Source organism: Lathamus discolor, chromosome 2 (genome assembly GCF_037157495.1).
Source record: "Lathamus discolor isolate bLatDis1 chromosome 2, bLatDis1.hap1, whole genome shotgun sequence".
NCBI lineage: Eukaryota > Metazoa > Chordata > Aves > Psittaciformes > Psittacidae > Lathamus > Lathamus discolor.
The window spans coordinates 57,300,681-57,589,038 of NC_088885.1; the positions used below are offsets into that span (position 1 = coordinate 57,300,681).

Here is a 288,358-nt window from a genome sequence, read left to right on the forward strand (position 1 = left end):
GATCAGCACAGTCTGTCCCTGTTGTCTTACTAAAATCCTTTCCTTAAAGACCATGAGTTGGAAGACCCATGTGTCCATGGGGCTGGCAACTGACACTAGTGTGCAAGCAGTGACCAGGCCAGATGAGCTGGCATGTAAGTGAAGTGTCCTGGGAGCCTGGGAGTGAGCCCAGCTGCACACCAGCATTGGAACTGCATTACTGTTTCCAACTCCTTACCAACTAATTTGTTTTCTGCATGAATTATCATTGCAGGATGGTGTCAGCTTATAGTAAACCCTTGAAATGATACAGAACAACAAATATCCTCTCTAGAGATGTAAGAATTTCCTTGGGGATTTCAAATTGTCTTGTCTATAGCCCCCTTCTTGTATGAGAGGAGATCCGCAAGGGAGCAGAGATGGAATGTACTGAGCAAGGACATAGCAACAGCTCTTTCCCATTCCACGTTTAAGAAAAGGAGAGATCTTGCCAATTTTGTTTACCACATCCATGGGAGAGAAGGGAATTGCAAACTGCTGCTAACCTACAGTACAATTTTCACGTATCTGTGGGAATGCATGCAGTCATCTGCCTTTCCAGGGCTGCAGGAGGTTGTGCATTCAAGCTCTCTGTCTTGTTTCTGTCTGTGCGTGTGTCTGTAACACAGCTGGAGCACGGGTACATACAGCTGAGGCAGGATCACACCCAGCAGCAAACCAGTTCCTGCTTTAACCCGAATCATTGCACAAGCCCAGAAATTTTGGGCTCTGCCTGCTGGCTGAGAACAGGCGTGCTCCTGTGACGTTGCAGGCTGTCTGGGTTGCAATGCTTGAGCCTTGGTCAGGGGTGAGCTCTTCCACCCTCTCCTTGAGTCACCCTGGCTGATGGTGTATCCAGAAGATGCCTATTGAAAAGTGCCTCCCCCCCTCCAAATTGAGACCTCATCCTATGCAAAGGAGGCTATAAGGAATGGAATGGGGTGATGGGAAGAGGCTGGAAAACCAACGTTGGGCATGACAGAGCCTTGGGTGACATGGTCTAGTGTGAGGCATCCTTGACCATTTCAGGGGGGTTGGAACTGAATGGTTTTAAGGTCCTTTCCAAACCTAACCATTCTATGGTTCTATGAGAAAACAAGCTCAATCCTGTAGGACAGGCTATAGCCACTGAGACCTTATAAGCCCACAAACATCTCTTTTAGCCCCTCGATCTAGTGCAGGATAAAATTTTGCTCTATAAGTTCTGTGTTGGCTTTTTTCCTCTTCAATAGTCAGGGCTCTGACAACACCAGTCCTTACAGAAGTTAAATCACAGCCTTAACCACACAGACAACAATGGGTTGATTTTAACTCTGATGCTAACCTTGGACATTAGAAGTTATGTGTGACTGCAGAATGAAACTCAAACATTTGCACGTGTGTCCAAATATCAAATCCAGATTGTGTTTTGTTCTGCAGAGGACAGGCTTATGTTGTAACTGCATGTCAAGGGCAAACTATCCTGTAATGGCAAACTGAGCATTAGCCCAGACCTTACAGTGGTGCAAATTCAGGCAAAAACTTATCCAGTAGCTGTGGCAGAGCCAAGGAAACCAAAAAATACCTGCAACTGCACAAGCCTTGACTGTGACAGCTAACATTCCCATTAGCAATTCCAGCACCTTTTCCCGACTTCCGTGTTCCCTCTCTACAGTTCTTACCTCTTTGTTGTCAGCTCTGGGTTCCTTTCTTTGCTACCAAGAATTAAGACGGAGCTCTTCCCATGTTCTGGTCAATGGTTTGATCTTTGCAAGCTCCAAACCATGTGCGGGAATCCTTGGGATAGCTGGGCAGGTCAGAGCCATAGTGACATCCTGCCCAAGAGACATCCTCACTCCAAGGCTCTAGCAAGAGGATTCTTTGTATGGATGATTTGCATGAAGGTTGTTCACTGCTAAGGCACAGTTATCCTTTGTGGTTATCCTTTGTGGTTATCATTTGCAGGGACCCCAGGTTAGTTGAAGGATGAGAGATGGGTCCTGCACAAACATGGACTGGACTTGGGAAAGGGATATAAAAATAATGACTGTGACCATTATTCAGCAGAAAAATCTGATTTTACTTTGTTGTTAGAATGGCTTATTTAACCAAACAATATTGAGTGTGTTATGACTTCAGACATGCTCAAATGGGATAAACAAAAGGAAAAAATCAGAATAACTTAATCTGAGTCATATACAGAAGTGTGTGGAAGCTCCGAATGAGTTAATCTGCAGTGAAGTTTTATGCTTAGATGGGTTGTCCCAGGCACTGAGTTTTCCACCCCAAAGTGTACCAGCAAGAGTAAAGAACCAGCCTGTGCCAACAGAAACCTTACTGGATTTGTAAAACATTAAATTAGAAGGAGTACAGAGTCTTGAAAAGCATACTGGGGAATGGACATCATTGCAGTGTGTGTCTCGTGTAAGTCGTCTGTGCCCCCAAGAGAACTGAGCATGGAGTCTGTCCCTAAACCCCTGGTTTTCAGTTCTGTAGTGAGTAGTGAAGACAATTATTACTTTGGCATTCAAAGCTTTTTGATGTATTCAGCTGGTGTCTGCTCCTACAGCACAGTGAAAACTCCTCTGCTGCCAGTTACAGCTCCTCCTCTGCACACTGTGCAAGGGAAGGAGTCACAATGCTGCATGCTTCAGGTTTGGAACAATATATTTGAAAAGATCACCCCTGGTTAAACTGCGTCACTTCTAGTATTAAACTGCAATGCCTTAGGAACTGTGTTCTTGCTCCTCTAAACACAGCCAGATGCGGCTCTGAGAAAGCCTCTAGTTACTGCTGCTTGTAAGGGAAGCTGAAGAAACTCAGCAGCACAAATAAATACATCATTCACTTCAGAGAAACTCAAAGGAACACTGAGGTTATAAGTACAAAGTAAGGACACAGCTAACACCATCCATTGCAAAGGAAAGCAGATTTTGAAGGAAAAAGAGAAATGTGAAAATTCACGATTTTTTTTTTTTTTAAGTATTAAACCATGCAGAATTTTTTTATTTATTTATTATTTTTTGTTTTAAAGAATTAAACCATGCAGCATTTCCCAGTGATGCTGCTGCCACATCTCCTGGTAGATGATATGCCTCTGCACTCCCCAGAGAAGAGTAGTATGGCTTCCAAGTGGCCAAGTCTCTTAGTGGCACAGCATCTGCATGTAGTGACTTCATTGTAATTTCTGCCTTTACTGTCTGGTGGCCAGGTTATTTCCACACATTGCTGTCTAATGTTAGCTCCCCAAAAGTGCTTCACTCTTCCCTGTTTTTCCTTCATAACTGGTCATTGAATTCTTTTGGATGGGAGGCAGGTGAGAAACCTACCAGTCACTCAGACCCTGCTGCAGTGGCATGAGCAGTAACATCTGAAAGTGTTACCATGTCCGGGGCCAGGGGCAGAAGCCAGTGCGCACCATTTGTCTGCATGGAGTCTTTCTGACCTCGGGGAAGGGTTTGCAGAGCTGCTTGGGGCTGGTGGCTAGACACATTCGAAAACCTTCCCTGGTTATTCCAGGAAGCATGACACGTGCATTGTCAAGTTACCACTGGGCAGCTGAGCCATGTTAACAGTCTGTATTTCTGTTCTGGCCTTGTGGCAATGATACGGATTAATTTGCTCAGTTGTGTTAAATTGCATTCACAGAGAGTAGTTACCCCAGCTCAGGCAATGCACAGCAACTTGGCAGGACTGTTTGGTACTGTTGTGGTTTAAGCCCAGCCAGTAATTCAGAACTAAGCAGCTGCTTGCTCACTCCCCCACCTTCTTCCCCCTGCTCCTGGAGGGATGAAGAGGCAAATGAAAGAATGTAACTCCCCAGGGTTGAGATAAGAGCAGTCCAGTAACTAAGGTATAACACAAACCACTACTGCTACCACCAATAATAACGATAAGGGAAATAACAAGGGAAGGGAATGCTCACCACCCGCCAACCGATACCCAGCCTGACCAAGCAGTGATCTAGCCCTTCCGGGTAGCTCCCCCCAGTTTGTATACTGGGCATGACGTGCTGTGGTATGGAATACCTCTTTGGTCAGTTTGGGTCAGGTGTCCTGTCTCTGCTTCCTCCCGGCTTCCCCTCCTCCCTGGCACAGCATGAGACTCAGAAAGTCCTCGGTCAGAGTAAACATTACTGAGCAACAACTAAAAACATGGGTGTTATCAGCGCTGTTCCCAGGCTGAAAGTCAAAACCACAGCACTGCACCAGCTACTAAGAAGGAGAAAAATGACTGCTACTGCTGAACCCAGGACAGGCACCAAACACTAAATGCAGAAGGGGAGAGGGAGACATCTGTCGCCGCATCCACATCACTGTGCAATCATGAGGCCGTACTTGGAGCACAGCAGGCCCCTTTTCTTTTCCCGTTCCGTGAGGAAATTCCTCAGTTTGGTAGTGGGGAAGGTCACCAGTGCTTGCTGTCTGTTGTCCAAGCCTGTCTCCTGGAGCCATGGGCTCTGAAGGCACTCCGAGGCTGATGGCCTTCCCCTAGAACAAAGAGAGGTGAGGAGGTCAGCTGGGGATCTGTGCTGGCTGAGGAGGCTTCTTGCAAATGGAGAGAAAAAAAGGGCAATAGCCTGGATCTGCACCAGCTGTGCTGTTGGGAGAGCAGACACCATCTTACCAGGGGTTTGCACACAGCGTGCTCTGGAGAAAGGACACTGCTCCCCCGGAGAGACCCGCGTAGCACCGTGTGAGCTTCACTTTACCCTTCCTGGCCATTCTCAGGAACTCGCAGGCTACGTCGGAGCTGACCGGGTAGTTGGCACTCAGCCTGCCCCAAAAGAAGAGGATTGATCAGCATGGAGGGCATCATTCCTCCTCCCAGGCATTCCCACCCAGCAGTGAGAGGACTGTCACAACGATGCACAGAAATATCATACGGGAAAACAAACCCCCAAAGGCCACTGTGCTTCAGTGAGTTTCATTACTTTGGCTGCTTTTCCACTTGGTGTGATTTAAATTTTCTTGGTAAAGTCAAGGCTTTTCAGATGAGGCTGAGTGAGGAACACCAGCAGCTGCTGTGTTGTAAAACTGCCTCCTTACTCTAAGTGGAGATATCTCTGGGACTAGGCATCCTTGCAGCCAGCTCCATACCCTCCATCACACAGCCTTCTGCAGCGTTGCCAATGACAGGGGGCACAACTGAGGTTAACTCTCTGAGTCAATGCATCTCCCTTGGTTGATGACTCTCAAAGTGCACTTTTAAAGCCACTTGTAGGGTAGGGAAGGACAGATTGACTTACATGATGAAGGCAGTGATTCCAATGGACCAGATATCGGTCTGTGGGAGGGCTCCTTGCTCTGTCAGCAGTTCTGGAGCTAGAAAAGCAAACTGGTGTGAGCCAAGCTCCCTTTCAATGCACTGAGACCAACACAAAAGCAGTAGGTAATTTTATGCTTTGCTACTTTCCCAAGAGTGAAGAAGAAAAAGCTTCTAGCACGAGGGAGCTGGTTGGGGTGGATGAGTTCAATGAACATGAGACCAAATGGCAGTAATACTATACCCTGAGCTCTGGGCACATGTATGCCAGCCATGACTTCTAGCTGGGAGGGCTGTCACCCCGATATGCTCCCACAAACTCACACAGTTACAGAGGGCAGGACATGGGAGACTGCTTGCTGGGGCCATCTGCTGCCTTGACCAATGGCTGTGCCTTTCTGTTTACCACAGATTGGATAATACAAGGGCAGGGTCGCAGTGACTGAACTCTACTCACCCATGGTTTCAACATAGTCCATGCACTTGTCCATGATAATAATTTTGTCTTGTGTGTAGAACTGCGCATTCCCAAAATCCAGGAGTTTCAGCAGGTTGGGCTCAGTAATGATCATGTTTTCAGACCTCAGATCCAAGTGCAGGATGTTGTGTGCATGCAGGTACTCAATGGCACTGAGGATCTGCCACAGGTAATCTCGTACCTCCACTTCTGAGTATGATGTCCTGGTAGAAGGAATAGAAAACAGAGGTGTTCCATCTGCATGCCGAGGAGTGCCGTTCTATACCCACTGTCATCCTCCCCTGGATGTAAAATCCTATGAGGCCCCTGAGAGTCAAGAAGAAACAGCTCTATTCATTTAGCAAATCTATTGTATATTTAGAGACCAGTCCATATTGTGAGTCAGGTTTACAGATGCAAGGTTGTAGAGCTGTATGACAGAGAAAGCAATGGATGTGTGGAAATCAAAATGCAGGTTTGATGCTCACTATTCCCTCTCCTTTAGTCAGAGGATTTCAACAGATCCATTTTCTGCCTCTGTGAGAAACAATGTGGAGGAGAATTGAGGCTTCCTGAGCTACATGTTATGGGACATGGGGGTACATATCATCTACAGTAAACTGCTTTCAACATCTCTGCTGGGTGGGCCTGAATTGTCAGCTACCCCAACCTAATAAGTAGCTGAAATGATTTTTGTCGCAAGAACAGCTGCATCACAAATCCTAGGTGTGATGACAGCACATTGTAACGGATGGAGAGAGATGATCCAGTTTGTCAGGGGAAAGCAATAGGTGTTTTGCTCCCTAAGCCAGCCCGAACTGGAAACCTCTTCCATCCACTCGTTATTACCGTAATGCCAAAGAGTGGAGTAGCTCTGGCCCCACACACATCTCCTGTATCAACACTAAGTGCCGTGGGCTGATGTAGGCTCCCTTCAGCTGAGCAATGTTTGTGTGATGAAGCTTCCTCAGGACTTGGTACTCCAGGAGCACATTCTGCTTGTCCTCTTGCCAGTAAGGGATAATTTTGGCAGCTAAAGTCTTGCCGCTTTCTTTTTCCCTGCATTGTCGGACGATGCTGAAACGCCCCCTGGTACAAAGAAACACAAAGGCAAGCTAAGCTTCTCCGCTACTCCTTCATTAAAACCACCAGGATCTCGTACTGCATTTTTCAACCATGCACGATGAGGAATTATCACATCTATTGTCACAGTTTGCACATCCTCCTGAGACTCTAAATTGTACAGTCACTTTCAATTGCAGGAGTGAGAACTTTGGAGAGAGATAAGGTGGCTCATCCTGTCTCAAGCAGGAGAACTACCCCCTGTTGGTAACAGAAGTTGGTGCCTGTCTTCTAGGCAGAGAAAGTTGGATCCCACCCCCATGTCTGAAATTAGTGGCTGCAAAGACTGATGAAGCAAGAAGAGGAGCTGTTGACTGCCTTGGGCTTTCTTCATAATATCTGGTGCTGCCCAGCACATAGTGCTCCGAACAGACCCTTTTGCTCTCCCAGAAAATCCACACCTACCAAACCAAGATGACTATTGCTCAACCAATAAACTCAGGTTTATAGGTATTACTGTGGAGGTGTTTTCAACAAAACACCATGACACCAGGTGAGCAGCACAATTATAAAACTGACTTTTCTAAACTCCAGCCACATGCAGCATTCCCCTCTAGCTGTTTGAGAGCTCAGCTGGATTCACTACCTTTTGATCTCTGTTTGGAAGGCATAGGTCTGGTAGGTTGGGAAAGGCTCTGATGGTGTGATTATTTCACTCTCTTCTTCAGTAGCAGCTGATGGGAAGCTCTGTATTGCAGCATGGAGCTCTGCAGAGAAAAAAACAACAGGGATTACAAGGGAAAACCTCTCAGTGTGGAAACTGAAGCCTTTCTAAGCCACCCTCTGCTATCTATGAACAATTACAAAGGCTACAGCAGAGCTTTCTCCAGGCAAGCCTGCAGGTTGTCTCCCAGCGGCAGCACCCAAGGCTTTTTGAATGCAACAGATTCTGGACTGTCCACCCAGTAATTCCTTGGTGTGACCACTCCAGACTACATGGGATGGATTGTATGTTGTGTGCAATGATAGCAAACATCTTAGCTATGGGTCTCATCTTCTCACGTAACAAGTCAGCAGCTGAAACATGTTGCTTTGGTTCTGGTATGTGGTTGTGTCCAAGTGCTCCCTGAAATACTAAAGCATCCCATGGCACATCCAGCACATCTGCTTGGAAATGCTAAACACATTGAGATATATTAATGAATCCTGGGAAAGCAGAGGATTTAGAGTGAGTTAAAAATATCTCTGAGAACTGATTTTTACAGAAAAATCCTCTCCATTGGGAGGAAATTCCAGTTAGACCATCCTTCCACTTCTTGGCAGAAAGGATGCTTCCTTTGCTACAAGATTCTATTTGCTGTGGGGTTACAGATTCCTTAATTTTAAAAACATGTGAATAGTACAAAGTATTCAAACAGGTGAAAAAAAATAGCAAATTCAGCTTTCTTTACTTCAGAAACAAAATACAGCTGAAAATGCGTCACAGTAGTGTGATAATTCCCAATAGCAAACAGCAGAATGTGTAATTTAACAACCGAACTTAGGACTGAGTCCATAGCAAAGAGCAGGTCCAGAGCTTTCACCTGTGTCAGCTTTATACCAATAGATCAATGCCACCAGTAACACATTCATTGTCCCAGACCTGTTTCTTCGTGATTTCACATTAAAAAAATGAGTATGTCTTCAGTGGGTAATTTAGGTTTTCCAGACTTTTATTTAATTATTATATTTATTTTATTTATTTACATATTCTTTTTATTTACATAGTTATTATTTTATAATGTATTTATTATATTTTTGCACATAGTCCCCTGTGTCCAGAATTAGAAAATAATTTCCTTTTAAATAAGAAAACTCTAAACTACCCTCAGCTAAGTGGAACTGGTTTTGATTCACTTGCTCTTCTCTTCTGGATCTGCATCCAAAAGGATACAATTGTTTTGATGTAGGGAAAGCACAATGCTTTCTTGGCATTTGAACTTACCCATTTGATCTTTCCCAGTGATTTTCACTTTGGCAGATGGGTCGCTGTAAGGGCTCATTCCTGCTTTACTGGTGCTGGCTATCCTGAAGCAGTAGATAAACCCCTTGGAGAGACTTTTGGCTTTATAGCAGCAGTCAGCAATGTCAGAAGCAAGGGTTGTCCATTCCCCATCTTAACCAAGGAAAGACAGAAATTAGATTAGGACTCATTTAATATGGTCACACTGGGGGCTGTGTGTTGAGGTTTTGCATTTTGTTGGTTGTTTTTCATCAGCTTTATTTATGTGCTGGGAATATAGAGAAACACTGGAGTCTTATAGAGCGAAGGAAAAGTTGATTTGCTATGACCAACTTCTGTGCATGGTGCTGCTTGCTGTACATGTGTCAAACTCATCTTTTGTGAAATCAGTCCAAGGTGTGGCAATATTGCTTCAGATCAATGGCGAAATTTTCCTGTATAGTTTCTGTTTATCTAATTCATGCCACCAATCTCTAATGCAAATATACAGCAAGAACTCCAAACAAAAGCCTAGCAAAATAACCATTTTTTTCCCTTTGCCCTTGTCTTGGATCCAGTTGAAAGCATGAGGTGCAGGGTTTCAGGAAAGAACTACCCACTAACACCCACATAGCAAACCCAGTGTTTAAAACTTGGGCAGGTTTAATCAGCTTTTATGAAACTCAGATGATTTCTCAGGGAACTGAAGTTGTACATAGATTCTGGACTCATTACTCATGGAACTAAGGTGTGAAGTAGAAAATCACCAGCAAACATTTAATGATCATTCATTTCATATGATGCTGTATATATACTTTGCCATTGCTGTTGTGCTCAAGGTTAACTCAATTCCACGAGACTGCCTGAGATTCAATCCATCCTTTCATTCAAATAAACACTGTTAGAGAGCCTCAACCCATAGGACAAACAAATATTTGTCATTCAAAACAAAGGTGTCAATGCCTTTGTAGGGTACTGGTTGGATCAGGGTATATGTGTAAGTAGGAGCAGGTACAGCTTAGAAACAGAGAAAAGCATCTGCAGAAGCAGCATGCAGAAGCCTACTGTCAAGTAATGGATAAAACAAGGAATTATTTTTTTGGTGATTATTTTAATCCTGTGCTCAGGAAAGCAGGACTTTGCATGTTCTTGCCAAATACACAGAATGCAGTGGAAGATTGTAGATGCTGTTTCCTGTTTTTCTTCTTAATTGGAACAACCTGTGTTTGTATCCTCAGCCTACAGCTGAGGTGAAAGGAATACTAATAGAGAGAGTTGTCTTGGAGAAAAAGACACCAACAGACACCAGCTCCAGAATGAAAAGGCAGAAAGCTGTTGCCCATGCTCATGCTAATACAGAAAGTTGTGCCTGCATGTTTGGAGAAGTGAAAAAAGGAACATGGCATGGAGCAGTTGAATCCAAAGAGCTGTGTATGTGTGACTGCAGTAGAAATTACCATTAGACATAGCATTCATAATAGTAATAACAGCAAAAGCTGCCCCAGGAGAGATGGAACAGGCTTGGGGATTTGATTCAAAGTTCATGGAATTAAACAAGAAAACATCCACTGACTTCCTCAGGCTCTGGACCGTATCTTGGAAGAGAGCGTCAAAGGAATGATGCAGTTTTGCCAAACTTTTATTATCTTGTCCTACCTGTTTGCCCTAAGTTTCCTTCCTGTATAATCAATGGAAAAAGAAAGTGTGGCTTTTTAGCATAGGATGAGTTTGACAGGCCTTCTTTCTCCACAGACTGTACAGAAAGCCTGGGTATAGGATGATATTATCTGTTGATTGTTGTTGCTGGCCATTATTAGTGTATAACAATGACAAAACTGTAATTGGTGAGGATTAGTCAGGTCTGTGAATCTGGCTCCATCCATATGTATTCTTTTGCAGCCATTCACTTTTTGGTAATAGCTTCCATGTAACCTAGTTAGAGTCACACAAATGTATACTTACACAAAAGCTTTGCTGCTTTAGCCAGCACAACATCTAACTTTTAGATGGCTAAAGGATGTCTGTATCAATTTCATCCCTAAATCTAAACTACAGGGCTAAAATCAGGCTGGGGAAGAGACATAAGGCATAAGGGCAGCACTCCACTTTACCTTCGCTCTTGCACTGGACACTGTAGTGGATGGGGGTGTTGGTTTCCACAGGTCTCCAGACCATCTGCACTCCATCCCTGTAGACCTCCACAATGTCAGGAGGTGAAGGGCTGGGAGGAACTTCTATTGAAAGGAGGCACAAGACCCAGTGACTGTTAGCAATAGCACTGCTGTGATACATAAGCTCTCACCCAGCATTTCTCATTTTTAGATATTCTTTATATATATATGTATAAAATATATTTATTTTTAAATATATATGTATACACACACACCTAGTAGAACAACAATTTAACCGTGCCTAATTTAACCTCTGCATTAAGATTTTGGAGTGTGGTTCTAGAGCCACATGGTTACTGGAGTGTCTCTGAATCCAGAAGAGAGACTAAACAGAGAAGAAGAGGAAATGAACCCTGCAAAATGTGCCATGCTACCAACACAGCAAGGGCTGTGGACTAGAGCAGATGAGAATTGTCTTCTGAACCTATCTGCAGAAATCTCACCTGATAGATGTCTACAGTTCACACTTTGGGGTGGAAGTACTTGTAATGCCTTTTTCTGTAGGTACTTCTTCTCTTACCTGCTTTTCTTATGATGCAAGAGGTGGATGCTGAGCCCAGGGAGTTTGTGGCCACACAGGTGTAAACACCAAAATCATCAGCACTAACAGAGAGAATAGTTAAGAGCTGGAAGTTTTTGAGGGTGGCTGAGATGAGTATCCGGCTGCTGCTTTGGACAGGTAACCCATCTAAAAAGCAGAAGATAGGAGAGATAAGTACCCTGAAAATTTATACTAAGGTGTCTAAACTCCTTCCTGCCTGTCTAAACCTTATTCCTGATGTTAAGGACTCCCTAGAGGGATGCCAACATCACCTCTGAACCAGTTGATGTGCAGGGAGGGGTGAGCTGCAGTTCGGCACGACAGCGTCACGCACTGTCCGACGGCAGCAGCCTGATCCATGAGATCCTCAACGAACAGTGGTGCTGCAAAAAAGTAGAAAAGCAGTGATTCAGAGTGGTCAGGAGGGCTATGTGAAAAATGAGTGCACACAGGACATCAGAAAGCATTTTTAGTTGGTTCAAGATCATTTTTGTTTCAAGTTCTTACGTTCTACTGACCACCAGTTGGAGAATCCCCTGGGCATTGGGCACACAAGTGCAGGAGCCCTGTTCAGCTCCATGGATGTATTGTGACTGCTCATACACAATAACCCAGATGGATCTTGGGGTTCCAAGGGGAATATTTGCATTCAGCCTGAAGAAGAGAAGGCTCCAGGGAGACCTTAGAGCAGCTTCCAGTAATTAAAGGGGCTGGCAAGATACCTGGAGAGGGGCTTTTGACAAGAACCTGTAGGGATAGGACAAGGAGGAATGGCTTTAAACTGACAGAGGGAAGACTTAGATATTAGGAAGAACTTCTTTCCTGATTTCTTGAGCATATGCAGTTCTAATCTGTCTATGCCTGAATGTGGAGTGAAGATATACAGCTAGCTTCAGCTTTGGAAGTCTTCTACCTTGACATTTTATAGTGTCAGCTAACATTTGTTTGTAAAGGACCTTTCCAACCCAAACCATTCTATGATTCTGTGATGTTTCCCTCTGAGTATTTCTATCTAGCAATAAATACATGACTCCTGGTTACTAGATAGGAGATGTGAAACATTTGTTCAGCCTGGAGAAGAAAAGGCTCCAGGGCCTACAAGAAAGGTGGAGAGGGACTTTCTACCAGGGCATGTAGGGGTAGGACAAGGGGGAATGACTTTAAACTGACAGAGGGGAGATTGAGATGGGATCTGAGGAAGAAGTTCTTCGCTGTGAGGGTGGTGAGGCCCTGGCACAGGGTGCCCAGAGAAGCTGTGGCTGCCCCATCCCTGGCAGTGTTCAAGGCCAGGTTGGATGGGTCTTGGAGCAACCTGGTCTAGTGGAAGGTGTCCCTGTCTGTGGCATGGGGTTGGAACTGGAGTTTTAAGGTCCCTTCCAACCCAAACCATTCTAGGATTCTATGTTACTGCTTGTATGTCTAAGGCAAGCAGAACAGCTCAGAGGAGAGAGAGAGCATGTCACAACAAGAGTTTTCTTCTTGCCTAGCTTAAATGTGGGGGCAAAACTAAATGATAGTATTTCAACGACAAGGGGGTCATATCAAGCCAAAACAAAGAAGAGAGAAGGCAGCATAAAGGATGGATATGGAAACAGGAACAGGAAAAAGCCCTATGAAGCACCAGATCTGCTGCTAACTCCAGGGGAAAGGAGAGGCTCAGCTTTTCTGTGTTTGCCCAGGGTTTTTTCTCCACGGTGGCCAGGAGCTGCCAGCCCACACACGTGCCCTTTTGCAGTGCTTGGCTGGGCTCTGTTGGATACTGGGGGCATTAACCTGACCTCAGAAAACACTCCTGCTAGAGTCCAGGGGAAATGTGTGTGGGCAAAAACAAGCTCAGCTGTGCTGACACTGCTTCTGCCTGCCCAACTTTTTTCATTTTATAGATCTACAGTAGCTCGTGTGGCCCTTACATATGGACACAGGACTGGAGGACAGGAATTCACAATTACCTGATTCTGCCATCCCACCCTTGAATACTCCATTTATTCTCTTTCTAGCTTACACACAGATTTTATTCCTTTGCAGTGGCTTCCTAGGATGGCTGTAATTCACAAGCAATGCCAAGACAAGGCAGTTTTAACAATGATATAGTTATGATGTAAACATAGGAGACTGGCTCATATTGCATATGTTGGTCCAGGTCATCATTGCAGATCCATCCTTAGAAACTGGCCTCGCACAGCACTGTCATGTTCATTACTGATACTTCATAGAATCATAGAATAGTTAGGATTGGAAAGGACCTTAAGATCATCTAGTTCCAACCCCCCTGCCATGGGCAGGGACACCTCACACTAAACCATCCCACACAAGGCTCTGTCCAACCTGGCCTTGAACACCGCCAGGAATGGAGCATTCACAGCTTCCCTGGGCAACCCATTCCAGTGCCTCACCACCCTAACAGGAAAGAATTTCCTCCTTATATCCAGTCTGAACTTCCCCCATTTAAGTTTTAACCAGTTACCTCTTCTGTCACTACAGTCCCTGATGAAGAGTCCCTCCCCAGCATCCCTATAGGCCCCCTTCAGATACTGGAAGGCTGCTATGAGGTCTCCACGCAGCCTTCTCTTCTCCAGGCTGAACAGCCCCAACTTCCTCAGCCTGTCTTCATACGGGAGGTGCTCCAGTCCCCTGAGCATCCTCCTGGGCATCCTCTAGACTTGTTCCAACAGTTCCATGTCTTTTTTATGTTGAGGACCCCAGAACTGCACACAATACTCCAGGTGAGGTCTCACAAGAGCAGAGTAGTGGGGCAGGATCACCTCCTTCGACCTGCTGGTCACGCTCCCCTTGATGCAACCCAGGAAACAGTTGGCTTTCTGGGCTGCAAGCGCACACTGCTGGCTCATGCTCATTTTCTCATCGACCAACACCCCCAAGTACTCTCTGCAGGGCTGCTCTGAATCTCTTCTCTGCCCAGCCTGTAGCTGTGCCTGGGATTGCTCCAACCCAGGTGTAGGACCTTGCACTTGGCATGGTTAAAACTAACTTTCAAGGTAAAACTAACTGATGACTTATGTAATAACAATACCTTTCTCCCTTGGCATGAGGCTTGGTAACTTGAATGAAGAGAGTGCTGATTTCCTCTTCAGAGATCCTTCGGCCCCTGCTAACAGCTCTTTCTCTACTGCCTCACTTCCCAGCTCACCAAACTCTGTTTCGAGAAAGGATGAGAAGTCATTGTAGGCCATCCTTTTCCCTGGGGCATCCATTTAGAGCACACAGTTCTGGTGTTAACACATAAATAGCTCACCAATCACAGGTTTCCTTATTAACAAGCTCTCAGTCAACAGAGAAGGCTGTGACAGCTATTACAAACAGAATGATGTCCTGAAACAACAGGGCATATCTAGGGGTGGCAGAGAAGAAAAGACAGATTCTGTAGTCCAGTGACATGAACTTAGTAGTCACAGAATCAGAATCACAGAATCCCAAGGGTTGGAAGGGACCTAAAAAGATCATCTAGTCCAACCCCCCTGCAAGAGCAGGGTAACCTACAATACATCACACAGGAACTTGTCCAGGCGGGCCTTGAATATCTCCAGTGTAGGAGACTCCACAACCCCCCTGGGCAACCTGTTCCAGTGCTCTGTCACTCTTACAGTAAAGAAGTTCTTCCTGATGTTAACGTGGAACTTCCTATGTTCCAGTTTACACCCATTGCCCCTTGTCCTATCACTGGATATCACTGAAAAAAGCCTAGCTCCATCATCCTGACACCTACCCTTCACATATTTGTAAACATTGATGAGGTCACCCCTCAGTCTCCTCTTCTCCAAGCTAAAGAGACCCAGCTCCCTCAGCCTCTCCTCATAAGGGAGATGTTCCACTCCCTTAATCATCTTTGTGGCTCTGCGCTGGACTCCTTCAAGCAATTCCCTGTCCTTCTTGAACAGAGGGGCCCAGAACTGGACGCAATATGGGTCATAATAAGACCCATATAATAAGTCAGGGTGAGCTCACCAACTTCTCCCAGGAGCTTTAGCTTTAAAGATTTACCACAGTCAGATGATAACTGCAGAAGAAACTGCACCAAGGAAAGCGTCATCCAGCCCTGATCTGCTTTTGTAGAAACTCAGACAGGGGAATTTAAGACACTTCCATCAGCAGATTAACCCAGCTAACTCTGCACTGAAGTGGGCCAGTAACAGAGCTGGTGGAGCTGAAGACCACTGATTTCATAACCTGCAACTGTCAGTTTTGCAATCACAGTCTAACCACAGCCGCAGATATGCTGAGGAAAAGGGAAAAGGCAGATCTAGCAGAGCCCAGTTAGAGCAGCAAATCTATGAAGTCAGAGAGTAAAATACTTACCTTCCCCTGCCTCTGGCTCAGGAGATATCTTTCCTTTTAGGATTCTTGATATATGGGCAACAGAAGCTTTTACTTTCTTCTTCAGACTCTGCTCCACTGGCTGCTCCACTGACTGAGACCTTGCATATGGCTTAAAGAGTCCTGGCTTGCTGTAGACAGAGCTTTTCTGCTTACCACTTGAGTCCTTTTGGGGGCCATACATTTCCTTATGACTGTCTGACCCTTTCCCAGTGGCTAATAAGTTAGTTGCCTTTGAATCCTCAGATATTTCCAAATGGTTCTTCCTTTTCTTGTCCTCTGCCTGTTCTCTGATGCACAGCCTTTTATCCTTATGCAAATGTCCTGCGGGAGGGGATCTTGCCCTTTCCCCAAAAGGAATAAACCGTCTACCAGTTGGTTTGGGTGGAGCCTTCCTATAGTTCATAAATTCAAATGGAAAATAGACAATGTCATACAGGTCAGAGAAATTCAAATAGGCAGGCTCTACTTCTGATATGTCAAATTTTGGTGTTCCACTGCCAAGGCTGGGTGTTTCGTCTGACAGGTCTTTGATTTTCACTAAAGAAACTTCTGGATGTTTAACAGTGTCCTGGCTCACTGACACTTGGCTGTGTCTTTTTCCAGTGTCCAAGCTATCTGTTGAGGAAACACTTGCTTGGCTAGAAGTGGCGCTCTCAAATGCCAAGTCCTCCAGATGCTCACATTCATGAGGAACCATCTGTGCTCCCTGCCCTTCCAGAACCATTGACTCCGTACTCATGACAGGATAGGGTTCTGCAAGGTTCAGCTCAGAGATTTGTCCACTTTTACCTCCTTGTACAGAAGGGAAGGAAGTTTCTGTGGGTGCTTGGCTACCTTGGTAGACCATTTCTGTGTGAGGAGAGATGTTCTTTCTGTTTTCCTCCTCACCAGAAACTGAATCTGCCCAAACATTCATCTCTTCAGAGAGGGAAACCATCTCATCCACTAAGCCCTCCAGTGCAGCAGATTCCTCATCACTGTAAAAAGAAGACCTGTGATGTGAGAGCTCCTGTCTTTGATCCCTGTGGAGCGATGGTGGGACAGTCTTTCCAGCATCACAGCTTTCCCCTTCTAAGGCAACACCTCTACCCTCACCATGAATCTTTGGATATTCCTCATGTTCTAGCTCGTAGATTGAAGCTGGAGCAACTTGTGTTTGAGAAGCAGTTAAGACACCAGGAGGTCCACCTTCCACATCATCAGAAACCTTGCCACTGGGACAGGAGGCCTGGTGCTGCTCAGACACCTGATATTCACTCTGCGTGCTTTCATGTTTTGGAGCTGATGATGCAGCTACATCTGAGCACTGGGCAGTTAGAATGGGGCTTTTGCCTTCCAAATCATGCATTTCCTCCTCAATATAAGTAGCTTTTGACTTTAGTAAAGGTTTCCTATTCTCACTCCTATGAGGTGACACTGGAAGTCTCTCTAGCTGTTGCACAAAAACTGTTGGACACCCGTTGCCCTCACATTGTGTGGAAGGAGGGGGCTTCTCTTCTGAACAATCCTTGCTCACTCTCCTTAAGTCCTCTTGCTTTGAAGTGTCTACAGAACATCCCTTACCGGGCACCGCAGAAATGTCACAGTGGCCACTGCCTTCAGGGCAACTTTCCTGTGGCAATACATCACAGTCTTCTTCCAAAATATCTTCTTCCCTCAGTGATCTTGAGGCTCTCAGCCTGTAGTCATCCAGGGAACGGCTTCGGCTAGCACCAGCAATGGCAGGATGTGGTGGTTTCCTTGCAGTATCAAATGAAGCTGATTTGGTCAAGGAACCAAGCAGATTTTCCCTGTGATCATCTCCATAATCAGACTTTCCTTCTTCTTCTTCCAGTTCAAACTGCTCTAGAAGGGGTTCACGGAGACCACTGAGGGGCACCTTTGAATATCCAGCCTTCCGGAAAGTCCTTCTGGCTCTGTCCAGGTGCCTCCTAAACTCCCTGCCTGGTGAGGAAGGCCCCCTTGCAGGTAGCTCAGCTGCTTGGCTGTAGAAAGTGCTTTTAATAACACTCTGTCTTGGAACACAGACGGGTGGCTTTTCTGTCCCATCCTCTGCTTTTTCAACTCTGTCCTTGTCAGGTAAAAATACATCTGTTTTTTCTTTCTGACATAGAGGTAAAGTGCTTTCTGTGGAAGTCCTCACTGATGAAGGCTCAGTAGCACCACTTCTTTGGGACTGCTCTGCTCTTTCATCTTGAAGTCTGGGATGGAGCCCCTCCTCTTTCTCCGTTAAGATACTTGCCATGAGCTCTTTGCTCTCTGTAGGTGATTTTTCCCCCATGAGCTCTTTGCTTTCTGTAGGTGATTTTTCCCTCACCTCAGCTTTCACTGAAGCATACTTCCTCCTTATAGGTTTTACTGGAGGGACTGAGATTTTGGAGTGCTTCTCTTCAGTTGCATGTTTTGGAGGCTCCTGGTGGCTTGGTGCGTCAAGGATGGACAAATGGAGTTCGGGTGTAGAGCCAAAGTGCCTCTTCTTGGGGAAATTGGAATTTTCATTGTCTGAAGAGGAGCCACTGGTACTAGATGAAGTGCTTTCTTCAATCAGATGTCGGGAGATGGCCAGGGAGGTGTTATCATGAGTCCTTTCTAGGATTTCTGGGATAGACCGCATTACCAGTATGGATTTATAGCACATCAGAGACCGCTGAAAAGCAGAACAAAATACAGCACAATCAAATGGAAACGTGGTGGGAGTGTGGTAAAGCAAGCATACCAAATGGTACTCTTAAATATCACACATGCTAGTTTAATAGCACATTGCCTTGTACACCCTTTTGTACATATCATCAATTCAGGCCTCACTGCTCTCCAAGTCTTCCTCTTCTCTCATTCACAGAGGTGAAACTATATTGACTTCAGGGGACATACTTGCTGTTGTTAACAGGGAAGCAGGACCCTGCATGAGGTTTTCAAAGACAATGTGGCCACTCAAAGCAGAAGGAAAAGTGTTTTTAATGGAACATGTTGGAGGAGAGCCTAGCTGGAGTAAATGACCATTAATCCATTAACTGCACTACAACCTGCAGTGGCTTAGGTCATAGTATGGGAGGTAGGATTCATCTGCTCTACCTTCTGCCATGTAAGACATCTTAGTTACAGTTGAGCAGCTGGCTTCCCCTTACTGCTAACAGAAACAGGCATCTTCAGAAGGCAATCATTCTGGTTATTTTAGCAAACTTCAGGAAACGAGGAGTCTTCCTGGGACCTGTCTGTAATTCAGGACCAATTGCAAAGGTGGCTGAGGGTACCTAACTTAGACATAACCATGCATTTCACAAGCACCTGCATGAAATCAGATGATTTTCAGGCAGTAAAAGCGTAGGTAATTTATTTCTGCCACATCCATTGACTGCTCTCTCCTGGGCTTATTCCCCATTCATAGCCAAGCTGAGATCTCTGCTGTGCGTGCTGTTCTAGCATGATAGACTTTAAAAGTACAAATATAATTAAAAATATGTATAACTAAAAAGAACCAGCATAGATTAAGGCCAACTCACCTGCCACTTGCTCCGAGCCACGATGAATTTGAGCTGCTTCGTATTAATGAAATGAGCTGCTTCAAGGGGGGGATTATGCTGCCAGGTGGAAAGAGAGGAAACTAAGATTGAAAGATAATTGTTTTAAAATCCTGACTGCATTACCTGAGAAGATGTTGGTTTTTAGGATCGCCTTCTTCCAGGGTTGTTTATTTCAGGAAAGTTACAGTAGACTAAATGCTACGATTCCCTCTTGGCTAAATTGTAGACAATCTCAGCTTTTCAATGATAAGAGAAAACCCTGTTTAATGCATGCCATTAAATTATTATTTTCTTGTTATTGTTAGCTTTTAGCTTTTCTTTTTAGGCATTGTAACACAAACCATAACTTTGCTCTGCAAAGCCAGTTTCCTTTCTATACAGACGTGTTATGTCAGCTCATGTCAGCAGTAACCTTTGAAAGGAAAGATATCTTGGCATGTAAGCACCAATGTATCTGCTCTTTATGGAGAGCCATGCCTGAGCTTCTCTGTAGGATAAAAAGTAGGTGACCAGGAGAAAAAGTGAACTGGCAAATAACATCAAGCAGGTTTAAAGGCTGCACTTCCAAAGGTCTCTCTCAACCTCAATATTTCTAATAAGTCTAATAAAAACCCGGGACAAACTTACCATGAACCACTTGTGTGAAAGACAGTCCAAGGCACTAGGCCGGGCTCTGATAAGAGAAAAGATCACTATTTTAGTAGCAAGTCACTTCCTACAGCAACCATAAGATCTTCCTGAAGGTGCCTGCTTCATGGACACACACACTTTTATGTGTATCCTTAGGCTGCTGTTTTAGAGCTAGAAGCCAAAGAGACAGAGGCTTTAAACCCAAGGTTTCCTTCTCTTGAGGTGAAACAATTCTTTTTCAGTCTGAGACTCCCTACAGATCCCCAGGAAGACCCCATAGCACTCTGCAGGGAGCCTGTTCAAGAGCGTCAGGAGCAGCCCTGAGAGTGACTCTGACTTTTTAGGTGGCCAGAGCAAAAAGAGCTTTGGCAGCAGGCAGGAAGAATAGAAATTAAATTAAAAAGCAAGTGCCTGCAAACATGCCTTCAAGCTGCCTTTTGTACTTGAAATTACTTAATGAATGTGGTTAATATTGTTTAATTCTCTCATAACTCCCTCTAAACCAGTCCTTGCTCTTTTCACTTCTCTCTGTCATTTCAGAAACTCATCTGCCCTGAAGAGTGAGTGAGTAAGGACATCACCATACCAGAACTGGGCCAATTTCACAAATTGCTGAGTTGTGCTTTGGGTAATGGGGAATAATAAAGAATTGTTAGAGCATAACACACCACATCTCACTCAGATTTCTACTTTTATAAACAACCACAGCTCTGATGAGCTGAGATCTGCCTGCTGAGACACTAACATCTTTGCACACTGGCTGTAGGAAGCGCAAAAGTGTACTCACTTGGGCTGCTGCTGTAGGATCCTTTTCATGAAGTCCTTTGCATCTTCAGTCAAGTGAACAAAATCAGGAATGGTCCATGAAATTTCCCCATTTTGGATATTTAGAAGGGTTGCTCTGTCATTCTCTCCAGCAAATGGAGACTTGCATGTTAGGCTTATTTATCAAACAACATAAAATGAGAAAGACTTTAGGCTTTTATTTGCTATTCAAATGACAGAACAAATGCTTGCAAGGAGCTTTAAAATGCTTGAGTGACTCCATGTGTAGGACTTGCAATACTTGTGAGCAATATCCCCACTAACAGAGCATCTTTTACCTCAGTATTACATGGCACTTGACAGAATTATTTATCCCTGTTTCACAGATAAGGAATTAAGAATTTGCTTTTGCACAGCTACAGTAGGGTGTGAGCTAAAACAGGCAAGGGGAAGTCTGAGCCTCATCCACTGCCTTCATCACTAGCTGCAAGGAGAGCAACTATTAGGTCTCCAGGCAGGAACAGTGACCCAAGCCCTGGGAAACCAGGAAAGAGTGAATTGCCCTTGTTGTAGGACTCAGTGCTTCACTCAGGTGCTTCACTTGAAGGTACTGGAGAGCTCTGACTGACAAAGGGATATTGAATGAATCTTCCCAAGAAGATTTATTTACCTTAAATATGTGATGACTCCGACAGCCCTGAGGAAAGAGGAAACACAAATGTTTTTGTCACTATTTCTTCATCCTTCTTCATCCTCCTTTCCAACCAAAATAAATCCCAAAAGGTATGTTTTTCACCTTTCATTTTTTTTCCATTCAACATTAAAAAAAAAAAATTGTTCTCAAATAATCCTTCATTTTTAAAACACAGATAGAGGAGAAGACTAAAAATACCCTTTTTGAGTTTGTTTGTCTTTTCTAAGAAACCCCTTAGGATCATTCTCCCTAGTTGCTGCCTCTCATAAAGATCATTCTCTCTAAGATGCTCCTTTCATTAATTAGCTGTCAGAGTTCAATTATGGTTGAATAAAATAGACAGAAGGAGCTTAAAAGAGCCCTGGTGGGTTTTGGGTTCTCAGTGTTCGCTTTCAGTTTCTTGTGTTATTATCACTACTCAATTTACCTATTAAAAATTAATGGATGTTCAGGCTGTCTAGGGCAATAGCTTTTTAGAAAGATGACAAGTTACCAGATATCAGTTGCTTTTGACACTGGAGATTGAGTAACAATTTCTGGGGCAACAAACTCTGGAGATCCATATTTGCTGAACTGGGGCTCAAAGGGCATGATCTTCTGAGCAAATCCGAAGTCACAGAGCTTAAGGTCTTCCCTTTCAGGATAAACCATGAGGATATTCAGTGGCTAGTAAATGAAATAAAACAAACGGAGAAACTTTCATTGAAAGCAGGCAATGTTTTCAGTGGTAAGTAAGAATAACTCAAATAGAGAACACGCATCCCCTGACCAACAAGAAGTTATGACAAGCTAGACCTGCAATTGCACTTTACCTTAATGTCCAAATGAAGGATGTTGTTGTCATGAAGATATTTGATTCCTTCCAAAATTTGCTTGATATACAATTTGACCTAAAAATTAAATCAATTATTAATTAATTGATAAACATTAATAGTAAATAAGAGGGTCCCTGATTCCAGTAATGTTCTTAATATATGAGAGTGGGAGAGATTGAACTAGAAATACTTCTAAAACCAGAATGAAATTCTTATATTAGTCTTGCAGTTGAAAGATGCGAACCTAACCTGTGGAATGAAGCTGTACCTCTTGTGTGACACACGTTATCCCACTGAAACCTTCTATATGTAAAAAATCCTTATTTTTTAAAAAAACCACAACCCTACAAACATTCAAAAAAGAGATATGGAAATGCTCAGGTTCAATGACCCTTACCGACTGTCCAACTTATCTCTAACTCAAACTCAGCTCTGCCTTTGTGTAAATCAAACACATTTAAACCACAAATACATTTTACCATTTTGCAGCTATGTTGTAAACCTGTTTTCTTGACCATATGTAGGTCCAATCTAACTATGACTGAACAAGGAGTGAAGATTTACAGCTAGCTCCAGCTTTGGAAGTCCTCTACCTTTGACATTCTACAAGGTTAGCTGACATTTGATCTTAGAGGTCCCTTCCAACCCAAACCATTCTATGATTCTATGATGTTTCCCTCTGAGTATTCCTAAGAAAAATCCATTTTAGCAATAAATATGGTACACCTGGCTACTAGATGGGAGATGTGAAACGTTTGTTCAGCCTGGAGAAGAGAGCTGGGGGTTGGAACGAGATGATACTTAGGTTCCCTTGCAACCCAAACCAGCCTATGATTTTGAACTCTGAGCATGAAGAATCTCAACAAAACCCTTAGAAACTGTAATTTCAGCTTCTGGTTTGGAGCCTGAAAGGGAGTAGATAGAAGTAAAATTGCAAGGGGATAAAGTGGTATTAAACAAGTGAAGGTGCAGGAGCTCCAGGTGATGGCTAGCAAAAAAGTGATGATAAGAGAGCAAACATCATCTGTATTAGGCTGAATGCAATGCTGCTGGTCAAAACCACTGCCCCTGTCTGGTTATTCCCCAAAGAAACTCAGCTCAGCAATGAACATTGATGGAAAAACATTTCAAAGTCTGACTCTGTTCTGACAGATTATCACTGGTTCAAAGACATTCCTCATTCAAAGAGGAAAATTCAGCTGGAAGATACTCTGGTGGTACCCACCAACTCTGAACTTTCAAATGAGAAAGAAGGATTACCTCTGCTTCAGTGACAACACTCTTCTTAAACAAACGGTCAAGGAGCTCTTCGCTGGAGCATCTGACAACAGCATTAAGGGAAAACAGAACTACAGTTAAATGCTTATTTTTACTTTGTAACCACCTCTATCCAGCTGACAGCAGAATTCACAAAGTGATCTCAAGCAACATGATGTGCATGTAATTCATTAAAATCTCTGTTACAACCATGTCCTTGCAGAATTAGGCTGCTCTGAACTTGTGCTCCCTCTGAGCAGGAGCATGGTGTCCCCTGTGCTAACATCTGCCTGTGAGCTATGGGCTTTTCTGCTCTGCACTGCATTTTCCTCATGCTCACCCAGACTGGATCTCATGGAAACAGACTTTTAACTTCCAGACGTCTCAGAAAAGAGTTGTGGTGCATAACAACTCATTTACACTTGCATACACAAGTATATTATTTTCCTGAAATAACAGAAACATAGTACTTCAGTGAAGATCTTAGGGAGCTATGCCATCCTGTAATGCAGAGAAAGATTGTGCATGTCCTGTTACCTCAGGCAAAACAAAAACATGGTTAATTGCTTAGTTAGTTAATAAATGAGCTCTACCTAATACTCCCCAGCCTCCTCAGACAAGCAGCACAGAAAAGGATACAACTCCAGAATCAAAATCAGTGTTTTCCGTGTTTCAAACTGATCCAGGAGCCTGGTAATTCTGTCATGGGACAGAGAGGCAAGAATATCCCTCTCCTGATGTGCTCGAGCCTTCGTTTTGCTTCGCAGAGGTATGAATTTGGCAGCACAAGACACTCTGTTCCCCTTGTGTACAACTCGTTTCACAAAGCTGAAGCAGCCCCTGTGAAAAATCAAAGGACAAGCACTGTTCAGACTCAGTTCAAAGCCCAGCATGTGTAGACCTTTCCACATCCCAGCCTTTGATTGCTCCATTCTGCTCAGGGCTTAAACTCTCCAACATAAAAAGCTTATTTTCCTGATTGTGAGGTGCTGTTGCCCTCTCCTGGCTGTCTCCAAATCTAAGCAACGAGTTCACATCCAGGGAAAAGCTGTTTCAGGTGACAGCCTTGTGCTGACAAAGGCTGATGCTCTTGGATCCTCTGGATGGACTCAGTGCTTGTCCATACATTGATACAGACTTGTGATGCTAACACTGTCAAGAAGCCTATTCTGCCAGCCTCTGGTTGGTATTTTTCCTGGCTGGAGCTACCTAGACCTATGTATGGGCTGTATGGACTCTCCCATCCCCTGTCAGAAACTTCAGGGAAGTGTTTCCAGCATACCTATAACGGGTGACCTTGCAGTTCTGCTTTTCACCTTTCCATACTTTATTACAGCTAGGCCAACCACTGGTTACATATATACTCAGCAGCTCAGATGGGCAATTACATATTTTCCAGCAGTGATGTCATGAAGTTGGAAAATTCATTTACCTTCCAATCTCCTGCTTAACCTCATACAGGGAATGGAGCTTTCTCCTGGTGGCCACCTTCTTTGCTGCTTGGTCTTTCTTAGCTTTGGAAATGAAGGAATATAAGTGTTACTATTCAGACAACAATGCCTTGCTAATAGCATGCAAAGTTATAAAAGAGCAATTTAGGGCAAGTAAAATTACAGGGGTTCTCTAAACTTGTACACAGAATTAAATGGAGCTGTTCGATGACAGAGCCTTTTAATACAAATTCTTTGGCTGCATCTTCACCCAAATAAATAGAAGAGACAGCCTGAAGAGCAGAACAGCACCAAAGACATAGAATCACACAATGATTTGGATTGGAAGGAACCTTAAAGCTCATCCTGTTCCAAACCCCTGCTGTTGGCAGGGACACCTTCCACCAGACCAGGTTGCTCCAAGCCCCATCCAACCTGGCCTTGAGCACTGCCAGGGATGGGGCAGCCACAGCTTCTCTGGGCAACCTGTGCCAGGGCCTCACCACCCTCACAGGGAAGAACTTCTGCCTCAGATCTCATCTAAATCTCCCCTCTGTCAGTTTAAAGCCATTCCCCTTGTCCTATCCCTACAGGCTCTCGTCGAAAGCCCTTCTCCAGATATCTCGCCAGCCCCTTTAGTTACTGGAAGCTGCTCTAAGGTCTCCCTGGAGCCTTCTCTTCTTCAGGCTGAATAACCCCATCTCTCCCAGCCTGTCAAGGCCCCACTTATTTCTGTGGCACATTGTACCAGTTCATCATGCAGTCTGAAGCAGAGAAAAAAAACAATCTCAGTATATGTGTGTGTTTGTATATATATATGTATACCAGTGCCATACTGGTAATAGACAAATGATATGCAGGAATACAGAGAGGATACCACATGGGCACCAGAAGATGACCACAACAGAATATATACTGCAATGGCTATAGAATCAGCTCCTGAAGTGGAAAGAATGACATTACCTTCACGTACGATAAGCTCTGCTTTGCACAAAACCTCCCCTCCTGCATTTTTGGCAACACAGGTATAAACACCACCGTCTTCCAAGACAACGTCATCAATAACTAAGAAATACATTGTTCCTTCATTCCCTTGATGGAGCCTGTTGCTGTCTGTCAGCAGCGAAGTGCCCTGAAATAATGAAATGACAGTTTGTCAGTGGAAGAAAAAAAGATGGAAATGGATGTTTCTTCTCTTCAAGAATCGGGATACGTGAGCACAGGTACAGCACAGACCACTTAGGCTAGGAAATCTCACTAACAAAGTGGTGGCTGAAGAAGTCTTCCACATCTAACGTTCTCTGCTTTGACATCACCTAATGATGTTTTCATTTCGTAACCCATTCATAGGAATACGGGCTTGCGAGGGATCTCAGTCAGCCCAGGGAGCACAAGGATCAGCTTCTGTGCTCCTGACTGGTCTCCAGCTTGTGCTGGCACTTGTGCTGTTCAATATATGCATAAATACTATGGAAAAAAGGACAGGAAGGACAGTGTGTGATACAGTAGATATGAAGATTTACAAAGACCTTATGAAACTGCCTTTCTGGGCAGTAAGGTGCCAGATAAATGTATATAATACAAGAAATGTAAAGTGATGCAACCCTATTCTCCCACATGAAATGCTGGTCGCAGAGCTGCTGCTTATTACACTGGAGCAAAACCTCTAGTTACAGTAAATCACTCCATGGCAGCCCCAGCTCAGTGCTTGATGGCCATCAGAAAGTACCAGATGTTAGAAATCATTAGGGAAGAAATGAGTAAGACAGAAAGCATCGTCTTATAAATCCTTGGTTTGCCCAGTGTGTGGTACTGTTGCAGCAATGTTCTTTCTGTAACATCTTCAGACGGAGGGTTGACAGAGCAAGTTGAAACTCTTCAGCCTGGAAGTGGGGGGCGTCCACCAATATGACATGATAGAGCTGTGCAGAATTATGAATAGCCTAGTGAATAGGCAGAGATAACTTTTCCTTGTACAAGATATAAGAACCAACACATGAAGCTGGTGGCAAATATGTACACAACAGCCACAAAAGAGGTGGCACTTCAGGCAGCATACTGTCATTGGGTTGAACTCCTTGACAATGGATACTGTACGTGTTGTGGTTTAAACCCAATCACAAACCTCGTTCACTCACTTCCCCCCCCCCCCCTTCTTGCCACCCTCCCCAAGGGCTGCCTGTTCCTGGCTTATCCCTGGCCTTTGCTGAAGCCTCTCCTCACAGGGAGGAGTGCCTCAAGGCATTTGCATGGGTGCAAGAGGAGAAGAGATAAGCATGCAGAGAACTTTACTGTGTAAAAGTTCAGCTTGCTTGCCATAACTCTGAGCTGATAAATGTCAGCTATTGCAAGAATATTGACAGGGTGTATCATACACTGTTGCCTTGTTATTATTCTTTTCAAGCTGTTCGGGTGTGTGCATGTGGGAGGGGGTACTTTGTATTTTTGCTTGTGGTTTTTAAGGTTATTTTGTTTGTCTGAGTAGCCCATCTTTGCACTTCCCATACCGGAAAAAAAAAAATAAAATGGAATAAAACTGTGTGTACAAAGCAGTTGAATAGAAGAGTTACAGACAATCGCTACAGAGCAGCACTGGCTCATTTTAGGGACGTGACAATACTCTGACAAATCATCAGTTACTTCTCTTTCCTTCCTATGTGATATTCATTGTCCTTAGTCACACTTATTTTACCAATTAGCTGCAGAAAAGATACAGTCACATTGGAACTGGGATTCACATTGGAAGTCACATTGACAACTGGAATTAACCACCCTAAATCCCTTCCCTGCCCCTCAAGCTACAGCACACATCTCAATGGCTCTCAGAACAGGAACCAATCTCTTCTCCAGCCTATCTTGGTCCCCAAAATAATTGGTTGCCCGCTTGGCTAAAGAAGCTACAGTGTCACTGGAGGCAACACAGGATGAGACAACGGCTGGTGAGAACTGCAGTTGGCTCAATGGAGTCTATAGACAGGACCCAGAATCAGTGTAAGATGTGTGGGATGAAAGAGCAAAAGAAATTCCCCACAGAAGTACAGCCCTACAGTCCTTTCCGCAGTCCTTACTCAGCCAGAGAAAATTCTGCACTTACCCTAAACCACAAAACGGTGGGCTGAGGGGTTCCTTCAATGACTGCCTGAAATTTGGCACGCTCACCAGAATTCACCTGCACATCCTCTATCGTCACTTGCATATAGGGAGGACCTGGTGAGACACAAGGTTTTGCTGCAAGCACAACACAATAACTTTACTCATAGTGTGATTACATAGGTTCAGTTACTCAAATGGGGTTTGTTGGACTGACCATTTAGGATATAACGTTAGCTTAATGTAAAATCAAGAGATATCACAGCAATATATTTACATTTCTTTATACCAGCATTACTTTTAGGCTTTTTATCTTCATGATGCTCTATTACTTTTTGTTTAATAAACAGTTGCTGCTGAAGAAATGGAAGCACTATTAAAAAAACCCAAACCACAACAGTCAGCAGAATTTATTACCCAAAGAGAAGACAAAGGCAATTCTGGGAGTGGGAAAGGGAAACAAGGTTTTCTTACTTGTTGGGGGCTTCTCCTCAGTCTTATACACACAAGTTCTTTCTGTGGTCTCAATATAAACTTCACTGTGTACATCCCAGACCACATCTCCTTCTCTTCTGTACCAGTCCCCTGTCTCTGGTGATGTTCTTTCACAAAGACCAAGAGAAAAGATCATTACATAGTCACATACAACTACAGACACGCAGGATCACACCCTGCCATTGATCTGTGTGTTTAACCACCACACAAATGATAATTTACTTAAAATTAATGCAAGAAGAATTGTGTTTTGGAGGAATTATTTTCTCTTCAACCTTTTCTATCCTTCTTGCATAACGCATGTGTGAACAGAACTCTAAAATAAAAATAACAAACCTATAAGAATCAGTTCAAGTCACCACTTACTTCCTCCGCCACAGAGGATTTGCTTTTCTTACAACAAAGCCTGCCACATTTGGGAATCTGTATATTGAGATGGGTATTTACCTGGTAATAGGAACAGTGCGCTCCTGAGTGCTTTCCTCACCATGAGCTGTCTTTTCACTGGAAGGACTGGGAGTGGGCTTTGGCACACTTGGTTCTTCAGCTGGAATCTGCCTTTGTGCTTTGTCTGGCAGCAAAAATAGGGCAAGTTATACACATCATCTATGACAGCACACCTGAAACCCAGAGCAAACCTTTGGAGCCATCTCTAGCCTGCCTTGTGTCAGAACCACATCTGTCAGCTGACCATATTAAGCAAAGGGCTTGAATAACACAAGCGAGACTCAACAGGGGCATATTGCTGACTGGGAAAAACTAAATATTCTGTAAGGAAACACACAGAGACAAAAATAAGAAAGGCAGTCAGTAGGGACAAGAACAAATAGGGTGACTGGAAGGATAGCATGAACTCAATGCATCCTTTATAGGAGATAATTTAATGGTATTTGACTTCCAGCTCATGGCTATGATGAAATCATAGAATCATTTAGTTTGTAAAAGGTCCTTAAGACCACCAAGTCAAATCATTTACCCAGCACTGCCAATGCACCACATCTACACATCTTTTAAATACTTCCAGGGATGCCCAATGTATGACGTATGTACACATGAATGCTTCAGTTAAACACTGCATTCTTGACTCCTTGGTGCAGTCACAGACAGCATCAGTGAAACGAGTAAGGTTACATCAGTGTAAGACTGATGTGGTCACGGCAGATCCTGGGTGGGGATACAACTAATACAGAAATAAGATGGAGGTCTGTTAATATGGAAGATGTTAGATGTTAGAAAGTCAGCATTGGTGCACCTCCACTGTGTTCTTTGAAAATGTCCTTGTACAACTCTAAGTTACGCTAGAACTAGTTTTGGCATTTGGGGCTTATAGGAACAAGAAAACAAAAGGGTGGTGAAGCTTGATGGCAGTCCAGGTATTGTTCTTCTTTTATTATTAATTATTTTATCAGGTATATCTTCAAAACCTGGTTTGATCTTGCATTCCAGAAGTACCTGATTGTCTTGTATTGTTCATTGTAGTTAACCTATAGGATAAAGTGCATCACCTCTTTTTTCATCTGAGGAGAAAAGATTAAATCGAGAGGAGTCTTGTGCCCAACAGGAAGAGCCTCTTTAAGAAGCACTCGAGGGATGTTTGGAACTGGCTGATTTTGGAAAAAAGGCATCAGTTTTCTAGAAATCCTATAAAATAGCTCTATTGGGATGGAAAACATGGTTAGATAAGGCATTACTGGCAGGGTCAGAAATCCCAAATTGGTGGGATTGTGCTTTTCTATTGCCAGCACGATCAAAATATTTGCCTTCTTTTTATTCAAAGCATGTGATGATAGGGACAATTGTCAAGACTCCTTCTTATTAAAATAATTCTCTATGTTAATAATATGTTTAGTTTTCTCTAAAACTGAAAGGATGAAAGGACTGCAAAACCACCTCATTCATTGTCATACTATCTCTGTAGTTTTGACTAAGGAAATAATCTGCCAGTTGACATATTAGTTATGATTTTTGAGTCATCCCACTTCACAAGAGGATTATTTTCATAGATGATTTCCTACTAGAAAGGAAAAAAGGTCTTGCAGCTCTGCTATTTTTAAATGTAGTTATTTTGTGTCTGATTCCACAAAATCTATTTCTACCTTTGTTAAGTTTTAGACAAGAATATCTCTTTTTTTTTTTTTTTTTTTAAAGCAGCATCTGAAGTTTGAGGGCTGAAGGCTGCTTGACATTGTCGTTTTAAGTCAACACTGGTGAAAGACAGTTACTCTGACGACACAGACAGCTTAGACAAGTAGATATGGCAGAAAAGGAGGGAAACTGGAAGGGTTGCTGCTCATTCATGTTTTGGGTTTGGGTTTGGTTTTTTTTCAATAATGCCAAGACAGAAGACTTGTTCTGGCAACACAATCACACATAATGGTTTTAATAACACAGAAACTGATAAGGAGTCTACCAAGGCTCCAGAACCAGTAACATGCAGGTGAACTTGATACACTCAACATCCTATAAAGTCTGACAGTTGATACAGGAGTGTTAAACACATTTCCAGCTTGTTTATGGCAAACAATAAAAGAAGAGTGACCTCCTTTACCCTCCCTACCAAATAAAAAAGCAAATGACTTCTATAAATAGAAAGGTGGAACCCCACCCCCTGTTTTCCCCAAAAAAACTTTGAAGCAAGCCCTGGGTCAAAAGCTTAAATGTGAAAAAAGAATCCCCTATCCCTTCATTTTGGGCAGGTGATGAAACAAACTCTACTTCGGGCACAGTTTTCTGTTTCCAGAAAGATATGCCCTAAACTTGTATCCAACCTAACCCCAACCCCCCCCCCCCCCCCCCCCCCATGTTTCTTTGGGTCTGAATGTCCTCTCTTTATCTTCAACTGCTCAAAACACAACAAAACAGAAAAATGAGGTGGGCGGGAATCATTATTGGTTTGTTCTTTCTCTTGATTCCCATGGGACATTTTCCAGATTCATGCCAAACCTACCATGCCCTCCAGCAGTCTGGGTTTGTGTGCTGGCTTCATGAACTACCCCAGAAGACCGAGCTGCTGTTTCTGAGAGGTCTGAAGGAATGTACCCAGGAAGGCCAAGGCCACCAGTTTCTTCTTGCATGCCCGGGGGAAGAGTCACCAGCATTGATGCGGTGTCCACGAGTTTCTTTAGAGCTTTCTTGATCTCCTTATCAGCACGCTGAAGTGAGGCCTGGACAGAAGTCTCCATCTCTGACTGTGGGAAAGTCATTCCTACAGACAAGAACAATAGCTTTTCTCTCTTTAGGGTAAAAAGGAAACAGCAGTATCTTCTAACCCATCGAAATATTTGCAGAAGTATCATTTTCCCTTCCTGGAGCAAAGAGCTGATGCAGAAATGCTTAGTCCAGCAAGACAGAACGTAGCTAAGACTTCAAATAAGAAGGTTGGCACTACACACTTCAGAAAGACATATCGCACCAGGCTGAGGACACTGCACACACACATACACACACCCTCTCTCTGACATCAGAACAAAGGATCTTCCACTCTTCAACACTACGTTGGCTGCTCTGTCAAAAATACCTTTATTAAGATCAATGAAATGAACCCAGCAGTGACCCATTGCACTGATACATATCCTATGTGCAAGGAGGATGTTATTCTCACAGGAAAGGAGAAGGAGTTTGCAAGTACCAGCCTCATCAATGACTCTGGAGAAGGGCAGAGGAAAGAAAGGAGGGCTATACTGCTTTGTGAGCCTAAGTGTGAGAGAAATGCTACTTCTTGCTCTAGAGTAATGTATTTTTCCTACTTTACAGTATCTGAATATTTTTGGTGGGATTTGCACTAGAAGGTACCTGGGACTTTGAAATTAGTACCAGACTATGCTTCTAGACTCATGTGGCAAAGTCACCTGGTTTGTACAGTAATGCACAGCAATTTTGTCTAAGGAAGCATGATACAGAGAAAGATATAACTCCTGCCTCAAGAAACTCACTATCTTGAAGGCAGAGAGAAGACAAAAGCTTCCCACACATCAAGATGGATCTTCAAGCATCTGTCTTTTCATAATGGTCACCCAGGAGAGAAATACCATGGTCTCATCCCCAGATAGTACTGGTAGAAGAAGCCAGGCTAGGCTAGGATCATAGGAACTCAGGAGCTCATCTCATCCGATCTCCTGCCCAGTACACCTTCTGCAAGAGGCACAACAAAGGGTCAGACAATATCTAGGACAACCCTCAAGTGACCATTAAGACAGATAAATGCATGCCAGACTAAGACAATTTATCATGATCATGACGTGATTGCCTGCCAAGAGCACAAACTGGAGTCGTCATGTAGTTCAAGAAGAAGTAAGAGCACTTGCACACAAATGGCTCTGACTTAATGTTGTTCACACAGAAGCATGTCTTGTAGCTGTCTTGATTCTGCTGCTATACCAGCCTTAAGAAATCAAATTCCCATGATAGATTTAGTAGGTAAAGTTGAAGGTACATTTGGATCAGATCCCTTTGAAAATATCTCACTTGATTTTTGTTTTCAATGTCCTCCCCATGAGCATAGTGGTTATGAAATATTTCAGTTCTGGGTTTGTTGATGGAAAAAGCAAGTTTTGCTCACATGATTTCCCATGTGAGACTGCCCATCAGTGTTCATCAGCGCTGGGCTAGGCAGAAGATCTTTAAATATTTTCCTAGATAACTACTTTGATTGCCTGGTGTTCCTGTTGTGATTGCTGCCAACTGGTGATATCCTATAAGCTGGGCAGCTGCCAACATGTGAACTGTTTGGAAAGGTATAAAACACTCTTGGTATCTCTCAATGAGAAAATATATTCACAGGTATACATATACAGGTTATACATAACCACAGGTCTCACCCATGCTATTTTCCTCCCTGTTTAGTGCTGTTGCACACTGTGAGTCAAGCTGCTGACCTGAGGTACATCAAACTAATGTCACAGTAATGACACACCTGTCATGGACAGTCTGTTTCCCAATTCTAAAAACCCAACTGTGAACCTTTCTGCCTCACATCTCCTTCAGCCAATAACAAGGAACACAAGACTGACACATATTTGAAGTTCCAACCCAGCCTCAAAGAAGGACCCAAGAGTATGAGCAAAGTTGAAAATTGTTGACTCATAGATCTGAAAGTATCTCCAATACCAGGTTCTTTCACATGAACACTTCTGAAGCAGTTAATAAAAAAAGGAACCAGAGCCCAACTGCATTAATGTTCTTTGGTTTGCCACCCAGATCTTGTTGAAGTCAATGAGAGAAGAGAATGAGCTAATGGACTATCAAGTGCCGTGAACAGAGAAGAACACAGAAACCCAGTGAATTCAGTGACAGCTGATGCAAGATGTTTATTGACATAAACTCAGCATCTAACAGCATATTTGATTTTTTTTACGTGTTTTTCTTTTTGTATGTCAAGCAAACTGAAGTTTCCACTTTATCAATACCCATTTACCTGCAGGAATTCTAGTAAAACTTTCTTTGTATTAAAATTTTTAATACAGCCTTATGTTTTCATCTACAAGAAATAAACCCCCACACGTCTCATTAGTTATCTACACAGTTCAATCACTTACAAGCATAATTTTTAACCTCTAGGAAAACACTTTGAAAGTATATGTAACGAACTTTTCATAAGCCTTTCACTTTTTGAACAGTCCTGCATAGAATTTTAAAAATTCCTTTCAATTGATTCTCTTTTGAGTAGATTTCAAAAGAAAATGTAAACAGATGTTAATTGCTTCGAGCTAATGGATCAAATTATAGTTATTTCTTCTACAAACATCTGAACTGTAACCTTTCAACTTCTTTAGAAAAACCTGAGCATCAACCACAACAGGAGGAAACCTCCACATTCCTTTACACAACTTTATTATCGTTTGGATTAATAATATGTTTTTGAAGTCTATCACAGGGCAAATTCTTTCTCAGCAGTATCTGTAAATCTGAATGAAATCTACTTCCTTCTGTGAGATTATTCTAGATTGATGCTGGAATAACTGAGATCAGAATCAGGCCCCATATAAAAGAAATAATTTTAGTTTTGAAAGTATTTCCCTGTTCTATGTCTGTTCCTTTCCAATGTACAGTGCAATATATGAAAAAAGCACTAATATATATCCATCATATTGCTTAATTATAAAACAAACAGTATAAATCAAGGAGATGTTATAAAAAACCCAGGAGAGTAACATAAAAGAGGCTTGATTTCTTTCACCATATGTAATCACTGGAAAAGCATCCTTTATCATGAGGGCAATGAACGTGATATTACACGTAATATCTTACTTGGATATTGAAAGTAAAAGGCTGTGAAAGCAATATGTTCGTTTTAGTCAACACATTATCAAGGTGCAGCCACAGAAGGAAAAAACCCCACAACTTATTCTTTTCTGCAAGCACCTTTTGCAAATTCAGTCCCTGTTAGTGGGAATATTCCCCATAGGACTCCATAACAAGCTCCATAGAATTACCTAGCTGGGAAACACTGAGACAACATCATGCATACATTTCCAAGACAGAAACTCACTCAATCCTTTCTCTTTATGCTATTTAAAAATTCAGCTGTGACTGAGCATTTCTGGTTTCCCTACACCACCTAAATGAAAACGTCTTCTATTGCAACAGTATACACAACTCAGCTGGGACAAGGTGTTAGGAATTTTCACCCCATATCTTTGTCAGATAAAGAGGGCCAGTGCTTGGTCCTACTGAGATCAATGACAAACTCTTCAGCTGACTTCAACTGGGAGCAATATTTGGGCCTACAAGTTCATTTCTTTCCAGGGCTGAGCAATGTGAATGTCTGTGCAACATCCATTTTTGGTGAAGCCAAAAGGAATGGGCCATGCTTAATGCATCTTAGCCTTCCCCTCAACCAGTGATCCCACTGAAAAGCTCCAAAGAAACTCAACAGAAGGAAGCACCTCTACAAGACAAGTCAGCCTACATGGTTACAGTAATACGATGCAATTGCAACTGGCAGTGCTTCCAAGCAACCAAATACATTTTGGACACATGTGTTTTTCAACAAGGCATTTATAGTAAAGAATTCTTTTCTTTTTTATCTTTTTGTTTTGTTTTGTTTTGTTTTGTTTTGTTAAACTGTCTTTGTGCTCCTGCTACTTTGCTGTAGCTCAGTGGTGAATTCCTCTTAGCATGTACAGCAGACATTATCCCTCAATCTGTTAACAGCAATATTTCACCACTGGCATGTACAGGAGACCAAATATTCTTCCGGTAGCAGTCTTTGACAAAGACCACATCTGTGGTTCTTTGTGTTAGCATTTGATTACAGATGCAGAAGTAATTTTGTGCAGCACTTTAATCTTGTGCTGCACATTAAGTAAGTCGGTATTTTAAAATATATGGCTTATAAATCCACTACACTAGAATGCAGAATAATGAAACCTGCATCTTTAGACAACTGGGAAGTGGACTTGAAAATAGCAGTCATTTAAACAAGACAGACTTTTGCTTTTACTTGAAGTAGAAGAAAACAACGAAATCCTTGCTTCCTCAGTCAGCGGATCTTTCACCACTGACTTTAGTCAAATTAGGAATCCAACCAAAAGGTATGAGCAGCCCTTTACATCATGAGTAAATGCAGTATTTTCTGTATTTTTCATTCTGTGGCAGAAATTTTATTCAGTTTAAAATAATGTAATCAGAGGTTTATGAGTAAAATTTGTTAGAGCTAATTGGTGTCAAAAGTATATAGCTGAGTCAAGACAGTGTGAAGCTTCATGTCCTTTGGGCACACACAGTGACAGGAGATTGCTTTAGCTGTAAACAGTCCTCCTATCCTGGGCTGCTGAAGGATGCCGAAAAGCTTAGATACTTTCACTTTCTTGACAAAATAATGTAAAATTGGCACTTGAAATCATTTCTTAGTTCATGGACAAAAACACGCTTATTCATTTATATTTCTGTCATAGGCAGGAGAATCAGGCTTTTCCTAAACCTACCATCACTGCTCCACTATGGAATGATATATGTTCACCTTGACCAAAACTTTTAAAATCACAAACTCTTCTGACAGACATGTTCCCTTTAAGACTAGAAAAGCTCAACATGACATATTTAAATATATTTCCCTCAAAGGTATTCCCTTGTACATGTTACCTTGTAATCTTTGCCACTGATTCCCCTCACCTACAACAATTTTGATCAGTACTTCTTTCTAAAACGCTGCTTTCTTTTGTGTTGAAAATTATGCTTGCATCTGTTCAGCTTTGGGAGAGGTCTTCTGTGCTGATGTGCAAGGTAACGGGCTCGCCAACAGTCCCATAGCTGACGGTTCTCGTGGAAACTTCAGTTTTAAAGCTTGACTGTCCGCTGTCTGCTGAGAGTTGGACTTCAGTGCAGAAAGATGGTTTCACTGTGAAGGTGGGAGCAGGAGAAGCTGCTGCTGCTGCTGCATGCAATCCGGGTGTCACTGACATGCAGGTATCACTCACATGGAAAGAGATGTTTGAGGGGCCTACAGACTGCGCACCGGTTACTCTAGATGCTGACATGAAAATGCCCCCAGGAATGTGCTCCTCCAACTGGCTGAAAAACCTTTGCCTGGGCTTGGACGCCACAGGCCTCCCCAGATTCAGCAGCACTGGCTTCCCAATTGTTGGCTCATTAATCTCTGTCTGGAGCACGGAGATCTCGCAGGGTTTCTCTGCCGTACGGTTCTTGGCATCACACCTGAAGGTCTCGCCTTCTTCAGGAACATAATCTTCAAGATCCTCCAAAGTTAATAATTTTCCATTGTGGGTTAAGATTTTGCGGTCCCGGGTGCTAATGTCGTCTGCCTGTAGTTCCTCTGGTTCATCTACTATAATGACATTGTCCTCTTCTGGAAGGACATCTTGTATTACTTCGGGTACCTCCTCTTCAACAGGCCAAGATATGTCTAATTCATCTGCCTCTTCCTTGACCTCTGGACACGCTAGTGAGAACAGAAGTTCGTGCTGGTCTGCAGCAGCTGTCTCAAATCTGAAGATCAAAGGCTCACCCCCACAGGCAAGCAGTGGCGGAGCAACGTCTGACCCACAGTGAGCACTTGTTTCCTGTGAGAAGCTCTTTCCTTCTGTTCCATAGTCTATAAAGGAATTATTCCCTAGTTGTTCGGACCCACAAGGGAAGCTTCTGTCCTCGTTGCTGCCTTGAGGTTCTTCCTCTTCAGTTGCGTACACCAGGGGCTGGATATCAGCTTCAGAGAGGCTGTCACTGGGCAAAGATTTTGACTGTTCCACCAATTTATTGTTGGAATTGTTTGTGTTTGGATCATCTTCTGGGGAACGCCTAGGCCTTGAGCTAGGAAAAGTGAATGTTAACACCCCTGATTCATCTTTTTCTTGTTTTACTGGTGAAGAGCCTCTTTTCCTTGCAGGTTTTGGTGATTTTTTCACCTTGAATTCAATTATTTCTTCCACTTCAACCCATTTGGGCTTTTTCTCTTCTACCTTGGTCTCTTCAGTAAAATCTCTTGCTGCTGCTCCTTGCCTGTCCTCTGGTTCTGTGACAAAAAGCATGGGGACAGCAGACTTCGGTGTTGCCTCCTGCTCATATCTGTGGACAGGCTGCCTGATCTTTGAAACATAGACTGGCTCTGGAGTTGGCTCCGCTCTTGGGGAGCGGGAAGGCGAATGACCTGAAGGAGAACGTGCAGGAGAAACCCTTCCCCTTTGTCTTGGGCTCTTCACCACAGTGGTTATCGTTTCCTCTCTGATGACAGAAAGGGTTGGAATGGAGTTGGCAGGAAGATGAGACTTTCTGGGGAGCCACACTCCATCAGCACATGCTATTGTTGGTCAAGGCACTACGTGGGGTTAGTTTTGTGAGCACTATAGCTTTTGGTGAAGCATGTCATTTCGGAAGGGATACACACGCAACACACACCCACATGCCCATCTCCACTTACTTTTTGATCCAGGGAAAACACCAGTGCCCTTACCCCCAGAGGAACTGTAGCTCCATTAACCTCCTTTAGTGCCTGAACACACAATGAGTGTGTCCAGCTAAGAAATGTTCTCCTGGGTGTTACTGTATTTCATGCGTCTTCTGCTGACCATCCACTACACTACTTTGTACCCATGTAGCAGTTTCACCCAGGGATTTTAAACACTCAAAGAATTTAACTTTTTCCTGGGTATTCTTGGCTGAAATCCTGATTTCATCAAACTCAATGGCAAAATAACCTTTATTACAGTAGACTCAACAGCTTGTCTTTTTAATTAACGTAATGTATCTCTAATTTGTTTATTAAAGACTTATGAGACTAGAGATCGGCATTTTCACATGAAGAACAGTTATATTTAAAGGGCATTCCTGAAAACAAGTCATCTATACCCAAATACACTTACTTTTCGTCTTCATAATACTATTATTGCAGACACAGCCTGATCCTATTACAGCTAATTGACACAGGAGTACCAAACCAACCTGGGATGCACAATTATAATTTCTAAGTATATTTCTGCTGAGCTCACTTTAAATGTTTTGACATATTCAAAGCAGCTGGGGCTTCTCAGCATCCGTGTATACACATCTTGTGTCAAAACAATCTTCTGCTCCCATGGCAGGACAAACTTTGACTTTAAATGAGCTACAGATGAAGTTGGATCAAATAGCTTTAAAATATGGGGACAAGAACACCTCAGCTTAGACTTCAGTGCTCTTAATTTATATGTTTAATGTGCAGTTTTTCCTGCAGATTTTTCAGTGGCATTTCTTACATGGAAAACCTTGAAGGTAAAGACAGTGTTTGCTTTGCGAGCATAAGGAAGCCAATGCTCTACAGCATAGGTAGATGGTTCAGTGAAACTAGCAGGCAAAGCTGATTTTGTTTCTGTGTTGAGATTCTGTCGCTACCTTCAAGCAATAGGATTAGCTGAAGCGTAAAGACAACGACCTAGACTGTGATTATGAATCAAGACACCAGCTTTTTCATTTCTCTCTTTCTCCTCACCAGCCTCTTACAGCAGCACATAGGGCTGCAAGTCACCAGCTACCTCTGCTCTGCCTTTTGCACTGAGGTGCAGAGAAGGTGGAAGGAGTTCTTGTGCAAGGAAAGCCTGTTTCTCCTATTGCATTTGTCTAGCCACCATGGAAGACTAAACCTCTTAGATATATTGTAGCCTTTCTCATCTATTGGTCTAATTTTTGGACACTATTATTGTCTCCTCCTGTGGAGATCAGATTTCTTTCCATCATCATTCTCTCCCTTTGAGGATGCAGTGAAGTTCAGGACTGGAGCACCTACAATCAGATTTTGTCCAGAGCACCCTCTCTGCTACTGCTGATTTCCACTGCTTTATTCTTCCCCCCAGGTTTTCTATAGTTTTTCTATAGAGCTTTAATGTATATGCAGAGCCTTCATTATGCCCATGGTGCCTTTAGGAATTACACAAAGTTAAACCATTCTAGATAAAGACAAGAATGAATCCATGTGTGTTTGCACTTGACTGCTCTACATTGCAAAATTACAGTGCATTTTGGGGTCTGGGATTTGCATATGCAGAGACTGTTAAATCCCATCTCTAAATTATCCATTATTTTCTGCTTGTGGTTTCAAAGCTGCTTGTGTTTCTCAGCTCACTACATATTAAGGAGAACTGCGATGTGCCCTAGAGAGTTATTCCCGAACTTTACCTTACCACTATGCTAATTCCAGCTGAGGTCCACTCTAAGAAGTTCATGACCACATCCACTAGCAAAAGGAGGGGAATTTGTGTTGTTCTGAGATCCCACTCATAAATATACCAACCTCCTTTAGGACTGCAGCCTTTAATTTAGGAATCACTTCTTGAGCTGTCCAAAGCAATAGTCTATGGTATTTATGTGTCAGAAATTTAAGAATCAGCTTAATTGATGATATTTTGTATTAGTTTAATATTATTTCATCAACTGTAATTTCACTGCTTGTGATTTGAAATCATGAAGCTGACAGGAGAAATGTAAAATAAAAGCATCTTTCCAGGTGATTTACAGGCACAGGGATGTAGATAGATGAGATTCACTAAGCTTTAGACATGGTCTGACTCTGAGCGATTCCTTGACTTTCTTGGGATGTTTCTGAATGTTGCATCAAAAAACATTTTTCTGTTCAGCTAGCCCATTGGTATCTGAACCCTGATCCTTGAGACAGTACAGACAGTACTTTCTGGTCTTTGCAAGGCAAAAAGAAAGTCTAATAACTGGAGGTGTTAACTGAAATGAAGTGGAAATGAGAGGGGCAAAGGCCCTTGTCTTCTCAGGAGAGGGGGATATGTCTTCTTATAAGCCACTGGCTACAAATGGGTTAAGTGTATGGATCATAAGAAATAGTCATAATAGAAAATGAGATAAAAGTTAAGCAACTCTTAACCACTTTATAGTTGTCATTTTACACATCCTCCTCTCCATCCAAAAGAAGTTAATTTTAGCATCGTGTCCAAGTCAAGGACTGATTTTAGCAACAGTACAACTCTTGAGGGAGTGCATTGCCCCAAAATATCTGTTGTATAGTCACCCACTACCATTTGGTCATGATCTGAATAGCTTGGAGGTGCTCTGAAGGCCTACCACAGAAGGACAATGTCCCCTTTCCAGCACATGAAATAATTTTGTTATGTATTTGTCTATGATACTTAAGAAGACACATTAAGATTTTAATGACTGATGAGCTGTTGGTCTACATATGGCTGAGAAAGTACTGCTCTTTGCTGAAATTAATCTTCCTGTGTTATAGGCACTCACCCAATATAAACCAGGCTCAAAGTATACAAGAAGAAGAAGTCATTATCAGGGCAAAATTTCATATTAGAAATACAGAGACAGAAGCAGAAAAAAATATATATCTTCCTTCTGCTTCATCATAAAAAGCTTTCCTCAAGAATTAAAAGTAGAAAGCCAGAAGAAAACTGCTGTAAATTATGATATACTTCTAAATTTGTACAGTTTTTCAAGTAGCCACTTCTCAAAGCTAGTTTCTTTTCAACACTGAGAGTCAGACTCTACTTCTTGAAGTCTTGTGCAACTCTTATCAGTATTCTGTGTAATTTTTCCACATGTACTATCATAAAAAACCCGACCCAGGCTGTGTCTAGCACTAGTGCTGCTGTGTTTTAAAAGGGATAGCAAGATTTTTTTCAGGTGGTCACTTTGCATAGCACAGAATACCATGAGATCTGATGGGATGGGAATGAACACACTTGCATGGCCAATAAACACAAGCTTGTTATTGGATCATGCATAGGCAGCAAGGCAAAACACAAATGTTACAAAAAAAAAAATTAGCACTTACATGATGATGGTTTTCTTGGGCACTTTAGTCTCTTGTTCAGTGACTACAAAGAAAACAGTATGAACAGCATGGGGTTAAAGAAAGGCAAAAGCTGAAATGATTAAATTAACTTTGCTCAGTTAATCAAAATAAACTGGAGTGAAAAAAAAACACCCAACTGTACCATCCCATCCATGCTTTCTGTGGTTACTTCCAGCATCATCTTAGTGTTTCTGACCAAGAATGAAGACTGCTTTCTGAACAGTGAACGATTTTAGCTTTGAAATCAAGTATTTTGTGGAGAAAAATATTGCTAAGTCTGTTTATTGCACCAGGAGATTCTGACATTTTTGTTTCACAGGTCAAAGCTAGAAAACAAATTGGGTTTTAATTTTATTTTTTTCTATAATAATGTAGTGATGGTGTGAGAAACCTGGAAATGCACTGATTTGGATAATCCCAGAGAGCTGAAATTCTTTAAACTGTGATTTCACTTACTAGAAAAAGAGTTTCCCCAAACACAGAACAGTTTCCAAGCTTTTGTGGACTAGATGCAAAATCCAAGCTGATAACTATGAAAACTAAAATCATTATCATCAGTACAGAAAATCAGTATAAAAAAGCCCCAACAACTAGGAAGCCCAGGAGAGCCCTGTAATTCATCTATGTCTACTCCATCTCTTTTTCACTATAATTTGCAGTTTTTTCTGACCCTTGTCCAATAGTAAACTAGAAGCTGTTGATGATATCAAGATCATAAGTAATAATGATTTTTTCCAAATCATTCTTAAAATTAACATTTTAAAAAATAAGAAAGATACCATTTGAAGAGCTAATAGATATTTTTGACAGGTTCCCATTCTATCTGCTGAAATAAAATTGAGTCACTGCTTAAACCAGACTGCTTTGAACACACTCTAAACTGATGAACCTATCTGAGATCTAGAAAAAACAACAGCAAGCTCCACTTTCTATTTAATAAACTGGTGAAGTTTAAAAATACCCCTGAATTTAATCTCAAAGTAATTTGTCGAGCATTCAGTTTTCAATCTTCCAGCCTATCTTTCTATAATAAATAAGCTTTGGTAATTTTCAGTTGGTATGACTGAAAGTGAACTGCAACTTAAAAATGTACCTATAAAATCACAAACGGTTCTTGCCCAGGGAACTTGCAGGATCTGTATTATTTGTTAAATAACTCATGATTAGTGTTCATGTTTTCAATAGTGCCCCAAAACTGCACTGACTGAAAATTAAAAATACGTTTGCAATATTAGATAGAATAATTTAACCTAATTTTCTTTCCACTTAACTTCCAAGGGCTCTCTTCTGCTGCTAGGCATAACAACAAATCCCACCATAATGAAAACTAATTTTGTGCAAATGTAGATGTTAATATCTGATGTAGAGCAATATGTTTTCGTTGCAGGGCCTTGTCTCATTTATGTACGTAAAAATCTTGAATAATTTCTAATAGAGTCAAAGGAATTACTGTAGAATTAGGTGGTTTTAAACAAAATCTCTTTTGAAATTAGAGCTTATAGCTTACTGGCAAAGTCAAGGGCATGTTTATCCTTGAACACAATTACAAGTGTTTACCTATCCTTACTATTTTTTAAATAATTCAAAACCATTTTAAATGGCATAATAATAATTATACAATGATAGAAGATGAACCGAGTGCTTGAACAATTTAATGCACCCAGGTTAGAAATTTTTACTGAATTTTTAAACTCTAATATTGAGAAATTTTTGGAAAATATCATCAAATAAACGAGGATTCATCCATAAACAGCAAGAATATCAGTTCTGATGTAAATAGGAATGAATTTGATTATACATATAGACATAGGCATTTTGTACAATTATATTAAGAGCAACTGTATTTAGATGACAGTGAAATATGTATTTAATGAAATTTGTTTTGAATTAAATCTCCCAACCATCTTTAATGTTTACTCAATGTTCTGAAGTCCTCCCAGATGACATGGATCAAAATATTTCTATACGTAGCACATGTCAAAGGGATTCAGTATACAAAAGTTCAGCTGGCATGGGATGAGAAAGCTGTAAATGGCATATAGTGAATGGGTCCTGATGACTTGCAATTTAGTGCATGACAGATACATTTTATATGTGCTATCCAAAGTGTGAGGGAGGATTTAAACAATCCTATATGAAGGATAGAACCACATGAAAGTAGGATGAGAGAATTTGGGTTTCTTTTTTTTTTTTTTTTTTTTTTTTTCCCTGAGAGGAAAATATTCTTCATCTGTTTTAACACTGGATTTATCATTTCAACTTCTTTGGTAGCATTTTAGGAAAACAGCTTTGCAAAGCAGGAGCCCCTGATAAGCAGGTTAAAAGCTATAAGCATTAGGATCAGCCAGTGCTTCTGTAGGACCTGACTCCATTTTGGTTAATACATGAAATCATACACTTACAAGTGATTAAACATTTAGGGTAGGTCAGTTCTTGTAGCCCTGGATGAAGGGTGATTTATGGCCTTTATTACAAAATCTAAGTCTGCTTTCTCCACTTGGAGAAGCATAAACCTGTTTTTCCTGCAAAGTACATGCTGCTGGCATAAGCCATGAGAGCACTGCTCTGTTTTCACCCATCTTCTGCTATGCTCTGGAGGTTAACCTGCAACAGGGGATGCACAAATCTGATGTGAATTGCTAAAGCTGATCTTAAAATGAGCAAGTCATAGCCAGAATGCAGTTTGCTAAATTGCGTGAATGAAATGAAAGTGGTTTGCACTCTCTCTAAACAAAATGCTCCACTCCTGCAGCCACTGAGATGGTTTTAAAGGCAGATTGCGCTCTCTTAAATTTGCACTGAAAACCAAGTGGTCAGCACAAAAATAAGACTAGCTGATGATGACAACAGAAAAAAAAACACAACAAGATAAATATCCTAATTATCAGCCTAGCCAGGGATCTTCAAGGACAGAGATGTCATGTTCCTCTGTGTTTTAAAGAGTCTTCCATTTGAAAGCCTCAAAATATTTGAGAGCCCTGTAATGCTTAGCTTTACCCCGAAAGGTGGATATCACCGAACAAGGCAACTAAAGTTGCCCAAAGCTCTGAAAGAGATCTAAGGGAAAACTATTAAGAGATTCCTGTTCTGCAACTGCATGTGCTGTTTTTCTTTATAGTTTTGCTTATCTCCCATTGTGGAGCTCTACTCAGCTCTACTCAACTCTACTCAACTCCCATTGTTCTTGCTCTACTGTTGACTGTCTCATGCTATGTCCTAGATCTGCCCAACAAATGAAAATGTAACACTTTTCAAAAACACTGGGCTTAATTTTTCTTAAAAAAAAAAAAAAAAAAAAAAAAAGAGCAAGTTAGTGAGCCTGGGATGAATGAATGACAACAGTAACGTGTTAAAAAGGGATGCCAGAGCACATCAGCCCAGATCTGCCATGTATCTGTTAAGCAGCGAGGAGCAAAGCAGTCAGACAACTTCAAGTCAAAGAAGAGGATCTTCTTTCAGTTACATTTTTTTAAAATAGCTAAAATATTTCCAATGTCCATAAAAAGGGATTTTTAAAGCAACTCTCCATTGACTTCAGTGCAGCGACAGTATAGCTGAAGGCAGATCTCAGCATTTCAGGCTGGCAGCTCAAGCTGCAGCTGCTCACAAGGAGACCCCTTAGTCCAGTGATTTCCATCCTTTTCATATTTGGTCCTTCCAGTGGATCTGCAAATTCCATAGAATCAGCTAGGTTGGAAAAGACCTTTAAGATCATCAAGTCCAACCATTTACATCTAATGACAAGCAGTTTGGTTTTGAGACCCATGGTGCTGGACTGTGGACCATCACTGCCTGCAGATCAGGACTCGAAAACCACTGTACTAATGGTATCCCCAAATTGTGACAGTAGGTTTGGTTCAGCATAATAAAGAGTACAGAAAGGCAGGATAACAAAAACTGAAATAGTTGCAACTAGAGCCCCTTGGGTGCCTCAGGAGACTGACAATAGAGAGCCAGTGATAAACCAGGTAAAACTTGGACACACCAGGCTGGTGAGCTAGGAAAGAGACACAGTATCAATTTTCTGTTGTAATAACGCCACACAGCAGTAATGTTGTCCTCTTGGTGAAGTTACAAATAATCCCATTTGCACAAATGGAAAGGATTGTAAGGATGGAAAGAGAAAGCCTTCATGAGATCGATCCATCCTCCAGTTCTTTGTCAGATGAACCTAATTTTTCCATAGGTAATCAAGGTTGGTTACTGATTCTCAAGAAAACAATGAATTCCCTTCTTGGCCAAGTGCATCATGTTGAATGCATCCCTGATGTGATTCTGCTCAGAACAATCGTCTTGCTTCATGGATAAGCCTGCTCTCTGCTCCATTGGCTTGAAACAGCTTTCCCCCTGTTCCTGCCTGGAGGTAACTCTATTTCCTTCCCTTTTATCAAGTTCAAGCAACTGCACATCATGGAACAAAAACGATTTCATAACATTTCTGAAGCTTCCAGGCAAACTTCAATTATATTTCTTCAACCAAGCTCACAATTTATTTTTTTATTTATTTATGATAGTAGAGGAGTAATTTGGGGCTGAACATATACACATTTGCAACCCCAAGAGCTGACAATGCTCCTAACACTGTTTTACAGTCGTTGTTGATTTTATAACATCTTCCACCTCGGTACAAGGGAACTTCATCAAGATATGCCACCCTAACAGTGATTTGCATTCCTCTGCATCCTGAATGCCACGTATATTTTGTCTATTTCTGGCATAGCAAGGACAAACTATTTAAGTACTTCAAGGTTTATTCTGCTGAAAGAATTATAGTGTTGCTGTACTAATACCATTCTCCCTGTAGTGTTTCTGAATGATTTGATGGTACTCTGGGAAAGAACTAAAAGGAAAGCAAGTATAAGAGGATGACAAGCGAGTACATAGAACAGGATGCGAATCTGATAGCCTATTGTGTCTGAATACTCTTAATGCAATAATAGAACATTAATGTCTCAGACAGGGCCAGCAGAAAAGGCCCACAGAAAATGATGAATTAAAATATGAGTGGATCACCATTTCCCCTGAATATTTTTCCAGACCTCAGTCAGAGTGCCTTTATATTTGATGGCTTTTAGCGAATGTTGGTAATAACACTTATCCACTGTCAAAAGCACACCTGAAAGCCTGTTGTTATCACAAGACAATGTAAAAACACTGAAGATGAGAAAGAAGGTTCTACAGCTGTTTTCAAACCTCTGGCTTTTCTGGCCATGTCTCCACTAACCACATCTGGTACCAAGTTTTTCTGCCATGGAATAGCCTGTGCCTATCCTAGGCCTCTCTCTTACCCTCCAAAATGGTAAGCTATCTATTATCTGTTATAAGATAGTCTCTTGGCTGTATTATCTCCTGAATGGCTGCTGGAACTTTCCGAGAGAGACAGTGCTGGTTGGCCCATCCTCAGCCAGCCAAAGACACTTCTAAGATGTATGAAGAACCAATTTCCTATGCCAACAAATGTTCCTTATACAGATGTAGCCACTGATTTAAATCTGGTTTCGATGGGTTTACAGCAAGCATGTCTAACACTGGTTGTGGAAATCCCTTTGATAAGAAGGTAACTTTAGACAGTTGTGTCCTAAAGTTGTGAAGAAAGAGATGTATTGTTGGATGGATGTTCCTATCACCCTACCAATTCAGGTGAAATATGCAGAGAAAAAAAAGGAATCACTCTATAACTACGTGGTGTGCAAAACCCGAACAGGACTGAACAGTCCTAGATTCAGTGGATGAATATTGCTGTGGACATACTGCTGTCAGTTCTGCTTTCTCACTCATTCCAGATGGTCTTCAGTAGTATTTCAGAAATGGTCACAATATGCCTGCAGCTTCACTTACTGGCCCCTGTTATGTCTCAGCAGTACATAACTCATGTTCTGCGAGGCTGACACGCATTTTCAAGTGTTCAAACACGAATCGAAACGTTTTATTTGCACTAGTGGTGGTGTGACATACCCTTCATTTGCTCCTCCTTTTTCATATAATGCATTTATGAGCATTATATGATGAAGCTGATTTGCCAGGTTTGCAAATCAACAGATGGTGATGGGTATAGAGCTGAGCTGCAGTATACCCATGCACATCTTGATAGACATACAGATACGCATACACCAACAATTAACATGGATAAGATGGCAAATATATTTGATCTTCAGTGAGGTGGTTTTAGAGTAATTCACTGACATACTTACAGAGCTGGTCAAGGTTCATACCTTCTATAGTAATGGCTTGGTCTCCTCTCCTCTCCTGGGTCAGGGCTGCAGCACTGTGATGGTAAAGTTCTGCCCCACTTTTTGCAGACCCTAATCTGTTCACCAGCTGAAGAGAATCATGCAGTACCAAATGAAATGCAGGATGTTTGGGTGGTTTTTGTATAATAAAAACTTCCTATACTACATTATAAATTCATTACAATTACATGACAGCAGAAATGGATGTGAAGATGTGACCCCAGACCTAAGCTAGAGTCTGAATGAATACACTGCTGCTCAGGGGAGTTCATGATGATGCTTTACCAGAACCGATTCACAAGGAGAAGTTACAGTACATTAGCTACCTTACAGTGATTTGCAGTTTGCTCTGTGGCCTGTAACATGGTCCTGAGGCAGCTCTGTCTCTGCCAACAGGTACAGATTCCTGCTGGATGCCATTTAGATGGTCGTTAAAGAGGAATATTTTATTTCTCTTCCATTAATCTACTGAGTCTTACTTAGCCAAGGGAATGGGATCATCCTGGACCGTGGCACCTTATCCAATGGCACATGCAAGATAACCTGGTTTTGCTAAAATTCTAGTAGAAGTTTTTAAATGGTATCAAACATCCTAAACATTTCTGGGGAATAACTGTGAAGCTGCTGTGAGCTGAGCCGTTTACCATGGACAGCGACCCACGCTAATTTCCTAAACAAGGAAAGCTGCTGACCCCTGTTTTATTACAATGAATGCATAGACTATGGCTAACTTTTATAAAATATTTTACAGTACATTTATTATAATTTCTTGGATGCTACCACATATGCTTGCTAAACAAACAGGAATTTCAGTGGTTTATATACTTCTGTTCAGACTTAATTTCTCTCTTATGGCTTTGGATGATTTTTATTTATGGGGTTTTTTTTTAGCAGCATGAATCTGTCCTAATTTAAAGACAGCCCAGAAAAAAAGATCACACCAAAATGGTCTCAGACTTTGTAAGAGGTACCTCTAGAGATCTGAATGTGGATTTAAACTATAGAACAAGTTCACTCAATTACAATGTGAATCACCAAACTCTCAGATCAGAATATTACGAAGTTTTCGGATGTTCACAATCCAGATCTGGTTCAGGAGAACTTGACTTTTGACCTATATGACAGGAAGCAGCATTTCCTCAGCCACTAATCTCATGCAACAAAACTCTCCCGGTAAAATTAATTCTATCCATGTCATATCAGACAGCAAATCTTTAAATCTTTCATACTTACCTCACATTCATAGTGTCCCATGTCTTCATTGGAAGGGTTCTTGACCACCAGGACTACCATTCCACTCCGTGGTTCACTGAAAGTCTGGTATTTACTTGTGTCCTTCAACAATACACCATCTTTATACCACCTGCATGTAGAAAACACTGAATATAAGCTAGGAAATAATATGCAGTGTCAAGAAGTACCCTCAGTAATCTGCCTATCAATCAGACCAGTGGGCAAACAACTCAAGAGTTAATCATTAGACAGGATTCTGGATCCTGGAAGATAGGTCTGTGGGTGGGTAGCTCACGCATGGATACTAAACTGCACAGGTTTATGAGATTTTTCTTGTAAGTCAATGTAGGAAAATGGGCTTCAAATCATGAGAATATATGCTGAGCTTTTTGTCTGAATGCCCTAGACTAATTGCTGATAAAATCAATCCAGGTGTAAAGCAGGGAGGATGAAGAAATGATAAAATGTTGTCAACGTGTTAGAGCTCATACAGTCTCACGTCAGGGATTATCTGTAGGTACTTCTTTTCAGATGTTTACTAGAATAAATTGTTAAGAATCTCAAGAATGTTTGGATTGGAAAAAGACAGCATTGGGTTGGGATTAAGGTGGAGGACACAGAGCAAAAAGGGTCAAAACCTTGAAAGAAAGGGTAGGAGAGTCTCCTGACCATGCAAGATGGGAAAATGGGATTTGTTCCAGTGTGACTTGAAGAACTGACCTGATTTGAGGCCTAGGTGCTCCTTCGATAGTACAGGTAAACTGAGCATCTTCACCCTCAATCAAATAAGCATTTCTAACCTTGTTCACAAACCGGGGTGGCACTGCAAAGCAAAGATAAATGTAGCTAGTAGCTGAAAATATGACCAGAAACGAAGGATGTGTCCCTGACCAGGTAATCCTCATGATGTCTGCACGCAAGACACTAAAGACCAAACTTTTTGACATAAGAATAACTGATGGCACCTGTACATCAAATGATTATTTTTAAATATTATTCAGTATATGTTATATAGAACTTCTGGAATGTCTTATTATTTATGTTTGAGACATTTTATAGCAGACTCCTTTAAAATAATGTAGCTATGCCGAACTTTACCTTGAACAAGGATCTTTCCTAAGGTACTGGCATTTCCAGCAGGACTGGAAGCAAAGCACATGTACTGTCCTGAGTCAATGCCTGTTAGGTTGTCCAAGATCAATGTGCAGGAGCCGTCGGGATCTTCTATTATAATGTGATGGGGATCCACCTCCACAGGCTTTCCATCTTAAAGACAAAGGGAATCTTTTTTTTAATCACTTTAGCATTGATTATGCTTTCTCCTTGGAAATTCCATCCAGCTTTTCAACTTGAAAGGTCCAAGAGCATAGAGCTTATTGCCACTGATGTTGGTAGTTAAGGAATGAGCTCTTCAACTTCATCCAGGTCTCTACAAAACATCCTCTGGGCAAAGCACTGTTGAGGGACCTCATCACTCCTCATTTAAAAGTTAAATTCTATCAGAGTATCTGCCATCCAGTTAAATTCTATCAGAGTATCTGCCATCCAGTTATAGCCCTGATTTGCTAGCCAAAGGAACACTTCCAAAGTGACTGTAAACTTGCAGAACACATCTTTACAAGGTGTGAACTTCTAGCAAAGCTGGTTCCTCTGCAATACCGTAATATTTGTCTGCACAGCTGCCTGTGCTGACATGGAAACATCTGAGCTAGTTAAAAGAAGTTGTTCATTTACTAGAAGCTGTCTAACTGCCACAAGAGGTGGATTACTAGGGGTTAATTGGCAAACCTGAAAATGAAGGGTATATTACTTGTAGGAATATCTACGTTACTTGGGTTACTTAGTAGCTAGCTTTAAGACTTGACTTGGGTATCTTTAGGTGGTCAACTTTTAGGTTAGCCACTAACTGATTAGTAGAAAGCAATATAAATTTGAAAGAAGCATTTAAAGACTTGCTGCTCATACCTTTGTACCAGCTGACAGACGGCTTGGGAGCTCCTGTAACTTTGCAGGCCAGCTTGACTGTCTCTCCCAGCTCAGCTGTACAGTCTGCTAGCTCTTCCTCAAAGTCTGGAGGTACTGAAACATCAGAATAAGTGTATTAGTCTAGAAAAAGGGAGATCTGTCCATGAGATGGCTGCTGCAAAGTAGAAGAATAGGTTTAATTTTTGCAAAACTGTGAGGTTCACAATGGAAAGCTGAACAGAAAATTTCAGCAGCTAATAGCAAGCAGCTAATAATAAGTGACATGCTGTCCTTGCTTATCTGAAACTAAGTTCAGTCCATCAAATGTCTGTTGTTGGCTATAAAGTTAGGCCATAAAAAAAAAAAAAAAAAAAAAAAGAGAGATTTGTTGCTGATCTGGAAGTATTTTAGGCCATGATTTTAGTAAGCACAGCCATTATTCACACACCACAGAGCTGCCACAGCTAAAATAATTCCCCAATTAAAATGTATCCTTGATATCCAAACTAGTATCCTGTTGATCTTCATAAAATAAAATCCTTCTTCCTTTGCTAAGTTCCTTCCTGAATTGTTAAGGGACTTTAACTTCTTACTACCATATGAAAATACGCAAAATTATTCTGATAATCTTCTTCATTAGAGCACCTCACTAAAAACACAAAAATAAAATGTCCAGGCTTGTCTTCAGTGAATTTACACTAAACCAAATTCTGTTCTGGCATTTTAGGGTGCTAAACTTCCTTATGCTGTGAAGGACACCATTTGTAGCTTATGCCTGGACAATAAAGACGTAAAATGCCTGCAGATAAATTTTGCTGATAAAAAATTGGTGGAATCTCTAATGACAATGTAGACAAAGCAGCCAGAATGACATGATAAAAATCCAAAGCAAACACATGTGCCCAGATGCAGCAACATAAGCCAGAAGACAGGGGGAGGATTTGGTACCCAACAAAGTCATAGGGGCCTTTATACTAGCATAAGTACAACCCTGATGAGGTCCAGAGACTACTTTCCCCCCTGGAGTCTTATGCTCTTTACGCAGTGGGCCAGGGCCTTTACCACCAAGTTCTGTGGTCATCTATCTATCTGCAATCCCTACCAAATCAAACACATAGAATCATAGGATCATAGAACAGTTAGGGCTGAAAAGGACCTTAAGATCATCAAATTCCAACCCCTCTGCCATGGACAGGGACACCTTGCACTAAACCATGTCACCCAAGGCTCTGTCCAGCCCAGCCTTGAACACCACCAGGGATGAAGCATTCACAACTTCCTTGGGCAGCCTGTGCCAGTGCCTCACCACCCTTACAGTAAAGAACTTCTTCCTTATATCTAATCTAAACTCCTCTGTTTAAGTTTGAACCCGCTACCCTTTGTCCTATCACTACAGCCCCTAAGTGCCATTTCTAGTGACAACTCTGAAATTTGTTTTAGAAGCTTCAGTAACGTGTTTGTCTTCCCCAGTGACACACATTTCCTGGGCTATTTTGCTGGAACACATCATCCTCTGCTCATTGACAAAAATGTACAAATACGAAGACAGGGAACAGAGGAACTTCATTAGTCTCTGATTAATCCTCCATCAAAAGCAACCCACATCAGCTGACATAGCCAGGGATAGACAGCTCATCAGCCTGTGTTTTCCACACTTTTGTTACAGACATTGAAGAGTAATTAGAAAGCTACCCATGTGCTCTGCTATTGTTTAGTGACTTATACAGATCCTGCTGGACCTCTGTCACATGAACATAATCAGTTCAGTGGTACGCTCTCTCAGTTCCCTTGATAATAAATGGGAAGTCAAAAACCACTGTCCCATTCTGATAAAGATGCCTTCCCCAGCTCAGGTGGAGGACCTAACACTGCTATAACCATTCCAGTTAAGCTTACTGCTTGCTGTCAAGTAGTGTGAGCTATTTACAGCAGTCTGTGATATAATTCAAGGAAAACCTCCAACCCAAGTTCAGTTTAAGAGGTGGCACATGGTCCTAAATGTTTTTCTTCCTCCTTTGCTAAATTCCTTCCTGAATCAGGGAGACTGGCCAAGAAACAACAAGAAGGTTTGGGTTATCTCAGGGCGTACTCACTCCAGAGAGGCTCACTGATCCGCTGCTGTATGCCACAGATCTCCTTCACCCAGGAGTTCTTGATATTCACTGTACGTGCCTGAAGAAGGTACTTGCGGACCAAATCTTCCCGTTCGTGCCAGATCTCAAATGCCCGGTCATCCCCTTCCACAAGGTCATTCACATCTATGTTGTTCAGCTGCACGACAGAAGGACAACTAAGTCAACACACACCTCACGTTCCTAGGATTTTCAGCCAGAACCTTTCCCACAGCTGAAACCCCAGAGTTTAAGACAGTTCAGATCTGGACCTAGCTTTTGTGAACCAGAGCCATCTTCAAACAAGGTTTGAAATGGAAACAACTATTAAACACTAGCAAGTCTCCTGCTGTTAGCGTGTACCCTCTCCAGTGGACATGAGTTCCGACAACAGCAAAAGGGGAGGGTAATTTACACTGGTTTTAAAGATTGTTCAGATTGCATGAGCGACACAATGTGGCTTTGGCTGGACAGCAATTAGGGTCTTTTGGCAATCCTTTTACCAGTATACTTGACTGCCTGGTTGCCAAACAGACATTTCCCTGGGAGTAATTCTCAGGTTTCAGGAAAATAACATCCAGCAATAAAAGGTACCCCAAGGGTGGAGCACGCTGTCCCTGCAATACAGCATTGCTGGGACAAGTATCTGCTCAATTAGGGACTACATGAAAAGGCATTACAGAGCAGGCACTCCCTGGACAAGTAATCAATATTTTTTTGGGGTGGGGAAATGAACTCTGCCTATGAATGCCGAAGAGGACAGAGATAAAGACTTTCAGAAGGTCCTGACTGGGCTTGGTCAGGAACTCCTTGGTGGGTTTTGTTGGTTGGCTGTTTTTTACTGCAGTTAAGCATCTACAGCCTTGGGAAAACTCTTTCTTCAATTTTCAGCATTTTTAATCTGAGCCTTGAATGTTCGAAGGTGAGCTGGTCAAATCCTCTCAATTTTTCTTTTCTAAACAGGAATTAGTGTCAGGAAAAGACATAACCCACAGAGAGAATCACTAGGGATTAGTTTATGACTAAAACATCGTTTCCTCCAGTTTATTACCAACGTCACAGTCTGCCAAGACCAAAGATCTACAAATGCTAGCAAATACTCTAGACAGAAAAATTCACATCAATATTTCATACTTATGCAATTAGCTGAATGAGCTAACGGAGATGAATAAACACTTGTACATGTAATCCCATTGCACTGAAAAACTCCACCCATGCTTCTGATAGTTTCTGACATGTTTCTGACAGGTTTAGAAGAGATTTTGGGATAGACACAGATTTTACTTGAGCTTCAAATACTTTTGGAAACAAAGGAATAGCTCAAAAGAATAGTAAAATGTCCAAACTGGATATAAGCATGAAGCTCTAAATGCTCTAGATGAGGATAAGGTGATCAGACCTTCATGATGTTCTTGAAGATGTAACTGTAGGTGTCTGTCCTTGTGTCCCGTTTTGGTTTGCAGATCACAATGTAGTTTTTGAAGAGGAAGACATGTCTTTTGTGTCCTTTCCAGGCCATTCTAGCTCCTGGAGCTCCTTCCCACACAATGAAGTGGCCCTGATAGGAAAAAGAAAGAAGCATACACAGCAATAAACCTGGAATAATTATCACAATGATGTCTCACCATCATTTTTCAGTGAACAGACAGCAAATGTTTACTGTTATATTGTCACCTTATGTGTCTCTGTTTTATTGCAGGATAGCAGATTGCTTCTAATGCTAAAGGTGATGCATCAGACTGACAGCACCAACAGAGGTGCACACGGTGCTTGTCATTATGTTGTTCTTTTGAATGGCAGTATTTGTTGCCGGAAAAACACAGAGCTCCTGCTGGGTAGGCACACTCTTGGATATGGAAATGCTAATGAAAGTGTCTTTTGTGCGTTAGGCAGACACTTCATATGCTCACTTGTTCTCCTTCACCAGAGCAGGACATTCATGCTACACACCATCAGACATATATAGCTCAGTTAGGGACATGGGTTTCCCCTTGACATCATTAGGCAGAAGTAAGCAGTGTTGGGGTGGGACTGGACTCTGTTTTGGATGTCTAAATGTGGATAGATGAATGCCCACTGAAGAATTACTGTAATTTAGCCTCACAACTCCACTCAGCAATACACTGTGGTTCCAATGGGAGACATGGGATACAAACAGGCGGAGTAAATGACTTGCCCAGCATGACACAGTAAGTCTACAATGAAACAGGACTAATGTCCTGATAGCAGGGCTTTCTTTCCTCTGTCCTCCTAAACCATACATCCGTTTCAGGACAAAGACCTCAAGGAGCACACAGGTCTCTTAAAGATATGAACAGCTTGGGAGAACATCCATAAGTTCATGTGATGTTTTCACATGGAGCACATGCAACATATGCTATGCTACCTTGTACTGACTAGCCCAGCAAACTAGGCTCTGCAAAAGAATTGTGTAAATTTGAAACCATGTAGACTCAAGAGGCTCAGTAAGTAACACCTGAGGAATAAACAGGAAAACCCCACTCATTTTAGGAACCGGCCCATGTAGCTTGCCGATAATAAGAGAGGAGGAGGAAAATATGAAATGCTGTAAAGTCACATGGAGGCTCAGAACAAGTCTGCTTCTGTTTGATGAGTGGGTTGGAAAGGCAAGTAACTACATTGTGTGTGAAATGCTCTCTAAGTATCTATGCTCTCGTGCTTCAAACCTTAACAAAGCCAGGACACCCGTCGCTTCGTACAGTAAGAAAGGCCAGTACTGTCTTTCAGATATGATTTCTCAAGGAGTTTCTTGTAGGACCTAAGGCTACTTAGAAACTAGTGAGGGCTTGCATAGCACTAACACCAGCTGAGAAATTCCAGTTACCTGTCGGATGGGTTCACCAAGGCTTTCCAGGGTGCCTGGATAATTCTCAATGAGTGAGACGTGGAGGTTGTTTTCTGCTCTTCGTGTGAGTGCAGACACAATGGCATAAGCCTGCTCCAGCAAAGTGCAGTTTTGGCTGTTTCTTGCTTTGTTTCGGATTAATTCCTGTAGATGAATATGAAAATGTTACCAGGGAGTCAGAAAAAAAGAATAAATTTCATTGAGTTTCTCCATATCTGTTCCAGATCTTTCATCTGAGCAACTTTTATCCCATTCTTTCACCATGTGCTGCTTAGCTACTGAAGTCTCTTCCTTCCTACCCATTCTGCAGCCTTAATGACTAACCAGTCTGGCTTTTCCTCATATCAACTGATATTAGTCAAAGTTGAAGCAACTACTAGATATGCTTCAGTGACTGAGAACCAAAAAACCTCCAAAACAATCCTAAGTGTATCCATTGCGTTTCTCTGGTGCTTACCCTGATGATACCAGGAGGCAAGCAATGTGGCAGTTGACTGTGCTAAATGAAAAGTCAATACTAGATTAATAAACAGGGGTTGGAAAAATTACAACATGGCAGTTATCTCGTTCTTCTCACATTTGTTCCTGTTCCTCTCTTTTAGCTATAAAGTCATGGAAAGTGCCCATGCTTGCTCTTTCTTCTAAGAGACCCTTAAAAATGTTTGTGTGCAAGCATGTGCTCAAAATTAGAAAGTTAATGTACTTTGAACTATTCAAATGTCTCACTGAGTTAACACTAGAATACGGAAATACGTTGGCATGACTGTCTTCTTCCCGGATATCCTAGCTCTGTTTCCCATTAGAAATACTATTTGAAAGGCTACTTTAAAATGCTTGTTTGTGGCCTGGGTTAGAACCTGAGATAATAGGACAGATGAAAGCTTGAAGGATGAAACATTTCAGGATGGTAGAATGAAGCAAAACTTTTCACATAACAAAAATTTCATCTTACTATAATATCAGTATAAACCTAAAGGAAATAAAGTGTCAATATCTTGCACATTGGAAACTGCTTATTTTTAAAACATACCTATTACTGTGTGTGAAGCAAATTCATACTTGTTATGGATATATGCATACATGTATTCATATACAGACGTAAACAGGCATATATTTTTATATATGTATATGCATGTATTTAAAGATTACTGAGATAGAGCTTGCTAAACTTTATGGAGACCATGAACCTCTATCTGGTTTCACATTTGAAAAACAATTTAGAGAGCACCATCACTGGCAGTGATTACTCTTTCTTACTCAAGCAGCTTTCAGTTGTAGTTGCCAGAAGAAAGCTAATACAAAATAAAAATGAAGTCTTTTTCTACACAAGGTGCACAAACCAGAACATAAACCTGTCAGATATACATGTGTAACAACAGGTCTTCACCTTGATTATAGTCTGATACTGCTGGATTCTGGTTATGGGTTTTTCCAGGTAGTGCTGCAGTGGTGGGATAAGTGGCTGTGAAGGATCTTCATTAGTTAAAATTTCATCTGTGTATCTCTGAAAAAATACATAGAACAATAAGGAAAGGTTGTCATAAAGAGCAGTAGAAAAGATTACTCCCTGGGAAATACTCATGTGATGCTATACCTAAAAGCCAAAGTTGGATAGCTCTACCAGAACTTACTACCACATATTTTGGACACCTCTAGCCCTCTCCCATCCTTTCTCAGCTATTTATCATTTTACACTGCAAGAAGGCTGAAATTCTGAATTTTTCTGCTTTTCCAGTGCAGGATTGACACTGGGGATATGTGATCCAAAGCTTGCAGAGCTAGATGGTGTGATGTGAAAGATGAGTGCTTTCAGCAGGTGGGAGGGCAGGAGTGAGAGAATTCAGTGCCAGAAACTGGTGCCAGACCTCGGTCGAGGGTGGTCTGTGTGTTTGCAGTGCCAGCAACTGGAGAGATGAGGGTCTTGGCACCAGCACGTGGGACGGGAAGCACAGGTCACAGGGTCCATGTGCTGGGATGTCAGGCACTTAGCTGGATGCTGATCCTTCCCCATTGATCTGGTGTGTGCGGGTGCAAATGTGTGAAATGCACCAGCAAGCTTCAAGCTGGACTAGATGTACGTCCAGGACCCAGGGTCCAGGCGTGGGCATTAGGGAGGCCAGGAGCTTGTGCTGATAATTTGAAGGATCTGTGAATGTGGGGGGAATGTGAATGCATGCATGTGTTTTCTAGCAAGCATAAAGCTGGACCAGGTGCTGAGCAGGAGGCACACTGAGAAGGTGAAAGCCCAGAGGATCTGGACATGGGTTTTGGATGGACAGAGGGGCAATGTTTGCTGCTCAGGAGATCCACAAACATGCATGTATTCTTGGATCTGGATTATTGTGTGTGTGTTTTCACTAGTGACCTCCAATCTGGGAGCAGAGAAACGGAATTTGCCTATCTATCCTTCTGAGTTATGTGAGTTTGCTTGGTTTTATAACATGCTTGTCCTCAAAATATACCTTAATTACAGTTAAGTAATCACAGCCACATTCATACCTGTGTATTTCTTATGATATCCATAAATACATAAGCATATGTAAACATGTTCCCATGTTGATTGTACCCACCAGGAAAAGCTAGACAGTGAACATGAAATTATTATATTTAGGAAAGATTTCCCACAAAAAAAAAAAAAAACCCACAAAGGATCACGTTTGTGATTAATAGCTATGTTTCTTGTTGAAATGGGTTATAGGATGCATGTTCTGCGGTCCTTTGGCTATCGTTTACCTTGTAGAAATCCTGGACAGCTTTGCTGACAACAATTGACTCAGCCTGTACCCTCCCCACCAGGTACTGGATGTACTTATTAAACTCTGCTTCACGCTTGATAAAGCACATGGCCACATCATCATCAGTGTCACATTTCTGCAAGCCTCGGAGAAAGACACTGTGGAGACAAAGGAAAAAGGACATCTAAGGAGAATGGGATGGAATGAGACTAGAGCACAGCCCCAGCCGACAGACTTAAATCAGGTTAACACAGATTAAAGGATGTGACTGGGGAACATGAGAGATGTGCCACATTAGAATTAAACTCCTCAATGCCTCTTCATCTATCATGATGCTGTTCCTCTTAGCTTGAATGTATGAAACGCCCTGCAAGGAAGGCAGGGATAACTTCCTAGGGCTCAGTTCAAGTTGTGAATTAAGTCCCCCCTAGATCCATATGCCTCAGTTTAAGGAGCAATGAGCCATCCATGTGAGTGAAGACAGATATCCCCACTCTGTCTTACAAAGGATGTTGAGACAGATTCACACGCACAAAGATTTTCAGCACTGTTAGCTGATAACATGCAACACCACCCACAGCTGAAGTTGTTTTGGGGGGAAAACCAAAAGGATGGGGAAAGAGGAGAGAGTGAGGAAAGAGAAGGGAAATCTATTCTCATGGCCAGGGCAGGAAAAGTGCCAGTGTCTCACATAAGCATCCTCCCCAAAACATTTTTGCCAGAGTAACTATATACTTGTCATTGCAACATGCTCAAACTCATCGGTTGCTCTTGCTTACAGCGCTATCAATACTGATCAGAGCGCACACTGACTGGGGAAGATGCTGCACCACGCACTGGTTGTTGAGCTTTGTGCGTGCATATTACTGACCCTTCCCCCACCGTAAACCAAAAGTGGTTCTCATGCTGTTGGCAGGGACTCTCCATGAGAACAATTATCTCCTATGAGAGCAAGGATATCAAGACGCAAAAGGAAGCCCCTCAGCAAAAGCCAAAGGCACATAGGACATTGTACGCCACCTCCTTTCTCTGGCAAATGAAAGTATTTCAGCCTGGGTGTTGGCAAGTCATTTTGCGAATAGCAGATCTGCATTAAACCTTTCTTGGAGTAGGCAGAGGCGTTGTGCCATGGCACTGTGCCTGGGCAGTCTGCTACAGCTGGACGTGTTTTGAATGCTTGGACACTGGCATCAGTTTTGGATGAATATGTGTATCTATGAAAATGCCACTAAAGTGGCTGTAAGACCATGACGCCTTTTAAAAATAATTCATTGTTTCTTAAATTAATTCACTTAAAATGATAAGAAATAAGCTGGTCATATGAAACCTTGAAGCACTGTAGGATACTATAGGAGTCCCAATCCTGTGCTCTGATGTAAGCCATGCCATCCCATCACCTGTCATCCCAAAAAGACTGTCAATTCCCTTGCACCTCAGCACTGCCAGTGCTCCACATCCTTCATAGTAATAATATTTACTGTGGCTCTGACACCACATATGTGAGACACTCTTTGGTCTCAAATAAAGGGACATGGGAATGCCCACCTGGAATGGAAGCAAGCAATGTCATCAATATTTCTGAAGATGGTAGATTTCTGACTAGCAACAGCTCCTGGGACATTGGAACAGGTCTCAGTGTACTTAAGGTGATGAGTCAGGAGGAACTGTAGATCTTGAATGTAATCCTCTTCTGAGATCAACAGCTCTTGAATAAGAACACTGAAGGGAAAACAAACAGGCAAAAAGAAATCACAGAAAAATCATCATCATTATCCTTGACATGCTGACAGACTTTAAGCTTTTAAAGTAGAGATACATGATCAGAGAAACAAGACTCCCTGGAGTGTGTTGACTAGATATCCTCTGACCATAAGAAGAACTTAGACACCCTGCTCCCTCTACCTTACTGATTGCTACTATTAGGGCAGATAAAAGAGAGAGTGAGCAACAAAAGGATCAATGTAAAGTAGATGGCAGCAACTTTGATGTCACTTTATGCAATCAAGAAGCAAGTGTCTCCGTGAGAGCACACTGAAATAGTGTGTTGCACTGCAAGGGAGTAACATCGGGTTGAATGCTTTCACGCCCTCTTTAGACATCATTTTCAGATGTAAGGCATCCCAAAGTACTGTAATTCAGGATGCGGTAAAATCAGAAAGCTTCAGAATTGCATAATGTAAACTCCTCCTTTCAAGTCATCCAGTCCGGTTTAGATTGCCTGGAATATTCTTTTGATTAAATCAATGGCAAAATGCAATAAAAGACTACAGATTACAAGTCTGAGAGAATCAAGGGTGCTTGATTCTGGAAAAGGGGAGGTGGCAGGGCTCAGAAGAACAAAAGCAGTGACTCTGATGGTAGGGACTTAGTTGCCAATATTTGTGTTAGTTCAATAAGCGGGAAAACCAAAAGGCTCAAATACCAAATGACATGAGCTCACCTTAGCTTCCTTTTATATTCGTCTTCAGAAACAAATTCCCCAGGGAATTCAGGAGCTTCTGTTGTTCCCCACTCTGGTGACAACTAAATACAAGAAAAAAGAAACTTTATACTTTGAAGTTAACAGTGCTTTTATGAATGCACATTGAGGAACATGCCTTCTGCGTTCACTGTCCCTTTCAAGAATTCCTAAGCCAGAGTGAAATTTATTTTTTGCTGGAGGATGATTAGGTCTTTCAAACCCAGGCACTGCTGCAAGCATACAGAAATATTGTCTAGTCAAAACATGGAAGAGACCAGTCATGTTACAGACCCTTTCAACACCTCTTCATATATCACTCCTGGCAAAAGGGATGGCTTTAAATTGCATCAGGAAAAAAAAAAAATACACAAAAATTAAACACAGCATGATCAGTTACCTTTAACTTCTTGTCCAGGTAAGCCGGAGATACCCAACCCTGTCGAGAGGGGCTAGATTTTGTGGGTTTGGTCCTGACCAGCCATTTCAGAGGATGAGCTGAATCGAGGACTTCTACATATTGGCCTTCCTTCAAAGTGATGGCCTCCTTGTCAGGTGCAACAGGGGAATAGTCAGCTGTGACCATGTAGACATCAAAGATCTGCAAGCACAGAAGGAGAGTTATCTTGTGCTCTGAAAATAGAATACAGTAACACCAGCAGAGCATAAGTGCTTATTGGTGCTTAATGTTTTATTCTACAGCCCTTGTATGGCAAACAGAATCACTGTTCACTTTTTGCAAGTGGAAGACTAAGTCTCTAGGAGGCTCAGACCATAGTTTCAAGTCTCTCTCTCTCTCTCTGAGGTGTTTTGGATTTATACCATAAAACAGTACTGCCTTTCTCCCAAGGCAAAACAATGGTCCTGAAAATGGCAAAATCAGTTAACATGTCCAAAGTCTTAATTTATGGGTTTTTTTTTTACTTTTTTTTTTTTTTTTAAGGAAATGTTTGAAATGACATCCCCAAAAATTTCTGATTTTCACAAAATTCTCGTTTTATCAAGAAGAAATTCTTAAAATTCTTCTGACCAACTATCCAAGACCACAAGGCCACAGAAAATCAGGCTCTGATTTTCTTAGGTTCAGTTATGAAAGCAAAAGATGCCAAATAAGGGATATGTTGCCTTGAACAACTTGTTCAAAATCACATGATGAGCATCAGAATTTGATTCTCTGTGCTCCATATCACAGACCCAATATTTACTAAATATAGCCACTGAAGTGAAGTACATCCCTAAAGGGGGTGGAAATCCTTAAGCCATAGGAGCCTGGTCATTCTAAGTAAAGTTTTCTCCTTGCGAAAACTTGTCCATAAAGATACCATACCTCTCCTCTGGAATCCCCATCTTCAGATTCAGAGGAGGACTCCTGAACAATAGAGGAAGGTCTGGATCGTCCATGGCGAGGTGATGCAGAGGGTGTTTTTGACTCATCATCACTTTCTGCACCCGGCACTCGAAGCTTAGCTGAAAAGCAGAGCAAAAGCAGTGCATGAAATAAAGATCTCTTATTTTAACATGAACTAAATCTATAATAATTTTCAATTTCATACAAATATTCCCTAGGAAGAGCATTTGTAATATTCAACGTGAAGTCCTATTTGTATTTAGGATTAAACAAATGATTGAAATGTTTTAATACATTAGGTTGTATCCCTACTGCATGTATTGCCACTGCAAGAATGTTTGTAGAAGACATAAGACCTCTCTTTTTGCTTGAAGATAAAACATTACTACAAGATAATAAGTATATGGTACACAAACCAGGATTTTTCATTTAATTCAACACACCATTGGATTGCTGCCCAGCTGTGAACACAGTTTTCTGCCTTAACTTGATTTTAAAACCCTATTGTCAGCTAAAACTTGAAGATGGGGGAAGTCTTCAAAATAGGATTGCTTTCAGAGTCAGGAGTGATGAATTTCTGAAGAACTTAAAATACCTTAGAGGTTCAAAATACACTTCCATTTTTACAACTTGCCCTCCGCTCTAAAACTTACAGTTATTCCTGCTTATTTAAACAAAAACTGTATGCACAAAACTTCATTTTTAGCGATCAGCCATCTTCATTTACTGTAATAGACTTCTTCTATCTCAAAACTGTAGACTAGGACATGCAGTTTAGATGGACTTTTACTAAAAATCCTTAGTCTTAAGCACATACAAGTACTCATATACTTACGAAGCAGTTTTGAGACGGTCATCCTACTCACTGATGTTTAAAGCCCAAATGATACTTAAAAAAAAAAGATTGCATATTTTTCTGCACTAATCAAATTGTGTTTGACAGGTTCCTTACCCTGATTTAGTTTTGCAGATACCATTTCTGAGATGTGTGAGGTGAGTTTCTGAAAGAACTCTTCTGAGCCAACATCAGCTAATGAAATAGGGCTTTTGGGTACACCTTCTCTACCACCTTCAAAGTCTCCTGAAAAGAGAGAATTTGCTATTAAGCAGGCAATGCCACTGGAAAGTCATCTTTTTTGAGTAACAAAAGCGTCTGTGGAAGGAAGGCCTAATTTTCTTCACTTCCCCTGTTTTCAAAGCTCTGCTTGTTCACATTTCATCCAAATAATTCACCCTTGAACAGAGACCAGTCCTGAAAAGCTCCAACATTTCAGACAGTTTCAAGAAAACAGGATAAAAGTAGGCGGTAATCATGAAATACATAGATGATCTCAACTGTAGATGTGAAAGGCAGGAGTAGGAGAGAGAAAATAGCCTCTTACCTTCCCTTGTTTCAAAGGATTGAATATCTCTGAAAGAATAAAACAGAGTTAAAAGTTAAGATAAAATGTGTATCAAAGAGAGATAAATAAGAAACATCCCCTCCTTCTAACATATTTTATGTGAAGTCTGAGAATATGTAAGTTAGGACTCTGCTCTTGACAGCAGGTGTTAGTAGTCGATACTCATTAGGGCCACTACAACAAATGGGAACTGGGGCATGTGGCTCTTATGGGCACAGAACCCCTCATGTGTCTTGGTCTTTCAGGCAAATGCCATCTGACAATTCTCCTTATTCCTAACTTTTATTACAAGCTGTTGCTTGACAAGATCTGGCTGCTCAGAGAGTGGATTGTAGAACCAAGTAACCTCCACCTTCATGGTACTACTGGACTTTATTCCCAGCTGACTCTGAAATAAAGCTATTGCAGTTGGAGACACTATGTCAAGGGGGATCTGTAGTCCCAGTCAGTTTTCAGTGAACTAATGCTTAACAATTTGCAGTGGTTTCATCAGGAAACCAAGGATCAGAGAATATGTAGATGCTGTGGCTGTCCAAGAGATCTGCTCCCATCACATCAGTATGCCTGTGTGCTGTGAAACAAGCTGGCTACTCGTACTGCAGTAGTTATGGGGTCCAAAGAGACCCTTGCTACACTGACAGCTTTTACCAGGTTCAAATTAATTCATGCTAGCAGTAAAGGGGCAGGAGCCTGTATTGTTAACACTGAGTGAAAATGACTTCGTTAGCATGAAAAAATACCAGCATTGTTTGCATCTGATGAAGAGTGTGTTGTTTCCCAAGACTACAGCTCTGCCAAAACACTAAAATCTTGAAGTCAACATCTCTCCTGTTGTTTCTGGAGGCAGGATATAAACTTTCATTGCACAGGCTGATCTCCCCTAATTCTCTATTAGTACACAGGAGGCAATCCACTTGGTATGTGATGAACTATATACCACTAAGTATGCCTAACAGAGCCTGGACACATCCTTGGAAGAGGTTGTAGTGGAATAGCTGAACTCACACTGCGGCTTTCTTCACACTTCGGAGGAAGACTGGTCAAGGGTTGTAAGCTAGACATATTCTAGAAGTTTACATGTGTTCAGGTGGATACCGCTTTTCAAACTCTTTCTGCCTAGTATCCAAGCCAAGGATGGTGAACTGAAGAGGTTATTCTTCAGATGCATTTGTAAACAAGAAGCTTGTGAGCAGACCCCTTTTCAGCTTCTTTTTCTGTGAAGCATCAATGTCAGAAAACCTTGACCCTTAAATTTGCATTTTTTATATTCTGCCTAGGAGATGAAATAGTAGCAAGAGGTTTATATGACCCACCCATTTCTTTTCTCTCCTTGTTCCTACCATCCCTGATAATCAAGTATAAATGACTGTCACTGATATTATATGTATAATATATAGTACTAGATATAGTATATAGCATTCATAGCATTTCCCATCCTAGGACCTCAAACTATCTCTAATTCTGGTGCCAAGACATGAATATAGATGTCCAAAGTGAACACAGCCTAAAAGTGACTCATGGGAACCGGTACCTGCACTGTTCCACTGCACCACAGGTGACCAACCACTTACCCCAGTGTGGTCATGATGGCTTCTGACACCATCACACGCTCCTGGGTCAGAGCTTCAGCCTCTTTCACTGCAAGATCAGGGTTTATCATTAGAGGACAGAAGGCAGAGAATGTTGGTTGTTTTTTTTTTTCTTGTGTATTTAATGCAGGTATGTTTTCTAGACGTGGATTACTGGGAACACTGAAATACTGGATCTGCCCTGTTAGCAGCTCCTGACCTGGAAGACATACTCCCACTCACTATGATGCAAATAGTTTGCTTCTCTCCCTGTTCAGGTAGATGTATGAATGCCCTGTTTGTCTACATTGCTCAAGGTATGCTCTTGTAGCTCTTGGTACACTAAAAATGTGGGATGCAAGGAAGGATAACAGAAAAATGAAGTCCTTCACAGTGCCGCCCCTACTCCCAGTCTGTATTTGCTTGTCTCCTGTCTTACCAAATGAATTGTGACAGGAGAGGCTCTGAAAAGATCTGTAAAAGGGGAACCAAATAACTCCAGCTGCCCTAAGACAGCTCTACAATGCAAAACACCTTAGCAGAGAGAAACATTCTAAGTGATTTTTCAAATTATGACTTTTGCTAGTTACTTCACATTTCTTCCTTTCTTTTTCCTTTGTGCTTAATTTGGTTGTTTCTTGGAACTTGTCTTCTGTTTATATAGAAAATACATTGCTGTTAATCCAAGATAGGGTCAGAAATCTTAAATAGAAAAAAAGAGTGTAATGATTTGCAAGGCAAGCAAAGCCATGGCTAATCTTGGGAAAATGTTTTTTTTTTTCAAGTTGTAATTTGATTAATTTCCTTACCAGTGACACTTGTTCTTCTCTTAAGTACTGTATAAAACATCAGATAGAGAATGTGTTTGTATTGTAACAAAGATTTACCATCTGAAACTTCCACGGTGGCTGTGCAGATGGACTGGCCAGCCTTGTTGGTAGCAATGCATGTATAAGCTCCACTGTGCTTCCTTTTGACATCCAACAGGATCAGACTGTGATGCATATTTGAACTGGCAAGTTTATACCCAGGAGTTTCTGGTTTGATCCACAGGATATCTTCCCGAGACTCTTCTTTCAGCCAAGTAATAGTTGGTGGTGGATGTCCTAAAGAAAAAACAATGCAAAGAGCTTTAATTTTCCTAGTGGTGTTCCTGCCTTGCAACTATAAGCTGTGCTGTGAATAAATACCATTTTGATCTGTTTCCTGACTCTTTTCTAACAATAAAAGGCATAATATATATTAAAGGATCTCTTTAGAAAATTATCTTTCTACAGCACACTCAAAAGTACATCAAACCTTTTTTTAAAATCAAAACTGTTAATCAACACATCTTCAGAAGACCAGTAAGTGTTATTATCCCTGTTTTTACACACAGGAAAATGGAAGTGAAGATGAATAAGATGCTTTTCTGTAAAGTACCTAAAAGTATTTTACATAGCTGGGAGTAGAGTCCCAGTCTTCAGATACAGGAGATGAGGTTACAATGACTTGGGCCAGAATGTGTCTAGAATGTGCTGTGAAGTTACACAATTTGTTACGCAGGGAGGCAAGGTATCTATCAGCTTACCTTCAACTTTTACAGATAATGTGATGCTTGCACCTTTTTTCACCTTTTTATTAGTAAATCTTTCAAGGAACCGTGGTGGTATCAGCTGCTCATGGGAATCTGAAAATGATATTATTGATGAAACATGGCAAGTTTAGGTGACTGAAAAATTCCTAGGGGTACTGTTATCACCTGCTACGGCTTCTCTCACCTGTTTCTGATGGCTCTTCTTTCTCATCAGGACCTGTAACACAAGGAGGAAAAAAGAAAGTGACAAATGCAAGTATCTTTCTGACCATGAGTTTAATTAAAAAACAAACAAAAATAAAAGGTGACTGCAGAGGATTACTCTTTGCAGGAGATGCTACACAGAAATGTTGGTATAATTTATGAGAGGCCCTCAGTTTTAATAAAATGAACAAATAAATTTGCTGAAGTTGGGCAGGAATAAAATGTATGTTAGTAAGATGACAGTCAGGCCCTAGAGAAGCAACATCTTTGGGACACACTGAGAATTTATAGGTGAACCAAAATTAAAGCTTTTTTTTTTTTTTCTTATCTACAGACTTCCCACTTTACTTGACTTTCTTTCTCAAGAAAAATAACTTTACAAAATAGAAAAAAAAAATGCTGGAACAGAGAAAAGCAGGTGCCAAAATCAGTGCCATACCTACCTTTGACTACCAGCCTTGCTGATGAATATGCAGAACCAGCAGAGTTGATGACAAATGTTGAGTACTGGCCAGCATCTGCCCTAGTAACGTTGCGAATTTCCAGTGAGTGGAATTCCTGTTTATCAGTCTTCAGGATGCGATCTGAGGCCTTCAACGGCTGTCCATTTTTGAACCAATACAGACGTGGCTGCGGGTACCCTGCAAGAAGCAGTTGCAGACATGGAGGACAGAATGCATTGCCAGTATTGATTTGGTAGCATCCCCAAAGAGGCAGGGCCTTCTGAGCAAGAGCCAAGGAATTCTCAGCTCTGCCCAGGGCTGCTATTTCAAGGATTTACCTAGTTATGAATGTCTGCAAATTCATTAAATTCTACTGATCTGTTAAAGTTCTTTCTTGTTTCTTCAGTTTCTGGCACTCCCCATTATTGACTGCATGTGCAAGTACCTTTCAGGTTGGGCAGGTAACACTTAGGTCTGACTTGCAATGTACACGGAGAGAAAAGCTGAAGCCAAAAGAGTTCACACCATTTTTATAGGAAGCAATTGGAGAAAACAGGAAAATCCCTACCTCTCCCTACCACAGCCCACACGAGCAGGATGTTTCTGCAGTTTTAGGTTGTAGCAGCAACCCCCTCATAGAGTGAGGCAAGTCCAGGACTGTTCATTTACTAAAGAGAATAAAGGACTTGCTTTATTTATTGCTCCTCCATAACTAACGTGCTCAGAGAATTACAAGACTTAGTTTTCAGGAGTAAATGCTTGTAATGGTGTCTGGAGACATGGACACAGAATGAGACACTTGATCTTTCTAACTCTGCTGCAAAAGCCAATGTTCATCAGCATGAGCATGTTCTTCTAGCTGTGTGGTGCAAATGTGGTGCAAGATCCATAGGCTGGGGGCACAGCTGCAGAAAAACACATTGGAAAACCTTGTCCAGCATTTCAATCTGGCAGCAAACCTGGAATAATTGACAGTGCTGTGGGCTTCCCTCACCTTTCACCTTCAAGTGAAATTTAGCCAGTGATGCTCCAGGTGACACATGAATATCATGAAGCTCATCAAAGATCTGGGGCAATTGCTCCTCCTCAGTGGTAGATTCCTCTTGTTCTCGGCTAAGAAGCAATTAGATTCAGAAAGAAGAAAGTCAATGAGCCAGAAAAGAGTTAGAAATCAGAATTAACTATTTTAGGTTAATTTGGTCTGTGGGCTTTCTCATCATGGCAACAGATTCTGCACCATATGACATTAAAAGTAATAGAATGATACTGTGAAGAAATATTCAGACTAGCCTGAAAGCAGCCAGAGCAAGTTTGGACATGATAAATGTCCAGCTGTTGCAGTTACTGCATCTCAGCTGGTCTGGCTGTTCTTTTATGACATTAAACTGGCCCTGCTAAATACAGCAAAGCCATAAACATACGTATTGATCTTACCAAGTCAGAATTTAGAAAGAGGTAGAATTCTATATTTTACCTTGAAATATATTCTTTGGCACTGTAGTAAGAAGATGTCTCAGTCGCATCTGCTGCTGTCTCATAGTCAGTGCTGGTCACTGTTAAACGGAAAAGGAAGTGTTTTCTATAATCTGAGCTTTGAAACTCTTTTTTTTCTTACTAGAATTATCTTTCCCTACTAATTTGAGTGACAACAGATTAATTTCACACTGCTACTGCAGCAGGATCCCATATACCCCTGGATAACGAAAAACACCCCTGTTTATCTGAAAAGCTTTGCTCCAAGCCTTGCCTTGGAGTTGGCAGAACCTAACTGAACTCAAGAGGTTTGCAAGTGAAACATTTTGTGGATAATGCATGTATTTTCTTAATGTAAATGGTGTTTTCCTTGAGAAAAAAACCCCACAACAAACTACAAAATATCTCCCACTCAGCAGGACCCCTTCCCTTGTTTCTTCTACAGTGATTTTGAGACTTACAGTCCACTCGAAGCTCAGCCTTAGTTGAAGCAACTCCCATGTTGTTTTCAGCAAGGCAACGGTAAACACCCATGTCTGTGGGGACTACAGCTGTGATGATCAGCTGATGGCACCCCTCCTGGTCCTCGTTGATCATGTAATGATCATTTTCTTCAATAGCTTTCCCATCCTTGAACCAGCGAACTGTGGGAAGCGGTTTGCCAACGACAATGCAGTCAAAGCTGACTGGATATCCATCTTGTACCTCTTGGTTTTGGAGCTCAGTCAGAAACATGGGAGCTAAAGTCAGGGTTGTTAGGAAAGAAGATAGGAAAAGCTTGGTTGTGATAAAAGATATGTTTTAAAAGCACTGCTGCTCAGTGCCTGAAGACTTCTTGTTTCTATTTTTTTTATTGCAGAGTGTTATCTTTTCTCTACGAAAACACTCAACTAGAGATTCCCTAATAAATATTATGAAGATATTCCATAACACCATATGCATTGCAATACCACAGCTGCAAACTACACATTGCCTCTGTTCCTCTCTTTGCCAAAATATCTTGTTTCCCTCAGGAAGTTTTGAAAACTGTGTCATTTATTTGAGTATACTAATCGTAGCATAGCCATGTTATTGTAGTAGGGGACATCTTTATTGTGGAAAGCAGCTTTGTAGATAAAGCAATACTCTGCACCCCCCTAAGTCAGTAACTTCCCTCTTCTCCCTCAAAACTAGAACGAATAAAAAATGCATCATTTTTTGACGAAGTGCAAAGTTTCCAGGAAAATATCTGCTCCAAATGGAAAACAAATGCTTTTGGGGAGCTATTTGTGAGTGAAAAGGTAACACTGTGACCTGCTCTAGCTGTCTTTTTCAAAGAATAAGCAGGTTTGCTTCACCTACCTGTATCAGAAGTCAGCAAAGGTGGTGGAGGTCTTGCTAACGGTGGTGCAAACTTCCCATGGGTGGGTGGTGTTGCTTTCCCGATGCGTAATTCAACTTTTTTAGGGCTTTGTTCCAAAATGTCAATCTCCACAGGAATTCCCAGAGCACCAAACATCTCTCTGAACCGAGTGGCAGCAGTTTTTGCCTCAGACAAGATTTCAAACTTAATGTAGATGTACTGGTCATCCTCACGATAAGTCTGATGGTCAACCACATCTATGTCCCCTTCATCTGCACTGACAAAGAGCTCTTCCTCCACATCAGATATCTCAGTTGAGATCTTGGCCCTGAAGAGTCTATTAAGTCTCCTCGCTGCTTTACGGAAAGCATCATCCAGCTCACTGCCAGATGAGCTCTCTGTCTCACTGTCAGTGCTGTGTTTAGCCTGCTCCTCCTTATGAAGAACGTGAGGTTCCTGAGTGCCAATAACCACCTTAGCACTGTGTGAAACCTTGCCAAATTTATTGGATGCTTCACAGGTGTATCTACCTGCATCTTTCCTGTCCAGGCCAGTGATAATCAAAGAGCAGGTCCCATCAGTGTAATTGTCTATGTGATAGTAGCGACCATCTGAAAGCTCTTCCCCATCTTTCAGCCAACGGACTTTCATGTCAGTTTTGCTGTGGGCCACACACTCAAGATGAAGAGTGCTCCCAGGCTCACCAGAGAAATCTTTGAAGGTCTCAGTAAACACTGGGCACTCTTGCTGTTTGATCTCTTTCCTGACTTTGTAGCCTTTGAAAGCAGCTTGGATCTTCACAGCGGCCTTGTTCATGGAAGGGTCATCTAAATCTGGCATTTCTTGTTCAGATGGCTTAGCAGCTGGGGCAGCCAGAACAGCCTCCACGCTGGATTCCTCCCACTGCTTCCATAATTTGCCTGTGGAGATGGACTGAACCTTGCTGGTAACACTAATACTTGTCTTCCCTGCCTTCTTGAGGTAGTTTACTAGTGAAGGAGTCCCAGCTCTAGATTCATCATCTGAGCTTGTGAAAGAGAAATCTGCTTCTCCTGTCCTAGCCAGCTCATCACATGTGGAGTACTCCTCTGAGTAATAGTGAGACATCTCTGCCTCCTCCTTCCTCAACTTCTGAAGCTTCTCATCCTCTTCAGGCACCTCGCTAATGGAATCCAAGGTGGGCTCCCGGCTCATCCGTCGTTTCTTGGCCAGGGCTTCCCACAGAAGGTGAAGATCTCCCTCCTGAGCAGCCTCAGGGGGCAAGCTGGGCTGGACATGGCCATCCACCAGCTCTTCTGGTTGACTTGCAGGGGGTGCTTCCTTGGCAATCTCTTTAAGCATTGACGCTGTGGGAACTGAGGAGAATTAAATTGTTAAGATGTTAAAAGACAAAGGTTGTGAGTAAGCTTTGAGAAAGCACATAGAAAGCTTATTCTAACGCCTGGGAAGGAGAGTATCAATGGCATTTAACTACGCATTCTGTTGAGAACAAAGGGTAAATTTAATACAACTGGACGCGGTCACGGGCAACTTGCTCTAGGTGACCCTGTTTGAGCAGAAGAGTGGACTACACTATCTTCAAAGTCATTTCCAACCTCAATTATCCCATGATTCTTTGCAGGTACTTAAAACATGGGCAAACAACTTTTTTACTCTTCACAGAGCTGAACCCAATAAATAAATTTGTGCCCTTTTAAAATGGTGCAGTTGATGAATATCTAGTTAAGGCTGTCCTTGCAGTGTGGAAAACTATTCAGTCTCATCCTATTTTACAGGTAGATAGGGCTTCGCTGACTGTCTTGAATAGATCTCCACTGGCTATAACAGGAGCCAAGATTCCCAGCTGACATGGAGGCACCTGCCTGTTCAGGTGTGTCTATGTCTGAAGGTTGTAACTCACTCCCTGGGACACACTGACTTGGTATTGCACAGTGCCCAGTGCTTTTTGAGATGTTTCAGGCTTCTGAGACATCCATGTGTGGCTCTCAGATACAACACAGGATCCATGAGTGCTCTAGGTCCTTTTGGAGAAAGAGATGGAGGCCAAGGGTGTTATCCTGAAGTGCCTCAGTGGCACCAGATGCTTGCGTGTAGGCCACTGAATCCCACCACAGGGGCACAATTCAGCTTCCTAAGCATTATGACCCAAAGGCATTTGGGATGTCTAGGACAGGGGGCTGGCAGATACCATGCAGAATATACAAAAGAGCACCCACTTTTTGAAATGGCAGCTGGAGGCCAGGCAGAATACACTGGTGTCAAACACCACCAGGAACCCATGTAGAAACAACTGTATTGCAACTTCAGTATATGACTCAGGAAAATCTTATCCGAGCAGCTCGAAGCTGTTAGGGATTCATAAATGTACTGGGCAATACTGAACAGAAAGACAACAATTCTTTGTGGATTGCTATCACAGCTTGTAAAAGAAAATTAATTCCAGTCCAAGCTGTGGAGATGCCCTGGGATGTCCATAAATGGAACTATTTAACATCACAGGAATGCATGCTCCGTACCATCAAGACACAAGCTGGCAACAGATTTGACTTCTGGAGAAACCATGCAGGTATATGTGTCCTGATCTTCAGGTTTAAATGCATGAATAATGAGTATCTGCTTTTTCCCATCAGAGAGGATCTCGTATCTCCCTCCAGCTTGTATTTGTTCCTTTCCTTTGAACCATGTAACTTTCTTTTCAGTTTCACTTGATAATTTGCACTCCAAGCGAGCCACCTCTCCTTCTGAGACTGATCCTCCCACTAAAGGATGGGTGACTGTAACTGGAGGCTCTGTAATTACAAAAAAATTAAATTAGCACGAAGAACATGCAGTAATTTGGCATTAAGACACTCAAGATCACCCTATAAAATATCCAAGCATCCCATCCTCCATTTATAGATTCTTTAGCTCTTGTAGACAACCAAAAGGAGAAAAAAAAAATATATGGTAACATTCAAAATTTGCACTTCCAAAGATAACAGCGACATAACTTTACAAGATCATCCAGCAGGTAAACCAGCTCTATTTAAATATATACATGCAAATTGGTTGCATTTTTCGCATTCCTGTGTTTATTTGCTGATCTTCATTTACCCATCACCAGTATTCAAGCAGTTCTACGGATTCTAGAACATCTTAATGTTTAGAAGTGAAGCAGTTCTGAAGACAATGAAGAAACAATAAAAAAGAATTAAAAAAAGACATTACTAAAAGCAGCATTCATCCCACTCTTGAAAATAAAAAATACTAAAAAGAAGAAATTACACTAGCTGAGGAAGAATAAAAATTCTCAAAAAGCATAAAGGATTTAAAAATTCTCTCTATATCTTTTGTCCTTTGGAAGGAGGCCTGCCAGTGGCATGCTCCTTGTACAACTGTGATACTCAGAATGAAGTCGAGACAAATGCATGAAATGGGGAGAAGTGGCCTGGGATGTAAAGTACGCAAGTGAATTACCAAAAGCAGCACACTCCTGAGTGTGATCTGCCCCTTTGCACATTTCACCAGTGTCAGGGGGCCACTGCTGAAAATGCCTTGTTTTTTTGTAGGCAAAGTCAGCATACACAGATTTATCAGGGTCCAGCACTGGCAGCTGTTATATTGCGAAAACATCATTATCTGTCCGAGCCTTAAGAAAAAGATTTGTTTATTATTATTCTCAGTTTGAGGAATTTTTTGTGCACTCTGCTATCACAGAAAGAGTTGCAAGAAAAGAAAGATTGAGGAAGTGGCTCTCCTTCCCACTGTGGCTTCCAGAGTTCCACCAACAGATCGCAGAACTGCATCCTCCATCATTTCTTTGTGGGAGTTATTGAAAAAGATACACAAATAATAAAACAAAAGAGAAAGATGGGTGAAGAAGTCAACACTGTACACCCACAGCTTTTGTACCAGGGTCTTGGTACCCCCGAATGCATCCCAACATGCTCCTTTTGACTCATACCATCCTAACTCCACCTGAAAAGACCAGGCAACACATGGATGCAGAGAGCTTGTTGCAGGTTGGAGAAAGTAAGTGTTGATTACTAATAACTCAGCCGGTTTTGTTCATGACAGCCCAGAACAGTTTTTCCAAGCTCTTTCTCCTCTATTGTGTTGGCAGCAAAGCACCGAAAGATGTTGCAGACTGAACTCTTCCAGGAGATGCCTGGAATGGATGAAGCAGGCATGCCATGCAAAACACAAGGTCTACAGCCACTTGCAGTCCTCCATGGGTGCATCTCTCTGTTCTCACCTAGCTGCACCATCTGAGGGAAGTGCACCGGCTCACTGGCCCCAACTTTGTTTATAGCTGAAACGCGGAATCTGTAGGGTTCACCTGGGGTGAGATTGTCCACCATGAACTCCGTGTTCTGAATAATGCCCTTGCTGCATGACTGCCAGCCAATACCTGGGATTTTCTTCTCCACATTGTAGCCTAGGATGTCACAACCACCATCGCTCAACGGCTTGTACCAAGACAGAGTTACAGAGTGGCTGTTCTTACTTAAAACTTCTGGTTCTTCAGGTGGATCGGGATGGGCTGAAGGCACAACAGAGGTCCCGAAATGTATGACATGAGCAATAATGCTTTATACTGAAACAACCAAGAGCCTTCTACGGGCAATGAGAAGGAAGCAAACAGAGTCAGTATTTGTCTTATTGTAAAATTGAGTGGGTACATGCCCATAACTGTGAGACATACATGTGCACCACTGAGTTTTCCTTTGATCTACGTTGCTAATGACAAACATCCATTTTCCAACTGTCATCTCACGTACTTAATGTCACATATTGTGAATTTTTCCTGATGCTTTGTCCCACCCAGCTCAAAATAAGGATAACCCTGTACTGTCCATATTGTCAAGGAATTTAGCTGAAAACCTCAATTACATTTGGGCCTTGATCATATTAATTTCATTTTTGGCCTTAATGGAATTCAAGTTATTATTTGACTACAGAGTAACTCTGGTAACTTAATAGCTAGTCACTCAATTTCTGTGTAATTGCTATATAAGTCACAGCATCAGGCACTAACAAATAAATACATAATGGGAATGCTCTGCAGTCCTACTAGACTGGCTGCTGATGGTCATACTCAGTACACTGGAAAATGTTCCTCACTTAATTTATGCTTTGGCTTAGAAGACAGAATAATTCTTTCAGTCTCCAAGTTCAAGGCATTTACCAAGTAAATGACCTGCCACAATGTACCAATCCAACAAATTAACAGCAAGTAAGGTCAACAGCAAGTTCTTAAATTCTGGACATCACAAACATAACATAAAAGCTTCTTTTTCTGTATTTTTCACCAAATTTCATACAGAAAAAGCGTCAACAGGAGGCGATTGTGAAGGGAGTATTTTGCAGTTCCTGAAATGTAGGTGTCCAAAATAAAACAACACTGTTCTAAATCTGTCAGCAATCCTTTTTTTTTTTTGTTTGTTTTGTTTTGTTTTGTTTTGTTGAAATGACTGAAATATATCAGAGATCTCTCAAGTCTCAGAAATCTTTAGACAGATGGACTACCCATAATGATTTAAAGAATGGATGGTCGGTCAGTGGCTCTTGAGCATCTCAGCTGCAGTGTGCAGCTAAAACACATTGCAATTGTCTTATAACCATTGCTGGAGTTGTGCTGGAGTGACCACTGCAAGGTGACCCACCTATGCCACAGCGGAAAACAGTCAGACTGTGGGTGCAGGAATGGGCATTGATGAATTATGGGTATAAACTGCCCCATGATAGAATTAGGGAACTATCTTTTTTTTTAATTGTGAATTACTTCAAGAGTTATTAACTCTAATATCTCTGAAGTATAAAGTACATGTTTAATGAATCTCACCCACATGAAGACTTTAATATGCAACTCATTAATCTGGAAAACTAGTTGTCCTTCACTTGAGAAGATTAGCATGTTTCAAGGGGTTCTCTGCCTTCTGGATAATTTTTCCATGTGTGCTCTAGTTCTGATCCCTCCCTGAGGGTGATGAACTGAGTAAATTGATTTCCATCAGACTCTACATTACATTTTACAAAAGACTGCAGCTAAAGAAAGTTGGTGAACATCTTTACCAACACTAGCCTGATGTAATTTTCTTCTGATGAGGTGGACTATTTCTGGTCAAAGAACAAGTTACCAGGCAGCATCTTCTCTGACTAAGAACACTAGCTGAGGATGCAAGGCAAAGATAAAAGAATCAGCACAAAGATTAGAAAATTCAATGTTGTAGCTCATTTAAGTCTGAGATTTCAAGTGCCATTGGTCTTGAACAGCAGACACTCACCTATCACAGATAACTTGGCTGATGCAATTGCTTCCCTCGAAGCAAAAGTCACCTCTCCAGAATGATGCGGTTGGGCATTTTTCAGAATAAGTTTGTATTTGTTTCCATCTGCTTGTACCTCCCAGTCCTCATCGGACTGGATCTCTACATCATTACTATACCAGGCAACTTCAGTAATTGGCACAGCTTCACTTAGAACACAACTAAATGTAGCTTTCTCCCCCAGAGGGACTTCTACATCTGTGAGAGGCTGCAAGATCTGTAGGCGCCATTCTGCAGATAAAAACAGGTATCAAGCCCTCAGTTAGAGAAACAAATAAAAGCAAAAGATTTTGTGAATACTTATGCTGAAGCTCTGGACAGTCAGGCCTTGAAAACCAATGTATCATTTAAAGAGAGGTTATGTAGATATCACTAGGACAGAAGGTATCACTGGGGACTGAAACTTCCCCAAACTTACAGGAGCAAAACCCAACCTAGAAAAGTATTTCTGTCCAAAGTAGCAGAAAACCGCAATGAAGATACTATGCTATGACTGAGGATGGCTGCTCTTACACTCTGAAGTGGTTCTAATCTCCACAGGGGTCTCCAGTAATGGCATAAAAGACAGTCATGCAGAGATAATGTTGTTACTGATATACCTTTCACCTTTAAAGTCCTCAAGTACTCATAAACACAACCCAACCCAACAGAATAATGACAACTGTAAGACAGTCCTTTGCTGCTAACTCATTACCAGCTGATGCTGCATATATCTATGTCATAGCATTTGGAACAAGGGGAAAAAAAAGAAATTGTAAAACATCACCTATGTATTGTGTGGGAAGAAGATTTAGGTAAGAAGCAAGTAATAAATGCAATTTTTCCTCTCTGCTACTCATCATGTTCTCCTGTTTCATTTGCTCTTTCCAGCTGGAAATTAGGACTCCCTGTGCATGAGCGCTTCAGTTACCTTTCACTGTCAGGAAGGCTGAGGTCACTGCGTCGCTGCACATAAAAGTCACCCTGCAACTGTCCCGGGGAGTTAGGTTCTTCAGCAGCAGAAGATGCCTTAGCCCATTTTCAAAGTAAACCATTTCAGTGTTTTCTGTAGTTTTGGCAGGTTCATCGTCAATCAACCAGTTGTAATTGTAGCACTCGGGCTTGGAAAGATAGCATTCAAACAGGGCTTCCCCTCCTTCCACAGTTTCCACATTCTCCAAGCCCTGGACAATGCTGTTCTTGGCTAGCAAAGAAGGACAATGAATGGTATTAATTGTTCGGCCATTCATATCTGAATTTAACAAGCCTTGGAGCACTGGATGACTCCCACTGCTGGAAAGCTGATGGAAAGGATGTGGATGTGATAACCTGTGCTTGTAGGTTTAATTACTGATTTCAACCACTCTCTAACACAGTACTGTATTTAAAAGCATTTTAAGTAGCGAGATAGTTTACAAATAACCATAAACCTTTAGGATGTCTAGTATTTAATCTAGGCTTCCATATGAAACCTGACTTCTGTTTTTACCAGTGAAGGACAAAAGGGTGGTGTTTATATGAATCAGGCTAATAGTCAATAGGAACGGATAACTCAGGAATATGAAATATAACCAAACTCCTTCTGTCCCACAGTAGGAAACACTTCCCACATATGTGCCAGGGAGCACAATCATCATCATAACTGGGGATATTTGAATCCATTGACAGCTCATAATGAAATCTTTCTACTTTTCTTGCAAAGCAAGTATGAGAGAATAGTATATCTGGCTAAACCATAGTGACGGTAATCTGCATTAAAAAGTCTGCCTCTAGGAAACTCACAGGAAGTTAAAATCTGTATTAACAGTATTTTGCATGGTAGATTTCTGAATTATTACAAAAGCTCTGTGATAATGTATTAGGTTTATTTTCACATGCGTGTGTAGTGAACTGTGTGGTCAGAGACATGCATGTATCTCCATAACCATTTGCATGCATTGGTTGTCATTTCTATCAGACTGATACAAAATTAAATGTGGGCTGCTGCATGCCAATATAATTCCTGTCAGATCGGCTACATGGACAAACACATGCACAACAGTGGGAACACACGCTTGGGTAAATACAGTTTACACAAATACCAATACCATATAATGGTCAGCATGATCTATGATATAAACCAGTGCTCTGAGACATTCCTGTTTAGGTTTCTGTAACTATTATCTGGAATTGTTCTGATCAAAAAGAAAAGAAAAAAAAACAACACCTGAACAATTTATTTAATAGGAAAAAAACCCACCCATTAATTATTAAAAAAAAAAAAAAATCTGTATTTTATAATAATAATATTTATAGATAGTAATGAGGGGTTTGTAAATCCTTGGAGGAAGTACAATTTTGTTAGAACAAATCCAGGCTGTTTATTTGTGCACTATTTGAGTGCTGGTTTCCCTAAACACAAAAAGCAGCCAACTGTAAATCCAACCTCCTATGGGATGCTTTTAGATTACATTCATTAACATCTTTTAAAATTCCTAAAATGGAAAGTGCCTGCCAATATAGAAAATATTATAATAAATAGTACCCTGCTCTTCTGTACTAACAACTCTGGTTAAGCAAGAAGAAGCAATAATTGTCACAAATATTCAGAAATCAAATAAGAAGTATTGCTTCATTGATTACATTGACCCACCTGCTGACCAAACACAATTATTCCATAAACAGCAAGGGGAAGAAAAAGAAACATAGATATATAAAACCATAATCTTATTGTTAGTATTTTTATTTACTGTTTCTCAGGGCCCTCACAAATGCTGATGCCAAGTGAGAAGGAAGGTAATGCCCGTGTGATCAGTATTTGAAATAAGTAAAATATTAAGATACTTTAGCTTAGTTGTAAAGAAAATGAATTTACACACTACTCATTACGGAGTGTAAAAGGCACTCTGGAACAGCAAAAAGTACTCTGATCATTCTTTTGGACCAACATTCATCTGTGATTTTGCAATAATTCAGCAGGACACATCCCACTGCACTGATGTTCCAGTTCATTGTAGAAGAGGCATAATGTGCAAGTGCTGTAGTAAGTGAGCGTTAATTAGAACTAAGCTTCAGTCAAATGCTGCAGTTTCATGTTCAGTTCCCATTAACTCCCAACTACTTTCATCATCGTTATCAGTACTGGAGTGGAAACCAAAGAGTGGGTATCTTATGTGTCACTTATTGAGAGGTGCTGCCTTGGTTTTTCCACCTCTTTTATTTGGAACCCATGATAGTCTTCCTCCTTGGCTGGAAGACCTCACCTTGAACATCAAGTGTAGCCATCACTTTAATGCCTTCAGCTTCACATGAATAGATGCCAGTGTCTTCTGGTACCGTAGGTTTAATTGTTAGCATGCTTACATTCCAGTCCTGATCGATAATCACTCGCTGCCCATCTGCATGTATTTCCTGATCATTTTTCTTCCATATGGCGTGTACTGGCCTAGAATATTGGCATATGAACTCTGCTGTGCCATCTTCATCAACAGTTATATCCTGCATGGGACTGACCACTTCAATGGTTGGATCTGTTAACCAACACGTCAGGAAGGACATGCATTAGTGGATCCTCATGGACATTGCAACTTAATGGTTTTTGACAAGCACAGAGCCTGTGAGGAGCAAGCAAAATGACAGTGCAAGCAGGAAGCTGACTGGGCACACTGAGGATTAGCAGTTTAGTCTGTGCTTGTGTCAGCATCAAGCAGGATTGAAGCAAAACTGGTACATTAGAATATAATAATCACGCTGGAAAATGGGCCAACAACAATTAAGGCTTGTGCTTTAACAGTCCTGAATATGAATTTCTGTGCATAACATCTGCTAGAGTTCACTTATTTGTTTCTCCCAGCATTGCTGAAATCCTCTAGACAGGAAGCACTGGATGTGAAGCACTTCTGCTTCCCAGAATGTGGCAGAAGCGCATGTGTGAGACAGAGGACTGCAATGAATGGGCTGCTGTGAATGGTTCTTGCAACTCTCAACCTCACACAGCAATAGGAAAATGCCACAATCTCTACTGGAGGACCTGTGTAGGAGCAAACTACAACCACTCATTGGAAAGAAATGCAGTACTCAAATGCAAATACTCATTCCTGTCCTGTGCTGGCTATATGTCAGGAGTCACTGGCAGAATGAAGAGCAAAGACCCAGGACAACTGTAACAAAAAAGGAGCACTTTGTAGGACATGGGTACTTATTGCTTTGGTTAACCATGTGCTCCTCTGCAGCAAAGACATAGTTTGGGGGAAAAGTAATATGATTTTCTTTACAGCAGCTGAAGGTAGAGTTGTGGCATAAACCATTGCAATCCCAGAGAGCCTATAAAATACCAAAAGCAGATGGGTATGCAGCTTCTCTGAAAAGGTGACATCCATGAGGGTGCTTTTAAGCATGCAGTCTTTCTCTTAAAATACTAGTTCTGCTTCTTGGGAGGTAGCTGTAGTGCACAGCAGGTATATCTAACCTCAAAATATTGTGAAAGCACCCAAGGAGTTCCTCCTGAGAAATCAAACTGAACCACCCGCATACAGCTACAATACATATGCTAAGAGAAAAATCTCAGGGAAATACAAAAATGGAAGTCTCTTTGCAACATCCTTCTCAGCAAACTATGTCAACTTGCCCTCCAAATTGATAGGGCTATAATGGGTCATAAAAAGATGACAGAGAAACCTGATCTATGCCCTTATCTTTCAAATAGTTGTTCTGATCATAAGCAGCTATAATAAACTACACTGGACCTCTGTCTGGAATGCTCCTCTTGAGACTGGTGCACCAGGCTGAGGATTTGGGATGCTACTAGCAGACTTTGGGAAGCAAAGATGGTGTTGCAAATGTCTTTTGTAAACTTGCTGCAAGGCTTGATCCTGCTCCCTAATGCTTCCTCTGTCACTTTTCTGCCATGTGTGTTCATGGAAATGAGGCATCAGTGGCAGATTGTGGGTATGTTTTGATTACACCAGGATTGAAGAAGCCAGGAGGTATCCATGCAGCTCGGGAGTAAAATACCATCTCCTTTCATAAGATGCAGATGTGCTCCTCACAGCAAATGTCACCTGTGGTCTTGGAGAAGGAAGGTGTCCTGGTTCCATTGTCCCATTGCTCTTTGCCACTGCTAGGCTAAGACCTTGGTGGTTCACTGATGCAGAATGGCAGAAAGCTCTTTGGGATTTGGAAGCTGGCATGTACACTGGAGCCTGGAATTCCCACACTGCCCAAAAGGGTCAGAAGGCAGGAGCAGCTCCTTCGACCTTTTCCATTTTCACACACCCACACATGAAGATGCCATCATGCTGTGCTACTGAATGAATGCAGTTGTAGGGCAATGGTATTGTGAAGGCCCAATAGGGAAAGCTGTCATAAGGTCTCACTTGCTATAGACTATATCCAGTTACAAGTATGCTTTACACCAGGAGAATGGGGCACATGAAGTAGAGAGAAAAACAGTTTGTTCCTTGATGAAGAAAAAGGCATGGGCAGCTAGACAGACTGAAATATACCTAGGTCAGTCAAAGACAGATCTATTTTTAAACTTCAGGACAAAATAAAGTGCATTAAATTGGCTGTTAACACAAACACAAATTTTACTTTCCTATTAACTCAGGTGTTACTGAGCACAGTGTAACTGGGTTGTTATTTAAGTATCTTTCACATTCTTATCCGTTTATAGTCACATACTACTGTGATTCATGTTTACATTAATGCAATCCTGCTTAAATAGAAGTAGAAAATATCCACATACAAGTACTTGCATGAACTGTGGGGTTGGCCTAAATGACATTCAGAAGTCCCTTCCAACATCAATAATGTTGTGATTCTGTGCAATGAAAACTTCTCAGGAACCCTAATGACACCTAATGATGCATTTATTTTTAATTTATGTTTTAGGCCCAGTGGAGTTCTTTGCCTGGATAGCTCAGAACCAGGTTCTGTCTCTGAAAATGTGAAATTCGAAATTGATACAAATGGACATGGGATTTGTGGGGTTTGCACTCCATGTTGTTGCTGCTTCATTCTCTTATTAGGAAGAAGTGAATTTGGCATTTTATCTGAGAGCTAAGTACAGAGGGCATATATAGAGAAGGAAACATCAACCACCAAATACAATCCCATGCTGTGGACCATTCTTATTACAGTAGACCAAATTATGGTCTATCATATTACGGTAATCCAAAACCAGGACAGACAGTTATAGCATTGGTGTAGATTTCAATAAAGAACTCTTAACCCTTCATATCTCCATTATATATAAATCCATTTTCCAAGCTAGGAATAAGTATTACTTTTGTCTGAAAAATAAAAGCTTTTCCTGATGGCTATAAAAGGACTGGATGTGAAGGAGCTTGCTTTGTCAAGTCTGGAGCTCAGTGTTATTTGCAGCTTGTGGCTACCCTTACCAAATCAGAATATTTATCTGATAGACCAGAAAGCTTTACTAGTGCAGTGATGACCATTACTATTCTGGCAGTCAACAAACCAGGCTCATTTTGTCAGTGTTACCACAATGCCCTATACTCTTTGGAGCCATCAATATAACAGACCAAAGTCTTGTCTTGGGAACATACTGAGCTCAGCACCAGTAGCCTAGTCATGGAGCAGCTAATTTTGTGAATTCCCAGCTACATAATATTTGTGGTATTAGAGAAATTTTGTGCTAATTTTGTGAATTCTCAGCTACATAATATTTGTGGTATTAGAGAAAGAGTTGCAGGGGGAATAAAAGAAATCGGGTGTTACCACAGTGATTTATGTTCATCTCTACTTAGAAGTCAGGTGAAAGCAGCAGCCCTGATCCTGCAACCCTTCCTCACCTGAACCACTCTAAAAATCGATGTGGTTGTACCTCTAAGGCTTCTGGCGTAAGTAGGGGTGACTTGCAGAAGTGGAGGGTTGCAGGACACAGAAGAACTGTTAAGGGATTTGGTAAGGGTAGCCTGGAAGGCAGAAGCACTAGCGCACTGAGCAAGTCCAGAGGTGGCCATGTGTTTCTCTCTAAGAAATACCTTTGACTAATAATTTAGCTGTAGATATAAGGGACCCAGCTCTGAAGGTGACAGTGCCGGAGTCATGGCACGCCACGTCATTTAGGGTTAAAGTGTGGATTATCCCGTCCTGCTCAGAGATTTCAGTCACAAAGTTGTTGTGAAGGGGAGATCCATCGAGCCACCACTGCACGTTCTTCACGCCCGGGTGCGAGAGCTCACAGGTGAACGTGGCTGACTCTCCCACAAAGACGTCTGTGTTCTTTAAACCAGAAACTATGACTGCTGCTTCTTCTGTATAACAGAGCAAGAGAAGGTGCCAAAGGAAAACAAAAGGATAAACATATACATGTCGCTTCCATCAGACTAGCCCAAGCAACAGTGCAAGTTGTCCAGAAGAATTAAATTTGTAATCCTGTTCCAGGGAAAAAAAAGAGCTAAAACTTTCCTTAAGGAATTTAGAAACCACCTTTCATTCTTCGCCCACTTGCAAGTGCAGTGTGTGTCTGCAAACACTGTTTCTTTGGGAGGAAAATTTACTCCGTGACCATGTGCGACCATACGCATTGACATTGTATGAGGTTGGAGGCAGAAAGGTAGGCTAAGATTTAAATGTTTACCTGCAGTACTTTAAAAGAGTACTAACAATATCAGTGATAGAAGCTGGAAACAATAATAATAAGAATTCCATGATTTTTTATGACCACTGCTCAAGCAAATAGTTTTCAGCAGTACTACCATCTACTATGGTACATGGTACGATCAGTATTTTGAACTACTTTAACTTGAGGTTGGTCCAACCTCAGCCTGGAGGTAAGAGTTTATGCCATCATTGAAATCAGAAAAGGAAATAAATGTCAACTGTTTGCATCTGAGACAAGTTTGGCCAGTTACTGTCAAAGATTTTGGAACAAGAAATCCAGACAGCAAAATCAGCACATTTCCACCACCTTTCACCTTACCTTGCACATACACAGAAGCTGTAGTGATCTCGTATCCAGTGCTACAGGTATAATCCCCACAGTCATCAGGCTCTACACCATGGATGATCAGCTCAGCAATTCTGCCTTTCAGCTTCATCTCATACTTGTCACTGGGCTGAATGACCACCGCTCCTTTTCTCCACTCAACAGGGGCATCAGGCTTGGAGATCTCACAGCGTAAGACGGCAGTTCCCCCTTCTTCAGACTCCACGTTTTTCAGTTCTTCATTAAACAGCACAGGTAGTACTGCCGTAAAGAAGCAGCTTCATTAGTGACACTGTTCAGAGGTGAGAAACTTGCTTGCAACTTCTCCAGCTTTGCAGTTCCCATCTTTCTGAACCACAATTTGCCTGTTGGTAATGCCAAGCTCAGAGCAGGATTTTAAGTTGTACCATAGCCAGATACTCATGGGATCAGCTGCTGATACTATAAGGGTGTCCACCGCTGCTCCATAAAGGATTGCCATAGGTCACAGGACCTCTAAGGAGGTTCACATGGGCAAACCCACAATTTTCAGTGTGAGCAGGTAGAGGCACGACAGTACCAATCACAACATTTGGACATTTAATGGCTGAAACTACACACTCTGAGCAGGAGCTCATTATGATTGCTAAACTCAGGATCTGAAAGTATGATCTTGTTGTTCAAGTCAACTTAGTACGATCAAGCACTCTTAGTATAAAATGAATAAAACTATAAAATCCAAAAACACAGCCACTAGAACAAGGCAAAGAGCCATAATTCTTGGGCTGCTCAGGCACAAATTTAAAGTAGGCCTATTCTAGGTATGGTGAAATACTCCAGTCTCTTACTGTTAGGCAACAGGTGTTCATTAGTAGCAGCTGAAATTTTGCTCTCAGCTCTCATGTGATGAAAATTGCAACTGCAGAAATAAAATTGAGTTTAAAAGGCACTAAAATCTTCTTTGAAGAACAGATTGAATATCAAAAAAATTCCCGCAGTTGTAATTCACATATTATTCACAAATTATGACTTTTTCATGATAACTCAGTGATAAAACTTCATATCACCCCAGTCAAGGGCAGCTACAGCCATAACTTCTGTCTTCAAGCAAGGTTTCTCCTACCTTTGACTTGCAATGATGCAGTGGTCTGCTGATCCCCCGAGTCGCATGTATAATCGCCAGCATCCTGAGCCTCAGCGTCATAGATGAAGAGCTCAACACGTGTCCCCTCTTGCCGGATCTCGTACTTGTCACTTGACTGCAGCACCCTATCTCCTTTCCTCCACTCCACAGGTGCATTGGGTTTTGTCAGCTCACAGTGTAGCATGACTGTGCCACCTTCCTCCACCTCCTCATTTTTCAGCCAGCGTTTGAAAAGCACAGGCAGGGCTTGAAAGAAGAGATGGTGCAAAGAGAAAAAGAAAAAAACGGGTGAAGAAAAAATAGAAAATAGAGGAATGTTTTACTTTTAAGGTACTGATAATGCCATTTATTAGGTTCATGCACAATTCTGGTTGCATTTACCTATGGAGATGGAGGCATCCCTGTTTCTGTCGGCATTAAGCCAGAGAAAGGAGGAGGAGGGAGAGGAGTTAACCAGCATGAAATATTTCAGTTCTACAGGAGCTGCATTTCCTTCCCTGAATTTTAGGCTTCTTTTCACAAAGAATTCCTCAAATAACTTCAGTAATAATTTCTGAAGCCCAGATGGTTTTTCGTCCCCAAAATATAACAATGGAACAAGATAAAGGCACTCAAAGAATATATAACTGCAAACTTAAGGCTTCAGATCGTGAAGCTAGGGATGAATTCCAAAATAATTAAGGCTGATAGGGCCTTATGTGGTCTTCCATGGATTCCCCCACTCCGCTGGATCCCAGTTCCACAATCTGACCACCCCTTCATTGTGAAAGGTTGGGGTTCTTTTTCCCCAGTCTGGATTTCTCTTGCTGCAGCTTGCATTTGTTGCCTCTTATCTGTTTTCTGAGCAAGGAAAATCTGTCTCTCTCCTCTGTAGACCCTTATTAGGAAGCTGTAAACAACAGCAATGAGGTCCCCCCTCAACCTTCTCTTCCCTGGGCTGAACAAACCCAAATGCCCTGTCCTCTCCTTATATATCATGTGCTGCCCTCTGACAAACTTTGTGGCCTCTACTGCACTTGCTCCACTACCTCAATGTCTGGTTTGTACCACAGAGCTCCAGAAATAGACATACACGTCTCTCACCACTACTGAGCAAAGAGGAAAACATACCTTTAACCTCTAGCCTGGCAGTGGTCTTCCCATCAGCTGTGTGGCAACTATACTCCCCTGAGTCCGCATGGCTCAAATCATGAATGACCAGCGTGTGCACATTCCCCTCCTGCTTGATGCTGCACTTCTGGCTGGAGCGGATCACTGATGTGCCTTTTTTCCACTCCACTGGAACATCAGGCTTGGACACTTCACAGGACAACTGAGCTGTGCCACCCTCCTGTAGCTCCAAGTTGTGGAGTGCCTTCACAAATGTGACTGCAGCAACTGTGGGGAAGAGGATACCAACACTGCTGCAACCGCTTAATCCAGCATTAACCCCAGATCGGAACTGGGTACCTATTTGTAAGAGCAAGTAGTGATAGGACAAGGTGGAATGGCTTTAAACTGAAAGAGGGTAGAGAGGGTAGGAAGAAATCCCTCAGTATGAGGGTGGTAAGGCACTGGCACAGGCTGCCCAGAGAAGCTGTGGCTGCCCCATCCCTGGCAGTGTTCAAGGCCAAGTTGGACGTGGCTTGGAACAACCTGCTCTAGTGGAAGGTGTCCCTGCTTGTGGCAGCGGGGGTGGAATTTCATGGTCTTTAAGGTCCCTTCCAACCCAAACCATTCTGTGATTCTACAGTTACATTTTGAACCAGATTAAAAAGGAGAAAACAACATAAGGTACTGACATGGCTCATCTTTCAAAACATTCTATATAACTTAAGGGAAAGGATTTTCAGAGTTTTCACATGGGTTTTGGAGTAAGTATGATCTAAACCCATCATAAGTAGGAGATTAATTCAGTGCATATTCTGGACATTCTTTAGATTCTGACATATTTTAGCTGCTTGTTTCAGGATAAATTGGATAGTCTTCGAAGGATGTTTGCTTTACTCCTTGCACTATAAGAAGGGCTGAAACGACTAGCTCAGCTGAATATCTCTGACTGTTAAATGCCTAAATTAGGTTAGCAGAATCTCCCAAAATATCCAAGACCTCTCCTCTCAAATGCACCTCTTCAGAAGCTACAGTTATGTTGACAGTGCTTCCGAGTACCTGCTCAACCCCTCTTCCTAGGAGGGTTCCTCACCTTGGACTGTTAGCTGTGCTGTTGAGGTATGCTGTCCCACTTTGAAACTGATGGGCCCACAGTCTTCTAGTGTCACCTTCCTCAGGATCAAAGTGTGATGAGTCCCTTGGGCTCTGATCTCATTCATTTCATTAGACTGCAGGGGAACATCGCCCAGGAACCACTGAGCTTCTTGAGTTGTTTCCCGGGACAGCCTGCATTCAAACACTGCATCTTCTCCTTCACGCGAAGTGACATCCTTCAGCATCTCCACTATGGTGGCTGCTGGTTCTTTATGGAAAGGTCAACAGAGTTTGATATCTACTTTCAAGTGATGCTTCCTAGGTTAAATATTTTGCTATGCTCTTTCTTGGCAGTACTATATTATTTGAAATAACAACCACAAAGCACTAAGCACTAAATGCATAGAAATGGAAATGTACTTACACGGACATGTAGTAACATTACATTCTTACAGATGCATAATGCATGTGTGCATATATATTACATGTATATATATGATAGTCTATAGAATATGCATGTTCTACTGCGTTGTGTGCATAATAAATATAAAATACATATTTATAATGCAACCTGTGTATTGTGAAAACATTGTCAACAGATTTTAGTGGGTGACATTAACATTAAACCACAGAATCATTGAATAAAGACTCATTTCAGATCCCTAGAGATAACTGACTCAGTTCTTATCCCTTTGAAATCACTCTTGTGTCTGAGATCTCCATGATTCAGTTTGGGCATAGGACAATGTCTGGCTGCCAAATTGCCTAATCATGTGCCTATGCCAGAGTACCAAACTGTTCAGCCCTTCCCCATGCAAAGCCCCACCTTTCACAAGCACAGATGCAGTAGTTTGCTGGTCCCCTGTGTCACACGTGTATTCCCCAGAATCAGCTTCACTCAGGTTGTGAATTGTCAGCTCAGCCATAGATCCAGCTTGATTCATCTTGTATTTGTTGCTTGGTCGCAGCACTGTCCCGGCCTTCTTCCACTGCACGGTGACATTTGATTTTGAGATTTCACAGCTCAAAGTGATGGTGCCACCTGCGTCAGCTTGCTGGTTCTGGAGTGGTTGTGTGAAGGTTACTGGCAAAGCTATACCAAGATAAATTAGAGGAAAAAACATATGTTACGTTGGTGGCTGTGTCACTAAGTCTTGTGTTTAATGCAACTGTGGTGCTATTACAAAGTAGGTCCAAACTCAATTCCAAAATTACTTTAAAGCCCAAACAAGGAATGACAAAAAGTGCTGGGTTTCCAGAAGCACTAAGCACTCTGCACTCCCCAGGAGTCACTGGACACCTCTGAGAATGTGTTTCTTCTTACACAGAAGCAGTCATGGATATGGACTCTTGAGGATCTAAGTACAGGTATCTCCAAATTTCCAAAGGCACAACCCAAAAGCCTATGCTTGATATCAAAGTTCTTGGGTATTTGAGAGGGTGCATGGGGAAACATTATATAATGACAACTGGACTGAGAAGAGAGTTGGACGCTGGGAATCTGTGCACTGATGTGTATCACTGATGGTTAAGACAGGGTTTTGATGGGTTGACTTACAATGTGCCACATATAGAAGTTTAGCTCCTCTTGGGTTAGGACAGCACATAGGGACACAAACAGACAGCCACCATCAAAGAATCTGCTTAAACTACAACTGCTCTGGTATCATTGAATCCTGAAGTTAGTATGATAGTAGGCAGGGGTGTGCCCTTCATGGGAGAGCCTTTAAAGTATATTTAAAAACATGGCAGTTCTCAAAAACATCCCGGCTCCTCTTTATCTTTACTGCTCTTATAACTCAGAAAAAGTTGCCTTAATATTGCATTGGTACCAGAGTAAATTTTAAATAATTGACATATTGGCACATTAAACCTATTTTTAAGACCCTAAGGGCTGGAATTATTTAGATGCCTTGCTCATCAGTTGGAGTTGAGTGCCCAAGTAAGCTCTGAGCACTTTACTCTTGTGCACCATTTTCCGAGGTGGAACTTAAAGGCTGGTTAAGCATCAGAAATGGACTTATGCTAATTTCAGTTCCAGCCTTGGTTTTCTGAGTGACCAGAAAGAGGCTCTTGGGTCTAGAATTCTGGAAGCAGTTACTGCATTTGGATCTCTTCATGTTTATTGCTGAGGACTCCACAGGACTTAACTTCTGAAAGCAAAAGGACTTAGCTGCTTTATGCCACCAAAGCACATGTGAAATCAAGGACAGTAGATAGCACCCTCTTGCTAGTACTAAGCTAAGGAAGTGGAACAAGTTTCTCATCTTAAAAAGAAACCAAAACTACCTACCTTTAACAGTTAAAGTGGCTGTTGTTTGTTCATTTCCATTATCACAGGTATATTTGCCAGAGTCTTCTGGGTTTAAGCGATAAATCTTTAAAGTATGGATTGTTCCTTCTTGTCTAATTTCATACTTGGAGCTCGGTGAAATAACTTGAGTGCCCTTCTTCCACACCACCACAGCATTAGCCTGGGAGATCTCACAGCGGAGGACGGCTGTTTCTTCTTCCTGCAGTTCTATGCTCTGTAATTTCTCCTTAAAGACTGGAGGTGGCACTGAAATTACAGGCACAGAAAAGGCATTTACAGTCACCTTTATCTAGTGTTAAAGCTACAGTTTGTGTATTAACCCCTCTTTCATTTCTGTGTTACATATTGCGGGGTTAAAACAAACTTCAAAGAGAGAAGAAGGATGCTTGACTGAAAATTTCTTCAAAACAGTGTTTAGAGAAAGAAAAAAGAAGTTTTTCCTCCAAAGTAAAAAAAAATTAAAAATTAAAAATTAAAGGGGGAGAGGAAGCAATGAAAAATAGAGATCTTTCCATCCAACTACTTGAGCCAATCCAGTAATTTCTTTAGAAACCAGTTGGCTTTGAGACCTTGGTGACATATCTACTGTCTATCCATGGGGATGACAGTCTATGAGACCACATCAGTATATCATGTATGCTCTGAAGCATAAGCACCCTACTCACATGGGTTAACAAGGGGTGAATGATGACCTTGAATTATATTAACATAAGCAAAAATTCACCTTTTCTCATCAATCCCAGTCCTTTCCCACAACACAGAGGGACTTACCTTTTACCATGAGCTCTGCTGTCGACATGTGGGGTCCCACTCGGAAAGTGACAGTGCCAATGTCCTGTTCAGTCACCTTCCTTAATGTTAGAGTGTGAATCTTTCCTTTTTCCACTGAGATCTCATTCATTTCATTATTTTGCAGAGCAACATCCTGTAGCTTCCATTCAACATCCCTTGCATTCTCATGAGAAACTTGACACCGAAATGTTACATCATCCCCCTCGAACACCACCATGTCCTTTAGGCCACTCACGATGGTTACGTCAGGCTCTGTAAAGAGTCCATCAGTCAAGCCATAAAAGGGGAAACATGGATCAAATGACAGAATCATTTAATGATATAGGTTGGAATGGACTTCTGGAGGACATTGGTCCCACCACTGCTCAAAGCAGGGCCAGTCTACAACAGGTTGCTCAGTACCTTGTCCAGTTGAGCTTTACCTCCAAGGATGGAGATAGTGCAGCCTCTCAAATCATATTTCAAATTCTACTGGCTCACTACTTTCAGTGTACCTGGTAACATGGCTAATATTTTTCAGTCAGTGTTTTTATCACTTGCCCTTTCTCAGAGATACATGGCATATTGATTTTTATTTTACTTTTAATTAGATGTTTGATACTGTAATTGGGTGATTAAGGCATAAATGCCAGATGCCAAAAATCAAGATTTTGAAATTTGTTACATTTGCACTTAGGTATCTTCAGAGAATAACATTAAAACCTGATCCCCTCTACTGTCTTTTCAGAAACAAAATTACATATACTCTGTGCTGATGCTCCAAACTGGCTGGCTCTGTGCTCTCAGCAGGATTTGCTGGATTAGCGTGAGCACATTTGCACTTCACTTAGCTTGAGTCCATCTTCCAGGACAGCTGGCCCCTGTGGATCTGTGCAAAGATCATACAGACTGCAACAGGCAGAAGCTTTGTGTACCCTGAATCTGCTGGAGAATACCAGAGGAAAAGCAGTGCAACATTCATCTGAGCAAAGACAGTGCATATTCATGCAACTGAGGTCACCATCTGCATGAAAAATGGTGCAGCTGGGCATGATGTTTTTACAATATCGAGTAGCCTGGAGAGATGCTGGTGGTGGTTGTTCCACACTTGTGGTCCAAACTGAAAGCAAGCTCTGTCTGTAACAACACTAAGGCCAGATGCAGTTGCCATGTGACTGGAAGCTGGGAGTGAACCATCTGTTCATTCACATGCATGTAATGTTAAACAAATATTTCAAGCCATGAGTTAAAAATTACAGTTGCGTTATCCACTCCTGTCCACAAAGCAAATCTTTGCTTTGGTCCATTCACTAACCATGACTTTTTTTATGATACCCTTCCTATGCTCTGTGTTTATCACAGTAGTTTGGCACAGTTATTTATCACAATCGGTAACAATTATGCTGCAAAATCTTAGCATCCAACAGTGAAAACCCCCTTGCCCCAATAAACATGTCTTGCCTTTCACAGTCAATTTTGCAGAGCTTGTCTCATCTCCAGCCTTGCAAGAATACTCCCCAGCATCACCAGGCTCCAGGCGGTGAACACGCAGCTCACGGAGGGTGCCATCCTGCCACATTTCATATTTAGAGCTTGAGTGAAGGAGGACTCCATCTTTCCTCCACTCCACTTCAGCTTTGCTAATAGAAATCTCACAGCGCAGCCTGGCCGTTCCTCCCACTTCCACTTCTTCATTCTTCAGCTGCTGCTTCAGACGGGGTTTGATGGCTGCAAAGCAAAAATTAATATGTGATGCATTAGTTTGAATGCCAGGTCTGCACAACTAAGCATGAGGCACCTGGGGCCTGCAGAACAAACTCGCATTAAGTGGTTATACGATGACAACCCTTTTTGTTCTATAAACAGATCTACATTCTGTATAGGCATACAAGGAGAGGATTAGAAAGTTCACCAAATATGTCTGTTTCCCACGAAGTCAAGGGCATCCACATGACACCCTTTATACCTCCGCTCTGAATACTGGAAATGCCAACACGTATAAAGACCTAAGAAAACCTGGTACTTTCTGATTAAAACTAGCATAAAATCTATTAATTTTTATAGAAATCCTCAACACTGTAAAGGATTTAAAGCTTCAAACATATTTCTGATTTCTCTGCTATCTTTTCATGACCCTAGATGATCAACAGTGAGTCCTTCCAGATGACGCAGAAATGGACCACATTTATTTAAGCAGGGCATGGAACAGCTCAGACAACAGCTTGTCACTGACGAAAACAAGAAGGGAATATTCATCACATATGTGTGACAACGGTCATGAGAATGAGAATCTCAGTGCTTGTAATTCCTCTGTCTAAACTCTATCATGATTCATGTAAGGCAATCACAGGGCTCTTTCACTTGTAGTTGACCCAGTGGTTGCTGAGGTAGTCTGAAAGGCTGTGGCTTAGACCATAGCCACAAGTTCCACCCAGCAGTTTGAGATGACCACAAACATTTCACAGACAGTATCCCTGATTTGTGTAAACACAGTGTCCTCTGGATCTTCATGGGAAGTCATTACAGAAACTGAAAACAGTAGATTTTTAAATGCTTTTGTAAATTACTTATGATTAGTTGTTGATTCAACTGAGCCAGCGACAAATGCAAACTGCCAAAACTAAAGATCAATTAGAATTTCAAAATCCCCATGATGCAGAGGTTTTGCTTTTGTCACATAAAAGGAAATGATCAATACACTGTACACTGTGCTTTACAGGCTTGAATAGCCATTCTACAAATCCTGTCCCACAAGATCCACTGTTCTGTTCTATTCTGGTTTATGTCTGGGCACCTGCTTTCCTCATTATCTTAACTTTTGGAGAGGCTTAGTTACCAATAAAGAAAAGAATATAATTCACACAATTTCACAAATCCCTTTTATCCTCTCTTCCATCTTGATGCAATGCTAACCATTCACTTTGAGGACTGCTGAGCTCTGCTGGTCTCCAGTATCACATGTGTAATCAGAGGCATCTTCTGGTTCTACATTACGAATCACAAGTTCAGCTGTGCGACCACTTAATTTGATATCATATTTGGCACATGGGAAGATCTCCATGGTGCCTTTCCTCCACTCCACTGTTGCATTATCCTTTGTCAGCTCACACTGGAATTTCACCACAGCTCCTTCTTCTGCCTCCTTGTCTTTCAGCTCCTTTTGGAAAAGAATCGGCAGAGCTGAAGGGAAAAAAAAAAAGAAGCAACAGGAGCTTTTATTGAAGCCTGAGTCAAGTCCTGGTTAATACAGTTAGAATGACACTCTGGGGAACAAAATACTGCGCTTCAAGTACTATATTCCTAGGTAGGATCCATGTTTTCTAATTTGCTTGAGGTATCTAGGAGATCTTGCTGTTAGAAGCAGCCATCTGAACTTATAACATTTATTTTCTTTGCTCCTCGACTCACATCTTTGCCAGGATGGAATTTTTTAATTTATCCTTCAGTTGGCCTAACAATGGTCTCAAGAGAAAGAAGTTCAAAACGCCATCAACAGCCTTGGCAGATCAGGAATGTCGTTGTCAGTCTTCTTCCAGGATTTGGAAGAAAATCTTTTTTAAAACACTTAAACCGTGTCACGTAATGTCCAGATGTTATGTTAAAGCATTGCTCTTTCTTCAGTTTCTCCCCAGCCATAAAGCAAAAAACTATTTCTCCTTAGAAACCAAAACTCAAACGCAGCACTAGAAGGACAAAGTGTCCTTCTCTTCCATTCTCATACAACCTACCTTTCACATTTAAAGATGCCTTGGTTTCCTGATCCCCAGTATCACAGCTGTACTCTCCTGTATCTTCTAATTTAAGATTATGTATTAAGAGCTCTACCAGGCATTCCCTCTGCCTAATTTCATATTTCTGGCTGGGCTGCAGACCCACTCCTCCTTTCCTCCATTCCACTGCAGCACTGGGTTTCGACAGCTCACAGCAGAATGTAGCTGTGCTTCCTTCCTCTGATTCTTTATTTTGTAGGGGTTGCTTAAATGTGACAGGCAGTTCTGCAAAATTTGAGAGGAAAATGTTTTAAGAGTGCTTTAGTCTGAAAAGGACCCAGTCCTACCATCATTCTTCAGAAATGGGCTATCCTAATGATTCCATAATCCTTGGGCTGCAACCTTCTGCCTTGGAAGCATCCTTCTTGAACCATTATGTGAACAAGAGCTCAAGACAGATGGTGAAGTTAAGAAAGATCTGGTCTTAGAATGCTCCATAGAATGGCCTGGCTTCCAATCCGCAGGAATCAGGGTTTCCTTAAAGAAGAGTCTCCATGCCAACTACAGATGCTTTAGTTAAAGATCACTGGGATATGCTCTCTCTTACACGGACCCTTATTCCTTAATAAATGTCTGTGAGTTTTAAATATTAAGCTGAGAGTATTTTCTCCACCCCCCACCCCCACCCCCCCCCAAGCTTCTATCAACATATGAAAGGTCAAGTTATCATACAAAATACAAGAAGAGGCAGTACAGTAAAAGATGACAATAAAGTGATAGATGGGAGAGGAAATTCGGATTTCCAGCAAGGTCTTGCTCTTGCATGGTAGAAGGGGTGGAGGAAAACAGATGAGGATGCAATTGACTGCAGCCAAAGTATATACCTGAGGCTCAAAACTTCAAGTAATAATACAGAACATTCACATATTATAGAAATCTTTTATCCACCAATTATTGCATCTCATATCATCCCAATCAGGCATTATGCCCAATTTGCATACTGAAGCAATCAACAACCCCAAAATAACCATCAGCCTGCCTGGCTTATTTTCTGTTATTCATTTCATACGCAGCCACACTCCCTTCACTCAGAGGGCAGGAGGGTTCATCACATCTTGACATCATGATAACATTTAATTGCTATGATGATGATTAATCACTCCGGATACTGCAAGAAGAACCTTTCTTACTTGGTCATGTGTCATGCTCAAGTAGAACATGTATACTGGCATGGACTGGCAGCAAAGCAGATAAATGGCTGTAGAGAACACCAAGATGCTCCTTTCACTTCATCTCTATAGAGTCAAAGGTCAATACTCCACCTACCATGTACGGTTACCACAGCTGTTGTTTGCTGATGTCCAGAGTTGCAGGTGTACTTTCCTGAATCATCCAGTTCTAAGTCATGAATAACCAATTCAGCAGCAGAGCCCTGCTGCTTCATCTCATATTTCAAACCAGGGTAGAGAGTAATATCTCCTTTCCTCCACTCTACTGGAGTGCTGGGTTTGGTAAGCTCACACCTCAGTGATGCTGTACTACCTTCTTCTGCCTCAGTATTCTGAAGCTCTTGTTTAAAAACTGCTGGTAAGGCTATAAAATAGAAACATATCTTGCAATATACTGCAGATGAGGCTTGGGAAAGAAAACATAGAAGAACAAAGCACCAGAAGAGCTTTTTTGCAGACATCTCTAAACCTCAATGCTCTAGATTCAAACCAAAAGGCTATTTCCCCAGAGAAGTAGTAAAAATATCTGCAGAACAAGAAGAAACCAATTTCAAGAAGTTATATTTGCCATGAAGTATGTAGAAGCTTGATCAAATCTATGATCTAAAACTGGCAGAATATTTTTCTTACTATAGAAGTAGCCAACATATTTCCCTGATGACTGAAGAGGTATGCTGAAGATCAGCAGGGAGTTGTAAGAGTTCAGATTCCTTCTTAAGACAGACTTCTTGCAAGAGAAATTACAATTGACGTGACTGTAACACACTGATAAAACGCATTTAGTTCTGCATTGCAATTCCCATTTTCCTCCTGGTCACTCTATTAGGCTGCACAGACTACGCTGTTCTGCATGCCTTATGAACTGCAGTGAGCTATTCTCTGTAAGTGACCCTAAACCACAGGGTTTACTTCTAATAAATACAAACTTTTCCTATTGTTTTTTTTACCATTGACTGTCAGAGTGGCAGATGTCTGCTGATCTCCACACACACAAGTGTAATCTCCAGTGTCCTCCACATCCAGCTCATGGATAATCAGCTTTGCAACAGCACCATCTTGGCTCATTTTATATTTGCTGCTTGCTTTGAGCACCTCCTGCCCTTTCTTCCACTCCACCACAGCAGGCTTAGTCAGCTCACAGAGCAGAGTAGCTGTCCCACTTTCTACAGCTTCTAAGTCCTTCAGGTCTTTCTTGAATTCTGGAGGCAGTGCTGAAGAATGAAAGAGTTACCACAGAGAGAGTGAATATCCCTTGAAAAGCAACTAGGTGAGGTCCTGGGGGAGAGGATGCATGATACACTACTGAGCCCTGATCCAGGTCAGTGGAGTACACGGGGAAAATCTCCCCCAGCTTCCCGGGTTGCTGCATCAGGGCAAGGAAAGTGAGAAGAACCAGCACAGCTGAGGAAGACAAACACCAGCAGGCACCTCTTTTCTCAATTGTAACACAATAAGGAAGCACACAAGCAAAGTCCAAAGGACCACAAAAGCCCAAGCAAACAGAAGGGGGACAGGAGAGACCATAGGAACAGAGGCTGAGGTTGGTCTAAGGTCTGGAGGACCTTAATCCCAAGGATTACTTTACCATGCACTGTTAAGGCAGCTGTGGTAGTCTTGTCTCCACACACACAGGTGTAATCTCCAGTATCATTCAAGTCTAAATTGTGAACTACCAGCTCCACAACACAGCCTTCCTGTCTCATGCTGTACTTGGTGTCTGAAGTGAGGACGCAGTGGCCCTTCTTCCACTGAACATGGGCAGATGTCTTGCTGAGCTCACACTGCAATGTGGCTGTTCCACCTTCCACTGCTTCCTTGCTGGTCATTTCTTCTTGGAAAAACGGAGGCACAGCTGAAGGATGCAGGTGAGAAGTATTACAAACTAAGGATATCTCCAGGGATGGGTGAGAGTAGGAAGTTGTGATGGTTATGGAAGGACAGTGATCAGCAACAAAGAGAGAAAAGAGAAATAAAAACATCCTAGTGGGAATATACATATATAATATATATAATATTTGGTGGTTTTATGCTGTCCTTCTACTAGCAAAATTGCACTGTCCTCAAGAGATTTACATCTGCTTTCTACCAGATGAAATTGTAACTAACACAGCTTTGCTCTGGATACTGTTTTTTATACCTTATGCTATATTAAAATGGTAAGTATTGAGAATGCCAGAAAGGAATGGCAAAGAATAAAAAAGATTTGTGGTTTAGAGAATAAATGCAGGAAAGGAAAGACATAAGATTAGTGGGTTTAAATGATAGGAAAGGAACGCCGGAAAGGAATGCCAGAAAGGAAAGATGAAAGGATAGCAGGTCCATGTTTAAGGAAAGAAAAGGCAAAAGGATGACACAGAAAAATGCAGACTGGTATTTTCCAATAAACACAACCTACAGGTCATTAAAGGAAGGGAATACCTTCAAATGAATGTGACTTCAGTTAATATGGTTGAAAAAACAGACGTGGAAAACTGAACACCTTGTAGTAAAGGACAGATGTTTCCAGTTAGAAAGTAGGAGTATCAAGATAGTTTTTACCCTGTACTGTTAAGACAGCTGTAGTCTGGTGCTCCCCACACACACAGGTGTAGTCTCCTGCATCCTCCTCAGCTAGTTCATGAATCACCAGCTCTGCCTTTGTCCCTTCCTGCCTCATTTTGCATTTCTCACTTGCTTTGAGAATCCTCTGGTCCTTTTGCCACTCCACCGGAGCAGCCTTGGTGAGCTCGCAACACAGGGCAACTTTTCCACCTTCTTCTGCTTCCTTGTCCTTTAGCTCTTCCTTAAAGAGTGGTGGCAGAGCTGCAGGATGTAACATGGACAAATGGTCACCAGAAAACCACAATTAAAATCTTAATTTCTTTTTCATGCTTGGGATTGTTTCCACTCTTGCCTCCTTTTTTCAATCTGTAATAGACAGGCATGGCTACAGCCAAGTTCAGGAACTCTGAAAGCATTCTTCTTCTAGTGTGTTGTGGTTTCACTTGATATAAGACATCAGTTCCCTGGGTGTCTGTCGTTTTTCATGGTGAAAGAACAATACAGAAAGATTCAGATCTCAAGTAAACAGCACTCACAAATAACACTGCTGGATACAGTACTATTTTACCTATATAGGCATGATTTCTTGGAGGCTGGCATTGATACATTCTGTGTTGTTTTCACTAAAAATTCATAACCCCACCTACATGAAAGCAGTTGGATTTCAAAATAAAAATACTTTTAGCTCTAAATAGGAGTTTGAAGGGCCATTACATGTAACAAGAATTACAGATTCTTACTATTTCCCTATTTGGAAATCATAACCCAAAGACAGAATAACCTACAGGAAACAACCTGCAGGAAAACAAATTATTAATATTTACCCGCAGAAGTGCCTTGTGCACAACTACTGTAAGCAGGTACAGAACACAAATAGTACTCCCCAGATGCCTCATGGAAAAAGTCCATGCCTCAGGAAAGCCCAGGGAAGGGTCAGAAGATTTTGGGGGAAAAGCTAGATGGAACAGAACTGGGTATCTGACAAAGTTCCTCAGAGCCAAGGACTGCTACTTCATTAAAAAGGGTACTCATTAATTAAATGACAGCAGAACATGAGGTAATGAAATCATTATCATAACTCAAGGATTGCTTTATGGATTGGTTTATTGGTTTATGGGTTGGTTTATAGCATAAAGAACATTATAGCTCCTAATAATTTGTGGTGTTGAGTTTCTTTCAGTTCCTAACTCTTAAGGTAGGCCTGATCCCCACATAGAGGTGTAAACCCCTGCATCCTTCAAACCTAGGTAAGAAGCTCTGAAATGGTAACTCATATCTCATTCTGCACGTCTGATTCACTTAAAGAATCTGGTACCCCCAGGAGCAATCATGGCCAGGTCACATAGCAGCACAACATCTCCTCCTCCTGCTCCCTCAACCCTCACTTCTCCTTTAAGCAGTGCTTGAAGAACAGAGGACCTGACCACCTATACATGCATGTCTGGGCAAAAACTGTGTTTGGATCAAATGAACCATGGGGATGAGGGAGGGAAAAGAACTAGGAAATAAAAATGTCCAAGAAAAGTGGACCTGAACAGAAAGAAACATCCCATTTTCTCCTTTTCAAGGGTGGCAGAGTAATAATGACCCCAAAATTTGTTTTGACCCATTTTTAGTCTGTAAGAAATGAGCTATACACAGAATGAAGGAAAAGAAAGGGATAAAACAACAGACAAGCTACTGACCCATGGCAGAAACAGATGAATTTCAGAGTAATGTCTATCTATAGAGCTATTTATCAATTTTAATAAGGTCTTTTTACCATGAACTGTCAAAGTTGCTGTTGTCTTCTGGTCGCCGCACACACAGGTGTAATCTCCAGCATCTTCTACTTCTAGATTGTGAATGAGCAGCTCTGCAGTGGTGCCAGATTGTCTCATTTGAAATTTGTCACTTGCTTTGAGCACTTTGGACCCTATTTTCCACTGCACTGGAGCTGCTTTAGTTAATTCACAATGCAGTGAGACTGATGTTCCTTCTTGGACTTCTTCGTTCTTCAGCTCTTCCTTGAAAAGCACTGGCAGAGCTGGGGATGAAAAGTCAATAGAGGGTGCATTTAATCTAAGACCTCTGCATTTGTTATTCATGATCAACATCATGAAATATTAACAGAAGTTCAAATCTGGCCAAGTAAGGGTCTTTGGCCATTGAGGATGAGGTTATAACTACAATGATCTGGAAAACTAAATCCAGCAGTGACAGTAAGAGAGGGAAGTGTTGAGCTGACAGGTCAAAGTACAACAGGCTGGATGAATTCAAGAGTCAACCTAAGTAATTTTTCATAGGGCCACCCTCCATCAGAAGGCAGGACATCTCAGTTGGTCCAACAGGAGCATTTCTTAGGTTCTATTCCCTTAAACTTGAAACATAAGTTTGTCTGCATGGAGAAATGGTCACGTCCTCAGCTTCTTTTTCAGGAACATCAGTCTAAAATCAAATGTCAGGGTAAGTTGTTCTCCTTTCCTGAACACAAATTAATTCCTAGGAAAAAGCTGATAGGTGAACACTGTGTACAGCAAAAGGACGTCTCAGAGAAACAAGAAATGAGCAGTCATCTGCAAGATGAATTTACCATTCACTGTCAGAGAAGCCATGGTGTGTTGGTCTCCACACACACAGGTGTAATCTCCTGCATCCTGCAGCTCCAGATCACAAATTTCCAACTCAGCAAGGACATTATCCCGACGCATGATGTATTTTTCACTTGCCCTGATTATTGTGTTTCCTTTCTTCCATTGGACATCTGCAGCCTTGGTCAGCTCACAGCTCAGAGTGACTGTTTGCCTTTCCATGGCTTGCAGGTCCTTCAGTTCCTCTTTGAAAAGTGCAGGCAGGGCTGAAGGTCACAAAACAGACACAGGACATTAAAAATGATACATGGCACACACATGAGGGGAAGGATGGGGTGGTACAGAGGCAGGCGACATTTTAGGGTGGAAAGAGTTTGCTTTTCTCATAATTACAGGATAATGGACAAAGTAATAGACAGAAACAGAAAAGTGGTCTGGATGCAACCAGATCTTAGAGACAGCTTGGAAATTTAAACAAATTCAACCACAAGTGAAAACACAATTAATAGTAATGAGCTGATAGAGAAACACGCAATAACACAGATAAACGTGTATGTTTTTTACCATGCACTATCAAGGCAGCTGTAGTCTCCTGTTCTCCACACACACAAGTGTATTCTCCAGCATCTTTCATTTCTACATCATGGATAAGTAGCTTCATGACTGTGCCCTCCTGCCTCATTTTGTACTTGTCGCTGACTTTGAGCAAACTATTTCCCTTTCTCCACTCCACTTGAGCAACCTTGGTCAGCTCACAGCGCAGAGTGGCTGCTTGACCTTCTGTTACCTCCTCATCCTTCAGGCTCTCCTTGATGTGTGCAGGCAGCGCTGAGGATGTAATGGACACAGGGTTAAAATGCAGCAGCAAACACAGCCTCCTGGTGAAGGGTAGGGGTGGGGGAAGCCAAGGCAAGGCCATCAGTGGGGAGCAGTCTTCAGGCCTGGTCTCACATCTACTTTAAGGAGCAAGTGCTAAAACCACTTTGTGTATGGAATTGGGGTATGAGTTTTTCCCTTATATCACAAAAAGTAAATTAATTCTCATGACTATGACATGTGAAGTCAGACTCAGAGGAACTATGCAGAGATAACAATGAACATGGAGAAAAGCTGAATTCATACCATAAGTTTGATAATGAGGACATCTAGATGAAATTGGTTATTACCATGTACTGCTAAGGAAGCTGTGGACTGCACATCTCCACACACGCAGGTATAATCACCAGCATCATTCTCATTTAGATTATGGATCACCAGTTCTGCAGTGACATCCTTCTGCCTCATTTTGTATTTCTCGCTAGGTTTGAGCATTGTGTCCCCCTTTTTCCACTCCACTGAAGCAGTCTTGGTCAGCTCACAGCGCAGAGTGACTGTTTTACCCTCCATGGCTTCCTCATTTCTTAACTCTTCTTTGAAGAGAGCAGGAAGGGCTGGGAAACAGAGGAGCAAATGTTTTCATGATAAACAGTTCTTGGGCACCAAAGAAAATGAACCTGATATTTACCATTATCTATCCATGTCTAGTTATTGACATGAGGATCATCTCATGGAAGAAAGAAATTAATGTGCATCATACACACAAAAAGATTTTATACAGTGCCCAATTTTTGCTGATCGATTTAGAGATGTATGGAGAATAAACAGCAGGAGGGGGAAAAATCCACATACAGCCAAAAAATGTAACTTTCTGAGTAAAATTAAGCCTGGGAAATGGATATAGCGGGTTACACCATGATCAGGAAAAACTGCTGAAGGAAAAACTAAAAAGGTTTTGCCTTACATATCAAGGATATCTACAGACCTAGCCTGAGAGTTAGAATGAGGCTGAAGAGCAGAATCAGAGAGACCTCTTGAAAGTGTTTTGGTAATAATAGAATGGAAAAAGAAGGAGGATGACTCCTTTGTGGAAATCTGATATAAGACCTTCACCTAACACCCTATCTCTTTTGGAAAAACTAATAGTATCATTCAAAGCATAAACTGAAACCAGGACAGACTGGATAGCACCATGGGAGCAGTAGGATGGGACAAAAATCTGCTAAGTCTTTGTAATGGGGTGGGAATCACTTTTGGGTATAGAATAGATACAAAAAACCATGAGGATCTCCCAGTCCTGACTCTGACCAGCAAGAAATAAATGTATTAGAATATGGATGAGGAGCATAATTAGGCAGACACCGATTATGAAGCAGGAGCTCATGGATTTTAAGACAAGTAGTGATGGAGAAGAGCAAAAGGGAATTCTGTGGGCAACAAGAAAGTAAGCTTCAGTAAAGAATTGCTACTTAAGATCAAATAGAAGCAAACTTAAAGGACAAGGTAGTTTAAGAGTGTGGAAAAAATCTTGAAAAAAGGGCACAATTAGGGGCATAATTACAAAGATTACCTCACTCCAAGGACCACCAGGAATAGCCTGACTAAATCACAAATATTTTAGTGTCCTGAAGCTCAAAATACCTATAAAATACAGGGGGTTGATGTGAGTAGGGGGGAAAAAACTATTGCAGAATGTAGAGGGAAAACCAGAAAGGTGGAGTTCTCTGCATGTCTCAAGAAGGTCAAGGGCAGTTCCACATTCCTGGACTCTGTCATCTCACAGACAAAGAAATCAACATGAAAGAGGGGCTGAAAGGTAATTGCAAAATTATGCCAATATCAAACATCTCCAGAGAGGGATGTGTGTTGTATGTAGTTGTATCCAGCAACTGGGTTGCAAGATCGCTGCTCCAGGAGTTTTCTGTGTCCTCAACTCACAGTTCAACTTGTGGCTCTTGGCTTTATCAAAATATTAGCATGCAAATTCCAGGAAATCTGGCCAGCCTGAACTAGAAAGAAACAGAAATAATACTATGACGTTAGGTAAGTAGATTAGAAGAAAGAAAACCAACAAGGGAGTACTTGGTCTAGCTCTTTTTCAGGAAGGTAAATTGATGGTGGGTGGCACAGAGAAAGCTGAAGTGTTTACTTCCTTTTTCTTCTTTAATATAAAAGATTGATGATAGCTAAGAGGTGATAGGAATTCTGGCTAGGAAAATTAAAAATGGGTTAGAGAATACTTAAATAAACTAAATATTCTCAAAGCACCCTGGTATGATGAAATTTGTCCTGGAATACTTAAGCTACAAGCTCAGCCAATATTAGACATTACACTGGAGAAATCAAAGAGAATGGGTGATACTTCACAAGTACAGAAAAAATAGCAACTCAGTGGTAAAAAAGGAATTACAGATTGAAATAGACACATTTAATTCTTAACATGTAAACCAAGAGTCTGAACTCCCAGACAGTCAAGATCCAAGCAGTCAGTAGAGCAAATAGAACTATCTGCTGACCAAATGAAAGGTCTGCTATAAGGGGAACTGCATGTCTCCCAGACTTCCATCAGCTGTGCTGACTAGATCTTCATTGAGAAAAATGTGCATTTAGGAGTACTCACCAGTCTTGATTTACAAGCTGAATCCCATTCACAGTGCTTGTCTTGGAAAAAGACTGAAGAGTGGGGTGGCAGAGGGAGGATCCAAGGAATTATAGCTATTTCAGCTTACCTTTAATTCTTAAAAAAAACATTGTAGCAATATACAGGGACTGGTCCAAAACTTTTCTCTTCATGAAGGAGTGGACCAGTGCAATTTTTCTTGGTATAGATTAATAAGCTTCACTGATAGAAAGACACAGTATATGCTGTACACTTTTATTTTAGTAAAGCTCTCACTCAAACTTAGGTATAGGTGGAATTGCAGTAGGGAGCACTATTAATTTGAAAAACATAGTCCAATAATATTCAACTGTGATTTAAACTCACAATGAAAGAACAAGTTGAGCAGAGTTCCTCAGTGCTCTGGAGTTCACTGTTATTCAGCATTCTCTTCAGTGACTTAGACAATGAAATGCAGAGCTGTCATTAACTTTGGAGATGATCTTAAGGTGGGAAGGGAAAGAAGGTGAAAGCACTTTGTTAAACTGGGTCAGGATAATAAGATCTTGATGAAGCAGCTATGAAAATAAAAAGACTGCAATTTAGCAAGAGCATGTGTAAAATACTCTATTTAGGAACAGTAAACACAAATAAAAGTTGGAGAACAACACTTGGCAGCAGATCTGCAGAGAGGGATTTGGGGTTACAAGAGATCATGGAGCAAATGCAAGTCAAAAAAATTCAACTCTGATGTGAACAAAGCCATCACCATAATAGGGATGTATAAAATCAAGTGTCACATGAAAGACACGTGAAGTCCTTCCATCCTACTCCACTCTGGCAAAGCCCTGGATGGAGCACTGTAGTCTGCTTTCGGCCACCATATTTCTACAAGGATGTGGATTAACAAAAGATGGTCCAGAAAGCACCAAAGATGAGCTGAAGTCTAGCAAACATGACCTATAAAGAAAGAGTAAAAGGATTGAGGGGCTGAGTCCAGAAAAGAGAAGACAGATGGGAGACATGATGAAAGTTTTCAAATCTGTAAAATAGTTTCACAAAGAGAAAAAAAGCAAGTATTTTGTCCATTTCTACTGGGGGACAAGAAGTAATGAGCTCAAAAAAGACTTCTGTTGAAATAAGAAAGAACTTTGTGGCAGTAATGATAGCCAGGCAGTGGAATGTGTGTCCAGGGGAACTGCAAATTATTCACCACTGGAGGTTTCGAAGTGCAGGCCAGATAGGGGTGAATGTGATTTGGGGCTCAGGGATGGACTAGATGACCTGTAGAGGTCCTTTCTAATGTTTTCTTTCTACGGTTAAGCTGGAAGTTCAAGACTGAAGCCACCCTTGTTTATTGGTAAATATGAAGATAAAAATGTCTGGGCAGTAAAGCAAAGAAATTTTAAAGTGAGAAGGAAGGAATGGAGAGTAGGTACCCATCTGTGGCAATGTTCAGGGCCGGGCTGGATGGGGCTTGGAGCAACCTGATCTAGTGGAAGGTGTCCCTGCCTGTGGCAGGGGGCTGGAATTGGATGAGCTTTAAGATCCTTTCCAACCCAAACCATTCTGTGATTCTGTGAAATCGACTGATTAACCTACTGAATTTCTAGATGAGAAAGATAGCTAAAACTACATCTTGCTGTCCTGTGTTAATAGTTGAAATAAAGTTTCTTTCTTTCAAAGAAAGTTTGCAGATGAATTTGACCGGGGACTGTGAAGTATTCTTACACTATAATGTTAAGTATTATGCAATACCAGAATACATATCTACATGATCCTTGGTCAGAGTTATATAGAAAAGTTGCATTGAATCAAGATTTGCTTGCATTATTTAAAAGTATCTGTCAAGTTCTGATGTAACTTGAAATCTAAGATTGCTCTTTTTAAGAAGTCTGAGTGTTCCTGCTGCTCCATCTCTCTAGGCTTAAGTCAAAACTAAGTAAAACAGAACAAAAAACACAAGCATGTGGCATCCTTTAGCCTTCAATGTGGTGCAAAGCAGTATAGCCATACACCAACAAGAGCAAGGAAAACAGGGAAAACGTTAGTATAATCAATGGAACTACAATTCTTATTAGAATCAGATTAAAAATATCACAATAAACCCAAGAAAATCTGTTACTAACAGAATTAGTGATGGCAAGATTAGAGAAAGAATTCATTGTGTGTCAGTATTGAGACTTCCAGAGGAGAAAAGAGAAATATCACACAAAAATTGTTCATTTCTGTTTTCTTTACCATGCACTGTCAGTGCTGCAGTAGTCTTCTCATCTCCACACACACAGGTATACTCCCCAGCATCCTTGACTTCTAAAGTATGGATCAGCAGCTGTGCTGTAGTACCTTCCTGTTTCATAGTATATTTTTCACTCGATTTGAGCACTTTGTGTTTCTTTCTCCACTCGACAGAGGCAGTCCTAGATAGCTCACATTGTAGAGTGGCTGTTCCACCTTCTGTGGCTTCTTCATCTTTCATCTCTGTCTTGAAGTGTGCAGGCAAGGCTGAGGAATTCAAAATGAGCAGAATGTATATGACCGTGACGGCTATTCAAGTAATGATTTATCTGCGGTCTATCAACCACTATCAATCATATGTGACAAGCAAAGCCTTCCCTAATCAAGATGAAGTGATAACCACTCTGAGAACCATAAAACAGAGACCTTGGAAAGCTGGAAACCACCTTATCCACAAGCCAGAGGGGGTCTTTTTAGTGGTATGGTCTATGGCATGAGATGGAGAATCACACTAGTCCCAACTTCTTCAGACTCTACAAGACTGAGCCCTACCTTACTTTGGGTATTGCCTACCATAATGGAAAATAAAGCCTAAGTAGAGCACCTAAGTTCTACCACAATACAAACCATTACTGAAAACTCATAAATGAAACTATATGTGAGGCATCAATCTCATTTTCCATGAGATTTCTCCTCAGATAGTGTTCTAGCAGAACTTGACCATCTAATTATTCTGAAACCCTAAAACCATATCAAAAATATCTCATCACCAAATGGTAATATTCTCAACTTTAGGATTGTAGCACCTTTACAACCAACATCACAACAATATGATTTTCCTTTCTTAGCAACTACTACTGAACATGAGCATCCAAGAAATGAGTTAGTACCCAGATGAATATCTGACATTTTTGCAATGAACACTTGTTCTATGTCTGATGCTGACCAGTGCATTCAGGCATTCATGCTCATATCCAAACACATGTTGCTAAATACATCAGAAATGGGGCTGCAATTTCGAAGCTGATACTACCATATTCTTAAAAAATCCAGCTGGTTGAAAATTATTCACTTATCTTTATATATATATATATTTATTTTTTTACCATTCACTTTTAGCACAGCGGTGGTTTTCTGATCTCCATAACAGCATGTGTAATCTCCAGCATCTGTCAGATCTAAATCACAGATCACCAGCTCAGCAACTGTGCCCTCGCATTTCATGGTGAACTTGTCATTTGTCTCCAGGGCTCTGTCTCCTTTCCTCCATTCCACAGCAGCTACAGGCTTGCTCAGTTCACAGCAGAAAGTGGCTGTGCCATTTTCTGTGGCTTCCACGTTCTTCAACTCTTTTTTAAAGTGTGGAGGAAGGGCTGAAGATCACAGGTGAAGAGAGAGCACTTTAAAATCAACTAAATACTGTGTCTTGACTGCTCCACTGGATAAAAAGCCTTTAATCTCCAAACGTTTTAGACTATACAGTACCTGAGAGGCAAGCAATGATTTCAGGGGCATCCCTGCCTTATGCTTTGCAGCACACCACATTCAGTATGTCACAACTGAAAACCAGAAATTTCAGTAGTAGAAGGTATGTTTTAAAGTCATTTTAAGATATAACAACAGAAAGCTGATCCCAAGCTTTCAAGGGAACTATTCACAGCTCTGTCTTAAGATCAGATGATTAACAATAAAAATGAACACTATGTTGTTTCAAATCACAGGCTGCAATGTATCGTGCTCACCTGCCTTTCTCATTTGTTATCATAACAGAGCACCTCTAAATTTCATTCAAGAGAAAAGTTAAATCTCAGTGATATGACCTAAGTAAATTAATTAATAGAAATACTGCAAGTGCTATTTATGACTTCATCAAGTTCTTCATCATCTGCTTCCAGATTCCATTTACAGGAAAGAGAATGGACAGAAAAGACTACATGATGCTATTTATCTGTCCAAAGTGAACAACTTTCAGTTAAAGATATTCCCAATGATTGATAGAGCTTTCATAAAAATTTAAAATAATAAATGAGATTAAGAGCAGTTTGTGATCCTGCATGAGACCACAGATGACAAAGAAGAAAATTCCTACTAAACTTCTGTATTTTACCATGCACTGTCAGGGATGCAGTAGTCATCTTGTCTCCGCACACGCATGTGTAATCTCCCGCATCTTGTTCCTCCAGGCTATGGATTGTCAGCTCAGCAATGGTATCCTTCAGTCTCATTTTGTACTTCTCACTAGGCTTGAGGACCTTTAGCCCTTTCCTCCACTCCACTGGAGTGGATTTAGTTAGCTCACACTGTAGAACAGCTGTCTTGTTTTCTGTGGCTTCTATATTGACAAGTTCTTTTTTGAACAGTGCAGGCAAAGCTATGGGATGCAATATAAACAGAAAGGATGTCAAAACCATTAACAAGACCTTGAGGAACTTAGAATTAGGTCCTGCAGCCAGTCCTTCACTATTAAAGGAAAACAAATCATATAGGCGTGATAACTGCATCTATTAGAAAACTATTGCAGGATCTGATAGGAATAACTGCCACCATGACCTGCTTCTAATGTTGACTTTTCAGTATGCTCATCAATTCTCAACTGGTTCCAGTAGTCCTCTCTACCTATTTTAGTCTGAAATCATCTATCTTCAACACTTATGGCTTGACTTTCGATTGAAAGTTATTGCCCTAGTTAACAGCACTGCCAGCTCAAGATCTCTACCTGGAGATCTCTTCCTTTCCTGACATCATAATTTATCTTCCTGGGTCACAGAAAAAATTAGTAATATAGCTGCAGGTACACCTTTAAGCCATAATTTCCAATGACATAACTGCTCTAATATCAAGAACACAGGATAGTTATGTTTTCGCAGCAGCATTAACCAAGTTGCCTTGTGGTGTGTCACTAAAGTAAAAAGGGAGCAACTTGCACAGGGAAGAAGGTGCCAGCTCAAAGGAGGGGAGGAACAGCTGGAAGAAAGAACCTCCAGCTGGGAGAAAGAAGAGGATGTAAAAACATGCAGAAAATCTGTGTGTTTTGCCTCTGCAGTGTTTTCCCTGTTCTTAGAAGCACCTTATCCTTAAGATACATCTCAAATCAAAACTACCCTTTCATCTACTGGAACTGCTTCTTCTGGAGGGGTAACAAAAGCTCATCGCTACTCACAAAGACTGGAACAAAATCTGTTTCACTACTCCCTAAATCAGAACCTTAGGAATAATGATTTAGGGTGTTGTTTGGATTTTTAGTGGGTTTTTTTAAGTACCATTTCCTCGACAGAATATATCACAGACCTGCAGAAGACAACAGTCATTCATTCCTGAATGGAAAATCCTCTCACTAAGTGAGCTCTGCATTTTTTAATAACTTTCCTTCAAGTCAAGGTCCAAAAGCCACTGATGCTAGCAAGACAAGGACAAACCCTCTGAGTATAATCTTGCTGCTGGAAGTATTCTCACTCTTGGCCTTAGATACAGGTGCCTTTTTCACTCTTAAAAAGTGAACACTAAGAGAAGGAATTCTCACAACTCTTCTTTACTTTGCTTATAAAGCCACCAATTTCAAATTAACAGACAAATGGGATGAAACTAACAGAGATGGGATGAAACACAGCCAGCAAACCAAGAAAATGCTGCAGAATCAAAACAAGTGGAAAAGAAACCTGTCAGAGAAAAGGGAACTCCTTGAGATACTGCTAGCATAACAAAGAATGGCTTTTTTACCATGGACTGTCAAGACAGCTGAGGTCTTCTGATCTCCGCACACACAGGAATATTCTCCTGTATCTTCTACCTCCAGATCTTGGATCAATAGCTCTGCAGCAGTATCTTCTTGTCTCATCCTATACTTATCGCTTGGTTTGAGTGTTTTGTCCCCTTTTTTCCACTCCACTGGGACACCGACCTTGCTCAGCTCACAGTGCAGAGTGGCTGTTGCACCATCTGTGGCTTCTCTGTTCTTCAATCCTTCTTTGAAAAATGCAGGCAAAGCTGAAGGACAGCAATATGAGCAGTGAGATGTAATGCTCCGAAAAGATAAAATTAAACATCTATGTCTAATTTTCCATGTCCTTCTTTTCTTGAACTGATTCACCAGTACAATAACATAGACACTCAGCAGTCTCAATGAATCAGTATGAGCAAAGAAATGTCATAAACGGGAAAGCATCTGATGCTTGCAGTAATATGTAGAGGTGTCTTACATGTACTCAGAGGCACAAATCAACACAAACAGAAGTAAAAAAAAAACCAATTTCTTTTCCTATGAAATTTCAAGCAAAAAGAACAAATACTAATTTGAAATTTCTGGGGGAAAAGAAATTGGTTTTCTTATATGACTTTTTAAACCAGAATGGGAGGGCATTTGCTATTTCTTCATACACTTAAGAAAACAGAAATACATTGTACATTAGGAAAATGAAACGCTAGAGTTTCATTCTAAATGCCAGTTTGAAATGAAATTGTTCATTTCAATACAAACAAGGATTTTCACCCGAGCTGACATATCCTTTCAAACATGTCAGTTGCAGTAAAAATCAAAGATCTCCCTACGAATAGTCACCCCTTAGAAAGTTTGGGCTTCCTTTACACAGGACAGCAACTGAATGCAATGACAACTGGGCCATAGGTATAAAAGCACCTTGTTGTCCCAGGAATGGAGTACGCGAATAAGATTCCAGGGAATAACCTACCTTTCAGAAGTTACTAAACTTTAAAATCCCTAAGTCATAATCCCTTTGAGGCAACCCGTTTTAATGGGCTTGAGCATAATGGGAAGTCTAATAAAGGAACTTCCAAGGCAAAATCAAAATGATGGACCCTAATAAAAACAGTAGCAGCAACCCTGGTTGCCCATACTCTGAGCTTGCGCGCTGATACCTCTCTTATGCTACGCACCCCAGCTGCACTGACACCCATGTGAGCACTTTGTTGGTGTCAGTAAGCTGTGGATAAGGGTCTGATAGAAGGAAGGAGATGATAGTGTAACCAGGCATCTGTCCAAATGAACAGAGAAAACAGGATAGTTAATTTCAGGATGTGTCTTGTTTTGTTTGTTTTACCATGTACTGTTAAAACTGCCATAGTCTGCTGGTCTCCGCACACACAGGAATAATTTCCAGCATCCGTTGCACCTAGATTTTGGATTATAAGCTCAGCAACACCACCTTCACGTTTCATTTTGTATTTGTCACTTGATTTGAGGGTCTTGAGTCCCTTCTTCCACTCCACATTAGCAGCAGCCTTGTTCAGCTCACAGTGCAGAGTGACAGTTTTACCTTCTGTGGCTTCTTCATCAGTCAGTTCTTTGGTGAAAAGAGCAGGCAGGACTGCAGAGTAAATGTAATACAGACATGGCATCAAAGCTGAGAAAGCCTAACCGATGATCTACTCACTCTCATCTCCCTGAAGCTGCATGTCACTGAAGCCACAAGACCTTCATACACCAGAATTTTGTTCCAATGTCAAACATTTCAAATGAGATCTCACACTGATTTTTGATTTTTGGTCTTCCCAGGTAAAAACTTGCTTTAAAAGCAAGTCTGTCTAACTCCAAACTTAGTTGATGAGCCATCTATCCTGTACTTTATACACCGTAAAATCAAAGGGGAAAAATTAGAGGCTGCATTTCAATGTGAAACACAGAGCTTTCCCTTGTTTCCCTTGAGAAAAGCAGCAGTTCTACAGAAGTGCCTGATTCATGGCACTGTCTGTATTTTTTGTAAATAGAGCTCCTTGAAAAAGAGCAGTAACTAATGTGCTGTCAGCTTTCTACAAAGTATATGGTTCAGAAGAGGAAGGCCAAAATTGGTTAAAAAGGGCTAGGAACAGCAAGAGCATAAAAGGCTAACATAGTCCTTTGTGTAGCATCTTATGTTGACAAAACTTGTAACTCTTAGGAGCTACAAATGTAACAGTGAAAGTTTACAGAAAGTAAATTTAATTCCCACTTTTGGGTCAATCCCTATGGGGATCTGACAAGTAGCTACACAGAACTAGGGAGACTATGTTGAGTTAGGGACCTGTACTCTGCTTATCATTTGAACATAAGCACCAAGGAAGAAATGGCACATCAGGAGGGCATCAGGTGAAAGGAAAGAAAGAGAAGGAAAACAGGATAGAAAAATTAATCAGCAGGATGAAGGATAGAAATAGTACAGGGACCAAATGAAGCAGGAGAGAAAGAGGAAGAGAAGAAAGAGAACTATACAGGTTTACTTGGAGCATGGGTAAAGAATTTCTTTTTACCATTAACTGCCAAAGCAGCTGTAGTCTGTTGATCTCCGCACACACAGCTGTAATCACCAGCATCTGCCAAATCCAAGTCCCGGATCATCAGCTCCACAAAGGGACCATCCTGCTCTATTTTGTATTTTTCACTTGGTTTGAGGACCATATTCCCCTTTCTCCACTCAACCATGGCTGATTTGCTCAGTTTACAGTGCAAAGTGACTGTCTCCCCCTCTGTAGCTTCCTTGTTCAACATTTCTTCTTGGAAGAGGATAGGCAAGGCTGAAGGATGGAATATCAACACAGAAGGAATCAGCACTATAGTGAAATGAACTGGATTTTGCTGTGAGTTACTGAGCTGTAGTATACACATTTAACCAAAAATGCACTACTGCTAGGTGGATACAGTTGAAAGGGGTTAAAACCTCATACAGTAGAGAGAAATTAATGAGAGAAAACAGTATACAATATAGCTGTGCTGTCTCAAAGCAAAAAAAGTGCAAAGGAATATTCTCTAATAGAGTGGCTCTTTCACACCACATAGCCGAGAGCATGAAACCTCTAAGAAATCACACTAACCAAGTTTTGGATGACCAACAAATACTGCCAAATATGCTGAGTTTCAGGCTTAATGAGAAACATGGGTAGAACGGTTACCATTCACTCTCAAAGCAGCTGTTGTCTTCTGGTCTCCACACACGCAGGTGTAGCTCCCAGCATCTGTCAAGTCTAGGTCTTGGATAACCAGCTCAACAAAGCGCCCTTCCCGTCTCATTTTGTATTTGCTGTCTGGAGTCAGCACCTTCCCGTCTTTCCTCCACTCAACTGAGCCCACTGCCTGGCTCAGCTCGCACTGCAGTGTGGCCGTCCCGCTCTCGGTGGCTTCCTCATTCTTCAGCTCTTTCTTGAAACGGACTGGCAGGGCTGAGAGATGCAGAATGAAAAGGGGTTGCAACCCAAGGCCCTGCCCAGATCTCTGGTCAGAGGCTGAATCGTGATTTATCGTATGACTACCTAAGCCTTATTTGAACACCCTTATCCTTAATCACATCCTGCCTTTCTTTCCTTGTAGATGGTACAAAAATTATCTAGTAAATTGTTCTGTAGGAATCAAAGCATGCATGATCTTGACTGGGATCATGCATACAAATGACAAACTCATTCTCGTCATTAAAGATGATGAACCCTCCCTAACAAAAAATCCCAAGGAATCTTATGTTTCCATACTAGTTCAGGAACACACACATGCATGTTAGCACCGTTCACTTGAGACAAGGTAAGAAGACAACGAAACACAAATATTCAACAGCAGGCATAATGAAAGCTGATTGTGGATGGGAATTGGGGAAAGGAGTGACATGGCAACATGAAAAAGTAGAAAGATGAAAAAAGTAGAAGCAGGACATGAACGACATGATGCTGTGAGGGAACATACAGTGAGGAGGAAAATGGGAAGGAATGTACAGAGAGAAGGAGAGAAGAGATGGACAGAAACTCTCCGGAGTTTCACAGGTTATTTCTGGCTTTTTACCATTCACTGACAAAGATGCTGTGGTTTTTTGGTTCCCCACTACACATGTATAGTCTCCAGCATCCCTTAGGTCCAGATCATGGATCAGCAGCTCAGCCACCGTGCCTTCCTGCCTCATCTTGTACTTGTTACTTGGCCGGAGAAGAGTGTGCCCCTTCCTCCACTCCACAGGGGTCTCTCTGCTCAGCTGGCATTGCAGGGTGGCTGTCCCACCTTCCACAGCTTCTACGTTCTTCAGCTCTTCTTTAACAAGCACAGAGACAGCTGAGGAATGAAGCATTCTCATTTTACTTTAGGAGCATCATTACCACCTGGTGACCTTCTATGGGACCTGAAGTAGAAACAAATTCTCTTGGCACAGCTAATAAGCTCTGATTTACCTGCATTTCCAGGACTCTACTTGCACTTACAATAGTACACCATGAGTTTGGAGAGAAATAAAAACAAAACAATGATTTTCCAATAATTAGAATATCAAAGTAATTACCCTTCTACTACCCAAATCCTGCTGGTCACAGAGGAAAGCACAGAAATGGATTGCATATTCTTTAACAAAACATGTAACTGAGGCCCTTCTTACCTCCTGGCTTACAGCTCACCCAAACACCTCTATTCAGAGCAGAAAGCAGAACAGTTATTTCAGAACCAAGGAAAGATATTTTGTTATCAGGTATATTTGTTTGCTATGTTTTAGCATGAAGTTATCATCCTAGAAAACATAAAAGACCCAGCCAGAGCTGCCTTTTGTTTGTACTGATCCCTTTTCTCTGAATGTTCAGTACAAATGTGCAGGAGCTAGCAGGACCATGGCAAGAGCAATAACAAATGGTCACAAGCAGGTGTCTTATTCCTACCATGGACTTTGACTTGGGCTGTGGTCTGCTGGTCTCCCGTGTCACAGGTGTATCTTCCTGCATCTTCGGGCTCTGCATTATGAATCACCAGCTCTGCCACCGTCCCCTTCTGCTTCATTTCATATTTGGCACTTGCCTGGAGCTTGGCTTCTCCCTTCTTCCACACCACAGTGGCATCAGCTTTTGTGAGTTCACAGCGTAAGAAGACAGATTTCCCTGCTTCCATTTCTGTGTTTTCCAAGGCTTTTTTGAAAAGGACAGGCACAGCTAGAAAACCAAAAGAACCAAAGATTAGAACATGCCCTCTTGACCTGCTGTATAGCAAACGACTCATTACAGCTGTTACTTCTTAAAACCAGCCTTTCTCCATACGAGCTGAGCAGCCCTAGACCCTCCCTTGGCATCAAAAGTGCACTTCATGTATGCAGCATCAAAGTTATTCTGCTTGGGAGCAGGAAGAAATCTCTCCCCCAGATATTATCACCTCACTGTAGATTCCAGGGAATACGTTGGAGGTTTCTCTCACCCTTAATAAGGACCCCTTCATAGTCTTCTGGCCATCCTCACCTAACAAAGACCAGGTCAGATGGGGCTTTGAGCAACCTGGTCTAGTGGTAGGTGTCTCTACCCATGGCAGGGGGGTTGGAATTGGATGGGCTTTAAGGTCCCTTCCAACCCAAACCATTTGATGATGATGATGCAGCTGCAGGGCTCCAAGACAACATTCATGCCCTGTATCTCTCCTGCTTTCTGCTCTAGCACATACTATTTTTGCTATACTATTATAGCAACTGTATTTGTTTAAGGCCATTGGGGAGTGCAGATGGCACCTGAGAGGCTTTTAAAAGTATATTTTGGGTAGTTCAGGGCCCTAAACATTCATCAGTTCACCACCTGCAATTTGCCAGTGGCTGGACTTCTGTTTTCATCTTCTTGTGCTCTGTTGCTCCTGGTCTCCATGTCTGACTCCAGTCTTAATCACAGCCATGCAAAATAGCTGATAGGGCAGGAATTATGGAATGTAAGATACAGAAAATGAACCCTCTGCACTTACTTATTTTTTGCTCTGTGGGAAATTACATATTTAAAATCCCAGGCACATAATGTGAGGTTACATGAATTAAATATATACAAGTACAAGTATGCAGTGTTACCTGTGAATGCTACTTATGACTTTGTAGATGACATTGCCACAAAATAACACAGAGAATTGCTATGTGACTTTTTAAAATAGAAGATCTGTTAACCAATGCATTGAAAAAGTGCGGCAATGTATGTAACTCTGCCTACCATTTACTTTCACTTGGGCAGTGGTCTTCTGTTCCCCAGTGCTGCAGGTATAGTCTCCAGAATCTATCGATTTGACATCTCGAATAATGAGCTCCGCCACAGTACCATGCTGCTTAAATTCATACTTCTCACTGGCATAGAGAACAGTGTCTCCTTTCATCCATTTCACTGGGGTATCAGGTTTGCTGAGCTCACAGGTCAGCTTGACTTGTTTTCCTTCTTTAGCTTCTTCATTTTGGAGCTCTTGCTTGAAAAGAACTGGTGTTTCTGAAAAAGAATATTGCAAATATTTAAGGAAACACACAAGATCAGAAATAACTTTTTTTTTTGTTGTTTTTATTTCAGACTTTGTTATTAAGCTAGAAAACCACAGGAATGGAAAATCACTAACAAAGAGTAAGCAGATTCTGACATCCGTCTGCCAGCACTCTAAAGCAGCAAAACAGGATTTGAGACCATATGCTTGTTTTCCTTTTAGCCACTATCTGTACTACCAAAGACTTTGCTACTACTACTGTTGTCATTATTAACATTAGTGGCAGGTGCTGCACTGCTATTAACAACACAAGCAGTGCATTGCAGAGTTGCAGGCGGGTGGTCAGAGCTAGACCACTGGCACAAAAAATGTAAAACTTCTCTGAGCATAACTCACACTAGATATAAGGAAAAAGTTCTTTACTGTGAGGATGGCGAGGCACCGGAATGGGTTGCCCAGAGAAGTGGTGAATGCTCCATCCCTGGCAGTGTTCAAGGCCAGGCTGGACAGAGCTTTGGGCAACATGGTCTACTGTGAGGTGTCCCTGCGCGTGGCAGGGGGTTGGAACGAGATGATCCTAAGGTCCTTTCCAACCCAAACCATTCTATGATTCTGTAACACGGAGGACATGGGAATGAGCAAAGCACTCTCTGTCATGACCAGCAGTATTATCATTGTAAAAAACAAGCAACGTAGTTTTATTCAACATGAATACAAACTTAAAACCAGCACAGAGCAAACACAGAGAGGAAAGCACAGCTGCACACGAAAGTGTCCCTGTTAAGATTCCTATGCAGGTTCTGTCACAGCCTGCATTCAGGCTTTAGGGTGAGCTAGTGTAGGAAAGGCACCTACTGGGGAAAAAACTCAATTGAAGCTTTTTTCCCCTCAGATCATGAACCACCCCCCCCCCCCCCCCCCCAGTTTCTTCCTGGCTTCTGCTGTCTTACAAATATGCGAGTCAGCTACTGATTCATTATGTTGTGTCCTGTGGCTATTGAAAAACTGCAGCCTATTCTCTGTTACCTCTAGTTTGGGACAATCAGTGTCACATGGCTACTGACTTTATTTTTTTGTGCTATTTTTGCATCTTGCTGTTCTGATGTGACCCTAGTGTATAAAGGAAGCTACTCAGTGTAATTTATGACTTGACATCTGCTGGTGATTTGAATCCATGTGTTTAAATCCTACATCCATTCATAGCCTTCACAGAGAAAGGAAAAAATGGACTGCTATGTAACATTACGAATGTGTTTTTTTCTAACAGAAAACTATTCTTTGCCATGGGTGAGATCCAGGTCCTACTGAAGTCAACACAGATCTTTCTATTGTGTGTAACACGTCTTTAGAAAACATCCTAGTGCTACAGAAAGACATGGCAAATTGGGACCGTTAACCATCACCTCTTCTTCATTACATCATCAAGGTCTTCTCTTCCCTTGCACAGCAGATCTCAGCCTTAAGTTGGCTTGTTTGTGCTCTGGACAAACAGTGTGAGCAGCTTGCCTTCCTTCTTCATGTTCTGAAGTTCAGGTTAGCTATTCCAACAACCCAAATGCTTTTTGTTCACACTGACTACTTTAATCAAGGTGCAGCTTTGGATCTGCCTTTCCCAAGTACATTATACCAGCTGCATGCAGGATACCCACTGGCCATGCTAAATACAGCTTGTGACATTAATAACCTCCCTGTACCTGCTTCAACCTGCCCATATAAACAAGTGATTTACTCACAGAAACCCAAGCTTCTCCTCAACCTGAAGGCTAGGCAGTGACTCAGGACAAGCAGGAATGATTGTAAGATGCATAGTAGGTGAGCCCTGTTCTGACACAGCTCAGACCCAACGCTTACCTAACATGCTTATCCAACTTGTTCAGGGAACTGTTGCTTCATTTCAGACAACAACCCTTCAGATAGCACCTCGTGCATGATGACACTGTTTGGGTGCATTACTCTTGATAAGTTTGGCTGCCTAAATCAATTACCCAGATAAGTGTGGGTGTGTGAGCTCCCTCTTTTTAGAAAGCCATCAGTGGAGACAGCTTCAGAAGACCATTCATCCTTCCTCTGGATTACCTCTGATGCTGGGTGGATCTCCTACTGAACTGGGCTTGGAGCAACCTGGTCTAGTGGAAGGTGTCCCTGCTCATTGCAGGGGTTTGGAACTAGATCATCTCTAAGGTTCCTTCCAACTCAAATCACTCATGATTCAGTGATTCATTCTATGATACTACAGAGAGCTTAGACATTTAAATTTCGCAAAGTTAAAACCAGGTAAGATCAAGAATTTTCCTATTTCATATTCTGTCACCTATCTGGGTGCTGTTCCAGACAACTTGTCCTGCACTGTGGTGCAAAGTCATGAGGGTTTTGTTCAGTGTAGCTTCACAATTTTATCATTTCAATTTTTTACTCTGACCTCAGTGTTAGACGATGAGTTAGGACCCAAACCATCACTCCAAATGCTCTTACCCTTGACAGTAATAACAGCGCTACTTTTAGCTGCTCCAGCCTCACACTCATATCTGCCACTGTCTCTTTCTTCTGCCCTGTGAATGACAAGCTTGGCTTCAAATCCCAACCGACTGATGTTATACTTGGAAGAATTCCTAAGGCTCTTCCCATCTTTGCACCACTTTACAGGGCTGTCTGATTTGGAGGTTTCACAGTGAAGGATGACATCCTCTCCCTCAGTGACTTCAGTATCAACCAGCTCCTTTGTGAAGATGCAGGGCTTCTCTAGAATCACATAAAAGCCATCTGAGATGTTTCAGAAAAGGTGTGAATTTTCAGATCAGAAGGAATCTGTGAAATTTATGTTCAAGATTACTTGTATCAAAACTACAGATCGGGATTAACAACAAGTAATTTGATGTTCATGACTATAAAGGCCTCAAGAAGGCACCAGTCATGCCATGAAGTGTTGCTTAGTAAATACCCAATGCCATCTGAGAGAAACCAACAAGACAATATTCCTGTTGAAGAACAAATAAAACCTCTCTCACATTTCACTAAATAGGAGCATGGTGAAGCCATGATGATCCTAAGCCCTTTTCATTGTGAGCTAATTAGTTTGAACACTCTAACTGAACATGGAAAAGTTAATTCTGCATGAAGTGTTGAAATACAGGTTTCTCAATGCCAGTCATCTAAAGCAGGTCTCATCTCAACAGTACTCTCTAGAAACAAGGCAGATAGCTCAGACTGGTCATGTAGGGTATAAGAGGACAGATGCCTTCAGAGACCAGATATCCACTTATAGTCTATCAAGACAGAGATTAACAGCTCTCTGGAAGTGCTTGTCTTCTACACAGCGTATAGAAGTAGCCTAAGCTAGATGGCAATAGCCACATTGGCCAAGGTAAATGTTATCCCCCCTGGCTCAATGCTTTTAAATTCACAAAAGTCCAATCAATCAGGATACCAAACCCTGCTTCTGGTACTAGCTGTAGCTTCATTATGTAAGTAATGCTATTCTTGAACATATACAGTATACATATGATATGACTAAACCTGTAGATTTTTTGTTCTTTTTTTCACCTGCCCACCTTAACCCATGCCTATTTCTACCCAGTCTTTCTTTTCCTGCAGGTTTTATGATGGAATTACCTTTAACAACCAAACTGGCAGATGTTTTCTTATCACCAGCTTCAAATGTAATGACCCCCGAGTCCTTCAGTGAGAGTTTTTTCAATGTTAGCAGGTGATATCCACCAGGCTGAGACTGGATGTCATTAAGTTCATTGGTATGGAGCGGGGTTTTATCCAAAAACCACTGCACTTTGCTATAGTCTACAGGAGAGATTCTGCATTTGAACATGGCAGATTCTCCTTCTAACACAGTGACATCTTCCAGGTCTTCTGTTATTAGCACTTTCTGGCCTGAAAGGAACACAGATATATCAATTACTGGATTCTCCAACTTCTAGCATGAAAATCGACATGGAAAACTCTGAGATTTCCCATGCAAGTATTTCAAGAAAGAAATACATTCATGTTACAGAAGACTGAAACACAATTCCTGTTATTGAACACACACACAAAAAAAAAACATTCACAGAAAGACAATTTATACAGGACACACACCAAAACGGGATGAAGACAACTTGAAAGCACCAGCGCACATAGCAGAACAACTAGCCAGTACAACACAAATCCAATGTTACAGAGTTTCTCCTAGTGAAACTACCTGTAAAGAGTGAAAAGGTGCTGAAATAACAGCATTACTTGTTCTAAACATCACCAAGCATCTCTCCTGTGACAACCCCTCTGTTTTTCTAGAGCAAATATGACTTGTTTCCTATGGGATAGGAGCACCCAGCCCCACATTCCTTGAGCTCAGTCCAACAATAAACACATTGAGAAGTGGAGAGAGCATCTGATTGCAGCTTTAGTAAAAAGAAACAAAACAACAGCCCCAAAAACCTGCCTGTATAGATATAGATGCACACTTAATTATTAATAAATAAATAACTTAATCATTAATAAATAAATAAAATAAAGCTGTCACTGTATACAAAGATAAATCTGATGTTGCTCCTACTTACAAAACCAGTACAGAGGTTTTGTTACTTTTATCTTGAGTTTTGTTTCAGACAGGCATTTTTTCCACTCAGAAAAGCTGGTAATAGAAACCTTACAGAGAATTCAGGTAAATCAGATCCTGAGGCCATGATGGGGATTAAGCACACTTCTTTGTTTCACAAGGCTGTTCTATCAGATCATCAGAGGTGGAAGAGCCTGCCTTTACCCTCTAGTTTTTAATAACCAACTATAACAATGAATAAGTGGACACCATCACTGCATCTCCATGTGACTATTCTTCACTTGTTCCTACTATTCTCTTCACTGTTTCATCAGTTTCAGGTCAATGGTTTCTCCCAGTTGGGGCTCCAGTGAGGGAACTGTGAGGAACACTATCAACAAAACCTCACTCCCTTCCCTTAAACACTGCCCTGCTGTTAACAGCAGCCACCATAGCTCATTTGTCACCCATAGCTTCAATTAAAAGCTGCTGGGTTGTACTTCTCAGCTAGAGATTGTGTTGTACCCTTCATCTCTAAGGTGCAGAAGGACATTCAGCACTTAAAGATCCCTGGACACCTCATTTACCCATCCCATCTTAAAAACTACTAACAGAAAGAGGCATCGAGGGACATGGAGAAAAGCCTAGAGGCAGAATAAATTTTGCTTCATCTAATAGCAGGCACTCTGACTTGTATCTATCACATCTTCACACAGGAACACCACCCTCTCCTCACATCAGTATTTTGGGCTTTAAATCGCACCCAAAGTACTTCATGTGTAATTGCTTCAAACTCACAAATTGCTCTGCATGTTCCTATGTTTGTCCTCATGTTCTGTGCAGTGTACATACATCATGTATGAGACAGAGCCAGAAATCAGTGGATTTGTTACCCATATGCTGAGAAATAGATCTGTCTACACATATGATGTTTTCTCCTGGAGGAAAGGGATGTGTAAACACATTCCTCTCATGCATACCTTGCACGACCAGCTTGGCTCTGGACTGGGCATCACCAATGTCGCAGGTGTAAGTGTCACCGTCACTTTTCTCTAAGTTTTTTATGGTCAGCTGCAGGACTTGTCCTTTCTGTGTGATCTCATATTTCCTGCCAGCCCTGAGTTCAGCCATGCCTTTCCGCCAGACCACAGAAGATGCAGCTTTCTCACTCTGACACATAAAGACTGCAGTTCCACTTTCATCAACTTTCAGATCGGAAAGCTCTTTGACAAAATAGTTGGGTTTTTCTGGAAGAAAATAGAGAGAGTGCACATAAGATTCTTCAGTAACTACAAGGTGTTTTTTCAGAGGTTTTTTTTTTTTTTCCAAGGTTTTTAATCTATGATGTTTTAGAAAACTAAAACTTGTTCTTCTCTTCTATCTCCCTAAACAGGATCATTTCCCACAGGTTTTAGATATTTACTCCACCTTTTGTACCAGTCCTATTCAAGCTTCAACTGACCTTGAACAGTGATCCTGGCTTTCGTTTTAGAGGCCTCTGTCTCACAAGTGTACTCCCCACTGTCCTTGACTGTGGAATCATGGATGATCAGAATAGCCTGTGTTCCTTCTTGGTGCAAGTCGTATTTTTGACTTTTTCGGATTGCTTTGCCATCCTTGTACCACCTGATGTTCATATCAGGTTTTGACAACTCACAACTCAGGCTGATGTCCTGCCCTGCTGCTGCTGTTTTATCCTCCAGCTGCTTTGTAACCTCAGTGGGTTTTTCTGAAGGGAAGAAAGGGGGAAAAAAAACAAATGAACAAACAAACAAAAAAAAAAAAACTTTGAATAAAAATCATACTCACTGTATGGCTGGGTTTTTTTCAATTCAAATATCCAGCAAGTTTTCACATCCCCAATGAGCGATCCATTTTGTGTTAGGAAAGGGAGGGGAAAAGAGTCTTGCTCTTTAGTAGATATTAATTGCAGTTATGAGGTGTCAGTGCATATTATGATTGATTACAGGAACTGAAGACTTGTCCTGATGTCATTCATTTCAGGGGATGACATTTCATCATCACTGAATTTACTATAGGCATGCAGTTACGGTGGGATCTATCTCATTGAATAAAGACATCTACACTACAGAGAGCAGAGGCACTCAACCCAGGGCTGCTATACAGCCAGAAGTGATCTGCTAAGTGCAGGTAACAGAGTTCAAGGAACAATTTATTTTGTCCTAAATAGGTTTAACTGTGGATGAGGAACTATATCTGAAAACTACCTATTTCTTCTCTCCACTAACTACCTGGGGAGCCTTGGGTGATTGTATCTGATGCACACAGTCTGGGTAGCAAGTGTCTGTACAGTCACACTACCCAGTGTATTCTGCCGTTCTCAAATATCTATAAAAGGTTTCAGCCTTGCACTTGTTTTTAAGGAAAAAAACAAAATCTCAGTGCTTCAAGGCTCACAGGAAAGGCTGCTATTCACTTTAATCATAACAAGAGTTTTCCTCTAAGGTTTACTGACACCTTACGAAAAGACACCCAAGAAATCAAACCCCAGAATCTTTCTGATCTCATTACCTTTCACAACCAGAGAAGCCTTGGAGGTTAGACCACGGGCAGTAAAAATTACTTCCCCAGCATCATCAAGCGTCACACTTTTGATATTTAGTGTGTATTTTCGACCCATGTTAGAGGCTTTAAATCGCCCTCCACTTTCCACTTTTTTCCCATTCAGTGTCCAGTTGAAGTCATCAATGCTTTCATGGGACAGAACACATTCAAAAGTGCAATCTTCTCCCTCCTGGATTTCAGTGTTCTTCAGCCGTTTGGTGATGCCAATGTTCAGTTCTGGTAAACAAAATGTAGGTTAATACAAGGAGAAAAGACTTCTATGATTGACATGAGTAGTAATATCAACATTTTAACTCATCACACCGATTTATCTACTGGATTGGCAGGACATCATTGCATTCCTTACAGATGTATTTGACATGGGAAGGATTTCTCAGATGTTGTCCACTCAGTCACCACAAAGCTATAGGAAAGGGGACACGTGAATCTCTTGGCTTTGCTCTGGAACGCCTGCATGAAGAAGAGCTCACTCAGTGGAGAAACTCAAGATTCAGTGAGCTAGAAGGGAGAAAAGCTGTCAGAGAGGAAACCTTTGGGATGTTGTGTGAGGTTTTTCTCCATGTTGATACAAGAAATGGGATGTTTGTTAGCTTGCTACCACCATACCCCCTTTGTGTTCAAATTTGACAAATTCAAAATTTGTCTCATTATCAATATAAATTTGAAAGCCATGAACAATTCTCTGTCCTTCAAGCAGCCACAAGGATTAGAGGAGAGGCTGAACTGCTGGGTTCTTCAACAGACAGTGTTGTTCTACTTTTGTGTTCCCACAACAGTGGCTTTAAGCCACTGTTTTAAGCTAATAGCTTAAAATGTGAAACAGAAGTTGCTCAGGGTTTTGTTTTGGGATTTCTTTTTTTTGTTGGTTTATCGTTTGTTTGTTTGAAATTTTGGTTGGTTGGTTGGTAGGTTGGTTTGGTTGGTTTAGAAATTTTTAATTCTTCTGGGGGGATTTCTGCATCTTAGGAATGTTCAGGAAGGAAAATCTCAGTACATTCTTGAGAAGTGATTGTCACTGAAACACCATATATACTTCCATCAAAGAGTAACAGGGATTATCCAGACACCACTGTGTTACGTGAAGCTAATGGAGAAATAGGTGTGAGACCAAGTGCCCCATCCCACTCGTATTTGCAGCATCCCTTGACCGGCCATCATCTACAACACTTACCCTGAACGCTGACCTTTGACTTGGCAACATCAGTGCCAATATCACAGGTGTATAGTCCTGCATCTGTCTTTTCAAGGTCATGGATGAGGAGGCTCAGGGTCTTCCCAGACTGTATCTGCTCATACTTGTTATCAGACGTGAGCTTCACACCATCCTTTTTCCAAACAGGTTTGACCTTCTCTTTAGAGACTTCACATTCCAGTTTAATCATACCTCGCTCCTCACCAAAAACATCGTCCAATGACTTCATGAAGACAGCAGGCTTCTCTGAAGGTTGATGGGGAAAACAGAATAACCAGGATATTTAAATCAAGATATTTTCAGTTGATACTAAATATCTAAGAAGAGCTTAAGTAAACCTTTGGCAATGCTGCTGGTACCAACGCAGAACCTAAAGCAGTCTCACACCTCATGACTGGCACGAGTTTTAGAGAAATCAGAATTTATTAATGGGAGGATGCAAGAAAAGAGAGAGGTAGCTCATGTTGTGTCTCATGGATCGTGATATTCAGTGCTGTAGTCATGGTCCCTCTTTTGACTGTGCACCTGAGAGACTGCAATAACTCTTTTTTTTCACTGTGTTGGGCATCTGTCAGGAACATGAGATCCCATCACAGGGAATGGCGACCTGAGGTGGCATGTATGGCCTTGCGAAGGCCAGAAGGCCAGCTTTTATGAAATAGCTACTCAAAAAGATAGACTATATTTAAGGAAGTCCTTGTCTGCATCATGAAGGAGTACATGTTCTCTGGGAACATCCCTTCTCCTTGCAGCAGTCTGCACGTGGAGAGGGGTCAGGTGGTTAGAGGAAATCTTTGTGAAGGAAACTAATTGGGATGCAGGTCTTTTAAAGCCAGACAGCTGGCACTGCCTTTTTCACACTGAAGGATTTATGCAGTATGAACATCAGTAAAAAGATACGCTGCACTCCTTGCTCTCATGAACATTTTTCCTCTTGCCTCTTTGACTTATTGATTCCCATTGTCTAAAATACATTTGACATGGAAGATACTCATAAAGGGGGGAATTTTTGACCAGATATGAAAAAAAAAAAGAAGAGGAAACTCTCCAGACTCTCTGAGTGGATAGAATAAAAGAGTTATATTATTCAGATACTCTGGGAAGAACAAATTAGGCATGATAAGGAGGAAAAATGCAAAGGAAATATGACAGATGATTCTTCAAGCACCTTCAGGCGTGTCAACCGCAACACCCAGCTTGGTGTTATCTGCAAACTTGCTGAGAGTGCAGAAGTACACATGAAACCACAGCTACTCAGTTACGTGACAGAACTTCAAGACATATGAAGGACAGCAGCAAACTGCCTCGTCTTTGCTGCTGGAGTCCAGCTCCAGAATTGATTACCTAAAGGTGTGTCCTACCCTTAGAGGTAAACGGAAGCTCAGGTTCCTGCAGTCAAAAATCTTTAGAACAACAGTTTATAGACTATATGCTATTGACGAGGCAAACAAGCAAAGGAAATTGCTCTTGAGACTATCCTGATAAGTAAAAGGATTATAAACATTTGTGGAAATTGTTGGCAGAATACCAAAACAATCTTCCTTAGAAAAATCATCAGCTGTGGTAGAAACTTACCCTGGAAGAAAGCCCCTATACACCTACTGCTTGGCCCCAGAGAGCTGAAGCTTATGAGCATGTTTGCTGCATTAATATGGTAAATAATACCTCCTTTACATCTCTTATTCACACTCAGGAGGAGTGTAATCACAACCCACCTATCACCTTCAGACGCACACTCTCTGTCACTTTGTCTGACTTCATTGTCACTGTGCCAGCATCCTCAGGCTTGACCTGCTTCATTGTCAGCGTGTAGCAATTGCCAATGTTCCTGATGTCATTGAAATTGTTGGTGTAGAGGAGGGTGTCATTGAGGAACCATTCCACATCCTCGTCATCATGGGAAAGCTCACAGGAGAAGACAGCAGAGCTCTCTTCTTCAATTTCCACATCCTGCAGGTGTTTGCGTACTTGTACATTGCGGGCTGTAGAAAACCAAGGTGCACCATCACCACTGTTATCATAAATCAGTATTGTTACCAGAAACAGATTTCATAGTGTTTAGAGTTTATTAGATTATTCACTTATCCCTGCCTGACAGCCACTGCACACACACAAACACATTATAACTAAATCGTCACTGACTCACTTCCAGCGAAACTGCAACACAGAGGACATGATGAAGACAATGGTTTTGGCTACAAAGATGAAGAGATTAAGCAGCTTGTTGAGGTTTAGGGAGCAATATGAATTAAATTCTTTTCTTTCTCAGTCTTTGACCAGAGGTTTGTCTTTACAGCTATTCTGCTCCTGAAATGCTGTTCCTCAAGGACTTGCTAACTCAGAGGAGGCTTTAAGAGTATTAAATAATTTTGTCATTTGGATGAACCTCTGCAACACCAAATTGTTACCAAAAGCTGCTCTCTGGACTTCCAGAAATGATTCTGTGGGTCACCTCCAAGTCTTGCTGAAAGTGACACAGTGAACATCTTTTCTTACAGTTTTACCAGGGGTGAAGAATTGGCTAAAAATAGTTCCATACCCAGATGAGGTAGAATATCGCTATGAAAAAGAAGCATATAGCAGCTATAAAAGCTGACACAGTGATCAGGAAATGAAAACCACAACCAAGAGCACCAAAATCAGAAGCCTGTAACAGTTTAACGTAAGGGACATTTTCAAGTGGAAGTACCAGAGTTCTAGTTCCTTGGATAAAATGAAAAATAACATGCCTTGACAAAGATGCATGAATTTCTGCCTTACCCAGATGGTGCTCTTCTGCCTGCATTTCCTACTTCATGACAAGCGCTGGAATATCAGCACAGTGCATAATACAATCAATTCTCTTGTGATACTGCATATATATAAAATCAGCAAAAGATAACTGTGGGAATCTACCTCTACTCAAGAAGAGAAACCCAGAGTGAAATACAGAACTATACAGACATGCAACAGGCAAGCTCCCACTGCTGCAAGCCACTCCTACCTTCAACAGTGAGTGTTGCTTCAGTCTCTGCGCTTCCAGCCCTGCACTTGTACACACCAGCATCTTCAGGCTTCACCTTCAAAATCTTGAGCTCTGCTGAATACTCCTCACGCTTGATTTTGTATTTCTCAGAGGGCTCAATGAGCTCATGGCCCTTGAACCATTTCACAACCTTTGGAGAAGGCCTGAAGTCGCAAGACAGTATGACTGAATGGCGCTCCAGAGCTGTCTTGTCCTCCATCTTCCTGGTGATCTGGATGTGGTAATCTGCAAAGCAGGGTTGGGAAAGAAGAAAGGATCAATCTGAAGAAAAGTTTCTAATCTGTTTCTAACCATACCAATGAATTTCATGTATGTCATTCACAACTGCATTGTGAACCGTTCAGATTGTTCTACAAGTTTCTCTTATGGAGCTGATGTGCTTTGAAGTTAAAATGGCATGATGATCTATAGGAAATGCTGGTTTCTATAAGACGATGCTGTATATTAACTACCAAATGCATGGTCCAGTTCTGTTCAGTGCTTACTGAATTGTTCTCTTATTGAAGCTTTTATTCAGGTAAGGGCAAATTAAAAACAAAACAAGCACTTCAGGACATGATTGGAGATTTTTACTATGGTGACAGTGGAAGATAAAAAGCCCTGAAGCTTTGTCTCGGATCAAGTCAATGACAAAGTGGATTAAGTAAATGAGCTATCAAACTTGTCTAGTTCAGAAATAAACTCCCCTGGCAAATTTCATCTACTTTGTCCTCTTTGGTAAAGTCAAGAAGAAAAAAATAAACCAAAAATTAATTCTAGCTCAATAGATTTGAATACCAGACACATCAAAGTCATTTAACGAGATCCCTTCCTAAGACATTGTTGTTTCATTGAGTGCATCCAACATTGCCCCCAACAATTTGTAATTAGGAAATAAGCAGATCTTCCAGGCACACAGCCTGGAAGACACCACCCAGTAGACCCTCCACATTAGACAGTAGGTATGAAAAGTTATTTTGCAGGGACTATAGGAAGGAGCATCGTTCATGACCTAAATCAAGCCAGGGCGTATGATTACCTCTGACAAGTAGATTTGCTGTGGATTTTGATTTGCCAATGGAGAACTGAACGACGCCTGTCATATCAGTACTTGTTTTCAGTATTGTCATCTTGTGGATGGTACCTCCTTGATGCATGATAATGTTTCTGCCTGCCTGTAAGACTTTTCCATGTAGATACCATTTGGGGGGCTTCACAGATGGAATGGATATCTCGCATTCAAAATTGGCTTCTTCAGGCTCAGTCACATCTTCATCACACAGCTCCTTTACGATATTAATGGCTTGCTCTGGATAGAATGAGAAAGCAGGGATTTATGAGTCACAAAGGAACTCTGCCATTATCAACCCACATACTCATGCCACCTTTTCCGCATTTGAATACTGCACTTGTTAGCTTGAAAGGCCTTAAACCAGCCTTTTTAATATAAAATTGAATATATATTGCTGGTCATAGGTCAGACATTGAGACTGTGACACTGTCTCAAGAGAGTCTCCATCTCCTGCTTTACAGTCCTATTCCTAATGCCACCTTCCTATCCTTTATCAAACACTTGGCACTATAAAATAGAAAACAAGGTTCATTGGAATGCAGGTCTTGATAGTAGAAAAGAAATTGGCGAGCTACTGCAACTTTTCTACAGCAAACTTTTTTCAATACATTTTGTAAACTGCTCTGGAACAGGAATTTCACCACTTCCCCTATGAAACTATATAGATATTAATTTTCCTGGATGTTCCTGATTTATAATTCTGAAAGGATTCATTACCAATGGACTTCAGAATAAATCAACATTAAATCAAAATACTTTTAAAGTGTTATTGCTTTTTCAAAGTAAAAGACAAGGGCTTTTGAATCGGCCAATCTTCCTTCCAGTGCATCCTATAAGGGAAAAAAGGTTTGCTACCTTCAACAAAGAAATTGGCACTGCTTTTGTCATCAAAGGCATCACAAGTGTATACGTCCTCATCTTCATAATCTGCATTGTTGATGATGAGTTTCCGATAGACATCATCGCTCACGATTTCATATTTGTCACTAGGGTGAATTTCAACGTCCTTTTTATACCATCGAACTTTGGCATTAGCGCGAGACACCTGGCACTCCAGGAATCCCCGATGTTTTTCAAGAACAATCTTATCTCGCAAAGGCTTCACAATTTTTACAGGCAGCTCTGAAAGGAGTCAAAAAAGATGGAATAAATGGTACAGTTTCCATGAAAGCTGCCAATCAAAAGCTCCATTAGCTGCATTTCTTTTATACTCAGTTATCTGGATGATGACAGGAATCCTCACTGTGCTAAGCACTCAACTAATACACAGCAAGTACACAAGGAAAAATTTTAGGCATATTTTACCACTTGAGTGACTGAACTGTAGAGATAATAGGTAATTTACTCAACAGTACACAGCAGTGTTATGGCAAGGACTGATCTTGAATTTTCTGAGCTCCTCAGTGTTTTAATTCAAACATCTTCCTCCTCTCTGTCTCTACCACACTGTTTAACACCAAAACCAAAAATAATAACAAAAAATGCTGTGCTCTTTACAAACCTACACCAGAAAGAGGAAATGCAGGAGAAAGTCAAGCTACAGCTTTTTGTCCCTTGAAGTTCAAACATGACTTTTAACACCTTGGGTACAAAAACAACTTTCTGATAAAATAAACTGTGTTATTTAGCAAAAGTAAATTCCCAGGCTCATATTTAACATGCAGTAAGACAGGCAGGAGTTTTTGCTTTCCTGAAAGCTCTAAGTGTTGGTTAACCTTCTTCACTTTAAAAGTGAGGGAAGTTGGTTGGTTTGTGACATATGAGAGCTTAAGCAGTACTAGCATGAAAGATGTAATTACCTTTTACTTTAAGCTGAGCACGAGATTCTGCCTTTTCTGCTACAAATTTGATTTCTGCTGCATCTTTGACTTGGACGCACGTGTAAGTCAGTGAATAGGTCTTTCCTGAGAAGAGATGCATAACCAGACATAGTTTCACCCATGCAAACAGCTTCGATTTCCAAAAGATACTTGGCCAGGTTGAGCACTACCCATCTGGTTTCAGCATCACCATCCGCTCTCATGGCAACAAGTCCTACCATTCCCCTACATCTACATCCCTGCATCAAAGGATAACCCAATGTCAGCCCCTCCAAGGACTGGTGGAATATGACCCCCACCACCATCGGGACAGTACCTGAAACAGAAGGATCCCACCCACTGCCAGATGATAGAAATTCCTACCTCACTGCTGGCAGCATGGGATGGTAAGATGACACCAAAATTGCCTTATTAAAGTTACCACTGTGTCACTATCCCAGCCCAGCTGCAGCCACGGAACAAAAGCGGAACTCTCTGCTGAACCTTTTTAACTTGGTTTTAGAGGTCAGACCTCTCTGCCTAGTCTCCCATACCAGCACATACTCCAACCCATCCCCATTCAAGAATAAGATCCCCCTTTTTCATCTTACCGTCTTGACGCATTTTAATATTGTCAGCAGCCTTCAGCTTGTTGTCATTTTTGTACCATTGGGTTTGGACCTCATCATGTGAAATCTCACAGACGAAAGATGCACTCTCGAATTCATTCACTTCCACATCTTCCAGTGGTTTAACAATCTTGATATCTCGGGCTGTGAAATCACAGAGACAAATATTTATTTGGGGTTTCTCCATAACTGAGTGTAGTATGTTTACCTTCTACATACTTGCGTGGAAAAAACCCCAGGGATTGTGTTTTATTCTAGATCAATCTCCCTCCCTGAGTAGTTTCTTTCTTCAGCACAGTAAATACATTTATTTTGCTTGAACCTACAGGTAAAATTACAAGCTATAGTGGAGCTCATTGAAAAAGTGTATTATGGATGCCAGAACTTCATACAGGCTTTAAAAGAAGTTAAACACATTAAATAAGAAAATCTACCAATGAAAACTAAACAGAAGTCTGCAATCCCTGCCACATGTTTAATAAGGAGATACCTTATCCCCAGAGTCCCCTGAACTCAGTATAATCCTCTTTAAATCTGAAATTTTGCACTAATTCATGCAAGAACTGACCCATATTTCCATGCTGTTGCAGCCCTTTCCATTTGAAAAGCAACTCCTTGATACACCTCAGTTTAGCCTCAGGAGCAGAATCCTAATGAAAATCAGCCAGCTTTCAAATAGCAACCCATCCCAATCACAACATCAGGGAGAAAAGGGCAAGTCCAACAGAGCAGTGGAACAGGACAGATGTTCATGAAGATGTTGCTGAACCTAAGTGGCCACATGAGGACAGCATCTAGCAAGCAATAAAAGCTGGTCTGTCTTCAGATGTCCTGCTCAAAAAAAGCCAATTGCAGTGCACAGCAGACCTGTTCAGTATCTGGCCTTTAGCACTCATTTCTATTCGGTGCTTCAGAGCCTGGTGGCAAAATATGTCTAATGCTTGACCTGTTGCACAGTGCAACACACAAAGGAAAAAGCTGTCTTGGGCATAAAGAGGAGATGCAGAGTTAGAAATCACAATCCTTTCCTTAGGATTTACAACATAAAAATTAGAGCAGTTCCTGAAATCGTACCCAAGGCTTGTCCAGTCCTTATTCAGGCAAAGTCCCCCTGTGACAACAGCAGAACCTAAACCAAACCATGTCAGCACCAGCCATTAAAAACCTGCTCTGTGTCAGGTTATTCGGCGTTTGCTAACTTGACAATCTAGAAATGCCACTCAAATTCCAGAGAACAGAAATCACTTATGAAAAATGGAAAAACTAAGTTAGCACCTCTTCCAATATGCTCCTCTAAGGACAGAGCAAGCACTGGACAGCTCTGCCAGCACGTTCTCACTAAGAAAATGAAGTTGACCAAAATGAGTAATTGTGAGATACATGAACTGTCCACAAAGCATTTCTTGCTGTGTAGTCAAAAACACGTCAGTAGATGTCCTACTTCAGTGAAACATACCATGAACCTTTAGGGTAGCTGATGTCTTCTCTTCAGCTACTTCACATACATAGGTTCCCTGGTCTTCATATTCACACTTGTGAATAATAAGGCTTCTCTTAGTTCCCTGTGAAATAATCCCCACTTTTTTACTTTGCCGGAGCTCCTTCCCATCCTAGAAGGGGAAAAGCCAAACCATATCACTGTCAGCTCTTCTGTGTCTGCAGTGAACAAAACAGACATTCAGATCTGTACTTAATTCACCTGTCGCATTGGACTTAACAGAATTGTGCTTACTGGAACATATGCTGAAACTTAAGTATGGTGCAAAGTTTTCATGAAGTACGAATCGCTGAAGAACATGCACAACTTTTGGTTGACCTTAGACACCTGTTTGAAAGTTTAAGGCACTATAAAGGCTCAGCAATAAGCCCCTTCAGACATTACCTTGAAGTAATGCTGTTATCCCCATTTAACGGAAGTATCAGCTGAGCCCAAGGGAAGGTACATGAAATGCCTAAGGTGATCCCCAAAATGACTATCAGGTGTAAAGGCAATTGAGACTTCAACTTCAACAACAGTTCCCATCGAGGCTATAAATCCTGAGTGAGAACTGCTAGGCATGAATCTCGAGATGCCAAGAATAGAAAACATTAACTTTTAAGCCAATAAACACACACAGTAAATGAATAACAGTGATTAACTGGGCAAGTAAATGAATGTAGGGACAAAAGAGTAGTACTAAGAGCTGTATAGCAAAGGTGGAGACTCACACCCCCTGGAAGTGAAATCAAAGGCTCCCATTCCCTTCCAGAGACGTTAGAAATTAAAATACCACTCTACATTAATTGCTGTACCTTGAACCACTTAACAACCCCGTTGGGCTTGGACAGCTCACACTCAAATGTGACTTTGTCCTTCTGAGTTACACTGATGTCTACCAAAGGCTTGCTGATTCTCGCAGGCAATTCTGCAAAAGAAGAGGAAGTCCAGTTAGTGGGGAATTAGGTCTCCTGGATCATCTGGCATAAGCAATGATGGATATAGTCAGAGCCTAGATTCCATGCTTAATAATGTTCGCGAGAACAAAATCACATTGTTTTGATCACATGAGTTGCTCTGTGGACAATGATGTTGCAATAATCCTGTTGACATTAGAAGGATGCCTTACTGATAATAGTCTAGTGCTTAACATCTCTTGCAGTTACAAGGAAAGCTTGCTGCGCTCTTAGAAGCTCGCTCTCTGGGACAGGAGAAGACAGCCATGCCCCACACCAACCAGGGCCTGAGTTTTTCAGGTCTGTGTACCTGTCACAGTGAGCCTCCCTGATGAAAAAATGCCTTCTGCTTTGAAAGAGATGAGTCCTGCATCTTCAAGAGTCACCGAAGAAAGAGTCAGTGAACGTTTCTTCCCCAGAACACCAATATTTATATTCGATGCAGGGTTCAGCCGAACGCCATCCTTCTGCCAGGTCCCTTGCACATCCTCATGTGACACCTCCACTTCGAAGGTGACAGTCCCTTTCTCAGAGACTTCCAAGTGCTGAAGACCTTTCACCAGCTTGATCTGCCTCACTGGAAAACAAACACAGTCAGGTTGGAGATCTCACACCGATAGCTGTGAAATACTCTGAGGACTTCCAAAACAGGTTCTTTCCCTGTTTCTCATGCCAATTAATTGGTATCTGCTAATTAAACAACCACCATTGCAGGAAATGAAGCCTGTCTGTGGCTGCTATTCTTAAAATGGGTGTTTTTAGCTAGGGCAAACAAGTCAAACAAACATTGCAGGAAAAGTGCAAACTGTCCATTTTTCTATCAAGGTCCACCACACTCACTGTCTAGACTAGAAATAAGCTCTGAAGTTGTACACACACACAAAGAGAACTAGAGACACTCCTGTGCTGAGTGAGGTGGTCACCAATAACCATTAGGCAGAAACACTCCAGAATAAGATAAAACTTGTTATTTATACATCCCTCTGCTGTACAAGAGAGATGTAGCTGAAAATATGTTAGGTATGATTCAAGAGAAAGATGATCGCTAATAGAGCATAAAGGAATAAACAATTTTGTGCAGTTCTTCAACTAGGATAAAAAAGGGCAGAGAGCGAAATAGTTGGAAGAAGAAAGTTTTCAGTAAAAGGAAAAAAAAACCCAAACAAAAACTAACCCATGACATGGTGTGAAGTGTGGTGATCCCTCACAGCATCTGTTTTGAGTGAATATTATCTGTTGCTGCTACAAGACATTAATATTCCATCAGCCAGTAAAATGCATTTATTGTTTAAACTTTTCTCACCCTTAAAAGACATTCAGCTGACAATTATAAAAAAAACAACCAAAGAAAAAACCTCTACAGACCCATAAATTCACAATAATTCTCTATGAGTCTCCTATTCTGACCTTCCTAGTGCGTGTTTAACAGAGATAATCCCCATTCAGCCAGGATCTGAATGCAAACATCAGCAGGAGTGGGCTGTGGGCTTTGTTCTGTGGTCATGGTCTAGACCCAGTTCCTGAGCTGATGACACCACAGCCCCTCTGAGGCTCAAATATCTCCTATTGGCACCTGTCCTTACACTACATGGCGACAACAGGGCACAAACTATTTCTCCAAAGGTCTCACAGAGGTGGTGAGAATACACTACGGCCTTATCAGCAAAGTGGATAGAAAGAAGCGCAGTATGGCTACCTCCAGGAGGGTGGCAGCAGACTCCATGCAATGCCATCTCCTTGCATTTTTCTGTGTCCACCCCTGTTGCCTGTTATACGTCATAGCACCTTTACGGAGGAACGCACGCATCCTTTGAAGGATCCTGTGTAATTCCTCTCTCAAGGAAACCACATTGATTCCCCTCTCATGGTCTTCTCCAAGGTCGCAACCAGTTAAGCTCAAATTTGCACCAAGAACATGTCTTAACCAGACGAATGATGGACATACAGACATTTCCAGCACTTTATTCTTTGCTTTGCAAACTTAAAACACCAGCTCTCCTGGCTTTTCCCTTTAGAAGCTGCATCAACCCTTGATTTCTGATCTCATTTTGTGGCCAGTCCCTATCCCCCCAAGGGACCTTATCCTCTAAACTGAACACAGAATGTTCAGTTTAGACCTGTTACCGTCTAACCTTTCCCTTAAGTCAGTAAACACTCCAACCACTCAGTGAATGGATCAAAGATCAAACTGAAATTATTCCGAAGAGATTGTGAAAGGGACTTGCAAAAGCATTAACTAAATAGCATATCAATTTCTAACTCAGAAGGTGGCCTCCTGGATATATCTTCACCTGGTCCTGTACATATTGGAAAAATATTGGAAAAAAAACCAAATTACTTTTTCCAAAAGTCTTGACATAAAGCAGCAACAGTAGACGGTAAAGCTTTTACAGGATTTCTTTTAATAGATAATATTTTATGTCAAGAGATTTGAAATTTCATACTCATGTTCCCAGTATAATTTCTACTATAATTAATTGACCTAATTAGGCTGTTCCCTGATGAACACTTAGAGGTGAATCAGAGGAAGGATCACTTTACCCATGACTGACTTAAGTCTTCCACAAACATCTCCTCTTGGTCACAACTGAAAACAGATACTCAATCAGATATGTTGTTGGTTTGAGCAGCTCAGTTGTTTTTAGGATCTCCTGGCATCTTAAGATCATTACAGATGCTTATCTTTTGATGAAGCAGATTTTATACTGGAGCAAATCAACAGATTTTCACGTAGCTAGTCATTATTTACCTTGCTCCAAAAGCAATCCCAAACCAAACAGTATCAGTCCAGCTTGGTGGTTTTCTTTTTTTAAAAAAGCTCCTCTGAAATCAGGCTTCTTAGACTTCAGCTGAGCATCAAATAATAGTAGCTTAATTCCCCAGATTGTGAGCATTTAAAGAACTTCTGCTGACCTCAATGTAAGCTCTTACACATTCTACTGAAAAGAGGTTATTTGCTTATATGCCAAAAAGTGGAGCACAGTTTTAGACTTCTACTTTTAAAGTCTTGCTTTTGCTGTAAAGCAGAGTGAGAGCTCTGTGCCACCTCAGTTGGAAGACTTGGATGCAGAATCCAGTATGTCTAGTGAGGTTCTTGTATATGGCCCCTTTCCTGCTTCATCTCTAAAATAAGACTTGGATAATCATATGCAAAAAGAATTCCCTGCTACAGCAAGCTGATTCCTATTTTTGATCATGGTCCATGAGTTTCCATCACTGCGTGAAACCATCTCGGTTCATCAACAGAGGAGCTACTTTTCCCAGTGACACTAAACACAAGTGATGAGAATGCAGCTGGCTACCTAGGAAGCACACAGCAAAATCCTCTCTCTCCACCAGAATAGGAAGTTTATAAGTCAGAGACAGATACACATTTATGCTTGTGTAACTCACTTTACACAAAACACTGTTGGCAGTTATCAGGACTACCCAATTACTTCCTATATAAACACTTTTCCATCATTTTTGTTTCTATCACTTAGTTGTAGCAACAGTCAGTGCTTAAAACCAGGTGTAACTGGATCTACAACTAACTGCTGAAACATCTTGCTGGAAGGAAAATTAGTATCATCACCCAGAGTCTGAACCAAATGCCTTAGGGTGCAATGTTTGAAAGAGGATGGAGCAGCAAACTGCACCGCATTCTTCCAACACATTGTGACTGTGGAAAGGCTATATTTCTATCTTCTGCTGACCCTCTTCACCTGATTTAACTGACTCAGTAAACCTGAATCTAGCTGTAAATCAGGATCATAGTCATGCAACATTCCTTGAATCTTAGACACTCCAGAAGATAATTCAATTCATTATCTTTAAACACTCTCCGGAGGTTTCTTCTTTCTGTTAGCTACAAAAGGAGCTGAAAGTAATGAGCTAGATTAAGGCTTCATGAATCCAAAACTAAACTACAAGCTACTAGCCACTGCTATTGCTTGGTTTTTGATAGAGCCATTCAGTTTGGAAATAAAGATGAGTAACCACCAACAGAAGTAACCACCAACAGAAGTGATAACTGCCCTGTGTGTTATGGATCCCTGCCACAAGATTATCAGGCTGGAAAGACCTAGGAAAATCATCCAGCTTTTCTGTCCCATTCTAGGACACACTCAGCTCTTTACACCATCGCAACAGATATTTCACTAACATTTTCTCAAACCCATGATGAAGGCTCCAAGACCTCTCCAGGCAACCTATTAAATCATCCAACTATTAAAACCTCTTTTATTGTATAATCCGGATCTTTCTTGTGATTGAAGTCCACTAGTTCCCATTATTATTTCCACATGGAGAACAGATTGTTCCCTTCCACTTTATAACAACCCTTCATTTAGCTGAAATCTGTTATCAAGTCCTCCTTACCTATTATGTATGACCTATACAGTACCAATTGGTGTCAGGGGCTTTATACACAGAATTAGATAGTCACAGAATCACAGAATCACAGAATCCCAAGGGTTGGAAGGGACCTAAAAAGATCATCTAGTCCAACCCCCCTGCAAGAGCAGGGTAACCTACAGTACATCACACAGGAACTTGTCCAGGCGGGCCTTGAATATCTCCAGTGTAGGAGACTCCACAACCCCCCTGGGCAACCTGTTCCAGTGCTCTGTCACTCTTACAGTAAAGAAGTTCTTCCTGATGTTAACGTGGAACTTCCTATGTTCCAGTTTACACCCATTGCCCCTTGTCCTATCACTGGATATCACTGAAAAAAGCCTAGCTCCATCATCCTGACACCTACCCTTCACATATTTGTAAACATTGATGAGGTCACCCCTCAGTCTCCTCTTCTCCAAGCTAAAGAGACCCAGCTCCCTCAGCCTCTCCTCATAAGGGAGATGTTCCACTCCCTTAATCATCTTTGTGGCTCTGCGCTGGACTCCTTCAAGCAATTCCCTGTCCTTCTTGAACAGAGGGGCCCAGAACTGGACGCAATATTCCAGATGCAGCCTCACCAAGGCCTCAAGTGCTTTAATCCTATCTTCATCTATCCTGTAACAATCATGACAAAAGGATGTTGGAAAAAGGACAGAAGTAAAGGGCTACAGCTGAGATACCATTAGCTTACTTGAAAGGGCAGCACCCTCAAGTAGAAGATTTGTTCTGGGTTTTTTTTACCCCTGACTGAATATAAAGAGATATTCTGAAAGAGGTGGTTTAGCAAAATTAGGGCAATGGGTGTCTGAAGAGGGAATGGTTTGCTTAAAGACACACAAAGGAAAGAACAATGTGAGAAATTTTAGAGGAAAGAGAAGAATCAGCTAAGGAGCTTAATGGTCAACAGCATGACTGAGAGCTGATGGGATGAGATGGAGGCAATAGGAACCAGACAGCCATTCTCTGTTTACTGCTCTTGCTTTCACCTCCTCTCAGTCATTTGACTTGTGGCCAAGCCCATGGTTGCGTCCCTCTGTCCCCATGGCAGGTGGGTTGGGCAGTAGCCATTATGATAATGGAAGAGACCAGCATCCACCTCCAAACCCTCTCCAGGGTATTTATAGAACTGGAGATCATTCAACTTACTTTCCACATTGATCTTGGCTTGGGTCTTGTCATCAGGACTCTCACAGCAGTAGAAGCCCCGATCTGCAAAGGAGATGTCCTTAACTACCAGGATATGTTTTGTTCCCTCAGCTTTGATCTCTATTTTTTCACTGGGCTTCAATACGATGTTGTTCCTCATCCATTTCACCTCTGCAGGCTTGGTCAACTCTACCTCCAAGGTCACTGTGTCCTTCTCTTCAACTGTTCTGGGCTCCAGTTTCTTCTTGAATGAGATTGGGGCCTCTGCCAAAGGAAAAGAAATATTAGTAAGAGTGCAGAGGATCCAGAAAAAGGCTTTCAGAGAAAATTTAAATAGTGGCTCATATACCTCCAGTCCAAATGCATTCTGGGCTTCCCTATTTCATGATGTAAAGGCAGAATTTCCCTACCAGCATAATCAGAAGGAAGACTACATGACAACGTAGGTTGTAGCACCAGTGACAGGAGCATGATGACCTCTTACCTCGGACTCTGAGATTGGCTGTGCTTTCTACACCCTCAGCATTAGCAGAGATTTCAGCTGCATCTTCCAGTGTCAGATCAGTGATGGTGAGGCTGTGGTTAGTGTCCTTATGTGATATCACATACTTCTTGCTGGCTTCAATCTTGACACCATTCCTGAGCCAAGTGACCACGGCATCACTAGGAGAGACAGTGCACTTGAACACAGCCTCTTTTCCTTCCTCAGAGACCACACTGATGAGACTGGTAACAAATTTCACCACTCTGGGAGCTGATGGATAGGAATAAAACATTTAGGAGACATGGCATAAACACCTCCACAGAGCCATAAGCTTTGACGATTTTATTGGAAGCATCAATTGTTCTTATTTAGAGTGAGTGATCATAATGATGGATCATCATGTTTCCCATGTCTAACTTTTGTGTCTGAAGATGTCAGAAAAGAGAGGCAAGCAAACAGGGGGTAAAATCACATCTTAAATTTGGGATACTTAATTCCAGCCTCAAATGCAATATCAAGGTCAGTTTACCCACATATTAGGAGACCTGAGCTCAACATGTCTCAAAATCACGTTCTTCACAAGTAGAGTCCACTGACACTGAGAGAGTCACTGACACTGACTTTTGTATTTTGCTGTTAACACAACAGACAGCACAAACACTGAAAAAAACTGAGCGTTATGGAGTTGTAATAGGTGAGAACAAAACCCAAGGACCCCTCTACATTGTCACCATTGGAGACATACCTTTGGGGGTGATGGTAATGGTGCTCTTGTCATCTCTGGACTCGCAGGAGTATTCTCCCTCATCCTCAGCCCGGATCCCTGTTATTGTCAGGGTTCTCTTGACCCCCTCCTCATGAATCTGGAAACGCTTGCTGGGCTTGATCTCTGCTTTGTTCCTGCGCCACACCACTCTCCCTTTGGCATGGCTCACATCACAGGTCAAAGTGACACTGCCTCCAATCTCTGCATTAACAGCTTCAAGCTTTTTGACAAACTTCACTGGGATTTCTGAGATCCAGAAGAAGGAAAAATGATGAGAAAGGAAAAAGATACTAAATGTGATCTAAGAAACTGGTTCCAGCCAGGTTGAAAAAAAATAAAATAAACAACCCAGAAGATTTTGGGGGATCAGGGTAGGCAGAAACAAACCAGAAAGGTTTAAATTTAGGAAGATTCCTTTAGCATAGTATTTTAATATGACTATAATTATGTAAAGCAAGAACAGTGTCTAAAAACATGGCTAGGTATTGCCTTTCTTATCTTTTACCTGATGAGACCATGTGGTGCTTTATATCAGAGCCTGATTTGCCTGACTGAAAATCTGTACAGATGCATAAGCCCCAGCCACCTTTGCCTCTTCCATCACTGGAGACAGAGCCAATGGACTCAGACAAATCAGGGTGTGATTTCTATCCTCTGGAAGGGACACTTTAAGAGATCATGACCTATTAGAAACTATGTTTCTTCAATGACTCCAAAGGGAGCTGAGGGAATGCTCTCAACTGCTGACAACTCCAGTATGAGTGTCTGAAGAGAAGAAAGCAGGGCTTTGCTCTGGGACATCACCCCTCTCATCTCCACCCATGGATCAGCTGTACTTCACTCTTCTTGTCAGTTTATAGCCTTAGCCTTGACTAAAGAACAGCGTCCCAGGTGCACCATTCCACGAAAGGAGGAAGATACAATTCAGGTCCAGTTCCCCCTTGTGACTAACTCACACACACAACATCCCTCTAGGTCCTCATCAGCTTTGTCATGCTGGTGAGCAGTGGAGAAGAGCTAAGGCTCTACTATGCCCCAGCTACTGTGGTTAGGAGGAAGAAGAGCAGCGTGATGAGAGTGGAGAGCAGATGCCAGAAGTACCCATCACAGGCTTCCTTGTCACCCTGAGTGGCCAGCAAAGGATAAAAAATGGGTTTTTGGAGCAGAAGAACTTTTCTGGCCTATGGTGGGGCAACCACAGCAGCTGTAACAGCAATTCAAGCCTTAAGGTTGTAACAGTTTTAGAGTTTGTACTTCACCTCTACTCTACCATGAGAGAAGCATAGCTGTTGGACTGGGACATGACCTGTGTAATATTCTCAGCTTACCTTTCACCTGTACTTTGAATTCTTGCTTGTCACTCTTTGTCTGACATGTGTATATGGCAGTGTCTGTGCTCTCAGCCAGGTTCACTGTCAGGGTCCTGGATGCACCCTCACTCTTGATCTCATATTTCTTGTTCGCCTTGATTTCTGTTCCATCCTTGAACCACCTTACTGCAGCAGTTTCAGGAGTTACTGAAGTAGTCAGTGTGATATTTTCATGTTCTTGAACAATGAGAGGCTCCTTCTGGACAACTTTATTTGCAAATTTAGCCTCTGGTTCTAGGAAAGTCATTAAAATAGGAAAATTAACAACTTAAGGATTTGAGCCTTAACACAGCATTTTCCTATTACTCTCTTTTCCTGACTCATAACACCAGCTCATCCGTAATTTGTGATAACCCAGGGAATATGGCTGAATATTTGTGGCTAGTGTAATAATTTGCTGAGGGGGAAGAAAGAAAATAATCTGTCAGGCAACCAAGAGCTTCTGCTTAGAAAAGAAGCGAAGGAAAGGAAATGCAAATATACATTTTATCTACTGCCCCAAAAAACCTTGCTTCTCAGAAGCAAGATGACCTGTATAATTCTTTCCTCTTCCATTTTTAGGATGTTAGATCAACTTAAAAAGAAATATTAATGTGCTAACCTTGAATTTATGGCCTGTTTTCTTTTCTGTTTTCTCTACTGTCTTTCTCTTGGCTTCTTCTCTATCTTGTACAACACTTGGCCACAACACCAAACAGTTTTGGGGTACATACAAGCAGCAGACCAGCTTTACTTACTCAGCTTTCTCACATCTCAATTGCTGCTCTTCAAGATTTCGTACTCATACTTTCAGCTCCCCACCACTGTTAAAAGTTGGGCAACGGGGTGCATGAAGGAGATAAGCAGAAACCTACATAGCATTTCTATAGCCAAAACCAGTAGATTAAAAAGCATGAATTAATGTGTGATGGGGTTCACTGGTGTTGCTCCAAGGAAAATGATGGTTGCACTATGGCCATTGGGTAGGGAATATCCAGCTTTCTTCTGAGCCATACGGATTTCTTCTTAGAGCCTCAAAGTGAATACTCACCAGTTGGTTCTACCTTGAAAGTCAGCTTCTGGCCTGCAGCCTCACAGATGTATTCTCCAGCATCTTTCTTCTCCAGCTGCCCTATGACAAGGCGCCGGGTTTTGCCAACAGATTCTATTTTGAATTTCCTGGAGGTAATGAGCAGTTTTCCATCCTTGAACCATTTCACTTCAGTTGCATCCTGTGCTACCTCACAGCTGAGGGTGGCACTTTCTGTCAGGACAGCATTAACCTCCTTCTGGACTTGTTCCTGGTTTATAAATGCAGGCTTGGGCTCTGAATGTAGAAAGGAAGAAAATATTGACTGAGGAATTCAAATGAATTCAATCTTACAGATTTCTTGGCTTGGAAATATTGGAAAATATTTAGATTGGAAAATATTTAGATTGCCGCTTTCCAAAACTAATTACCTTCACTGGGCAATATTTACCCTTCTGTGAAAATAGGGAAGAGTCAAGGAAGGCAAAGAACCAAAAGGGTCCTTGACATCAACACAGAACTATTGGCTTCTGGAACAGATTCTTCATGGTCTTTTCCACTGTCACAACGTGACTGTCAAAACGACAAAGGAAATATTATCTCCCTGCAAGTGCTCAGGCAGGTTTCATGATCATGGCTGGCAAGGTAACCAAGACTGTTGCAACATCAACACTCCTTTTAGTATCACACACTTGAAACAGTTTGGGCACCTTGTGAATACTGTTCCAAAGCACAGTTGCTGAGAATCTCTCATGACAAAGGGATATTTAGCACCTGGCAGAAATAGTAGGGCATCTCAGAAGGCTGAGACCTCAAACAGACAACAGCCCAAATTCGTAAAAGGTGCTGAGTTTTCAACCCATCTCGAGGCATGCTGCTGCCAAAACTGTAAATGACAAAACATATTCCAGCCTCTCAGATTTAAGAAATGGGATGAGCAGTCTAACAGGAAAAGGATTTTCGAATGGCTGTTTCCTTTTAAGAAGTTCAGTGCATAAGAATAACCTTTTGGGATCCCAGAAATGGGAGAAATATGAATAATATATTGATTATTATTTCTATTATATTTATATCTGTGGTTATTATTATAAACAGAGAGTGAGATAGCCTTTGTGTTATACTAAAGCCAAATATTCCCACTTCTAGAAATCCAGACAATAAGGTACGGAAAGTAAGATGGTGTCTCAGCTCTACAGGCTGAAACAAGGCCCTGATTATTCCAAATGTGTCATGTTGTAATAGTTATTACTCTATAATATTCTTCTGTAATTCAGACAAAGTGAGTCTCACCTGTGACATCGATCTTGAAGGTCAGCTTCTGGCCAGCAGCCTCGCAGGTGTACTCCCCAGCATCTTTCTTCTCCAGCTGACCCACCACCAGGCAACGCGATTTGCCCTCCGACTCCACCTTGAACTTCTTGCTGGACGTGATCAGCTTCCCCTCCTTGTACCATTTCACATCGGTCTTCTCCTGAGCCACCTCACAGCTCAGCGTGGCGTTTTCTGATAGCGCAGCCTTCACCTCTTTCTGCACCTTCTCCTTGTTTGTAAATACAACTTCTGGCTCTGAAAAGAGAGAGGAAATCAGTGTCTCCAAGATACAATGTTGCCTAATCCCCTTATTGTGGGTTACAGGTAACACTGGAAACCAAGCCTGTGATTTGACAATGAACATCCAAAGCTACTGGAAGAACATGCAAACCATTATGCGCTGGGGTTTGAGTGGCTTTTTGTTTGTTTGACTGATTGTTTTTTTTTAAAGCTTTTTGTTGCTTTGTCACAAATCACACAAAGATTAGTTTATAAACATCAGTTAGCTAGAAGATCACCTGGATGGTTCATAAGAGCATTGTATGGCAGGATCCAGTCAAGACAGGAAAAGTTTTGGTTGAAGTTGAACGCAGTATAATGTATTTTTAGAGGCAAGAGCTGTCCTATGCTGTCTCACAGAACTGTATTGTTGGCTTCTTTGGTTCTAAATAGCAGCCTCTGTTGTCTCTTAGGTCATTTTGTTAAGTGAGAAGGGTGCTAGACCAGGACTGACATGTTCAGGTCTATGTTAATACTCCTTACTGTGTGACCTTGAAAAAAGCTCAGCTCATGTTACATCCAAATGTTGAAATTCCTTTTGCTCTCTAGAAGACACATTACTCATCCAGCTTAGAAAGAGGATCAGGAGGTAGAGAGGGAATTAGAAAGCTGAATCTATACTACCACTCTACAGCCCCAGTAGAGTTATGCATCTTGAATGAATTTCCACAACAAATTCTTTCCCTAATTGCCATTTGCCTGACACCTTAAAGAACTTAGCATCTATCAAGTCTTATTGCCACATCTTTCCCTCAGGCCAAGAGAAAGAAAAACAGTACAGACATTGAGCAGACACCTAGTCACTCTCCACTGTGACCCTGCTCTAAAATGCACTGAGAATCAGCGGCAGTGCAGGTTTGTTCTCATTGCACCAACATGTGAGGATGGAGATGTGCAATCAGTGAGTCCTTTTACATAGCCCTTTTCCTACAGTGATGAGTAGCTCCCAAGAATGCAATTCCCTGTTTGTTTTATAAAGTTTTATATACACACATGCATACATACATAAGAAGAGAACAGTAACTACTTGACAGATTTCCACATTATAGCTAGGCCATCCAATGGTGGTCTCCAAAAATATGAAAAGTAAAAGGAAAAAACCTCATGAAATAATACTAATTTTTCTAAATATCCTAGAAATGGTAATGATGGGCCAAAGAATCTCCTCTCACCTGTGACATCGATCTTGAAGGTCAGCTTCTGGCCAGCAGCCTCGCAGGTGTACTCCCCAGCATCTTTCTTCTCCAGCTGACCCACCACCAGGCGACGCGATTTGCCCTCCGACTCCACCTTGAACTTCTTGCTGGACGTGATCAGCTTCCCCTCCTTGTACCATTTCACATCGGTCTTCTCCTGAGCCACCTCACAGCTCAGCGTGGCGTCTTCTGATAGCGCAGCTTTCACCTCTTTCTGCACCTTCTCCTTGTTTGTAAATACAACTTCTGGCTCTGAAAAGAGAGAGAAAATCAGAGTTTCTTGAAACATGATGTTTCCCAATCCTCTTACCTTGAGTTACAGGTAATACTACATATAAAGCTATTGGAAGAACATTAAAACTATTTTGGTGAGTGCTTTTTTTTTTTTGGGGGGGGGGGGAGAGAAGAGGGTAAGTGGTGGTGGTTGGTTTTCAAAGCTTTTCTTTGTGTATTGTTTTGGTGAGTGCAGACCCTGGACTGACACCCTACCGCTCTCCACTGTGCCCCTGCCCTGCTCTGAAATTCACTGAAAATCACCTGCGCTGCAGACTTGTTCTGGTTGCACCAGCATGTGGGGATTGAGAAGTGCAATCTTTCCTGTTCATGGTCCAGTTGCTTTAGAGATGCATAGCCTCTTAAGTTTAACCAGGATGGATCGCCGTCTTAAATATTTTATATTGTTTTACATAGAAGATATATAATAATATATTTTTTTCCTAAATATTCTAGAAGCAGGAAGGCCAGGCCAGACAATCTTCTCCCACCTGTGACAGTGATCTTGAAGGTCAGTTTCTGGCCAGCAGCCTCGCAGGTGTACTCCCCAGCATCTTTCTTCTCCAGCTGACCCACCACCAGGCGACGCGATTTGCCCTCCGACTCCACCTTGAACTTCTTGCTGGACGTGATCAGCTTGCCCTCCTTGTACCATTTCACATCGGTCTTCTCCTGGGTCACCTCACAGCTCAGCATGGCGTCTTCTGTTAGCACAGCTTTCACCTCTTTCTTCAGTTTGTCTTTGTTGATAAACGCATCTTCTGCTTCTGTGAGGAGGGACAAGGAATTTAAGAATCACAGGTTTGTTCAGGCTATCCAAAACACTCACAGTCAAATGCAAAATCCTGATTACAAGACCTTCCAGCAGCTCTGTCATTTTGGAATGGTCTTACACACAGCTAAGATACACTCAGATAGGACACAGTTCTCTCCACAGTCTAGGGCTGTGCCTCAGAATTTCTAAGGAAAATGAATCAATGCCCCAGGAGTTAAGGTTCTTCCAACCCCCATGCATCCATAAGAAATCTGACTTTTTGTTCCTTGATGTAATGCACAAATAAGCAACCATTCTCATCTGCCGTAGGGACCCACATATAGCCTTGCCCACTCTTGGGACTTCTTGAGAATGACTCCAGATCTATTTTCCTACACATGCAGGAGATGACCATAAATCCTTATAAATCACAACAGCATATGTAAATTTGTCTATATTGTCTTTACTGGGAAATCAGAAGACAACATGGACTGTTGAGTGCATGAAGATGTCTAGCCATAGGCATCTGTGTGACAGTGGATGCATGCAAGCTGGATGCCTGACAAACCTCAATACTTAATATCCAGGCTGCACAGTCCTTGGAGCCCGGACAGTGATTCAGTATTGCGTGTTGTAAACAAAAGTCATGGACTGCTCTGTGATGAGAGCCAACTTGTCCTCTCACCTGTGACATCGATCTTGAAGGTCAGCTTCTGGCCAGCAGCCTCGCAGGTGTACTCCCCAGCATCTTTCTTCTCCAGCTGACCCACCACCAGGCGACGCAATTTGCCCTCCGACTCCACCTTGAACTTCTTGCTGGATGTGATCAGCTTGCCCTCCTTGTACCATTTCACATCGGTCTTCTCCTGAGCCACCTCACAGCTCAGCGTGGCGTCTTCTGATAGCGCAGCTTTCACCTCTTTCTGCACCTTCTCCTTGTTTGTAAATACAACTTCTGGCTCTGAAAAGAGTGAGAAAATCAGAGTTTCTTGAAAACATGATGTTTCCCAATCTTCTTACCTTGACTTACAGGTAATACTACATATAAAGCTATTGGAAGAACATTAAAACTATTTTGGTGAGTGCTTTTTTGGGGGGAAAGAGAAAGGGGTAAGTGGTGGCGGTTGGTTTTCAAAGCATTTTCTTTGTGTATTGTTTTGGTGAGTGCAGACCCTGGACTGACACCCTACTGCTCTCCACCGTGCCCCTGCCCTGCTCTGAAATTCACTGAAAATCACCTGCACTGCAGACTTGTTCTGGTTGCACCAGCATGTGGGGATTGAGCAGTGCAATCAACACTTTCCTATTCATGGTCCTGTTGCTTTAAAGATGCATAGCCCCTTAAGTTTAACCAGGATGGATTGCCCGTCTTAAATATTTTATATTGTTTTACATAGAAGATACATAATAATTTTATTTTTTTTCCCTAAATATTCTAGAAGCAGGAAGGCCAGGCCAGACAATCTTCTCCCACCTGTGACAGTGATCTTGAAGGTCAGCTTCTGGCCAGCAGCCTCGCAGGTGTACTCCCCAGCATCTTTCTTCTCCAGCTGACCCACCACCAGGCGACGCGATTTGCCCTCCGACTCCACCTTGAACTTCTTGCTGGACGTGATCAGCTTCCCCTCCTTGTACCATTTCACATCGGTCTTCTCCTGAGCCACCTCACAGCTCAGCGTGGCGTCTTCTGATAGCGCAGCTTTCACCTCTTTTTGTACCTTCTCCTTGTTGACAAATGCATCTTCTGCTTCTGAAATAGGAAACATCAGGGAAAAAATACGCAAGATAAAAATCGCTTGCAACAAGAAGATATTACATGTATTTTGTGTCAGCATTCCTGTAAGTAACATTGCTTTACAGTTTCTTTATCACACAGAACAACGCACCCCCAAAACATAGTACATATAATTATCATACCTCTCTTTGACTAGTCTTCATGAACAGCTTGAGCACCTCATTTCTTATTTCTTATAATGAAGACAAAGATAAAAATCCCTCCTGTTTTTATGGTATTTCTACACCCCACATTTAGAGGTAGTTAAATATATCACAATTATGAATTGCCATCTTCACTATCACATTATTTACAGGAATTTATATCTACTATTTTGGATCAAGACTGGGTGTTGCTCAGAAAATATCTTCTAATTCAATCTTCCAAATCTAACAAAGGTTTCTCCATAATATGGAGAAATACTTGGGCTACATTGTACATAAAACATCCATATAAAATTTGAAGTATACTTTTCTTTCCTCAGAAACCTGATTTTTCAGAAAACTGGCCATAGGGAATCTTCTTTTAATACTGAACACAAGCAACAAGAATGAAGTGTTAAAAATCATTTTCTTCCACAGTACCACTTAGAACTTCTATCTCAACCAGTATAGTCGGCATCAAAAGGATATCTTGTGTAATTAGTATTTAGTTAGGCATATGCATTGAAAAGATTCAGTTGTCACCTTGCTATGTCAGACTGATAAATTGCATCTTTTAGCATTTACTGTAATGGTTTTCCTTTTGCCAACAACTGGTGTGATCACTGTTAGCTTTTATATCAGCATTCATTTGACATGGGAGAGGACAAAGAGACTCTAAATAAATTGTCTGCCATATTTTGTTCCACTGATGTACTGCACAAGAAATATAAAATATTTTTGATATGCCTATATGATGGATATCACATAACAACAAGCATCCAGGAGTTAGCAGAGGTGCCTTATCTGATTTAGTATTGCATTTGATCACTGAAGTCCATGACGTCAGTGCTACAGAATCACAAATTCCAAAGATAAACTCACTAGCAAGTGTATGGCCACTGCCATTCAGTTGCAGCGCAGTAATAAAAGATAATTCATACATCCAGCTTCTGGATGGGTTACCTGGTTACCTGGTTAACATGGGTCTGGGTTACCTGGTTAACATGACCTGGGAGGCTCTTTGTTCTCCCTGATAGTCATGATGAACCCCTTCTATAACCTGTGCTACAGCCTTCCTCCCCACAGTCACTCTCTGCAGCCTCCTAATGTCAGTATTTTCTCCTCCTTGATGACTTTCTCCTCTGCATACCATCTCTATCATGTCTGTACCCTGGCAGCAGCTGTCTGGGAGGGTAAGGAGTAGGAGTAAGTCCAGGTCAGGTTCCTACACTACTGATCATGGCACTACATACAGTCCCGGGAGCCACATCACAGGCTTGCCATCAATAAAACACAGTCCACGCAGAGATGTCCTGCAGGGAGCAAGCCAAAGCAGGAACACAATTTATATGCTTTAAATTTGAGCTTCTCTGCTTATATTGGCTGTAGAAAGGGTGTGAGGAGAGACTATTGTCATTAAGGTGCCATTAACTAGGCAGTGCACATGGCCTGTGCTGGGTGATGCAAAATTTCTTAAAGGCATCTACCAGTCCATTGCAGATTAAGCAGCATTTTGGTACGTAAAAGGGCTTGAGCACACACCACGGTTTGTATTCAAAACTGGTTGCAAAAATATAAACATTTTAACTTCCATCTACAGCTTGGACACTAAATACGCAGAGTGCACTAAACAAGTAAAACTGGTCTGTTTGAATGGGGGCTGTATTTAGAATTTTATGTTAGCAGGACGGGAGTATGCCATATGGGTTGCTTACTTTTCCTCTTCATTCTTGCCCTTTAATATAAACCATTATTTTAGGGATAGGAAATATGACTAAAACTTTCAATAAGCTTATAAAGTGACTTACACTAGCCAGCAATTTGTCTTATAAACTTATTTTAAAGTTAAGCAAGTTGTCAGTGTGGATGACATTCCCAACTTCTGTTGAAACTGGTTAGTGAAGTTACACTGAAATTGAGGAAAGCCATTTTCAGGACACAGAGTTTTTGCCAACTTCAAATCAGAATTTCACTGCATACCATGAATCTTGAAATAACAAGATTTCAGGATCAGCTCTTGGCTACATGTCTAGCCCTGTCCCAAGATGTGTATCAACTGGTTCTTTTTGTATTAAGGCAAAAATTTAGGGCCCCATGCCAGTATTAAACATTGAGCATCTAACCTTCAAGTGGTCCTTAAATATGGAAAGTTTTGAGCTACTAGTGGAGCCCTGGAGTACAAGAACCCTGAAAAGCTTTCTGAGTGCAATGGTAACAGGATAAATTAAGACCCAGAAAGGCACTGCACTTTGGGATAATCTGGTAAGATAAGGATTTCTGCAGCAAAAGAGCTGGGCACTCAGAGTACTCATAATCCCTCCTGACTTTCACACCAGATCATTTTCCAGTGAGTGCAGGACTTGCATGTCATGTTACAGTTGTACACAGGAGAAATACAGCAACGGTAGCTAGGCAAGCACTCTCCACTTACAACAGAGGGGAAGGTGTTACCTTACCCTGCTCAGTCATGAAGTCATCTGTTTTGAAAAAGAACTGAAAACCTTTGGTTTCTGAGGCAGACAGCTAAGAATAGCCCCCAAGTAGAGGAATTTACTGTAAAAGCACTAAATTTCTATGGGGTTTTTTTTTGACTACACCTCTGCAGTAATGTATGAACTGGTTTCAGCAGCTGAGCGCGAGCTTGTCATTAACAGAAAAAACTGGTATAAGCCCATGTTACGTTTTCTCTGAAAGATGCCTCTCACATCTAGCCTTACCTTAATCCATCCTTCACTGAAACTGGCAGTTCCCTGTGCCAAAAGTATGAGCTACAGAATTCATGATAAAGAGTCAGTGCCCCAACTCACACCCTCTGTATACCACTCAGAGTGAGGATGCATAACATCTGATGGTTTGCAATATATGCTATGGGGAGAAGCAGAGCTTTACGCTATAGCAGCAGTTGCACATTGCACATAAGAAAGCGAAGGAGGAGGATGCCCCAAGGCAGTGGGAGAGCAGTATAGCTTTTACCAGGGGACAGCACTTGAGCTATGCCCTGAAGCAATGGCTTCAGGTCCGCAGCAAGGCTGCAAACAGGAAAGTCAATAGACTCCCAACACAGTTGCTCTTCTACATAGCTGATAAAATGCCAGACCTCTGTCAGCATTGTGTGTTGTATGCTGTAAGAAAGCAGAGGAGAAAATAGATTCCCTGTTCTGATTTGTAATGCTAACAGAGAGGCATTTGGCTGCAAAGGCAGTGAAGCATTACGAATATGAATAAAACAAAACATAACCAAACCCTTTCCTATTATCCAGTTCAGAAATGATCACTCAGAATGTACCAAATACATACATGGCTGCCTGGAGCCTGAGATAACATTTACTGAACCTCTTGCAAAACAAACTGACACCAAAGAAACCTCTAGTGTGGTCAAAGAACAACCTCAATATTAAATTCTCAGACTCAAATCATGTTTTTAATCATGGGGAAATGCAAATACAAATAAACACTCCTGCACTTGTGAATGGTCATTACAGGTGTAGACACTGCAATGAACAGTCATCACCTTTGGTTCAGCAGGTATGTGTGGTGCAGCTGACGCCAAATTTCAAGGCTTATACACTAGTATCAAGTCCAAAACATTCTCAATGCAGCCACAATAAATTAGGGGTCTTGCAAACAATACTGTTTAAGTAGCACTTGGCAGACAAGTATTTTCACCAGTACTCTTAGCCTTACAAACCACAACTGGGTATCCAAGGACAGATAAAAAAAAAGGTAGAGGAAAATCTGGGGGAAATGTTGTTAAATACAAAGCATAGTTCAAGCTGCATAGATCTGTATCCGCTTCTGTCCATCATCCATAAAAGTTTCATGCTGCATGGAGTTATGAGGCTGTGCTCACACCTGTGTTTGCACAGCCAGACTGGAATAATTGAAGCAATTCTCTGTTTTCGGAAGTAGGACATTGTGTAGAAAAAAGATGAAACAAAAAGGGAATAATACAATGACTTTCAAGGAAGACTAACAAGAGGAGGCATACCAATAGTGATAATCAGATTGGAAGAGTTCCTGTAACACAGTGACCTCTAATGAAAAATCTTTATTCACTGTCTGAGCCTAAGAAGATTAACAGAGAGGTGAGGAGCTAGTAACAGAATACCTGCATGTAGCCTCTGCCCAGTCCTACACAACCTCACTGAAAGAGTAGATTAGACCAACAAAGAACTTTAACAGTATTTCTAATATTTGGCAGGGGAAAAAAAAGGAGAAACACCCAGACACACACAAAAAGGAAATGAAATATCAACCGAAACATGTCTCCCACCTGTGACAGTGATCTTGAAGGTCAGCTTCTGGCCAGCAGCCTCGCAGGTGTACTCCCCAGCATCTTTCTTCTCCAGCTGACCCACCACCAGGCGACGCGATTTGCCCTCCGACTCCACCTTGAACTTCTTGCTGGACGTGATCAGCTTCCCCTCCTTGTACCATTTCACATCAGTCTTCTCCTGGGCTACCTCGCAGCTCAGCGTGGCGTTTTCTGTTAGCGCAGCTTTCACCTCTTTCTTCAGTTTGTCTTTGTTGATAAACGCATCTTCTGCTTCTGTGGGGTGGAAGAAGGAATCTGAAAACCACAGGCGTGTTTACATTGTCCAAAGTGCACAAAGCCAAATGAAAACCATGCCACCTTCCACAGCTCTGTTATATTGGAATGCTCTCACCCACAGCTAAGATACAGTCAGACAGGACACAGTCTCTGTACCACCTGAGGACAACACATCAGCCATTTCTGAGGAAAATTAATCAATGCCCCAGGAGTTAAGGTTCTTCCCTTCCCCACAAGAAATCTGACTCTTTGTTTCTTAATGCAATACACAAATAAGCACCCAATCTCATCTGCCACACAGACCCAGATGTAAGCCTTACACACTCTAGGTACTTCTTGAGAATGACTCCAGATCTATTTTCCTACACATGCAGGAGATGGCCATAAATCATTATAAATCACAACAGCATATGTAAATTTGTCTATATTGTCCTTACTGGGAACACAGAAAACAACAAGGACTGCCGAGTGGGAATGACCTCACAGATGAAGACATCTAGCCATAGGCTTCTGTGTGACCGTGGATGCATGCAAGCTGGCTGCCTGACAAACCTCACTACTCAATGATGAGGCCCTGGAGTCTAGAGAGTGATTCATTTTGCTCTGTAGTAAATGAAAGTCATGGACCACTCTGTGACGAGAACCAACATGTCTCCCACCTGTGACAGTGATCTTGAAGGTCAGCTTCTGGCCAGCAGCCTCGCAGGTGTACTCCCCAGCATCTTTCTTCTCCAGCTGACCCACCACCAGGCGACGCGATTTGCCCTCCGACTCCACCTTGAACTTCTTGCTGGACGTGATCAGCTTCCCCTCCTTGTACCATTTCACATCGGTCTTCTCCTGAGCCACCTCACAGCTCAGCGTGGCGTCTTCTGATAGCGCAGCTTTCACCTCTTTTTGTACCTTGTCCTTGTTTGTAAACACATCTTCTGTCTCTGTAAGAAAGCCACAATAGCCACACATAGCTTTTTTGCAGTTGTCTTCTCAGTGCTTAGTAAAGCTCCCCATATTTCACTATACTTGTCCTGACAAGTAGCATCATGATGGCCCATCAAGAACAGAAAGCACTCTATTTTTTTGGTAGGATGTGAATAGGTGTATAGGAATTCTGGGATAAAGTTAAAAATCTCTGTTTGAGCACAGGTTTGAACCTAGGACTTCCAGCACCAATACATAGTGCCTGAATCCTCCTCCATTTTCTCTCTTTTTCTCTTCCTATGTCTCTCTAAGCTTCTGGTGAATTAGAGCACAACAGCTCTCATATCCTCATATGCAGGAACCATTGCTCTTTTTCTGCCTATTTGAGACACTTGAATTCAGTCATTCTCCATCTAAACAGAGCTCTTCAAACATCTCTTTTCCTGGACTTCTGTTATGACCTTACACTGGGATCCTGCAGGTTTTCTGCAGACACACCAGCTAATTGTGAGAGATGCAAAAGTTATTATTGTTGCCCACAATTTTTTTTTGTGGTTACAACTAGTCATGGGTGCAAAAGTGTGTGTATAAAATGTTGATATGACAGTTGGCCTAAAAATCAAGTTCTACAGCTGAAATATTTCATCACAAAGAGGTTGTGAGATGATCCTCTGATTGTAAGATACTACCCCAATGAATATTCCTTTATCCTTGGCATTTCTATCATTTTCTCACCTCTGACTTTGACTTGGAATGTTGTTCTGTCATCCTTCGTTTCACAGGTATAGCTCCCTTGGTCTTGCTGTGTCACCTTCTGGATGATGAGCTTGCGGTGTGTCCCCTGGGAGACAATTGTTGTCCTCTGGTCCTGCTTCACCTCCCTTTGATCCTTCTTCCATACCACGGCTCCACTCGCAGCGGACACCTCACACGCCAGCTCAAGGTTGTCAGAAGTATTGACTGATATTTCTGGGGTTGTTTTGGGCTTGTTGACAAAATTAACAGCTTCATCTGGAAAGAAAAAGAGAAAGATGAATTCAGGCTTATCAGCACCAAGTTAAGATACAGTAATTACTGGTCATTATTTCATTGCAAGTCCCACTTGGGTGATCAAATTTCACCTCTGGAGATACAAATGTACTTACATGCACATGATCCTACTGCAACATAACTAAGACAGAGTGTTAACAGCTATGGCAATAAATGGTGTTCATGAGTCAGAAAAGTCTTTCCTGAGGTACAGCAGTGTAGAAGTGATGAGGAGCCTTTAAATGTTTCTGAGTGCATTCCTGCAGCCCCATGTTCACAATATCAGTGCCACTGAACTAATTCTTCCCTAGCCTGGATCAGGGCACACATGGGATAATCTCATTGCCATGATGTTCTCCAGCTTCACGAGGACTAAGTTAATATATGAGCTAACAGTGTCACGTCTTTCTGCTGAAACTGGTCTTCACAGTAGAGAACTCACAACTGCTCACAGCTCGTATAGCTCAAGCGGAAGTGGTTCCTGCTTTGACACCTCAGCTCAAGCTCTGCTGACTGCACAGACTGGTGGCCACACATATGAGCTGTGCTCACACAGTGTGCACCATGTATGCAGCAACAGTACAGCATTTTTATCAATTCAGGTTTTTTGCAAGCATATTCATAGAGATAAAAGCAAAGGTAACTAAGTAAGTGGAGACAGGCACCTTGCATGTAAAATGTGAGCAAACCTATTAAACATACCTTGTCCTCTAAGCTAACAAGCAGTATCTGATGAGCATGTCAGGTTTTTCATGCCCTTCATTCCATTGAGGCAGCCCTTGCCTGAAGAGCAAGCTAATGGCTGTCAGCTATAACCAACCTGAGCTTAGTATTGCATTTCTTTTAGCAGCAACTGTTGCTTTCAGTCACTGGGTATCCCAAGGACAATTGCTATGCTACACCCATGCCAGGCACATCTGTGGCATCAGAGAACAAATATCTCATTAAAAATGATAAGCGTTAGGACTGATCTATTTAAAAAATTAGATGACCAAAGAAGGGTGGTCCATCCAGAATCCTGCTGTTCAAGAGTAGTAGGATAACTCATCACCATAAAGACAGAGTACTTCCCTGCCGTAAGACCATCCCCTGACTGTGCAGCATTGCTTCTTATCTCTTGAAAATGTTTATGGTGACATGTGAAACAAGTTGCCCTAGCTAAGGTTTTGTTGACAGGTTGTAACTTTATCCTTGTTCATCGGAAAGTTATTGGGGGCACACAGTGATTTAGCAGATACCAGTTTTCTTTGCCTGAGCCACGTAATGTTTCATCGTAGGTGAGATTCACCTAACCTGCACATGGTCATCACAAAGTTAGGTATCCAGCCTCAGGTAGTCATGCAGGCTTTCTCTGTATTGATGTTCATACAAAGGCAGGTCCAGAATAGGTTTTAAATCCATCTTAGATAGCTCTCATAGGACAGTATAGATTAGATTACATAAATTTCTCTTGGGGGTCAGTTCAGACTGGTTGGCTCTTTTAGACCAGTTTTTCAAAGGGTAAAGTCAGGAATTATGAATTACACTCAAAGAGAAATTGCATAATGTTGGATTCTCAACCAAAAAAGAACAGGAAATGAGATGCAGAGTGAATACCTGAGGCTCCAGACATTAACCCACTTTTAGAAGTAAGGTTTCCCCTAGGCTATGCAAATTGAATCAGCTGAATTTCTCAGATATAGAATTTCACAGATAAATTCTTGTGTCATTTGATACTCTGGCTCCGTCCTGGACTGGAACGCATCAGTGACAAACATTTTTCTCTAGGCTTGACCTGACAGCCACGTGCTTTAACACGTGCTTCACGTTGATGGGCATGTGCCATGAACTAACAGCTTCACTTACAGTACCACAGGGAGATGTCTCAGAGATCACAGTGTCCTTTAGGAACAGCTGGAGATGCTTAACTCTCAGAATCAGGAGTTAAACTTGTCAAAAGAGCACTTTCACAGTAAGATTTTAGGACTACCTCAGACAGGAGGTTCAAAGCTGATACACACTTTGAGATAGAAGAATAAAGGCCGAATGTGGCTTTCAGCCTGTTCAGCCAGCGTGGTGTTTGAGTCATGATTCCTGACATAGTAAAAGCTTATGCTGGCTTAAATACACAACAGCATTGTTATATTATGTGCCCATATTACGAGTCTGCATAAGGACCACACTAAGGGTCAGCCTCTGAAATAGAGCTGTGCAGTCTTGGCCCCAAAATCCAGCAATTTACAAGGTATGACAAGTATAATGAACAAAGTCCTGAGTTTCTAACATAGACTCGGATCCCATACTTGCATCACAGACTTACCTGAGACTTTTAAATCAAAAGTAAGAGTGTCATCTCCAATTTTGCATGTGTATGTTCCTTCATCTTCTTTCGTCACAGCTGATGCCACGAGCTTATGCAGTTTTCCTTTATCTTCCACAGTGAATTTCTTGCTGGCTGTGATTTCTTTGCCATTTTTGTACCACTTAACCATGACGTTGGCCTCAGAGGTCTCAGAAACCAATTCAACCTGTTTTCCAGTGATGGCCCTGATAACTCCTCCACTTTTCTCTTTGTTTATGAAGCTTGCAAATGCTAAAACAAAATATAGATGCATAGCACTGGTAAATAATTGGGGGGGGACATTAGTAAATATGTACACTTACATATACGTTAGGTATTAATTTATCATAAGACCAAATGTGCATGTTTAATTATGGATCCAATTACTAGATTCTAATTCAGAGCAGACTTTATAAACCATATATCTGATTATCACATGTCCAAAAGCCAGAGCACATAGACAACTAGAGGTTGCGTGAAGAGGCAATAAAGCTCTAAGCAAAAGGCTTAAAGAAAATATCTGAAAGGTGAGGAAAGAAGTGAAACAGGCAGACTGGAGGGAAAGCAATGAAGGTTATTCAATCATTATATTGTAACCACCTGGCAAAGAAATTGACTCTAAAAGAAGCTAAAATATAATCTAGATATGTTAAATTAAAAATCTATTTAGATATCACATAGGGCTGAAATGAAAAGCAATTTCTTCCTGGAAATTAACTGGAGCGAAGGTAAACAATAAATCTGGCACCATACTAACATGTAGTGAAATAATCAAGCCACCAATTGCTTCAAAGCACAGATTGAAAAAGCCACCAATACCCTAGCTAAAAACATCTTTTCCATGTGACTCCTTGTAAAAAGGGAGTCTCCATCTTCTTTGTAGCCACCTTTTAAATACAGGAATGTGATGATAAGGCTTCTCCTGAGCCTTCTTTTCCATAGGCTGAACAAACACAGCTCTTTTGGCCTTTCCTCATACAGCTGCCCAGTCCTTGGATCATCTCTGTGGGTCTTCTATGAACCTTCCCCAGTCTTTCCACATCTTTTTTGCTTAGTGAGGACCAAAACTGAACACAGTATTCCAGGTGTGTACTGACAAGTGCCTAGTAGAGTACCGCTCCGTTAGCATTACTATAACTTCGCCCACAGGTTAAAAGTTTGTGGATGAAGAAGAGAGTGATAGGTTCATCCATGCACCTTTCACTTCCTCAGGAAAATAGAGTGAAAAATACAACCACAGCAGCCTGAAGGAGCCTTCTCAGATGTCTTGTTTTAATGCAGGAGGTCATGTGTTGGGGGATGCCTGGCACGTGAAGTCTCATGGCAGTGGAGGGACCGCAGTGATAAATGGCAAGTGCATTTTCTAGCAGGGCTCATTTGGGCAGGAGGCCCAGCAAGTGACACACCTCTGGCCATGGCTTGGCACGGTGGCCTCTCGGCAGCCACATGATGCTCATGAGCCAGACACAGCTGACCTGCTCATCAAATGATTCACCAGCTAGCCGTGTCTGATTTACAGGAGGAACAGATAAAAAGGTGGCAATGCTGAAATGCAAAATAATGGAACAGCATTTGTGAGCCTCATCCTGCAAGGATGAGAAGCATCAAAGCTGATTCTCCAGGAATCAAGCTACAAACAGCAGTTGTTTAAGTTACAGCTTGTCAACACAGATTTTAAAATGATGGCATCGATTACTCATTTTGTGGTCACATTACAGTGAAAAGTACATGGAAATGTCCAACCGCTAATTCAATTAAATCTGTGGGTAGACCTGCCAGCACGAAAAATGATCCTAAAGAGGCAGAAAGAGTGAGAGGAAAACCAAAATGAAGAGAAGCTGCCAAGCATAGACAGCACTTCCTCCACCGATTTAGTCACACTTTTGAATTATTTTTTTCAGCTCTTTTGAGTTTGCTTTCTGAGAGTAACCAAGTGTCCTGGTTTTGAGCAGCAGCAGTCATTTTTCTCCTTCTTCGGAGCTAGTACAGTGCTGTGTTTTGATCTTTTGGCCTTGGAGCAGTGGTGATGGCGCCGATGTTTTCAGTTGCTGCTCGAATGTTTGGTGTGGCCAAGGACTTTCTGAGCCTCATGCTCTGCCAGGGAGGAGGGGAGGCTGGGAGGGAGCAGAGACAGGACACCTGACCCAAACTGACCAAAGAGGTATTCCATACCACAGCACGTCATGCCCAGGATGTAACGGGGAGTTACCCGGAAGGGTTGGGACTGCAGGGTTGGAGGAGGTATCGGTCGGTGCTTGGCTGGGGGGAGTGAGGCGAGTTATCGGTCGGCTGGTGTTGAGGTGTTGTATTCTTTCCTCTTGTTATTTCCTTTATCATTATTATTATTGGTGGTAGCAGCAGTGGTTTGTGTTATACCTTAGTTACTAAACTGTTCTTATCTCAACCCGTGGGAGTTGCATTCTTTTCGATTCTCCTCTCCGTCCCTCCAGGAGCAGGGGGAGGGCAAGAAGGGGGGGAGTGAGTAAACGAGGTTTGTGGTTGGGTTTAAACCACGACACCAAGTAAGCTGTCAAACGTAATACACACAGATTACTCCGAGGCTTTGTTCTTTCCACAGAGACCAAGGAGTGCGAGAAGCCAGCAGAATACAATGATGAAGCACCTCATGCTTACTCAGTATATAAACAGTGTGATCATTGATGGGAAGAGGGTGAGGTATGGTATGGAACACAGAAATCAAATGGCTTTCCGAAGTGAACTTGCCAATTCAAAGCAAAATTGCTACAGAACTCACCCCAAATGATGTCTGACAACAGGCTAGACTGACCTGAAGTCAGGTTGTACACTGTGAACCTCAGCCAATATCCAGATGATACCCATGAGGAAGGGTTTAAAGACACACTAGGGCTTTTCAGCCAAAATCTGGTCCCATTCAAGGCAGACAAAACTCATATGAGCTAGTTCACAAAAGCTTGCACATATGGGAAGGCTTGTAAGAGGGAAGCTTAATGCTGTGGTTTCAGGGTAAAAAGGTTCAAAACTCCATGTTTTGCTCTGGGAATGAAGTGCCCACGAGATAGATAGCAGGCAATCTGGATGGAATGGACTGCCATGAAAGCAAAAACAGATGAACAACAGGGCAGCTCTAAAAACAGCACTGGTTCAAATCTAACAAGCAGGAAACATTAAAAGAAAATTATATTTTGCTATTTATACAGCCTTCCATCTGAACACTTTGCACACAACAATCATAAAAATCTTGAATTGTCTGGATTGGAAGAGACCTTAAAGCTCATCCAGTTCTACCCTCCTGCCATGGGCAGGGACACCTTCCACTAGACCAGGTTGCTCCAAGCCCTGTCCAACCTGGCCTTGAACACTGCCAGGGATGGGCAGTCACAGCTTCTCTGGGCAACCTGTGCCAGGGCCTCACCAACCTCACAGGGAAGAACTTCTGCCTCAGATCTCATCTAAATCTGGGAAGATATTTGCCACAAAACCACAAAAATTGAAAAAATAACAAAAAAAAAAAAAAAGAAAAGAAAAAGTCCCACAATGCCAAGATGATCTTGGTCCATCAGAACTTTAATCAGAGCTGAACTAGCTCTTTAGTCACCTATATCATATCATTATGTAGCCATATATCCGTATCATGTAGCCATATATAGCCATGACTATATATGATGTAGCAAGTATAGGGCAGACATGGCATAATGTACATCCTACCCCTCCAGCTGAATTTCTTCACCACAAGAGCACCTTTTCACTGCCCAGCACTCAGTCTCAAGAAGTGACTCCCAAGTTCACAGGGGATATCAAGACACCAATTCTTGTGATCACACAGCTCTTATCACTGAGATAGTACGAGATCTTGCATTCACTCCCAAGTTCCACTCTGGGACAACAGACGCTGTCAAGGCTAGACGTCCAAGGCAGTTCTCACAGCTCCCTGCACTACTTGTTGATCATTTCCTTTCTGTCCCATGATGACTATCAGCCTAGGATAGCAAGAGGCCATTAAAGCAAAGCAGCCCAGACAGTCGCATACCTTCCACTGAAAGCCGATAGAGCATTTTGTCCCCTTCACAGATACACTCGTAATCTCCAGCATCCTCTGCTGCAGTGTTGCGAATTTTCAGGATGTGCTTCTTCCCCACACTTTGGAGTTCGTATTTTTCACTGGCCTTAAGCTCTTTGCCATCCTTCATCCACTTCACAGTAGCGTCTGCGTCCGAAAGCTCAGCCTGAAGTTTGGCTTCCTCCCGCAGCCGAGCAGAGATTTTTTCTACGTCTCTGCTCTTGTTGGTGAATCTCACTGCAGCAGCTGTCAGGAAAAAAGGCTTTGTTATTTCAAGTTGTCTTGAGATAACACATCCCTGATACAAATCTGCTGTAGACTGTGATACCTCTGAAAAAGCATTAGATCCTGTTCCTGCCCTCAAGCCCATGTCAATACTGAGAATTTTTTTCTGGTTCAGGATATTTGATCTGGTTTTATTGCCAGAGTCATTAAGGGGGAATAAATGTACACCTTTCTGCTGAATAATAATACTCTAAACATGCTTCTGCAGGGATTTTCACACAAAGTCAAACACATCCTTCCGCAAGGAATGTCTGTTCACTACCTTTTGCCATGCAGTGTAGGTACATACAGATGTTATCGCCATATCATAGAGGACAGCTGAAGCACCCAGCTCTCAATGCTAAGTCAAGTTACATTATACTAACTTGTGCATCACACACATCTGTGGGAGACTAAAAAACCTCCAAGGAAAAAGAAATCTATTAGTAATGAATACTGCTTTACTTTTGAAAGACTTTACTACAGTCAGAAAGCCTAGCCAAACCTGGAGCTGAAATTACTGGCTTAAAGTGACTCAGTGATAGATCTGGTGACGGAATGCACTGTCTGATGGCTGCAAACTATAGAAATTCATGAGCTAATGTTAGGCAGTCTAGTTCAGATACAAACCAGCTGGCTAGATAGACTCATTTTGAACTCAGTACTATCATGGTTCATACTATGACCCATGGTGCAATTTCAGACGCATCATACAGACCAGGCATCTGTGAAAGCCTCTGCCACAGATGTAATCACCAGGTCACAGGAAATGCCCTTTCACAGGAAGAAATAAGGACAATTGATGAAAATACATACCTTTCACTCTCATCTTGGTGCTGGTGTTAATGTTATTGGCAACAAATTTCACTTCTGCTCCATCATCATTCTTGGTAACATTTTTTATGATTAAGGTGTGAGTAGTTTTGGTTCTCTTTATAATGTAGGTCTCACTTTCCTGTAAGACTTTACCATTAAGGTACCAAGTGCCAGAACATGTTGTTGTAAGGTCAAGAGTAAACACGGCATCTCCTCCAGGTACAACTTCAACAGTTGTCAGGGGTGTTTTCACAGCTGGGACTGGTTCTAGGGAAGAAAAACACATATCTCTGAGGCCAAAGGACACAAGTTCTTGGTGTAAACAAGACATAAGAATAAAGTTGCGGAGTCTTAGACTATTTCTACGCGCTGAAGGCAGTACACAGTTGGTCAGCAGGGTTTGATTTCTACAACTGCAAGTAGCTGACCTCTGGTAAGGTAAGGTCAGCTTCTGCAGGTAAAGAACAGGCATATATTACTTGTTCTTCCCTAAGATATTTAAAGGCATAACAAGCCTGAAACACATTGGTTCCCAACAAGTATGCTATTTATACAACCCCTATTATTCTTATATTACAGAAAGAGCCTAAGGAGGCCACTCAGCCTACTAGTCACTTCTAGATATTCTAGGAAAACACAGGCATCCTCAGACAGGTAGGGAAAAGGGTGGCAATAACAACACACAACATCTGTGCAAAGTCTGCGCGGATATTGTCTAGTGCAATGACCCAAAGACAGAAGCAATCCTGCTGTACAAAGTGATTCTATGGAGAAGAGAAGGCTCTTAACCTTAACACAGCTTCCAGTGCCTAAAGGGGCCAACAAGAAAGGTGGAGAGGGACAGGACAAGGGGGAATGGCTTTAAATTGACAGAGGGAGATTTAGATGGGATCTGAGACAGAAGTTCTTCCCCGTGAGGGTGGTGAGGCACAGGTTGCCCAGAGAAGCTGTGGCTGCCCCATCCCTGGCAGTGTTCAAGGCCAGGCTGGATGGGGCTTGGAGCAACCTGGTCTAGTGGAAGGTGTTCCTGTCCGTGACAGGGGGTTGGAATGGTTTCTCTGGGAACTGGGAGAGGTGGGGGAGGAAAGAAAGAGGGAGAAAAAGGGGGGGGGGAACGGACGAGCTGTGTGGATCGGTTTAAACCACGACAAACAGGATGATTTTTTTAAGGTTCCTTCCAACCCAAACCATTCTCTGATTCTATAATGATTTTATGCTCACCAAGATGCATGCTCCCTGGGAACTCCAGGTAGGGGCCCTGTCCGTAGGCATTGACTGCAGACACTCTGAACTGATAGTCAGCCTCTTCCAACAGGTTGCTAACAGTATACTCTGAGACAGTGACATGAGACTCATGGCACATCACCCAGGTTAAGCCACTTAGTTTCTTGCATTCCACGATGTAGCCGTCAACTGGAATGGGTCGGTCCATCTTCGGAGGGGACCATACTAGCGTCACTGAGGTTTCTGTTTTATTTTTCACCACAGGGTCAGACGGGGGTTGGGTGGGAGGTTTTTTGGGAGCTGCAGAAGGGAAAACAGAGCAAGTTTATGTCAGAATGGAAAATCCACTGTGCCTCTCCAAAAAAGCTTACACTGGACTAAAAGTTATTCTTGCTTAATAAACCTCCACAAAACAGTGATGTGAGATGGAAAAGCAACATAATGGATGGAAGATATATTTAGGCTACATTAGACGAAGATATACAATAGCCCTACCTCTACAGCTAAACATACATGATTTCCATATAATATTACAATTGTCTGCACAAAGCGTCTACAATGAACGATTCACAGGCAAAAATGTCCAGTGCTAGACACAGACCCACACTGCTTCCTGCACAGCTCCTGGGCAAAGCAGGCTTATACTCAGCTGGTTATTTTCACTCAGAGGATGGGTAAAACCACCCAGAAGCTGTTCAAAATTCTGTGCACCAAATTCCTAGTCCACTTCCCTGGTGTGAATTTGGACTAAAAGAAATAGAATTAAAATACCTCAGTGGGATTACACTGGCAAGGTGACAGTTTTGCCATGCTTACTGGACATCGTTTTACAGGGATAGTGGCACTAATATTCTAAGTCTGTTGGTATTTATCTTCTGTCAGAATTCCAACCTTACACATCCCCAAAGTCAGGAATGTAGATGTGCCTGTGAGAGCCAATGCAAGGCAGGGCACCACTGCACCCAGGAAGAGTGTGGCAATATTTTGCCATGCTTTGCACACAGCTGTGGCATCCTGTGCAGCAGTGGGAATCCACTCCATGAAAGCAGCCTGTGCCATTTCTTCTTGACTACCTGTTCCAACCATACACTAAAACTTTTCAGCCTAGATCCTCAACAGGTTTCAACACGGAGCAGCTAAACATTGTACAATTGGGAAATTTCAGAGAAGAAAGATGATAGATTAGATAGATAGATGATAGATAGATAGATAGATAGATAGATAGATAGATAGATAGATAGATAGATAGATAGATAGATAGATAGATAGATAGATGTGAATCAGCAGTGCATGGGGTTTAGAGTTACGGAGACCTCAGCTGCTTATTACACAGGCTTGGCAGTTCTCTGTGGCCACTTTCATCTGGGTATCTGTCATCTGTCCTGCTTCTGAATTTTGTGTTATCCCCCCCCAGAAGGTGTGTTGTAACTTTGCCTCCTAAGACTGATAGCTTTCACTGGGAATCTCTGATTTAGTAATTTATGCAGAGCCAACTTTGGCCACTGAGGAATTAACTTTAAAGAGAAATCACATAAAGTCGTGTCTCCACTGCAACACCTTACAGTTGAGGAGATGTGGCTGGTTTATGGTACCTGAGGTGACAAATGTATCCTTGCAGGTATTTGCAAAATGAAGACTTATGTTCACCCTCTCATTCCTCCTGAACCCTTTAGAGGAGGCTCAAGTCCCATGAGGGTTATTCACTGAGTGCTGCCACTGATACAGTCAAGAGGCCAGGAATTATCTGATACGCTCTAGTTACACATCTACTGACGTGGTAAAGGATTCATTTCATTTAATTATGGCTATCTGAAAGGTGTCCAGTTTAAGGCATTCAACCAGACGTCAACTGTAATCCCACAAAGAACAGCATGCTCAGGAGCAGCTCATTGCAACTTAAAGAAGGTGTGCGAGGTGTCTGAAACAAATTGCACATTACAGATACTCAAGTATTCATGACTATAGAAAGAGCCTGTATGACGAGCCTACACTGAAAGCTGAACTCAGAGACAACTGATATTCTCTCTGCCTCAGTTTACCTATCCTTAAGATGGGCATAGTAACAATGCAGCTGAGCAAGTAATATATAAATATTTATTGCCTGATAAATTCTGTTAGAACAGCCAACACCAATCTTGTCCAGCTAATTGAAAAAAAGGAACATAGTACACAGGGGTCTTCCAGCAATCAAGTATGCATGAAGTGTAAAAATAGGAAATCTCAATGCAATACGCCTTTATTTCATTACATAAATAGTCACATAAGTGTTTTGGGGTGCATAGTTACCAGGCTGTCAGTTACTGTTGGTCAGAGCTAGATGCCAAAGGACCTATCAATGTCTCATTAAGCTGAAAACCAAACTCTGGAATCAGATCTCTTGACCTTACCGTGAGAAAGGTAATGTAACATTTTTGGGGAAAAATCTATTTGTGGGAAGGCAACTTCCTGCCTCTTTCTATTCCATGAAACAATACTGTCCTTCATAGCTTAAACAGCAGAGTCCAAAATCAAACTGACCTTTGTTGTTCCTAATTAATAACTGCTTGGTTGGACATTACGGCTTTCCAAACACCTTAAAAACTGCCACAGTGCTAAATGTGACACTTAACCTCATTGTTTTTTTTCCTCTTTTTAGCTCAATAAGATCAGGATAGACCATCCAACTTTGGATAACACAGCAGATATAAGCCTTTAATTAAATATTTCTTTTTACCACTGACTAACTGCAGTTTGGAGGTGGTAGTAGGAGAAAGTAAGTATTACTCTTCCCAAAGAGTGGCTACAATGGATGATTTGTCCACACGCAAACCAGAACTTGAGCAGAGCCAGAAAGCACATGTAGCTCTCCATTTAAAAATGAAGTAGCTTCTGCCTGGGAAATGCAGCACCATAAAAATACATTTAATGAAATTAGCCAACTTAACAGAAACTTCATTTCAGATCTGATCTCAACTAAATTGCACCTGCTCAGGTCAGGTGTGTCAGCTGAAGGAATTCTCCAGCCTGTATGTTATATAATAACATGTAATAAAGCTACACAGGACAAAGATGCCTTCTTTCAGCATAGTTACCATCAATTCACAGGGTCCTCCCAACTTTTTCATATTAAAGAGAGGATGAGAGAGAATGTATCTTTGCTGGTCTCCACAAAAGGAAGGAAGCCATATTTTCAGTAAGCAGCATTTCTCCTTTTTCTTGCAGTTTTGGTTTGGTGTATATATATATATATATCACATTAATAAAAACTTTAAGAAGCTAAAATCAAAGCAAGATGTTTCAATATTTCAAGTTCAGTAGACATCTGACTGCCCAAAATGCTTAATCTGCATGTGTAGATGTTCCTTCCCAAATCTTTTTCCCTGCTAGACTGGTAATAAGCTTTATATTCTGACAAAAATGTTCAGGGCACCTATGTACTTTCCTGTAAGATCCAGAACACCTGCAAGCTACCCTCATGTTTCTGTTGACTCAAGACCTGGGAAGGAATTGAATGTTGACTGACTGTCCCCTCCAAATCCTCAGTGAAGAGAGAGGGAGAGATAAGTGGGCCCTATTTGATAGAAGAGGTATTATCCCAATAGCAAGAATTGATAAGTGCTCCTAGAAGAAACTAATAATTTTGGAAAATGACAGCATGTAGATGGAGCACTCGCAGCTCTCTGCATACAATAAAGCAAAGCAACTGGAACGTGTGCAACTTGCACATTGGGGTTTTTAACCACCTCCTGGTGGGGAGGAGACACGTGTCTCTTACTCCAACCTCTACTCTGTTATCATTTTATATTCATTCCATCATGAAATAAGAATGATGAAGAGAAGATAAATGTTCGTGCCATGCTCTTTCCTCAGGACTTTTCTCTCTCTGTTTTGATCTCTCCATAACATCTCATAACACTCATGATCAGGCTGTTGGTTTTATGCAGCAGACATCAAACCTTCTACTGTCTTTGGGCAACAAACTCACCATGTCAATACCTGAAACAACAGTACTACCATGGAAATACCTGCCTGCTGGGGAAAGCACAACATCAAGGCCAAATAAAAGTGAAGCTTACTGGTCACAGTGAACTGGGTAGAAGTCCTGCTTTCATCAGCCAGGAAGACAATTTCACCAGCATCTTCCATTTTACACTCCCGGATGATCATGGTATGTTGCTTGCCAGAGCGTGTGATGGAGATTCGATCACTGGATTTCACTTCTTCTTTATTTTTCAGCCATCGGATATTCTGGCAATCATTGTCCAGCTCCACACAGAAGATGGCTGTATCATTTAAGAAGACCGCAGTCTTTCGTGGAAGTTTTTTAATGATGTTCCCTTTAAATAAGAGAGTAGTTATGATCAGCAAATAGTAGATACTGAAGTCTTTGGCAACAGACTGCAACAGGACTGGTCAAACAGCTCTCACCTAATCAAAACATTGTAGACACTATGCAGACACCCCTGAATGAATTCCTAGGCTCTGAGTTGTACAGAACAGATAATCCCCAAGACTCATTTTGGCCTTCAAAGAGAGAAAAGCCATCTTGTTTGACTACAGTCGCTCATGTTTCTAGCCTACCATGTGGAGTCTGCTGTTGGGTAAACACCAGGTATGTAGCCTTGCCAAGAACAGATTTGACAGGGATACAACTTTCATTACTCACATATGCTGGGAATTCAAATTAAAATGTTGCTGAAGTGGGTCAGTCTTAAACTTGACCAGTGTCTCATCTGTCTTTGGGATTTTGCCTCCATCAGATTTACCAGTAAGTTAGAAAACCAAGATGGCAAACACAGCAGTCACCTGAATTGATAGAAAATACTTGAAAACCCTCAGATGTCTTCTTGGAGTCAACCCAGAAATAGACATGGAATGCACTTCACTTATTTGTGTCCTTTCCAAATGACTATGATGATTATCTCTTATTGGAATAACCTCAAAGTTATTCATTGCAATTATTCACAAGAAAGCTTGGACTTCTTCATCAGGATACCACACCTAGTGATAGATGGTGACTAGCTCCAGCCCTGTAATAGTCCCTGCGAAGCAAAAGAGCTCTCACCCAGGCAAAGCACCTAAAGCTATCTAGTGAGAAGCAATGCTGAACCCCTTTATGAAGCAACCAGACACACAGCAGGATTCAAGACCCCAATTTTCTGCTCACATCTGCTCCTTGCTTCCCTCAGCAGTGTCCCCATCCCCGCAGCCCTTTGCACCCTGCCAAGCTCTCGCTTTCTCCCAGCCTCAGCCTGCTCTCTCCAATCTTCTCCCCCCTGGCAGGCACAGGGCTCCTGCAGGAAGGCTCTGCCTCCCTGCCCTCCTGGGAGCTCCACCTGGCTCAGTCACTCTCTTTTTAATGGAACATGCCACCATAGCACAAACAAGTAAAAAATACCAGCTGTCCTACTGGGGCCAAACACACTGACAGAGTTTGGTTGGTCTCGACTTAACAGCAGGCAGAACAGAAAGATGTCTACATGAACTCTCCCACATCTCCAGACTAAACTTTCCCTTCTGCCTCCACCCATATGCACTTTCTACAGTTTGCCTATGATACAAACGATGACAAAAGGGAATTTGATCAAGGATGCATGTCATCCAGCTGTCTCGCACCAATATAAGCAGTGAAGAACAACTTCTGCTTTCCCTGGGAGTAAAGTCAGGCTTCAGGTGAGGGAGGACAAGCGTAATCCTGTAGCTATGAGAGGTCTCCAGTTCATGTAACAGGAGAGAAAGTGGAACTACAAGAAATCTGGAGAGGGACTTTTGACAAGGTCAGGAAAGGATAGGACGAGAGGGAATGGCTTTGAACTGACAGAGGGGAGATTTAGATATTAGGAAAAAAGTCCTCACTATGAGGGTGGTGAGGCCCTGGCACACGTTGCCCAGAAAAGCTGTGGCTGCCCCATCCCTGGAATCAGCCTGCACCACATACCAGACCATCAACCACAGCTTGTAAGCCAGGTTCCCAGTGTGGTCAGCACCACTCTTGGACAAGATTTGTTATTGTGTTCACCAGACACCAGGTAAGATACGTGTGAGACAGCGCCAAGGAACACATCTGATGCTTGGGTTCATGTTAAGGAGTCTACAGTGTGAGGCTAAAGCTTACAGGCCTTATAGAAAGCCCCTTTAAGCACAGGTCCCCAACCAGGTGACATATCTTCTGCAGCAACACCATCTGTCCCCTGCATCCCAGAAACCCCTGGCAGGAGACCCAGGGACCCACTGACCCGACACACATGGCTCTCCTCTTGTGCAAGAGAGTCTGCTGTCCTTCACTGCACACATGCACTGGGTGAATGCCGTTCATAAGGTCGACTCTGGAGTGTCATGTGTGAATCTCACACTTACTAGGCGAGAGCCTTTCTTACCTTGGACAGACAACTCCGCGATGGTCCTGCTTCCTTCCTTCATCTCACAAATGTAGACAGCATCATCGTCTGCAGTGATGTCCTGGACAGTGAGGCGGCGATATGTGCCCTCTTCTTCAATGTTGTATTTCTTGCTCTGCCGGAGTTTAGTTTCCTCCTTGAACCAAGATGTCTCTGTACTAGGAACGGGCACTTCACATTGGAAGGTGGCAGATTCTTTCTCCCTCACTTCAAGATCCTTCAGTTTTGACTTGAAGGGTATCGCGGGTTCTTAAGAGGGTAAAAATACAAAGGATAAACAAGAGAGTTTGATGACCTGTGGTAAGAGCTGTGCAAATAAGTAAGTCAATAAACAAAATTTAAACAATAACACTCCTTGTGTTATTAATTTGTCCTGAGCCACCATCTAAACCTGCAATCAAGCCCTCCTACAGCAGGTGTATTGCTCTAACGTAAAAAGAATCTTAGATCCCACCAGAAGTATTCTAAGGACTTATCTAAAACAATACAGTATCAGTCTGGACTGCAGTACTTGCCCCACAACACCACGCAGAGGTGTTTGCTCCAATCCAAAGCAACCCGAACAACTCGGTGAAGTATCAGGTTAATAAAGTCCGCTCTTGTGGCCTGCTTGACCTCTAGCACAAACACCTCTGCACTGCACCTCCTCATTTAGTGATGCCAGTGAGATGAAGGGCAGGGCCTCCCAGCCTAACTTTATAGGTAACAACAGCCACTTCATGTCAGAGTATAAGCCTTTAAAGTAAACATGCTAAAGGTGGGTAACAGCAAACAAGCCTGTTACAGGAAAAGCAATTCTAGGAGAGGGTGTGAGCATCTGAACTGGCCAGCTGGTGCAAGAACCAATGTTTTTAGGGGTCTTGCATCAGAAGCGAGCTCAGCAAAGTGATCTAAAAGGCACAGGAAGATCAGCAGTGGCTGTGTACAAGACAGATATGGGGGAAAGCACAGGAGTAACTAATTGAGGGGTTTTCTGTTCTCCCAGCCGACAGCAAAGGCTCTGTATCAGCTTTCATCAGCGACAATAAAAGAGCTAGAAAAAAAGCGCAAGGCTCCCTCCTGCCTCTGCTTTCCAGCAGTGAAGCTGCTGTGTTCTGGCTTGTGGAGAAACCAGAGTGTAGATCAAACGTGTGAAACAGCTGCATGGCAGTGAGGGAAGACATTCTGTGAACAGAACAATGTGTAATTCCAGTGACAGCTGCACTGTGAAATCACCCTGACACCCCAGCATCCAACTGGAGAAAGGGGATTGGACTGAAGAGGACAGCCGGTAGTCACAGCCACAGGACTGGTGTCGTGGTCATGTCACAGACTTGGATGAGTCAGTGCTGATACATCACCACTCATGCTTCATGAGAGATCATATCTTGACATGTACCTTCATCTTCTAACAACTACTGTACCAGCTCCCAGCCCTCTTTCGTGACTCCATTCTCCCTCTTCCTCCATTCTCCCTCTTCCTGACCACAGACTTTCTCCCATGCTGGTAATTTCATATGTTTACTAAGAGTTGTAGTCAGCTGGTGAGTAGTAGTCACTAATGCCAAGTATTAATCAAACAGGAGTAGACCCTCACAGGGAAGAACTTCTTCCAAATACCTAAATCCTCTCTGTCAGTTTAAAGCCATTCCCCCTTGTCCTATCCCTACCTGCCCTTGTAAAAAAACATGACAACTTCATTATTTCCTTTAAAACTGTGTTGCCTTACTGCACCTTAATTCCAGGCAAGTCAAAGTCTCCTTGAAAAGCCTCAACTACATTTACATAGACCTGACCTGCCCACATGCCACCTGCTAGCTGTCCTTTTCTCTTTAACAAACAGGCAACTCAGACTCTTGCCATGAAATCCCATAAATCACTTCTGGAATCAGCCCATGCAACTGGGGGGAACTAAGCAGTTGTAATTCTCATGCCATTGGAACAAGCAAGAGGATGAGATCAAGAAAGCATTGATCAGAACGATGTCAGCCCCCGAGAGTTGGATGAAATGTTGCTGCGTGAGATAGGAAGGAGTCTGGAGCTGACGCTGAGAACACATGGACATGCCCAAGAGCCAAAAAGTAACACAAGATGCACCTGAGAAGCACAGAAGTGTATTCTCATACTTGGAGCAACTGGCGATATCATTAACCCCTCTCCCTTTACAGCCACTAAGCAGTATCTAAGGTAAAAATAAATTAAAAAAAGACATAAAAGAAAAACTACTCTAGGAAATAGCTCCTAAATGTACAAACACAGAATTGTTGGTCGACTCTTCAGTCTGTGTTGCTGTAACAGCATTACCTTTCCAACCAGAGAAAGTAGGTGCAAGGCTATATTTGACAACTTGGGGTCAGAGATATCCTCTGAAAACAGCTTTGCTTTCGTACTTCTGACATGTGCACACGTCTTTTCTCACTCTGAATGGAGCTTCAGAGACACAGCAGCTGATAAACTGAATCAAAGCCTGGGATTCACCCAGCCCACTGGTTTTTAGGCTTTGGAGATGTGAGAGAGGCTCCAAAACCCACAAACCTCCTCTTCCTGAATATATCTTCATGCTCTTTACACGGTCTAACAGGTACCTGGTCAGAGAGAGGAGGTTAATTTTGGTAAGGGGACTACAGAAGGACCACATTCCGAACAATTCATCTGGTCCATAAGCAGCCCCTTACCCAGGTCAGAGAGATGCTGAGATTGGTGGCCAGGAGGGAACAGAGTTTCCAGCTAATCAACAGGCAACCCAGATCTCAAGGAAAGGTCAGTGAAAGGCAGGCGGCGCATCTTCCTTGCTAATGAACTAATCAACACAGACTAATAACCAGATAATATTTACATAAAGAAGACTTATTTTGAGGAAGGAAGCACTAACTTTACACCGGCCTTTCAGTGTACCTTCCACTTAACTAGCTGTATGTGAAAACAAATACACTTACTCTACCACTGGCCGGCATAGTGAGTTAAGAAGCGACCTCTCACTCTCTTTCAGCCCATGTTATCATGCAGTCTGTCAGATTTTGACATTTACATTGCAAATTCTCTAATGTAGGTATCCTCTCCTACCTATTTGCACAGCACCCAGCACAAGTCAGAAATATTCTGGGCTGTAACTACTACAGGCACCTTGGAAAAAGCTGCTGCAGATAGTTTTTAATATTAATCTGGTTTTAGTCAAAGCAGAACAGAAATTCTCATTAAGGCATATAATGAAGGCAGTAACATTTCTGAAGAAGGAGACATAAGAAATTAGAGTCTCAAATGCCTGCCTACTGGGAAAAATGTGAGATAGAAACAGCAAAGCAAAACCCTGAGGGAGCATAGAGCAAGAGCAGCTTATGGAGTTAGCAGGAAACTGCAAGAGCTTAGATCAGACATGAATTTGGCTGTTTGTCTTGAGAACATATTTCTCCAAAGAGTCATAGGCTTTTTGTTTGGTCCATACCAAGCAAACTAGCAATGAGATGATGTTATTTTTTAAAAGCAGGTCCTGCTAACACATATTTTGCTAAGAATAGGTGCAGCCTGCAAAGAAGCCAATGTTTTCTTAACCTTCTCAAGGCATATGTGCCTGCTTGACCTGGTCTTCTCACTTGCCTACATTTCCCCTTGCTTATTTCTGGCCTACTCACAGGCTCTCTTTTTATTATTCCAAAGGCAAGTTTTCCCTCTGCCTAGCAAAAATGGCCCAGTGAGAGTAAGAATATGGAAAATCCTCTCAATAGGAGCTCTCTAAAGGGGCACAGACAAGATTCCACCACCTTGTTACTTTGGTCTTCCTAGTTATTGTGCTTTCCAAGTTTCCTTTCTACCTCCAAACTTCTCAAGTTGCAATTCTCTTTCAGATCTCAAATGTGACTGTCATGACAGTAGTCATCCAAAATCACTCCAGGTCGAAGGTAGCATGGAGCAAGAGCAGCCCATGGAGTCTGCTTTTCCAGTCTCTATCCTATTTGGCTTGCAACCTTTAACCTTTTCATACAGTATCTGATTACTGTATTGAGGGACTCAGATTAACATTGCTTGGCCCAGGTCCAAGGATGGAGACCTGTATGCTGTTCTCTCTAACTTTATACGTGGTTTAGGGACATCTCCAAAGCCTTCAGGATATTCAAGTTGGTTATTCATGTTCCTCCCATCCTGTCTGCTCTTCATCAAAGAGGTTTACCCTTGTGAACCATTTACTAACTTGTTCTACATATATTCTACATCTCATTCACCAGCTATCTGGGAATTTTTCAGTGCATTGCTTGTGATTTTATCCCTGCTCTAGACACTTTTCTGAATCACAGCAATCAACTTTTAGGTTTCCTTAATTATGCAAATGACACTTTGCCCTGAAGCCTCTCCTTTGAGATTTATGTCTGATTCGCTACATCTTGTTTAGGAACAGCTCAAAAGTTGCTTTTGTTTCAGCTCTATGCTCTTTAAGGCATGGGCTCAGCATAGTGCTTACAAATGGGTTGGGGCTCTAGATCTAGGATCTAGATTGACAAAAAATAGGTGGCTTTTCTAGAGGTTTGACCTGTGCCCAAGTCCTATGCCTTGAGACACTTCTAAGAGCCAACTTACAGACAGGATGCTGGGCTAGGTAGTCTTTTCATATTATTACCTTTAAAAGACCCATAAATATTCTCACTTGCATTCTTGTGTTGAAAATCTGTGAGGCAAAATGTCAAATTGTGTTTAACTCTATGGTGCTTGTCTTTCTTGGTACATCTGTGTACAGACACATGCTATAGGCGCAGCATCACAGGACTGTCTGCAGAAAGACCAACACAGCAGCATGGTGCTCGCTGAGGGTGGCTGCTTAGAGAATTTAGCCTCTTTTTGCATGACTGAGCAAAGGGAGGTTGTATGGCAAGATGACCTATCTCTCTAAACCCAACGCCAGATGAGCTAATGGCATCACCAATGGCATAAACAACAGAATTAAAAGCCCACTTCACTACTGCATCATTCTGAGTTGTCTTTGGAAGGCTGAGAAGGAATTCTGGTGACACAAAGGAGAATCAGCATTCAGGGCCTAAGTATAACCAACACACGTAGATTTTCCATGGCAGCCTTGGTCAGAAAGCCAAACATGGCACAGCGTAACAAAGAAACAAACCACAAACATTCCCATTTAAGACCTCTGACTCACAGGCATATCCTGACAATGGACATTGATCGATAGCCTTTTCCCATGGCGCTCGCTCCCAGACTCACTGCCTCGAATGCTTTCCCCATCTCCTGTGGAACAGGTTGCACCCATGGGGAATAACCAGATAAGCATGGGCAGAGGGGAGGGGTTTGTCTCTGCAAGACAGGTGCTAGGCAAGTAACAGAGCTTGAGCCATCCTCAAAGCGAACATCCACCGAAGGGCCAGGCTCGGTCTTCAGCTCCGAGTCCCGACTCATGAGGTAATCACAGCTTTATGGAAGAGGACAAATGCCCTTCCCAACATCACTCAGCACCTCCAAGAGATAGCAATGAGTGGGATGAGTGCCAGTGAGTTCCATAGATCAGGTGTCACTGATGGACATGGGCACTGAGTCACTGACGGGAAAGATGGTGAGTATGAAAGAGAGGTCCAGAAAAGGGAAGCCAGAAAAAGAAGTGAAAACCAAGAGTCTTAAATACAGACCATTCCTACTCATTTGGACTTCTAATTTATTTTGCTGCCAGTCAAAACCCATTACTTTCCACTCAAGTGGCAAAGCCTTTTGTGCCTGAGAGTTAATTTACAGGTGCTGCCTGGGCTGCAAACTGAAACCTTGCCAAATGGAAGAGCAGCTTGAAAATTTAGAGCTTCCTTTGTGAAAATGTGTGTGTCACATTTTTGTCATTATTTTGAAGAACGTGGCCTGACTTCCACCAGCACTGAGGGACCTTCTGAAGGCAAGTTCTTCACCACTGACTACAGCAAATGGAGGCATCCTGGTCTTGCTAGAGTTCTGGGAGCATATGAGGACTACAGGCTATCCAGCAACACGAACTGAGAAAACTCAGAAGAACCTGGCAAGAACAAGGCTGCTGGTGGGTCACTGTACAGGAAAACTGAGATGGACTGTAACTAGAGTTGGAGTGGGTCCCCCAAGGGATCCAAGGCAGCCTGACACACTCAGCTTGCAGGGAGGAGTTTCCTCTACTACTGCTTAAATGGCACATGTATGACAGTTTAACTAAGTCATGTGGTGAATATAAACACAGATGTGATTAAAGTCTGGAGGGTAAATTGGGGCTTCAGCAGTTACTGATCCAGAGGGTGGAAACAGGTCTCCTAGGTTACTATAAAATCAGGACTGATGGGAACACTAGAGATCTGGTTCATCCTAGGTGCGCACAACCAGCCAGTTCTGCAACAACCATCCCTGACTGTGAGGGTGGTGAGGCCCTGGCACAGGTTGCCCAGAGAAGCTGCGGCTGCCCCATCCCTGGCAGTGTTCAAGGTCAGGTTGGATGGGGCTTGGAGCAACCTGCTCTAGTGGAAGGTGTCCCTGCCCATTTCAGGGGCTTGGAATTAGATCTTTAAGGTTCCTTCCAACCCAAACCATTCTATGATTCTATGGTTCTATGACTGGTGCTCATTTAGTCCCTTTCGTAACCCCCCCTCTAGTGATGCAACTCCCTCCCTAGATCATCTATTCCAGTGCTTAACCCCGTTTATAGCTGGAGGGCTTTATCCATGTCTAACACATACTCCTTTGCAGCAGTTTGGTGGCAGAAGTTTTGTTCATGCTCCCACCCCAAGGGCTGTCCACTTGCAGGCTTGTCCACCCCAATGAAGAAACACAAGCACCTACCTTTGACGGTGACAAGCACAGAGCTGTACGTCTGGCCTGCCAGGTTGGAGGCCGTGCAGGTGTACAGCCCATTGTCTATCTGCTTGCAGAAAAGGATCTTCAGCACAAAGCTCTCCTGATCATCCTCATAGATGACATGCCGCCGTCCTTCCACAATGACCTCATTGTCCTTCTTCCACACAATCTCTGGTTTGGGTTCACCCGTCACATAGCAGCTCAGCTTGGCATGCTTCCCCTCCGTCACGCTGCACACGCGTGTCAGTGACCCAAAAGTCGCATTGCGAGCCCCTTTGGTGGTGAGTCCAGCAGCCCTCTCGTAATCCCGGGAGAGGCTGTAGCCAATGCTAGACAGCCCTTCTGCCAGGGAGTAAGACTGGGCAGACATTGAATCAAGAGTCCCATGGGAGATGTCCATCTTCCTGATCTCCTCCCGCCTCTTTTGCAAGTGGGACAACAAGGATGTCGTCTTGCCACAGCTGGTGTCGAAGTGGCTGCTGCTGCCTGGGTTGGAAGAGCCCTGCTTTTCCACTACCAGCGCCGCCGAAGCACTGGCAGAGCCAATGGGGTTCTCTGCCCGGCAGGTATAGGTACCACTGTCCGCCAGCCGGGCACACTGGATGGTGAGAGCGTTTGACTCCCCAGCAGACTCAATCTGGAAGCGCCCAGCATCAGCCCGGTTCCGCACGTGTTTGCCATCCTTCTCCCAGTTCACGTAGAGAGGAGGGCTGCCCTGGATTTTGCATCTGAACATGGCGTCTTCTCCCAGTGTTACTTTGATGGAAGAGGGTTTCTGGATGAAGTATGGGGCTGACTCTGTTACTGTGGTCTCTTCTCCAACTTTGATGCTGACAGCTGCAAAAGCTTCACCGATGGTGTTCTTGGCTCGGCAGATGTATTGGCCACTGTCCTCTAGGCTCAGATCATAGATGGTTAGCTGATAGAGATCCCCATCTTCTGTGGTTTTAAATCTTCCCCCAGACTGGACTGGAAGTTTATCCTTTTCCCAGCTCACAGCTGGGATGGGGTTTCCAATGATCTGGCAGCTCAAGGTGGCATCCTTCCCCACAGACACTATAAACGCCTTAGGCCGGGTCAAGAACCGGGGAACTCCACTGAATGAGCTGTAATCCATCCTGGTTTCCTTCCTAAAGGGTGACAAAGAAAAATATCAAGAGAAAGCAGATTAGATGGGGAAGGCAATGAATTGCTGTACTTCCCTGTATCAGGGGGCAGAACTGGATGATCTTTAAAGTCCCTTCCAACCCGAACCATTCTGTGATTCTATAATCAGGACGGTTGTCACCTACAACAGTCATGGTTTCATTGTCCCTCTCATTAGGCCTTTTAATATTCCAGGTCTTGCAGATTCCTTAGATTTGAGCTCAATAAACTGCTGATGAAGAAAGTCACTCACTTCCGCATGGAAGTCATTGTGTAAAATACAAGTTTTGGGGCAGTTCATACAGAAAGAACACAGTGGTCCATTTCAGCTTTGGCACTAGGAAAGTGATCTGCACTAATGCTACATAACATATGGGCTGGTTCTGTAGCCACAGAGAAACAGACATTCAGCTCTGAGAGATGTGTCTAACTATCAATATACCTCCTCCATCATGCTCATCCCTTCATTTTCGTTTCTCTTTTTCTATCTCACTGCCCTTGTTCTGTTCAATTTTTGTCTTTCTCCCTGGGTTGTGTTTGTTTTTCATCTCTCACAGTCTCTGATCATTACCCATCCCTGTGTCTCGTTCTCTGAATCATGTTCACACAAACCTTAGAGTAAATCCCTCTACTGAAGGGGCCAGGCTTCAGGAGGACACACAGATATACCTGTCATATTATTGTGGATATTTCTCTTTATTCCCAGCTTCTATTCAACACAACCAGTGAGATGCAGCTATTTTGATAGTGATGGTAGACAATGAGTATCTACGGCTTATAGACAGCCTCATCCAGTTGGTGTAGGGCCTGACACAGCTATAGTGGGGATGGGCATTTGTGCACAAGTATGGCTTGGTGCACATGCATCACGCTCCTAAGAGTGCAAAGCCACATGAATGAATCACTACAAGGGATGCATGTAGCAATCCAGATAGTGCCAGCCTTTTCCAAAAAGACCCCATGTGGCTCAGGGCTTACAGGAAAGATGTCTCATTGCCTGCTTATTCGCAACTGGTCTCAGAGGGGCCATGCGCCAACCTGAAGCTGTTTGATGACATGGACCAGCCAATGGGATGAGTCTTAAACTGTGTTCAAAACTGAATCTCAGAACAATTCTGGTGCTGTTGTGTCCTGAGAAAGTCAGAAGCAATCCGTGGCACTAATCCTTGCAGCTATGTTCACAGAATCGACCCATCCCTGCGCAGCTGGAGAGCAATACAACAGCGCTCACCACCTTCAGGGTCCCCTGAAAGTCCACATCATAGCACACAAACTTTTCTTGCTTCCCCACTACTCCTTATTTGGACCCCTGAGTGCACTTTCCCTTCTGCTGGAGTGAATCTACTCCTAATCCTCCAAGAAGACCTTTTCCGTGAATTGGCTAGCATTTACTTTGGTAAGTATAGCACAGCTAAAGACCTGGTCTCAACCCCATTAACACCAGCGACCATGTGCCAGCTGCCTCTCTCCGGGAGCAGGATTAGACATGGTGATAGTGCTCTGTAAGGAAAGCAGGCTTCCCAGCTCCAGCCCTCTCTGGAAGTCCTACTCAGAAGACTGAGTGTACCATTTCTCTCCAAGCAACTGTTTGGCCTTGTGATGCCAGACGCTCTTATCTTAGCAAGCTCACGCAGCTGAGCTATATGAATGGTCTCTACTCCAGGCAACTTCAGTGTTACTCTCACATCCGTGCTTTTTCACCTTCAAAATGCCACACAAAGCGAAACAACCAGGGCACTGCGTGTTGTAACTCAGAAAGGAAATAATAACCAGTGACCGCGACAGAAATATCCTGCTTAATCCTACAGCAGTTTGGCTTCCTCGCTGGCCACAAATCCACCCACTCTCTCACCCAATGGCAGATGCTCTCACAGTCTCCCCCCACCTCCAGCAGAAATCAGCAGGAGCAGCCAAAATCCTGCTTTCATTTCTTGAGTCACCATCTGAGCAGGGGCTTTGTTATTTTCTCCATCCTCCTCCAGCTCCTCGTGCAGTGCCTTAAGTTTAATGTGCAGATCACCGATGGCACAAGGAAAGATTGGATTGACCTTGGGAAAATCACTTATCTTCCCTGTGTATTGGCTCCCCTCTCATTTCTTCTTCATATCAAGACAGGGATGGTGTCGCAAATAATTACGCGCATAGCGTATATATGACAATGTACTCACTGAAACATATGACAAACTATTTAAGAAAATTAATAATAGATTATAATTTTGATGGTTTAACAGACTACAATTTTTGACTGATGGCATAGCTGAGTTAGTAAACCTTTAAGCTTAATTTGGGCCACAGATATAAGACAAAACCATAGTCTTCTTTCTATATTTAACAGAAAAACACACTACCTCTTATCCTTTCCTGTCTTTCCCCACCCCACCCCAACCTCCCCCCTTCCCCCCCCCCCCCCCCCCCGAACAAACAAAACTCTTATTCCACCAGAAATCCTTAGAAAGCTTAAATATGGGGGCAGGGGGGAAGTAATGGGGAAAACCTCATTTTTTTGTATACACTAAGATTGCAAAGAATGATTGACTTGGGGTCACTAGTGTGAAGACCAACTGACTTTCCATAGAGTGGTCACCTTCAGTACTAGTTGCAATGACTATTCAGAACTATTTTTCCCTTGGCCTTAAAATGGTCTAGAACCCTGTGAACTAGTTTGCACTTCTATTGTCCCTCTTACTACATCAACCCTCAACTATCTCAACAACTACCTTCTTACTACCTTCAACCTCTGTCCTCACTTGAGCTTTAAAATGTATTTTCCATAAACACTTGCAAAGCTGCAAGCAGAGAAGCTGCATGAATGGTTAGAAGACACAGATACAAGTCTTGGGCTTCAGCCAAAGTACATAGAAGTCAGTGGAAATTTCCACTGATGTCAACTGATTGACAATCAAAGTCTTCTGCTAATTTGGGGAAGGACCATTTCAATGTTCAGAGGGGGATGCTGGGATTCGAGTTCAGCTCTGGAGAATCCAGAAGTAACATTCACTACATTAGCTAAGTGTTAACAATCAAAACACGGACTCAGAGCTCATGTCTTAATCTTTCTCATCCATTTGCTTGAATTTCAGCCTGCCTGAATTTTAGTCGTCAAAGCACTTTCGTCCATCTTCAGAAGACATTACCGTGTCTCATCCTTCCCAGATCCTGAATTGTTTCTGACAGTTGTGTCACTCTGACTCATTTCCACCTACAAATCCATAGCATCTAAAAGGGAAAAACAGAAAGTCCTCCTTCAAAGTGGGCTCTGCATTAACACAGAGAAGTGCCTGGAGCACAGAGATGGCTGCAGACACAGGAGGTGCCTGCCCAGAAGCCAACTGGTGACCTTTCAGCAAACAGTGGCTTCCCTCAAACCACCTGCCTGACGTTTTCCTCAACATCCTCCTGCTCTCCAGGAGATGTATCCATGTCTGGGGGAGAGCTCTGCTCTGTGGGAGTGTGGTGGGTGCTCTTAAAGCCTGGCTTTTACAAGGGTGAGAGCAGGAATGCTGCTCACTTCCTAAAGCAATTGTGCATCCTCTTCCCCTGCCCTCCTGTGATAAACAGTGCCCAAACAACTCCCAGCTGCTCGTTAGTATCTCTGGTAGTCAAGAACAGTCAAAACACACATAAGCTGCTGTATCAGGTGCCTGTTGTTTTTGGTCCTGAACCATATTGGTACAGTAAATCCATCCAAGACTCTTCTTTCCAGTGGCCATAGCCCCAGGGTTCAGCATCCCTCTCCCACCGCTTCCAAACACTCGTCTGGTGTTTGCAACTCACTTGTCTTTGTTAGGTACAAGCCACTGTGTCTGCAGACTTCACAGTGCAAGGTGAGGCACCCACGTCCTGTGCTGTGATCTACACTGCACCTGCTCTCTACCAGCTTTCATCACGCACCATCATGTTCAGTGGTTCTTATGTTGGTATAAAGCAGGCTTCCCAGGGCAGTGGTAGAATCACCATCCCTAGAAGTGTTCAAAACACATGCTGATGAGGCCCTCGATGACATGGTTTAGTGGTGGACTTGACAGTCCTGGGGTAATGGTTGGACTTGATGATCTTAAAGGTCTTTTCCAACCTAGCTGATTCTATGAGTCTATAAGTCTATGAATGGCTGGGATGCCAGAAGAAAATCCAGGGATCAGTAAAAACAGTGCATGCCCATCAATATTATTTTAGATGCGTTTCCAACATGCTGGGAAAGCACAACTGGGTTTATTCCTTGCTGTGCCACTGGCTTACATTGATGAGCATGAAAAAGTCACTCAAACTCTCATATCTTTAGTCCCTCTCTGAAAAAGAAGGGTAAAAACCTTGTGTTATGGGTGCCAAGAGCATGGAATCAGTAACAGGCAAGAAATCCTAACCTGTGGCAAGGATTAAGCCATGTAAGTAACTAACAGACAGATCAAGCACTTTAGACAGGCTGCATCAGGTAAACCACATTTTATAAGTTTAAACAGCATAACATGCAGTGCATTAGATTAGACTGATAAATAGATTGAGGAGGAAGAGGAAAATTACAGCCTTCTGAAAATACTGAAAGGATGAGATGTAATATTTCTGCAGCGTAACTTGTTAACCAGTTTGGTAAACACACTAATTCCGATTCTTTATATGTACATTCAAGTGGTTTAAAAAATAGTGTCTCCCTGCAAGGGCCAGGACAGCTCCCTTGGAAGTGATGGAACTGACAACAAAGCATGAATAAACCTAGCCAGTGCGAATGCCCTTTCCAATTAATCTCCGGCATTTACGAGGATCATATTTCTCCTTGTAATCCCGCTGTGATTAATCATTTGCAGCAGAGATCACATTCCCATCTGGGTATTTCTTAGCATGCCAAAGGCAAAGTAGCGTCACTTGTAATTTTACTTATGTCTTTATTCATTCAGATTTCCACCAGTTTATGTTTGGGGGAAAGAGGCACAAGTGTACAGACCTGTCCGATAATGCAAATACGTCAAACCACTGCCAGGCACCAGCACACAGCCATGCAGCCAGTGAAGGCCTCCTACCCACTCCTGTCCTCACCATTCTCAGTCTCTGCCCCATGCCTGCTTCTCCACAGACAAGTAAGCAAGTGCCTTGCAGTGGGAACAACACAAATGACTCCAGTTCCTGCTGCAGTAGTCTGAGGTGGTGCTCATCAGGAGATCCATCAAGAGACAGAGGATCCTGATTGCAGAGCCATCACTCTCCACCTCCTGTGATTCATTTTGCTGTGCTGACTGATGGGCTGGTTTCATGTTGCTTCATCAGTGCTGAGCTGCATCTGGAAAGCCTTCAACAACTTCTGAGAAGACAGAGGTCCCACACCATGGGATATTGCCCCTCAAGCAGTCAGCAGCCTGTGGTGATGCTCTTTGGCATGAGAGCAGGTGGCAGATTATGCTCTGTCCAAGCCTTTCAATACAATGGTTAGAAAGAGATCCTGTCCACCATGACTCCAGGCGAAGAACAAAGAACACCATGGAATCTGTCTCAAAATGCTCCCAAAACAAATGTGGCCATAGCTAATCACTGGCATAATCAGAGATTTTGAGGATGTAAAGTGCAGGTAAAGCCAGGCATCTAAACCTAAGAGACCACTAAAATCCAAAGTCAGGAGCACATATGCTCTCTAGACGCCACATTAAGACCTATCACATGCCTGCTTGTTCATTTTCTCAATCCTCTTTCACCCTTTCTTTGCTCAAGTAGCAAACAGTTGATTTGGGTATTTTGCTTGCCTTTAGAGTTCATGTTTCCTGGACTTTCTCTGCAATGCCAACTGCTAAGGCCTTGCAGTCCTGCTCCTGATGGGAAAGCCAAGATTCACAAGGAACCTCCCACCTCTGGGTCCTGAGCTTTCAAAGAACATCACTAAAAGAGAAGTTCCAGATAAAAATCAAGGCAGTGCTGGTATTACTGCAGTTTACATGACATATCTGCATGTATTGTTCCATCTAAAATCATCAGGAAACGGAATCTGTGGGTGGGAAGGGAAGTTGATGGGTCATCAAATGGGAAGTGTGGGTTTCCTTTGATGTTTAAAGTTCTGCTGAAGGAAAACAGCAGCAACCCTGCTGCCCTATTACTTCTAACAGCCTCCCAGGGAATGGACAACTTTGAAATAGCACAAGTATTCGGTGTCAGCTGCAAGCTTAGTGACATCAGATGGGCACTGATGGATGCCTACAAGCCATTACACCAGACATCGTGCTTTAAGGGTGAAATGCACACCAGCACATCCAGTGCTGCATGCCCATTACATCTCTAAATCAGGTGTAAGTAGAGATTTGCGCCAATGCATTCATACGAGATGGCAGAATTTATCTGATGCCCATTTCATCAGAGCAGGAACAGTATCTGTCACCAAGGAGCTGCACTTGGAGCTTGGCTTGGGCTAGTCTGAATTCCACTTCAGTGAGGGACAACAGATTCTGGCATGTTCAAAGGTCATTTGATGAGCAGATGGAAGAGCTTTCTGTGGTGGTTTGGAGGATCAGTCTCCAGGCGCTGTAGATGTATGACACAGAGTACCTGCAATAAACTAAGCCTATTGCAATAAGCTTCTAATTCAATTCAGAATAAGGCTCGTTTGCACTCCTTGTCATCTATTACCTCCATGTCAAAGTCTGCCAGGGATGTTAAGTGAAATTTCACAGCAGGTCTGTGGGTAACATAGTGTTAAACATAATGAGCAGCCCTTAATAACTAGATAGCTAACATCAAGCCAAAACAATGATTCATGACCTTCAGGGTAGGGCTAAACATGCACCAACTCTCTAGGAAGGGACCTGCATCACCTTGTGATTGCAGCACTAACCTTTTGTGAATAACCTGAAATATTTCCAATGACTGGCAGCAAACCAATTAATTAAACAAATATTAGAACATTCCAACAAGAAAAAGAACAAATCGCATGGTTTGTGCATGCTACAAGGCGACGCAGTCAGATCACCTTCCAGCCACATAACTAAGCATACACTTCAAGTAAAACATGGAAGACTGAAGCCACTTAGATGATTTATATGGCAAAGCACATATTATGTCTTCTCTTCGACATAGAGAAAGACTTACTGCTTATAAAGCTCCTTCCTCTTTTAACCGTATGGCCAGCAATCACTTTCCATCACCATGCCAATAGCTTAAAGCATCACAGAAGGTTTGGGTTGGAAAAGACCTTAAAGCTCATCCAGTTCCAACCCCCTGCTGTTGGCAGGGACACCTTCCACTAGACCAGGTTGCTTCAAGCGCCATCCAACCTGGCCTTGAACACTGCCAGGGATGGGGCAGCCACAGCTGCTCTGGGCACCCTGTGCCAGGGCCTCACCACCCTCACAGGGAAGAACTTCTTCCTCAGACCTCATCTCAATCTCCCCTCTGTCAGTTTAAAGCCATTTCCCCTTGTCCTGTCCCTACCTGCCCTTGTCAAAAGCCCCTCTCCAGCTTTCTTGTCAGCCCCCTTAGGCACTGGAAGCTTATCTAAGGTCTCCCTAGAGCCTTCTCGTCCCCAGGCTGAACAACCTGTCTTCACAGGAAAAAGCTCCACACAACAAAGGGACTTTCTACTTGATTTTCACTGTAGCATATGGGCTTCACTTCAGATTCTCCCCTTGATGGAGCTACAAAACAACCCAGAAACTTCCAGAGGGCTAATACTGCTTGGATCAGCCCCTCAAGACTCCGTGGCAGTACCTTTTCCTAAAGGCATCCAGGCTGCTCTGACAGTGTGTAAGGAAAGGCTACAGCACAAGGGAGGTCTTGGGCATACAGTGATGCTCACTCCAGCTCCATGGGGTGAGAACTCAGGAGACAAATGGAGGGAAAAGACAAAAATTGTGGGTTTGCTTCCCTGGGGCCAGAAAAGATGTGAATTATAACAATTTAATCATGAATTTCACCCAATTGGATTTTGCTTTAGGTACAGCCCCTGGAGAGAAGCAGCTAAAGTAGAATCCCAGCTGTACGTACCCCGGGACAAAGACTGACAGCTTGAGCCGGGTGAGCTTTAGATGTTCAGAGAAACACTGGATTCACACAGATTTACTTTACTACATTGGCCTCCTGGTTTTGGAGGCTAGACCTTTCGCGTCTGAAGCTGGCAGCACTATGCTACAGCTGCATTAACGTTTCCTCCCCACGTGCACACATGCATGAGTGCATGCACCTTTCTCTCCCTTGCACAAATAAAAAAGGCTCCTACCAGCACTGAACCAAACCATCCCAACTCTTCAATTCTTTGCATTCACAGAAAAATAAGCTCTCTTATATTAAACTAGAAACACCACCTCCAGTTTTAGCACGTGTTTTCCTACACGAGGGAGTTGCGGGATCATGGCTTCCATTAAGGACAAAGAATTCCCTTGGTGACAATTAGCAGCCAGACTCCAGCCTAAGCCCTTGTATTTTAACAAGTGGACGTCATTGCCATTACAGCCACTCCACCCCATTGAGCTGTAGGGCTGAAAATAGCCTCAGCTGTTGGGCTCCATATCTCTCCATCTCTCGTCAGAGCCATATGCAGAAACGAGAGGAGCAGGAGGGGGGGGGTTGCAGTGTGAATCAGGATTGACACCAGAGAGGAGCTCAGAGCTGAAAAAGCCCTTGATGAAGAGAAAAGCAGGACTAAGATTGTGCCCTGGAAACAAAACTCAAAACACTCCTTGCTGCCACCTCTCTGCAGGAGCCACAGTTATTCCAGGGTCTCCATGCACAGTCCTACCTCCAACTTGGGGACAAAACGTACCATGCAGAATTAACAACTCTAATCTGGATTTTCCTCTCTTTTCTCCTCTCCTCTGGAGGCTGGTGTTTGCTCGTTTAGTAACATGTCCTAAAGTAACTAAGCAAAGCAGTCCACACTCAGTTCAGACCAGAAGAAGACTGGGTTAACTCCCTGTGCCTTCATCTCCATCTTCAAATATGTTTCATAAAGCAACACATACTCCAGCTTGACATAGAAATAACCTCACCCCTCTCTCAGCTACAAACAACAGTCTCCACTGTCTCCTGGACACCAGCGTCCCCAAGTCTACTTCTCTTTAGCTGAAGGTTTAGGTCTTACCTGGAGTCTTGTGTGAGTCTGAGGAGAAACAAAGCTCTGGGCAGGGTAAGAAAAGCCGATTCCTACTGAGATGACAGAAGGGGGAAGGGGGATAAGGGGAACAGAGGACATGGGGATACCATGTTGGGTTTGGTTCCCCCCCCTTACCCCTCCAGTAAAATAAAACAGAAACCCCAGCGATGGCAGTGATGTGCAGCAGACGGTCCCCCCGAGTCCCCCAGCAGTGGCTTTGCTGCCCAGGGTTAGGCTGTGCCACCCCCCTGCCCGACCCCTCCTCTGGGTTGTCCTCCTTCAGTCAAATTGCTGACGTGCTTTGCTTTCCCTCTGCAGCCCAGCTCCAAAATAGCTCCGAGTGTCATTTACCGGGGAGATTAGGTTTCCTGCAGGAGAGAGGCAAAAGGGCATCGTTTTAGGGATTCACTGGGATGGTCCAGCAACAGCAGGGGGGAAAAAGACATCAGACACATATGTGTTCCGTGGTGCGGGGGACAGGCTGCAATGACCATGTGGGTCAGAACCGCTCCCAAAGAGTCCATCCCAAAGCCAAGTGTTGAATGTGGTGTGGAGACCCAGGAACGGGCAGCTGCCAACTTACCAGTGTCGCACATTGGACAGAAATTCTTTTCCAAAGGCATCAGATCAATGGTAGGTTTATTTATAACCTCCCAGGCAAGAGCGGTGACAATGGTGAATAAATGGCAAGTTAACAAACCTAACTGCATCTCTCCCTTTCTTAACCTTAGTGCATGTCACCCTACTTTTTCCACCGCATGAGTCTGAAGCAACTGCAAAAATGGCATGGGTTTTACACACACCACATCTCAGAGACTCACATTTTCTGTATTTGCCAGTAAAACTGCTACTTTTTTAACAATTTCTTGAACACAGAGTTCCGGAAATTGTTGAAACCAACAGCAACTCTTATTAGCAATCAAAGTGTTTTGAATTTAAAAGTCATTTCTGCTAATGATAGAGGTGCTAGAACAGTGTCCAGAGGCTCCCCCACAACCACTTTACCACCGCGTGGTGATCAGGAGTGAACTATGAGATAGGCTTATTTTTGGCAGTAAACAAAGCAGATAATGTGCTGCATAGTCCGAGCATGTGGATAAGCTGAAGACACAACAGTATGTTATGTTTACTCACTTTTCAGGGCACAAAAACACCATTAGGGAAGAAAAAGGGAGTTTTATTTGGGATTTTGGAAGCAGGGGTGGGAAAGAGTTAATGGGACCAAAGATGGGGAAGGGCAATAGCTGCAGAGGAAGTGCTTTTTCTGCCTTGCACCCAATAGGAATCTCAACTCCTGAAGCCTTCAAGTCTTGCATTGGGTTCACGGGGCATTTGGCTACTGAAAAACAAAAAGGGAAAGAGATCCAGCATGACCTGAGTGCTAGTGGGATGTCCTTGAAGGCAGAGCTCAAGGAGAAGTGACAAGGATGAAAAGCAGTGGGACACCATTAACTTCATGCAACGGGATAACCAAGGAGAAGGACGCTGGCCTGCAGGAGACACTGAAGCTGACCCAGGACTGGTTTCTCCACAGGGAAGAAGCTGGGCAATGGTTTGATCTAGAAGCAGATCATCTTTCAGATGACCTGCTGAGAGCAGGGCTGTCACCTACTGGAGAACTGACTCAAGGGTAGAAGGGAAACAGCCTCAGTGAGTGCAAGATCTATCACCATCTCCCAAAGGGAGAAGGGAAAGGGTAGCATCAACCAGTGATACTCTGATGAGGGAGACGGAAGCTGGCATGTTACTGCCTCATGCTGCCCACTCCTTTCCAGTCAGAAGAGAGTCAGAATTTACATAGCATGGAACAAAACCAGCCGTAAAGTTATAGGATTGAGGGGGGAAAAAGGTATAGAGATCTCAGGTGACATCTGAACTCCCTGTGCCTTGGTCGAGCAACTTCACTGGATGTTTAAGGACAGCTCTATGAAACTCCTTTCCCCTTTTAAAGACACGGGCCATTTTGCTCAGTTCTAAACCTCAGTAATCGTTATTTGAAGATGTTAATTGTAAGACAAATGGAACCGCATCAGCTCCACTTGGCAACCCTCGTATGGAGATAGAAAAGCCTTTGCCTGGCTTCCAAAACACAAGCTCTGATGCAGCTCGCTTCTGAAACGAACACACATTTTATGGAAGGACTTCCTTGCAGCTTGTTTCTGTGGTTCACCTTACGCCTCTGAGAGAGACGGACTTCCATTTCGCCTTTAGCCAGCAAGTGAAACGTGTGGAAGGTGGGTTTTATTTTAAGGAAGGCTTTGAAGTGTAATTTGGTCAGCAAACCTGTGCAATCCCTCCACACTGGGAGGACAATCCTTCCTATGGTCAGAGGAGAAGGTTGCCCAAACTGTGTTTAATGTCCCAACGTATTGTCACCTGTTCACCTAATGGGAAAAAGTATCATTGTCGGGATTGCTTCCCACCTTGGCATAAGGTCATGGAGCATTTATCTTGCCATTTAAGATCCTTGCAGCTCATCTTACGGTGTATGCCAGTACTCAGCACTAGCATCTTCTAGGCAACCTGCAGATGAGTGATAATCACTTCTGTTTCCCCCTTTTTGGATGCTGGGACTTGCCCTAATTACCCTGACAGAAGAGGATTACCCAAGATACTCTGAAAGGTCACTAAAAGCAAGATGAACTGAAATATCTACAGTACCAATGAGTTATTTATCTATGCAGGACCTACAACATGCCACAGGTTTAAAATAAAGGAAAATCTATATACGATGAGCTAATAAAAGTTGGAATTCATAGAGAAAATGATGAAAGGGTTGAAGGAACCTGGTTTTGAATGGAAACAATTAGATGTCACCAGGCACAATACTAGTCCCTTACTCTTCGAAAAGCCAACAGACAGCTTTTCCATAGGTCTGTTTTCTTCGATTCCAAATAACTGGGAAATGTGTGTTAAATAGCTACTTACATGGCTTTAAAATAGAGAAATAACTTTCCTTGCACTTGAAAGCTGTATCTTTGAATTCCAAAATTCTAAACTCTAAAGTTGAAAGTAACAAGATACCAAATGGATTTAACCATAGTCTACAGACACAGAAAAAAGCTGTGCTTGCTTTTCCTCCAAGATATAAATGAAATTCTTTGAATTACTATAACTGGTAAGGCCTAAGCCATCAGGTCTTACTGCAATATTACTCTTAAGTGCTAGACTTTTTGCATAAAAAGGCATGTGTTTAGCTGAAAAAGATTCTTCCTTTTCCCTACAGGAGAATTTAATTTGATGTTTTTTCCCATGTGATACTGAACAAAAGTTTGAAAGCTGGTACCATCTCTTCCTCTGAGTTTTTACAGAAAACTAAAAAAAAACCCTGATGTTTTGTCTCCCCATCTAAGAATAATTCAGAAACCAAAAAGCCAACGCTAGTAACAATTTCACACCCAAATAACCCACAGACAACATGAGATATTTTTCCTACCATGTCTAATTCTGACAAGTAAACCCACCTCATTCAGAACAAACATCACTGGATCATGAGCAGCTCCCTAAAGCACTTCTAATGTAAGGGAGCATATCCCCCCCCCAGAATGTCACATATACAGGGCAGTTACTAATTGATCAAAGAGAAATTGAGATATTACCAACACAAACAGAAGTATTACAGTGAGTTAAAAAAAAAAAAGGTATTGGATTAATAATTAATATTTTTTCTTTTAAACTCAGCTTTTCAGAATTTTAGGAAAACCTGATTTGTGGACAAGAACAAAAGGCAAGAGTGACATGATATATGCTTGCTTGGCCTGGTATTAAAGGCTTCAAAAAGCTTATAAAGATTCCTACATATTCTTCCGTGCTTCCCTGCTCTTAACATTAAACTTTTCTCTACATAGCTAATCCAAATGCCTAACCTGTAGAACTCCTCCTGTAATTTAACCCTATATCCCCTGACTAGGGGAGACACGTGGTGCCCTTCCACGCTGGCAGGATGCCTGGAGACATTTGGAGACCACTGTCTCCACTCGCTGCCTCCTCCTCTCTGGCATGAGTGCCCCTAATTCATTCTGACCTCCTGATGGTTTCCTTCACTCCTGGCTGGACTGACTCCAGCTGTCTACATACATTTGACAAGCAAGCACCAAACCCAGGCCAGCCCCTCCGGCTGATGCCTTATCAGGGAAGATCACAAGGATTACTTGGGACACGTTGCTGCCTACCGCTGCCTTTGTACATCCCGCTATGGACTTCTGCCCATTCCAAAGCAGCCAGGCATTGTTGATCCCAAATCTTACTCAGGCTTCCCAGTAATCCTTCACATAACTGCAGCCGAGCAGCATTTTCCTATGTTGTCCTTGAGCAGTATATTACTTTTTAACACTTACAGAACTTACTGTATTTTCTTCATTCATGAATTTGCAATGATGGAAGTCTAAAGCCTGAATTACCCAAGAGACCTTACCAAAATCATAAGTTTGGTAAAATTATCATCAGTGCACCAACAGCACAACCTGCTTGATAAATCCTTCCATTAAATCTTCAATAGCTACACACCGAGTAAGGCTCGGCACCCATTCCACAATACTTGTTCTAGATTTCATTGCAAAGCTATTTACAAGACTGTCATAGAAAACAGGACCAAGTTTATTTTTTAATCCGATGCACATTAGTCTCTACCTATAACACTGTCACAGAGGGGAATTGGAGTGGACTGACAAAGCTTCACACAGATTAACTGTAACTCTCCTTTTTAGCATCTTTTCAGAGCTACAAGATTTTTACTTTTTGTTTCAATATCTTTCTGCGACTTGAAATCCAAATTCCTGGCCTATATTTTTCCCCCTGTTTTAAGAGAAGAAGTACACTTGGTTTCCTGGGATGCTGACAACCATCAGGGGCTTCATCATTCATGTTACCTCAGATCTCCTCACCAGCTGAAATATCACAAGTACTCTGCAACAAAGTTTGTGAAGTCCAGCCCATTTTAAAGCATTTTTCAGTTTTGAGACAATAGCAGGACATCAGAAGACGTTAGAAGTTGATTTGTCTTATGGAATGTCTCTTGTACGAGAAGTTACCTAAAAGTAATGTCTATTTTTAAGTGCTTAAGTAGCATCACTGATGTTAATGGGATTACACAGACACTCTAAGATAGTCATATGCATAAATTTCTTCTTAAGTAGTGGTTACAGTAAAGGAAAGTAGTGTCAGCATTGATAAAATTGTCCCATTTCCTCATCCCAAACCTTCTCCAGACCTTGCCCAATGACTCAGCTTATCCCAGTGCCTACAAATCACCACTGTCTGGCTCCAAATAGGCAGGTGCCCAAGAAATATGCCCGGGTGTCACATCAGCTTTTATTCTGCCTTTTCAGTTCCCTCCTCTCATACTTTACCAAGAGCAGAGCTCGTAGTGGCAGAGACAGCATTTTCCTTCTTGTTAATCCACTGCCCTGTGATCAGTGACAACGACTGCTTTGATCAAAACTAAAACTTTCATGACTGCATTATTATTGGGTGAGGCGAGTTCTGCTTTCCAGGGATCACCTAACTGAGTGCCCATCCTATTTATTATTCATTGTGAACCATGCCGGAGAAGCTACTTCTGATGGCTGACCTCTGATTTCCAGTCTGGGTTTCTATAATTCTCCCTGTGAACACGGATGGGTGTTATCGCATTTACAGTCACTTCTGTAGGCCTGCAGTCACTTCTAAAATACCTGGGGTGTGCCTTGGTGTGCTTTGATCTGCACGCCAGTGTAAGCTTGGCTCTTGTACCTTTAGTGTTTCCTTAAGCTTTGATGAAAAATTTTTGCCAGTTATCTAATGCTAGATATTTATATACTTATCTATACTGCTATTGGTTGTAGTCAGTGGCACTTACAGAACTTTCGTGTGGTTACATCCCAAGAGGCTGCACATCCATGCTTAAACAAATGCATACACAAAGGACTTACAATATTAGTAAGGCAATTTCTTTCCACATCACAGCAGAATTCAGTCCTTAAATTCTCCTCCCCTGGAACCCACATCAATTATTTGCAAGGGGATTAAGTAGCCACAAAAGCCTTCACGTACACAGCTATAAATCCACTGACCAGCTTTTCTTTACAATTAGTGATAGCACCTGTCTTCAGAGTCTAACCTGAATAGTTGGACTGAATTTTGGGTTGATTCTGATTAAAACGGGATATAACTTACTGGTAAGTGATGCCTCTGCTGAGCAGAGGGAAAACAGAAGCTGTTGCTGCCATACACTCTCAGCTGAAGAGTGGCCTCAACTGAACTACACTAACTCTGCCCTGTTTGGACAGCAACAGTAACTCAAACAAAAGAACATAATCTAAACCTACCCTCTTGTCAGTTTAAAGCAATTCCCCCGACAGACCTTTTTGGTTTACATTTGTTTATAATCCATTTGCAGTGACATTGATTTTTCAGACACCACTTGAGATTACAAATTCTTCAAGAGTATTTAGCTGAATTCACTACTTACGGAGGCTGTACATCTTTTGCAACCCAACATTCTTGATCTATGCACAGCATGATTCACCAGCTAGAAATCAAAGGCCTCCTCAGTCAGATTAAAGAGTTAGCACTGTGGAAACACAGTGCTTTCATTTTTTGTATGGAACTATTACTCAAATCAGAACAGTACAACCAAACTACACGGCTTCACAAAGGCCAGCCTATCAAATGTGCATTTCAAATACTTTCAATCAACATTATATAAAATCAACATAAGGTACCAGATGTTATCAGACTAATTCAGGCGTAATAGGCTACGAGGAAAACATTTCACTGCAACTGTTTTCCAAAGTAACTTCACAGGCAAGCTGCCAGCATAGTTATACTAAAATAGTTGCAACTATTCCATTACAGGTGTTTTGGAACAAGTATCAAAGCAACCAAGCTGCATCTGAATAAACGCAGAGAAACTCATCAGTGGAGGGATGTTTCTCGAATGATCTGCTGAATAGCAATGCTTTGGAAATCCTCTTCTCTACATAAGAGAAAAATAAATAAATAAGGGGGGGGGGGGGAAGCTTCTTGTAGTGTCCCCAAAATCAGCTTAGAAAACATGGGTCCAAACCAGCAATAATAACAGAATCTTGGAATCACGGCATGGTTTGGGTGGAAGGAACATTATAGATCAACTAGTTCCAAACCTCCTGCCACAGGCAAGGACAGGAACCTGCTAAGAGCAGATGAAGACTGCTTATGTCCAGAAAACAACAAATCTGATTTGCCTCCATTATCCTAGTTTGACATTTTTATAGAAAGACTTCAAATTTGGTTTCAAAGCTACCATGCAGGGCTAGGAGGGCACTGAGGCTATTTGGTAACCACAACTCTTACGGTTTGCCAAAGGTGACAGCTCTTGATAATCCTTAAACTAAAAGGCATGTGCATCCCAAACCCCCCAAGGAGCAGTGGGATAGACATCTCCAGAGCCCCTGTGATCCTCTCCGTGACCCACGCCTGACACTTCTCTCTCAGTTCCCTGGGTTAGAGATATGTGCACCCTGTGGTGTCACACAAGAGCTTCTCTACATCCTTCCTCCGTCACCTACATGATATGGGAAATGCAAAAACTCATGGACTTGGGATGGGAGTGGAGGGAAAAGGGAACCAGACGTTCATCTGGGAGGAACTCTTTCAAGAATGAGCTACAGAAAAGAGCTCATGTAACTTCAGATTGAGATATTTGACATGTATAGGTCAGCTGAGTAGGGAAATGCCCTGCCTGCAAATTACATTGTTTAAATAATTTAAAGCACCATGCAATTTTTTATTAATTTTCCATTACTAGAATTTTATCAACTATTTTTACTATATTAAAGTCCCTTCCAACCCAAACCATTCTGTGATTCTGAGTTTTTTTTCTGGAAGTCACCAGAGAAGGAAACGCTTTGAAATTGTGAACTCTAAACTGAGGAACATTTTTTATCCCCCGTCAGGTTTGAAATTTCACACCAGACTCCAAAGGAATTACAAGTCAAATTCCATGCAATGCCTGACTTGCAATTGGTAACGCATTCACAGACTATGCAGGATAGGATGAATCCCATCACCAATGTCAATAACAACAGTCAGATTATGCTCTTTTAATAGAGGAAAAAAGGCAAGGCAATCCCAGCCCACCAGACCTGCTGGACTGGCACCATGTGTCTGTGTGTTACCAAGAGGAACCTCTCTCTCTGATTTCCACATACATAAAACGGTGGGTGTCACACACAGAGCAGATGGGATCCTCAGAAGCCTACAAAGAGCAGCACAAATAACTAAGCAGGCATTTGCAGTGTATCAACAGTGTATTTTTGGACCATCTATACCTACCTGTTGTGCACATGCAGACGCACTATGTGCAATTCCTGACTATAAAGAGTTTCCATATACCTGAGATTTACCTAAATTCATCTCACTGAAGAAGGGAGAGGAGAATCAAGATCCGCATGTCCATGGTTTGAAAAGCACATTGTCTTTCAGTGTCTTCTAGGACATTTGGCATAAAAAGTTCTGTTTCTGCTTCTAGCTTCCAACCTCCATGCCAATAAAACCAGACCTCTGACACTTTTCAGTTTGAGAAGTATGCCAAAGTCATCACAACTGTCCGCTCCCGGAAATGCTCTGTGAAGTACTTACTAAAGATTATCCTTTGGTTCCAAAGACTTGAGGCAATTCTGCATTTTCAGAAGTTGTCTGTGTGACTCTGCTTCCAGATCAAGGGATATTCCTCAGACCCAAGAACAACAAATGTCAACCCAAACTGCCCGCTCCTCTTCCACAGAATTTGCTGAAGTAACACAAACCAGTTACAGAAATTAAAATTCTTCATGTTTTATGTAACTGTGTTAAAGCAGAAAAAGTAACATGTCCTCAAGGCAGAATTACCAAAACCAAATTCACCTCACATGGAGAACAGCAGCTGATAAACAGTGTCAGTTGAACTTAACGAACAGGAAGCTGGAACTGTTTATTAGGGACATGCATACGACACAGTTGATTATTTAAATAAAAGGAATCAAATCACATAAGTCACTAGAAAATTACACTGGCCATGATTTATTACAGAATGATCGTATTTTTTGAGACTTTCATACAGGTAACACCAACCTTACAATCTTTTGACCATTGTACCTTTACAGAAACTACATGTTGGTGTGCACAACCTGCCTGAAGCTGCAGACGTAACCCAGCCGCAGCCACAAGGCATCCCAGTGTTCCACAGAAACAACTAACAGGGACAAAAACAAGAAGGAAAAGCAAATAAGATTCACAAGTTAAGGTGTACCAACGCTGTGTAACATCAAAGTACATCCCAAAGACATCTGTGAAGTGTAATTGTAAGAATGCTACACAAGAGGTAGAAGTAAGATTTCTGCAGCGTTTGAACATCCACAGTGGTTTTACAGAAACACTTAAGCAAGCCTGAACTGATTAATGATTAAATCTTGTATGGACAACAAATGACTTTTTTTTAAGCTAAATTAGACCTTCACAACTTTCTGTTGGGCCTACCAAATGGATCAACTCACAACATCCTCCTTCAGTAATATTTCACTAGCAGTGTAAAATTTGCTATTTTAAGTGAATAAGTTTGACCAACAAACATGGAAAAGATATACTTCAGACATCAAATAGCATATTAAAATATAGACACTCTTAATCTTTGTATATCTGTCATAAAAAATAAAAGGAAACTTATTTTTCCCATATATATATTGGAAATAGTCTAATTCTGTGAAAAAACTATGCTCATTAAGTTATTACTGTGCATTAACAAGTTTTAAATTGGTTGTATCTTCTACAGTAAAAAAAAAATGTAAATCAATCTTCCCAGTCTTTCTCTGGCAATGATTTTAAGCTGACTCTTGATTTATTCTTTTATTCTAACAAGCTTTTTTTTTCTTTCCCCCCACTATATGCAAATATTTTCCTTTATAAAGCTTGTCTGGCAAATAAACAAAGAGGATTTATAGCTCCAGTTCCTCAATAACCTGATACATTTTCAATCTCCAACAGCACAGGCTACATACATTAAATGCATCTATTTCTTTTTTGCACCTCTGATTACAGTATTGCTAATGAAGAAAAATAAGGACATTCCATTCCATATAACAGACAAAATTTTTTGGCAAAGTTATTATCTAAAAACAACCACAAACAACAAACAAATTAGAAAGCAGTATCTATCAAAAAATAAAAGATGGCTGATTTTTACATAATGTGCTACAGAACCAGAAAGTGCTGGCAACCTAAATGGATAAACTGCACAGGAAATATATCAAGTTCTCTAGCATGGTTAAGGCTTTATTTCCATTGAAGCAGATCAGGATAAATCAAGGTGCAAAATCCTCAGAATGCCACAAATTCAATTCAAAGCTTCTGCAGTAGGTACATTCCTCAGCTTTAAAAGAAAGCAAAATTATCCTACTAATTCAAAGCTGTCAGTCTAGTGAGAAACCTTATTAAAAAGGTTGGGAATGCATCTTTTTGGAGTTTCTTGGTAACAAATGTTGAAGGTGAACTACCAAGCATTTACTAAGAGCCTACTAAACCCAGGATATTACGCCAGTAAAGCAACAAAGCCAGATAAAGAGAAAAACCTGTTAAAGGTACTGTCTTCAGTGGAAGCAGGACCACGCCTGCCTCACTAATTGCAAATGCACCTAATTATAAATAAATATATATATATATATACACACCAAAGTCAGCTGCTCTCATATTCACTGATGTGCAGGATTCCCTGTTCTTGTTCAACAGAATCTACAATCGTGAAGAGTTAAATAAACAGGAAGTCGAGTTTTTCCATTTTAATGAAACTGTCAGAGGGTACGCTTAGATGAGATATAACGAAGGACAAGCTGGATGGGGCTTGGAGTAACCTGGTCTAGTGGAAGGGAGCTGAACTAGATGACCACTATGGTCCCTTCCAACTAAAACCATTCTATGATTCTAAGAACTATTAGGGAAAAAACCCAAACCCAACCAAAAACAGAACCCACCCCCCACCCCCCCAAAAAAGCCCCCCAAAAAAACAAAAAAAAAACCCCAAAACCCAACCCTATAGATGACTGTAGTCATAAATAAGGTAAAATTCAGTTTTACAGCTATGACCACCGTACACTGTTAAAGCAATGAAGATACAAAGAAGATCGCTAACCCTACTGCTTTGGGCTGCTCCGACATGAAGTGTTGTAACATCACAGATCGCAAACAGAGAACAGGAAAAATAGCAACAAATAAAACAGCAAATAAACAACAAATAAAAATAGCAGCAACAAAAACACACAAACCCTGCATAAAAATGCAAAATAATCAAACAAATTCCAAACTAATCAAACCCCAAAATGATCAAACAAAACCCAGCTTTCAGAGCAGCGAACAATATGACTTTAAAAATATAGGCTTAACGTCTGTTAGTCTTTAAAGCATTTAAACAAACAAAACCAATCCAACTACCTATGGAATTAGAGCTGTGATCCAAAATAAGTTGTGTATCTGAGAATATCGTACCGAGCAAAGCTTAATGCTGTCACTTGAGGAAGAGCAGATTAAAACCCCAAACAGCTCAATGGAAGTTTTATGCTAAGCACTTCTTGCCATTTATCATTTTCTGTATCTAGAAAAGCTGAGCTTTACTCCTACTTCATTCTCTTCTCTCACAGTTGAGAGGCAAAAGGTTGTGATCATGATCCAAGAGACTGTACTTGGCCAGTTTGAACCAGCAGTTCCCAAGCCCTTTTCTAGTCCCTCAAGCTCATATGCAAGCTTGATTCCATAGGATTAAATCACACAAAGGTGGAAGGATGGGTACCAGAGACAAGTTTGCTACCAGGGCAAGAACTAGCCAACTCTGCCACAACTCTCAGCAGCTAAACCTTGATGGCATCTGTGAGCAGATGGGGAAAAGAGAAACACAGTTTAAGCAAAGGAAGACTACTGACCCCTCAGGCTTACACCCTTCTGACCAGAGAAGCCCCCATGAGGAGTGACCCTCTTCACTGAACTAGGGTTTCCGGTGGCTCAGTGTCTTCTTCCTTTAAATAGCTCCCCTTGTCTTCATTATTTCCCCAAAGAGAATGGGAGAAGGCCTGGGTGGCAGATTAAACATGACCCCGGGAAGCTGTGCTCAGCGTCACTTCTAGAAAAGTGCACAGGAAAGCTAGGAAGCTTTCCATAAAATTAAGAGTATCTCCAAAACACTTCTCCAAAAAGGCAAGTACCTCAGCAAAGCCTCCCACAATCTTCTACTATTCATTTACTTTACCAAAGAGAAGAGTACCAGGAATAACAGTGAGACTTCTTATACAGAAGAGAGCATCATTTTCCAAGCTGTACGGCAAATCATTTCCAAATTACACGTATGCAGGTAAAGACAAAAGATTAGTGGTGGTGGTAAACACCAAGAAAAAAGAAGACTTCAGTCTGGAAAGAAAATTGCCTAGTTTGGGAACTGAAAGTCTTACACTTCTGAAAAGACCCCAGCAAGACAAGCGCCATGAATCAGACAACCTCTCTGTATGCTGTTCTAACTCAAATAATGAGCTAGTACCAATGTCTTAGTTTTAGTTTATAGAGATACCATCAGACTAACTTGATTGCCAGAGGGATGATTTCGATACAGAAGAAAAGCAGAGATACCAAACCTATAACCAGGTAAAAGGAAGTTATTACTCTGAATGCCGGCCTGTTTTCCAGGAATCAGTAAGGCTGAATCACCAGAAGCCTCTGGTTATTGATACCGAATACAGAAATCACTGTAAATCTATGTTGTACTGGACTATCAGTTGGGGATTTTAAAGCATTAAAGATTCACTACCAACTATCAAAACATACACCCTTAATGACAACTTTGACTTGAGAAGGGACTCTTTAAGTATCTTGTTTCCTTAAAATGGAGCGGTCTAATATCACTGTTACCATGACCAGCAAAAACCCTGCTAACCTTCACCTCAATCACAAAATTGAACTGCATAAATCAAAATAGAAAAAAAGAAGATAATTAAATCTCAAAAAAGAGGGAGGGAGAGGATTATGGAAGGGAAGGGAGAGGAAAGACAGAAGAGGGAGGAGGGAGGAAGGAAATAAACTAAATTTTACCTGATTGCTCCACAAATCAGGTGGGGAAATTTCAAACATTAGATCTAATTCTAAAACAAAACCACCTGTCTGGCTTAGGTGTGACCTAACATCTTAACACTGTTTCCACTGACATCAGTGAAATGTGAACACAATCAGTCCTTAAAATCAGAAGCACTATACTTATTCATACCAAAAATTCAGTGCCATACTTACAGAATTTGTAAACTGTTGCCAAATTAAGCAGCTAAAAAAAAATGTTATGACTAACCCAGCTGCTGTAACTCCAGGTGGTTATTTTACAAAATACAGTGTTTTTTGCCCTGGAATAAAAAAGGGTGTGTAATGAAGCAACAGAACTGAGGCATTCTGAAAAGACATTTGTCTTTACAGGACTCATGCTGTCCATAATCAAACCATTTAAAGAAAAGGGCACAAATCATGGTGATGTGAAACCCCATTTTTTTATGAAGAAAACAGAGCAAGGCAAAATGAAACACACACTGCTTGCATTTGTAGGGCACAACAAGGAATATCTGATCTAACACATCCAGACTTTGGTGACTCTCCACAGCTACTGTGCTTCATGCTTGTTAAAGAGCCTGTAACTGCACGATCTAACAGGATGCAAGAACCTCATTAACAGTGTATTCCAATTGTTAACTGTAGTCAAATGAAGCCACAGCGTAACTGTTTCAAAATGCATTTTGAACCTGCAATTGAAAACAGATGTGAGCATACACTTAGTTGCCATTTTTTGAAAAATTAAACTGTTAAAGGCACATTAACTATATTATGAACCATTTAAGACCACACTCCTTCACAACAATAACGCAGGAGCAACACAAGGACCCACTACACCCTATACATTCACCACTACAAAACAATCCTGCAGGACAACAATTGTTCTGTAAAAAGAAAAGCTGACTAAGACTTGCAAAATTCTGATTCCCTGTTGTCACAGAAAGCATAATTAAAATCCAGAATCATCCATTGACTGAAATACTGTAGACTCTACTTTTTAAACCATGGAGTACAGTTAATCAGTTTCACAAACGCAAATTTAGCTTTCCTAAGCTAGTTTGCGCAAATAAATTGCACATGAGCACAGAGGAACCACTCACACAAAGATAGCTGTCTCCACTACCTGCTCTTTAGGCTGAAAATATTCTTTTAAGCTGAATTATCTTTCTTTAGGAAAGAAAAAACGTAATCTTGCTGTACTAGGATTCTGATTTCTACTGACTCATGGTTTTAAACTTTATTCAGTGAATTAGTGAGGCTTGTGCAACTTTTCTCTATAAAATTATATAGCTACTGCCTCATTACAGTTAACAATGGCACTACTGAGACTACTTCTGCTCCAGAAACATCCACAGATTCAAAACTACAGAACTGTATCTGGAACATTTGGTAAGTACATTTAGATATGGAAACAAGCACAGATTTATCCACAAAATGTCAAATTCAACATTGAACACTATGGAACAGAAAAATCTTCATTTTTGTCTTTCAAATGTTGCTTATATCCCCAACTCAATTCACTTTTAAAATAAGAACTACTCTCCAAAACATACTCACTAATATACTGAGACCCAAGAACCTTAGTTGGCTATTAGTACGTTAAGAGATCATGTGACAGTAAGACATTAAAATACTTATAAGTGCCCTAAGAACACAACTTGAATTACTCTTTCCTAATTCTCACCCTGAATATGGATACATAACACTCTGATTGTCTAAGCCACAGAATGGAGACAAGTTAACAGCAATTAAATTTACTAAATCTTCCATGCGAAAAATTAATCAGTTAAATAGCTTTGGTAATCTAGTATATAGTTAGCTTTGTGTAAATATTTTGCAAATATCCCTTCCCCAAAAAAAATCTCTACATACTATGAGTACATTTATATAATAATATACATATTTCCTGAGTAAATCGTTAAATCTGATTATTTGGAAGATTTGGCAAAATATCCAACTTTATATTACTAAAATAGATTTTTAAATAAACATATTAAAATAAATATGGAATGTTTCTGAAAATTATAGTACCATGAACTTATTATTAACAAGAAACAGCAATCTTCTTTAATTAAGTGCATACTATGTTATATAGTTACTGGTTTTTAACCCACTGAGGAATCACTAAATCTAACTTCTAATCCTGAGTGACAATTTTATATCACCTGCTAATGTATACTTCAATGCAGTACTCGCTGCAAAGCTACAAAACCTCTTCTCTTTTTTTACGGAGAATTTTAAACGGACTGCGATGTGGAAAAGCTTGGTTTACACTGATTTAGCTAGGAACTGAAGCAGCAGCGTGACTGTTGAAGCATCTCACACAACCAACATTAAACACTGATTATTCTTGTCAAACTCCGTTAGTGCTAATCTGAATTACCCAAGTCACTGCCACAGGAAACACGACAGAAGCGTGGATTGCTCTGCACAGTGATGGGATGCAAACTACTTCATGATCACTTTGGCACTTAAAAGAACTACATAATTGTGCAAAAAAACCCCTGACCAATTCTGAAATACCTTTCTAATGGGTTTTTTTTTTGTTTGTTTTGGTATGCTAAATTATATTATTAACATTAAAAAAAAACCAACAAGAAAAAGATAATTAAGTTCTGCCACACTCTGGTTTCTCAGGTTATGGCTTGACTCACAGCTGATACATAGCTTTGGAGAAGCACACAAGGAAATGCTACTATTCAGCTCATCTTCTTAACAAAATTCTTACGTAGCAGACTCTGCAATACCAGCAATATTAAAATTGCATTAACACTATTACAAGATGTGTGTCTCAACATCAGAATCACAGTTATAGAAATGCAGCACTAATCAGTAATGGCAACCCTCTTGCTTTTTTTGATAGCTTTTGATAGCTTATCAAAAACACCACCCGTGGTACTGGGCAGGACACTTTGGCCTTCCCTCCCCATCCTCAGCCTCCCTTTTGTTGTTGTTGTTATTATTATTAGCTATTATTCCAGAATCCTCCTGGGTTCCTCAGGTTTTTCTTTTTTGCATCGTTTGTTTTCATGCTCCATGCTGCTTTTTTTCTTGTGTGCTTGTGTTTGGAGGACAAAGCTCCTGCAATGCCCTTTCAACGACTTCTGGTTTTACTGGACTGCTTGAAGAGGTTTTTGGCAAGGTCATCTGCAGCGCACACCATAAAGCGGTACGAGCCTTGCGTGTGGAAGCAGCCAAGTCTCTAACGGCAGCTGCCAGAGCCAGAACATCTACAATGGAAAAATACATTACAGGTTACGCTTGTATACACTGGCCTGGTACTATTAATACATTTTAAAAATTAGTAAATTTGCTCAACCCATCACTGGTACACAAAGTGTGCTAAAGAAACAGCTAAAAAAATACACTGGTGTTGCATTGGTTGAATTTCAACAGTTAGCTGTTAACATCTCATGCTAACAGCAACCATAACTGTGTCCAGAATTCAGTGGTATAACCACCATATCTGTGATGCAAAAATTAAGCCTATTCAATTAATGTTACCAGAGGGGACTATCTTCAAGCATAGAATCGTAGGATCCAAAGCTGGAACGGACCTCAGGGATCATTTGGTCCAACCTTTGTTGACAAAGCATGACCTAGACCAGACTGCCCAGCACCCTGTCCCAGCAAGATCTTCAAAGTATCGAACACGAAGGAATCCACCACTTCCCTGGGGAGATTATTCCAGAGGCTGATTGTTCTCATTCTGAAAAATTTTCCTCTGGTGTCCAACTGATACCTCCCCAGAAGTAACTTGTGCCCATCACTCCTTGTCTTTCCCATGTGACCACTTGTAGAAAAGGAGTATCCATCTTCTTTGTAGCCACTCTTTAAATACTGGAACATGGTGATAAGGTCTCCTCAGAGCCTTCTAAGGCCGAACAAACTCATCTCTCTCAGCCCTTCTTCACACAGCCGCCCTGTCCTTGGATCATCTTTGTGACCCTTCTCTGGACCCTCTCCAGCCTGTTCACGTCTGTTTTGTATAGCAGGGACCAAAACATCACACAAAATTCCAGATGTGGCCTGACGAGTGCTGAGTACAGTAGGACAATGACATCTTTATCTCTGCTGGAGATGCCTTTGCAGATGTAATCCAGCATCCTGTTGGCTCTTTTTCCCCACAGCTGCACACTTTTACTCAACAAGCGCAGTTAGTAAAACTGCCCACTCAGTTCCAGCCAGATAAGCTTAATGCAATCCTTTTTAACTCCTTTATCTTCCTTGCAGCGCTACTCATTCCCACCCAGCCTCACAGTGAGGAAAGGCTCACTGCTGAACTTGGAATATGTAAGCACTAACAGCAGAACTCAAAACAAACATGTTTCACAGTGAAGAAAACACACTAAAGGCTTTTCTGCATGTGATTTAGATTGTGCTTAGACACCCAACAGCAGGACATCTCTTCTTCAGAAACCTAACTGCACTGCAGATGTTACCACTAATTGTAAATGACTAATTGCAATTTTTTTAACTACAAGTAGGATACAGGACGGTCTAAATAATGCTTCTATATACCTTTACTATGAAGCATTATCAAAAACAAGGTTTGTAGGAATTTATTTAATTTTTCTAAAAAGTCTACCTGTTTCCTGGCTTATGCTTGGGGCTAATATCATGTCACACAATTTCAGGAGTAATTTTAGAAGCTAGTTTGCATCTAGGACTATCACTTTTAAGGATATGACATCATGCTTGACACCTAACTTGTGAAAGCAAAACATCTTGACTCTCTTTACAGTCTATCTTCTTCTTACTAGGAAGAACTATCCCATACACATTGCTGGAAGCCAAAGGAACACTACATCATGGCAGCAACAGGAAGTAATACAATACAGGACAGTGATGAGTAAAGATCCAAAATATGGATGGGAGGACGCAGGAGATGTGCATTCCTCTTTGGAAATAATTCTCTGAGACCCAAGTGTTTTCTGAAGAAAAAATAATATGATCTTTACCTCCAAACCCTGAATTCCTGCACGTATCAGTTGTATGATCACTACACTGAATATCAAGTTATCATTCCCACTGTGGTGTTGAAAGGGAACACAACTGTCCTCATTTTGCATTACTTCTACAGAAGCACATATTGCTGCTACAAGTTATTCTGGCTTTACTTCAGCAGACACTGGAATTCACGAAATGCAATTTCTGGTGGTTTTGTGGTTTAGGTAATTAGACATAATCCATTAACAAGGCACCAACAATTTTTTGTGTGTGTTTTATAAGCTGAAGACTAGCAATAACGCTAATTAAAAAAAAAAATCAACTTGTTAAAAACACATACATTTTCACTTTTAGGACAACTACTTAGTTATATAACATCACCAGACAGTTTTTACTGCTCTCTTAGTGAAGAGGAAAACGTTTCAAAGTATTTAAAGTACCAATGGAAAAGCAGAAAAGAACAAAACAAGAAGTCGCTTAAAAAGTAACAGGTGTAGGTTTACACTTTTTTTTTTTTTGCTGCAGTTACAGTTATTGCTGCCTATTTCTAATTTGCATATTTCAAATGGCTTATTTTTACAATTAAAACTTACAAAAAGCTTTTAAAACCAAAGGAATGAAAAGCAGTTACCTTTCTCATTATTATAACGCAGTGCTCGTTGTTTCTGTGGATTAGCAGCATTAACAATCTCATCCTTACGCCTCGCCTGTGTTACGTGAATGGCTTCCATATGGTGCTTCAATGTAGTGGATATGTTATTGTGTACAGGGGCACCACGAAGCCTTTCCATCTTTCCTACTAAGGTGAGCACCTGACAGACATTGAAAACACCAAAAATCACTAAACATATATAAATCTTCATTAAACAAACAGAACAACAAAAAGAAATGCAGTAATTGGAGCTCAAGAAGACTTACCCTGGCTTGTTCTCGTAACTGGTCGACAATCAAGCGATCAACTCGTGATGGGTTAGCAGGAAGGCGGGACATGGCAGTGGTATTTGAGCTTGATATGCGCTTTCCTGGGAAGTTTCTTGCAAGGTCAGCTTCAGTCTGAAAGGGAAATAAATAGCCATTGTACATGTCTGAAATTACTACAGTATTACCAACCATATTCTGGGGCCATTTAGAATTTTCAAATACATTAGAAGTGCACTTCCTGTCTTTACTTCTGACGGCATTTGCACAACAATGCTCCCAAACACTTGTTTAGATGTACAACCAGCTGCCGTGAGAATGAAAATACTTCTGTAATTCAGCTCCGCCTCAGAGTACAATGCTCACTGGCAGCTTTACAAAGCTGTACAACTTCATTTTAATCCACCTTGGACACAGACCATAGGCAAAAAAAGTCTTGTGCAGCACCCCAGGTATGCCTTTCAAATGTCACATACTATGATTATTAACAAAAGAAACAGGTGATCACACCAATGTAAGCTGTATTTGAAGTGTACCAGGATTAAGCCAGATTTAACATAAATAGGTATCAGCTCTGAGAAAGTCATCAACACAGCTACTAAACTCCCCACTGAGAAAGGAACTGGCCAAACCACTGTACAGTGCAGAAAGTGACTAAACATCACCTACTTTTAGACAGGAGCTTCTTACACCTGAAGTAAAAAAGACACAACTAGCAGATGGTTCTCTATCTCATTCCTTCTTCAGTGTACAACAGACTTAGGAGAGAAAGATTAGTACCACACTGCAGTTCAAGACAAGGTTAAGTCCACATTCATACTAAATGCATGTTCATACTGAAAATACGTGCTTAAGTTCTTTTCTTTTTAGTTTACTGACACATCCATATTATTTAGCCTCTGCCCTCACCTAACATGAATTAGAAGAGCCGGCTGACTCCACCTGCATTCATCTCAGAAGCCTGACATTCAGAAAAAACATAAATTCATATGACACCAGGTATTTAAGAATAACAACTAATAAGCAATTTCCAGTATTAATCTTTATGCACATTAAGTATCACAGGCAATTCACAAGGTTTTTTTAAATGTGAGATGCCTAGAAAGGTGAGATTTATACAAGTTAACAGGTAAGTTCGCTGTTGCTGTGAACTCCAAAGCAGTTGCACTGAACAGGTTTCTGAGAGCTGAAAGGTTTGACTGATAAAACAGATTAGATAGAATTATATGCAAGTCCCGCTGGGGGGAGTTTTCTGTCAACACTTAATAAATTAATGTAGGGTGAGAATATCGGAAGTTTGAGAATGTCAGAAGACAGACCCTTCCCATACACATAGGTACAGGGGAGCTATAGCATTCTCCAAAACTGTACCTACAAGCAGGGATCAACACGGCCCAAGCACATTCTTTTCAGGCAGTCAGGATGCAGTCAGCCCCTTGTGAGAAGTAAGTATTTTGGCTGTAGGAATGTGAGCCATGCTGTGGCAGCTGGCTTGTGGGACAGGGAACAGTTTATACTGTTAAAGCTAACTGCAGGTGTAGCCTGTAACTACAAAACCTAAGGACTGAGAAAGCCTGTGTAGATCACTAGGCTAAAGTTGGATCACTGAGAATGGACTAGATCCAAGTTAGTCTAATAAGAGAAAGAAACTAAAAAAAAACAGGGGAAAAAAACAACAAACAAACAAACAAACAAACAAACCACAAAACAAACAAAAAACCACAAAAGAACAACCACTAAAAAACACCACAAGCCCAAACAACAAGAAACCCAAACCAACACACAACAAAAAAACAACCAACAAAAAATAAAAAACACCACAAAAATTTCTCTCCTTAAATGGAGAGCCTAGGTATGGAATACTTGAGTTAAAGATTTAGTTGGAGACAAGTATGGGACAAGAAAAGAAGAGAAATCCATCTAACCAAACCCTGCAACATGAACTTTTAAGAGCATTAAGGGCCACAAACCACCAGTACTTTGCAAACCACCTGTGGCAGTGAGGGCCCTGATATATCACCATATCATCTAGAGTCGTAGCAAAGGCCTATGGAATTAATAACAACTAGGTAATGACTTTTTATTGACCATATTAATAAAAACCATCCAAGCTAACAATAACTCCGTGCTTTGGCCAGTGATATTGCTACTACATTTGATGTAGCAAATATTGTGGGTTAATAGAAATGTTGTAGTCTAAGGGAAAGTGATTTAGACACTGAAACTCAAAGCCACAGATGATTTAAAACCAGTCGTGCCAAACAATACAAGCATTGTATTCAAAGCAGATGCTGCAGATGTTGTTCTAGGTATTTAAAACTAACAACATGACACAAGAATTCTCGCCTCCTCCAAAGGAGTGACAGCTTTGATAGGAAGTTTGGTCAGTTGTGTTTTACCTTCTTTCTCTCTTTCTCCAAAGCTCTCCACTGCTCGTAACACTCCTCCAGACGGATGTGAAGCTCATTAGCAGGCCCACTGCGATTTCTCAGAGGTTTGTACTTGTTAAATGGTGTTGGAAAGGCAAAGTATGGTGCAGCTATTTCTCCACAAAACAGATCATTGATAAAGGGATACAAGTGGCTCAAGTCATCGTAATGAAAAAGATCAACAAGTTCTGAGAATGGAAATGGTGATGAAGGGAAACTGAAGTTATTTGCTGATGAAAAGAGAGGAGGATTAAGTGGAGGAAAGCCAGGATTTTGTTTAAAATCAGACACTAATGGGAAAGAAGGAAAAAAAGAAGGATTGATGAAATCTGACATGTTACCACCATTCTGTTCATGCTTTTTTCGGAACATATTGAATTGCTGATGATCTGGGGTTGTAGATCCAAAATGAGTCCAATTCCTTCTGCCTCTTGGATCATCTTTATTACTATTTTCTTGGGTCTGTTTTTTTGGAAATCTGTGATATTTTTCAGGGTCCTCACTTACAGCATTCTGCTGGGTTAACCGGTCAGATGGAAAATCAATGGGGCATTTGTGGCATTGCCCCTCTTTATTAGGCAATGAATTGTGCTGCAATCGTCCAATGGCTTTTATTTGCTTTGGATTTTCTGAGATGGAATGAGAAACTCCTAAATTATTAGAAACACCATTTGATATTTGTGACCTTTCATCCTTCCCTGAAGGGAAGACAGGTAAGATCTGTGGGTAGTAGGCCTGCATTACAGACTGATGTGTGGGATAACCAACAGGCATGGCTGAAACCCCTGAAGATGACTGCGGACTTGTTAACACTTGCTTTCCACGTGGGATATCTGATGTAGCTGTTTTCCCATCCAGCCACGTATGTCCATGGTATGATGAGTAACTCCCAATTTGCATGACATTTTTTAGAGATGAATCATATTCTGATACCTTATGAGAGTATTCTTTAGGACTAATATGGATCTTACAGTCATTATTATTAAGAGCATCCCCTGAAGTAAAGCTATGACGACCATTTTGCACATGGGTTTCCTGTGCTGTTTTGTCTGTTCCTCTAGAAAAAATATTCTCTTTAGGGGGTTGATTGAAAAAATATGGTGATGGATGAATAGAGGACTGTAATTTATGAGCAGATGTAAAGTTTCCATATCTTTTAGAAAACGAGTGGCTGTCCTGAGACACTTTATCCCAAGAATCATCAACAGGCTGACTGGAAATATCAGGGGAATACTTAGCTTGTTCTTGAGTACAATTTTTCAGAGCTTTGCCTCTTGCTCTTTCAGTTTTCCAAAACTCTTTCTGAATGCTAGTGCCTTCTTTCACTCTTTTCTGAGAAGAAAAAGTGCTAAAATCGGAACCATTTTTGTCATAGTCTCCATTTAACCTTATGTGGTCATAACTGCCCAAATGCTGATTATAGTCTACATTTTGAAATGAAAACCCTTCTTGATAAATTGCATTATTATTTTGCAAAGAGGAACTGTCAGGGTAACTGTTCTTCAGGATATTATCAGGCTGAGTGCAAGGACCAGATGGAGAAAGCCAAGACTGTATGAGATGAAGATCTTCCAAACCTCTGTGTAACATCTCCACACCATGTGACTTCTGCAAGCGCTCCTGATAGCAGTTCTGCGTACCCATCAGGGTTGAAAAATCCTGATTTTCATCAGAGTGCTTAGAAGAGAGCCCTGAGAATTCACCATTGCTTCCAAGTTCAGGTGCCCATGCAGGTGGAAACAATCTTGAAAGAGAATTCCTGTAACAAAGTTATACAAGCCTCCTGTAATGGTTTAAGAAATTTCTTACATTAAAACAGTTCATGTATCACTGTCATTCCCTCAGCCTGCATGTTTCCCCCACTACATTCTTGGCTAATTATACACAGCCCTCCTCTAAAACATAAGCTGTGGAAGTACTTCTGCTGCAGCTGAGTAAATGCTATGTGAAATCTAACTACTAATGCTGCTCTCTAATGTTTATAATCTGTATATTGAGAACTGCAGAGTGTATTCAGATTTATTTAATATTTTAGATTTGACTGTATTCAGTCAACTCCCTACTGGTTAAAATGAGATTTTCCCCTCCCCTCCCAAATGCTGTAGGTTGATAGAAGACTAGAAAAGTTGCATTTCAAACAGTTTGTTGCCTTATTTTTTTAATGGCAACTGCAGTAAAAAAGAACACCTCTACATTTCAAGGGGATTTATAAGACCTTCATTACTCAACACTGTGAAATAACTAAAAATGTGTATCTGTGAGGACATAAAACCCATACGCACATATAAGAACTTTCAGATCAAACTTACCAGTCTGTAACTGGTTCTGGCTTGCTTGGCTCCTCTAAAATGCTTGACACTAGCCCAAACATATCAGGGCCATTGCCAGAATAAGAAAGGTTTACTGGTGCCCTAAAAAAAAAAAAAACAAACCAGAAAAGCCTAGAAAGTCTTTTTCTCCTTAACAAAACAGGCAAAAGGAAAAGTAAAGCATTAAACCTTTGATTTATTTCAGCAGCATCTGCTAAGTGTTCTGTATTTAATCTAATCTCAGGACACATATATAGAAAACTCCTCCTGCACTCATGAATTCTATAGCTTAAATGAAGCAGAACAACTTCCCTAACTTCTCACCTCAGCAGACACTTCTCAAGCTGTTAAGTAAAGAGTAAGGAGCAGCAAAATATTTTTCTCTCTTTTCAAACAACATAACTTAGCTTATAGACATTTCTTCACATCTTGAGTGTCTCCTTCAGAGGATTAATACAATCAATCTTCTCAAAATCTTGGAGGTTCTAAATTATCTATTTCCATAATTCAGTAACTGTAATTTTAATCTCAAAACATTTAAATTATACTTAAATTGAATCACTTTTTAATCCCCTTTTGAAAGGGGCTGGTCAAAACGGTATTAAATATTCCAGATAAATACCAAAGTTGCTCAACCATCACTACTCCTACACAAGCCCAACTTTTACTTCAGGTGCAAAATGAGATCTTTAAAGAGCTGTTTAATGACATCTAACTCTTACTCAGCAGTTGATTAAAACAGAACACCATTAAGATTTCCTTCCCTCTAACACGCATTATTTTGCTCCAATAAATTTCACTCATCATCCTATTCTCACTCAGCTGATTCATTTCAGTGTCCCCGAAGATCTCTCAGTCTTCCCGGGCATCAGCTTATCCCAACAACTACATCATCTGCTAATGCTACCTCATAATTACCCATGCTGATTTTGCTAATTAACAACTATAAAATGTGGGATAAACTACTACAACTATCACCTTGTTAATCTCTTGCCACAGTGAAAATTAAGACAGTTATGCCTTACTAGCTTTTAAGACCTTACCACGTTTTGACTCCTAACTACCTTATTATTTACTTCCTGACCATTCAGTTCCTTCTGAAAGGAATCTGGTGTGTGTTTTTGTTTAGGATACACATAAGTGCAAGAATTCTTGAAAATGTTTTATGAGTGTAGAACTATAACTGCTCTTTGATCACTAGATTTCTTCTGTGCCTTTGTCAGATGGCAAACTTTTTTTTCCTCTTATTTTTTGTAAGGAGGCCTATTTATTTCCAATTGCTGCAACCAAACAGAGATCAAAGATGAAATTTTACATCTAGATGATGATTTTCAGCAAGGGACAGGTCAATTTACAATGTCGCATAGAAATTAAAATCAATGGCCATTTTAGAACCACACACAGGTCAGAAGGAAGCTGGAATGACTATAAATGAAAAAGATAATCGTAGGAAAGAACAAGCACAGGACAGCAGTGAGTCTAAAACTGCCCAAACAGATTTTATACACTAGATAGAAGTGAGATGAAATGTTCGTGTGTTCCTTCTGGTACATGCACCAGAAACATTAAAATGCAGTTCAAGGCAGGGGAAACTGAATACTTGACAAATCCCATTTCTTAATGCAATCAACTTGCTCAAACAAGGGACTAGAAACAACTGCCCTTGTCTTTTGTCTCAAGCCAGCACTGTTCGCTACCAGCAACATGAAAATTCTTGGTAATGTGACATGTCAAGAAGCATCTTGTAAGGTAAAATCCCAATACACCCCGATAGGAAGATACTTCCCATGAAACACACCAAAACACATAGAAAAGAAGTCAACTACATTCCTGCCTTCTGGTCTCTGAATAAACTACCCGCCATCAATCGCAGGACAACTGAATTCAAAAACAAAAATCCCACTGTAACAGGCATTCAGTTTTCTCAAGTCCAAGATAGGCAGCAACTAGCTTTCTGGTTTGTACCAGGAAACACTTGCTGTAATACCCCTTAGTTCTGCATCATCAAGGAATCAAATCTTTAGCTCCTAGTGCCTTAATTTACTGCCTATCAAGGCAGAGCAACATAAAAAGAATCAATGAAAATAACCAGCACACAGGAAAGGCAAAGCCATGCCAAATTGCTTACAACTATACAAAACAGAACACAAATGTCCAGCCTGGCACCAAGTTTGTGGCAGCAAGCAAGCCTGCCCCTGCAGACAAAGAACAAGAAATAGGACAAATGAACCAAGACCTACAGCTCCTCACCAAAACTTCCAAGATCATCCTCCAAGGCCCTCCAGGGTAGGAGGAGGAGGGTTGCAGAAGATGAAAGATCAACAGGCAAATGGAAATGGCACCTTTGCCACATCTGTGTGCTGTTCCAGCTGTTGTGATTAACTTTAGAACTGAAGCTGAGGACAAGTCCACAGCCTTTGAGGACAGACATTAGATGTGTTGTCTTCCTTTGGGGAAATGCTGCATTTGCTACCTTTTATTTGCTACCTTACAATAATCTAAAGGCTGCTTTTAAGAAGAAATTGTATATTTTATTAGTGGATTGCCACTCAGAGCTTAAAGCACTTACAGCTAGTACTAAAGCTATATAACCTTTTATTTAAAAAAAATATGTAGTGCATGTATCTTCTTTAACTGTACCCTTTCAGCATCTTTTGAACCAGTGGATTCCCCTTTCTCCTCACATCAAACTTCCTCTTTCTTACTAGGCAAGTGATAAAAAACCTGCAGCGAGACTGATATTATCAGTGCTAACAGCATCACCACAGTGTCAAAAGCTGCTAAGCCAGACTGTTATCAACCAACCCCCCAAAAGCAATATTATGTTGCCAGCACTTGGCATTAAGATGGAAAGAAGAGAGAGGGAAGCCTAATATGAAATCATGGTTTACATTTTAAGGCTGGAATAGTTCTAATGTTACAATTTCAATGGCTGCGCACAAGCCACAGAATCACCAATACAAAGGAGAGAACCAATTATTTCAGTGGGCACCTCCCAGTTTCTATAATCATTCCCTGTTCCTTGCAACCTTTGTATCATTCATGATTCTATAAAAATCACTCCTCAGCAGAGTTGACTCACCAAAACTGAAGAGAAGTTTTATTTACACTCCACTGACATGGAAACTTTCACACCCCTGTCCAGCCTCACTGCCCTGCTCTGCACCTTTACTAATTCAACTGCATTATTAAGGCTGGATGATCAGAAGCGCCTGCAATAGTCAGAACCTGGGCAGAGTGGAGCGCTCCAGGGGAATAAAAATGTTTCATGATTCAAGTAGCAAAGACCCTTTGAATTCATTCAGCATCCAAAACTGCAACTGATTTTTATATATTATATATATAAAATCAAACTTGAGTGCATTATATCAAGGGAAGACAGAAGGTTGGCATATTTTCAAGAGCAGTTTTATGCATATTTATGCTTTCAGTTGGAGAGGCACCACTTACACTTGACCTGTGCCTAACACTCTCTGCATTGTTTGTGTTCCAGGAAATACTCTGTATTACCAAGCAGGATCATAACGAGCTACGGTACTGAGTGGTGGGAGGCACAGAAGGAAAGTATTTTCCTTAAGGAGTTTTCAATTACACATGGCATTTTCCCATTTCATTCCCTAAATGTAGTATTCTTTCCAAATTTTAAAATGTTTTTACATGTAAACATACACATCTATACACATACAGACCCCCTACCTTTTTCACAACCTTTACAATAACTATTATAGAGGAAAAAAAAAAAAAAAGAGTTTCTAGTTATCCCAGAAACTCTTCCCAAAAAGATCCAGATTCCATTTGTTCTGCTCCATAATATAGGCATTCCAGAACCCCACTGTAAGATTACACCAAGAATGCTCATACCATTTCTTTGTGCAGTCCTGAAAAGAAGTTTTAGAGCCAATATCCTCTTCACATTTTGACCAGTTACTACATAGATGGGAAGATTCTAGCGGAGGTGGTGTACTAGTAATTGCTCCTAATAATGGGGAAAATAATTGAGTGTCCATTGTTTGTTTCTTGCTATTTACCTATGTTGAAAAGAGAAAGAAACATTTTTAACATTAGATGTTTACATAAATGAGCAGTAAATGCAACAAAGCAAACCCTTCCTTTTATATCTTGAGCTACATAACTTTTCAGGAAACCACAATGTAGCTATGATAAAAGGATACAGTATAAACTTGCTGCATCCTCTACCTTAAAGTAGGCTAAAAATAAATAATAATAAAAAAATACTTACTATACAATAACACGAATTGTCTACAGGTTTCACATTGTAGGTGTTTGCATGTCACGTTCACAAGCTCAGAATCTTCTGGCCTATATGACTGGAAACGCACTTATCACAGGCATACACATCCCTTCTGAGAAAACAAAGGGAAGAGAAATTATCCCTGAAAACATAAAATATGCCAACAAAGTGCCCACAATTAGCACAAAGAGCCACTTCTAACCTTCAAAGAGCAAAACACGGGTAAGAAAAGCCATCTGTCTTTAAGTGATGGTCCAGAAAAGAAAAATTATTTATTCAAAGAATAAATAGTAGGGAATCTAAAGAACATGGGGAACCACACCTCACACAGTATCTCATTGCTTTGACAGAACCTGTGATTGACAAAGGTTTACGCTGAGTATCAGAAACCTGCTTTGAGTTAGAAGAAACCTCTGGCATCATCTAGCCTAAATCCCTGCTCAGAGCAGGCCCAGTTAAGTCAAGCTACTGATTTTTTGAGATCTCACCTGAAACCCTAACACCCTTCCAACCCTAACTATTCTATGATTCTAATTTGAGGCAGAAGGCACTGACTCCTATGACCCTGTGGAGGTTAGACACATATTCTGTAACATCCCATAAAAACACACTATCAATATCTGCATTATTAAATAAGAAACAAGAACAACTTCCTGGCCCAGAGACTAAATGACACAACATACAAGTATCATTTAGGAAAGCAATATCTGACCAAGGCCAACATCTTAGCAGTATCAACAAGCAGAAAACAATGCCTGGGCCTTGGTTTTGTTTAGTTTATTAAGAAGCAACACAGAGATAAATTACGCTCCTTGGTTACCGTAGAAAATATTTTTGCATAAATTAAAAATAAGATCTGCAACTAATGAATTTATTTATTTATTTATTTAATTTATTTTCAGAGCCATTAATGACTGCTAATGTGAGCTGTGCAGGACATGACTAAGGATCAGCTAAGGAGGTACTTCTGGTACCCGAGATACCACCTCATCATTCAGCACTTCCAAACCACAGGAGTCTGTCATTCTACCTAGTCATGCAGAATTTCAAAATAACTGAGGAATTGTTATCTGCACATATGAACTACTAACAAGATACGGTAAAAGGAAAGAGGGATAAAACAGTGTGTTGCCTCCTACAGCTTGCTTTGGTTTCAAAATTCTTCACTGAATTTCAGGTAGTCACATCTAATAACCTAACAGCTTTGCAGAGAAAGGACTGACTACAGAGGCACAGAGGCGTTTCACTCAGAATGAATGAAATGCTGCCTCAAAACTAGAAAAAAGTTAAAAATAAATCAAAAAACAAGCGATGACAGCTCCAGTCTTCAGTAGGAATTTGCTTCATTCTTTCCACCCTGCAAATCATGGGAAAGCTGCTGCTTTCACTGAATTACCTCTTAAAACAACAAAAAACTTACTACATCTAAAACCTAAACAGGTTTATCTCAACAGATCTTTTTTTTTTCTTCCAAAGCACAACAGATACAGCTTCTGTTCTTTCATGTAAAATGCAAACATGCATGTACTGAACTCTCTCCCTCTGTACGAAACTGAACACACTGTGAAATCACATCTTATCTTCTAATGCATGCAGAGGGCTTTTAACTTCTGCAAGCAGATCATCGCAACTGAGGAGTAAGCCAACAGAAACATTTACTAAAAGCATTCACTGTTTCCAAAAGCTTTACACAGTTCTTTGTATTTAGAAACTTTTTCAATATTAATTTCATTTGGGAAGAAATAAGAGAGTGGAACTCCATCGGTATAATGTTAACATTTCAAATATAAATATGCATGAAGCTAAACAGTATCAAAGCTATCAGGCACTGATGGTATTACAGTACCTGCAGGCGAGTCCTGTGCTCCCACTACACACTGATGCCCTTTTGATTCCTGGTTCCTTCACTCCTGCTTCACCCAGGCTGCATGCTAAGGATCTGCTGTTACTATGCAGATGGACAAAAAGACCTTGAGGACAGCTCCTCTTCCTACTATCCTCCCATTGCCCAATCAAGTGCCACACCAGCACAGCTGCCAGGCAGGACAAGGCAGATGCAATCTACAGATCTTAGTACTCGGCTAGATAAACAGTAAACTGCACCAGCAACAGAGTCCTGCACAGCAGAGAACGCAGAACAGCTGAGGTTTGATGGGACTGTGGGAGTCAAGGCCCCTACTCTGAGCAGAGCACTCAGGAGCTTGTGCAGTCATGTCCTGAGCACTGCCAAGGACAGAAGACATGCAGACACATCAATGTGCCCACACTGTATCTCCAGACATAGATATGAGACAAGTTTTCCAGAGACAAACATTTCTGCCTATCTACCACTGCCTGAGATGGACAGCTAGGAGACAGAGATCTATGACCTGCTGGAAATCCGCTGTCTGAAGGCTTAACTGCACTCTGAAGACAGCAGAAGATTCAAATATTATTTCTCATTACTGGAAATATTTTGTTTCTTGTGCTGTCCAGCTAACTACTGGAAACAGTTCAAGGCTGTAACTGTCTATTCTGACACGGTAATAGCTGCTGACAGAGCAGTGAAAGACCCTCAAGCAGAGTAGAGGAGTTTTAGGGATTTTCAGAGACAACTTCATTAAAACGCTGCACAACATCTTCGCCTCTAAATGGCAGAGACATGCATTTGATGGGTGGATTACCCACTAGATAAGGAACTGGCTTGATGGCCATACTCAAAGAGTTACAGTCAATGGCTCAATGTCAAAGTGGAAATCACTGACAACGGGCAATCCTCAGGGGTTGGTGTTGGGACTGATCCTGTTCAACATCTTTGTCAGCAACATGGACAGTGGGATTGAGCACCCTCAGCAAGTCTCCAATGATACCAAGCCGTGTGGTGCAGTCAACATGCTGGAGGGAAGGGACAGGATTCAGAAGGACCTGGACAGGATGGAGATGGGTGGTAGTGCAAACCTCATTAAGTTCAACAAGGCCAAGTGCAAGGTCCTGCACCTGGGTTGGGGCAATCCCAAGGACAAACACAGGCTGGGGGAGACTGGACTGAGAGCAGCCCTGAGGAGAAGGACTTGGGGATTGGTTGATGAGAAGCTCCCCATGACCCCATTTTGGTCGATGAGAAAATGAACTTGAGCTGGCAGTCTGCGCTCGCAGCCCAGAAAGCCAACCATGTCCTGGTCTGCATCAAAAGCAGCGTGACCAGCAGGTCAAAGGAGGTGATCCTGCCCCACTACTCTGCTCTCGTGAGACCTCACCTGGAGTATTGCGTGCAGTTCTGGTGTCCTCAACATAAAAAGGACATGGAACTGCTGGAACAAGTCCAGAGGAGGGCCACGAAGATGATCAGGGGGCTGGAGTACCTCCCGTATGAAGACAGGCTGAGAAAGTTGGGGCTGTTCAGCCCGAAGAAGAGAAGGCTGCGTGGAGACCTCATAGCAGCCTTCCAGTATCTGAAGGGGGCCTACAGGGATACTGGGGAGGGGCTCTTCATTAGGGACTCTAGTGACAGGACAAGGGATAAAGGGTAAAAACTTAAACGGGGAAGTTTAGATGAGATATAAGGAAGAAATTCTTTCCTGTTAGGGTGGTGAGGCACTGGAATGAGCTGCCCAGGAAGTTGCGAATGCTTCACCCCTGGTGTTCAAGGCCAGGTTGGACAGAGCCTTGGTGGCACGGTTTAGTGTGAGGTGTTCCTGGCCACGGCAGGGGTGTTGGAGCTAGATGATCTTAAGGTCCTTTCCAACCCTAACTATTCTATGATTCGATGACCCAGCAGTGTGCACGTACAGACCAGAAACCAATTGCGTCCTGGGCTGCATCACCAGCAGTGTGACCAGCAGGTCAAAGGAGGGGATTCTCCCCCTCTACTGTGCTCTGGTGAGAATCCCCCTCTGGACTCCTGTGTCCAGCTCTGGGGCCCCAATGTAAGAAGCACGTGGAGCAGCAGGAGCAAGGCCAGAGGAGGCCACAAAGATGCTACGAGGGCTGGAGCACCTCTGCTATGGAGACAGTCTGAGAGAGCTGGGCTTGTTCAGCCTGGAGAAGAAAAGGTTTTGGGGAGACCTTAGAGCAGCTTCCAGTGCCTAAAGGGGCCAACAGGAAACCTGGAGAGGGGCTTTTGACAAGGGCAGGTAGGGACAGGACAAGGGGGAATGGCTTTAAATTGACAGAGGGGAGATGTAGATGAGATCTGAGGAAGAAGTTCTTCCTTGTGAGGGTGGTGAGACACCAGCAGAGGTTGCCCCAAGGAACTATGGCTGCCCCATCCCTGGCAGTGTTCAAGGCCAGGCTAGACAGGACTTGGAGCGACCTGGTCTAGTGGAAGGTGCCTCTACCCAAGGCAGAGGGTTGAAACTATATGGTCTTGAAGATCCCTTCCAACTCAAACCATTCTAGGATTCCATACGATTCTATGCCAACCGTAAGAAGTGTCAGCAGTGACACTAGGTCTATCTGAGGTACACTGCTGAACTATAGCATTAGGGGGGGACAAACTGAAAAAAATATTCAAGCCTTCACTCTCTGGTTCAGAGGTGAGAACAAAGGCTTACAGCAGATTAACAGTTCTCTGAAAGGACATATTATAAGCTTAAAAAAAATATTATCAGAGCTAAATATTTGCTTCATTTTATAATTAGAAGAAATAACTTTGACATAAAGTCCTATCTGACAAAGTTTTGGGGTTTTTTTTGCAAAAATCATCTGACCTAAATTAGGAGAAAGCCTTTTTTTTTACAGTCAGTTACCATCAAAAACTGCAGGAACTCACTGCTATGGAACATCACTCACAGACACTTTTCATAAACATCTATCATAACAATAACAGCACAGCACACTATTACTACTTCTATGCTGAATGTATTCACCTCTAATTTCTTGGCAGGATAAATATTTCCTGTTTATTTCTTGTTTTTCTTGGCATGATAAAGCAAACATAAGAAAAAGGACTCTTTTGGCTTTCTGACTTAAAACTTCTAGTAACTCTTACCTACAGATAATTTATAGCACACTGAAAAAGGCTAGCTCATTCAGGATGTGTTGATATTAATCTCTGAAACTAGTGGGTAAGAGTAAGTAAGTCAGAATTCTATAAACTGCCTTCTTGGGGTACCTGGGAAGCTAACCAGCAGAAGTAAACAGGTGACAGGGGTATGTAGAAAACTAAAACCAGAGGAGAAAATAGGTCAGTTATTCAGATATTTCTTAGTATCAGGGACTAACCCTCAAAAATGGCAGATTACTGGATACTTCTTTCTGAATCCAATTTTGAAAAGACTTGTTGCAGTAGCAAAAAAATGTTACTTTCCAGCAAAGAATTACTTTTTTTCTGAGAAAACTGAATCAAGTCTGTTAGACCTCTCTTGGAGAATTGCATCAAAAATCATGTAAGAAAGCATCACCTCAGACAGTGCATTGAGGGAGAAGTACATTTATGATATGCTTAATATATAGGGGTTATAGCCAAATTACAATCAAGAACAAACATAGGCCAATACGCCATTTCTTTTGTTTGTTTTAAATGCTAGCATCTAAATACATTCATTTAATATAATCAAAGATACTTTTTTTTGGCCATGGTAACTATCAGGAATTATTCTTCAGGAGACTGTGGTAAGTCTCACAAAAGCCCATGACGAGTGACCCTCAAAGCCAGACTGAATGGGAACTGCTGATCGGCATGAACAGAGCATTACTCTCCAACACTGAAACAGATAGTAAAAGCTGCTTCATCTCTAATGCAGCATCCTCTTGAGGTGTAGAGGATTTTTGTTACGTGATTATTCAACAGACTTTACTAGAAAATCCCAACATATCATACAACTATTTATCTCTGTTTACCTGAGCAAATTCACTTTTTTGGACTCACCTTTGACTTGGTATGAGCATGGGTGACACAGTTTGACCATGTCTTTGTTACCAGTACACAAGTTGTCTTCTCTGAAGAATGCAGCATTGCTGTGCAAGCAGAAATTTATATTCTTAAGAACAGAATTAGCCTAATTAAAAGCAATTGAAAAAAAATGGCAGTAATTACCAAGTCCATCAAAATTGTACTTTTTACACATGAAAGTCATTTCTAGCTACCCCTCTTTGCTCCTCCTACCATCTCTCCATGTCACACCACCCATAGCTCCTCCATATATTAGCAGAACACCTATGTTCACAGAATCACAGAATGGTGTGGGTTGGAAGGGACCTTAAAGACCACCCAGTTCCAACCCCTGCCACAGGCAGGGACACTTTCCACTAAGACCAGGTTGCTCCAAGCCTGTCTAACCTGGCCTTGAACGCTGCCAGGGATGGGGCAGCCACAGCTTTTTGGGGCAACCTCTGCCGGTGTCTCACCACCCTCACAAGAAAGAACTTCTTCCTCAGATCTCATCCCAGTCTCCCCTCAGTCAGTTTAAAGCCACGCCCCCTTGTCCTGTCCCTACCTGCCCTTTTCAAAAGCCCCTCTCCAGGTTTCCTCTTGGCCCCTTTAGGCACTGGAAGCTAAGCTGTCCCCAGAGCCTTCTCTCCTCTAGGCTGAACAAGCTCAGCTCTCAGCCTGTCTCCATAGCAGAGGTGCTCCAGCCCTCGTAGCATCTTTGTGGCCTCCTCTGGACTCGCTCCAACTGTTCCAGGTCTTTCTTATGTCAGGGCCCCAGAGCTGGATGCAAGACTGCAGAGGGGGTCTCACCGGAGTGCAGTAGAGAGGGAGAATCCCCTCCCTCGACCTGCTGGTCACGCTGCTGGTGATGCAGCCCAGGACATGGTTGGTTTCTCGGCTGGAAGCACACACTGCTGGGTCATGGGGAGCTTCTCATCAACCAACCCCCCAAGTCCTTCTCCTCAGGGCTGCTCTCAGTCCAGTTTCCTGCAGCCTTTATCTGTGCTTAGGACTGCCTCAACCCAGACACAAGACCATGCACCTGGCCATGTTGAACTTCATGTGGTTTCCCTGAATGTCCAACCATAGCACAACACCAGAACTTGTTTCATCAACAGAGAAAACCAATTGCTTTCTACAGATTTGTCCCTACCTAAAGCTCATGGTTAACAAGTGTTATCCATACCATATCCTCTCAGTCTCCCCAGGTCACCCCCATCCTTCCCTACTCAGTGTGCCCTCAGCAAGTTTGCCAATGACACCAAGCTGTGTGGTTCAGTTGATACGCTGGAGGGAAAGGATGCCATCCAGAGGGACCCTGACACACTTGTGAGGTGGGCTGATGACAACCTTATGAAGTTTAACCGTGACAAGTGCAAGGTCCTACACCTGGGTCGGAGCAATCCCAGGCACAGCTACAGGTTGGGCAGAGAAGAGATTCAGAGCAGCCCTGCGGAGAAGGACTTGGGGGTGCTGGTCGATGAGAAACTCAACATGAGCCAGCTTCAGTGTGAGCTCACAGCCCAGAAAGCCAACCATATCCTGGGCTGCATCAAAAGCAGCGTGACCAGCAGGTCGAAGGAGGTGATCCTGCCCCTCTACTCTGCTCTCGTGAGACCTCACCTGGAGTACTGCGTGCAGTTCTGGTGTCCTCAACATAAAATGGACATGGAACTGTTGGAACAAGTCCAGAGGAAGGCCATGAGGATGCTCAGGGGGCTGGAGCACCTCCTGTATGAAGACAGGCTGAGAAAGTTGGCGCTGTTCAGCCCGGAGAAGAGAAGGCTGCATGGAGACCTTGTAGCAGCCTTCCAGTATCTGAAGGGGGCCTACAGGGATGCTGGGGAGCGACTCTTCATTAGGGACTGTAGTGACAGGACAAGGGGTAAAGGGTAAAAACTTAAAACAGGGAAGTTTAGACTGGATATAAGGAGGAAGTTCTTTACTGTAAGGGTGGTGAGGCACTGGAATGGGCTTCCCAAGGAAGTTGTGAATGCTCCATCCCTGGCGGTGTTCCAAGTCCAGGTTGCACAGAGCCTTGGGTGACATGGTTTAGTGTGAGGTGTCCCTGGCCATGGCAGGGTGGTTGGAACTAGATGATCTTGAAGTCCTTTCCAACCCTAACTATTCCATAATTCTATGATTCTACTCATCCTGACGGCAACCAGCTAAGAGCCCACTGTGATATGACTGGGTAAGTAGGTCACACCAGGCACTTACAAACATGCAGAAGCCTTTCTCTCTGCAAGGACACTGACGTGGGTCTCTCCCCTGTGAGGGTGATTATTGCTGAGACGTCCACCCACCTCTCCCCTATTTCGCTGAATTTGATGTATGGTTCAAAGCTCACTGGAGGAACGGCAGATTCCTCAACAACAGAACCATTCAATATGCCGAAAAAACCAATCCCCCTAATTTTTCTCAGGAGTGAAGTGTCCACTCATCTTCCCATCAACACTTATTAAAATTATCACGAGAATCTTTAAACAAACCTTGTAAATATCAATCCTTCTCAAAACATTTACCCTCACCCTAATTTTGTTGTCTTCTGCCCCCACATACCCTGGTTCCTGGGTGAAGACAGGGATAGTAACATTTTCCCTGCACATATATGTACACATACACTTTCCATAGTCTTCTTCCACTGACCAAACAGAAACAGAAGCCTGAATCTGAATTACTCTTCTGTGGTTAATGCAAATGTTGCTTATCTGAATGCCTACTTTTCAAAGTAACTTCAGGTGGATTCAGGTTGCACTTCCAGAAGAGTCACAGCGTGCCTGTGTACACACACTGATGCCATTGTGAACGAGTACCTAAGTTCCAGGTTTTGCAATTCCATGTGCTATGGTTCATCTAGTCCTCAAAAGGGAAAAAAAAAAAACCCAGACGATTTGAAACATTACCTTAGTATTGTAGGGCGATCATGAGGAAGGCCTAAAAACATCCACCTGCATTACCTGAGGGTTTGCAGGTTCCACAATCAGGTTAGATGGGAAAACTGCAGTTCAGTCTAAAGACCCAGACTTCTCTTTCACACACCCATTTTGAACTTCTTTCAGGTTTTTTATATTTAGGCCTATCTGCTTTACAAAGCTGCATGGCAGTAAGTTTGCTGGGGGAGAGATTCCCAATTGCTCCTCAAATCCACTATCACAAAGCATTATCAGTACCTTTGTGAGGTACTTCTTGAGACAACAAAAAAGCAAGCTAAGCACACAGAACATTTCTGCAACATTTATATGAAAACTTAGGATGTCAGTGACAAGAAAATAAGCACATTAAGCACTTGGGAAACCACACAACACAGAATTATCTTCTGGGAACTGTGGCAACGTATGTTCAGCTACCATACCTTCTGCCTTCCTAAAGTCAGTAATTTCAGAAATTCAATTTGTAACTTCCTCACTTACTGCAATTCTTGCCTTATCAATAAGGAATAACTTGCCAGCAAGCAGCTTAGAAACAAAGCCCTGATATGCAATCCGTATAAACTATTAAAGAAAGGGTATTGACAATGTTTTTAATGTTAATTTTTGCGTATCTACAAGCACCCTTACTGTGGTCCAAGGCCACAAGTACTTCCAACACTGCAGTCCTACTATTTCAAGTTAAAAATGACTGAAGCTGCCTGCTCTCACTCTGGGAGCTTCAGAGGCTGATTTTTGTTTATGAAAGCTTTAAGAACCTAATCCCTAATTCAAACAGTAAACCACTCTTCATGAAATACTGACATGAAGCTTAAAAAACAGCGAGCACAGTTTGGCTGCAACATGTCATTATTGTAAAGTTCTAATTTGGGACTGCTAAAGGAAAGCTTTACAAAAGTGGTAAGAGACAGCTACTGTAAGTCACCTATTACTGAACAGCCTACAACACTTAAAGTATCTAGTCAGCAAATACACGTTTAAGTATCTGAATAATGTAATTAAAGTGCTCCACAGGCTCTAAAGAAATACACGGAATCTTAATGACAGCAACCTCTATACATTCACCTTCACTTCTGCTTCTTTACCACATGTCACACCCCATTATTTCCTGGTAGCCCAGGGAAACACAAGGGGCTATTAAACAAACAGGTGCAGAGATTTTTAACTGAACTTCTGCTCATTTTAGAGTTAACTTATACAAAGGCAGCTCAAGTGCATGACCTGTAGATTATGTCTTTTCTAAATGTGTTGCTGTAAAACAGGATTATTGGTATTAACATACTCTCACCATAAACTTTTTTAAGAATATAAAACTCCAGCTGAAGTTCAAAGAATCATAGAATCACAGAATGGTTTGGATTGGAAGGGTCTTTAAAGCTCACCCAGTTCCAAACCCCCTGCCACATGCACGGACACCCTCCACTAGACCAGTTTGCTAAAAGCCCCATCCAACCTGCGGGTGAACACTTCAAAAATATTTTTTCCAGATTCATTTTGACAGATGGAATACCTAGTACAGTTTAAGCTCCAGTAAATCAACCTGTCTTCCCAAATATATTTTTAAACAAACAAAAATGATGAAATCAGCCATTACTGAATGTGTAAAAACAAACTCTGAAGTTACAAACAGGCATATGTGGCAAAATAAATATTTTTTTTAATCAGCTGCACAAGCATTTTTGCTCACTGTGTATCATTATACAGAGATTTGTATCGTAATTTCATGACTACCAAGATTAGATATACAGCTACTTTTCCTACTTGACCTGCTTCTCACTTTGTGAAACTCAAGTAGTAAGCAGATGACTTCAAACCTGCAGACTTGAACAAACACAGCACAGTGTCATTCTACGTATCTAAACTGTTTCTAAGGAGAAATGAGAGGGGATCTATTACCTGCCTGAAATGTACATTTCTCAGAGAAAGGATGATGGCAAGCATTCCAAAGTTTCCCATCCACTCTGTAAGTCTCTCCTCACTGCTCCTGTTAGGACTCTGGTGGTCAACATGAGAGCCTTATGTTGGGAAAACTATGTTTTTGTCAGGCAGTCTTGGTATACAAGCACTGGAAAGGCTGGGCACTATCAGGCAAATAAATCACTACATTTACTTTAAACTACAGCACTATGGCAGCCTAAGCAAATATTACACTGCAGAAATCTCTTTGCTGGATTATTTCCCAGCTTTCTGAAACACCAGCAAGACTCCATGCACCTAGCACCCCTCCAGAGGAATAAAACCCATGTAAATCTCACCCCGTGGCGAGAATCAGCTTCCACCAACCCAAACCTGCGCAGATGTTACCTTCGGCTGTTCCCTGCCAGCCTTCCTCCCACCAACGCAGGCCCCTGGGAAGCAGCAGCAGCACAGGCACTCCAGCACGACAGTTGTACACATCAGAGCTCTGCAGCAGCAGATCCCCTCCACATAGCCGCAATGTGCTGAACCAGTGCTGTGGCCGCACCTGGCTTACCTCCCCTAACATCGCTGCCATGGGACACGCTACACGCCTCAGTTACTAGGCGCACACAGAAACTGTTGCCAAGCTGTGAGTAGCGTCCTTCCTCCACCCCTTGAAGCTGCAGGACAAAAACAGCAGAAAAGCAGCAAGCAGGTTTCAGGCTGTGGGCAAGGAAACAACCCCTCGTGACAAACTAGCAGCACTGGCAATAAGCAATTACTCCACACAGCTATTCCTAGACAGAGGAGTCTCCAAGCTGCAGCAACACTATGAGTAACAGTACAAACTGCTTGCCCTTACAAGTCACTTCATGTTTTCTTCAGATACACACCCTTTCAAACACCTCTGCAGCAACTGAAATCCTCCCCTAGCAAGCAAAGATCACACTGCCAAAAGCCCTGCCACAGAAGTGAAAGAAACACCAAGCTTACATTTTGGGTCTTCTTTCCTTACAACCAGTCTCAGCCATGTAATGTCTGATGTCACTGAAGTACCAGTATGTGGAAGTACTATGGGAATTGTAGTTTTTTCCTCTGCAGGAGCAGCGAGACAGGGAATCCAGGACTGCACTATGAGCTTTGGGATCTCTCTGCTTCATGCAGAGGCTAGCAAGTACAGACCTACTGCTTTATTTAGCCAGGAAACTCTTCTCAGATGGGAAATCTCTCTGGTTCTATTCCAGGAAAGAAGAAAAGCCTGTGGGAGGTTTTGAAATGCACCTTCTCCTTCCCACACAAGAAGTCGTTTCTAAGCAATTACTGCGAGGTGGTTACAGGCTTTCAAAACCATTTAAGCTGTCAACTTCCTGACAACCCAGAGAGGAAATGCTAATGGTTCTAAATACACATACAATATAGGCATAATGATGTTGTATTTAACAGTACAAGAGCTCTTATGACAAGTTTGGCATCTCTTGTGATTTCGGTATCTCTACATAAAAATAATAATGTTTTTTGTCACTGGTAACGATGCACCCACTACTTTTGCTCCTGTCTTCCCATCAAAAGACCTTCAAGCTGCCCGTCAACATACACTTAAGTCATTTGAGTTAAACCTAAAAAGATGTCGTTCATCCTGAACAACAAAATTGCCCCTAAATCCATCTCACAGAATATGAGAAAGCTTGGGCAAAAGCTACAAGCGTTACAGTGGAAATGAGAAAACCTCTTAGGCTTAAGTTCTTCAGTAGCTTAATATAGGCAGGCCACAGGCAAAGGATCCTAAAAGGGAGGGGAAGAAAAAATATATTACCATTTTCTGCAAAGCCTTCTTCCATTCCCAAGGCATTTTCACTAAGTCACAGCAACATCACTTTGCTCTGCAAAGCCCCTTCCCTCACCCCTATGTAAAGTCTGACAGCGCACTACACACTCCTTTGGCCTCAACAAGACACAGGGAATGGGAGGAAACCCAGACACCACTCCACAAAACCAGTTTAGGCATAAATCATTTGCACTAGCCAGGGAACACTATGTAACAGAAAGAACAAGACGACCTTTTCCAAAGGGCTCACCATCTATGTGAAAGCAAAACACTGTACAGGGAAACTGTTGAGAGAACAGTTTGAAGTCAAATTGCAGTGTATCTCTTTGCTACCATCCAGCAGAAACTGTCCTCACAACCCTCCTCCTATGAAGTAGCTGCAAGTAGTAGTTAGCTGCACCGTTGGACATCCCCTGAAAATGTCAAGGGTTTCAGCAACACCTACACTGAGAACATTAATATCAATGTACAAATATTTATAAGGGCGTTTTAAACTTGATAACTACAAGTAATTCAGCGTGAAGATGATGCTCGCACAGAAGCTCCCAGCAGCAACCTGGCCACAGGAGTGTGAATTCATGCGAGTAATAATACACTTAAACCAGCAGATTGCAGCGATGTTAATAACGCAGCAGAACACCTGCTTATCCACTAAAGTATTAGCAGTCATTCTTCCGGACCCTTCCCCACACCAGGGCAGCTTTTGGGAGGCTTTTTACTGTAAGAGGAAATGTAAAAACTGTAGCAATTAAATCAAGAACTGCTGAAAAGGGGAATAAAAAATAAATAAAAATATCGGGGAATGGGAGAAATCTGGCAGAAAAAAAAAAAAAAAGTCAGCAAAAAAAGAACCTTTTTCCTGAAGCCAAACACTTCAGTGTAACTTCCCTTCACAGCCCCCGAAGAGGGCTGCTGCCTCACCCTGCGGGGACTGCAGGCTGTGTAACGCTTACTCCACAGCTCTTCGGCTCTCTCCCCGTGCACAAACCTCGGTTATTTTTAGCGTGCCAGCCCCACTCACGGCTCTTGCAGCTCCGCAGCGCCCACAGAAATGCCAGCGTACCACAGCCAAGTGTAACAGCGCCTTGGGCTTTCACAGACATGCCCTTTATTTCACGGCCCTGCCCTAACAACAGCCACTGGGATTCACCCCACCAGACCCGCCGCATCTCCTCCGCCCGCTTCCTCCCCTCACACCGTCCCGCCACCCCTCACCCCTACAGCCCGGGCCCGGGCCGCAGCCCCGTCCCGGCGGCGGGGCGGCAGCGCTGACGCCTCGCCTCACCTCATCTCCGCCCGGGAAGCCCCGTGAGGCCGAACGGCCAGAGTCAGGGCATGCCCCGCCACCATCTTACCCTCCCCCTCCCGCCATGAGGGACCAGCACCGCCCCGGCCATTGCAGCCGCCCCAACGGCCGCCGGCGCGAGCACACACCCCCGCCCCGCTCCGCTTCCCGCGTGCCAGCCCGCGCGGTGGCGGGGGGGAGTTCAGCGCGCACCCAGCCAACGGCCGTCGGTGGGAGAAACCACTGCGCGGGGGAAAAGGGGGGAGGCTGGAAAGGGGAGGGGGGGAACCATTGTGGACCGGGACGGGGGAGCCGGCAGGCGGAGGGGAGTGAGGTGGAGCGGAGACAGCGCAGGGAAGGGCCAAAACAACAGGGTCAGGAAGGGATTAGCCTCTCGAAGAGCAGAGCCTCTGTTTTCCAGCTGTAGTAAATATTAGACGGGCAGCTGAGCAGGTTACCTGACAGCCCCCTTTAGCCGCCATGCTCGTCCCGTGCTGAGGAAGGCACGAAAAGCTGACAGAATTGCACCACAAAAGGGTCTTGTTTCCCTCTCGGCGTGGCGGAGAGGCTGTGTGGTGTTTTATCATAGAATCACAGACTGGTTTGGGTTGGAAGGGATCTTAAAGCTCAGTTCCAACCCCCTGCCACAGGCAGGGACACCTTCTAGACCAGGTTGCTCCAAGCCCCGTCCAACCTGTCCTTTTATTTCTCAATGTTTCCTCCTTCGTACAGCAGCAGGTGTTAAATGTGCTGCTGAGGACACTGCAGCCCTTCAGCTTACGTGGTGAGTGGGTGGGTGGTTATCCATCCCTTGTTGTCTGGTCAGTGGTGAGTTCCTCACTGTGCTTCGCTCAGTCCCGCCTTTGCTGAAGGAGGTTTGCTCTGTTGGGGATCAGGAGCAAGGCAGACACCTCTGCAAAATCCACCTTGCACCTACACAGCTGTACCCTGGCCTTCCAACCCAAGCTCACCACATAAAGCCATTGATGATGGCTGGTGGTGAGGAGCTGGCAGTGAGGGAGACTGACGAATGAAAGGATAATGCAGACTGGGGCTGCCCTCTCTGACTTCTGCCATATCCTTTCTCTGAAGTGATCTAGTGCACATCTGTAACCTGCAGCTGTTCGCAACAGAAAAACCTTTTAAATATGCTAAGGCAAACGTGTGTTTAAAAATGCGTTAAGAAGGCAGCAGAAGAGATTCAGGGCTTCCCCAAACAGAATAAACACTGTGTTTATTCAGGTTGCATGCATACCAGTACAATACAACTGTTCTGAGGAGACTGCACAATGGGAGACAGAGGAAAAGCTGCTCCTGGCAAAGCAGCATCAACGCAAGCAGCACAGTCTTGCCTTTGTCACAGTCTGAGGATCCAGAAAGCACAAAGCACTGCACTGCCATTTATTTTTCCAGCAGAACGACTTTGTTAAGTCTCCAACCTGACAAAGGGGTAATAAACAGTGTGAGACCCGTTTCTTGTCAGCAAGCTACCTCAAAAAGCGTTGTGTGGTGTGTCTTCACACAAGGTAGAGTCTCTTTCAGGTGAGTAACAAATTACTGATACAATGAACTTTTAATGCAGTATTTCACAGATTTATTTTACAGCAAGCCTGTTTTTAACCAATATACGCATTTTTCAGAGACAAGTTCCCTTTACAGTGACACTGGAACAGTGGCAGAATGCGCTTCAGATGGTTTTTGTTACAAATGCACCTGCAAGAGGGGCTTTTTCTTTTGTCAGAACGGGATCTCTCCTGCTAAGCTCTCATCATGCCCTTGTACACACTCGCCATTGGTAACAGGTTTGTCAAAATACAAAAATACATAGGGCTCCTATAAATTGCTGCAGGTTGACAGGGTTAGGAGGCACTGAGCTGGTTGGCTGTGAGGAAGCAGAGAGGAACACAGACTGCAGAAACAAGGAAAAGCATGAAGATGAACGAGAAGTGGGAGCCAGAAAAATGCAGCACAGAAATCCTGAGGTACTGGGCTGCTGTGAAAACCCGCAGGGAATGGTGGATGGAGAAGAGCGCAGCTGGAGACAGCAGCAGGGAGCGGTGCTGAGTACAAGGGAAGTGGGAAGCAGCCAGAGAAGTGAATGGGGTGCATATCCTCCCTCAGGAACCCCAGGCTGAGCTGAGAGAAGGTCTGGCATTAACTCTTTCTCCAGAGACCTCATCTGAATGCTGAGGGAAGAAACAAAGGTCTGAGATGGCGACAGGCTATCCCTTCCTCAGCTTTGTGGAGGGAGCAAGAAAACCCCTGCCAAAAGCTGCAAGAAAGTTTGGAGGATTTTTCTACAACAGGACAGAGCAAAGATGGAGATGCCAAAAAACCCAACCCCTCAATTGTTGCTGGCAACTGGCAGGCACATGCTTCTGGTAAGAAGTTATTCTGCTACGCACCAGTACACCAATATAATAGTCACCCCAGGGCACGCACCAGCACAAATTATTAAATTATTATTAAAATATTCCTCTCCTCTCCCAAACAGTTGAGTAGGTGAAGGAAGCCTGGCTGACCAAGATCAAGGGCAGCAGAAGAGCCAGCTGGGGCTGCCTGCACTCCCTCTGCTGGCGTTGAAGCAGAGCATGGGATCAAGAAGTTGGAGAGCTTTCCTACCAAGGAGGACTTCAAATCAAGTTCCCAAATGTGAAGAAGAAGGTATTCCTCTTCCTGAATGCAATTAGCACACCCTATCCGCAAGTTTAAGAAGCAGCTCAATTTGCAGTGAACACTTAAGCCTGAGTATGTATCTTACATGAGGTATGAGCAGCATGCTCTTCATTAAAAAAAAAATAATAATATCACAGAATGGTTATTTCTAACAGAAAAGTTCAGTGCAATGGGAAACTCCTGCTCCCATTATCCGCTTCAGTCTGAATGCACCCCACACCCTGCACAGGACAGAGTCTGAGTGACCAGTGGCCTGAAAATTCAGGTGGCGTCCAACCCAACGACACAACACCCCCTAAATAAATACAGGGTACTCACAGGAAACAGTGTGCTTCCCTGCACTTGCTCTGTGGGTCTCTCCACAGTGCTTAAATTATCCTCCCATCCTCAGGTTTGGGTTCCTGCTGTTTAGTCCCAATTTCAAGAATCCTGTCACACACTCCCCACATCAAGCACCACAAACAACAGCTGAAGGCAAAGCCACCTTCCCAAATATATCACACAAAATACATTCTCAATAAGGCAAATGCTGGTTCCTCATTTATTTGCTAGCAGTTTTCGGCCACCACTCAGGTATACTTGCAGTGAGCTTTACTTTATCACCTCCACTATTTAGGTAGAGAGCTTCATTTACATTAGCTAACCTCAGAAGAGCTATGCCGAGTTCACCTCCTCCAAACCGGAACTTGCCGGCTGACTTTCCCGTTTCAGTTACAATATCGGCACCCTCGGGAATGCTGTCTGTGGGAAGAGGAGCTGGAAACTGGACTGGCAGCAGCCGCTTGCGAATGACACCCACATGGTGGGTCCTGGCTGTCAGCTCCTGTCCAATGTAGCAGCCTTTGGTGAAGCTGATGCCATTCATGTAGGCCAGGTTTGATTCCAGTGGGAGGGCAACACCAGGAGGTAGATCTTTCACACCTTCAGGAACTCCTAGGAAAAGAGTAAAACCAACAGGTAAATGTGGAAAATTCCTCAGTATTTAAGATTCCTGCAGCATGCTTCCTCCGTAAGTTATAAAAGCAAGGGCGCCCACAGAAACAATAGATAAATAACAAACTTCCAAAAACTCTGGTGCGGGCCTGAGCAAAATCATTAGCTATAAACAGTTAGCAAAGATTCCTCTTGAAACGTAAACAGAACTGCACTGGAATCTGGTTTTATGAAGCTTACAGCACCTCAGAAGCATACCAGTGAAAACTCAAAGCATCCAGAATGATGCAGAATCCATCCAAAGGCATTAATGCTAAATCCTGCTCACTCTAACCCCGCAAGTGGATTTTAATCATACAATCATAGAATGGTTTGGGTTGGAAAGGACCTTAAAGAGCATCCAGCTCCAACCCCACTGCCTTGGGCAGGGACACCTTCCACTAGACCAGGTCGCTCCAAGCCCTGTCTAAACTGGCCTTGAACACTGCCAGGGATGGGGCAACCTGTGCAGGGCATCACCACCCTCACAGGGAAAAACTTCTTCCTCAGATCTCATCTGATTCTCCCCTCCCTCAGTTCTCATCTGATTCTCCCCTCCCTCAGTTTAAAGCTGTGGTTTAGGCCCAGCTGGTAGCTGAACCCAGGAAAAAAGCCATTCCCCCTTGTCATATTCCTACCTGTCCTTGTAAAAAGCCCCTCTCCATCTTTCTTGTCAGCCCCTTTAGGCACTGGAAGCTGCTCTAAGGTCTCCCCGAAGCCTTCTCTTCTCCAGGCTGAACAAGCCCAGCTCTCTCAGCCTGTCTCCATAGCAGAGGTGCTCCAGCCCTCAGAGCACCTCCATGGCCTCTTTCTGGACCTGCTCCAACAGCTTTCAGTGCTGCAGCACACAGTGCTGGGTCATGGTGACCTTCTTGTCACCCAACACCCCCAAGTCCTTCTCCTCAGGGCTGCTCTCAATACAGTCTCCCCCAGCCTGTATTTGTGCTTGGGATTGCCCTGACCCATGTGCAGAACCTTGCATTTGGCCTGGTTGAATTTCATGAGATTCGCACAGGCCCACTTCTCAAGCCTGCCAAGATTGCTCTTTCCATGTCAATTAAATGTCAATCCCTCTATTAATATCAGTAAGAGTTCTTTTCTTCAGAAGAACACAAATTAGCCAACTGTTTTTCTTCAAGCTCAAATGCCAAATGTCTGTATAACTAGACTTTCTTTTTTGACCAATGACACAAAAAAATTATATTTTTTTTTAATCAGTGCTGGACCCAGCCTTTTGCAGCAGTGCAGCAAGACGAGCGCTGTTTCAGGGAGGCAGCACAGAGGCTAGCCCAGTTTGATCCATTAACAGCTTGCTTTTCCCAACCAGATGGATTCGGGTTTAGCAGAGGATCATCATCTTTCAGTCTGCCAATTGACTTATTATCCAATCGATTTATTATCTTATTTGCCACTATCTGCATGTACAGAGTAAAATCAGTAGGAGCACTGCACAGGCACGGGGGCTTCCAGAACTGAGCTCCCTCTCAAACCAAGCGTACATCCCTCCACCTCCGAGTTAATTCTGTGCATCCATTCATATATTTTTAAGAAAATAAGTTAGTGTTTTCTTCTCCTTCCTTAGCAACGAGAAAAACACAGAGACTGTCCCAAAATAATCAAAATTACTCAAGCCATGCAAGTTTTCCTCTAAGAAAATGAATGATCCTGGTTTTCTTTTGCTGTTAGCATTCCTGACCTGCTACCCTAGGAAATTGTACCCAGATTCTGCCACCAGACAGAATTATAACTACCAAATCACTTTTTTTCCCTCTCAAAGTAGCAAATAATACCTGTACTTACTAACAAGTTAAAACACATCGACCAATGCAGCTTTTATAATTTATTCCTCTGTCTTAGATCAGCATCTGGACTCTCATAATATGAAACTATGATAATACCTTAAAAAAAAATAATCCTCAAATCCAGTGCAAAACAGATCTTGGCTTTACCTTGTTTATACCTGTGCCTGTGGTAATCCTGAATGTTTCCAACATGACTCCCAGGGATAATCTCTGACAGATTCACTCCTTTCTTTGTGATAACTCTCCAGCCCATGACTTCTGTTCTGGGGTCAGGACTTAAAACTGGAGCCAGGTCTGCACATTTTGCAAGGGAACTGGCAATGTCTCCAGCCTGCTCCCCAGGGATGACGGCCCACAAAGAGAGGTCAAGGCAAGGGGCGATGTTTACTTTCCTCCGGATCTTGTACAGTTTCAGATGTTTTTGTATGGCATCCAGCACGCCACTGTCACACTCCAGCAGGACGTGAGGCTCTTCTTCTGGACTCTCATGAAGCCTAAAAAAAGTAACACCGACAAGGTTAGAAAAACAAACCGCCACAGCAGTGGAAGCCAATATGTTTATCTCAATCCTGGTGCACAGCCAGAGATCTGCGGAGTTTCACCGAAGGCTACCAGCACACACTCGACTCCCTGTATTAAAATACCTGAACTTTTTCAGCCATCCATTCTTCTTTTTTCTAGCAAATACTGCCTTCACTTCTCCTGGGGACAGAAATGAGTCTGACCACGCAGTCTTCTCAAACATTCATGCCTATCTGTGGTGTTCCTCATGGTGTTCAATATCTTTGTCAGGAGCAATGGACAGTGGGATCAAGCACACTCTCAGCAAGTTTCCAAAGACACCAAGCTGTGTGGTGCGGACAACACGCTGGAGAGAAGGGATGTCATCCAGAGGCCCCTGGACAGGCTGAAGAGGTGGGACAGTCTGAACCTCATGAAGCTCAAGCATGCCAAGTGCAAGCTCCTGCACTTGGGACAGGGCAATCCCAAGCACAGAAAAAGGCTGCAGGAGACTGGACTGAGAGCAGCTCTGAGACAAAGGACTTGGGGGTGCTGGTGTATGAGAAGGTCACCATGACCCGGCAGTCTGCACTTGCAGACCAGAAATCAGCCATGACCTGGGCTACATGCCCAGAGCGTGACCAGCAGGTCAAGGGAGGGGGATCCTCCCCCTCTACTGTGCTCTCGTGGGAATCCCCCTCACACTCCTGTGTCTAGTTCTGGGGCCCCCAACATAAGAAGGATGTGGAGCTGTTGGAGTGAGTACAGAGGAGGCCACAATGATGCTCCGAGGGCTGGAGCACCTCTGCTATGGAGACAGGCTGAGAGAGCTGGGTTTGTTCAGGCTGAAGAGAAGGCTCCAGGGAGACCTTAGAGAAGCTCCCAACGCCTGAAGGGGCTGACAAGAAAGTGGAAGGTTTTGACAAGGGCAGGTAGGGACAGGACAAGGGGGAATGGCTTTAAACTGACAGAGAGGAGATCTTAGGAAGGTCTGAGGCAGAAGTTCTTCCCTGTGAGGGTGGTGAGGCGCTGGCACAGGTTGCCCGGAGAAGCTGTGGCTGCCCCATCCCTGGCAGTGTTCAAGGCCAGGTTAGACGGAGCTTGAGGCAACCTGGTCAAGTGGAAGGTGTCCCTGTCCATGGCAGGCAGGTTGAAACTGGATGAGCTCTTAAGGACTCTCCCAATCCAAACCAGTCTGTGATTCTAAGATCTAAAGCAAGGCAACTTTCAGCAGGAGGAGAAGCTTCGCTCAGCTCTGCTTCCCATTAGCTATGCCTTTAACCTGACCCAACAGTTTGCATGACCCCGGTTTCCCACTGACCAACACCACACCTACAGCAGGTGGCTATCTGGTATAATTACTATGTGGCTGTCATGCTGCCTTGCCGGTGACTATGGCACCTGTGAGACAGCACAAACTACTCATTTCAGATACGTCCCAAATACACCCTCAGATGCTGTGCCCAGGGCCTGCCCTGAGGGCTGCCTTAACCATACTAAGATCATGGTACTTTTCTGCGCAGGTGACTCACCGAGAAGGCTGCTAGTGATGAAAAATACACGGGGCAAAGGCCTTTTTGGCGCACTAAGGCAAGCGAGAAACTCCTCGGAGACGGCGGTGTCCCTGTGAGCACGGGGAAGCGCGCCCGCACGGCGCGGCCCCGTTTCCACGCTAACAGTACGCGCCGCCTCCGAGCCCCGCCCCTCCGGTCGGTCTCACCTGTACAGGATGAGGTCATACAGGCAGCGGCCCTGGACGTTCAGCGCATGCGCGTACAGCGCGCGCGGCAGGGCCGGCGCGGCGGGGGGGCCGTCCCCCGCGACTAACTGCGTGACGTCGTTGGTGAGGAGCCCCTGTAGGAAAACGGCGGTCTCGGCGCCCCGCACGTCCAACAGCGCCCGGCGCAGCGGGAAGCAGGCGGCGGCCCCGCTCCCCCCGCCCCGCCACAACCGGTGCATACCGGGCAGGCTGGTTGTCGCCGCCGCCGCCGCTCGCGCCCTCACCAACATGGCGGCGGCCAGGCCGAAAGCTGTCAGAGGCGCGCGCCGCCGCCAGCTGCCGCCGCCGCCGCCATGGTTTGTGTGTCCGTGAGTAGGGCGCCGCCTGCCGGCGGGCTCCGCCCCCCTCCGCCACGGGCTCCGCCCTCTCCCGCCGAGGCGAGTGGTAGCGGCTATTGGGGCGCTGGCGGTGAGCGCCGCCGGCTGTGGGGGCCCTGCGGCTGCACGGCGCGACCGCAGCACCTTCGGGTGCCCCCAGCCATGCAGCTGGCGGAACAAGCGGCCTAAACCGCGCCCAAGCCCCGCGGTTCGTTGTGCGGGCACCCAGGGTCTGCTCAGGCCACCTCTGCCCAGCTCTGCGAATTCCTGCCCACTTACTCAGACCTTCCCCGCTGAGCCTTTAATACCCTGGGGACCGCGGGCACGTAGGGTAGCACCCGTGCTCCCTCGGTGAAACTGTGGCTAACAGGCTGGAAAACGCTCCGAAGGTTTCTGGTTTCCACTGTAATGCTGCATTGTTTCTGCTCCTGTAGGATCCATGAGCTGCCCCATCCTTTTTGCAAGGGCACGTAGTGATAGGACAAGGGGGCATGGCTTGAAACTGAAAGAGCACAGATTTAGATTAGGTATTAGGATGAAGTTCTTCCCTTTGAAGGTGGTGAGGCCCTGGCACAGGTTGCCCAGAGAAGCTGTGGCTGCCCCATCCCTGGCAGTGTTCAAGGCCAGGTTGGATGGGGCTTGGAGCAACCTGCTCTAGTGGAAGGTGACCGTGTCTGTGGCAGAGGTGTTGAAACTGGGTGAGTTTTAAGATTTCCTTGAAGCACAAACCATTCTATGATTCTGTTATCCTCTTTTAACACTCTTGGGTAAACTGTCAGTAGCTCTGTTTTACAATAAACAGTAAGTGTTTGGAAGTGGGAATATCTACTAAGCAGTGCTGCACACAAAATCCCCATGTTATTAGTATGAGGCTGAAGATGCTGTTCGCTTGCCCCTTGAACATTTGTTAACCCTATGAGAAGTGAGCTCTGAAGGGCCTTGGTAGCCCCAGGTTTGGCTGCAGCTCCTTATGCTGGAATTCATCCCACAGTTCAAGAAATGGCCATGAGTCATGCCTGTCATCTGTAATTGCTTTTCTCCAGTTGCTGCAATTTGCTTTAAGGCCATTCTGCTCCTTGCTGCTGTCAACAGCAGCACACGTGCATCTCTACAGGGAGGGGGCTCAGCTGACCCAATGCGAACCTTGTGAAAGGAGCCATCAGTGTTCACTGGGACAGGCAGAGCTGGTGCCAGCCACTGGTGAAAACCCACAGAACCTAAAACCCTGGGTGAAGCTGCTTGGTGTTTTGGGAGCTGCAGATGTGACAGTAGCAGAGAGAATGATCAGCCAGTTTGCCCTTGGGCAGGACCAGGCTTTCCCTGCGTGCCCCAGCAGTGATAACCTTATCACATATCCCTACGCGTGCAGGGACAGATCTGCTCCCAGCGGTGACAGGCGATGCGGCCCCGAGTTCAGCACTGGGCCTGCTCAAAGGCAACACTTGTCAGGCAGCTGCACAGGAAGAGCAGGTGGAGAAATAAAAGACAGGCAATGGATGCAATTCGAGGTGACCTTGGCATGTGAACATGCTCTGCTGGCTGCTAGCAAATGCTGTGAGTGAAAAAACAGGGCTGAAGATGCAGAGAGCTGATGCCCACTATGGTGTGTTTCACTCCCTGGATGTGGGGATGTGCCAAGAGTGGGAGCTGTGTGTGTTTTGCTTTTCAGAATTCCAGGAAAAGAGGGAAAGTCAGGACTCTGGAAGCATAGCTGGGCTGAGGCACCATGGGTCTGCAGCTGGGTCCAGCTTTGGCTCTTCCTTACCTGGTGCCACATCCCACCAAGATTTGGGGACAGGCAGTGGCCATGCCACAAGCAGCCCTTTGTCATCTCAGTGCATGTCCATGCATGTGTAACCATCATGCATGTTGTATCAGACCCCACACAGCATATTTGAGAGAATGACAATGGAAAGTAAAGTGAAAATGGGAAAGAAACAGGAAGCCAGTTCGAGCCTTTATGTGGTTTTCTACTTCCTACAGCTTTTACACACTTGTCTCTGGGTTTTCTTTTAGCACAGAGTTATGGTGCCAGTAAAGTAGTGTTTAAATGCTTCACTGGTCAGAAACTACAACTCCACCAGTATAGTGTATTAAATTAGCTCAGGGAATGATTTAAGGAAAGCCATAGCATGGTCAAGACCTGCAACGCTGAATGTCTAAAGGGTGTTGTGCCAACTCTCACTCTGTGTATGTCTGTCATAACTAAAAGCAGAGGACCTGAAACCTGGTCAGAGGGACAACATGATTTGTAGAGCTTTCCATCAGATTAATTTGGCAGACACTGGGTGATTCTTCCCTGTCCTCCACATCCATGGCTCAATGTTCTTTGGATGCAGTTAGAGGGACTTTAAACCCCACTAGCACAGCAGGACCCATCTCTGGTGGGATCAGATCCTTCTGCCTTTGCTCATGAGAACAATACTGCCCTTGAGTGATATTCTTCCACTGGACTAATACTGTGGGACTGAGTAATGTCATATCTCTTGCTGCTATCTGTGTTTGGAGCAGAGATTGCATCTGACCTGCTGTGCTTTAAGCAGCAAGCATGGTGTTACATGAACTTGACTGTTGTGTTTAAAGCTCCCAGACAGGGTCACAGATCCTCTCCTTCCAGCCTTCTGAAACCAGTCTCAGCTCAGCAACTGAACGAAAAGGAAAGCCTGATAAAATGAGTCTGTCCCCTCAGTTCTTTTCTCCACATCTTATGCTTTGAAGGCGGTTGAGGAGCATCAAATGTCCTAGATGCTGAGCCAGACTCACAGAGGCAGGCAGAATTTTGTAAAGCAAATTCTCTGTGATACTCAGTTGAATACTGCCAGAGTCTTTGGTATCAAATATCTTATTTTATACCAGGTAAAAGCCCTCCTATATAGGATTCATCTATCCAGATGTGGACATCCACACCCAAGTGGGCTGGTCTCCTTTGTAGGTGATGGAGATAAAAAGACACTTCAGGAGTCTTCATGCGAGGCCCTCTATGTAAGCTGAATCTCATCAGCTACATAGAGGAAGTGCCCGTTCTTGCCATGGACTCTAAGTAGTCCAGGGGGGACCAGCTCCTGGGGACATCTAATGACAGTGGAGATCAGTCTCTCCTCCGTACCTAAGGCTCTCCACATCATGGTGAGACCATGAAATGTACATTTCTCCCTTATTCGATAGCCTGATGAATCATCGCCACCAGCTTTCTCATTTCTAGTGGTGTTTGCTGGAGGAGAGCTGGTGGCACAGGGTGGCAGTGTGACAAGATGCAACATCCCTGGCTAAGCCCTATCCCAAAGGGAACCTCCTCCAAAATCCCCCCTCAGATCCCTCATCCAGGCATGTGTTCGGGTCAACCAGAAACCCTTCTCACAGCTAAAAAAATGGTGAAAAAAGGACAGATATTCTCCCCCTGTTCCTCACTGGTCCCCCGGCAGTTGCATCAGCCTCTTGCTCCATCAGTTTTCCACTCTCTGCTCCCCCACTGCCAGAAACCCTGCTGTGTCTGTTGCTTGCTGGCCTCTGTGGCAGCAGGACAGCCCAAAACTCCCACCTGCAAGGGCTCATCCTAGGCATTTTTTCATCCAAAACTCATCTGCACTAGCATGAAGTGGAGATAACTGCTGTCTCTCTGCAGCCAGCCCTGAGGGTTAGCACTGTTAGAATTTGCTCCAGCTTTTTCACGAGGTGCTAAGCAAAAACTCGCATCCACAAACCCACATAAGCAGCAGTTACTCAACCCTAACCCTGGGCATTAAGTACTCCTGAAGCTACACTCTGGGAGGTCAGTTGCAGGCAGCCACTAGCCAGGATGTGGGACTGTGGTAAACCATAGCAGCACTTCTGGCAGGGGGACAATATCCCACCATCTTAGAGAGGAAAACATGGATTGTGGCTGGCCTGGGCAATGCAAAGGCCAGTGAAGATAGGGGGGAAATTGCAAGGACAATGGGCTGAACACAGATGTAAAGCAAAGTGGCAGCTGAGTTTGCAAGGAGTGAGTCCGTACACCAAGGGGGCTGTTCTGTGCTAGTGGGGCTGAAAATGAAGGTAAAGCTGTTACTAGCATTTCCCTAGGGGGAGTGATTAGTGGCTAGTGAGATGCTGTTGACAGGAATACTGCCTGCAGCATGGAGCAACTAATGAAATAGATGAATCTTGAGGTTCCAGAGAGAATGGGACGCTGGAAAGTCAGTGGTATTTTTAGCCTGGCTGTCTAAAGAAATGAGAGGTTTTGCAACTGCTCTGTTCCGAAAATACAGGCTGCTTTTGCCATTCCTCCTTCATACTGAGCATTAGGCTCAAGGGGCCCTGTCACCCTGTTCTCCCTCTGTGGGCACTGTCCACACCACACTATCAGCGACAATTTGGAGGTGACCTGGGGACAAGAGGTTAGTCTGCTACTCACTCACTCCCTCACTCCCTCCCTCCCTCCTCCCTCCCTCCCTCTCACTCACTCATTTCCCACCAATGCCAGTCCCCTAAGCCATCAGGACAGGATGGGACTGCCCATGGGCTGGGGCTCAGAGACCTGGAGTGAGCTTGGCTTCAAGGGATGAAGGCTGCTAGTGAGGAAGACTTGCTACAGGGTTTTTTCCTGCATGACTGTGGCTAGCAGCCACATCAAGCTAAGGTCAGCCACACAGGGGTGCTTCTATGTCCGAATAAGTCTGGTACCAACCCAGCAGCCAACAGCAAGGACAAGTTCATGTTATTGCTCAGACTTTGCTGGTTTGAAGGACATCTTGTTATTTGGCAGTGTTTTCCCTTCTTTTGTGTGTTTCATGGAGCACTGCCGGGGATGTGACTTATGAGGCTGAAGTGCTTCTGACTATTGACCTTTCCTGTGGACATCGTAGAGGATCCTATTATCTATCTCTTGGTGGGAACTAGTCCTGCTCATGCCAAAGAAGTTGCAAAGATACAACTTTACTATGAGAGCGGTGAGGCCCTGGCACAGGTTGCCCTGAGAATTTGTGGCTGTCCCATCCTTGCAGTGTTCATGTTGGACAGGGCTTAGAGCAACTTGCTCTAGTGGGAAGTGTCCCTCTCCGTGGCAGGGGGTTGGAACTGGATGAGCTTTAAGGTCTCCTTCATCCCAAACCATTCTAGGATTCTGTAAGTCTATGATCCTATGAACTGCCAGAGAAACAGAAAAAACCTGCAAGTTCCTGTCCAGAATTTGTTTCCTGAAGACTGTTTGGACAGGGGTTGTGGGTGAACATGCCTGTGATTTAATGGGAAGAGCAAAGACTGAGGTCATTCAGAACTGCATGCTTTCTCACCAGTGCTTTCCCATTGTTTGCTCAGCTCAAATCAGTTTCTCCCAGGTTCTGCAAAGTTTTCTTGCTTTTGAATGTAGAGGCTTTCCTAAGGAGTTTCATCTCTGTGCCTGAAGGAATTGTAGGCAGTGATTCATCAGAGAGACAACACATCCCAAACAACTAGAAGGTCAACTGCTCCTTAAGGCAAAAATATTTTGCAGTGATTTATAGCCATATCTGGGAAAATAAAGCTCCTACATGGTGAAAACAGGCAAATAATAGATTGAGAAGAATTTCTTGTCATCAACTCAGTGCCCTTTTCACAGAAACATCACACGCTTTACATATGTAACAAAATTTTTTATTCTGTTTTATTAGTAATGGATGTGGAATAGCCAGTTGAAGAGTTGGATTGATGTATCTTTCTCTTTTGAGCAGTGTTTAATTTTCTAATTACAGTCCAGATGTAACATTTACACTGAAAAATACTTACAGATTCAACCTCATACTCAAAAAATTCCTACTGCAAATACAGTTAGTACATTAAAAAATGAACAACAGAAACAATCCCAGAAACTTTGTAACAGCACAGACTGGTTATGGCCTTGAGTTAAGTTCAAGTATTTCCCAGTGGAATGCAATGCAAGCAACAAGGTAATCTGGCTTTTACATGGGACATTCCTGGCCCTGAATGGTAAGAATAGAAATATAAGTGTGGGCACTTAATCCGACTAAGTTTAGCAAGAGAGTCAACATTTATGATTAGTTCAGCTACAAAGATAAACCCCTCTTGTGTGTGAACAAAACTACTATCCTCTGAAGAAAAAAAAGCAAAGCATTAATTATACTGCTGGCATTTCTTCTGCCTTCTGCCATCTACTTGAAATTCCTTCAGCTGCCAGTTTAGTTTGTAATGGTTGTGATGGGAATCTTGCTTGTGGTTATGCATATTTTGCCTCTCTATCTTTTTCCTTCCCAAACTGACACAATAAAATAAGGGATCTTTGCTCTTTCCTTGAAAGTCATCACTTCTGCAGAGACATTAATTCATGTCTGTCACCTTTGTGGCAGTGACTTGGTGGAAAGATGCAATACCTGACATGCTTTAGAGTCCAAGGAGTGAAGGAGGAAGGGGGAAAGTGAGCAACTCGGTATACATAATAATAATAATCCTTTATATTTCTGGGGCTCTCTGACTCGTGCTGGCTTCTGTGTATGGCTCAGATGTGATCTGGCAGAACTGAGGTCAGAGGAATCAGCAGTGTCCTCCAGGCTGGCTGGGACTTTGCAGGAAACTGCTTCTCTCCCAGGCAGCCGACAACACCACAGCAATCCTGCCAGGAATGTGCTTTTGTGCTTCTGTCCCTGTCAAAATACTTGGAAAACATGGGGAAGCAAGATTAGCTCTCATTCGGAAAGCATTTTATGTAAAGAAGCATTTCAAGCCTGATAGATGAGCAGGGCTGGCTGGAAGGATGGCTGAGAGAGCAGTTACCCTATCTATCTCCCTGCCCAATGAGTAGGTTGTATTGATTGCCCAAGATTCTGCCCTGGCTCTAGTACTCATCAATATTGCAATTATTGACTCTTACTTTGGAAAATAGTGTGTGCGTATTAAATGCATGGTGACACCAGCCAGGAGGAGGCTGCAAATCTGCTGCAGACCAATAGACCACTCAAACCCCCCTTACTGTGGTATGAAAATTAAAAGGCAGTTTGAAGGATGGCAGGAAGATTCTGACTGTACAAGCCCACATCTGAAGAGGGGAGCAATCCCCGTGTCTGCAGAAGATGGGGGTTTGGGGAGGACCAGGGTGGCAGATGCGTGAATAAAGAGGAGCAGAGTGGGAAGATGTGACCTGGCTGCTGGCGGTTCAGAGACACCAAGGAAGACCGTGCTAGGAAAGCAGCCCTTGGATAGAAGTTGATGACACTGGAGTTGTTTAGCTGACAGCAGACTTGAGGAAGATAAAAACAGCCTTCAAACACCTGAAAGCTTCTGCAGACATTAAAGGCATGAGACATTCTCCATGTCTGCTGAGGAGAGGAGACATGACGGGTTGCAGCAAGGGGGCATCATGTTAGCCATTAAGGAGACATTTGATGGTGCCAAGTTGGCAAGAAGAGCTGTAGTCCTTTCCAGCCCTGTTGCTCTGAGTGTTTCTGATCCTGCAGTCATGGAGCCCTAGGATCTCCCCTTGAGCACTGGCCACCTGTATCACTGGGGCAGGGGATATAGCCCTGCTGTATAAAATAGGTTTAATGAGTCAGTCAAGTCTCTGTGACCAGGTTCTGGGGTTTTTGGCTTAAAATCTGCCCCCTGCTTTCCCCATTTTGAGGTATTGGCCAGGATGGCTTCTGGAAGCAAGAGCAAGGGAGGCACATGCCTATCCCTCTGTTTGGTGACTTGGTGAATCCACAGGTCAACAGGAGCTGAGGGGCTGATGTGAGTCATTGGGAAATGCTCATGCCATGGCTGGGGCTAAAGAAAGTTTCACTGTTATGGGCAGGAACAATCCAAAATCCGGGCTCCTGCATAGGACTGGGCCTTACAGCATTGCATGGGAAGGACAAGTTTATCTGGGGCTGTGATACTGCTGCTTATCAGGAAGGAATCTGAAAAACCCAGGCAGCATCCAGCCATCAGAGTTTCCATCTTTCTCTTGGGATCATGACTTTAAATACACACTGTTTCCCGTGGGGAACAGGGCTGGCAGTAAAAGAGAAGTCGAATTGATGTGGAGGACAAGCGTTGTAATTATTAAGGAACAAATTTCTACCCAGCAGCACCTCTTCTCTCCCCCCCCAGCAGCCCTGGTCTGTGGACCTGCATGTATTTGTCTTTATGACAGCAGCACCATCAGCAAACAGCCTCTCCTGCATTGCACAGCACAGCCCCGGCCCAGAAGGAGCACACATTCCCAAACAAAGAACAAGGATAAACAGTGTAGTTGGGTGTGTTTGTCTCCCCACCACTGTGGTGTGAGCTTTCTGAGCCTTTCATGCAAATTTCATGGCACATGGGCCATCCTTGTGTGCAGTGAATGTTATGTTACTACTGACTGTTGATGCTGGGGGGATGCATTGGTCCTCTTCATGGATGCAGTTGTCCATTTTCAAGGAGAAGATCCCTAACAGCTGGAGCAGGCAGTACTCCAGGCATTTTACCAATGCCTTCAGCAGACCATGGCATTTTACCAATGCCTTTCAGCAAGCCTGAAACTTCCCCAGACTGTTATGCGAAGCCATACTAAGTATTTTCAGCTGAGTATCTCATAGGATGTTTTTTTGCTTTCTTTTTAAACCTACTTTTTTGCTGCTGGCACTGTACTCTAATGGCATGGCACAGCTCAGCTGAGGTTCCCAGGAGCTGAAGGCCATTCCCAAGTTCTCTGCCTGTTCCCCAGAGTGGCCAAAGGGCCCAGCCACCTTCAAAACCGGCATCCTCAGGACTTTCAGGGACTGATCTTAAGGACATGAGAAAGGTGCCCAGTGAGAAGTCATGAAGATCCAAATGGATCAGAAATACTGGCATGGGGAACTGCATGAGCCTTTGTGTGGCTGGCACAGCCCTGAGGGAACAGCTTGCATAAGGACAGCTCTGTGGGTTTACTTTTTTGCATTAGGTTAGATCTTGGAGGCTTTGCCTGTTTGGGTTCTCCATGGCGGTGAATCAATCACTGGAATCCTGGGAGGCTGTGAGAGCATCTGCCAAGCCACAGGCATCTTGGGAACATCTCAGGGGTCAGACCAGTTCTGATACATGACAGAATCGGGCAGTTACTGGTTTCAGCCTCTACTATTTGGCAGGAATAAGCACAAGGACATGCTCCTTGTGCTCACAGTGATGATGTTTTCTATTTTGTGTTACTGGAAGGAAACAAAGCCATAGCCCAGCAGCTGTACAAGACACATGGGATGAAACCACCCTGAAAAAGCACATCCTTGGCACCAGCAGGAGCCTTGTTGCTCTGCAGCTTGATTTTAACATGCTCCCAGACTCTGTAGATGCATGAAAACCACCCTAAAACCAAGCCAAGCTGAAAAAATCTCGTCATGGACTAGGGAGAAAACTTCTTGCTACTGTCCTGGTCCTGCCCCCACTGAAGCCAGATCACATTGCTAAGGACCCCCAACCAAGTGTGTGAAACCTGCCAGTTCCCCGGGTAAGGCTGGAAGGTAGAAGCCCAAAGGCTGCTCCAGGATGCAATCAGCCGTAGTCCTGGACCAGCTGGGTTTCCTAGGGGAGGTGGAGGGCTGTAAAATTACCAGAGGGCTGATATTACATTTATATATATATATATATGTATGTCTATATGCACACACACATGTTCATATGTGGCTGTATATATACGTACATGTATACACACACCATGCATAGACCTGTCATCTGCCACTATTTATAAGGGTTTGATTAAACAGGAAAACAAGTTTGCCAACACTGATCTTCCAGTCTCTAGTAAAATTCAGCAAATAAAGAAGTCTAAACCCTTTATGGTTTTGTTTTCCTGGTTGCATAGAGGCACTTTCTGGTGATGTGAAGCAGCAGTTTGTTGAAAAGAGTGGAACTGCAATGATTCCGTCACATCTGTAGCAAGTGCTGCACAGGCACCGGTATGATGCTATGTCACTGCTTGCTCCTGCTGTGTAGTGTTTGGTCATTTTGCTTATTGCTTTGATGCAGAGGAATAAAAGACAAAAACTTTCACGCTGTGCTAGCTAGGTTTCCCTGTGTAAGGCAATCACTGTGTTTCTGCCCCATAACTTGATGTGGGTACCAGCTTGTGGCTTGCAGCATCCAGCAATGCCTTCATTTCCAGCGATGCCTGCTAGAGCATTTAACAGTTCAGGTGGGACATCAGCTGTGTGTCATGAAGGTTCATGCAATATGTCAGTTGGGTTTTTTTGTTTATCAAGGGATCAGGAATTAATTTTGATTAAGGATATTTAGTAATTAAACACTGCCTGACCTACAGCACTCTAGCCTTGCCATGCAGGAGAAGAGCTGCTCGCTGCTGGCCTGACTTCTCTTCTGAGCCACCAGCAGCTCCTCTTCCCATTATAACATGCTGTCCAGTCTCTGCTGGGGGCTCCAGTGGTGACCGAAAGGGTAGGAGATGTTGGGGGGTTGCTGTTTCTCACTGGAGGTTGCCAGCTGGAGAACGTGTTGGAAAAAGGGAAGAAATGTCTTTTGTTAACACACTGGAAGACAGCACTAAAAGGGTCTGAAACTCCTTTTCTCTCTTGACTCTCATATAAAAATTGCGCCTGTGCCCTGTGAAATGAATGCAGTAACCAAAAAAACAGAAACAAACCAAAATAAAGCTCCCACTCACACTGCCCTCTCTCCTTTTAGACAAAGCTATATCCATACAGATGTCTTTCCATCTTTACTGCTTGAGCTTCCTTTCTCCAAGCTGGCCTTGGGTTTAGCACCTTGTTTCTCTTGAGCGATGTTGGCTCTGTTCTGCTCTACCACTGTGCCACCCGAGGCAGGACTGCTGGTTCGAGAAGGTTGTGTGTTACCCTGGGTGCTGCTGTAGCTCTGAAATGCTATGTCTAACTGCTCCTGGGCCACTCGTAAGTGTTTGTGAAGGGTGGACAGGTCTGACGGGAGGTTCTCATCCGGGCTGGTGCACTGCTGCTCCTGAGCAACGTTAGCCAAGTTCTGCTCGTGAGCCATCAGGCTGTTGGGGATCTTGGTGGACTTTTCTGATTTCACTACCAGGTTGTACTCAGGAGGGCAGGAGATGTTCTTTGGGTAGGCATAATTGTACGGGGGTTGCCTGAAGCTGTTGATTTTCCGGTTGCGAATGGCGTCTCGGATGGTCCCAAACCCCAGATGAAACATCTCACACATGTTCAGCAATAAGCACAGGCAGCTCACCACATACATCACCAGGAGAAAGATGGTCTTCTCTGTTGGCCGAGACACAAAGCAGTCCACAGTGTGAGGGCAGGGGACTCTGTTGCAGACATAATAGGCTTCTACCTCAAAGCCATAGAGTAAATACTGCCCTATCAAAAAGCAAACTTCAAATGAAGCTCTGGTGAGTAGCTGAAAGACATAGATTTTCATCAGTCCTTCTTCTTGGATACGTCTCCTCCCATCATGCTTTTGCTGCTCTTTGCTCTTGGGCTTGGCTTTGGCTTTCTCACGTTCTGCTGTGTCGTCAGAGATCATGGGCTCATCTTCATCAGCCTCCATTGCGTCCTCCATGTTGCGCACTGCCTGCCAGTTCAAAGCAAACTGCTTCTTCTTCTTAAATCCCTTGAACTTCTTCTCCTCCTCTGCCGACCGGGCGATCCTGTGGATGGCATAGCCCAGGTACATGACTGAAGGGGTGGATATCATGATGATCTGGAAGACCCAGAACCTGACGTGTGACAGCGGCGCAAAGGCATCATAACAGACATTGTCACAGCCAGGTTGCTTGGTGTTACAGGTGAACTTGCTCTGCTCATCAGAGTAGATGGACTCCCCTCCCACCGCTGTCAAGACAATGCGGAAGACGATGAGCACGGTGAGCCAGACCTTCCCCACAAAGGTGGAGTGATTGTGAATCTCTTCTAGCAGGCGGGTTAGAAAGCTCCAGCTCATGTTGGTCATAAGGGCTATTCAGTTATAACCTGCAAGAAGAGGGGGGAAATAAATAACAGAGCTGTAAGTTAACATCTGTGCTGCAGTCAGTGATATGGCTGTGACACTGGCACATCTGTGACACATTGAGTAATTTTATCTCAAAGAGGCACCCTTCACTGCTGTAGCCCATCTCCCTGGAACCTGTAATGGATCATGACATGGGGCTGACCACGAGAGTGCAGCATCGGGGAATGAGCTGTGGCCAGTGTGGGAACATGCTGCACCACTGTGAATGGAGGCAGAGATACCTAGTGGTACTGGATAAACAAAGATGAATAACACAACAAGCCACAGCACCCACTAGATTCATTGTTCCCAACTTTGCTGCCTGTTTCAGGACGTTGCTGTGCTGTAAGAAGGGTTTGGGTGACTGTAAAAGTGAATGCAAGGTGCCATGGAAGCCACCTAGGCATGAAAAAGTGGTTGGCTTGTGATAATCTCTTGCCTGCATGCCATGTGCTCAAGCGCCTGAGCTGAAAATGGGAGTAGAGGATGCTGTCCACAACACAGAGTTCCACTGCTCAAATATCTTTCATTAGCAAACCCAGAAAAATGCAAAGAATCAGCAAAAGAATGGGAATATTTATGTTTACAGGCCGATGGCCCTTTTAAGTTCCTTTTGAAAAAAACAAACCAAAACAAAACAAATGTTTAATCAAATGCAGATTGTTTTAAAAATAAATCTTGAAAAGTTTTCAGAGAAAAACATGCATTTATTAGACCTGGAGACAGCTGTGGAGGAAGAGCTTGTAATAACCATTTTGTGTGTGGCTTAACTTGCAGTGGGGCCTCAACCTGGGCTCCTTGGGTAACCCCAGGCATCATTAAGGGCAGAAGGCAATTTTACTGCTTGACTGGCAGCAGCCCTGACAAGATACCTGGATACCTGCAGCTGGGTAGATTTAGATTAGATATTAGGAAGTGTTAGGTGGTGAGGCCCTGGCACAGGTTGCCCAGAGAAGCTGTGGCTGCCCCATCCCTGGCAGTGTTCAAGGCCAGGTTGGACAGGGCTTGGAGCAACCCGGCCTAGTGGAAGGTGTCCCTGCCCGTGGCAGGGGGGTGGAACTGGATGAGCTTTAAGGTCCCTTCCAACCCAAACCAGTCTGTGATTCAATGAGCAATAGGGAAAGCACCCAGACCCAAAGAGCACTGTGACAGGGAACAGTGAGGCTCTCACCCCAGGACAACAGGGAATGGGCTCATCCTTTCTGCTCCCCTGCATCCCTTCTCTGAATGATCTTCCAGCTTGTTATTGAGTTTACCCACTTCGTTTCCACACGGGGACTTGATGGCAGGCAGTAAATTAGGCATCTGTGTGTCCTGTCACATCTGTGAACTGACACCTACCACTGCACCCAGAACCGCAAAGAGTTTATATGTTGGTGGCAGATGTAGGAACCAAGAACGTGAACACGTACGGGAGCGAGTTAGCATGGGATGGCACATGGCAATGGTGTGTTATGGCTCAGCACAAGCTGGCCTAGCACAGGCTACTCCCCTGCAGTGCTCCACAATCATGAAGAGAAAGGAGCTGTTGTCCATACATTGAAAGAGTATGGACTTCAAACCTTCCCCTCCATGCTGGTAAGCATGGCTGAGTGGAGGTAAACTGAGGTACAAGCCTGGTCCTAACCTGGTTTTGCATCTCTTTTATACAGAGACACAAAATTAAGCCCTAGGATCTCCATGGCACAAGCTGGGTTTTAAGCCCATCAGCCACGCCAGGTGCAGGGCGGGAGCAGCCACCAGCATCAGCCATGGGCACAGCCCCATGCAGAAGCAAGAAGGGGAAATGTGCCTTGCTCTGTTCTCCTTATCAGGCCTTTCTGGAATGCAGTTTTGCTCATGCTGCTTCCCAGGACAGGAGCCAAACAGCCCTGGTTTGCTCAGTGCTTGCCTTCATGCTGCCCTGGGAGGTAGCAGCGCAGCCCGAGGCTCAAGATGCAGTGAAATTCTTCTGCTGTCAAGGGCTCTCAAGACCAGGCAGATGGAATTTTCTAACCTTGCTATTTCTAGATCAAACAAATCCTCTGCGAACCCAAACCCCCAAGTCTTCACATGCCAGAACGAGAGTGTGGGAGTGCTCTGCAGATGGTGTTATTCTTGTCCTGTAGCTGGAGAAACTGAGGCAGAGAGCAAAGAAACAGCTCACTCCAGGCTGGGTAATAACAGCTGTAAGAAGCTGTAATAACAGGGGTTAACCTGCACAGGGGTTACTACAGGCTGTAGTAAGCCAGAAGAAGAGGTGGGGAAGTTCTCCTCCCTGCCCTCAACTTACCTTGTGAAGAACAACAGCCCTCAAAGCTGCTGGGATCAGAATCCCCATCTCCTGTGCCAAAAGTGATGCCTTGGACCCAATGGTCGATACAGAAGCACTGCTGCAGATAAGACAATTCAGCTACTGCAGAAAAATGTGGAAAGTGATCCCCACAGAGCTATTCTTTATTTATTGAGGAAATTGAGGTTACTCAGGGGCAAGATAGGAAAGCATCCCCTTTAAGTGCTTTTTTTGCTTCTTTAAAGTGGATACACTCTAAAGTGTATTTAACCCTTCCTCTGATTGGTTTCCCTATTCAGATATGGGCAAATGGGGCAGATATGGGGTGTTAAATGATTTGCAGGATTAATCTGGGCACTCGGCCAAGCTCCAGCTGACAAAGGGCTGGGAAGGGAAGACCCCGCTGAGTGCAGCTATGGCCCACTGCGGGGCATGGTGCATCTGTCTGTGGAGCATCCGGGTCCAGCCAAGGCAGGGCTGGGGCTTGGGTTGAGCACACACTGGCACCAGATTGGCTGGCCACACACCAGCTCCCATCTGCAGCCCCAGCTAGCTGCAAACCCCACGTTGTTCTACAACACAGGCTTCAAATGTCCTGTAGAGCAGTTCCTCTATAATTTCAGTGCTCCCCCAAAGGGTTTGTGGGGTCTGCATCAAGATTAATTCACCATTTTGCAAGTGTTACTTAAGGACACAATTCCCAAAGCTCAGACTCACCTCCCAACAGCTATTTGCTGGAGCAGGGGCAGTCTAATCAAGGTAATGAGGGCTTTTGAAGTAAATATTCAAGTTTTGATCTGAGAATAGTGAGAATTGTCAGCAAAGCACCCACATTTTAGAAAGGGGCACCCAATAGCATTGGTTCGAAGCACTCACAAACCGCCTGAGTCAAGGAAAAGAAAAACCCAGAACTGGTAGGCTGTTGCTTTCAGAAGACCACCTCTGGTTACCAGCTCAGAGCCCGAGCTGTTGGTCCTGCCACTGACCATGTGGCTCTGCCCTCCATGCACATCTGGATCTGCAGGAAACAGCCTCGAGCTGTTTCTATACCCCTAGGAGCCCACTGTTGTCTTTTTGTATGATCACACCTTGATGTTATGCTCTCATGTGTCCACCCACTCTCCTGGCACCGTATTTGAAAGCAAGAGCTAAAGGAAACGAGTTAAAAACCCCTCCTACAATCAGTTCAGTTAAACTATCCAGTGCTTTTTGCAATTTACTGGCTAGAAAGACTACTATGAGATCTCAGTGCCATTAATTGCTTGCGGGAAGTTTATTTTTATTATATTTTGGAATCAATTATAAGACAAGCAAGCTTCCAAGGAAGGATTTGTTCACATTGCTTTTGCTGATGAATAGGATGGTGCTAGGGAAAGATTATATACCTCATCTCCTCACAATGCCAACTATCAAAGCACAAAAAATGGCTTTTTGCATCTTCTGTGTGCTTCAGACCTAATTCCTCCATGTAGCAGGAAAGTTACACAGTCCAGCACCCTGGGGAAAAATCGCTGTGTGGATCTGGAGCAGGTAGATGGATTAGATTAAGTGGTTTATGTAGCTAAATTATCTGCCAGAGAGATTGCATGAGAGGACCCACCATCCCTCTGGCTTTGAAATCCATTCATTCAGTCCTCTATCTTCACATGTCACCTCCAGGCTAGCTGACATGCAGTGTATGAAACACACGGGGGGGTACAAGTTTCACTTCAAAACAGCTACAAAGGAGGACTTGGACCATTCAACCCACCAGTAACACTTAAAGTAGTGAAAACTCTGTGGCCAGGTGCTGGAACGAGCTGTTGGCTCCACGTTCTCATCATGATTACTTCCCAAAACCCACTGATACCTCTGCGCAATCACAGGGATAACTATTGGAACTGGTAAAACGTTAAAATCTGAGTCTAACATAAGCAGAAGAAGGAACAGAATAAACAGAGAAAAACATCTGTGCTAGCTGGATGCCTTTCCTTTCTGAGCAATTCCCACACCATTGCTTAAATTTCAGGGAAAACAATGGTATAAACCCAACTTACAGAGACATGGTGCTTCCCGTGGTGGCTTTCCCTCCTGCGCCGGCATTCCTGTGCTGCCAGCCCTCCGCCTTGCCCTAGATAAACTCCTGCTGCCTCGGTTCAGCCATGCTCCAGTGGTTGGAAACCAGAGCTCAAGGGAAGTATTTGACGTGCTGTCAAACTCCGCCTCTGCAGCGGCCAGGCACCCACCGCCGAGGTCCTGCCCCAGCTGCCTGCACCCCTATGGCCCGTCCCACTGCCACTACTGCCCCCCCTTTGCATCGCCAAGCCATGGGAGAAGGAGAGAAGGTGTTACATATAAATATAAACATATATATCCAGGAAGAATGGGGCACTGGTTTTAAATCCAAACAAGCCGCCAGGTCTGGTTTTAGGAACGCTGCCTGGAATTTTGCTGCTGAGCTCTTGAGCTGGTTGGAAGTAAATTAATAGCATCAGCTAGTGGCACTGGTAACAGATTTGTAAGACAGAGAGCATGACTAATAGGGAACATGTGGAAAACACATTTTGTCAGAAGTTCCTTGGTTGCTGGGGAAAAATAAATAGAAAGAGACAAGGCTCACTAATGAGGAAAACTGCTCTGAAGCTCCTTCTTTGCTGCAGCTTTCTCTGAAAGAGGTGGTGCACCTCCCTCCAAGCTGGTGCATGGGAGCAAAGAGCAGATGAAGGATGGGGAAAGGTTTTTGAGCACACAGGGAGACTCTTTGGCTTCTTTATGGGAATGTGCATGAAGCTTAAGGCAAGTAGAGAAGGAAACCTCCATTGTGATGGTCCAAGAATCACCTTTTCATTCCTGCTCCACCCTTGGAAGCTTTGGCATTGCCACCCCAGTGAAATCAGGGCTCCAGGTATCTGCTGAGATGAAAATGGAGAGTCAAGGCAGAAAGTCTCTCCAAGAGACAGTGAGGAGGAAAAGGAAGCAACAGCAGCCAAGAAGTCATGAAAAGGATCAGACTTAACCTTTGAGGGGAGAAAGCATGGGAAGATGGAATCACAGCATGGTTCAGGTTGGAAGGGACCTTAAAGACCATCCAATTCCAAACTCCTGCCACAGGCAGGGACACCTTCCACTAGACCAGGTTGCTCCAAGCCCCGTCCAACCTGGCCTTGAACACTGCCAGGGATGGGGCAGCCACAGCTTCTCTGAGCCAGTTGTGCCCAGAGCCTCACCACCCTCATTACATTTTGATCAAGGGGGTCATTTGAAACCATATGGTTCACTGTGAACTTTCATCCCTGGTCCTGACAAAGCAGGATATCCACCCTGCTGTCAGACCTCTGTTTTCCTAAAGACCCCAAAGGGCTGTGGAGGGGCAATTCCTGCTCACTGAAGCATCTCACGCTGGTGCTTTTGCAAGCAACAGCAGCTCCTTCACTGCTGCACACTGGTTAACGCTTCAGCCATACTGCTGAAAGCTGCTCTGCAAGAGCCAAGGAGTGTGTGAGTCTGTGCTGATGCCAGAGCTTGTCTGGGTAACAGAATTCCATGACACCTAATGGAGTCTCCAGGGGCCCTGGCATTTCTGGAAATAGTACAGTCATTTTGCTCATGGTTTTTAAGTTACAAACTATGTATTTACACGCAGTGATAAGTCAATTCACTGTTTGGAAGTACACATCTGTGATAGGCAAGTGGAAAAGCCGCATCAGCTGAGTTAGGTGTAGGGATGAACACACCCTTGGGGATATATGTCACACTAGGGAAATCAGGTTTATTTCAGAGGATTAAGCTTCTAAAGAAGCTACATTACCAAAATCCTTGCTGCATGCATCAACTTAAGCCCACAGCACATCAACAAAGCTTGCACTCTCAAAGAACACAGGAGATAGGGAGTTGGTTTCAGAGGAGAGCACCAGGCGTGCAGCAGATATCTCTAAGCCTCCATAGAGATTTCCTATTGGCACCCCTCTGAGGGGAAGCGAACATGCAGCAAGCTGAGGCCACATTACCCCTGCATGTTCTGGGGTCAGGTCTGGCCTCCAGCACGCCAGGGCAGTGACCTCCTTGCCCACATGGGTCTGCAAGTCTGCAGTGGATCACCCTGCAGTTACCTCCACAGGGGCCACTACGTAGTTCTTGGGTGTGCACCCCCCAGGCAGGGACCCCATATCTTCAGCCCATGTCACACCATCTGCTTCTTAAAGACAAGACCTATGAGATTCGTCAGACCTGAGGGATGGTCACTGAGGTCTCATTCCCATTGAAGAAGTGTGGTGAAACTTCCACCCGCTGCAGCTGGCGCAGGATGGAGCTGCAGAGAAGTATTATTAGTTACTTAAAAATAACTAGCTGAGAACAACTTCCAGGCTCTGCAGGACTATGGGCAGCAACTTACAGATAAAAGGCAGCTCAGCATGGTCCCTGTCCCGTGGGTCATGCAGTGTTTCCAGGCCCTTTGCTTTCTAACTGTGCGGGTTATTTATATACACAGCAATCTGGTCTGGTGGAAGTTTTCTAGGGGCATGTGTGCTCCAGGCAAGCCAAGCAACATCTGCTCCTGCTCCAGCCTCCTGCCCAGCAGGTCTGGCCATTGCACATTGTCGGATTGAGTGGTTTCCATCAGCAAACCATCACCCATGGGTCAAACCATTGCCCAGGGAAGGAATCCAGAAGGGTAGAGCCCGACCTATGCATTTCTCCTGCACACTTTAGATGGGTTTTCACTGTCCGGACAGCTTGTGTGAATGCTAAAACCTTTGTTGCATGGGTAATAACAGAGGATGGCAGGAGTATGCATACAGTTTCTGTTTTCTTGCTCCCAAGGAAGACACTGGAGTAAAAATAGAGCTTTTCTAAAACAGTAATACACATCTTTTCACTCCTGACCTACCCATGTCCTCTATTTACTGCTTGGCATTGAGAAAAGGGAATAAAAGATGGCAGAGACAGAGGGGGAATTGATATGCTGAAGCCTTGTATGATTCTGGCTGCTGCTGGGAGTCATGTGTCCAAGTCACCTCTCCACCCAGTCACCACTTGTGTTTCAGATTAGTGATCTATACCTCTCTTAGATGTTCTACTGGAGTAAGTAACTGCTGTCACTAGTGATAATGAGAAGTGGTATAATGTCTCCTTGCTATGTCAGTGATGAGTAGCACCCATAGTTATCCACTATGAACACAAATCTACAAAGCTTTATACTGTATTGTACCAGCAGTTCATTTTCTTCTCTGATTTTCACCTTTCGTATTTAATTCAATCAGTTTGAAAACTAAATGAAATTAAGACACACATCTTTGTTCGAATGGCAAGCCTGCTTTTCAAAACAAGACCCAGGAAGCAATGTCATGCCTGGAGTCTCCAGAGCCTTCAGCAGCCCAGGGACCCAAGTTGTGTCATTGCCCTGGTGATGTGCTGGCTGGGCTTGGGAGTTCTACTGGGACACAGAGCCATGTCTCTTGTATTAAGGTGCTCTGGGATAGGCCAGCACCTTTCAGCAATGTACTGGGATAGGACTTGGGTTTATGGGTGGAGGGACCATGCCTTGCAATAGTTCCTGTTCGCAGCCACACAAACAACCTGTTTTTTCATGAAACAGTATCTGAACCAACAACACCATTTATAGCTGATGGTATCGAGGCCAACTGTGAATGTCTGGGGGACCCATTCAAGAGCTATGTTGCAGAGACAGGAGGGACCAGGCAGGAATGGCCACAGTGTTGCTCCACTCAACCACACTGGCCAAGACCCTCTCCAGCTTTCTCGTCAGCCCCTTTAGGCACTGGAAGCTGCTCTAAGGTGTCCCCGGAGCCTTCTCTTCTCCAGGATGAACAAGCCCAGCTCTCTCAGCCTGTCTCCATAGCAGAGGTGCTTCAGCCCTCGCAGCATCTTCAGGCCCTCTTCCTGTTTCACCCAGAGCTTTGGGCATTCTCCAAGATTTGGGATTAATCAGGGCTTGCATCATAAGAACACAGCCAAAACCTTTACTATCTAAACGAAAAAATCCCAGCAATTCACAGGCTACAGAAAAAGCTGAGCCAGTGCCTGTTGCTAAAACCTGCTTCATCGCAAACCTCTGTGTGGGCTTTTCAGGACAGTGTTGTTGACAGCCCCAGTGTAAATCTGCCATTTGAATGACAAAGAAACAAGATTTCTACCTATTTATCATCAAGTTCTTTTCTGTCTCCATCCAGCTCTTCTTGTTGGATGAAATCAAGAAGGTTCTGATCTGGATCAGGGTGTTGTGATTGTTCTCTGGCTTTTGCAAGGAACAAATGGATAAAATCTGGTCTCACACATTTTTCCAAAGCCCGTGGGGATTTTGGCTGCATAATGTAGGGATGTTTGAAAATGAGGTGAAAGCTGCTTTCTTTCATGTACTTTGAAAATGTAAACTCTGGCTCTGAATTGCCATGAAATTTGTCCCACAGTTCTGCCTCAGTTAGCCCAGAAGATAGGTCAGAAAGCAAAATTTCTGCTAGGTTTGCACTGGTTTGTGACTGGAGCAAAAAGCCAATGCTGTTAGCAGAATGAAGAGTATTTCTGTCGAAAAATAGCAAAATGTTTCCTTTGGATATCACTGACTGACGACTGCAGAAAGATAAAAGCACTTCACTTTGAAGAGGACCAAAAAACCCCTCTGATATGGTTAAATAACAGTAAGATTTAAATTCCCAAGTACAAAAGCACAGAGGAAGCATTTCAAACCCGGGCTGGAGAGCAGATGTAGTTTATTCCGGCCCTTCCTAGCTGAACATTTTGCTGTGATGGACACATTCTTGAGATAAATCGCAGTGTTGACAAAACCACATATGTTTTCTGACAGGAACATTTCTCCTGAAGTTTTCAGGCTGGTGAGATAACATGGGCTGATACCAAAAGGTAGGAAGAGGGGACTCATGGAAAGCCCTGGGGATGTGGCTCAGCAAAGCCCTTTATAGCATTTTCCCTTTGTCTGTTCCTGCTCCAAAGAAAGCATCTCCCTCAATAGTCAGAGGTCAAATCAAGCAATTATTCCCTTCTCTATTTGCTTCCCTTTCCTGAAGTAGCTGGAGAAGCAATGGGAATAAAAGGCCACTTGCAACCGCACCCATTGGGGTTGTCCCTGGTGTTAGTGCTACCCATGTCTCCCCTGCAAACCCATCTCAGCATCCCGAGCTCCCATAACAGGAAGCAATAAACTTTCCAGCCCTCATTGCCAGCCGTGGTTGGCTGCAGCGCAACCCCGTGAAGCCAAGCCAGGCTTGACTTGTTGTAGACCTTCTTGAACTTGTACTAACTATAAAACCCAATGAAAATCAGAGGAAATCCATCCTCTGATGGCGAAAACGGCCGTGCAAAAGTTCACAGCACATCATCTCCTGTTGCCCCCACGGCCACTCCTCCATCTCCAGTTCACTGACCAGTGGTGCATTAATGGGGGCAGGGGCAGAGGAAAAAGGTCAGGGTGCATGGGAAAGATGCAGGAACAATTGGAAAAAGTCAAGCGGACACATTTTTGGCTGGTCCAGAAAGGTGTGGGGCTTTTTCTTTTTTTCCCTTTTTCCATAACACCTGTGGATGGACAGCGATGGTGTATTAGGAGAGAGCTTGGAAGAGCCCCAGGAAAAGGGGGCAGGAGAGAGGGGAGTGGGAAGAGAGGTTGGGAGCTCAGCCACGGCTTCTGGGCTCCATTCAAGAGCTGCTGGGTGAGGTCCCTGGCTCGCTCTGGGCGGCCAGGAGGAACATTTTCCCTTATTCTTCAGCTGTGTGAAAACCATATTCATAGTGTCAGTGAGGGGAAGGGGATGGGAGCAGCCAGCAACTCTGTATAGGAATGAACATCTTACACAAGCTTGCGGGTACAGACAGCAGGCCCCCAAAGCAAAGGCAGAGCAGTTGTGTCTGTGGACCCACACAAAGAAAGCAAGATGTGCTCAGCACCTCCTTCAGGTTCCCTCAGCAACCCCCCTTGCAAATACCTGCAAATACAGACAGTTTTGGTTTTTCTTGTGGAAAATGTTTCACAACCACACAGGCAAGCTGCTGACTCTGAGAGTTTCCTTTATTTTACTATCTTTGCAGCAGTTTCAGGGAGAAAAACGGTAGTGTCATCTCTGTCATCACACACCTCATTTAAGACATGGGGAGAGCCACTGCAATAGGTGGGACAAATTGTACACACCTGGCCAGGGTGGTACAATTGATGTTCAAACCAGCCCCATTACACATAACCCTCGGGGTGGACTCTTGCACCAGGATTTAAGCCAGGTTTATATGGGTTGAAGCAACTCAGGGAGATCCTGCCAGTGCCCTTGGCTCTGGCTGAAGGGTGCTTTTGCCCCTAGTAGTAAAGGACAGTGCAACCCACCACAAACTATGGCCCCATTTGCCAAAGACTCAGATCTGTAGGTTCAGCCTTGATACTGGGCTGATATCCATCTTCCCAACTGACAGTGCAATAGGGAAGAAGGCTCTGGATTGGTGATTTAGTGGAAGTTTCTTTCATCCCTGAGTGCAGGAGAAGCCCAGCATGAGAACTGGGTCCAAAGTTATCTTAATTTCTTTACCACCGCAAAAATATGTGTAATTTGCCAACAAAAGTGGAGGTTAAGAGGATTCATGTCTCAACTCTAACAAGGACAGGAAATTGCAGTGAACAAGTGCCCCACAAATTGGTGCAGGAACAGGACCCACGAGATGCAGCCCAGGTATCTAAATCAGGTCCATGCTTTACCTGATTCTCAGGATGCTGCATCCTACAGTCTTGGCTGTACACCATGACCTGCCCTCCGCTGTTCCTGGAGTAGAATGCGTGCCTTACTGCTTTACACAAAGTGTGCTTTAAGACTACGTGTGGGTGATTTGGAGGAGCTGCTATGCTTGTGAGCAGATTTAAGTTCCTTCGTTCAGGGTGTGAAGTCCTGCTCTGAACCCTGCTCTACCAAGAACATAATGCTCGTCTCCTAAATCCATCATCCGGCACCTCAGCAAGTGGCCTGCTTGCAGGACTGAGGTGAAGCTCAGGGAGCAGGACTTGTAAGACAAGACAAAATCTTATTTGAACCAGAATGTCCAAGACACCAAACCTCTCTGCAGATCCCAGCACTCACTGCCGGGGTATCTATTTCTCAGTCTCTTGGCTTTGGAGGAGCCTCTGACTTGCCAGGTCAGATAGAGCCGTAACAGTGAGGCTACTCTGTGATCCGAGTGTTACCCAAATGGAGCAAAAGGCTGTGGATGGCTGCCAAACCCCTCCCTCCGCTGCATAAACCCATCCCACTCTCTCCCAAATAAACTCTGTGCTGCAGACCTGCCACCCCAGATCACTAAAACATCCTCCTAAGCTCTGCCCTGGCTACCTGGACACCAGCCTGCCCCTCATGGTAAAAAAATCTAACGTCCCGCAAAGAGAGATCTTGAAGACAAAAAAGCAAACACCAAAGCAAAAATAACCAGACACTTGGATGTGACTTTATGGCCCAGTTTTCCATTACTAATAAGATCTAAACACAGTTAACTGGGAAGAGAGAGGGACTCGAACATGATAAATAAGGAAACAAAAGTGCTGGACATGCTCTTGCCAACTGTTCTTCGATAACAGACAAAGCAGAAAGTAAAGAAAAAAAGGAAACGTTATTACTACAAGTGCTTTCCTACCCTTCTGGCCGGGTTCCCAGCATGACCAGGGCAGGTTTGCACTCTGCTCACCAAGATATTTCACTGCACCAGTATCACCAGTAAATATTTAGATAGCCACTTAGGCAATTACACCCAGAGATAATTACACAGTCACTTTTACATGCAGTAGAGAGGAGGATGAGTGAGAAATGCCCGCAGGAGTGCGCGGTATCGGGTGAGCAGTACAGTACCTTCCCCGGGAGCCCTGGGGATGGGAGTATCAGCAGAGGCCGGCCGGTCTGATCCGAAGGCGAGCGCAGGGCGGGAAAGGGACGGGAGCCTTCCTGGACGTGTTTACATAGGTGGGCTGCCACCCACTGACACTGGAGAGGTCAGCAGCTCGTGCCTCATAGCTGGACGCCACTGGGTCCCCCGTGCCAAGAAGGGACGCCACGTGTCGTTCTGTCCCCAGAGCTCACAGGACTGGAGGAACCGAATCAGTATCGCACTTCTCGCTCTACAGGGAGACTGGGGTGGAGAAGATGCCTTCAGGCTGGTATCCAGGTGGGAACAGAGCCAGTCCCATCTGGCCCTGGGCCATGCAGATGCTCAAAACAAAGGTTGACTCTGAGATCTGCAGCAACCAAGCCCTTGGGCATGTAGTGTGGTGCTGGCAGCACCTTCTCCATCCCCTCCACCACACTGGGCATGAGCATACACCTGCCTGTCTGCTGTGATGGGCACGCAACTGTCCAAAACCTACACCACCACCACCAAACCCTACGGCAGCACCACCAAACCCTACACAAGCACTGCCAGACTGTACATCAGCACCACCAAACCAAATACCAGCACCATCAAGCCCTTCATGAGTATTACACTATATGCTAACTCCACCAAACCCTACGCAAGCACTGCCAGACTGTACATCAGCACCACCAAACCAAATACCAGCACCACCAAGCCCTTCATGAGTATTACACCATATGCTAACTCCACCAAACCCTACACCAATTTGACAAAACCCTACCCCACCACCAATCCATACACCACCATCACCAGTCCCTACAGCACCCCTCAACCCATGATGTCTCTAGGTTGGGACCATGAGCCTGAGAGTTTGGCATAGTCCCATCATACCTCATGCACAGGACTAAGTCAGAGACCCCCCAACCTTGTTGCATGCCCCCTCCTACCAAAGGACGGATCAAGCTGGTCCCTGCTACCCATCTGCCTTCACCCCACGTGATGCCGGGGGGAAGGAGCCATGAGATGTGGGCTGCAGCCAGGTGCTCTGAGAGGACCACCATGAGATGGCACCTTCCCCCCTGCAGTGTTGCCATCCCAGCCACAGGACCCACAGTGTGGCCACTGCTGTAGGGGAGCATAATCTCTTACATGCTCGATCCTTGATGAACACACTGGACTGTGCAGATTGTCAGTCTCAAGGTGGACAGGCACAGGGAAGCCGTCCCTCAGGAAGCCAGCAGCAGGTTATGCTCCAAAATGCATGCATACGCTGCTTTGCAATGGGCTGCTCCAGGGAGCGAGCAGCAATTAAAAGCTGGAGAGATGAAAGAGTAATATCAAATCCAGCTGTGAAAACAAAGATAAAAACCCTCTGAGCCTACAACCTCCCTTGGCCAATACGCGGGAAACAATGCGCCAACACTAATTCCTCTCCCCATGTCCAACAGGTATTTTTTCATGAATGAGCATGTTGAGGCGGAAGGGGAAGGAAGGGAGATGCAGGAGGAGGAGGTGGACAGCCCTTCCATGCCTATTACACAGGGGATTCTCTGTAGTTCATGGAGGTGCAGGGCCATGGGTCTGAGCCAACGATGCCTCAGTGCTTGGGGCTGATCCACAACCAAGACAAGCAGGCAGCCACATAAGGTTTTTCTCTTTGATGATACAACAGACTGGTCCTGAAGGTAGACATCTTCCCAAGAGAGCACCAGGCACATGGGTGCATGGGTGCAGGTTTAGCTAGAGAAGTGAGTGGCTCAGGTGCATGCTACCTGGCTTACACCAAACCCTGCACCACCCACTGGGATGCAGTGGGCTCTCGCTGTCAGAGAAGGTGCCCCTGGCATCACTAGGGCTTGTGTAGGGGTCAAACATCCCCATACAAAGGACCTGTCTGATTTCCATGCAGGGATGCATGAAGCTCCACTGTGAGGCTAGAGCTGGGACACAGAGAATGCTACAGTCACAGTTTAATCTGTAACAATACTAAAATCCCCCCGTGACATGCAGCAAGCCCTATTTTAGTCTCCCAGTCTTCTGCTCACGTTTCTTTTCTTCCATACTCTCTGCCAGCCCAGAGCCCCTTTAGCATCCTCTGCTAATGTGAACATTGCTAAATTTAAAGATGTAAAAAGTATGGGAAATGCCATGGAATGAGGGTGCAAAAGAAAAAAGGCCTTATTCCTCCTCCATTTTGCAATAAATAGCCCTTGGAAATGCCAAGTCAGAGTCTCTGACCTACAGTAGCTATCAGGACACATCTAGGGTTGCTGCTGGCCCACTGAGGTTCATCCCCTTTGCTGTGGCTCTGGTGGTGGTCACTGGCTGGGCACCCAGTCCACCATGTTTCAACATTCCAGGAGTCCCCCTGGAAATCTTCTGGAGTGAATAGCTGCAATGAGCTGTCCATTACCAGAAGCTGGGGAAAGAAGATGAAGTTGTGGGAGGCTCTTCTTGAAAATTCACTCTTTCCATTTCCAGTTCTTTCCCTCCCTTCCTCTCCAAGTCATCCTCCCTTTAGCCTCCAGACAGGAATAAATAAGAAACCACAACACCATCTGAGAAAGATTAAGAGGCAACAACTTAAGGAACATGAACCAAAACCCCAAATAACAATCTGCAGTATTGCTTTAAGATGGCTTGGTCTGCACAGAGACAGACAAGGTAGAGCCCTGTGGGCCATGTGTGCAGCCATAAGAACCTGGAGCCAGGGGAGCAGAGTACCACAGCTGACTTGTGGTACACAATTCACTAAGCCATGATTAATATGGAGCCTGTGAGCTTCCTTGCATCATCTGAAAGCATATCTTCATTCACCGTCTTCTTTCCCTGGCTGCTCTTTGGGCCCATACTAAGCTCAAAGCCTGGGAGCCTTCACCTCAACCCTCTGGAGCCCACATCAGTGCTGCTCAGCCAACTTTCTGCTGTCTCTAGGGTGACTCCAAACAGAAATGAGCAGGGCAACCCAATTTCCACTTCTCCCAAAGGCAACAGCACAAGGGCGATATGTTTCTGCCTTCTGTCGAGCAGTAAGAGTCCTGCAAACCGTGAGCCCCGATCACTAGCACCAGACACATCCCTATGATGGAGGATGTCCGAGACATGACAAGGGAAGGGATTTGCCTGGTAGAAGATAATATCCAAACCAAGCCCAGGAGGTTCCACAGAGGGTCTCTCCCATGGCAGTGCTGCCCTGTTCCATGTGGGACTTGACTCCAACCAACTACATCACTGCCTGCTGCTTAGATGTGTCTCTTCCACCTACATCCTCAAAAAAACATCATTGCATCGCTATGCTATAATGCCAGGCTCTGCTTTGCATCCATCCCCACTGCTTTTACCTGTGCTGCTTGCTCCAAAACTGATTAGGCCTTCTAACTCACCTAATATCACATCTCACCACTTTTAGGACTGCAGATCCAGACCGCAGACAGCCTTTGATCTGCTGCTGTCCATTTGAAGGCCCTCACTCCATCCCTGTTTCAAAATTTCAGCTAACCAAGTGGGTTTTCTCCTTTGGCCGGAGCTCTTCTTTTCTCCTCTTGATTTAATTGTCCAGTTGTAATAGCCAAGAATTTCCACAATCTGGTGGAAAATTAGAGAATCAGTGCAGGGGCAAAGCCACCCCTGCCTTGGAGAACGGTGCTTTTGTTTCCTGCCAGCCATCCTCTTTCAGGCACTGAGAGCAAAAACCTCCATGCCTTTCCAACCACTAAATCACCCTGTTGGACTCATAATGGGGGCAGCTGAACTACACCTAGTTCCACCTATTGAAATGACGGCAGCAGTCCCCATCCCACAGGAACTGACCCCTTTACCATCACTGATGCTGGTGGAAGTGCTGATGACATGTGAACATTAGCAACCAGTTTTAATTTCTAGTGGTGTTTGCTGAAGTTTGAGCCAATGAAGAGTCAAGGTTGGAGGGGCTTAAGCTCAAGGGACTGGAGAGGGGATACTCAATTCAAGAGTGAAGTCAAGGGCTGCATGGAGGGGGAATTAAACTTTAAGAGTTAGCCCTACCAGACTAACAAGGATGCTCTGCATATCAGTATATCTATACCAGTCATGGAATCATAACATCTCGGTTGGAAGGGACCAATAAGGACCATCAAGTCCTTACTCTTTAGTCATCACGCTGAAGCCCTGCATTCAAAAAACACATGGTCGGTGGGCTTTATAGGACCAAGAAATGGGGTCACTACAGAGCAGTGCAGATGCAAAGTCCACACGCATACTCAGCCCCATCCTGGCCAGCCTCAAGGAGAAGTCATTGCTCCTTCCTGCCACCTCCAGTCTCTGTCCAGAATTCTGTACAACTCCCACTTACAGAGTTTCTGGTGCTTTTACCTGCGATTTGACCAATTTCATCCTCTTTCGTGCCTGTCCATGCAACAGCCCCATTAATGCCGTGGAAGAGAAGGGGAACAGGGGAGCTTTCAGGCTCTCTGCTGTGCAATGGAAGGTAGGGTGAAACATGCATCCCTGGGCAGATCTGTTTTTGAAAAGCAATTACTGGAAGGGAAGAGGCAAATCCCGCATTCCTCAGCAAAGGAATCTGGATGATGTCACCTCCTGCCCAGTGGCAGGAGCGTTCCTGCCGGTGCAGCTCCCTCCAGGCAGCCCCTGCCTTGGCTACAAATATTTGTTTTGGCTTGGGCTTTGGAAGCTTCTCATTACAAGAAATAACAGCAGGATGGGCTCTCCTACTGTAAGGCTTGTCTCTGTACTAGCACATTAGCACAGGCCACAGGTTAATAGAGGTTCACACAGACCAGCCAAAGTTTTACTGCCAGTAGCAGAAGGGGGGGGGGGAGGATAGGAAAGGTGTTGTTTTGTGTCATTTGGGGGTATTTTTGATCCGTGCAGTGCAGACTGAGAGAGATCAGAAATCTCTTAAAATAGAAGGCTGCCTGCTCCACTAAACCACTTTCAACCAAATTCGCTCAGTTTTCTAGGCATGTAGACATGCCTCTAATCCTGTGGCTTTCTCTCCCTCCCTTTCTAGTAGGATACACCTAGCAGGATACACCTAATAGGATATACCTGGTACGATACATAGAATCATAGAATCATAGAACCAACAAGATGGAAAAGACCTTTGAGATCAAGTCCAACCATTACCCTAGGACTGCAATGACCACCACTAAATCACGTCACTGAGGGCCACATCTACATGGTTTCTGAACACTTCCAGGAATGGTGACTCCACCACTTCCCAGGCAGGCAGTTCCAATGCCTGATCACCCTCTCTGTGGAGAGATTTCTCCTAATATCCAATCTAAACCTCCCCTGACATGGCTTGAGGCCATTTCCTCTTGCCCTACTCCTTGTCACTTGGGAGAAGAGACCAGTTGCACTTTGTTCTATCCTCCTTTCAGGCAGTTGTAGAGAGCGATAAGGTCACCTCTGAGCCTGCCCTTCTCCAGACTGAACAACCTCAGTTCCCTCAGCCGTTCCTCATCACAGAACTTGTGCTCCAAACCCTTCACCAGTTTCGTTGCCCTTCTCTGGACCTGCTTCAGCACCTCAACGTCTTTCTTGTAGTGAGGGGCCCAGAACTGAGCACAGGATTCAAGGTGAGGCCTCACCAGTGCCCAGCTGAGGTACCAGTACATCAACTAGGATGTCTAAAGAAAGTCAGGATCTTTTCTAACCAGCTGGAATAAAGTGCCCTTTTGCCTGGAAGGGGAGTCCAGTGCATGTTTCTAGGAAGAGTGTTGCAGGGGTATGGAGCAATTGTGGAGTGATGTGGAGGCAGGACCATGTGCAGCATGGTGGCTTCTCCTCAAAAGGAAAAGATCTCTTGTTATATCCTCCAAGGCTGTTTTTAAGGCACTTGGGTGGGATTTAGTCATCTACATTTGAGTGTTCAGCCCTCCTTGGAGCCTGAGCTCAACATCTGCCTGCACTCTGAGGGCTGCTCTGCGACAGATCTCAGTTTCCAGCTCTTCTCTCTGCTCCTCTACATGTCACTAAACGCTCTCAAGAACCAGGAGGCCAGAGCACACCCTGTCCAAAATGTGACAGTTTCCTCCTGCAACTCTTCCCTGATAGTTTATAATTACTTTTTAACATATCCGTCCCATCAAAAGGTGCTGCTTGCACCCCACTGTTCACCCACTTCTCCTTAGCACCCATGAGGAGGCTGGAGGAGGAAATGTGGACACAACCGGAGGGGCCAGGGACTGATTGTAAAGTGGATGGGTAAGTTGCTTCATCATGCTCTGAGATAACCCACTGCTGGCATCTGAAGAAGTTTCATACTCTCAGACTCTGACTGCAGGTAAAATGTGAGAGGGACAGTCCTGCCCTTCAGATGGAAAGCAGGAGGATGTCCTTTGTGAGACACTTGTGCACGTGGATTACTCCAAATCCCACAGGTGCTGATGGGATCCCACTCAAGTCACCGATTTTGCTAAAACATGAGATGTGCCACTGAAATCCTAGCAATGGCACAGTGAGAGGAGTGATGGGAACGGAAGCCAGCTGCGTTTTTAACACCAGCACAAGGTATTGCCTCATATCTGAGTGCATGGATGTGCTGGTTTGAGTGTTTAAAAAAGCACATTTAAGCAATCACTTTTGGAGGTTTCTCAAGCTGGTGCCTCTTGCATCTGCTGACCAGCTTGTTCTGCCAGAGGAGGCTGTGAGCATGGATGGGAGCCCCAGGCATCAGTCTGGCTCTGTCAGTGCCAGCCTTCACTGGCATAATGGCTAAACCTGGATGGATCCATGCCATGCTGATGGGTGAAATTGTCTCTCCTTCCCCATGGGGACTGCAGGCTGAGCCAGTCAGGAGCCAGGCATTTTGTGCAGCTTCTGTGCAGCCTGAACCCTAAATCATCCCTTCTCCAACTAGTGTAGGACCTTCATCAGCGCTCTGTTGCTTAAAAAGCTCTGGTGATAAGAGGTTTCAGTGAATACCTCAAACTGTACCATAAACTACAGCCTGCCAACATAAACACTGTAAAAACACTCCCTATAAATCCTGCATCAGAGCTCACCCTTACTAGAACTGTTAGAATGCTATGTAATAGTTAAAAACATGCCGTGGGCTGCCCAGGAGGCTGTGGGAGAAAGAGAGATATGCAGTGCATGCACCCCCCATTGTACACCAGAGTTTCCTCCTCGTCCTTCCACCTCGGGATCTCAGGGTGAGCTCCACTCATGGAGCGCTCAGTAAATGAGCCCCACACCCACATGCGTCCTGTCCAGCGCGTAAAACCTCGCCTGTGTTTGCCATTAAACACAGTATTTCCTGCAGAAAGCTGCCTGCTTTTCCCTGCCACTCTTCTGGCCTGGCTGCATCCATCTCCTCCTGTTTTCCAGGGCGTCCCTCCTTGCTCTAACAGGTCGGAGTAAGATTAACTTGCAAATCAGCTTCACAGGTGCCCCATGGACCCCCACAGCTCATGCAGACCTTGAGGACTGAAGGAGACTCAAAACCTCCTGCATTTGCCACCAGGCTTTCTCTGATCTCCAGGGAGAAACAGCTTCGATCAAACCCTAAAGCAACACAGACATCTGAGAAGATGGAAGTCTGGAGCAGCCCCCATGCAGGGACCAGCCCCAGCTCTGGTCTCTTTGCTGTGGGTCCCACCTGCTGAAGAGATCAGCAGTGCTGCAGCATGACTGGCATTAATCATGGGCCATCTCCAAGGCTGGGGCCAAACCAGAAGGCACAGCAGTCCTTCCCCTCTCTCAAAATCCCAGTCCATGAAGTCCATCTCACCACACTGGGGATGATGCCCCAGGTCTCCATGCCCCGACTGGGATGGGATGTCTCATACTCCACCAACCACCATGTACATCCTGTGTAAACCTCTAGGTCCACCCAACCAGGAGCTGAAGCTATGGCTGACCTTGCCCGTCTCCCCCTCACCCCGCAGCGTGAAGAATGCTTTGTCCAGGGAGTTTGCAGCCTGAGCGCAACCACCTCCGGCAAAGCCTCACCAAGCATGCAACAAAGCCCCATGGAAAGGCAGCCCTCCTCTGGGTGCCTTTAGAGAAGTAGCTACATGGGCAGCAAGCACCTTCTCCTGACCAGTATATAACCCTTCTCTGGTAGCTGAAGCATCGTGTGAGCCAGCAGCCTTCCCACAGCCCCAGCAAAAATAATGGCTTGTGGCATCTTGGATGACACTAAACATGTGGGCAACCAAAACCAGCCCAGGGTGTCCCATATGCAGCCTGTGGAGTCTGGGTGCTGGGATCAGCACAGGATCCTGACCCCAGTGGTCTCCCCTTCCCTGGGGGACCCAACCACAATGGAGAAGCAATGCTATCAAATGAGGTCCTTTCCACAGAAAGGATTGTTTTGCAATGCCCTTGGCATCATGTTTTCTCTCCCTCCTCTCCTCTTCTCCAGCATTGCTTTCTTTTCATTAGCTTCATCTGTTTTGACTTGAAACTCTCCAGAGCCAGGGCTGGCTCACATCTTCCCTGGAGCCACGAGGTGCTCCCATCCCACCGATCACAAGAGGAGAGCAAAGGGCTGCTCTCGTGCTGCAGCAAGCCCCAGGGGACCTGGCAGTGCTTGCACAGTCTACCGGGTCACCAAAATACTGCCAGAGTGAGCCAGACATCGAGACATCGCCTGCTCTTGCATCGTGTCACTAGATAGCAGCTCCTCCCCAGGGCGCTGAGCAGAGAGACGGGAAGGGGGGAGGCAGCGGGGAGCTGCCTGCCCTGGAAAGGAAAAGAGGACATTCATTTCTTAGTGAACCTGGTTAACTATTTCTGCCTGGGAGCGCAGAGGAAAGGGCTGGGCAGAGCACTCTGCAATAAATACCATTGTCCCCAGCAGGAAGAAAAAGGGATGATAAAAACGTGCCTGAAGGGATTTGGCTCAGGCTCACATTTGAACCAGCGTCAGGTTTCCAAAGCAGAGGCTTCCGCACGCACGACAGGGCGTTCTCCAGGCTGAAACGGGTCAGGAATGTCATCTGGGGTCATGGATTAACTCTGCATTGGTCTGGGGGCTCCCAATGGACAAGAGATTGAAGCACCCAAAGATACTCAGTGCTGGGCTGAAGCATCACCGCCAGCTTCAGCATCAATGGACAAAGTAATGGGAAAACAGCCCAGAAACACGGCTTGGTCCCCACTGTGGCCAAGCCACTGGGCTGGAGCATCACTGCGTTTCTGGCCTGTTTTCCTGTGATTTTGTCCATTTACATCCCGCCAGCAGCCTGCTGGTGGGTTTGCACATGCCATCTGTGCTTCTCTGCCTTGCTGGCCTCTACCTTGTGTTCGAAAGGCACTTTGCACAAAGGAGACGCTTGTAAAGCTCTTTGCCAAACGTGTTTAAGAGAGTCTTAAAAAGGGTCAGAAATAACAAAGCAAAGCAGAAACGCAGCCTTGGGAGATGCTGAGCTCCCTCAGTCCTTGCTATGCTGAAATGGATCTTATCTCTGTTGAAATGGTGTGTAAATTCACTCAGAAAATAGGGCCTCATGATCCCAACACAATCCTGAGACACCCTGTCACCCCTAGCACTGCTGGTTGCCCTCGCAGCAGAGGCCACTGATGGTGGCATCCCCCAGGGACAATGACTGGGGCCAAGGCTGTTGGGTGTCATTAGGGATCAGGGTGATGGGACTAAGTCTGGGGCTAGTCCCAGTTGAGGGGAGCAGTGGATGGGTAGGAGGTGCAGTGCTGCTGTGTTGGGGGACCTCAGCAGGACTGGAGAAATGGGCTGGTGGGACCCAGGTGAAGTTCAACAGAGCAAAGGCAGAATGGAATGATGGCCTCTAAGGGGAAAAAGACACAGGACAGTGGGAATTAGCTGGGGAGCAGCTGTGCAGGCAAGGGCCAGGTCCCGGTGGTCTAGTTGGACAAGAATCAGCACAGCAAAGTTAGAAGTGAAAGAGAAATTTACCCCATATGCCTTAATTATTTTATAGAATCATAGAATAGTCACAGTTGGAAAGGACCTTAAGATCATCTAGTTCCAACCCCCCTGCCATAGCATGGGACAGGGCTCCTCATTTTCTACCTGTGCTCCCTGTCCTCTACTGCTACAGGCCTGTGTTGCACTGCTGGAGTGCAGCAACCCACACAAACTCCTTTATTTTCTCTTTTCCTGGCAGCAAGGAGCAGAACCCGCTGTGATTTACAGGACCAGTCACCAAGATCTCCAAGAAACACACCAGGTCAAAGGGAGCTTTGCAGCCTTAGAAATGACCCTTGGGCTTGTTGGATGAACCTTGGTGGAAGAGCTCCAAAAGAGCTGTAAGTTATGGGTGAGGAGAGTTCTCCACAGCACGGGGACCTGCAGGAATACTGTGCACGCTGTGTGCTGTGGTCCACCTCCACAGCGCATTGCTGAGGAAGGAGGGGTTTCCTTATTACACACACTGAAAAAACTTTCCTGGTATTTCGGTCTTGGACAGCGCCCAAGGATTGTCTCAGACACAGCTCTCACAGCCTGCAGGAGAGTACGAGGCGCAGATTCCCCATCAGCCACATGCCCCTTCCTCCAGGTCCCACCCGCCCCTGACTCACTTGAGCGGGATTAAGCTGGATTTCCTTCCTCTGGCTAAGGAGACATTGTGCAGAGGACGGATTGCCCTCCTGTGGCATTGCAAGGTAACTTGGGTGAATGAAGCAGCTGCCTGTGGTCTCCTATAACTCAAGGGACTCTGTTTCCCTCTGTTTGAGATAGGGGGATGTTTACTCACTCCCTGCCAGGAGAGGACAAAGCCCTCTCCCATCAAGCACTTAAATGAATTTATAAGCCAAGCTCCTATGCTTGGTACAGATGGAAAGGGCATTTTGGTATGGGAGGAGATGGAGCTCCCACCATATGAGAGAGAGAAAAGCCCTCCTGCCACACATGGAGCACAGTATGGACCAGCAGGGCTCAAGAGGCCCTTCCAGCCCCACTCTCAGGGGATCCCTTTGGACAAATTGTGGTTGCAACCAAGCCTGCTAACAACTGTACCAGCAATCTAGAGGCAGGAGGGATGTTGCTAAGGGTCACAAGGAAGATCCTAGTGTTTTATTGAGGACGGAGCCAAAAAAGGCTATGGAAATGCAACAGCATCTCTACATGAGATTCACAGAATCACAGAATGGTTTGGGTTGGAAGGGACCTTAAAGACCACCCAGTTCCAACCCCCTGCCATGGGCAGGGACACCTTCCACTAGACCAGGTTGCTCCAAGCCCCGTCCAACCTGGCCTTGAACACTGCCAGGGATGGGGCAGCCACAGCTTCTCCGGGCAACCTGTGCCAGGGCCTCACCACCCTCACAAGGAAGAACTTCTGCCTCAGATCTCATCTAAATCTCCCCTCTATCATAAGGGGAATAGAGCCATTATCCCTTGTCCTATCCCTACATGCCCTTGTCAAAAGCCTCTAAGGACCTAGAGTTGTTGATGGGGGGACACAAGCTGGAGGATATCCCAATCCAGAGGAACATCCTGTGTGTTTGGTAGCCAATGTGAGAGTTTTCTCTCAAGGAAGGCTGGTGGTGAAGAAGATGAGTCCACCAAGGAGCAGGTTCAGCTCCCGCTGGTAGTGATGCTGCTGAGCCACTGCCCTCCTCATGCCTCAGTTTCCCCTAGCTGTGCAGGACAGAATTCCTTTGTGAGGTGGTTTGAGATGCAAGGATGAAAAGTGTGCTGACATCCTTGGATAGTATTGAGAAAACAGTACAAAAGCACCTTACACACAACGTAAACTTATCAATGGACCTTTTGTCCATGGGTTAGAGACACCAGTTGCAAAACTGCATCTTCTACTGGGGTGAGCTCCTGCAGGCGCCTGTGCCTGGTCTTCAAAGACCAGCTCTTGAAGGACAAGCACATACCACCTAATCTGATGCTCCAAGAGCAAGCATGCTGCAGACCCCAAGATTTGCAGTGCAAGCACAAGTGTCAGAAATGTAGCCCAAGGGACCGAGGGAAGGACTAGCAGGGAAACCAGACCCCAAAGTGTCTTCCTTTCCCCACCTCTGGTGGCCTGAGATGGGGAGGAGGTTCAGGAGGGGGACTGGCCAGAAGGTGCCAGAGCATATAGGGTTTTGCATCAGGAAAAAGCTAAACCATCAATGGCTTAATCCCAAACTCACAGGAGATGGATTTGCACTGCCCTGTGCGACGGGGAATGATTTATGCCAACAAAGTGTGCACAAACTGATGCCAAATAGGGATGTTATGTCTCTTACCACCGGCAGGAAAGGCAATACACGAACAGTGGGTCATGGTAAACGCGTTCCCCACCCAAGTGATGGGGAAAGGACAGAGAATGAAGAGCAGGGGAGAGCAGGAGCAGAGGTGGGTCAAAGCAGCGGGTGGGGGTCTGCAAGGTGCCAGGAAGCAGCCAAGGAAAACCATCAGCAAAACACCAAAGTAAAGTGGAAGGGGGGGAAGCAGCAAAACAAACCAAACAGAAGGTAACATACGGAGAATGCCAGGCTCAGTCCATTGCAAAAGCGTCCCATCCTTGCCCGCCGCGGTGCACACAGCCACAGGCAGCGTCCCGTCCCTGCTGCAGCACTTCTCCTCCCTCCCGCCCCTTCAAACCCAGCTCTTCGCGCCACACCAGCCTGGAGACGCTGACGTGGAGACGTCCACCGGGGAAGCGTCCCAAGAAGGGAGAGCTCCTCCGAGTGTGACGCTGCAGACCCATTGTTCACCAGGATCTCCTTCCCTTTTATCTTTTTATTTCCTTAAAAGCACCCAAAAAAAGGCCAGAAAAAACGGAGACCGCAGCAACGCTTCCAGGAGCCAAGAGGAATGCTTAGGGGGAAATCAAGTTATCCAAGTCGTCTCAGGGGTGAGGGCTAATAATAGCAGGAAGAGAGCTCCTTGGAGCAGGAGAGGGAAGGCAGGGTAAAGAAATGCTTCCTTCTCATTTGGAGTTTCTTTTCCTTTCTGTTAAACAGAGGTGAAGCAGAAAGGCAAGTCAGCTTCAAACTCAATCTGTCCCTGCAGCTACAGTGATAAACTACAGCAGCAGCAAAAACCTCCCCCCATTATGTTTATGGTGAAGTCAACAGCCCAAAGCAGCTCCTGTTGCTCAGATTTTACATTCTTAGTATTTTATGCTGGCTGAGGGCTCCCTGCCAGCTCCATCCCAGCCCCTCTTCATCCCTCTGCTCCCTTTGCAGCACTGCTTTACTGGGGGGGGGGGGGGGGGGAGGAGTGTGCAGCTGGAAGCATCACGCTGCTCTATGGATAACAGCTGGAAGGGAACAGAGGGGACATTATCCTCCTACCCTAGCCCCTTCTGCTGTGTCCCAGAGAGTTTTGTCCCCATGCAGGTCTCCAGCCTAAGAGGGGGTGATGTTACCCCACACTCAAACACAACAAGCAGGGATTAAATAACTGCTCCCAACTAGAGGCTACAACCTTTGGCACATTGTCCTCTGTTCCTTCGCTTGCCAGCTTGCATGATTTTATGGCTGATCTCACAATAATTGATGTTTTCCTTAAAGGCCCCGTGCTGCGAGGCAAAATTTGGCTTCCAGGAGTCCAAATCAGCAAGGTTTTGTTCGCTACAATTAAAGAACCCCTTCCAAAACTTAGCAAATCCAGTATGAAGGTGGCTCTAACACTTTACAATCTGGGGGTTCTTGAATCTCCTAATCTACAGGGACCCCATGCATGCCCCTCAAGTAGCACCCACCATGTGCAACTCCTCAAAGTAACTTGTTTTTCCTGTTTTTAAGGAGAAGGGATATCCTTGCTCCACAGCACAGCTGAACGGGGCAGCCAAGTTTCCATCCTCTTATTTAACTTTTCAAGTGGTTTTCTTCTGTCCAGCTGCGCTAGGGGATGAACCAGCTGGGAAGCAGCCTGGCTGACAATTCAGGGGGTATGTGCTCCCAGAAGGGGAAATTAGCTCATAAGATGCCCCAGGGATGGAGGAGGCGGGAGAAGGGAGGCATTGCTGCAGTGCTTGCTCCTGCATCTGGTGCTGCCCTTGACACAGTCACAAGCCAAAACTTCAGCCAAATCAGACGCTTTCAAGAAGATTTTGGGTAAAAAAAAAAAAAAAAAAAAAAAAAAAATGGACAATCCACCAGAAACTATTTAGGAAAATCCTTCTGTAGGTGCCCAACTTGAAAACAATCTTAAATATGCTTCTAAACCAAAAAATCTCAGCTTACTGTTGCGGACCCAGAGTCAAGTCTCATCCAGCCTTGTTAATAACAGTGTCAAGCAAAGCCCTGGATCCAAATCTTAAGGGATTGCCCAGACTCCAAGTGGAGTTGGATTTCTGTGGCTTAAACACTTATTTTATAGGCGTAAAATGAAGTAAGACAATCTGCACAGCTCTCGATGTTGACTTTATATGTTATGTGATATATTAAAAATATACTATATATACTATATATAATATATATAATTTATACAAAATATATTACTAGGATTAGTGAAAGAGTGACATAGTCCCCCAGGATGAGGAACAAATCATTCTTTTGCCCACAAAATCCCCATTTTCTCCCAGTGATACCCCCAGAGTCACGTCTTGGTAAGGAGGTGATTAGATGAGCCATACCTTTCACAGCCAGGAAAAGAGGTGCGTCTGAGCTGCAGGTCTTCACTGCATAACCGGAGACCTTTGGTGGAGGAGAAGCCCTGCAGTGCAACCGGCCACAGCCCTGCAACAAAGCCAAGGAGGAGGTGATTATTCCCGGGCATCTCTCTGCCAGGCACAATACAGCAGCATTTCAGCACCCGTGCTCAATGCCATCATTGTCCCCTCCAGAGCTGCAGCTCCTGCATGCAGTCACAGCGGGTGAAGCTTCTGCTACTCTGCAAGTTCCCAAAAGGCTTCATCCTCCGACTGGAGAGGAGCAGGAGACTTTGTTTTCCTCCTAGGGTGGGATAACAGAGCTGGGCACAGGAGAGATGCTCAGATTTACCTTGCCAGCACCATTGTGCTATTGCCGGGTGTAAGGTTCCCACAAGAGAGGAAGGAAATGGGACCTTAGATAAAATACATTGGGGTATGATAGTGATGCGAAGATGGGTTGAGAACTGGTGTTAACAGCTCACTGATCAAACTGAGGGATGCTCTGGGTGTTATTCTGTAGGGATCCTTCCAGTGCAGCCATTACAGAAGCACACTGAGGTGCTGGAGAGGGTCTGGTGGTGGCCACCAAGGTGGACAGAGCTGGAGGATGAAATGCATAAGGAGAGGCTGAGCTGTGTCTGGTCAGGCTGGAGAACAGCAGGGGAGTCCTTGTTCATAAATGTAACTATTAAATGGGAAAGTGTTGAGAAAAAGGGACCAAACCCTTTTCAGCAGCACCCAGGGACCAGAGAGGCAGCACTTTTGCTGCAGCCAAGAAAATGAGAAGGCACAACAGGAGATTTTGCCTGTCTTTAGAAACACCAGAAGGTGCCTCAAGAACACTGGTGAAATTCCTTCCCTATAACCACAGTGGATAGGACAAGGGGGATCAGACTGGATTTCAGCAATGAAACCAGTGCAGAGCCCAGATATGCCCCCACAGCAGTGCTGTCTTGTATTTTTGCCTCTACCTGCCAGCCCTGGTATCTGCAGGCTGAGAGCAGGTCCTAAAGCCAGTGGGGTGAAAGCTGTAGTATGATGGCCCAAATGAACAGCAGCACCCATGCTTTGGAGGGCACATGGGATAAAACAAAATGCAGTACATTCAAATATATATAAAGGTAAATTAAGTGGAAAAGCTGCTGTGCTGGAGCTGTGCTGCTCCCTGGGGATGCAGGCAGAGGCAGGGTGTACAGGCAAGCACTTGGGACAGAGCAGAAGGGACATTCAGCCTAGGTTTGAGGCCACAAGGATGCTGGCTGAGATAACTGCAGGCGTTATGGCTTGCTGGCCTCCACAGGTCAAGCTACTGTAATAATTAGCAGTCAGATACTGAACCAATGAACCATGTGAGATCATCCTCCTCGCTCGGGGGAACAGCCTGACAAACTCTTTCACCCCACAGATGCCGGCTACGTCACCCTGGGAGCAGTGATTACCCCACCTATGTGGGCAGTGACAGCAATCGCCCCTCTCCACCTCAAACTCGGGGTTGTTTTTGCTCTCCAGTCCACTCTGCCACATCTGAGAGGCATCCATAGGGCCACCACCGCATTCAGAAGCAAGGGATCCAGCTCAAGCTTCCGTCTAACTGGGAAGAATTACCAGCCTCCCCTTTTTTCCTCAGCCTATACCCAGTATACCCAGCTCAGCACATTGCTGGTTGTAACACAGGGGACTGAAGCATTGCACTTGGGTTTTGGGAGTTTTCCCAGCAGGGCTCAGTCCCCACCACCTCTGTGCTGGCTTTGCATTAGGGAGACAGGGACATCCCTGCAGCTGGATGCCCACCATCGAGATGCTTTGCTTTCTATCAGTAAGACTTGCTTGACAAGAGCAGTAATCCCTAGGGCTTCAAGGGAGTATCTGTAAATCAATGCTGGACTGACGACTGGTCACTGGGAGGATGGATACTCCATCTGCTCCATCCTTCCCTGTGCCTACTGGACCAGGCTCCTAGTTCAATACGATAATGTCCTCTGTGGGGTGATGAAATTATATATATATATTTGCAAGTTCAACTGCGAACCATTGTTTCACCTTTTCAGCCTTCATTTTATCACCTCCTCGCATCCAGCCAGGATAGGGAAAGTAAAATGCAGGAAAACATCCTGCTCCTCCCTCCTTTAGTGCCTGGGGAGGGAGAAATCAGGTGTCAGGAAGGGGATGCATCCCCGACTTCACCAGCGTCCAGTTGTACCAGTTGCCGCTGCACACAATCTGAATTGCAGATGGCTTCTGGCTATTTACAGGGCTGGAGCCACATCCTGGATGAGCAGAGTCACAGCTGCTGTTGTTGGAAAAAGCTGAGCCTGTACTGGATATCCCGTGGTTCTGCCCATTTTTGGAGCCTGAGAGCAGGGCTGAGCTCGTGAAATGGGGAACACAGTGTTGGTGCCGGCGTTTTTCCTCAGCCAGTGCTTTTCATGTGCATGCCACCCCATCCAGAGCCAGTCGGGTTTATGGATTGGCATCCCGCGCTCTCCAGGGATGACACAGTTGCACATCCAGTCGATGAGGCTGACCCAAATACAGTGCCCAGCAAGGCAGGCGCACCCCAGCTCACAGTCCTGCTGCCAGGGTGGCACTTATTCTCACAAGAGACGACAGAGCTGGAGACTGCATGACTCCTACGAGCACCTTGGAGCACCAAGTTCCAATGGGCAGCTCCCCAGTACCCTGTGCTAGAGAGAAAACTCGATCCTTCCCCACAGCTTGCTTTCCAGCAGCAGTGCAGTCAGGGAAAACCCGTCCTGGAGCAGCGATGTCTTGGCCAAGGGGTGCCAGCATGAGTCAGGTCAGGCCCCATAAGGGTCAGCTAGACCTGGGGAATGTTATGAGCTGTTGAGGTTCTGCAGGACTTACCTGTTGTCAGTGTTGGTGGTGCTGGTGGGTGTCTCAGTGTGAGGCAGCAGCGGGCATGTGATGGTCACCTTGCTGTCCTATGGGAGAACATGAGAAGGGCATCAGCATCCCTGGACAAGGACCACATCACCCAGTATAAAACCAGTCTCAGCTGCAGGCCCTACAAATAAGCTCACAGTCTTGGCATGGCTGCATTCCTCCATCCCCATCCCAGCAAGCCCCCGATCCCATGGGCACGCTCCTCATCTGCTCCAATGCAAAGTCAGCTGGCTTCACATGGCTTGTGATATGTCAGAGGATTTTGCTCCACAGGGGGTCAGGGAGCACCAGCAGGTCTCACCCCGCAGCTTTGATGGAGGGGTGACCCCAGGGAGAGGGGTGACTCTGAATCCCTTGCAATAAGGCTCTCAGCTCCGATGTGAGGCCATGCAGGCTGCTGGATGATTTCCTAGAAGAGGTCTGCTGCATACCAATGGAAATGCAGGCACCGGATATAGGAAAAAATGGGATTTGCCAGAAGAGCTATAACTGCTGACCTCGGACTCTGCAGCTGCGCTGGGTCCAGCCAGCACCAACCCCACTGATGTGCTGCACCTCTCCAGAAGGTCCTAAATACACACAAGGAGCCCAGGCTAGCTCACTATAAGGATTTTCTCCGCAAGTAACTACTTCTGACAGCACTCAGGTCACTGTAGCCGCAGCCCTATCCATCACATGCCATCCCTGTGCGCCAATGCGAGCATATCCCATCACACTTCAGCACTCAGGATATTATATCTCCCAGTGTTTGCAATTGGAAGCTTGCACACAGACTGAGCTGGGCATTGATGGGCAAACAAAATCAGTTATTCCCTACTTTTTTTTTCCTTGTTGCTTATTTTATGCACCGGCTGCCCAATTATTTCCCAGGCCGGTTCTGCCCTGCGGTGCCTTTCTGCAGTGGCACGGAAGCAAGCTTGAAAATCAGAGCTGCCTCCAAAAGCACAGAGTTACTAAGAAAAGCCAAGGCAAGGACAAGTTTCTGGACTGTAGGATCATTGGAGGGGACATGATGCTGGAAGGAGCCAAGGCGGATGGGCTTTGGGGTAATTTGGGCTGCCTGAAGCTATCCTGGAGTGCTGCTCCTGCCTTTCATGGCTTCCCCCAGCATGGTTTGGGCACTGGCTTTAGGGATTGCCTGCCCTCATGCATTTGTCCATCTTGTACCATCCCGCACATCCTACTGATGCAGATGAGCCTTCCTCTCCCAGCATCATCCTTCTGCAGGGATGTGGGATGAGCTGCTTCCACACTTCCCAAAGTACCTTTCAAAGCTGAAAAAAGCTAACATCATCTGTCCCGTATTACTCTGATATGAAGGAACAGTGAACATCTGAAATTCCTTTTTTTTTCTGACATGTCCACAAGCAACCCAGGAGCAAGCCCATGCTTTCACTTGGGTGTACTGGGATGGAGCAACTGACCAACATCTCAGCCAGAATCACAGCCACACTCAGGGGCAGAAATTCACCCCTGTGGTCCATGACACAAGGTGATGAAGTTTTTAATGGCTGTTGGGACAGCTAAGCAAAAGCACATTTGACAGCGCTAGCTTTCCACGTTCACCCCAAAATACTCTAAACCTCCTGGCTGGTATGTTCAGCACCTTCCTGTCTGGAACACATCCTAGGTAGGAAATACGCAGATCCTGGGGGACCATCTTTAATCACAGGGAATCCCGGTAAGGAGATATCTGTACCCTTGCTTTGCTAGTTCTGGTCCCTCCATCCCAGCCGCACTGGGAGCTGCCATTTGTGGCTGTGTAGGACCCTAAAGTCGTCGGTGATGCTCAGCACGGTCTTTGCTTGCTCCAAGGATGGCTGCATCCCCAGTGAGCTGGTACTGAAAATACAGATCCAGAGGAGGATTTATGTTTGCAAATGCAACAGTCTAATAAGAGAGACATCCTGGTTTTGAGGATGCAGGAATTAAACTCATTTCAACAGGTGCCTTCACCTACCCAGTCATGAGATTAGGTGCACAGCATGGCCCTTCCGAAACACCAAACATGAGAGGGGCACTGCCAACAGCACCTGGAAACAACCCATGAGAGATGCTCCACAGCTCTATCACCTGCTCAGCAACCAGCCCAGCTCCAGCAACGCACTCCCAGTCGCTCCGCTACCCATCTCTGTCCCCACGGCCACCCCGTCACCTCGCATTAGCGCCGGGCATCCAGGCATTCGCTGCTTCAGTCTGTCAGACACAGCAGCAGCCGCTCAAACCAGGTCACCCGGCACAGGGTGGGCTATTTAGCACTTTCCTCTCTGTTACCACCATAAAAGGGGGATGCAGAGATCTAAATTACTTGCATTTTCCATACGGCTGAAGCATTGTCCTTTTCCATTCCCGGGTGCACTCACCTCTCCCGGCAGGACCCCTGAAGGCTGGGCTCCACGCAGCTCTCGGGGTGTTGGTGGTGGGCCTGAGCAGGCAGCAGCGGGGCATTTCCATCTGGTGACAGCACCACAGGTCCCGCACGGTGGCTGCGGACCACCGGACTGAGGCCAGCGCCGTTGTCCTTCACCTCTGCCTTCTGCTGCGCCGGCACTTTCCTGCTGTCGTTTCTGCCATCTAGAGGGGACACTTCCCCATTGCAAATGCATTCCTCAGAGCAAAACCCCCCGATTCAGAAAAACATAAATAAATAAAATCAGAGTTAGTTACTCGCTATGAAGAGCGATAGAGCGATGCACACTGTCAGCATGGAGAAAGCCAGATGTGAAGTAAAAAGCTGGGGAGGGTTTTCCTGCTCGTTTAACCAGAGCTAGAACACCGCAACACAAACCTCCTGACAGTAGAAAGAATTTCACTCTATCTAGGAAAGATGTATTTAAAACAGCCCAAGAGAGGTAAACGATCAAAATAATCAACAAATGGTCCTTCTGAATTCCAGTGAGGTACTCGAGGGGTTGCCCAAGACCTGGCTCTGCTTGCTGCTGTCCACAACACAGAGCTATGGACATCGGGTCAGATGTGGGTTTAGGGAGAAAATATCTGAGCATGGAGGGAAGGGATGTCATCCAGAGGGACCTGGACAGGCTGGAGAGGTGGGCCCATGCAAGCTTCTTGAAGTTCAACAAGTGCAAGATCCTGCACCTGGATTAGGGCAATCTCAAGCACAAACACAGGCTGGGGGAGACTGGACTGAGAGCAGCCCTGAGGAGAAGGACTTGGGGGGGTGGTTGATGAGAAGCTCACCATGACCCAGCAGTGTGCGCTTCCAGCCCAGAAACCAACCGTGTCCCAGGCTGTATCACTGGCAGCGTGACCAGCAGGTCGAGGGAGGGGGTTCTCCCCCTCTATTGCGCTCTGGTGAGACCCCTCATTGCAGTCCTGTGTCCACCTCTGGGGCCCCAACACATGAGAAATGTGGACCTGTTGGAGCAAGTCCAGAGGAGGCCACAAAGATGCTCCGAGGGCTGGAGCACCTCTGCAATGGAGACAGGCTGAGAGCTGAGCTTGTTCAGCCTGGAGAAGAGAAAGCGCTGGGGAAATCTTAGAGCAGCTTCCAGCGCCTAAAGGGACTGACAAGAAAGCTGGAGAGGGGCTTTTGCCAAGGACAGGTAAAGATAGGACAAAGGGGAATGTCTTTAAACTGACAGAGGGGAGATTTAGATGGGATCTGAGGAAGTTCTTCCCTGTGAGGGTGATGAGACACTGGCACAGGTTGCCCAGAGAAGCTGTGGCTGCCCCATCCCTGGCAGTGTTCAAGGCCAGGTTGGACAGGGCTTAGAGCAACCTGGTCTAGTGGAAGGTGTCCCTGCCTGTGGCAGGGGGAGCTGGAACTGGATGAGCTTTAAGGTCCCTTCCAACCCAAACCATTCTGGGATTCTGTGATTGAACAGTCCAGCTTGATCCAAGTTCAGTTTGGGGGCAAGTGGCTGGAAGCCACCACCTGCGGGATGGCAGCTCTGACAGACTCACGTCTTGAGGATCCAACACAAACCACCGGCGTCCTCCAGGACACCAGGCTCTGGGACAAGTGACCCCGAGAGCAGCTGCACTGCATGCCTGTTTGCATCCGCTGTTTCTTCCTGGACCCCAAAACCATGTTAACCACCTGGAGGCACCAAACATGACACTGCTCATCCCTCTCTCACACTCACCTCTAGTGAAAGCTGAGTGCTCTGAACGCAAGGGTTCAGTGAGGACCCAACACCTCCAAGAAGGCTCAGGACACGATGTGCTGGAGGGACCAAAGCGCTCAAAAGTTATATGAAAGCATCAACCTTCAGGCTGAAGAAAGCTGGGGAAGTGTTAAACGTCCTCCCAGCCCCCACCAGGCAAAGCTCTCCGTATCCCAAGCCAGAGACCAGTATGAGGGACAGCAGCTAGATCACATGGATCCCTCTTAGAAGGGGTTTACTGCTGTCCTGAAGCACATCAACAAAAAGGTTGCACAGCTTGGGAAAGGAATCTGTTCTTCCCCAACTTGTTGGTTTAAAAGCATCTGAAGATCTACCCGCACCTAAACTCAAGTGGACCAAGTACACGTGAATTACAGGATTGCTGCCAGGATGGCAGAGGAGAAGCTGACAGTACCTTTCCCCCAGAAAACAATGCAGTGAATAGATCATACCCTGCAACCATTCCCCTTCTCCTCTTGGGTTACTAAACAAACCCATCTGCTCACTAGGACTGTGGCTAGAGCCAAGCTGTGCTGCTCTGCTACAGCAACAAAGTACACCACCACAGAGGCAGGCACTGCCAGCCAGAAGTGCCTTGAGGAGCTGTAGCCAGACCTGCAAAAAGCAGCAGAAATAAGAGGGAGAAGAAGATGCCAACACTTGTGACATCGGGTGCCGGTGAAGGTGTAAGCCCCTCCATTTGCAGGGGCGTCACATCAATTTAAGTATCTCCCCTGTACTGAGCAGCAGTAGCTGGCACAACATGTACCTCCACAAATACTGCAGCAGGATCTGAAGCCATGTGTTGGAGACACAGCTGCCTAGACAGCTCCTCTACTGCCTTGCAGAATGGCTCTGCCCTTTGGCAGCAGACACCACACAATCACTTCCAAAGCATCCTCCTGAGGTACAAACCTGGGGGAGCACACACCAAGTTTGTGGCAAACACAAGCACAAGTGTGACTGGGTTTCATTTTCTTTCCTTTTAATAGAAACATCCTAGAGTAACTCGGGAGGAGGATCAGTCTAAAGGGAATGTCTCTTGCAATGAAATGGGCGTCACGTGCTTCGGGAATGATGTGCAAAGATAAAACATCCAAGCAGCCTCAGCTCAGGATTTCCTGGATTCTTGGGTCTTCTTGATTTCCTGCAAGGAGATCAGGAAAACTACTGAGCATCTGCCACTCTTTGGGAACAGCTCTTAGTTTCTCAGCTCTGGAGGCCACAAGAGATCATCTCCTCAGACCAGCTCCACAACATTGCAGGACCAAGCCCAGAGTTTACACATGAGCCTTTAGGGAGAAGGCAAGGCTTGACTTTGAGGCTCTTCGAAAATGCCCACAAAAAAAGTGGACCGCTTCCATACTGCCAAGGGACATGTGTTTATTCTGCCCCCAACCCAGTATTGTACTGGATCCTTTTCCCACTCTTAGGCCACTGATCCATCATTGCTCATACATGATCCATGTTCAGCTGTGTCACTCCGCAGCTCAAACCATATCAAATGTGTGCATGTGGTCACATTTCTGTGGCCACCAATAGAGAAACCTTCACTTGCTCATCCTAGAGGTGATCCCTGCCCAGGGAGTGGGGCAAAAAAGCCCTGAACAACTCACCTCCAGCAGTGTCTCCTTCAATTCAGAATAGGCTTTTTCTAAATCATCATTAATAATGACCAAGTCGAACAGGCCAGGCTCTTTACCTGGGGAAAGAGACAGCGACAGGGAGTTAAGAGTTTGAGAATGTCTTTCCGCCCTGTGTCATCTCTCGTGTATGACCCGAGTTCCTATGGCATTTTGTTATTATTTCAGCCCCTCTGCCAACCACTCACAACTGCAGTGGGAAACGATGCAGTATGGTGCTTAGATCAAACTCAGGTGATGTCCAAGCCCTGCCAGCACTCCTTTGAGAACACAAGTCAGATGTTCACGCAAAAATCAACTCCTAAATCAGCAATGTATCCCCTCCCCTTGTGCACATCACTCAAAGGCCCCTGCACTTACTAAGTTCCAAATCTATGCGGGCTGCAGTCAAACGCTTCATTAAACTTTCTTCTGTCTCAGTCTTTCGGTCACGCAGTCTTTTTTCCTGAACACAATGACAAAAGTAATTAAGAAACGTGTTCCAAATGCTGCACACAGAAACCACCACCTGCCCCACAAGCCAATGCCATTTGCCATTTCCTACTGCCAGCGACCACCACAGATGAGAACACTCTGCAAACGGTGAGGGGCTTCATTTACAGCCCAGAGCAAACCAGTTGCCAAGCTGAGTTTGGGCTCAAAATCTACCCAGAGCCCCGGCTTCCAGTCTCTTGTTTTCCCCCTGCTTTTGGGTTGGTTTGGTTTTCTGCAGGTAGATGATATCACTCTGCTGGATTCTGGCAACTGGTGCTGTTGGCTTTCTCCTCCACAAACTCAATGAGAGCAAGACGGGAGAGCCAGAGTTGTGGCCTTTACTGCCCATACTCCTTGCACAGCTTCAGCAAGTTGCACATGTATGTATGCACATCCATGTCTGCACCATGGCAATGATTTCACTTCTATGAAAGGCACACTGCAATCACTATTATATAGGGCCCCATAAGGCCAGAGGATTTCCAGAGAACCAGCTTCCCTCAGTTTAATCTTCTCCTCTCCCCAGCATTAAGCACGACTAATGCACTTAAAGGCTGGCTATGCTGCAATGGAGTCTGTAACCCAATGCAGGCAAACACACCAAGGTGTGGAAACTATACAGGAGGGACTCAAAAAAAGAGCACAGGAAGATTTATCCCCTGGGGGCCAGATGCTGGGGAGCTGGACTGGGCAGAGGTAAGGGTGTGCTCAGAAATGTCCTCCCCACCTATTCTACAGCCCTTAAAAACATATAGATGAATCAATGAGGGGGGTCCCCCATCGCTTCAGAGCAAGACGCTGATTACCTCTAACTGCCTAACGGCAAAGGAAGGCGGTCGCTCACCAAGATGTCTAAGGACGGAGGTTGCACAGAGATGTAGATGGGGTTCAGGTCTGTCTTCTTGATGTTCTTCACGCCCTGGATGTCAATGTCAAGGACACAGATCTGGTTCTGGGCCTGGACAGCCTGCACTGCACCTTTACTGGGGACACAGCAAGGAGAGAAGGGGTCAGAGCATCCAGCCAGAGCAGTGAGGGCTTGGTTTGTCCCTCTCTAACAGCAGGTCTTCACCTCACAGGACTCCCATGTGCCCAAATTGTGGCAGGAGAGGAGACCCTGTTCTGTTCTTGCTGAGCAGTTCTCCTTCCCCAAATGTCCTCTGGATCCCTGGGGCAGAGCAGGGACCTGCTGTCTTCTGCCAGAGAGGCTGGCAAAACCACAATGGAAGGTGTGGAAATAGATAACTCATGACTATCCCATGAGCAGACTCGCTCAGGTGCAATCTATAAAGCTCCTGCCTTCAACATACATAGGAGCAACCTTCAGCACAGAACAAAACCAGTATGAAGTTCCTCCTGCTTCAGAGATCCACCAGTTTCTGTACCCACATGCTCTCCTGAAGGATGCTTGAGATGGACACTCCTGCCTGAGTCACAAGATGCACAGTTAAGAAAATATTTTAAGTGGCACTTCTCATATGTCATTACATACAGTATCTCTTCCCCAGCATGGGGGAATTGCCTTGAGCTTGTTCCTGGACACCTAAAATTCTCCCCCAAAACTAGCAATGGCACAGGTACCACAGCTACATGACAGCTCACTGCAAAAACAGCTGGAGAGGACAGAGGCAGCTCAAGCAGAAGGTGCCTTGCAGGAATAGGGAACAGATAGAGAAAGCTGTAAAGACTCCTAGGAGCCTGCAAGCCCAGAAAAGTCCCAGCAGACTGAGATGAGCACTGGAGCAGCCTGGCACAGAGATGCTGTGAGCTCCTTATGCCGGACGTAAGGAAGAGCAGGCAGACAGGCACCCTCGTGGCTCTGCAGCTGGTGTGGTCAGTGCAGCAGGGTCTACTGCCTGCAAAGACACCAGTATGATGGGGTCATGCAGGAGGATGGAGGTGGCTGGTAACTTTCCTCCTGACATGGGAGTCCAATAACAGTCATGTCCCCAACAGGAAGGAGAAAGCTGAAGCAAAGCTGTGAGACCAGCTATGTGCCCTACACAAATACAGAGGTTTGCTGCATTGCCCAAGCGGGAAGCACAAAGAGCTCAGGTCTGAGCACCATCCACCACAAATTCACAAGCACTCCCCCAAAATGGCTTGGTTTGCCTTGTGAAAACTGCAGGCTTCATGTGGTATCACCAGGTATCAACAAGCTACTGCTACAACCAATCAACAAACACAAACATGTCATTTAATTTGGTTAAAGTATCAAATTCCTACAAGGAAATTGGCTGAGGAGAGATGTTTTCTCACCACCCACTCTGAGGGAAAGGCACCAAAATCAACTCCACCTACATATCGGGCATTGGAGAGCAGCTGTCTCCTCCATGCTGTGGCCAGCTGGATTAAGCAGGACCCACGTGAAGGAAGGAAGCCTGTCCTACACAGGATGAAGTCAGGGATTAAGGAGCTTGAACTCAGTCTCTCCTTGGTGCTGGGTATTTGAAAGATGAGCTGTCAGCTTTCGCTTCTCTTACCAAACAAGCAACACTGGAACTATCAAGGCCAGGGCAGAGGGGATTGTGCTCCTCCACCAGCCTCAGAGGGAGCATGGCCAGACCCCTGGCAAGACTACCCTTAGCTGCAGTGACAGCAAGTGATGCCTGTGCATGTCACACTGAAACAGCTCACCATTTCACACTGAAATGCAGACTCACCAAACGTTCCTTCAGAGCTGTACACCTACACCACATTCAGCCTGGGGGCCTTTGTTGGGACCTCCCAATGAAGAATGCTATCTCCAAAAAATCCTCAAGAAAAAGCACATTTGGCTCTTGAAGAAATCTACGTCTTCCTGAAAAGCACTGCAGGAAAATTTCTTTAACACAACTAATTAAATATCTCAAGAAACATTTAACTTTCCTCCTTAGAAGGTCCTTTACTACAGTGCCACAATTTTCTCACAATAATTATACAAGATACCTGACTTCTAATTAACATTGCAGCTTAATGTTTTATTGATCACCAGCGCCAATGCCGAGGGCAACGCTATTTTAAAATCCACCTAACTCTTTAACAGCAGTCAAGGGTGCTGTGCAATTTATCTGTTCATAGCAGCCACTTTACCAAAGCAACACAAGAATTTGTT

At 43.5% G+C, this 288,358-nt stretch overlaps 5 protein-coding genes across 15 annotated transcripts in view; all 5 read right to left on the reverse strand.

The window, feature by feature from the left end:
* Positions 1 to 2,646: 2,646 nt before the first annotated feature.
* On the reverse strand, positions 2,647 to 188,022 carry OBSCN (obscurin, cytoskeletal calmodulin and titin-interacting RhoGEF). Its single transcript, XM_065666939.1, has 120 exons — positions 187,818 to 188,022; positions 177,611 to 178,755; positions 170,828 to 171,097; positions 168,527 to 168,787; positions 164,469 to 164,771; positions 163,248 to 163,514; positions 162,138 to 162,413; positions 158,108 to 158,380; positions 155,515 to 155,790; positions 154,521 to 154,796; positions 153,583 to 153,858; positions 148,867 to 149,142; positions 148,078 to 148,353; positions 147,130 to 147,405; positions 146,342 to 146,617; positions 144,870 to 145,145; positions 143,601 to 143,876; positions 142,529 to 142,804; positions 141,180 to 141,446; positions 140,435 to 140,704; positions 139,951 to 140,214; positions 134,738 to 135,004; positions 134,287 to 134,399; positions 133,451 to 133,604; positions 131,977 to 132,138; positions 131,366 to 131,470; positions 130,422 to 130,688; positions 129,534 to 129,803; positions 128,474 to 128,740; positions 127,206 to 127,472; positions 125,470 to 125,736; positions 124,245 to 124,514; positions 123,175 to 123,441; positions 122,693 to 122,959; positions 120,797 to 121,069; positions 119,660 to 119,926; positions 116,932 to 117,198; positions 115,642 to 115,908; positions 114,788 to 115,051; positions 113,914 to 114,180; positions 113,275 to 113,538; positions 112,089 to 112,355; positions 110,752 to 111,018; positions 109,142 to 109,405; positions 108,141 to 108,407; positions 107,038 to 107,301; positions 102,548 to 102,811; positions 101,946 to 102,209; positions 101,384 to 101,647; positions 100,574 to 100,837; positions 98,809 to 99,072; positions 97,856 to 98,122; positions 97,218 to 97,481; positions 96,368 to 96,634; positions 95,060 to 95,326; positions 94,245 to 94,511; positions 92,793 to 93,059; positions 91,332 to 91,604; positions 90,540 to 90,806; positions 89,073 to 89,339; positions 88,245 to 88,514; positions 87,173 to 87,439; positions 86,042 to 86,308; positions 84,934 to 85,200; positions 83,993 to 84,265; positions 80,249 to 80,515; positions 77,938 to 78,210; positions 76,986 to 77,258; positions 73,236 to 73,508; positions 70,719 to 72,074; positions 69,839 to 70,117; positions 69,379 to 69,457; positions 68,899 to 69,017; positions 67,905 to 68,102; positions 67,442 to 67,474; positions 67,252 to 67,350; positions 66,569 to 66,787; positions 65,685 to 65,751; positions 64,093 to 64,121; positions 63,663 to 63,791; positions 62,690 to 62,829; positions 61,763 to 61,963; positions 61,345 to 61,427; positions 60,450 to 60,623; positions 58,903 to 59,062; positions 57,557 to 57,673; positions 56,149 to 56,313; positions 54,703 to 54,861; positions 53,286 to 53,463; positions 51,193 to 51,306; positions 50,326 to 50,493; positions 49,948 to 50,050; positions 49,228 to 49,357; positions 47,977 to 48,082; positions 31,454 to 31,711; positions 28,954 to 29,077; positions 28,486 to 28,613; positions 28,016 to 28,128; positions 25,885 to 26,053; positions 24,924 to 25,005; positions 24,131 to 24,331; positions 23,495 to 23,555; positions 22,232 to 22,309; positions 21,913 to 22,085; positions 21,396 to 21,422; positions 20,748 to 20,900; positions 19,958 to 20,003; positions 19,310 to 19,387; positions 15,789 to 18,456; positions 14,506 to 14,628; positions 11,747 to 11,857; positions 11,454 to 11,621; positions 10,874 to 10,996; positions 8,766 to 8,936; positions 7,428 to 7,548; positions 6,569 to 6,808; positions 5,720 to 5,943; positions 5,246 to 5,321; positions 4,624 to 4,773; positions 2,647 to 4,487 (listed from the first exon to the last, which is right to left on the reverse strand). The coding sequence occupies exons 2-120, from the start codon at positions 178,740 to 178,742 to the stop codon at positions 4,310 to 4,312; spliced, it is 29,289 nt and encodes a 9,762-aa protein (XP_065523011.1). The 5' UTR covers positions 178,743 to 178,755; positions 187,818 to 188,022; the 3' UTR covers positions 2,647 to 4,309.
* A 10,796-nt stretch (positions 188,023 to 198,818) lies between these two features.
* On the reverse strand, positions 198,819 to 230,021 carry LOC136009029 (uncharacterized). The gene is given in 10 exon segments (XM_065669118.1): positions 198,819 to 204,121; positions 206,473 to 206,653; positions 206,760 to 206,894; positions 209,159 to 210,947; positions 211,498 to 211,599; positions 215,359 to 215,525; positions 221,598 to 221,628; positions 221,630 to 221,727; positions 229,243 to 229,344; positions 229,998 to 230,021. Coding segments are annotated over 10 exon segments (2,832 nt in total). The 3' UTR covers positions 198,819 to 203,918.
* A 1,089-nt stretch (positions 230,022 to 231,110) lies between these two features.
* On the reverse strand, positions 231,111 to 237,589 carry IBA57 (iron-sulfur cluster assembly factor IBA57). Of its 2 annotated transcripts, none has more exons than XM_065666940.1 (3): positions 237,211 to 237,589; positions 235,137 to 235,483; positions 231,111 to 233,148 (listed from the first exon to the last, which is right to left on the reverse strand). In XM_065666940.1, the coding sequence occupies exons 1-3, from the start codon at positions 237,498 to 237,500 to the stop codon at positions 232,757 to 232,759; spliced, it is 1,029 nt and encodes a 342-aa protein (XP_065523012.1). In that variant the 5' UTR covers positions 237,501 to 237,589; the 3' UTR covers positions 231,111 to 232,756. The 2 variants fall into 2 exon arrangements, with proteins under 2 accessions (XP_065523012.1, XP_065523013.1); XM_065666941.1 differs by lacking the exon at positions 237,211 to 237,589 and adding an exon at positions 235,634 to 235,654.
* Positions 237,590 to 243,181: 5,592 nt separating this feature from the next.
* On the reverse strand, positions 243,182 to 281,549 carry GJC2 (gap junction protein gamma 2). Of its 6 annotated transcripts, XM_065666946.1 has the most exons (4): positions 281,381 to 281,549; positions 278,979 to 279,055; positions 276,096 to 276,198; positions 243,182 to 249,466 (listed from the first exon to the last, which is right to left on the reverse strand). In XM_065666946.1, the coding sequence occupies exon 4, from the start codon at positions 249,444 to 249,446 to the stop codon at positions 248,199 to 248,201; it is 1,248 nt and encodes a 415-aa protein (XP_065523018.1). In that variant the 5' UTR covers positions 249,447 to 249,466; positions 276,096 to 276,198; positions 278,979 to 279,055; positions 281,381 to 281,549; the 3' UTR covers positions 243,182 to 248,198. The 6 variants fall into 6 exon arrangements, with proteins under 6 accessions (XP_065523018.1, XP_065523019.1, XP_065523017.1 ...); XM_065666947.1 differs by lacking the exon at positions 281,381 to 281,549 and having other exon boundaries at positions 278,979 to 279,182; XM_065666945.1 differs by lacking the exons at positions 276,096 to 276,198; positions 278,979 to 279,055; positions 281,381 to 281,549 and adding exons at positions 251,758 to 251,857; positions 253,794 to 253,935.
* Positions 281,550 to 284,111: 2,562 nt separating this feature from the next.
* The window catches only part of GUK1 (guanylate kinase 1), a 14,632-nt gene continuing 10,385 nt past the window's right edge, over positions 284,112 to 288,358 (reverse strand). For 3 of the 5 annotated variants that reach the window (XM_065666950.1, XM_065666952.1, XM_065666951.1), the window contains 4 exons: positions 286,109 to 286,247; positions 285,151 to 285,235; positions 284,764 to 284,849; positions 284,112 to 284,294 (listed from right to left, as the gene is read on the reverse strand). In XM_065666950.1, the coding sequence (XP_065523022.1) occupies positions 284,259 to 284,294; positions 284,764 to 284,849; positions 285,151 to 285,235; positions 286,109 to 286,247 (346 nt within the window). In that variant the 3' untranslated portion in view covers positions 284,112 to 284,258. Of the gene's footprint in view, positions 284,295 to 284,763; positions 284,850 to 285,146; positions 285,236 to 286,070; positions 286,248 to 286,336; positions 286,692 to 288,358 lie in introns of those variants that run through there. The other 2 variants (XM_065666953.1, XR_010609979.1) reach the window with 2 other exon arrangements.

Excerpts from the sequence above, each read along its gene's own strand:
- OBSCN (XM_065666939.1), bottom strand. The coding sequence starts at position 178,742 with ATGGATTACAGCTCATTCAGTGGAGTTCCCCGGTTCTTGACCCGGCCT. Across the intron at positions 158,381-162,137 it reads CTATCGGCTTTCAGTGGAAG|CATTTGCAAGCTTCATAAAC; the intron begins GTATGCGACTGT and ends ATTTTGTTTTAG. Across the intron at positions 84,266-84,933 it reads AGCTTCTGTGTATGTGCAAG|AAGAAGCAGCAGTCATAGTT; the intron begins GTAAGGTGAAAG and ends TCTGTTATACAG.
- IBA57 (XM_065666940.1), bottom strand. The coding sequence starts at position 237,500 with ATGTTGGTGAGGGCGCGAGCGGCGGCGGCGGCGACAACCAGCCTGCCC. Across the intron at positions 235,484-237,210 it reads TATGACCTCATCCTGTACAG|GCTTCATGAGAGTCCAGAAG; the intron begins GTGAGACCGACC and ends TACTTTTTTTAG. Across the intron at positions 233,149-235,136 it reads CAGGCACAGGTATAAACAAG|GAGTTCCTGAAGGTGTGAAA; the intron begins GTAAAGCCAAGA and ends CTCTTTTCCTAG.
- GJC2 (XM_065666946.1), bottom strand. The coding sequence starts at position 249,446 with ATGACCAACATGAGCTGGAGCTTTCTAACCCGCCTGCTAGAAGAGATT.